General features: G+C 43.9%; 9 protein-coding genes and 1 long non-coding RNA gene across 22 annotated transcripts; 6 read left to right on the forward strand and 4 right to left on the reverse strand.

Annotated features, from left to right (window-relative positions):
* Window positions 1-12,090: 12,090 nt before the first annotated feature.
* Window positions 12,091-17,478, forward strand: MRPS33 (mitochondrial ribosomal protein S33). The gene is made up of 3 exons (XM_063154112.1): window positions 12,091-12,167; window positions 14,849-15,102; window positions 17,140-17,478. The coding sequence occupies exons 2-3, from the start codon at window positions 14,888-14,890 to the stop codon at window positions 17,243-17,245; spliced, it is 321 nt and encodes a 106-aa protein (XP_063010182.1). The 5' UTR covers window positions 12,091-12,167; window positions 14,849-14,887; the 3' UTR covers window positions 17,246-17,478.
* A 12,418-nt stretch (window positions 17,479-29,896) lies between these two features.
* On the forward strand, window positions 29,897-113,346 carry BRAF (B-Raf proto-oncogene, serine/threonine kinase). 2 transcript variants are annotated; one of them, XM_063154114.1, is made up of 20 exons: window positions 29,897-30,028; window positions 45,699-45,800; window positions 56,753-57,016; window positions 70,883-70,986; window positions 71,698-71,800; window positions 73,314-73,462; window positions 74,519-74,638; window positions 82,714-82,873; window positions 84,393-84,429; window positions 85,824-85,943; window positions 88,641-88,777; window positions 89,454-89,571; window positions 90,824-90,908; window positions 92,292-92,468; window positions 93,615-93,661; window positions 94,228-94,346; window positions 95,121-95,252; window positions 97,830-97,964; window positions 98,812-98,965; window positions 104,597-113,346. In XM_063154114.1, the coding sequence occupies exons 1-20, from the start codon at window positions 29,897-29,899 to the stop codon at window positions 104,617-104,619; spliced, it is 2,418 nt and encodes an 805-aa protein (XP_063010184.1). In that variant the 3' UTR covers window positions 104,620-113,346. The 2 variants fall into 2 exon arrangements, with proteins under 2 accessions (XP_063010184.1, XP_063010185.1); XM_063154115.1 differs by lacking the exon at window positions 85,824-85,943.
* A 566-nt stretch (window positions 113,347-113,912) lies between these two features.
* NDUFB2 (NADH:ubiquinone oxidoreductase subunit B2) lies at window positions 113,913-114,989 on the reverse strand. The gene is made up of 4 exons (XM_063155798.1): window positions 114,916-114,989; window positions 114,684-114,828; window positions 114,522-114,606; window positions 113,913-113,989 (listed from the first exon to the last, which is right to left on the reverse strand). Exons 1-3 carry the CDS (start codon window positions 114,987-114,989, stop codon window positions 114,532-114,534), a joined length of 294 nt encoding a protein of 97 aa, XP_063011868.1. The 3' UTR covers window positions 113,913-113,989; window positions 114,522-114,531.
* A 78-nt stretch (window positions 114,990-115,067) lies between these two features.
* LOC134417183 (inner centromere protein-like) lies at window positions 115,068-127,960 on the forward strand. 4 transcript variants are annotated; one of them, XM_063154116.1, is made up of 11 exons: window positions 115,068-115,297; window positions 116,005-116,333; window positions 117,310-117,401; window positions 117,584-117,761; window positions 118,896-119,124; window positions 119,706-120,274; window positions 121,020-121,161; window positions 122,291-122,535; window positions 124,109-124,260; window positions 124,689-124,944; window positions 125,759-127,960. In XM_063154116.1, the coding sequence occupies exons 2-11, from the start codon at window positions 116,262-116,264 to the stop codon at window positions 125,981-125,983; spliced, it is 2,160 nt and encodes a 719-aa protein (XP_063010186.1). In that variant the 5' UTR covers window positions 115,068-115,297; window positions 116,005-116,261; the 3' UTR covers window positions 125,984-127,960. The 4 variants fall into 4 exon arrangements, with proteins under 4 accessions (XP_063010186.1, XP_063010187.1, XP_063010188.1 ...); XM_063154117.1 differs by having other exon boundaries at window positions 121,020-121,158; XM_063154118.1 differs by lacking the exon at window positions 117,310-117,401.
* Window positions 127,961-128,214: 254 nt separating this feature from the next.
* Window positions 128,215-136,859, reverse strand: ADCK2 (aarF domain containing kinase 2). Its single transcript, XM_063154120.1, has 8 exons — window positions 135,936-136,859; window positions 135,133-135,279; window positions 133,493-133,621; window positions 132,747-132,842; window positions 130,711-130,977; window positions 129,768-129,896; window positions 129,610-129,663; window positions 128,215-129,005 (listed from the first exon to the last, which is right to left on the reverse strand). The coding sequence occupies exons 1-8, from the start codon at window positions 136,857-136,859 to the stop codon at window positions 128,862-128,864; spliced, it is 1,890 nt and encodes a 629-aa protein (XP_063010190.1). The 3' UTR covers window positions 128,215-128,861.
* An 894-nt stretch (window positions 136,860-137,753) lies between these two features.
* Window positions 137,754-195,434, forward strand: DENND2A (DENN domain containing 2A). Of its 2 annotated transcripts, none has more exons than XM_063154121.1 (20): window positions 137,754-137,841; window positions 160,406-160,504; window positions 162,152-163,363; window positions 164,346-164,473; window positions 167,667-167,788; window positions 170,134-170,331; window positions 172,247-172,340; window positions 173,598-173,648; window positions 176,478-176,665; window positions 177,352-177,461; window positions 177,673-177,742; window positions 178,357-178,434; window positions 178,940-179,080; window positions 181,334-181,482; window positions 188,433-188,610; window positions 189,897-189,938; window positions 191,549-191,666; window positions 192,842-193,081; window positions 193,880-193,966; window positions 194,751-195,434. In XM_063154121.1, exons 2-20 carry the CDS (start codon window positions 160,434-160,436, stop codon window positions 194,780-194,782), a joined length of 3,309 nt encoding a protein of 1,102 aa, XP_063010191.1. In that variant the 5' UTR covers window positions 137,754-137,841; window positions 160,406-160,433; the 3' UTR covers window positions 194,783-195,434. The 2 variants fall into 2 exon arrangements, with proteins under 2 accessions (XP_063010191.1, XP_063010192.1); XM_063154122.1 differs by having other exon boundaries at window positions 173,604-173,648.
* Window positions 195,435-197,039: 1,605 nt separating this feature from the next.
* On the reverse strand, window positions 197,040-200,164 carry LOC134417190 (uncharacterized). Its single transcript, XM_063154128.1, has 3 exons — window positions 199,200-200,164; window positions 198,108-198,234; window positions 197,040-197,313 (listed from the first exon to the last, which is right to left on the reverse strand). Exons 1-3 carry the CDS (start codon window positions 199,842-199,844, stop codon window positions 197,282-197,284), a joined length of 804 nt encoding a protein of 267 aa, XP_063010198.1. The 5' UTR covers window positions 199,845-200,164; the 3' UTR covers window positions 197,040-197,281.
* Window positions 200,165-200,297: 133 nt separating this feature from the next.
* On the reverse strand, window positions 200,298-224,979 carry LOC134417189 (uncharacterized). Of its 4 annotated transcripts, none has more exons than XM_063154124.1 (19): window positions 224,951-224,979; window positions 223,294-223,397; window positions 222,783-222,897; window positions 221,334-221,508; window positions 220,613-220,724; window positions 219,533-219,639; window positions 218,529-218,655; window positions 217,880-218,000; window positions 217,532-217,617; window positions 216,359-216,483; window positions 215,139-215,198; window positions 211,340-211,406; window positions 209,655-209,749; window positions 208,111-208,239; window positions 206,550-206,664; window positions 205,599-205,736; window positions 204,711-204,877; window positions 204,196-204,284; window positions 200,298-201,275 (listed from the first exon to the last, which is right to left on the reverse strand). In XM_063154124.1, exons 2-19 carry the CDS (start codon window positions 223,385-223,387, stop codon window positions 201,080-201,082), a joined length of 2,118 nt encoding a protein of 705 aa, XP_063010194.1. In that variant the 5' UTR covers window positions 223,388-223,397; window positions 224,951-224,979; the 3' UTR covers window positions 200,298-201,079. The 4 variants fall into 4 exon arrangements, with proteins under 4 accessions (XP_063010194.1, XP_063010193.1, XP_063010195.1 ...); XM_063154123.1 differs by lacking the exon at window positions 224,951-224,979 and adding an exon at window positions 223,692-223,830; XM_063154125.1 differs by lacking the exons at window positions 208,111-208,239; window positions 224,951-224,979 and adding an exon at window positions 223,692-223,830.
* On the forward strand, window positions 204,671-226,050 carry LOC134417191 (uncharacterized). 2 transcript variants are annotated; one of them, XR_010027529.1, is made up of 4 exons: window positions 204,671-204,809; window positions 207,417-207,445; window positions 218,496-218,669; window positions 222,687-226,050. It is a non-coding gene; the product is annotated as an uncharacterized LOC134417191 (long non-coding RNA). The 2 variants fall into 2 exon arrangements; XR_010027528.1 differs by lacking the exon at window positions 207,417-207,445.
* Window positions 226,051-229,191: 3,141 nt separating this feature from the next.
* MKRN1 (makorin ring finger protein 1) lies at window positions 229,192-248,827 on the forward strand. Of its 4 annotated transcripts, XR_010027530.1 has the most exons (10): window positions 229,215-229,302; window positions 236,299-236,427; window positions 240,889-241,115; window positions 243,756-243,896; window positions 245,664-245,890; window positions 246,374-246,588; window positions 247,283-247,393; window positions 247,839-247,977; window positions 248,097-248,257; window positions 248,388-248,516. XR_010027530.1 is itself a non-coding variant. In XM_063154129.1 (9 exons), exons 2-9 carry the CDS (start codon window positions 236,306-236,308, stop codon window positions 248,598-248,600), a joined length of 1,395 nt encoding a protein of 464 aa, XP_063010199.1. In that variant the 5' UTR covers window positions 229,193-229,302; window positions 236,299-236,305; the 3' UTR covers window positions 248,601-248,827. The 4 variants fall into 4 exon arrangements, 3 of the variants coding, with proteins under 3 accessions (XP_063010200.1, XP_063010201.1, XP_063010199.1); XM_063154129.1 differs by lacking the exon at window positions 248,097-248,257 and having other exon boundaries at window positions 229,193-229,302; window positions 248,388-248,827; XM_063154130.1 differs by lacking the exons at window positions 243,756-243,896; window positions 248,097-248,257 and having other exon boundaries at window positions 229,192-229,302; window positions 248,388-248,827.
* The last annotated feature ends 5,150 nt before the right edge of the window (window positions 248,828-253,977 follow it).

Here is a 253,977-nt window from a genome sequence, read left to right on the forward strand (position 1 = left end):
ACACCATATAAAATTTGTAATCCAAACCCCAGATATTAACCAGTTGCCAATGTCCCTTCTATTTTTTTAATAGAAAAAGAGTTTTTCAAAGGGAAGCATCAGCCAGCTGCATAAACAGAGGCTACACACACACACAGAGAACAGGCACACAGCTGTCTACACACTCATGTAGCTGTGCACACACACTGATATCTTGCTGCACACAACAGCACCTTGCTGGATGTCCTCTGTCCTCCTCACTGGCAACTCCCCAAAGACATTGGTTTTGCTCTCCCCCCCCCAAAAAAAAAAAAAATAGCATTTGGATAGCAAAGTTAAGCAAGTTAATGAAAGCCAGATTTAAAATCACCCAATCACCCACAGAGCATTAATTTGCCCAGCATATAAACACACTATGATACAATCTTTAATAACACAATTTTTGTTTCCATGGGCCTCCCATTTTTTACAGTGCAAAGGAGAAATGTTGCTCACTTAATGAACACTACTCAAATTTTCTCCTATCCTTATCATCCAATGTGTGGTGCATGTACTATTTATTGCAGAGCATCCAGATCTTGCATTGCATACAGAATGATTAATTTCCTCATGGGCTTTTCTATAGTGGTGCTCTAATTGTAGTGTTGGAGGGCTGGGGGGTTTTTTTACAAACATCAAGGAACTTATCTTCACAGCTCCCTGCTGAGGGACAGAGATAAAAGGCAGTATTTTCAAACATGTCAGTGTATTTTGGGTACTCTATTAAAGGAGCTTGGAACCTAAATTTCTAGAGTACTTAGCACCTTCCTTCCTCAGAGAACAGCTCACAGCCCCTTTTGCTCCAGGCACAGTGGGCAGTATTTCCACAAATCAGTCATGGGTGACTGAAAGTGGACACAAAGAAAATGGGGACCACATGGACACAAGTGGGGAAGAAAGTCATTTTTTTGAGTCACCAAGTTTCATAACAGCACATTTCACAAAGGGTGAAATAAAATCCAATTTTCAATATCAATTCAAATGCCCGAGACCATGATTTTTCCTGCCTGTCCTCATCTGCTAGGCTCACCACTCAGCCTCCAAACTGTCCACTGTCATGGACACGTTTTATGAAAAATCCTTTCCTTAGGATTTTTTCTCCTGAGAATCTGAGAGGCCTCGGGAACAAAATGTAAACAATGATTATCTGCTGCTGTGGAATGCAACAGGTGCATCTGCGATTGGCCATTAATTACAAACAGCCACATGAGACCAATCACAGTCAGCTGGCTCAGACTCTGTCCAAGCCACAAGCCTTCATTATCACTCTTTCTTTTTCTATTCTTAGCTAGCCTTCTGATGAAATCTTTCTTCTATTCTTTTAGTATAGTTTTAATATACTACATATCATAAAATAATAAATCAAGCCTTCTGAAACATGGAGTCAGACCCTCATCTCTTCCCTCATCCTAAGACCCTTGTGAACACGGTCACAGTCCACCAAACAGCCACCATCTCAGGACTGCAGAGTCCTAGTTCATCTGACACCTACCACGAATGAAAACAGAATCTGGGCAGAAAGCAGGATGGGATCAAGGATTTTACCTCGTGACCACAAGTCACAAGTGAACAGCAGCCCACAGGCAATATTCATTCTGGTTTTTTCCTTAGAGTCTTCATTTACTGACCTGAGGCTGTGATGAACAGGGGAAGCACACAGGAGCTAAGACAAAATTGATCAGGGGTCAGGAGCTGAATGAAATGCACCATCAAAAGAACATACTTGGTCTTGGAGGAAGCAAAATGAATTGGTGGGCAGAAGACAAGAGGACAGGCAGGTGAGAAGTCCTATATCATCTTTTTCAATAAAGCAGAGGGAATGGCCAACGCTAAATGGTCTCACACAGAGACCAGTAAAAAATAGTGCACAGATAGAAAGAACCACAGTATCATGTTGCTTTGCCAAAGACAAAACAAAAGGCTGTTGGCTTTCCACTAGAATTGCTTTCTCCTGTTAAAACTTACTCTTCACTATTTAGCTGTCATCTGTCAAACCCACATCACTGTTAACAACCTAAGGCTGCACTGTGGACATGGCTATGTATGATAATCACTGCTCCTCATGAGAACAGCTCCAGGAATGTTTTTAAGCTCAGGCAAAACAAGGATGAACTACTTTAAACAAAACTTTTCCTTGGACTGCCCAATGAGGACATCATGCTTGGGAAATGCCAGCCCAAGCAGCTGGAGTTTAGCAGAGCTATGAGGCACTGAAAACAAGGCCAGCTAGGCAAACTCAGCCTGCTGAAAACATTATCCCTGAACCTCTGCACTGCCTCCACACAGTGGTGTATCCACGGGCACTGTGCTAAACTGCAGAAGGACTTGGGACATACTACTTCACCTCTGAAGGCATTGCCAGCAGCTTTAGCATTTTCAGCCAGTGTTATCATCTTATTGCAAAAGTCCCATACCTTCTCAGTGATTTCTCACAGGTAGCTACTCCCAGCACTGACTCCTTCTTCTCCACAGCACAGCCAACAAGCTCCAACTCCTTTCTTGTCTAGTTAACCCACTCTTTTATAGCACTCACCCTCACTGGACACAGCTGTGCCTTGTTAAGGGCAGGCCTGTCCCTAATCTTTGGTAATTAGTGCAGCTGCAACTCCTTAGGGGTGAGATTACCTTCTGCACTATCTTTATTTTTTTACATTCTATTCCCCCACAAGCCACGTGGTAGGACCTCAATTCTCAGGGTTTCTGTGGTCAAGGTGACCCCAAGGTGTTAGAAAGTCTCTTTTTCCCAGCCCTGACATCAAAGAAGGAGTCAGGATTCCTCATCTGTGGTTTTCAAGGTTGTTTATCCTCTGTTATCTATAACATTCTTTTCCTGACCTGCTGAGATCTGTCTAGCAATCAGTCTGAGGCACTCTGACCACCCTAGAGGTGGTGTGATCTTTTTATACTAAAAACTACGTGTACTTTATTTACAATAATTTTCAAATACCTATCACCTATGTTAGACAGTGTGTTTCTACTCTAAACCAATCCAAAAGTCCCACCATCACACAGAAGATGAAGGCTAAGAAGAAGAAATGAGAAGGATAAGGCATGCCCAAATCCCTCCATGTTAGTCTTCTGAACCCCCATTCTAAAAACCCCAAAATTCTACTTTTCTACCTTGTGACAAACTAACCATCATTCTACTTAAACTCTCATGGCTTGTAAATCTTCACATAGAGTTAGTAATTTTCTCCATGGGTTAAAATCAAAGGCACAGATGTATTTGGCTTTGTGCCAAGGTCTCTGAGCTCCTTGCCAGGGGCTCGAGCCCTCCAGGGCAGTCAGAGGGATGTCCTGGTTTCCGACACTAAATGTAGCTCATGCCATGTTTGACATGTTGAGTTCTGAAGTCAAATACTCAGGAAAGCCATTCAGGTCTCTTGAGTCCTGGGTAAACACTCAAGTGCTTCCAATAACAGAGGAGAAACAAGAAAGGTTTAAAGAAAAAGAAAAGGCCTAAGCTGCAAAGTTTAAGCCTCTGTAGAAAGAGAAAGCTCTGCTGGGAGACAGCTAAAGCATAAGGGCAATATTTAGCATTCAAGGCTCTTTCAAATTCATCTCTCTACAAGAGAAAGCAGATCTTAGCTCCCCCAGGTTTCACAAGCAGAGATTCAGCTTCAGTTTGCTGCTCTCTGAGAGCACAGCAGCCACTCTGTGTCCTGCTTACTGTCTTGCCAGCTTGGCAGCCAACATCTCCATATTCTACAGCTCCTTTTCCTCTGAGCTGGACAGGCTTCCACACCATCAGACCTGTTTCCCCAAAAGTCTTGCTATGAGGACTGCTGCTTCCTTCAAGCCCATCTCGGCTTCCCCCTGTTTCCCTTTTGGATACATCAAGCTCAGGCTCCCACCCAAAATCCTGCAGCAGGAAAATCCCCTTGCCTGCTGCAGTGAGAAGGTGACACTGCTCTGAATGCAGGAGCTGTACAGCAAGGTCACTTGCTGCCCAAAGCCAGCTATGAAAGCAAGATGGTTCTCAACATCACCACCATTGGGCTCAGCTGAAAACAGGAGATATCACTTCATTAAAATTCATAGACCTTGTGACTCTCATAGAAATAGCAAGAAGAATCCAGGATGGCAGAGATGAATATTAGGGCCAAAGAGTACTGACTGAGAGCAAAAGCTCAGACCTCTCTCTGCCAAAAATAAGCATATTTGGGAAGAAGTGCTTTTATTCTTAAAGTTACATCTAACACATTGATCTTCAATATATTAAAGTCTGATTAATTCTGTTTTTTCTGTACTGCATCAATTTGTAGTTCATCTAGGTATCCTAATGTAAAGGTGCATCTGCAGTATTGTTAGTTTGCTTGACCTGGCAAGCCACACTGTGCAACCTTCCCTAAACTTCTGACAGATTTCAGAATACATTGTTCATTCCCAGAGAGATTTTTGGACGTGGTTTCTACCAGCAGTGTTTTGTGAGCTAATGCAGTGAAAGACAGTGCCACAGCCTTTGTAGATGGACAATGTGGTGTTTCATAGTGAGTGTATCACACCTGTGATTTGCTCTCAGATATCAATTAAATTCATTGCTTCTTTTAGTCACAAAAGAAGAACAATGATTAATTAAAAATCAGAATTCATACATCATAAGAAGACATCACAGAAGCAACTGGAGAAAAAACCAGTAAGCAAAACAAAAACCAGCACCTGCCTGGAAAAATTATATTCTCTAAAAGCACTACTTCATTTTGGAACAAAACTCAGAAGCAAAACTTCAGTCTTCATCTATTCTATTAGACTTTGAAGTCTCAGCAGAGTAGTTTCATTTAAATAATTTTTTTAAAGTATATAAAAGTACATTGTGTGTTGCTGCAAAAGCAGCTGACATCTAGGATGATAAACTCTCTATTTAGACACAAGCATGCTGCCATCTTCAACAGTTTTGCATTTACCTCTCTTCATTTATTATCACCGAGTATATTTGCATCAAAATAAAGCAGTCGGTTCTTCAGAGTTCATCTATTTGTGCAGTTCATTTCCCTACCTCATGCCTCAGAACTGTGATATCACAATTACACCTCGTCCTCTGAAGTTGTCCCAGTGAGAACTGCTGGGCCATGAAAGGCAGGCATTTATTCCCCTTTGTTGCATTGGCCTCCAGTAAGTACCCACCAAACAAGAAACCATGGGGAGTTCCAAGCTTCAGTGCCCATACTCTGATTGTCCATGATAAAGAAACTGGTCTGTAAGAATTTACTTGTTACCAGAGAAATAACGCTTCTAGGACTAAGAAACAAAATTTCCCAAGGACAATGAAAAAAAAAAAAAAAAAAAAACACAAACAAGCAAGCAAACAAAAAAAAAAAAAAACCCTGAAATTTGAGACTCGTGGAAATAAATCTGAAGAAGGAAGTTTTGTCAGGAAAAAAGGAACAAATGTCCAGAAAGCTTATGTAGGAGCACAACTTACTCCGCCTGGGTACTAGCAAGATCAGAGAGAAAGAACTGAACCCAAAAAAGCCTCTATAGAATGTTTCTTACAGGCTGAAGCAACTGAGGCTGAGAAGTGCATGCAGGATTGATTATGATTCTCTAGACAGGCAAATTCTAGAGAGCAGCTCTGGTTATAAAACTAACAGCACCCTCATGTCACTCACCAGGACTGCAGCAAAGAACTCCAAACTAAAACCAAAACTATTATCTGTTTCCACAACTCTGCCTTCAAAGACTCAGTTTGAATAATGATGTTTAGGTTTACAAAGAGCACTACTGGGTACCTGGGAGCCCAGCCAGATCTTGGAAAAATCTGCTGACTCAGAAATCAAGGCAGCCAGAGGGGCTATCCAGAGTGCTCCCAAAGACCTCACCAGGAATCCTGGGATCAGCACTGGTCAAGATATCCTAAGGCAAAGAGGGACCTAAACCAGGAAAACATGGAGAGAAATCTGCATTGAAATGCACCATAGAGGTCAACTATAAACAAAATACATAGTTATACAAAGTATATACAGAAATATACAAAACCAAAATCTGCTGAAACTCTGGGCAACCACCAGCTCACAAACCCAAGGGGTCTAGATCCAGGACAGTATCTTGAGAAGAGTTCAGCTTGAAGAAACAGAAATGTGAACTTAAACAGACCCAACTAATCTTCTTGAATTTTATGTTTAAGAGATTGATTTGTTCCTGAAAATTCTATTGCTGGAACATTTTTATTCACTCTGTTTTCACACTTGGTCAAACAGAATTAGAGATGAACAGCTTTTTGACCCCATTTGAAAGCCTTGGTGGATGTCCTTTCAGATGAGTGTTGCAAGGAATGATGGAAGAGAAACTACAAGAGCTTTTATCAGCAGTGAGCCAGATGTCTTCATTATTTCTTCTCTTTTGCTGATTCTGTCATTTTAATATTTTTCCTTTTTTTTTCCTCCCCTCTGCAATCCTCTGTTCTAGCCAAAAAAGATGTGTCTTTGTTACTGTTGCCTTTAAAAGTTTTATGTGCATGTTGTTAGTAAGGTAACAACAACACTTCTGTAGTGTTTTCCACAAGGGGAAGCTGAAGCATTTCTAAGAATCAATTAATCTTCACAACCCATTTCTGAAGCAGACATTATTTTCCCCAGTTTACAGAGGGCTTAAATGGCAGATAGGTTAATTAACTCGCTCAAGGTCACTCGGTGAGTTAGCAATCAAGCTGCAAAAAAAACCCCAAGATTCAACAATTCCAATTCCCAAACCCTTCACCTAACCACTGAGAAACATCCCCTCTCTTAAGTCTCAAGTACTTCATTGAAACCTATCCCTGACCATTTATAACATATGGTTGAACTCCAAATTAGTCAGTCTGAATGACAAACAGAGAAGTGTGTGGAGATGCACAGCACCCCTTGCCTGCTCAGCCTTGTGCAGTGCCTGCCATGCTGGACAGCTCCCCTCCCATTACAGATGGCTGTGTTGCAGCTCCCCTGCAGAACTGCCAATATCATCCCAGGCATCGCTCCGAGGGCACTGCACGAGAGACAAAGGCACTGGCTCTCTTTCCCCAGGGGGAGGGAAGGCTGCCTCGACAGCCTGGCTGTTGGGGAAAGCAATAAACCCAAAATGCCAACTGGCTTGGGGAAATAATTTCTGTTTTCCTCTTCTGCTGCATCTCCCTTCCAAGCGTTCCCAGCGTTGGATAGGTGGAGCAGCAGTACTTAATAGTGACATCTTTGTGGATTCCATTCCAGCATTAGTTTGATGAATTACTTTAAAGTCAAAATATCCTTCAAATGCCCACCCAAAGTCTGTCAGTCTCTTAACACTACACATCCTCTCTGGAGGGATTTGAAATTCAGATGTCTCTGTGGCTCAGCACGAATCACTGTGCAACAAAATACAGTTGAAGTTTGACAATTAATCATGAACACATAAGGAATAACAAATAATCTCTAGGCATGCAGGTAGCCAGTGCAGTTCCACCAAATGCTCAGAGGGTCCTTTTACTTACTCAGATGATTTTGTTCCCTTATGTCAGTATTTATAGCAAGAAAATGTTAGAGATCATGTTGCAGCACTATAGTTCTAAGCATAAGACTTAGGAGTGAAGTTGATCACTTTGTCATACAGGTACTGCTCAAATGCCTCATTTCCAAGATCAAATGCTACAAGTTCAGACTCGGCTTTCCTCTAAATGTCAATAAACAAGCACCAATGAGCAAACTGTCACCAGGATCTTTTTTTTCTTTCTGGGTACACCTTTGCCTTCTCAGAACAGACAATGGATCAAGTGTTGCATTTTGTCAAAATTTTGCCTTAAAGCTGTCATTCAGTTATAAATAAAATACATACACAAGATGAATTAACTAGATAAACAGATCACTATTGATCAAAAAATATAACTCCAGACAAAATTACTGCCAACTATTGGTAAAAAGGTCTTTATTGTACTTTATCATGAGGTCTCTTCCTCTTTTTTTGGCTGCTTTGCATGTGTTCCATGAATGCCTCTCCACTCCCTTCATTTCTTTCCTCCACAACAGGCCCTGTACAGAGAATGCCCATGTTGTCTTCTACCCCATGTCACTCTCCTTTAACTCCTTTCTAGGGTTTTCAGCTTTTTCACTCACCCATCTCCCACTGATTTCCTTGTTAATAATTGCTAACAAGTCCAAACACTTTGCTCTGCTTGCAACAAAAAGCTCAGGAGGATCTAGCAGCATTTCCATCGAATTCAGCTCATCACAAACCCACCCACTCCTGTCTGATGGAAGGATCAGTCTCTGCTGCAACCTTCCATTCCCTCAGCATGCCAAGTCTCATTTGAACTGGGAAGACCTTGGGGTGGGGATGCTGAGTTTACACTCCCTGGCAGAATACAGGGAGACACAGAGTCCCAGATAAGGTGAGCAAGACTTTTTGGGTCCATGGATTGCAAACCAGATCATTCTCTGTCTCTGCAAATTTGCAGATGTGTTGAGCTGTGGTTTTGTTGACTGCTGTGACCCTGATTTTCCACCCTGAGTGTCTGTGTGCTGCCTCACTGGCACGCTAACCCTGGCTGGGTGCTCTGCAAGCAATTCTCCTCATAACCACAGCAACAACAGTGCCACAGTGACATAAATAGGCTCCTGTAAGTGCACACTCTTACTTTGATTTAATAATAACAGGAATGGCTGACAGGAGAAACAACTGAGCAAAAAGGCAGAAATATTTAACTAATGCAGACCTTTCATGTTTGTGCTTCCACCACACCAAACAGGCCATGCTGGAGCCTGAAAGTATAGGCAGCAACAATTTTGAGGGAAAGTTTCCCTATTTTGAGGGAAAGAGAAAGACGTTTTCCAGTGGTCTATATGCCAGTTTTCAGAGTGTGGGTAACATGTAAGTAAAATATTTTCATTGATGAGGAGGAATGAGATTGAGCTGATGTAACTAATGAATCAGGCAGGATGATTTACCAAAATGCAATATTAAAATTCTTTGCCCCAATCCTTTAACATAAATAAATAAATTCGAAGACTGAGAAGGTAAGAGTGCATATAAAACCACCACCATTATTTTAGAGATGCAGAGACAGTAACTTGTTCCAACTAACCCTGTTGAGGAGATGTGGAATGGAGTGGGGCTGGCTGCAGAGAATCAGGCTGCTGATCCCTCCAGTGAACCAGAAGTGCGCTCAGTTTGGAGCTGTGTGAGGAAAAAGCCTCATTACACCTTGCAAAAACTTCTTTTCTGTGACAGGCATTAATCCAGTCTGCATGGAAGGAGTATTTTTAAACTCAGTGTTTAAACAACTTAATCACAGAACAAAAAGGGGGTGTTTGTTTAGGGGCCAGCAATCATTATTTGATTATAGCAAGGACAATTGTTATAAAAAGGACAAAGGACAGTCCCAGTGGGGGAAATTGTCTCTCTTTCTCCCCCCACCACCCTCTCTCTCACAAACACACATATGGATGCTTCAGAGAGACCTTCTCCATCAAGATGGGAGGAATGACGAGAAAATTGCGATTCAAAAATAGAGATAGATATGGAAATGAGAATACTTATGATCTGACTCCATAAAGTCATGATTGCCTAATTAACAAAATGGCCAATTTTGGCTGAAGGACAACCTTGTCTCAGCAGCAGGGTGAAGGAAACACTCAGAAGTTAAAAGCATGGTATAGAGCAATGTAGAAAGGCAAAAATATAGGAAAAAATGTTCTGTTCATACAAAATATGAAGACTACAGAAAAAGCATAAATGGTGTGACTACAGATAGTAAAATGAGGGGTGCAATAATGCTGATATATATGTCTAGAGATGGTAAAATAACACACAAGTGGCAGAAATGCTAAAAACCTTTATTTCCTCCTTAGAAATATTAAGGAAGAGACACTTTTCTTATCTTGCAGAAAAAAAAAAAAAAAAAAAAAAAGAAGCACTTTTCCATCCATTAGTCAGTAATGAAATTGGTTGGCAAGATCTACTAGAGCAAACATTTTAAAATTAGAATATCTACAGAACTTTTATATGACAGTGTTTGAATAAGTGGCTAAAGAAATTCCATGAATGTTAATTCTTAATAATCACAGAATCATACAAAGGCTTGGGTCAGAAGGGACCTTAAATATTACCTAGTTCCAACCCCTCCCTGTCATGGGCAGGGACACCTTCCACTAGATCAGGAATATTAATGAAATTAGAGGGTCATGCCAATATCCAAAAAGGACAAGAAAGAAGACTGGGTTGCCCCGGCCATGAGGCTGCTCTGCCTGTGACAAGCATGGAAAAGGTGACAGAAAATTAATTAAGGAAGGATGACAGAATAACAATTTACTCAATGCTTGGCAGAATCTGCTCTTCTAGAAAACAGGGCGAGCCAGACAAACCCAATTTGCTCCTTCGATGGCATTACACGTTTGGCATATAAATGCAATCACATAATTGTCATTTACTCAGATGTTTGCACAGAGTCTGATTTAGCACCTCCTGGCACTGATTAAAAATCAGCATAAATCAAGCCCTGGGAAAGCTCATCTCCAGTGGGATTGGCAGTGGCCACAGAGGTGCCAGGGGAAGCGTGGCAGGGTCAGGTGCCCATCCCCACACTTCAGGGGCTCCCCATGGCACACACCCCATCCCAGGTTTGGGGCACAAAGGTGAGTCTCACCACCCTCACCAGCAGCAAGAGACCAAGAGGACACTGGTGCTGAAAGACTGAGATTGCACAGGTGAACTTGCCAAGGGAGATATAATAATATAGCTGAATAACCATCTTCGAAAACAAGCAGAAGGATGGAAGCAAAAGTAATGAGTAAGGACTGGCAAGGAGCACATGAGCCCTGAATTTGGAGTAGAGAAACCATCCCTGAAAGTGGTTTGGAAACACAGTGAATGACAAATATTTGTGGCTCCCAAACTCTCCCTTTCATCTCTTTTCAGAAAAACTAGATTTTGACATTTGTCCCAGTTTGCAGCCTGGTCAAGAGTGAAGACACCCAGCTTCCAGCTCTTTGTGTAAACTCATGCCTTCTCCCAAGAGTAAAGCCAGCTTGGTTTTATTAACCTGAGCTCAAGTACTCATGGAGCGAGGCTGCTGACTGGATATATCAGTGTGGACATCTCACACCACCCTTCCCGGGCAAAACCAAAGAATAAGGCTCTGTGTAGACTTGTCATCCTTTTAATGGGGATGTGAAAAATGCCAAACACTTGTTTTTAAAATTTTAAAAGTTTAATAGTAATAAAATGGTTATAAAAATAGTAATACAATTAGAGTAATAATAATCAGGACAATTTCAATTAGGACAATATGAGACAATACAGACAAAGAGTTAGGGACGTCCGGGTACCTTTTTCTGGGCAGCATAAGCCCGAAAAAGGACACCCATTGACAGAGGATTAACCCTTAAAAACAATAACCTGTTGCATATTCATACACCTCATACATGATGCATAAATTGCATTCAAACACGGGATTCTGTCTGGTCATCGTCAGCTTCTTCCTCTGAATCCTAACGGCGCCTTTGATGTGGGAAGAAGTTCATTTCTTCTGATAAGAGAACAAGAAATTCTTTTTTCTCTGAAAGATTTATGTGTCCTGTGGCTACTATCTCAGTGCAAGTCCTTTCTTTAAAAAAAGTATCCTACATAGCATAGTTTCTATTTTAACATTTTTTAAAACCCAAAACTACATTTAACACGCTACTTAGGAGAATTAATACAGCACTACTTTCTAACACAACACATATAATATTCATTTCAGTATGTGCGAAAAGCCAATCGTAAAATACGCATTTTTCACGAGGATAACCACTTTTCTCATTTCCTTATTAGATTTACGCATATAACTGCAAAGCTGCTTACAACAGGGAGGGAAACAAATGAAAGAAAGGGAGTCACAACGAAAAGGTTTTGTTCTTGGAGCAAGAGGGTGTGACCCCCTCATGGTGTGATCCTTGAGGGTCAGGTGTGGGCCTCTCGTGGTGTGATCCTTGAGGGTCACTTCCAGCTCAGGATACGCTGTGATTCCGTGGCTCCATGACCGCGGGGACAGTAGCCGGCGAGCTCCAAGGAGGGCGGGGAAGGAGGACGAACGGCAGAGAGAGAGGAGGAAGAGGAGGAAGAGGAAGGTCCCTCCCTGGGCCGCCCGTCCCGCCCCTCGCGTCACCCGTGCGCGCCGCCTCCGCTCCGGCAGCGCCGCCGCTCCTTCGGCCGCGGCCCAGCGCGGGGTGAGCGGGGCCGAACGGGGGTGCCGAGCTCCGGCCTCCGGGGTGCCGGGCTCCGGGGTGCCGGGCTCCGGGGTGCCGGGCTCCGGGGTGCCGGGCTCCGGGGTGCCGGGCGGGCCGTGTCCTCGGGAGCCGCAGCCCTTGGCCACGTCCCGGCGCTGCCGTCCCACAGGAAAGCGGGGCCGGCCCGGCCTGAGGGCCCGCCGCGGGTTGAGCTCTGAGGCGGCCTGGTCTTGCCCCGTGCTCCTGGGGGAATGAGCGCTGTCCTGGCGTGCTCCGAGTGAGAAGGGAGCGCTCCGAATCAAGCGGGTGGATCGGGAATACAGAATGAGCCAGCCCAGGGCGGGAGCGGGGAGCCGGGAGCTGTGGAGCGGCAGCACGGAGCGCTGGGTTCGGTTTAGGTGTGCCGGCTCCGAGTGGAGATGCTGGAGATGTCATTGCTGGAAGTGACAATAACGAAAGTGCTCTTTGGTCTCACGGATGTGACATCTCACAGAATCACCCTAGAACGGGCTGTGGGTAGCTTTGGCAATGTGCAGCCTTTGCTTCACTTCTCTCCCAAGCGTTCTTAGTCGGGCAAGGGTTAATGGAGGTCTCCAGCCTCAGCTTGGGGTGTTACAATTCTTTAGAGAGTCAGAAGTGAAAATCAGGTTATTCAGACCACAAATTTGCGTTATTCAGGAGCTAAAGGCGTTTTTATTTTAAGGCTGGAGTAAGTAGAGATTAAGCAAGTTGTGTGTTTATGATAAAGACACACTTTTGGAGTCCTGTGTTGAAGAGCTTGGGGGACAACTTGTTGCTTTGTCTCTGAATGCAGGAATTAGGACTGGGTGTTCTGAAAGAAATGATTTAGCAAAATTTAGTGATTATTTCCCCCTGTATAGATGCTCATGTTGAAGTGCTGCCCTGCAATCATTTAAGAGCTTCTGTGTTCTCACGCTAGGCCTGCTGCCTTAGCTCGGGGTCTCTGATGCTTTGCCTTCCCTTTTGTTACTTTCACCGTTATTCTTTCTTCTCAAATTACTTGAATTATTTTCATGCTTGATTATTTTTCCTGCTTCATTTAGAGTGCTTTGCCAACAGGAGTAAATCAAAGCAGGTCCTGCAATGAGCAGATATATCTACGTGAGGTTATGAATGCTCCAAATTTGTGTTATTAAACAACAGGCTCTGTGTAATCACACTGAAGTGGACTTAGCACTGTCCTGATGATTGCTCTTATCCATGATCTTTAATTTGTTATGCTCATATTCTGGAATCACCTGTGCAATATTTTTTAAAACAAGGTTTTTTAAACTTTAACCTCAGTGTTGTGGTCTTGAAGGAACCTGCTTAATTTGTCTGAAGACTTATCAGTCATTCAAAAAGGCAAAGTACAGACAAGATACTACTTTAAATACAGGTTTGTGGGATTCTTTTTCTTGTCTACTACAACCAATTCTGCAAAGAAAGAGTAAAGAAGACTTAAAATGGGGAGGGTTAGAAAAGCTGAGAGAAAACCCTTCTCATGCTGCTTTAGCAGAGTGGATGTTGTCTGGTGGCCTAATACCAATGGTTTTGTCTTCAGGGCATTTTTGTGGCAGAGGTTTATAGGTGAGAGATGACTAAAAGAGAATAGGAAGCTGCTGATTGATTTTCGTGGAAAAAAAGAATCTGGCATGGAAAAACTACTGTTTTCCTCTTAAAAAGAATAGGTATCGTGAGAGACTGAAAAGAGAATGGAGAAAAAGCTGATGGAGATGATCAAGGGGAGGGAATTGAGATGGGAAAGATCTGTGTGATTCATGCAGAGAAACATGATTTGTTTATAGTCCATTGTTACATGGATTATAACAATGTTTTAAATAGGGTGAGAAATTTTCATGAGGAAAAACTTCCCCAGGTCATTTTCTCTGTATGTTCAAGTGGTGCCTTACCCTGTGCTTGTGCAGCAGTCGGTGGTATCACACGGGTGCAGTTTTTGGCAGAGCTCACACTAGAATTGTTCCTGTGGATGGAGTTTAAGGGTTGTCTTGAGCAAGCTGAGTAAGTTCTGCTAATAAACCATGCTAGCCATGGTAAATTGTGGTGCAGTGCATGTCTATAGTTGATAGTGCTGTCTGTAGGCTGGGAATTGTCCCTGAATTTGTGGTGCAGTTTGCAGGGGTCTTAGGAAAGAGATGAGAATGTTGACTCCATGTTTCAGAAGGCTTGATTTATTATTTCATGATATATGTCATATTAAAACTATACTAGAAGAATAGAAGAAAGGATTTCATCAGAAGGCTAGCTAAGAATAGAAAAGGAATGATAACAAAGGTTTGTGACTGACCGAGACAGTCCGGACAGCTGACTGTGATTGGCCATTAATTAGAAACAACCACATGAGACCAATCACAGATGCACCTGTTGCATTCCCCAGCAGCAGATAATCATTGTTTGCATTTTGTTCCTGAGGCCTCTCAGCTTCCCAGGAGGAAAAATCCTAAGGAAAGGATTTTTCATAAAACATGTCTGTGACATGGAGTCATGTAGATGTTCTTTATCAGCAGGATTACATGCTGAAGTATCAGACTGATTTTATGCAAGGAATGTGTGATGTCAAATGAGTGCTCAGTGTATGACACATTCCTTTGTTTGCCCTAATTCTGGGGTAGCTGGTTCTGCTCTGAGCTGGGTGAAGAGCTGTGTCTCTGCTTTTGCAGGAAGGTCCATCTGTGTGTGTGCCCACTGCTCCTGGGGAGATGTCCAACGTTTCCAGCTACGCCCTGCGCATGGCCCGCCTCAGCGCCCAGATATTCGGCGACGTGGTCAGGCCCACGGACTCCAAATCCATGAAGGTGGTGAAGCTGTTCAGCGAGCAGCCCCTGGCCAAGAGGGACGAGGTGCACAACTGGTACCCCCCTCACAACACCTACTATGCCCTCATGAAGAAACTCCGCTACTTCGGCCTCTACAGGTGCACAGGGGGTGGGAGCAGCTTGGAGATGGGAAAGGGGTGGCTGGAGTCTCGTTCCAGTTGTTTCCAGGGGGGTGGAAACAAGGGAGGGATTCACAGAACAACCAGTGGGGAGAACTTGGGGTGTGGAAACCAAGGAGATAGACGTGGGGGCAATGAATTGAGGAAAATTTTGAGGGAGAGCTCCAGCCTCCAACCAATCACTCGACGCCCCTGCTGGAAGGTTCTAAAAAGAGGGGATGGGAGGCCAAGTGATTGACAGGGGTCCAGGGAGGAAATTGGGGAATGAATCAGCAGAAATTAGAGGATTGACATGGGGGAGGAGGGAAGCAGCTTGGGACAAACAGGTTGGGGAGAATGGGGGTACACAGATGAAATCATTACAGAAATGAAACAAAGGTAATAAAACCACCTTGGGGCTGGGCGGTCGCAAAGAGGACACAGTGATAGTTTTCCTCAAGGGAAGTGTTTCCTTCTGAATATGGTGCATATGGAAGTAGGCACTTGATTGTTGGCACTGAGGGCAAGGAGAGCAAAAGTGACTGCTGGCTGACTTTTATCATAATTGGAAGCTTTTGTGAGAAAGACTGGAGGTTTAGTTGTGCAAGCATTTACCTAAGAAATGGTTCCTGCTTTTGCTTTGTGGGGAAGAGAAGAAACCTTTCTGATAGACAGGAGATGGGTCTGTAGTTCTGAATATGGCAAATGAATGTGCTACAAAGAGGTGATGTTAACACAGACTTGCCATATATTTCTGTCATTCAACAGCTAATAAGTGAAATTTAGAAGAGACAGAAAGTCTCTGTTAGGCTGGAGGGCCTTTTTATTCTTCAAAATAAATTAAATTAAATTCAAATGTGATTTAGATAGTCTTGTTAATTCCCGCTTCATCCAAACCAGTTGTCTAATTTCTAAATTAATTCCCACAGTCTGTATCAGGGAGAATTGTACTGCTGAAGAACATCAGCAGGAGTCAAATGCAGTTTTTTCACTTCAATCAGGTAGCTCTAAAAAAATCTTTAAAAGTGAGGCTGCAAACCCTGTATAGTCAAAACAGATTACTTGTCACTAGTATGACAATACTGAGCATCAAGGATTGCATTCAGGATGCTCTTGCTTTAGGTAGGTGTGCCAACACTTCCTAGACTGGCTGTTTGTTTACACTGAAAGCCTCAATGTGAGGCTAATGTTCTTTACTCTTCTCCTTCCCCTATTAAGTTCCTTCTCTAGCTGTATACAGAGAGTTGGAAGAAGAAAAAAAAAAATGTAATGAAGAATCATAGACTAATGGGGCTGGTAATAAATTACAAGCTTTTTGTTTCTATTTAGAGAAGTTGTGTTTAAAAATAACAGTGCAGCAATCTTAGGCCATAGGATGTACTTATGACTTTTGAAAATCACTTTGCACTAAAAAAATACAGGGACAGATTAATAGAATTTATTAGAAAGTGATTGAGGATTAATTATCCCTGTCAACCCCTTCATCCTCCTTCCTATTTTACTCTCTTATTATGATTCTCCCAGTACTGATGCCATCTCCATAGCTCATTCCTGAAGTCACCTGAGAGCAGTGCCATGTGCTGTAATTACTGCTCAGCATGGCCCTGTTTCCCCAGGAGCTAATGGCCTGAACACAGGAACACAATGTGCTCTGCCTGCACTGCTGGGCTGGATAACAAGGGGGAAAATCTTACTCTTGTCTCTTGCTGGTTTTTGCATTTTACTGCTCATTTAAGCAAAGGGGATCAAAAAATGCAATTGAAATAATACACATGTGCACACACCTTTTATTGCTGAAAAGGGCAACCCTGCTAATTCTGAAAGTGTCAGAGGAAATCTTGCATGTTATTATTCAGTGATACTTCCAGCAGTAACATGGAATACATTGCAGCAAGCTTCAGTATGGACTTCATGGTTTAAAAAGTTTTGATTTTAGGTTGTTTTTTTTTTTTTTTCATTAGCATGTAGTTCAAAGAACTATTCATATCTCTGGATCCCAAGAAAAAGAATAAACTTTATTCCTTCTCCCCCACCTAGGGATGAGCATCAGGACTTCAGGGAGGAGATGAGGCGATTGAAAAAGCTCCGTGGGAAGGAAAAACCAAAGAAGGGGGAAGGAAAGAGAGCTCTCAAGAAGAAGTAGTGCTGCTTGAACAGTGTGACTGACTGCTCTGGAAGTGCTGGGGAATGGCTGGAGAAGGCTTGGCATGTGGGCTGTGTGTGGGGCACAGGAAACACGCTGTGAAATTGTGGGCTCCACCTTGGGAATGCACTTGGGTCTTTGAAGTTTTACTGATTTTGAATTTCTATACTTCAAATATACTGTATATTGCAGCACAGTAATAAAAGAAAAAGTGCTCAGTGTTTTTCTTGAAACCACCTGCAGCTGTTTCAGTTTTTCTTGATCTGGAAATTGTTTGCTTTTCATTGTCTGTTTTACTTTCTTGTATTAATATCAACACTGTTTTATGTGTGGCCACAAAAAACCAAGGATTCCTGCTGCTGCAGCTGCTTGTCAGTCTTATCTGTTATAATTAGTTTCATTTCAGGTAGCTCTAGTGCTTTTTTTTCAAGTTTTTTTTAAGGTTTTTAAGTTGCTGTTGCACCCTATTGTTCTGTGCTTTTCACTGGACAATACTTCCCAAACCACTGCCTTCCCACAGCACGCTCATTGTACCCTAAACTTTTAGATACTACAACAGAAGAGGCTGAAATATTAACTAAATCCATATAATAATGGAACTATTACATGCAGTAATGAAATTTTAAATATTTTTTACAGTAAACTTATTCCAATTGCTTGGAAGACATATATGAAACACTACCTAAGATCATGAATATTTTTATTAGCATTCAGTAGGGGTTTTATCACTAGGCTCCTTTGGTTGCTAATATTAATCACTGGTGGATCTACATAAATTTGTAACAGCTCAACAGCTATGCCTCACCAAGGTTATTAATTGAAGAGGTGCTGATTGTGTTAAAAGGTGTTTCTGGTGAACTGCATAGTTCTTGTTCAGTATCCTTTTTTCATGTTACCTGTTTTTCTAACAGCTCTTAAGAGAAGCTGATTTTAGGAAGTCTGCAGTGTTGTGGGAGAAGTACATGAGTTCTCACCACAGTCAAACAAATGCTGTAGAAGTTAATATTTTATATTCACTGCTCTGTACTGCAGTGGTAAATTTCTCTCTTATTCTAATTTAAAATCCTATTAGTAACTTACAACTTTTGCTCAACTGTAATGTTCTTAAGCCATTTTTGTGTTCCATGTGTTGTCTGTGGGTTGTGACCTGTCTGGTGCTGAAGTACCTGCAGCCTGTGGTGGGCCTGCTGGGAAGTTTGTGGTTCCTGGCACATGAGCATGCAGCTGAGAGGAAGGGTGTGCCTCCCTTGAACACACCTTTGGGAAGAAGGGCACCATGGACTCACATTCTGGGCAGGAAAGAGAATTATCCAAGTAGAAAAATTGCTGCTGCCTGACACATTCTGGTTTGGAGTGTGAGGAGTGAAAAGAAGGACCCATTCTGAACCTCTTCAGCAGAGCTACTGCAGCAGCTCTGCACAGCTCTTTGTGCCTTCTAAAATTAAATCCAAGATAAATAAAAATGTTTTCCCTGCTGTTTGAGATGAAAAATCAAGACCATCTCTTCTGGTGCTCCAAAACTTAAAGCTTTCACAGTATAAACACGCAAAGGACCAAAAAGTGTGCATGCATCAAAAAGGGAATTGTGGCTCTGTAAAGGAAGTGTGAATGGCCTTAAACTTGGTTATGAGTAACTTCTAGCAATATATAAAATACTTGTGCAACATGATGAAACTGATAGAAGTGCCTGTGAAGTAGACGTGAAACAAATGGACTGAATCATTGATTTTCACCTTTTTTGTGCAGCATTTACAAAAGTAAATGGATGGAGGAAAAAAAACCCAACCTCTTTCTGAAAAAGTACAAGTACAGGAGAGGTTGCCTTGCCTAATTCTTCATGGTTTTTCTTCTGTAATACTCATTTGCTAGAACTTGGTCTTTTCAAAAATGGTTGTTTTCCCTTCCCCTAAGTCTTCAGCCTAAAATAATGATGACTCAGCCAGTACAGGAGCACATCCATAATCCATTGCTTGCTGGGAGCATTAGCATAACTATTTTGTTCCAGAAAATACAGCCTTCTCCTTTCCATAGCTGGGATAGAAATAAGCACTTTCCTACCTCCCTTCTAACCTGTGCTCTGTCATTTAGGAATAGGCATGGCCTGAAGACTGCATTTCATCAATCACAGGGACTAGACAGATTGGGAGTCAATCCTGAAGCATTACAGCAGGTATAATGCAGTAGCAGCATTTAAGGGAGGAAGGAGAGTTCTGGCCATGTTCTGAAGGGTAAGGATAGGAACATTTATGCTTTATACAACTATTGGTATAATGGTGTTTTATGTACATCCATTTTATTTACAAATTACCAAGTTCAACTAGATCTTTATTTTCAGTTTTCCCCTTAAATTTTTTTTCACCATTGAAACTGCTGTGTCTTGTTACAAAATTCACTCTTTTCCTGAGGAAATGAACTGAGTGCCCTCAGAAGATGTATGTTTTAATTCTTGTTTGGAATAAACCTGGTTAGCTGACCTCCAAGGGGCTAACTGAGAGTAAAAACTAACCTCTTCCCAATCCTGAGCAGCTTCATTAAGGGCCACTGTTTCTTTATTTTGCAGTGCTTTAGCTATGCCTGTCTTTAATTAGACTCTGCTATGATGTATTCATAGCTGCTGAGCACTGCTGTGATAATCACAAGCTATTTTGTAAACAGGCTGACCCAGTTGCTGTATATATCCTATAGGGAGTGCAGCTATTGCCAGAACCTCTCACTATTGCAAGCCCTGCAGACAGGCAGAAGCTCACTTGCATGTGACTGTACTTTGTAATGGTGGAAAGAAAATAAAAACCCTCAGTGTTGCTTTCTGGCAGAGCTACCAGTTTGTTAAAATCTGTGCTCTGCTCAGAAAAGTAATAACTTGAACAAAGTTTCTCCTAATGTGAAAAGAGTCTGTTCTACTCATTAAAACAGCATGCTGGGTTTGCACAGCTCAGAGTGAAATGCACCTGAATTTCTCTAAGGTTTTAGATAAATGCTTTGTCTTGCTTGCCTTTGCTTCCCCAAGAGTAAAATTAGAATAATGATCACTTGATGAACAGCATCATGAGGTTAAGCTGCTTCCAGGCTGGGAGTTTACCCCAGGAGAACCCTGCCATGGGCAGCTTAGTCTGGCTCCTGGGGTGGCACTTGGAGCTCTGCTGGTTCAGAGACATGGGTGTATGCAACAGCTGAGGACATTTTTAACACATAAGATAAGTGTGGTATAGTTCCTTTGTTTGCTGTTCTACTTTAGATGCTTAAAATGTCAAATGCTGAAAAAATCGTGGTTTGGTCAGAAAATAAAAATTTTTTTTAAAAATCACAGTTATTTCTTAAACTATAAATATTTTTGAAAATTTGAAGTATCTGTGTACCTCTTCCTCTACCACTTTGAGTTTGAAGGCTATTTTAGGATAATTTAAAAAAAAAATCAACAAAGACTGAAAAGATACACAAATTTAATGCTTTATGATTTTATGTTTTTGAAAAGATTCACAAATTTGAAAGGCTGCTTTGATGAGGGAATGACTGTGTTTTGTGTTCTTTCTTTTAAAGCAGAAAGGATAATATGCAAGGAAAAGAAATGCTATGGGGATCTCAGATCAATTTCCTTAAACTCAGTCCTCCTCTGTAACTGATTGTGGAACTTCTTGTACAGTCCCTTGGCAGTAGATTCTGAAAAGGAAATCCTTCAAGGGGACATTCTCTGTTCATCATCTTGATACTGAGTTGTGTGAGAGCAGAAAGTCTTCCTGGTTAACCTCCTGTAGGTACAGCATCATTTCTCTAAACTGTCCAAACAACAAAGGAAAATTCAAAGGTTCTAGTAAAAATTTAAGAGGAAAAAAGAATGTATGAGGCAAGTAAGAGAAAGCAGAAATGAGAACAATACCCCTGTCATAAATCCTAGAGGTAAAACTTGAATTATGTGTGTAGGTCAGCTATTTCAAATGGATCTTTCTGTGCCTGCACAGCTGGGGTAGCATGAAAAAAGGTCGTTTTGTCTTTTCACTTCTTTCTTTTCCATGTCCTTTTCCTCAAGTACAATAATAAAAACAAAAATTAATAATAATTATAATAATAATTATGATGATTATGATTATGATTATGATGTCTTCAATACAAAGAGGAAGGAACAGACAGGAAAACATCTGAAAGAATTTCTTGTGAAGGCTCAGTCACAGTAGAGCACAGCAATAATGTGTTCAAATGGGGAGGAGCATGACTAGACAGATGTTAGAGGGACATCACCACCACACTGGCTGGAAGTTATTTAGGGTTGTCTAAGGGAATAAATATGAAGTCAACAGCATGATGATCATGACATCAAAGTGTCTTTATGCATACTGTGTTGAATTGCTCTGGGTGGAATACTGGGGAAAATTCCACAAAGTGAAGTACTTAGAAAAACTGAGAAGATTCCCAAGAAGAAGGTTTGGTTTATGTTGTCTGAGTCAGGCACAGCTGGGCTGAGCCAAGTGTTATAAAATATAGCACTGAGACCACTTCTCTCCTGGAGCAGGAGGAGGCAGACTGGATGAGCTAATACATTTTCTCATATCATAGCTAGGTCTTTGAAAACAAATCTCACCAAGAGCTAAAAAAGGATTTTTATATCCATTAGGTTTTCTGTCTCTGCTTGAAAGTACTTCACTTCATCCCAGGGCTCCTGAAGCTGTTTGTAAATATTTCATAGAGTTCAGAGGGTCTCTCTCACTTCAGTTGTTGTTTCTGTGTTTCTGATGTTTGCCTCATGGGCTGCTTCAGTAAATAGGCTTTTAATGGTTTTAGGAACAAAAAGCACCTGAGGTCCAGCAAGTCTAAAAGCCATCCTACTGCCACACACAGTGCTGTGTTGCTGCAAATACATCATTGTGAGTGCAGCACATCCCTCTGTTTCCACTACAGTCTTGCCTGGATAAAAGTGAGTGGGGTCACTTGCCTCCCACCTTTCAAAACTAGATTTCTAAAATGTGATTCCAGCTTAAAACATCTCCAGAAGTGGCCTCACTTTAGAAGCTGCATAAATACTGAGGATCTCCAACTGGTATCAGTGGGATTTACCTTGTGTACAGATAAATCCAATGCCAGCCTTGGGCTGATAGTGGCCTCTTAAAGACAAATCCTCATCTCTCCAAGACACTGTGCATGCCAAAGGTGCTTCCCCAGTGACATTCCCCAGCTGGACCTGATGATCCCTGTGGGTTCCTTCCAGCTCAGCATCTGTGATTCCGTGTGGATCAGAGCTGTGTAACACCCTCTGGGTGCCATGCACTGGTTTCTGCAGAGAAGAGAGTTTCAGTGGCTCTAGGAGAGCCTCATCCATGAGAGGCTGTGCTGGCACCTGGTGATGGTGAATTATTTACAACCAGCCACCACTACAGACAAGGTGAGACAGTTGTAATTTCTATACTTGTATGCAAAGGAGCCTGTGCAACAGGCAGCATCAAGCTCAGAGCGTTTCTGAGGAGCAACAAGCAATGAGGGTATTGCATTCAGTATTGACCTGGCTGGGTAACAGGAAATTCATTGCATTTTTTTTAATTATGTGTAGGTAAGAGTTGTTCATGAGCTCTAAACCTCACAAATGCTTTCTGAGTCAACAGCATAAATTGAAAAGTGAGAATTAGGCTACAGTATGTCAGGGTTGTTACTGGCAACTGGAAAATAACCCTGTGGCCTCCTTAGTTTTCTTCTTGTGCAGTTATTTCTGCTTATATGCTATGATGCTTGCCAAAATACTGCTCTGTTGCCTGACACCAATAAAGCCAATGGCATGGTCTGTCTCCGTATTTTCAAGCTCAAGTTGTTTGATAGCATCTTCAAGTTAATTAATAAATATTATTGCCCTCTGAGGACAGATAGTAAGGTATTGACTAGGCATGCAAACCACTTAAAAATCAGATGAAATTAAGCCCTAAGCTGGAGTCATTGTTGTGGTTTGACCCCAGCTGGCAGCCAAGCCCTACATAGCCACGCACTCACACCCACCCCAGAGGGATGAGGAGAGAACTGGAAGGATAAAGGGTGGAAAACTCATGGGCTGGGATAAAGACAGTTTAATAGAGAAAGCAAAAAGCTGCACATACAAGAAAAGAAAAACAAGGAACTAATTCACTGTTTCCCATGGGCAGGCAGGAGTTCAGCCATCTCCAGGAGAGCAGGGCCCCATCCCATGTAACAGTGACGGGAAGAGAAATGCCATCATTCCAAATGTGATCCTTTCTTTTTCTCCTTCTCCTTCCTCCTTCCTCCTTTCCTCCTGTTCCTTTTTTCCTCCACCTTTATATATTGAGCATGGTGTCATGTGGTCTGGAACATCTCTTTGTTCAGTTGGGGTCACCTGTCCTGGCTGTGTTTCCTCCCAAGCTCCCAGTCACTCCCACCAGCCTCACAAAAAGCAGAAAAGGCCTTGGCTCTGTGTAAGCCCTGCTCAGCAATAACAAAACCATCTCTGTATTATCAACCCTGTGTTCAGCAGAAGTCCAAATCCCAGCCCCATACAAGCCACTGTGAAGAAAATTAATCCTCTCCTAGCCAAATCCAGCACAGTCATTTAGAATACCCCAGAGGAGGGTAACAGAACTTGTGTTCATTTACGAAAACAAATGTGTCTTCCAGAGAAAGAGGTCTCCTTATATCCAAAAGGAATAACCACATCCAAGAGCCTTCAGCAGAACTGCAAGCTTCAAGCAATCCACAGCATCAAAAGCAGTGAGAGGCCATTGGCCACTGCACCAGAAATTTTGCCTGTGGCCAAGGGCATACTCACAGGAATGAGGATACAGCAACATGGTTAGGAGACTGTCCTAATTCCCACTTGCTTGGTGAGCAGCTTTCTTTTACAGGAGAGACTAAATGTCTGTGAGGCTTGTGTTGTCTTGGTGGCAGTGAGGATTAAAAGACAAGGACAGATTATGAATGGTGATACTGACTCGGTCAGCAAAAGACTGATGTTTTAACATGTAAGACATGCATGTGTGTATTACAATAAAAGCATTCATTTACAGAAGTTATCCATCCTATCTGACCTATCCCTGAAGAACAATAACTCTTAAAACTCCAGCAATGTGGAATATTGCCCTGAGAAACCTGATATGTCACCATGTTCTTGCTCTCCCACATCAAAGCTGCACTTTCTGTATTTGATTCCTGTTATTGATTTAGATTTTTAAACTCTTGAAATATCCTTTCTTCAGGCCAATACCAACCCTAATGGACTTTTTCTTCTCTGAGAAGAGACTGGAAACTGAAAGGTGCAAGTTAGTATCTAAACTTTTATTAGATCAGAGATGTAGATAGTCAACATGTCTGTGAAATGCTAGAGATTCAAATAACAGCAAGTAGTCAGGCCAGGGGAAGCTCAGTCACTCTGGGTATTATGAAGGAAAATCCTAAGACTGGAATATAATTGGAACAGTCATTTTCTGAACAGTAAAATGATTTGATTGAGGTGGCATCCTTTCCTGCCCTTTCTTGGAACACATTCAATCATATTAGTGGGGGGGGGTTTATGCCTAAATGGGATGGGTTTGAGTTGTAAAATGTGATTATTCACACTGCAATAATAATGTGAGGCATATAACACTGTTTAGTCCTTAAAGCTGATCAGCTTATCACTGTCCAACACAAAGGACTCAGAAATCAGATATCTGAACAAGCTGAATGTGTTAAAGCAGTGAAGCCTTAAGTAAGGGATGCTATGGGAACAGGAGGGTCTTGACCAATCTTTGCAAACATTAGATGTAGTCATGGTTTTAGTAAAGTACATCAGGCAGGAAAACCAGTGTTCCTTGCTCCTTTGTTTCCCTGTTTTCATCTGCTTCTCGTTTCCTAGGAGAGCTGCATCTTCTGCTCCAGTGTCTATTGGACTGCATTCTCCCTCCATCTCATCTTCTACCCCATCCCTCCCCTTCCTTTTCCCCTGGCTGCCACTTCTGTTCCCTTCCCATAGTGGTTTCAGGGCTCCTGCTGTGATTTGAGGGCCCCTCAAATGCCACATAGGTGGGTATTTACACTGCTTTTGAATAAATGTTGGTTTTTTTCAGTTTCCCCCACAGGGACAAGAGTGAAGGCAGGAAGCAGCAGGGAGAGCAGCAGAGCACTCACATGGTGGACCCCAAAGTCTCAATCTAGAATAGGCTATTATTTTTATATAAAATAAAGCTTGTTAGGTCAACATTGCTTTTAATGATAGAATGAAAACTAAGTTAAGAATCTGGTGGATTCACATTTTTTTCCTTGTTTTCCCTACTCCTGTTTTACTGGCAGTCTCCACCCATCCTCATTGCTTCTACTCATGTATTTAACTCAGTGGCAAAGATCAATGAAATATCCATCAGCTGAAAAAATCACAGATAAGAGTGTTCAGCAGCAAAGTTCCAATCACCATCTGAATATTAACTTATGTCACACTGAAGGTATGAATATTTCAGGTTTAGCAGATTAGAAGTGTCCTGAACTAGTTTTCAGGAAGTTCCAAAGGAAACAATACATATGCTCTGTACTGGAAAAGTTTAAAGTAAAGAACAAGGGAAAAAAAAAAAAAAAAAAAAAAAAAAAAAAAAAAAAAAAGGAAAAAGTCGCCTTGTTTTTTCTATTGCCTCAAAGTGGATCAATCAGATAGCAATCCCTAGAAAAATGAAAACATGTATAGTATATCTTAGAGTGGGAGAGATAATAAACTGCTATGGGCACTAAAGAGCTGCAAAAGAAAAAAAATATATCTGGGTTATATCCTTAAAAATATCTCCTACATTCTTTTCCTGGAGAGCAAAGTAATTTTCTTAGGTGTGTATGATTCTGACTACTAATCAGAAAATGACTGAACTCTGGACAACAGCCTAATTTTTGTTCTGCTTCATTTTGTTCTCCCTTCCTGTCCAAGGTAACAGAGAACACAACTGGTGTCATTAGAATCTGTGTTTTTACAAATTATGTAAAAACATAATTTGTAAAATTCTGTTTTTGTAAAATTAATGTATTTCTGCTGTTATGAGTGAGAATTTAAACCAGCACTTTCAAATGTGCATGGGCCAAGCACAAATGCTACAATTTACAGGACAAATACTGAATTTTCAGTGCATGAAAAGGGTAAGCAGTTTTTGAAATTTGGATACATTTTAAGTGCACTTCAGACATCCTAAGCTGAAGGTGTATCAAATTTTCCCACCACTTAAAAAAAATCATATCAATTATCACACCAATATGCAAATCTTGTAGTTTTGATTAAGACAATGGAAGGCTGGAGTTTTTTGAGATATTGTCTTCTCTTGAGAGTATATAATAAAGGAGACCAAGATTCAGTTTCATCTAATATTTTTTTTGCATATTCACATTTTGGAGCATTTCATGAAGATCTTATAAAGTTTTGGTGATCTGTCGTGGATTTTTTGGGTTATTTGTTTGTTTGGGATTTTTGGGTTTTTTGTTGTTTGTTCTTTGGTGTTTTCTCGATTGGTTGGTTTGGTTTTTGGTTGTTTGTTTTGGGTTTTGGTTTTTTGAGAAGAGATGAAGTGTCCAAATGCTCACAATGAGACAGCTGTACTCAGGTAATCATATATAGATACATATATACATACACATTTTCTTACTGACTGCTCAAAACATTGTTCTCTGAAAGTGCAGGTGTTGATTAGATCAGACAAATGTTCTGGTGGTGGGCAACCTAGGTGGAGAGTCTTGGTCTTTTAGCAGCTGGATTTGTTTTCTCATCCAAAATGAAATTAATTTAAAAAATTCTGATGAGGATCAAACCCCAGTGTATAACCAGGAGTTTGGTGGGAGGTGGCAGGTTTACATTTACAAGTTTGCATTGCCTGCTGCCATACCAGATAAACTGGCTGTGCTGCATTGCAGGAGTTAACCAGCCAGTGCCCCACAGATTTGATAGCAGAAACCTGCCTTTCACATCTAGGTTGTAATTTGATTTTGACCTATATTGATTATAAAAGCTAGTCTCTGTAGAAGGTGTTGATGATATCAATTATCAGTAGATAGGATTTCATATCACCAAGAAATAGCTACAGTTATTAACTATTTATCTTTCACCATGATGCATCAAGCAGAGAGGCCAAGTAGCCACCATGTGAAGGAGTAGAAAATTCCATTTGTCACTAGATGTGGATTCCCCCAATCAAAAGGAAAACATAGTATGAGTAGTAGATTTTTGTCTCCTTTCTACACAACAATCTATTAAAGTAGTTCTTAGGTATGGTTTGTTTTTTTTTTTTTTTTAATCTCATGTATTTCTGGAGGCAGTTCTGCTGTGTTTCCAGCATTGGACAAGACTTCTCAATATCAGAACTGCAGCTCCTCAGTGAAACATCAAATGTGATAAGAAAATCTAGAAGAATTCAAAGTGAATGCAAATCTACTGGAAATAATCAGAACCTCAGAAGAGAGACCCAACATCACTAAAAGCAATGGGAAAGGTTTTACAAGTTACAGAGTGATAGTAGCCAACTAATTCCACTGCTGGGATTATGCCCTGCACATAAATTGCTTGGGGAATAAAAAAAGGCTTTGACTACATTCTGTAGGGGGATAGAATATAAGAAAATAAAGATAGTGTAGAAAGTAATCTTACCCCTAAAGAGTTGCAGCTGGGCCAATTATCAAAGATTAAGAACAGGCCACAGCTGTAAGCAATGAGAAGAAGAGTGCTATAAAAGAGTGGGGTGGGTGGTTGAGATGGGAACTAGAGTCAGATAGCTGCTTTGTCAATAAGAAAGAGTCAGAGCCCTGAGGAGGAGATGGCCATGAGAAACACTGAGAAGGTATGGAACTTTTACTATAAGGAGACAACAGTACAGAGCCCCTGCAGTAAGATGACAATATTCTGCACATTGAGATTAATTATTCCTTGGTAAAAGCTTCGTGGAAATGAATGGCCTTACTCTGTTAGTTAACCTCTATTGCTCTGTTGGCATTTCTACAACAGGCTATGTGCTGGGAGAGCCGTCTCCCATTACCTCTGCTGCCTTTTCCTTCAGAGATCAGAGAGATGTGGCCCAGTGCTCAGTCCTCAGCATCGGTGTTATTTTCCAGAGTTTGTGAGCATTTTTTCACTACCATTACACATTCCCACTGTGTAGCAGGAATTGCTGATAATTATCCTCTTCATTAATGTGGATATTAGAGAGAAACTTCTAAACTTGGCCAACTGCTTAGTCTGTACATTTCATTCTTACGTACTTGGGTAGCCTTTCTGTTGACTGCACTGCAGGGCTCCAGCCATAGCAGACCCCAGGCTCCTCTCTTAGCAAGCATAGCCTCTAAAAAAATCAATTAAAATCCATTGAAATATTAAATTTGAGTTGCACTTATTTACCAGTTGCAACACTGCCAGTATTGAACTGTATTTGAAATGCTTTTCCACAGCAATGGCCTGCAGTGTGAAAGGTGAAATACAAACCTCAATTCTCTCACCAGCAATATACGCTCAGAGCTTGTGTGGTTACATGTTCACAACTGAAGTGAAACAAAGATAAGGATCCTGCAGTTGTAGCTTTCAACCTGGTGTATTTGAGCTGGCTACCATTAAATACATCGGGCTGTGTTAGAACAGCCTTTCTCTCAAGTCCTGCTGCTGTTCTGGTCCATCAGCTTATCTTTGCAATACGCTCAAATACAGCTGCCCTTTTTTAATTTATAATTAAGACCTTTTCAGCAGGAAAGCAGCTTAAACCACCTGATTTAGCAGGTGTTTTATGCGTGTGAGCAGCATTTCCATGGGTGTGGCAGACAGGGATTAGGCACAGCTCGAGGCTTCAGATGGGAGCACTCGGCCCGTGTGGGGAGCGATGGCACCGGGCAGGAGGGGGGAGCGCTCTGGGGCCAGCAGCGGTGTCCCTGAGAAGGGGTTCCCGTGTCAGAGCCAGGCATCGGAGCAGGTCCGGAGCCAGAGCCGACCCTTCCCTGGCGCGGAGCGGCTGTGTGAGCACAGCACAGCGGGGGCAGCCAGGGCCTGAGGGGCTGTCAGTGGGAACCCACGCTGTGCTATCGATCCCGGGATCCATTATCGCAGTTATCAGCGGGGTCACAGCCCGCAGGTGACCCTGGCAGTGTTCAGCGCGCCTGTGGCTGCCGCACGCGGCGTGTCGGGGAGGATTCACCCCAGAGCCGCAGCGCTGCCGAGGGATGCCCGGCATCCCCTTCGGTCTCCTTTGGATTCCGCCGGCACTCCGGGTTTCCCCGCTGCCGGGAAGGATCCGCAGAGCCCCCGGCAGGGGTGTTTAAGCCGGTCCGCCGCCGGCTGTGCTGTGCGGGGCTCCTCCTGCCCCGGCATTCCCGGTTCCCGCTCCCGGGGCCGGCCCGGCGGGGGCGGTGCCGCCATTGCGCTCCCGCGCCGCCAGGGGGCGCTGCGGCGGCGGGCGGGGCGCGGGGAGGGGGCGGGGCCAAGCCCACGTCCGAGTTCCCAGGGCGACGGGGCGGTCGCGCCGTGACGTCACGGTGCTTCCCGGTGACGTCAGGCGGGCCCATGCGCCGTGGCCGCGGCGATTCTGTGTGACGTCACGAGGCCGGCCGTGACGCGCCGGCGGCGCTGGGAGCGGGCCGGGACCGCGCTCGCCGCCCGCCCCTCGCACTACGGGTCGCGGCTGGGGCCGCCCCGGTGGCGGGGACGCGGCCGCCCCCGGCCCCGCCCTCGCCCCGCCGCTCCGGCCCAAGATGGCGGCGCTGAGCAGCGGCGGCAGCGCCGAGGGGGCCTCGCTCTTCAACGGGGACATGGAGCCCGAGCCGGCCGCGCTCGGCGCCGGCTACGCGGGGGCCGGCAGCGGGGACCCGGCCATCCCGGAGGAGGTGAGGCCACGCGGCGGCCGCCCGCCGCCGGGGCTCGGGCCCGGCCGTGCCGGGGGCGGCCCGTGCCGGCGGGGGCAGGGAGCGGGGGCCGCGGCGCGGAGGGCGCGGGGCCCGGCCGGGCTGAGGGCGAGCCCCGCTTGGAGCCGCCGCGTCCCGCCAAGGTGCCGTGCGGGGTTTGGCCATCGCTTCCCCCCGATGGCTTTGAAGCACTCGAAATGCGTTTTAAAGCCGAGGCTAGGTTCGGTTCGCTCTGCGGACGTGCCTTTTGTGGAGGTTTTTTGCACAAAGCGTCTTAGGAAATGTTAACGGACAGGGCATCGTGCAGGCAGCGAGGATGTCAGGCCTCTGCTCGGTGTCTCTCCTACATACTTCCTGTGTTTTTGGGGCTTATTACTTAACTTCCCAATCCCACGGGGAGCGAGCGGCACTACCTGTTTTGCTGGGGCTGAAGTGCGAGTTGCGAACGCTTCCGAAATGTTTTCGAAAGGGTGAATAAACTGTGCGGCAACAACACAAGGTGCTTCGCAGATTCGAGCGCTGTAGGCATCCAAGGCAGACCCACCTGCCAGATGCCATGCCTCGAGTCTGTTCTGGAGGTAAATACAGATGCCACAAGCTCTGCTGTTTTGTTCTCAGCCTCACCGGCTGGAGAGTGTTTCGGCTCAGCTTTCCCTGGAGTGTCTGTGCAGTCGGTGGGAAACCTCTCGTCTCCGAGCAGCCCTGGGGCCCTGCGAGGAGCCCAGCCCACCTGGGAGCCTCTCCTTTCCAGCCTCCAGCTGGGAAAATGAGCTGGCTTGGACCAGCTGTTCTCTGAGGGGTCCAGTTTGATTCCCAAATCCCCAAAGATTGGGAGGGGGATTTATTTATCCATTTTATTTATTAATAGTGTACTGGATTATAGTGGAATTAGTGGGTTGGGAAGTTTGAGAAGTGCTGGGTAGATGGCCAGAAAGGAGAAGTAGGGAAAGAGTCTGTCCCTATGGATGTTTGCAAGATGTGAGGTTGATTCTCTCATCTTAAGGAGTTCCTGACTTGCTTGCTGAAGGTAGGCAGAATTCAGCAGTACACATCTATTTTACACCTACCCAGCATGGTGATTACACGCCTTGAGTAATGCCAGTCCAGTCTGAACTTCCCTGAGTAAGGAGAAACTCTCAGCTGGTTGGGAAACCCAGGCACCTGAAGAGTGGGCTTAACAAACGCATGCTTTTAGCAGCAAAGTGAGGCTGAAAAGCTTCTGAATTTCTCAGTTATTTCTGTCATTTAAAAAAAAATATGGAATTAATCCAATAACTGGTTTATATTGTGGCCCTTGAAATAATAACACAATACAACTGAGCTGCTTAAACTGAAGTATAGGAGAGGAGAGAGGGAAAAGCAGTGGCAGGAGGCAAGAATATTTTTTGAAAAACAATTTTCACACTGAAGGGATGGTTTGTGAAACTGCTCTAAGTCACTTGAACTTCAGAAATGTTTGAGACTGTGTCAGTCATTAGGTTTGATTCCAAAGGGTAAATTACATAGTGTGGCTGCTCCTGCTTCCATCCTGGATGAGGCAGAGATAAGTGGTCCAGCACGAGGAGCACCTGCTGAGCAGGAGGGTTGATGGCTTGTCAGGTGTAAGTATTTAGGAAGTGTGTGGGGGACAGTCTTGTATTATTTAAAAGCAAACTTCTTCTGCCTTGGAAATACTCAAACACATGGGTCTCAAGGCAGAGATGGTTGTAGAGTTTTTATTTTCTGATGTGGTTTTGTTCTGTAGTTAACAAGTTCTTCCTCGAGTTGTAGGTAATTACGTTTTGTTTACTGTATAAGTGCACCTATTACTTCACCTAAGCCTGTACCTTAATGGAGTTCAAGCCCAAACAATTGCTGACACAGTTAAAATGGAAACTATCCTTCATTCTAAAACAAGCCAACCTAAAGTGTAAGGCAAGTTCAAAGTGCCATAAGTCAGAGAAATACTGAAGTGCGTGTAACTGACTCATGGCTGTAATGTAAGTACATGTTCTGGTGTTTTGTTTCATTGTTTCAAGACAAGGTAAACCCGGGCTTTAGAGGTAACCTTGCAGTGGAAGCCTGTCAAGGAGCATGACCTTACTTATTTAAGGCAATACCTGAAAAGGTTTCAGCTCCTACAGTCTTTAGGGAATTGCAGTCCTGGTTTCCAGAAGGCAGACCTTCAGTCCTGCGCTCAGTTTCTGCTCTTAGAAGGGGAGCAGACAAGAATTTCTGACAGATGTTGAAGTATCTTGCGCACCTTACTTGTATGTTAGAGCCCTCTGGTAAACGAGATGTTTTGTACTGAGATTGTAATCGAGTGCCCTGTGTTGGTTACAGCTACTTCACTGTCCCTTATGAATTCTCAGGGGCTGAGGCTTTGAAAAACAAATTTAAGCCATATTGTTCAACTCAGTTCTTAATCAAATAGTGAATTTTTACCTTTAAAAGTTGGCTTGGGTAGCCTAAGTGCTGTTACTAAAAATCTTCTGAGTATTGCTAAATCTTTTTTCCCCTATATAAAAATTCAGAGTTGTTTAGGGTGGTTGTCTATGCAGTCATAAAAAAGATACAGGGAAGGGCTACCTCTTGGAGACAGAAGGATTTGGGAAGAGTAGGGGCAAGTGCATTTAGAGGGAATTTGTTCCTCTTCCACTCCCAGTTTGGTTGCTGGGGCTGGGAGGCCTCGGCTGAGAGCTGGAATCTGCAGGCACAGAGGTTGGCTTTTCCCCAGCATGAGTTCTCAGGACAAGGGATTGTTTGGATGGAAGGTTTTCAGAGCATTACAGCGCTGTTGATATAGTAAGGAGTGTGTGACAGCTGGGAGGAAAGGTTCTGCTCTTGTTGCTAGAGATTATTTACACCAACATTAAATAATTCAAATGGGATTTTCTGTACTCAGAGCTTTGTACCCTAAACTGCTCTTTGTAAGACAAAAATTACTCTGAAGGCTGTGAAGTGAGGGGCTGAGCTGCTGGATGGTTGTTTTCTAGGCAGCAATGCAGGAGTTTATCCTGCATGAATATTAGTTATAAATTTAGAAACCTTAATCCTATGAAACAGATTTAAGAGTAAAATGGAGAATGGATGAAAAGATATATAAAATGAAGATAGAATGGAAAAGATATATAAAATGAAGATAGAATCCACCTCTAACCTTACAATATGAAGTAAGTGATGAGTTCTCCTAATGTAATGTAGGTACGTGAAGTAAAAGCGGGGTTGATTTTGTTGCAGTAACATTTAAGGAACTTATGGTGCTGGGTATTAGAGGATCTATTTCTCTAAAGAGTTTAATAGTAAACATGCTACTTATTTGGAAGCTTGAAACCATATGAGTGGTTTTTTACTTCATTGCTTTTGTAGTTTTGGGAATACATTTTATGTTCAATCTCAATTACGTTTCTGTGCATTAGTATTCAGTGGGTGAAGTAACTTCATAGTCTGTGAATGACACCCCATTTAATTGTGAGGACAAGTTAAAGTGGAGCTGGATGTGAAGCATCTTGTAGCTAATATTCTTTATTAGCTTTTATTAGCTATTCTTTATTCAGAAGATAAGTTAAATAGTTGTTTCTTTTACATAGCATGGGAAAGGCCATGGTTAATCCTGTCTGACTTTGGGTCACAGCTTTGAGAAATGCATGGTCTGGCTGAGGGGAGTCTAGAGCAGAATACTAGCAGTGATAGAAAGTCTGGAAGGTCAGAGCTTTGAACAAAGGCTCAGTCAAATCTGAAGTTGTTGAAAAGACATGGAAATTGTCAAATCTGATGCAAAGAAGAATGCAAATAACTTGTTTGCCAGGCTTGTGATGGTTACTGCCAGAAATAGTGAGTTTATGTGGTAGCAGAGGAGATGGTTCCATGTTACTATGAGATGTTGTTCTTTATGGCTAGGAATAGTGAAGCATGAAAATAGACATTCTGAACTTATAAATAAGCTCATTAATGGACTGTTCATTAATAGACTGTCACCTCAACAGGCAAACATACATCAGGAGTGATGGGGAAAGTTGTTCCAGGTGTAAAAAAGACAATTATTTTGGTAACCTCTCATCTTTTTTTTCCTTAGGGTTTTTATGATTTATTTCTGGCAAGGCGGATTGAACACTAGAACACAAACTTGAAATACTTAGGTTTACTGGGGATAGTAGAGATTTCTACTTCAAGTTCTACTTGAGGTGTTTTTCCCAAAAGGGAATAGGATTAACAGCTCTGTCCTGTGGTAGCTTGTTAGATTACACAAAACTTGCTTAATAGTGTGGTGGCTCCTTCTGGAAAGTTGTGATGTCTTGGGAAGCTTGTTTCTTATCTCTGTGGATATCCACAAACTGGTTGGGAACAAAATGTTAAGTGCTGATTTTTTTTTTTCCTGAGTTGCAGTCTTGCTTCTTAATGCCCATTTATATTTTGTTGTAGTTGTTAAAACTCAAAGACCTCTTATTTTTAAAACTGTTCTAATAATACCCTTCTTGACACTTGTTTAGCTACGAGTGGCAACTCTTTTGTTGCATGAAGTTAAAAATACTGTAGACCAAATGCATTTTGGGTTTTGGCTCTGTTTTTTGTTTGGTTGTTGTTTTTTTTTTAATGCAGATATCTTTTGATGGCAGCTATCTTTTAACATAAACTGATAAACCCCCAAGTTTTCTTAAGGCTTTAATATTCCACTTTGTAACAAATCTGTAGTTCACTTTGATTAATTGTTATATCTGTCAAAAAATTTGAATGCATCAAATATTTTGGAGGGAATTTGATTTAGAAAGAAATCTAATTTTATTTGTACTTAAAAGAGAAACAAAAGGAGGTTTTGATTGATTATGGAATTACTAATTCTCTTCCAGTCTAGCCTCCCAAGGAAGGTGTTTCGGGTTTAATGGAGGGGGGTTTCTGAAACACAGTTTTGGCCAAGTGCAAGTTTTATTTTCAGTTTGAAGCTGGCTTCTGGAGGGTGGTGAAATGTACAATGTATCAGAAATGCCCTGTCATAACTGTAGTCCCTGTGGTGTGTGCTGCTCCCTGTCCCTGCAGTTTGAGCTGGGTCAATCAAATGGTGCTATGACACCAGAGCTGCAGGTTTTGCCCTTTGCTGTGCCCAGGTCACCCCTCTCAGCCAGGCCTACCCCCTGTGCCCACTTGGTGCCACACAGGTCCTGTCCTGAAGGAAATCAGCACTGCTTTTGCTGCAGGAGTTTTCTGCAAACTCAGTGAGTGGAATCTCCTCAACATGAGGAGCACCCAGTGAGTTCTGAAATGAAGTGAGACACTATAAGAATGTGGTTGGTTGAGTAGTGGTAGTATGGGGTGTGTGTGTCCCCTTTTTCTGTTTGGTTAATATAAATAATCTTTGTCCCATAAAACTCCATTGGAGCTGAATTTTATATATTTGAATGAGAAGTTGTGCTCAGAGACTTCCATATCTGGACTAGTCAGGTTTAGGTCCTCAGACTTCATGGTCTTGAGCTCCCCCTCCCAGGCTGTAAGAACCTTCCTTGGTGTCTCTGGAGCCCTTCTGAGCCTGCCTTTTACAGAAATGGGATTGCATGCCACAGCTGTGCCAGGGATGTGAAGGAGTCTGTGAGCTTCTTGTGTAGCGCGTGTACATTTCCAGCAGCCCTGACCACGTGAGAGTTCTGGGTGCAGTGTTTCGTTTGTGAGGTGTGAGATGGTTTTCATCATTTTCAACTGTTCACACATCTGTGTGTGAACACAGCTACTTTCTCACAGCTAGTGCAGGATGCAGAAGTCAGCATGCAATATATGGGTTCTCTTGCTTCAGCTTTTTTATTCCACTTGCTCTTGAGCTTTTGGGGTGTACAAGGGAATCCTCCCAATCCCTCCCTCCTGTGCACAGCTTCTTTCCAAGACATTGCAATATGTATTTACTCAACTGATTCTCCATTCTGTGGCCACTGCTAAAGAGGGCTGGTTGATGCAGAATTACATGCCTTTTCTTCTCTTTTTCTCCTGCTTAAGCTCCTTGCAGCAAGTGTTTGGTTTGTTGCACCTTTTTAGCATTTGTAAGTTTTGGAGAAGCAGCAACCGTGTCTTTCTTTATTCTGTTTCTAATTACATTTTAGGAAAGTGGACTATAGCAAAAAACGGGCAAAAATCTAATTTGTAGCTCTTCTCTTTGACTGAAGGTGCTGCCAGTTCAGGCAGGAGTTTTGAGAGAGCAGTGCTGCCAGTTATCACACCATGACACTCCCCAACCAACATGAGCATTTAAAATCAGAAAACAGAACTTCTCTTCAAAATGGAGCTTGTTGTGCAGGGCCAGATATAGTGCTCAGTATCAAAGGAATTTTCCACACTATCAGTGTTAAATTCAGGAGATCATGAGTGTGGAGCACTGAAGGGCACTTTTATTTTTCTGAGGTTCTGATCAAGTGAAATACTTTTGTGAGTTCTCCCAGTATACCTGCACAAAGCTTAGCATGAACAGGCAGTTCAATTTCTGCATGAAACCAACGTTGTTTAAAATCTTTCTTTGGGAGACAAGCAGAAAAGACTGTTTTTGAAGGATTGAACTTAGTTTAAAAATGTGTTGCATAACTAAGTGGCTAGGATTTTTTTTTTTCTTTTGACCCTAGAAGTGAGGATACCAGCTCTAATGTCTTGCTTTGTTATGTAGTGAGGCCTCTTAAACAGTATCATTATCAATAAAGCTATTTTAAATGCAGTGGTAAGTAATAAAACTCTCCAAATGCAGTTACATTGTGTTCAGGCAACATTTTCTGACTCTTGGAGAACGGACATGGTAACTTAATTTTTTTTTTCCTCCTCTTTATCTCAGTTTGTTTTGAAGGTAGACATTTCTGGAGTCAGAATAGTGTGTCTAGTTTTTCTCTCTCTAGTACACCTTGTTCACTTATGATGTATGAAAAGCACTATAAAATCAACCTGAAATCAAATACATCATTATAACGAAGGTATCTCAATGTTTAGAACTGGATGGTTGTATATTGGTGCCTCAGTCTTTGATCTGGTTTTGAAAATTTATTCATTAAACTTAATAGGTCAGACATTCTCTATAATAGGTTTAAGGAATGTAGATTTAAATGTGAGTCCTTAGTATCATCTGAGGCAGCTTTCAGCAAAGATTTCTTTAAGCAATCTATAATTCTTCTGGAATATAGTTTGTACTGTCTTTTTTGACATTTTTAAGCCTGTGTAAATCATTGAAAATTGATATAACTTTTTCCAGATTCTAGGTTAAGTAGTTAGTGTAGTTTTTTTTTTTACTTTCCTATTCTACAATGTATGGCAAGGAGCCAGTTCTACCTTTTAAATAATTTCATTTTCCAAGGTGGTACTGGGGTTGCTAAGGCAGGGTGGTCTGCTGAATAGAACATAGAATGCTGTTTAGGAGAATGTGGTTTCTGTGGCAGTTCCTATTTGACTGTTTCCTTTGACTAGGCGCACATTACTTGTGTTTTAAAAATGAAAAAAACTTTTGCTCTATTTGAGCTTTTGAGATCTGTTTGTGTTAAAAATAGGATACCTTAACTTCTTTGTTGGATCACAAATATTTCTAAACAAGCAGAGTATATTTGTACTCATCCAACAATTCCAGCTGTCTTTTACATTTTCTAATCAGTTGGTAGGAAACAGTGACAGCAGTCACTATGTAGAAACAGTTTAGTGGTGGAATATTGCAAAGTTTATAACAAATTATTTTATGGATTGATAATATGAACTTTTAAATAGGTACTGATTATCTTTTCTGCCTAGTGTAATTAGCTGTGTACTCTGGCAAGGAGAGAGAAGAATTAAGTTCTGTAGTTCAGCTGAAACTGAGTTTATTTGTTTTGTCATTTTAATTAATGTGACCAAAGCTGTGTAAGAGCTCTACTGGACTAGTGTTTGCTCCTTATAGGCAATTATTGTAATTAGCTGCCTGGTTGCTTGCTTTCCATTACAAATGTGACTTTTCAGCTTTAGGTGTGCAGAGAAATAGTCTGGTGTCTTCATATAATCTTTCTTAAATGTCACTGATGCATGGATTTAGTGTCATTGAGATTCTGTGGTAGTTACCTGGCTAAAGCAAACTTGCACTCTTAAATGGGTTAGAAAATCTAGGTAGTTTATTTCCTCTTTTATTTTTTTAAACCTGTTCCTGTCTAGGAGAAGTTGTTGAATTCATGAATGTAGCACATGGAATTGTTCCTGACTCGGTCTGTGCGTGATCCTCGTGACTGCTGCATTAGTATCAAAGTGAATAACAGGCACTACTAGTACTGCAACACAAAAGCCATGAAAATATGGAATTAAAGATTTAGCTGTGCAACTGGTGGTTAATGATTTAAATGAGGGATACAGGCAGCTCTTATTTTTCCACACACTGCTGTTCTACTGTGGTAGAGAACATTTGTTAACTTTCCTTTTTATAGTTCTTGGAGGCAAATTCTACTTAGCAGCAAGCAGTAAAGATGGCAGGTGATGGAAAAAGTGGGAGAATGAAAGAGAATTGAAACCTAAACAGGAAGGTTGCTGTTTCATGGTAGCCTGAATCCATCTAAGTGTGAGCTATAGAGAGCAAAGGTGACTCTTTCACCAGCTGAGATGATCACTGGGTCCTTTGCCAAGCTGTTTTAAGCACAGTAGACTGGCAGAAAGCTAACCTTGACAAAAAGAACAATTTTTCACTTGTTTAGCGTACTCAAAGGGTTCAGCCAAAGGTTTAAGTTATGGAGAAAGAGTAAGGAAGAGAGCAGGGGTAAATAGCCAAGGACAGTGTGATAATTGCACCCACCATCTTGGCTGGTGTGAGCTGCAAAGCAGTCAATGCCTAAGGCTCTTGGGTGGCTTCATTCTTACAGAGAAACTACAGAGAATAGACTTCACTGAGCTTTATCCTTTACAGTTTTTGAATTTATTTTAAAATATATTTTTAAGCACTTGTAAGATGTAAGGAGCACTTGAAGTCTGAATTCCTTTGTTAAAGAGGAGGCAACTTAAGGGGCAAAGGCCTGTCAGACTGAAAGACTGTTTATTTGGCTTTGAGAGTACAGCTGAATGATGAGCAATTGAGTTTGTGCTTAGAACTAATGAAAGCAAAAGACATAGGTTACTCTTGGTTGTAACTGATGGTTTGCAAAGAAATGAGAGAGAGTTTCTGCTGTGAACTCTTCAAAGATGGCACTTTGATACTTGAGTGTTAGTCAGATGTTGCCTAGTTTTCTGGAGAGGGGTGGAAGTTGTTGGGTGTTTGGTTTTGGCTGAGATGGTTTTGTTCAACAGGAGCAGTGTCAGATGTAGCTGGAACTGGCACTGCTAGTTACAACTTAATCTTTCCTTCATAAAAATTGCTACCTGTTAAATGGAAAATAGATTTTCATCTTGAAGCCTTTTTAATATTTAATTAACTGCTGTGCTTACAGCAGATGCTCACTGATCACATTACTGTATTAATTGACCTAGTTATGATCCTAGTTGTCAGACAGGGTAGTACTGAAAATGCTGCACCTCTTCTTGAGGATTTTCCTTGCTAAATGTAGTCTTGTACATCTTCCCTAAGGCCATTTGTCATGAGTCTAGGAAGATACATTCATAGGCTTTTGTGGAAAAGGAGATAACAGGTCCTTTTTCTCTTGGCTACAGGTACTTCTGTAGATACTGTTGTCTGTAACTTATTTGTCTGTGGTTGTAAATTTTACTGACTCATTTCCAACTGCCTACATACAGACTTTGACAGTGTTCTATTGTTGGCTATCTCAGACATTTTAAAGGACCTATAAATAAAAATTATAAAAATGGTTCGCTGAGATTAAAAAAAGTTGGGCAATATGAACTAGGAAAGGCAAGCTTGATGCTGACCTTCATGTCACTTGCAGAAACCCTCATGTGAAAGCCATTGCAGGCTGGTTTTCAATTCAGTGAAGTTTTTCAGCTGTTATTTGTCACACTTGTTTAAAACTAACTTTAACTGCACTGTTGAAAATGTGGTGAGGATGAAGAGCCAGGAGAGTAGGAAAAGTGGAAAAATGACCATGGTGAATGCACAACTTGCGAGAAGCTTCCACAGGGAATGGAGAGGAGCTTTGGCCTGGAGTATGGGAAGAAGGCAAGGACTCTCCATCCCACTGCCTGTGCTTGTTCCAGCACATGCCTGCAGGAAATGAGGAGCAAGCTTGGTAAGAGTGAAGGAGACTGGGACTGAGATGAGTGAGGGAGAAGAGTACCTGAAGGAGGGACCAAAGGGCAAGAAAGGCAGCAGTGATTGTCAGTGTAGAAACTCAAACCCACATATTCTGCATCATGCTATGCAAATGGTTTTGTGTGCTGCCCTGGCATTAACCCCATTCCTATGTCCATCTTTCACCCAAGCATCTCACTTTCAAGTTAGTTGATATGTTAGTCCAGCTAAAGACAGTCTCATACATAGCAGCTTTCTACAGTGTTTTCTGACAAAATGGATCCTTGCTCAGAGGACCAAACAATTGAATTGATGGTGTAAGAAAGAAGCCTGAAAGGACTGACTGCAATAGTATTAGATAGGTATTGATGATTTTGTCCTCTTTATAAAGCAGTTTCCAAATGAAATGCTTAATTTCTTGATTGTTTCATTATTTAATTACACTGTTAGTTTTGTGAGAGTACTCTCTGTCATCACCAAGTGTGATAATCCCAATGCAGGATATACTGTTCCTGGACAAATAATGCAGTTTTTTTCTTACAGAATAGATTTGAACTTTCAGTGTCTTCTACCAAGTATGAATCATACAGCTTAGAGTTGGGATTCTCTGCAAGATTTGAGTGGTGATGCCAGGTGCAGAAAGTATGAAGATAGGTTTGCTTTGTGATGTCTCAGGCACTGCACATTTTGACAAGCAGCGAAGGATGTGAAAATAACTTTGTGGTTTAACCTTGCATGTCCCTGAAATTATTGTCCAAAGGCTTCTTTAGCTCTCCCAAGCTCTCTTGAGCTTGGTGCTGTAATTCCTTCCCTGAGGGCCCCTGGAGCAGGCTCCTGGTGTGACTCCTAGGATCCTGTGCAGGGGCTCAACATACTCTGTGGTCTGTGCAGCCATAGTCTGCCCTGAATAGAATGGATTTGGGCTTCTACTGTATCTGACTTGCCTCTGGCTTGAAATAGGTCATTGTCTTTATTGCATTGTAAGGGAGTGCTTATTTGCAAAATTAATGCACAATTATCCACAATAGGCAGATTCAAGTTGATATATTCCAGTATATCTGGAATATTTCCAGTTGTCTGGCTGCCTGTGTCTATGTTAGCCTGCGTCAGCTTCCTTGTGTCAGCAGCACTAAAAGGAGAATCAAATCCAATCTCTTGTGATAGAGAATAACCTTAACCTAAAGCTACAAGATAGGCCAGAAACATTTATTTGATGCTTTTTTTGGAAAAATGATATGGTTATCCAAGCTGTAAAGGATTCATTACTTTTTCATGGAACTACAGTTTAAACAGTGTCTCAGATCCCCATTCTGTTTCCTCAGGAAAGGGACCAGACTTGCATGTGGGCACTACTGGATGCACTGCAGGTTTACTTCAAAATGCATTTAGGTTTCCAGCAACTGTCTCTGAGGCTGGCATCAATTTTTGTATTTCTGTAAGGTACTTGATGATTGTGGTTTTATGTTTTCTTTTTCCTACAGGTATGGGTTTCATTAACATTGTGGAGTGCTCATAAGAATATGATACGTCTGTTCTTTCTTAATAACTTTCAGGCAGTTTTCTTTTACTTCTAAAAAACGGTGAATAAAGGGATTACTTTAATCATTAAAAACTTGGGTTTATTTTGTGGTGTAGGAACAAGCTCTTTGGTCTGGAACTGATTGATATAAGGATTCCACATGCCATGGTTTTGGTGTCTCTGTTGTTAGGCAGTTCTTTGGTGTTATCTTGGAATGTATGTGCTTATGGGCAGGGAGACCCTTGCTAGGCCATTTTTGCACATTTGGGTTTTATTTGGATAGTTTCTATAAACATATGTATCTGTGAGTGCTGCTGAGGTCCAGAGATGTAATTCTGAGGAACTTGGTGTTCCAGGGTGTTCTGCACAGCCAAGATGGGGCTCTGGCTTGGCTCAAGGTCTGCAAGGCTGGGCTGGGCTCGTGACACAAACTGAGCTGAGTTGGCTGAACGAGTGAGTCTGCAAGGAGGAGAGATGGGCTGAAGCTGCTGGCTGTGAAAAGGCAGCAGGGATGGTGGAGTTGTGGTGAGGCAGAAGCTGTGGGTGCTGTGCTGGGCAGCACCAGTCACGTGAGGTCACTTGTTCTGGGTTCCAGTGAGGAAAAGACCTGAGTTCCTTCAATTGAATTGAAGTAGCAACTGATCCTGCATAGTAGGATGCAGTGGGCCTGCACAGGGGTTCATTCTCAGGCCAGACACTTCAGGATTGCTCTGGATCACAAAAAATTCTGAGTATGTTCACAGATGCAGGAAGCCAGAAGGTAAATTTGTTCCAAGTAAATAGCAGTACAAATTGCCACTTAAAAGGAAATTGTGAAGCTTGGAAATTTGTTATGGCATATGTGTTCTTGGGCTAGAATATGTGTTCTTGGGCTAGAATATGCTAGTCAATACTAGATTTGTGAAAGTTCTCATCTTGTCAGAAGACTTGATGAATATGGCACACAAAATAGCTTTTCCATTTCTATGAGCAACAAGTCATTATTTGTTGCTATGGCTGACTTTGATAAATTTCCTTCTCCCTTCAGTGTGCTTTCAAATGTATGAGGAGCTTTTCTAAGATTATAGAATTCATATTAGGTTTGCCTGTAGGGTTCACTTGTGGCAAGGCTCTTGGTTTCCTGCCCAGATACATACTAGGTAATTCAGGGCAATGTTTTTGGTTCCCCTGAGAAATTTTGTGTTCCATTAGACTGTAATTTCAGCTTCTTCAGGTGAAGATATTTTTATTGTAGGCTGGTAGCTGGCAGCAAGTTTAAAATTTTTTTGCCAATCTTAGAATCACAGAATGGTTTGGGTTGGAAGGGACCTTAAAGATCATCTTGCTTCAACTGCCCTGTCATGGACAGGGAACCTTCCACTAGACCAGGTTGCTCAGAGCCCTGTCTGACCAGGCTTTGACCATTGTCAAGTATGGGGCACACACAATTTTGCTAGGCAGCCTAAATTAGTTGGGTTCCACTTGTCATGATATGACTTTGGAGGAAGATCTCTGCCCTTGTTGGAGGCTATTTGATTCTCTTGCCAACATTTCCAAAATGACATGCTTCCATTGTGCATGTTGCTGGTGGTGTTACATTTGTTATTTGGTATCTTTATCGTAAGAGGAGAGAGAAGCAAGGTTCTGGTTATGGACACAAAATAGAAAATACTGTGAGCAGGGAAATTAGTCATTATTGATATTGAAAAAAAAGTATTTGGAAATTCATGTGGCAAAGGGGTCCTTCTCCTTGGTACTGGTGAAGCCTCACCTGAAGTGCTGTGTCCAGGTCAGGGCTCCCCAGTACAAGATAAACGTGGCTGTACTGGAGGGAAGAGCTGTGCTGGCTGGAGTGTCCAATGAAGGGCCACAAAGATGATGGGCAGATGGGAAATGGAGCCAGGCTGTCTTCAGCAGTGCTTGGTGACTGGACCAGAGGCAGTGGACACAAAATGAAATAAAGAGATTCCTTCTGAATATCAGGAAAGTTTTTACTGTGAGGGTGACTGAGCACTGGCACAGCCATAGGGAGGCTGTGGACTCTCCATCCTTGGAGATACTCAGAAACCATCTGGACATGGTCTTGGGCATCCTGCTTGAAGAGGAGCTTGGATCAGATGACCTAAAGAGTTCTCTTTCTACCTCAAATCCTCCTGCAATTCTGTCTTGCTTTGTTGGCCAAAAATCTTTCCTCTTCACCTTCCCCATTGCCAGGCAGTTAAGTGTAGTAAATTGTTCATTTACATGAGGAAAACCTTTGCTGGGTAAAATTGCCAGAATAACCAAAAAATAGACATTTCCTTAAGTACTAATGAACCTATTTCTGGTAGTCCTGAGATAATTGCTGAGATTGCCAGGAATTCTCAGTACATGCAGCCTGGGTTAACAGCAAGTTACAAATTACATGGTGAGCAAATGTTCTAAGCCTTATATTGAACAGGTTAATTGATATGGTGTTGATTCATGCTTGTTTTTTTCACCAAGCATACAACTAGTTCTTGCCATCTTGGGAAAAACTAACCAAATACAGAAAACCCTCTCTTTGCTGCTAAACCTTCTCTTTGCTGCTGGTTGGCAGTCCTAGGTTCACTGATAAATGACTGCAAGTTGAGAAATGAGTTGACTCCCACCATTGCCTCAAGGGAATTTACATACAGAGTACTTGAGTAGCACATTCTTTGGTATCCCCCCACTCTCACTCTTTGTAGTTTGGTTTGCTTGTTCCTGAGGAAACTATTTTTGCTCAACTGCAGCTTCTTGATGAAGTCTTTGTTCTGGTATCTGTTCAAAAAATTGGGCTAAAAGTGAATCAATCGTTAGTTTACTTCAGGAAATTGCTTCAGGCAGATAACTGATACCTAGAAATAGAATGGGTAAATAAGTTGATGTGCAAAGTGCAAGTTCAGTATTTTAGAGTTTGTTTGTTTGTGAGCTTCTCAATTTACATATTAAAAGTTGTTTTGATCCATCTTGGATTGCATCTTATTATTGGTGCCTACTTTAGAATATGAAATTACTTGCATGGAGCTTTTTTGCAGAGGTAGGTTGTCACAATTTGTACATTGAGACCTGATCTTGAGACTATGTATTACATATTACAATCCATGAAATAGATAAGAGATAGACTGGAAAAGGTAACAGGAATCTTTTAACTGTCTTTGGAAGAAGCACCCTGGAGATGCTTTTTAGAGCATCATGGCTCTAAAAACTTGATTGAATAATTTTTTTTCTGATAAGTAGTCAGAATAACAATATGTATGAAGGAGCAATTCTCCTCTCTTCCTCCCTTATCCTCTGCTATAAATTTCTGATTTTGCTTGGACTTGCTTCTTACATCAGTGTAGCATTATTTAAAGGCTTGTTTTTGTGCTTTGCCACCTATTTAGGTATAAATTCAGATTCATGATGCTGTTCACCTTGCAGTAGTGTCCAAGTCCTAAAGTGAACTCTTTCCAGTTGTGAAGAATGAGTAGCAACATGAGTGGTTTCACAGTACAATGCTGTAGGTCATCTCTGTGCACAGGAGGTAAATGTCTTTTTCAGGTCATGTCCAAGGTCTGTAGCTTGCAGGATAGACTAAATATGGATGTTGAGACATGGAAAATGCTCTTTAAAATCAAGAGATCCTATTACCATGTGAATAGAACTCTAGGTATGGGATTGTGAGTATTGTTAACACACATTGCTAAGGTTTAGTAGAAAAACTCCTTCACTGAATTTTGTAATACTCTAGAAATTGGTTTGCAAAGTCTTGCAAGGAAAATATGTAACATGATTGATTAACAAGAAAAGCAAACCATTCTTGGAAGTTGTTTGTTCAATGGGTCCTGAATTTTAAGACCAAATGTAAATTCTTTCTGTGTATTTTAGAAGTAAACTATTACTGGATGAACAGGATAGCCTTTTGCACTTGTTTATTGATAATTAAAATTTTTATTATGGACTTCTCTTACTAAATATTGAGAGATTCTTGTTTTGTTCTAGGACAGCTTCTATAGGCTTCCTTTAATGAATAAAAATATTTTCTGTTCTAGGTGTGGAACATCAAACAGATGATTAAATTGACACAAGAACATATAGAAGCACTGCTAGACAAATTTGGAGGAGAGCATAACCCACCTTCAATATATTTAGAGGTAAGTTTACATTCAAACAAATGTGGTTAAGTTAGTGTTGTGTTATCTTATGTGAAGTATCTGAGGTTAAAACTGAGAATACCTATTTTAAAAGGGTAAATTCTCCTTGTGCATTACACACTGAGCTCTCTTCTAAGAGATAGAAAGGAACTGTGTGGGATTCCTGGGAATTCAGTAGGGCAAGATCAGTGGCATGCTGTAATAATAATGTTGGTGCAATAGAAATGTCAAGCCTCTTTGTGGGGGGCAGGGGAGAGAAGATTGTGTTTATAATGAAGAAAGTCATGCTGTGTTTAAGCCAATATATACACATGAAAACATTCTGTAAGACTAACTTTGCCTTTAAAGCAGTTGACTTCCCTTTGAAAAATGGTCATGTATAATCCAAAAAATTGCATTAGTAGAAGGGGACTTCTTACAGAAATAGATAAAATTGTGGGGTGGAGTAAAATTTTAAAGCCATTTTAAATTTGTAAGCTAACTACAAATTCATTGTCCGTATTTTTTCATCACTCCAGATTCATAGAGTTGCATTGACATAGGACCATTTAGAGCTTAAAGAGAGCTGCATGCAAAAGTTACATCTATTAGGAATTGAAGGGGCATCATGTGCTTCAAACTTGCCCTTTTTGTGCTTCCCTCAAGTATTGAAATAACTGGAGGTCAACCAGATTTCTTTTCTAGTCCTTTTATTTGCAATTGCTGCCTAAAGGTATTGGATAATTAAAAATAAAGATCTCATTATTTGAGGTACTTCTAGCTTTTATCTTAATATGTCAGAGCAGGGCACTAGGTTGATTATACAAATGTTGACATTATGTCCTGAACAGTTAAGGTCAAATGAGGCCCTTGGTTGTTGCTTTACTTATTGCTAATGTGAAATGGGAGCATTGAATCAGTGCTGTCACTGTTTTATCCACCCTGCTACATTTAAGCACACCTCTGCTTTCACAAGGACTGGTTCATTCCTTATGTTTGGATTTATTGTTGCCACATGCAAGTGTGTTTTGTTAGATTGGGTATCAAACTGCAACAATAATGAATTTAGTCTATATATACATCTATAAATCTGGATTTAACGTAGGGAAGTTGTTAGTTCAGCTATTTGTCACTTGGTTTTATTGAAACTAAAACCAAGATACATTACTGGAAGCTCTGTGTTTGTGTTGTAGGTCATTGATAGGGAAAAGAGCATTTGCAGTCATAAAGAGGTACTAGGAAATTATTATGACAGCATGAAGAGTAAGTCTGAAATAGCTGGTGACCACAAATCATGCATCTGAAAGCAGATTTGCAAGCTGAACGGATCCCTGTGCCACTGAGCTGAAGTTCCAGCTCTGGCTCATCAGTGTGGTAGGGCAGGCACATGAGGCAGAGCAGGGTGTTCCTGTGCTGCAGTGAGCTGCCCTGGATCATGAGCACATCTTGGGACATGGGTGCTGCTACTGACTAGGGAGCCACAGGCCATTGGGTGCAAGGTGAAAGGGCTGGCATTGTGCTTTTGCAGTTGTTATCCCATAGGACAGTCCTGTGGGAAGAGCCCACCATGGCTGACATGAAAAGCTTGTTCTGCTGTGCAATTCCCCAGCTTCCTTTGTTCAGGTACTTGCAGTACTGGCAGTGACTAAGCCCAGCAGTCACTAACCTGTAAGGAAAATACCCTGGTTTCGTTGGATTACTTTACCATCCAGGTAGCAGTTTAAACCTGATCATGATGAAGTCGCTGAGCTGCAGAGCTGTGGTTAAGATTAGGGAAGGGAAAGAGTTTGCAGCTGTGAGACAAGAACCAGAAGATGGGATGTGAGAGGAAAGGAACTTGTTATTTGAATGGTCACTAGCATAGATTAGATCATCCCATTAGATTAGATGCATTTATCACGGTGAACAGGATTAAATGCTGCAAACCTGTAATTTGTTTAGTGTGCAGACTTCCTGTGGTAGAACTAAAGTGTGAAAGGAAAAAAAAGAAGAAATCTATTGCTGAATGCCAGATACAGTTAGAAGCAAGTTTACTCTCTTTCAATTTCAATCCAGCAGCAGTTGTCTAGTGTGTCCTTTCTGTGCATTTCCCACCTTTTGGCTTGGTAAGACAGGGCTTGCTTTCTGTTCTGAGCATTTACTTGGCAGAAATTTATCTCAATCTAACCTGTCATGCTAGAGCTCATGTTTTGACTTCCTGTATTCCATCACTTGTCAGAGAAAGGGCCAGAAAAACTCTGGTTGCAGTACAGAAGAACAAAGCTATACGTAAAAAGTTTTGAATGTATTGTGATGAAGTGTGAAAGAACATGTTTGCCTGTAGGAAAGGCAGAACTAAGAAAACATAGTGGTTTTGGGGGTCTGGGGCTCAAGTTCTGTCATCAGAGCTTGAGGGTGCCATCACTGCCTTCTGTGGAGGGCTCCTCTTTCCCCTTCAGCCCTTACCTGTAGTCTGTGGGTAAGCCTGGATGTGGTCTGTGTGGTCTCACCACAACATTCAGGTGGGAAGGTAATGGAACTCAGGTTCCATCCATCATCTTCTCATCCTTCTGTTTTTATTGCTTTGCCAAAGACTCATTTCTGGCTGTAATATAGTACTGCTTTTACCCAGAATCTGTATGAATAATTTTGCTACTGTGTTTCTTGAACTGCATCACCCTTCCCTTTGTTGCCTTAGATTCATAGAATGGGTTGGGTTGGAAAGGATCTTTAAAGGTTGTCCAGTTTACCCCACCTGCAACAAGCAGGGACATCTTCAACCAGATCAGGTTGCTCAGAGCCCCATCCAACCTGGCCTTGAATATTTCCAGGGATGGGGCATCCACCACCACTCTGGCAACCTGTGCCAATGTTTTACCACCCTCATCATAGAAGTTTTCTTTCTTACATCTAGTCTGGATCTACCCACTTTTAGTGTAAAACCATCAGCCCTTGTCCTGTAACAGCAGGCATTACTAAAAAATCTGTCCCCATCTTTCTGATAGATCACTTGAAATATAAAAAAGCCCTTTAACTATTTCAGGCTGAACAACCACAGCCCTCTCATCATCTTTGTCACCTCCTGTCCAACAGGTCAATGCCCTCCTCTTACATTGGCGGCCCAGAGCTGGGTGCAGCACTCCAGTGGGTGTCACAAGAGGGGCACAATCACCTCCCTTGACCTGCTGGCCATGCTGCTTTTGATGCAGCCCAAGATATGGTTGGCTTTCTGGGCAGTGGGTGCCAGCTCATGTCCAACTTTGCATCCACCAGTACCTGTTCTGCAGGGTTGCTCTCTATCCCTTCATCCCTCAGCCTGTGTTGATTCAATTTCTTGTCCTCCTCTGACCTCTTTGCATCTTCCATAAAATGTCAGTGACTCTTAAGAACTCTTAAAGAGAGTGGATAGTGTCTCTTGATCATCTCTTGAGGTTGCAAGCATGTTGTCTTCTTTTAGCAGAAGTCTAAATTAGCCAAAAGTAAATGCTAGGTAAGCATCTGCAAATGAACACTTTTGCTTACACCCATATTGCCTTTCACTAGATGTGAACATCTAGTTTTATTGTAATGCTTCCTGCAAAACTATGGCTGTTTTTATTCTTCTGACAAGTTTGACAGCTATCCATCCATCTTCCCGTGTGTAGATTTTCAGTATCATAGATTGTTTGGTTCTTTTGTACTCCTATCTGGCTTTACATCTTTAATTTACTACAATTCTCACTACCTGCTCGTGTTCACAGAACTTGCAGCACCCTGTACACTGGCTCCTGGCCTGTGTTGGAGCTGCCTCTGAAGACCTGTCACATGAACTTGTGGTTGAACCTGGTGACAGCATTGCCTCTTCAGTTAAAAGTGAAAGGAGAGGTTGGGGAGAGCAGAAGCTTGTGAGAAAAGTGAAGAATTCAGCAAAGAAATAAATCTGAAAATTGAGCATGCAAAGGTTATAATAAAATTATTTGTGCATTGAATATAAAACATACATCTCATTTAAAAATAAAAAGGAATTTATGCCTTAGCTACTGTTGCTCAAGAAATAGAAGCTTTTGTTTCTGTGTTCATCTGAGAGTCAAGACCAAATTTTCACCCTCCTCAGATTTAAATTTTTCCCAAATTCAGGAGAGGGTGTCAATGCATTTTACGTCAAAAGAACTGACAGCTGTTGTTGCAGCCATCATTTCAGGTTTCATCAACTGATTGCAAAATAGGAATGCTTTTCTTGAAATACTGAAAGTGATTGACTTGTGCTGTGTTGAATTCAGCATATATTTAATTATTCCTGCAAGAAGGGATACTCAGATTTAGGGATATCTCCCTGCCTTGATCCATCACTCCTCAGTAGTGGTCTTATGAAGGTCAGTGTGCAGCAGGGGGAGTAGAGCAGAGTGTGGAAGTCTGGGTGGAAAATGTAGTGTGGAGCTGGAGGGCAGCAAGTTGCTTACCCTGGTCCTCCCTGAGCAGGAAAATTAGGGCTCAGGAGGGAGACCAAAGCTGCAGAGAGACTTCTGAGTATGTGTCTAAGGTACAGGGGGAGGAAACAAAATGTACAAAAGAAAGAAAAGAACATTTGTCATTAATCACACAATTTTCTTCTAATCATTATAATTAGTAATAGCTTTGGGAATCTTGTCAATGTTCTCTAATGTGATGGTAAGAAAAGCTTTTCTGTTTGTTCTGTCTGGAAGAAAGAATAAACCTAGTAAGCAATGACTGTATTAAAATCCAAAAATGGCTTGTAGCCAAATTTCCTTCTTATATAATCTTGGCTTTTAACTTTTCCTATTTGCTGTGTGTGACATCAGCTCAAACAGCCCCCTGGAAATCACAGAATGTTTGGGTTGGAAGTGACCCTAAAGATCATGAGATTGCAACACCCCTGCCATGGGCTGGGCACCTTTCAGTAGACCAGCCTGCTCAGAGCCCCATCCAGCCTTACCTTCAACAGGGATGGGATGTCCTCAGTTCCTCTGGGCAATCTGTTCCATGCAATGGAACAGTTCCTCACAATTTCTTCCTAATATCTAATTTAAACACACCCTCTTTCAATTTAAAGCCATTCCCCCTTGTTCTGTCACTACATGCCCATGTAAAAAGCCCCTCTCCAGTTTTCCTGCAGGGAAAAGCACCTTTAGGTGCTGTAAGATCTCCCTGGAGCCTTCTCCAAGCTGAAGAACCCCAACTCTCTCACCCTGTCTTCATAGGAGAGGTGCTCCAAATATTTGAAATAACTGTTTGACTCAGTAGATATAAAAATACTAGTTGTATTTTTATTTTCTCCTGGAAAAGAGGCTGCAGGAGCATCTCAGTAGGTTTTACCACACGTTTTGGAAGCACTCTGTATCTCAGTAGCTGAAAACATCGATGATTTTTGTCTTCCCACATAATTTCTTACTGCGTTATATCAGTCCTTGAAGTGCTGTTTCCCAAAATACATAGTTTGTGACTCACCATGGAAAAACCCTTTTCCTAAGGGTTTGTCTAAGCATTGTAAATATTGGAAATATTTACTGCAAAGAAGCTGCTATTATGATACTGGGAAAACCTAGGATTCACTTAACAAAACTGTTTAAAATATGCAGTTGTGTATTCTTTAGGACATGCATAAAAATTTATGTTTCTTTTGTCTCTACCAACAAAGTACTGCTGGAAAGGATAAGCTGAATTAGGGAGAGTAAAGGTCTGTGTATTGGTAACAAGCTGAATTAGGGAGAGTAAAGGTCTGTACTTTGGTAACAAGTGCTGTGTACAAAATGGAATGGGTTGCACAGACCCAGGCTGGCCAAAAGCACTCAGCTCAAACTTAGAAGAGAGGGATGGTGCTTAAATGACTTAATCAGATTTGTTAGCCTTTGTAGACTCTTAGTGACTGTTCAGGGAGGCCTTACCTATTTAAACTTCCCAACTCTTGTGTGTCCTTTTTGCCCCATAGTCATGTGTACAGTATTACCTACCTTACTTTCCTGTAAGAACTGAAAGAGTATTGGCCCATTTGTGTGTGAATTGGTGTCTGGGATGGGGTTGCATTCTGGACATGTTGGTTACTTCAGTTAACAGTCCAAGACTGAGCTGCCAGTCTGTTGGGGATTCTTTGGCGTGGTTTGGTGTCTTGAATTTGGACTCCACACAAAATGAAGCAGCATGCAAATGTATAGAATTACAGTGGTATCAAAGTAAGTTTTAGAACTCGGTCAGCTTTCTAATACTGTCTTGAAGGAATCATTCTCTTTCTTACTCCTACTCTTGGAAGCAATTTAAAATGAGAATTGTGGAGGTAGAGGTATGTTTGCCCCCAGCTACTGAGATTTTTATTTTTTTCTTGCCTTTCTGTTTGCCTGAATGTGTTTTATTCAGAGGCTTTGCTACTCTCAGTTTTGAGAGTTTGGTTATTGAACATCAGGAGACTATTTAATTTCTTACTCCTGTATAACTGAAGAATCCATGCAGGAGGTCAAATTAGTTAATTAAAGAAGATTACTTTGCTGATCTGAAGTATGCTTATTGCAACAGCATGCAGATACAGTCTAAAATAGATCTTGGTGATGAATCTCAGATTGTTCCAGACTGTGGGATTCCAGGAAAACGCTAACGCTGCATATAGACACTGGGAAACCTGGTGGCCCTCTGGGGAATTTCAGATTGGTTTTTACCAGCCTCCTAACAGATGCTGTTCAAATATGTTGGACCAAATCTGGAGTGTCTAAAGTTAGACTAAGTACAGATTTAGGAGTCTTACTAAATGAAGAAATCGTGACGTATGTTACTGTCTATCTTCAGCTCCCGTTTAACTTAGTGGGATTTGCGTTTGATCAACAGCCTAAAAGGTCAGACATCTTTTAAATAGTAACACAATCTCAGTTTCAAAAACCAGGAACCTGTAGTCTAGGCTTTTGAGTCTTGCAAAATGTGGATATTACCTAAAGTTGATTGAGGAAGAGAGTGGGCATGGCAAAAACAGTTACCTGCTTGAGTTTGGGCTGATGTTCTAACCAGATGTAGTAGAGGGCAGAGAGAAGGAGAAATCATATCTTGCTACTTGGATTTCTTACAGATTAATTTAAAAGAAAAATTAACTTGCTGCTTTTTATTTCCTTAGATGATTTCACTAGAATGTATAGCCTAGTCATAGCCCAAAAAACCAAATTTCAAATATAATATAAACGATATGTAAGAAAAGAAATGCATATTTTTGAGAAAATCCTTTGTTCTCATCAACAGAACTCTTTTGGCACATCTGCATAGCATCTCTAAAATTCTGTTGAATTCTGAGGTCAGGTTTTATTTTGTCAGTAGGCTGCTGAAGAATTAAAGAATTAAATGTTAAATAAAGAATTAAATGTTGTCTTACATTTAAGAAGACAGACAACATTTAAGAGTTAAGGCTGCTGCTCCTGAGTATATACAACAGTTAAAACTACAGAATATATACAGCAGAATAAGACAGCAGTTTTATTTGGCATGTGTGCACATGGAATATAAACATGCCATCTTGTAATGCTTTAGTTGGACTTTGCAGCTTATCAGGCCTTGCTGCATTTTACTTAGTTGAAGTCTCAGGGGTGTTCTCACGCATATGAGACTTATATGATGTGCAAATATATTGATGTGCAGTATAATTAAAACTCACTTTTTGTTTTGTTTTTGATAGCCATAGAATTATGTGTAGAATGACAAGTTGTGCAGATTTTAATCTAATGTTCAATTTCTCAAATATATACTTTGTGAAATGAAGCTTTGTAACTTCACACCATGTTGAGAGCGGTCTGAGCTGTCAGTGACCCACGCTCACAATCCCAGCAGCAAACTGCACACTGGGCTGCAGCAGCAAATGAGGAGGCACCCATCCACTCATTAATTGTGTGGCTGCTTTGGGGTGCTGTTCAGCACAGGGAAGAGAAGCTTCAGGAGGAACCTGCAGGCTCTTTCAGCATAAAGAGAGACTCAGACTCTTCCCAGACCTGCAGAGCAAACGGGGAAGGGGCAATGTCACAGATGGTGAGCATCAGTTCATTTCATGAGAGACAATTCTTCACTGTGACCGTGGGCTCTGAGCTCTGGAGCTGGCTGCCCACAAATCATGGTTGTGGGCTCTCCATCTTTCAAGACTTGCAAAGCTTGCTTTGCCAAGGCCCTGAGCAACCTCATTGAACTTGAAAATTGTTTCTGTGTTAAATGTGTGTTAGGACTAGATGACTTCTGCAGATATTTTCTGATCCTTCTTTTCTCTCTTCTCATTCTGTATCAAGCAAGATTTAAGTTTTATGTAGAACATTTACTCCTTAATGGGGATATGTAAACTGATTGGATTGCAGTCTAGATTTCCTAAACTCTTTCTTTTGAAATGCCTTTAGAATCCTCAATTTAATGATTTGTTTGAATATTTGTCTTAATATTTTTCATGCTATTGATTCTGTACAGACTTAATTTTAATCTTTTTAGTTTGTTTTTGAAAAACATGGTCAGAAATCAACCTCATAGTTGACCCAGTGAGCCTTGATGGACTTGGAAGGTTTGTGTAGCTGTTGATGCTTGTCTGCTAAAGTGGCTGTGCTGGTGCAGGTCAGTTTAGTGGTAGATAGGCCAAATCTGCAAGATGATTTTTCTTTTAGCTAGAAATACTTGCCATAGGTCAGCTTTGCTGGTGTAACTATCTTTGAATTTAACTCTGTAGAATAATTCTGTCTTGAATTGGTGCTGTTGTCTTTGTAAAGTCTATTGGTGCTAATCATCAGATGAAACTTTGTTTCCTCAAAGTACTTAACCTTTGTGAAATGAAAATTTATTGGTGATATTCTGTTTCTCCTGCATGTACTGTAGCTCTTTTTGTATAAGAAGAATTTTTTTTAAAGAGAAAAATGTTTTTAAAGTCTAGCAATGCATTTCTAGTTCCTTTATGTTTTACTGTGGGATCTTCTGCTGTGACACCAAGTAGCTGTATGGTACTTGAGAGCTTTTGTTCTCAGAAAAAATACAGAGCTTTTTGCAGAAATCACTGGTGTAGAACCCAAAGCCAGCTGCGTGTCCCAGCCTTCCATACTCATTGTTTATTCTCTTAAGATAAATCATTTGACTTTGGTTTGCATTAGTGACAGATTAAGCTGCCAATATAAACATTGTAGGATTGAGTATTTTGAAAGTTGTGTGTAATTTTGTGAAGGAACCAAACCCATGAGCGTCCGGAAGCAATGTAACGTTGCGTGTGTTGGAATAATATTTTGCAATGTTCATGAGTAAGGGAAGTAAGTATTTAGAACAGTATTGGTGAAATGGTAACAGTTTATGTTCCCTAATTTTTGTTTACTGAAAATAATTCTTGACACATGGAGCTTTTACTCAAGTTTCCATGCAAAGTTGATCCTGGAAGTAGGAGAGACACATGTGTTACTGTACAGCCAAAAAATGCCATTATTTATAGTTGGGTCATCTTTCCGTTTACTTTTGACAACACAGTTGGGTAAAGTGAAAATGTTTTCGATTTAAGTCTCAGAGTTTGGGGTCTATTTGTGAAATGCTAGACATCTTCAGTTTTTAAAAGAAATATTAAATAATTCTCAGTTGCTTACAACTAACCTATGTTTATCAGAAGTGGAACCCATAAAATTTAGGATTTGCAGCTGTGATGTTCATGTCCATCCTGGGAGGATGCAAAGCTTTCTTAAAAATGGATTGTTTACACAATTAGAGCAGTTTGGATTAGATGAGCCTGCACATTTAACCTGGAGAAATAAATTCCCAATAAAATGTAGTACTTGTGGCTGCACTACTAAAAGTTGGTTGTTTTTTCTCTTTATTCATCTTTTTCCACACGTAGATGCTTCAGACCATTTGGTCAGTTCAGTTCTCCTGTAACTTTAATTAGCAACAATCATAAACAAAAAAATAGGAAATCAAGTAAAATAAGTAATTAAAAAATACAGAAACCAGAAAGTAGTTTTCTTTTGTATAAATATACTGGAAAATATCACTGAAGAATTTATGCATATTGGTATGGATCTTGCTCTTGCTATGGAGGGAAGTAGAAAATTCCATTCCCTACTGCTTACATGTTAGGTTTGGAAGATCTTTGTTTCTTCTTTTCTGTAAAGGTCTAAACAAGGTATAAATATGTCAGTTAACACTGACACGCCTCTGTAGTGTGAAACACATGTTGTTTAACTGATTCAGGTTTTTTTTTAATTTATATACTGAAGAAATGGTTCTAGTATTTGATATCAATCAAAGTTTTCTTGTTACAAAGTTGTGCATAACAAACTTTAAAGAAAAATATATACTGATTATATATTTGTTTTATAGATCTTGGTGATATGTTTAACTTGACTACATTTAATAAAGACTTAATGGGCAAAATTAATATTATTTATGTTTTTGTTTCCTTAAGAAACTTGATCTGCATAAGTGGGTTTTGTGTAAACATGCTGAAAAGATGTTAAAAAACTTTCAAAGGATCACTTTTACATGTTTATGGATGGCTTTAAAATGGGCAAAATTTGTGTTCTAACAGAAAAACATATTTTGTACTATTTAATATGAAATGATAGTGCCAGAGGTGAAGGATAGTGAACAGTGAGGAGTCAGATATGATAAAAGGCAAGTTTGAGCTTTCTCTTAATTATTGCATTAGAAGTATTTACCTGTCATTCCAACAGAATGATGAATTTATCTGGAGCACAGTAATTCAGCATTGCAGCTGACAATATTGGTTAAAGTCTTTTTTTATGTGGTTGTGAACTAGAATCTTCAGTGCAGGTGCTTTGAAATGGTGACTTAGGATTTCTTCAATCCTTTTCTTCCTTTAATTTATTTAAACATAACTTGTTGGTTCAGAAGGTTTAACATGATGTTCTTTGTATCCTGAAAAGTTTGACCAGACCATTTTGTCCATATTCTTGGGAAACTTGTGTTACTTTAGGAAGTGTTTTGTTTGACGTTTGTTCTGAATTTAGATGTCTGGTTTTGTCTGAGGCTGCTACATGATTAAAACAGCTGCTGTTCCTTCACAGGCCTATGAAGAGTACACCAGCAAGCTTGATGCTCTGCAGCAGAGAGAGCAGCAGTTACTGGAATCCATGGGGAATGGAACTGATTTCTCTGTCTCCAGTTCAGCTTCAACAGACACAGTTGCATCATCATCCTCCTCTAGCCTCTCTGTAGCACCTTCATCCCTTTCAGTTTATCAAAACCCTGCTGATATGTCACGGAATAACCCTAAGTCTCCACAGAAGCCCATTGTTAGAGTCTTCCTGCCCAACAAGCAAAGGACTGTGGTGAGTCACTTTCTATTCACATACTTGTAACCTCAATATTTCCTCTGTCTCTCTCTCTGTATGTAAAAGTTAATTTAAGAGCTGAAATATACCTGGGTGGAGGTCAGAAGTGTCATGATCACAGTGCTCTGCTGCACTCAGTTGTTTTGATCTGTTGAGTGTTTTTGAAAGGATTAACTCATAAAAGTCCATTATAGCAATAATATAGAATACAGAACTTAAAAGGAGTTTTGTAACGATGAAGATACCTCAAGAATTTTTTTCTCAAATCAGTTTTATTGGATAAGTAGTATTTTACCATTTTACAATAGTTAGAAAGTGACAATAAACTCTATTTCTTGTCTTATACAAAACTATTGATTAGTTTAACAGGGCAAGATGGAGGAAGCATTTTCTATGTTATCAGAGTTACTAGAAGCATTGAATGCTTTAGAGCAAGAACGAGCCTCTTGCAGCTTAGGAGGGCTATGCAGAATTGCTTGGGGTTTTTTTTCTTTTATTTTTTCCTCCCCACTCACCATGGTGAGCATTTGTATGGACACCACGATGATGCTTTCAGGTCTTGTGTAGGGAGCTGATTAGAGGAAGGACACAAGTTGCAATTAGAGGGCTTGAAAGTGTTGCTCACAAACTTCTTGGAACCTGGTGTTTATCAGTTTTGACAATGTTACAGTGACTCCTCCTGTCATGGAAGAGTAAATTCACTTTTTGCTGCTAGAGAAGGGAATTTTTGTATCCCTTTAGAGCTGCCAGCTGAAGAGCCTTGATATGTCCTTTAGAACAATAGACTGCAAACTGTGATACCTGAAATTATTGACAAGCCGTAGTCTAGGCTCTGTTTTGCAAGGTAGTACATAATCGAAATTTAGCGGGGGAGCAGGGTTTCCAGAAAAGGTGGGAAATGAATGGACAAGAATTGTCAAACCAGAACATTTTGCAGCAGTCAGTCAGGTGTCAGCTATCTCTGGATTGTTACTCTGTTGAATTTGAGTTGCTGGTAAAACGAAGACATCAACTGAGTAGTTCTGGGTGTTGGACATGTCCTCACCCTTTCCCTGCCACCCTCACTGAGCAAAAGACTTGTAGTAGGAACAACATTGGAGGGCGGTTGTTTTCACCTGACTTTTTTTTTTTTATTGCTTAATTGTTCAGGATTGCTGAAAATGGAAAATATTTGGGTTTTGACTTAGAGTGGGAGTTCTGTGACCACTGTGCAGAATGTACAGTGTAAAGCCAATTGATTCTGTTGTCTGCCTGTTGAGGCAGGTCTAAGCACACAGTACTACCCGCAGAGTGAGATCTGGAGAGAAGGTCCTGGATTTTGGAGGGACTCTGGGTTCTTCATGTGTTCTGTCCCACCCTGACAGGCTATTTGCAGCCTCTGTCATGGGGCTCATAAGTTGGTTTTGTTTCTTTCCTGTAAAGAGTCACAGCATATCAATTCCTGCACTGTTCTATGTGTTACCTATGTTGTCTCTTATGTGTTCTTCTGTCCTGTAACCCACATAGTGTAATTCTACTCTTATTCTTTCCCCCTCATCAGCCATACTCTTGTTCTGCTTCTTTGCCTCTCCCTTTTTACCTCCTCCTCCTCAATCCTGTTTTATTTTTCACAGCACTAGATGCTCTTTCTGGGATATGGCAGGCAAACATGGTTTAACTTGAGTGTAGTCAGGGAGAGGCTCTTGCTTCTGTCTCCAGCTTTCTAGTGGAGGATTAACACTATTTGCCTTACAGGTCCAGCTCTGCAGCTAGTTTCCAGCTTGCTTTGGTTCTTTTTATTTCAGTTTTACACAGCTTGGATCAAGTTGTGTTACTAAGCTGAACTTTGTTTTCTTATTTTCCTTTTGTATACTCATAAAGTATCTCTGGTTTAGAGCTGAGAAATGGTGCTTATAAGAGCTCTTGAGTGTGGGGGTTATTGGCCTTGGAGCTGCAGTTCATTTCTCTGAAACTTGAACCAGTGATCATTTTAATGAGAAAGTCAGGAATTTCTTATATGGTGACTCTTAGTGTAATTCCTTTGTTTTCAGTGTTTATTGATCCTACATGTAGTCTGTTGGAAACTAAGGAAATGCCAGGAGCAATGACAATCCAGAAGGAACTGCGGCTGCTTGCTGAATCCTAGGGTGCGTCAAGCACAGCATCACTAATTAGTTGGGAGATGTGATTCTCCTCTAAACAAATGTGGCCTCACCTTGAGAACTGTGTGCACTTTTGGGTGCCACAATCTAAGATTCTGTGATCCACAGTGCAGATTTAATAGCCAGCAGTCAGATGATGGGTTACTAACCTAAAAAAGCATCCAGCATTTTTCACTGAACTCTGAGAGTGCTTCCTTCATTCTCTCAGTGGATTGAGAAGTGTTGCACACGTTTATCTTCCTTCATAACCTTTGGCTTTTAAAGCAGACTGGTTGTGTCCCAGTTGTGCCCATTAGCTGAGCCCTTTGCTGATGTAGCTGGGATGTTAGTTCAGGATGCTCAAGTGTACAGGGTGGCTTGTGATGGGTTGGAGCTGGAAGGAGCTTCCTTGTGAAAATATGTGGTACCTGCTATTAGGGCCTTCTCCTTGCCCTAGTTCCCATTTCCTATGGCTGTTAGAACAAGGCTGGTGTGTTCTACAATCAAGCAGGTGGCTGGGAGAGATACTGTTAAAGTTCCAGTGTTGCAGCAATCTCCTCCCCACCTCAACCTGAATTGCTTTCAATTAATATCTGCTTCTGAAAGAAAATCTTGTTAATATCACAACGATAATTTCAGTCTCTATTTCCAATTCACTTCAGGAGGGGAGAAATGTTGTCAGATCCCAAGGAGTGTATTTTTGTCTGGGAATGCCATGACATTTCTTAAACTGACTTAAAGTGACTGGAATTGAGTTGGTAATGGAGAGCCAACACCATTATTTTTTCTTTGATCCCCAAGTACTACAACAGCCTTCTGGTATTTGTTTAGGGCTGCTAAAAATGCAGGAAATGGGGGGGGAGTTGCTTGCATATCTTACATTTTTGACTAGCAACTGCCTTGGTAGTTGAGAGTTCTCTATGTGTTATTGTTTATGTAGGATCAAGCAAATACATCTGTTGGAGCTGACTCCAGTTCAAAATATAATTTAAGGAAACTGCTGGAGTACAAAGAAATGAGTCCATGGTGAATGTGATTGTGGTGCTGAAGGGAAGTTTCTTTGTGTGTGTCATGATAAGGCAGAGGTTGGACAAACTTTTTCCTAAGGTGTGAAGGTGCTTATCTGAAAGCCTGACAGGTCTGGTCAGAGCCAACTGCTGCTGATCATTTGAAGTCAGCATTTTGATGCAGCTGACTGCAGGACAGAGTTCAAAAGTAGCTTTTTTTGTTTAAAGCAAAACCAAATAGTTGGCTTGGTTAGCTGGAGGGGAATCAATGACTAAGTGGTGTCAGAAATAAAAGATTGTTTTCCTTGTCCTGGTCCTGGAAAGGGATGAAGAGAAGTTTCTTTCTGTGAACAACCTCCTAGAAGAAACAACAGATTGTTTTTTCTTCTCTGTGCTGGGGTAATTTTATCCCCTATAATGCAGAGAGAGAAACATGTGTACTTCTTTCCTTATTGGCTTTGTTCTACTGGCAAGTCACACATCCTTTGGAGAAGCATTCCACACAAATGTCACTCAGATAAGTCTGTGCGGGTGGGTTTGTTCATTTTGTTCTAGTCCAGAGAGAAGGATGCTGAAGTCATAAAAATAGAAGATGGTGCAAGTCTACCTGAGATGAAAAATTGTTTTGTAGAACAAGTTGATGAGGCTTATACAAGCAGTGGCAAAATTTTGGGAAATAGTGGTTTCAAGCTTGTTTGGGTTAGGAATGTAAATGTCTGTGGTGTGCGTAGTAACAAATCTGCTAATTAAGGGAGAGCTTTTGGAGGTGGAAGCAAAGTATAAAAACTCTCATCTCCTGCTGGTTGCCAGAAGTCTGTTTGTGACATGCTAAAACTTGGTTTTGGTGGAAGGGAGGTAGTCTTGAATGGAAGTAGATGATATTTACTGGTGAGATTTCTGAGGGAATGCATGGAGCCAACAGTGATCATGGCCTTGGGCATTCTTAGTTGTGGTGTGGATTAGGATTTTTTTTTTCCAAATGGTATGATTGAATGTGCATGCAGAGAAAGAAAAGAGACATAAGATAGTGCTCACACAAATGAACAGAAGTAGACACATACCTGGTTGTTGAGATGGGACAGTAATTCAAGCAGAATGGTGATTATCAACTGATGCAGAGGTACAGGACAAAGAGGGTAACTTCTGGTTTGTGTAAGAGGAAGGAGACATGGAAAAAGTTTAAAATGAACTGAAGGAGTTTAGGCAATTAGTATAAAAAAGCTTTCTAAGAGTATAAAGAATACAGGAATATGGTATTTGCATGTAGGGAAAGATTTAAGCATTTTGTGGGATTGCTTGAAGTTGTGTGATTTATCTTTTTCCCCTAATATTTTTCCTTGAGTGTTGGGGGAATAATTTTTGAGGATGTGGGTACAGAATCTTTCGTGCACCAATTTTAACTGGTAGGTTTGGAATAAGGAAAAACCTACATTTCCAATTACAAGAAGAGTTCCAGTTTTTGCTCTGTGAAAGCTGGCAAAATAGTTAAAATTATTTAGAGATTTCTCCAATTAGATTGCTTGCTCCTTTAAGGCACTAGCAAGAATTTTTAGACAGTTCTCCCATGGCCCATCAGGTGAGGCTGGTTTCCTCTCTTGGAGGAAAGCTTTCTGAAACATGGAATGGAGTCAACATTTTGTGGACATATCTGGAGTATCTCTCTGTCACAATGAAAGAGCACAAGAATAGGTCAGGCATGTATGATATTTTCCATGGGTTGTCTTCCAAATTTGAACTATTTGTCACTCAGGAATTTTATGAGTTTAAGTCTTTTCTGTTTGGAAGCCCTCTGTCCAGCCTCCATTAAATTTATGCTATGAATACCAGAAATTTGTGTCTTGTGGTTAGAATTCCTTGGACATGGTTATGTGGAGTGTGAGTAATCATGTTCTGTGTTGATCTTTAAATCTGCCACATGCTACTTTATTTTAAGTGAAATAAGGGCTTCTGAGAAAAACCATTTAACATGAGGCCTGGTATAAAAACAGGTAGCTAAAACTAGTTATGACTCTGCAGAGGAACAATATTAGGATGTTTTTGGTGTTGTAGGGAAGTCCTAGTAAAAGAAGAGAATGAGAGAATTCTAGGAAAGAAGGAACTGCAGTAAGAGGGCTTCTAACTCAAGTACTTTATGAACAAGATCATACAATTGAGGAATAGCAGCCCTGAATGATTTTGATTACCCAGGAAATCCCTTTTGGACAAGTACTTGGAGTGGGGGAAAAAACAGTCTGAAAGCAAATGAGCTCTCCTGAAGGATAATATGGGGCATGGAAAGTTACAGGAAAACTGTTGAAGTGTGAGGAGTGATGGGCATTTGAAAGGCATCAGGTGCTGATAGGTCTTGGGGTTCATCCCTGTGCTTTGTTGCTGCCTTCTGCACATCACCAACTTCCAAAGGAAATGTTCCCTTCATGTCTTCTGGCCCTCTGGGTGGAGTGAGGGTGGTAAGGAGTCTCCACTGCTCTCCCCAGTTACTTTTATAAAGGATCCTCTCCCAGCTCCAATGCCATCTCTGTCAGCATAAGCAAGGAGTGGATTTGGTCACTTTGAATTCTATATCTGTCTGTAGTGGTCGGAGTGGGGACAGTGAAGCAAGGGGGAACAAAAAAAACCCAGATGTTGTACATGTTTTGAGAAAGCTTGGTGACCTCCAAATATTTCAGTTGTTTGCAGATTCTTGATAGGTTCAAATCATTGTGTGTTATCACCCATCACAACGTCAGAAAATTTCCATGGTAGCTTCTAAACCAAAAGTAATACTTCAGGTCACAAAATAAGTTACCCTTTTTTCTATGTTAAACTATAGAATATTGTGTGCATTTTGGTTGTTCTTTATTTTGTGCTATTCTGAAGTTTAAGAGTAATTAGAGGTACTTTGTGTAAAAACTCAGCATAAATCTGGGCCAGTAAAGCTTTTTCACTTGGTGTTGTGTTGGTATGCTTCATATGCTTCTCATAGTTAAACATCTGTTGGAAAGTTCATGGAAGTTCTCAAAATGTGAATGTGAGACTGAGTTTTTAAAAGTGACAATTTGTATGTTTAAGAGTTAAAGAAGCTGAACAGGACTGAGAATGCTGTGCATGGGACCGGTTCTTAGAGTGTCTCAGTCTTGTCACACCTTGGTTTATTAGTACATCTGCCTTTTAATTAGGCAAGCAATCATGTGATCTTCTCTGCAGTCATGAAGACTAGAAGAATATGCTATTTTTATTCTATGTAAATTCTTAGCATAAATTAATTCATCATGCATGCACAACTGGGATCCTTCAAATATTCTGTGTTTAAATCTGGTACTTGATTCATTTCTTTTGAGTTCAGATTTGCATCTTGCTTTCTGTTGTTTATGCTGTGAGTTTGTGCCTCAAGCTTTCTGAGTAGTAAGCACTGGATTTCTGTAGGCATTTGAGCTGCCCTACCAGTTTCACCTGTCAAGTATAAGGAAAATTCAGAGAAGGGATGTTCAGGCAGCTGAATAAACCAGTTTCTTGCTTTTAATTGCACACCTGGTCTGACATGATTAGGTTTCACTAATCAAAAATACAGTTAAAACCTCCCATGTTGTATCAAACAAGCAGCAGAAATTGAGTTTATTTTTAGCTTATGCCAGTGGTTGGTTGCTGAATGGATCTGAATACTTTGGAATTTTATGCATCTTATTAACAGTCTGGGGATATGAAGTAAATGGAGTTTACTTTCAAGTAAGCTTCACTTGATACTTCTCAATCACTAGGAAAATTTATTCCATCACTTATTCAATTGTCTTTTCTCTTTCCTCAAGAGTTTTTCTTTTGTCCTTCCAATTCTCTTCTCCCTTCCCACTGAGGAGGGAGTCAGCAACCAGCTGGGTGGTGCTTAGCTGCCTGCCAGGGATAACTCAACACAAACTACCCTCAAATGCTGGATAAATTCAAAGGCATATGTGTTGAAAAGAGAATAATTTAATCTACTACAGTTTTATTGACACACTGTCTTAGATTGCAAAGTGAAACAATATTGAAAACTTGCCATTAGAAAACTGATGACTTGTCATCTGGAATGCCATGTGCAACTCTGATTGTTGGTTTTTACTCAAGTAAGGAGTGTTTAGTGATTCCTCATGAGATGGAAAGTCTGGCTGTAGAAAGTAATGAATGCTAGAAAAAAAATACTGTTTGGAACATGCTTCCTTTACCTCATAATGTGCTAGGCAGGCACTCAGTGAAATGGAATGCAAGTCTCAAATCTGAAAATGATCATAATAAATATTTTAATTCCATGTCTAGTAAGTCATACTTAAATTCAAGCTTCTTGTGTTTTTAAGCAAACTAGCCAAGGGGAGTTTCAGTGTTTGTAGGGAATGTGTGTACTACCTGAGGATGGAAGCATCCATTTGGTTTTAGAGTCAGTTGCAACAGCTTAGAGAAGGATGTGAATTTTAGCCCTTCTGCTGTAGTTTCTTGCCTCCACGCTGCTTTTAAAGCACTTGGAGTGGGATCAGCTGAGACAGGACTCTACAAAAGTGAACTCTGTTACAAAGATTTGTTTAAACTGTTTTATGCCTTAAATTTGTAATGCATGTGGGTTTTGGTTTGGGGAACAGCCAGCTGTCTTTTTTGTGTCTTGAACAGAAACCACGAGGTCCTGGGGTTTCGTGCCCATATAGTGGCTACAGATATTTTCCTGGATGAGCATTTCTTGCAAGTCTGAAATCTAAAGCCATATTTTCCAAACTTTATTTTACTAATAGGTCACTGTCAGCCTTCACAGTTTCTGCCACTGACACTCACCCTAACAAAAATTTGAAGGTGATCTGGTCTCTACTGTCCCCTTTAAAATGATCAGTGCTCTTCTGAACACAGTTTGGAACTGTCTCTCAAAAGTTTGAAAAATTATATATGGAGGCCATTCATTAGGCACAGTAGGTTTCATCGACTGTGGTTGAGTGATGTTGTATTCTTGAGAAAATATTTCTGCACTGACATAAATCAGTCTGTTGTGTCTTACATTTGATTGCATTGGAGGTGCCAAGGGGTGCTGGTAACCCATGTCTTTGCAAGTTAAATGGAATGCATTTGATTGAATGGTAACAGCTTTGTAAAACAGATAAATTCTGATCAATTTCCCTTGGAAACAAGATTTAATGCAATGAAACTGCCTCTCATTTGTCTCACTAATATGCTTCATTAAGAATGTATTTTCTTGCTACTTTCTCCTGGAAGCTGGACAGAGCTTCATGTCCTGATATCCAGAACAGCTGTTTCTGAAAGCTGTGTTCTTTTCTAGAGGATGTGATGTTCAGTGCCATCTTATGTCCTTTTTGCCACAAATGAGGGTAATTTTATCTGTTAGTGCTGTAAGAAGTAAATGACTGATTTGGTGAAGTGTTCATCCTCCATAAGTGAGATGAGAAATTAAATGTGGATCTCATGTTTGGATTTTACCAGAAAACTTTCCATGTTAGAAGGCCAGACTAATTATTTGGCAAAAATATAGCCTAATTTGGCAAAAGTATAGCTAATTACAACTAATTATTTGGCAAAAGTATACTTTAGCCTAATTTTCTCCCAACACGTTGAATTCTGTGAGCATGTGGCTGAAATGTTTTAGTCCTGGGTATCAGGTATGGGGAGGAATAAAGTGTGGTCTTTCAGGCTGTATGTGTTGTGGTAAACAAATAAATACTTTGAAGTGGTATTTGAAATCCATTGCACTTGGCATATTTCCACTGTTGTACCCAGTAGTCTGCTTGATTGTTTGGAAGTGCTCTGAAGCTCTGAGCTGTTACACATACCTTACATTCTGTACATGTGTTACACTTGGCCAGAGTGAGCTGAATGACAGTGTTGGGCTGAGGGAAAAATAAAGCCAGCTGACTAGTTTAGAGAAGTGTAATACTGGATATTCAGGGCTGACCAGCCTTTCCACTTTCAGAGAATACTTTGGCATTGCTTTTTTGGAGTGATTCTCAGTGTCTTTATTGCTCTAAAACATTGGAAACTATGGTGGTGTAAGGAAGCATTTTTAGCTTACTGAGACTATGCCAGTTTCTAGTCTGATGCTAGAAAAGTGATGTAAGAGTTATTTAGGGATGTAGCCCTGAATTTCTTACTGAATTGGGAATGACCTGATTTACAGAAATAAATGATTTATTATGCATTGCTTAAATACTTGTGGCTGCAGTACTAAATATATATATCAATAATGTTGTTACAAATGCTGTCCCTAGAAATAGTTCAGGTGAGTAAAAGAAATGGGGACGTAAAGGGCTACAGTTCTTTTTAATCTGTCTAGGTAGTAAGACTGCTTGGAGAATATCTGCAATCTGGAATAATTTTCAGTTTTTTTCCTTGAGGCTTAATATTTGCAAACTTAAGCATGTGTTTTGGTGTTTCCCTGAATTGCTACTTACACAATTTAGGATGCTCAAGTAAATTATCTTCTCTGGTATATTATTAATCTACACACTGAACACACCTAGCAGTCTGTGTTGGCGGCTTCTGTGCTGTTCCTTAGAGTTATATAGCCCACACTTTCATACCCTTCACTTTTGAAAGTTGCTTGCTGAATCAACTTACTAATTGCTATAAAAACCTAAGCCTTTTCTGATCCACAAATCTTATATATATATGTAACCTGAAAAGAAAGCCCTTAACAATCACAATTTAGGAGTACATCCCCTAGATTAGTAACATGAGTTTCTAGGTGGTAACCGTTGTGAAACACTTAGATTCTCTAAGTTATAAAAGAGAGGGATCAAGAGATAATGGGTCTGTGCAAACAAAATGGATTTTAAATAATATTTAAATAATATTTTAAATGTTCTATGTTTCAATAAAATGCCAGCTTTGTTCAGTGTATTGGGTTGCAGGCATAAGAGTGCTGTGTATTTTGGAGTAGATGAGAAATTTTCTCCTGGGGAACTGATTTTGTTAAAAAATGCTGATGTGATTCAGTTGAAGTGCTCTGTGGGAATGCTGGCAGAACTCTAGATGGAATTGATAAACTCTCCCTGGTGCCTTCCTGCCGAGCTGGAGCTGCTGGCAGGGCTGCACCATGCAGGGCTCCTGCCCCTGCTCCCCTCCCAGCCTGGGGGCCACACACCCTCCCTCTGCCTGGGGCTGAGAAAGAAGCTCTTCCCAAACTCCTGCTTTGGAGTCAGCAGGAGTCTGTTAGGCAGGAATGGGGTTGGGTTTTGTTTTTCTAAAGTCTAAGTTGATCTCCAAATCACTGTGTTGGAACCAGCTTTTTCTTTAACTTTGCCTTAATTTGGGGGTGAAGAGAAGCTGGGGACAAAAAGAGGTTTCAGAGGGAATGCTTTGCAGGGTGAGATTTCTGCTTTGCAGCAGGTGCTGGTAGGGACTGAAGGAGGGGGCTGAAGGGCTTCATGCACAGATGGTGACAGACCATGCTGTACCAGTCTGGGAAAATGATTAATCAATACTACAGGGACTTATTCTAGCACTGAGTTCTTTTAATTTGGCCTTATGTTTCTCTGCTCGGGAGTTCTGTAAGAGAATGTTCTAAATGTGATGCTGATTCAGGATCATGATGGTTTTTGAGAGTAATAAAAGCAGTTCTTTGGGTTTTAGCTGGATCGTGATGCAAATGGCAGTGAAGAGAACAAATGTTCTACCCATGTTTCTAATTGCAAGTTGCATAAATATGGTTTGGATTTTAATAAAGGGGCCTTGGGATAATAATACTGAGGAAAAGCAAATGATTAGTGAGCAGGATGTTAATGCACATTTTTCATAGTCCTATTCCACTTTTGTTGCTGTAGCTAACCTTCATTCTGATACTTCCCAAATTTTGAGAGTTTGTATTTCCAACTTTATTGATCTCTTAAAAGAAACCATGTAACTTCATAAATCTTGTTGTCGACAAAATTAAAAGGAAAAAGAATTACACCAGTGTAATTAATTAATAGCATTGGAACTTGGAGGTTCCTGATGCATTTCTTTGCTTCATGAGTTACTGGAGGATGATGTCATTTATGGAGGGTCAGTGCTGGAGGAAGAAAATGTTTTCCACTGACTGCAAGACTGCTTATCTCTTCTTTAATGTTAGTAATCTTCCTACTGCTTGGCTTTTCTTTCTTGTCCTGTTCCACTCCCTCACACTGGTCAGGATTTTACTAACCTGCTTTCTTTTAACACTTAACTCTGTTGGAGTTTTCTGCCTAAGCTAGAACCTCCTCCTGCTCTATGCTGGATTCTGTTGCTGCTCCTAGGCACCTCCTTCCCCCTGATGGTCCTTGTCCAAAACAAGCCACCTTTTCTCCCAATCACAGCTTCCTGTTCAGGATGTACTTCCAGTACTTCCCCAGGTGTTGGCAAGCAGTTCTCCCTGCAAGGTGGTTCCTCACATCGTTTTTTCCTGCCCTCAGCCTCAGCTCTTCAGTCTGTCTCCCTCTGTCTTGTTTGTTTGATTCCCACCTACCTGCTGATCATGATTCCCTTTCTGAGTGTACACATGCTTTCTCTGCATGTTCATTTCTTGAAGTTTGTCCTGACCCTCTCCTCCCGTTTCTCCTTCATGCCCAGCCTCTTTCCTGGCTCTTTCATTCCCCTTTTTGTCCCCATCATCTGCCCACCACCTTTGCAGTATTTCAGTTTCTTCTGCCACTGTGGATGTCAGTGGTGAAGTGAATGAGGTTGCTGGAAAGGTAGACATGAATTGTCTGTGGGGACTCAACCTCAATCCAGCAGGAGCTATACTCAGAGGGAAAATAGCCTTGAGCCAAAGAACACCTGCTTCCTCCATCAAAGTGGCTCATGATTGGATCTAATGTGGGGGGGAGTGTGGAGCACACCTGAATGCTCAGAGACTTCAGTCAGATTCCTAAAAATATTTACTCTATTTGTAAATATATATGTTGGAGGCATGGAGAGGAACACTGAGGGGACAGACAAGTTCTTTTAGGGGTCTTTGGCAGAATGATGATGGCATTAAATCATAGAGACAATTAAAGAGTTATTTTCTTAACAAGACACTTGGATTAGCATAGTGCAGAATTTATTATTAGAATGGTATATGAGTTCTACAAGCAGAATCAATGTTGTGCAATTTAAAAGTAACATAATACAGAATTAATAATACAACTTCACTTATAATTTCTAATCACCTTTACAGGTCAAGACAAATCTTTAATAGATGTTTTGCTGTATCAATACAACAATCATAATTTAGACTCAACATTTGTATAAAAGAATGAGTCACACCCTCCATCCTTGGAGAAAGGAGAGGAGTTCCTTTCTAAGGAGTTACTTAGAGCAATAAAAAGATGTATTAAAAAAGAATACAATGTGTAAACCAAAGTCACCTAAGGCTGAGTATCAAGGGTGTAAAGAACTGTGCTATAGGGTGGGTTTTTTTCAAGGAATTCAGAAAAATAATCTTTTTTAAAATGTTTGTGTTGACCAGATGAAATACATAAATATCCTGTAAAGAGACCCTCTCCTGTTAATGGGAAAATGATGGTGAAGCAAAATATTCCTTTAATTTGTGTCTTCTGAAAGCGCATGTGTTTGAGTTCTAGAAATGCAGGATATAGTGTAACCTCAAGTGGTGTTCACACAGCTACTTGAAACAGGCTGCTACTTTGCACTGTCATGCTTAAGTAGGACATAGAGCCCCTAAATACCCATGGAAATTTAAACACAGGGAACAAAAACTAGGCTCTGATCCAAAGCCAGTTGAAGCTGATTAAAAGACTGCTTTTGGCTACTGAGTGCTCTGGCTTAAGCCACTTGCAAGCTAGATTTGAGTTTCAGGTGTTCAGACACACTTATCAGGTTTGTTAAGTTTGTAGGTTTTTCTTCTGATTTGTGTCCAAGGTACTGTCTGTGATTATAGGCAGTATCATAGTGTGTACAGTGCCTGACTTACATATTTTCACTACTGAGTTCTCAAAATAGTTAGTACATAATATTCAATACCTTAACTGCACTTAATCACCAGCTCATGTATTCTTTCTTTATGACTTGACACTATACACTGTTAAATCACAGGTTTACCTAGAGATGATCTACTTATAAGATATGCTTACAATTAGAATTGAGGAAAATACCTTTACATAGTATGGAGTTCTTGATTTGGCTAGTTTTAATATGCTCCTCCATTCTTCTCATCCTCTTAGTTATCTAAACTTGTCAAGCTGGGAAACAGAAAAGAGCAATATATTTTCATGTAAGATGTATCTGTAGAGTTACAAATATAGGTTAAAGTGAGAGGTGATGGTCTGCCTGACTCAGATGACTGTTTTGTTTCACTTGTTTGCATGCTTATCTTCTGTTTTAGAAATAGAAAATAAAATATTTACATTTTATTGTAATGTTTTTTTGAGTGCAGTCCAAGTTAGTTCCTTCACTTAATTTCACTTGGCATGTTTCCCCACTTATGTTCAGGCCAGCCTGTAAAATTAAAGCTGTATGTAGTTATTAGCTATCTGTGTGCCAATTTCTTCCAGTTGAGAAAGTTGGAAATTCACTTTTGGAGTTGAGTGAAGATTCTGTTCTAAATGTTAATAGATTTGTAGAGCTTGTTGGCTCCTCTAGCTGAGCTTTTTTCCTCATATACTATTCACCAATAAAATTTTTCTTGATACAAAAAAGGTTTTGGAGAACTCTGACCTACAAATCTGTAAAGCATCCTGAAGAGTGGGTTTTAGCACTTGAGGGTCAAATGTTTGCATCAGTTTTGGGGGATAAATTGGAACTTGTTTTAACTAATTTCTTTTGTATTTGACCTCTAGGTTCCAGCAAGATGTGGAGTGACAGTCCGAGACAGCCTAAAAAAAGCGCTGATGATGAGAGGTCTTATTCCAGAATGCTGTGCTGTTTACAGAATACAAGATGGGTATGGCTTGTGTGGGATGCTTTTTTGCTCTTAGAATCAATTATTGGAGCTACCCAGGATGGTCAGCTCTATCCAGAGGTTGTTTACAAAGTTCAGAATTTTCTGATACTTTGCACACTTCACACTAAACAATTTGCATGTCATAGACATGTTGAAAAGAATGTGTAACTCCTCAGAAAAGGCTCAGGCATAATATTCAGTAATATGAAATTATGGCAAAACACTCGTTTAATCCACCTCATGCTAACCAAACAAGTATTAAATAGGCTGTGTTAACTTATTGGTGTTATTTAATTTGGCTATAATGCATTCTTAACTAAGGACAGAGTTCCCTTGGGAGGGAAAAAACAAGTTTGCACCCCTAAAAATTTGTATATTCATGTGCACAATTAGTTATCTCTGTGGAACTCTTACACAACAGGTACCTTCACAAACACTTCATTTGATCAAAAAGCCATCTGCCATGTGGGAAATAAGGAATTGGCCATTACTGGAGCTGGTGAAAAAGTGCATTTCCTTCCTGCAGTTTGTCCAGGGAAGGTGTGCTTTGTTTGCCATGTACTGAGACTAACGTCTTGTTCTAAAGTTTCCTGCAATTAGACTGGGTAGCAACCCCCCACAGTGTAACTTTTTAGCTGATCTCACAACTTTGGCAAGAGACATGCAAGGGCTTGTGTGCTGATGCTAATGAGAGGCTTATTTTCACTTTAGAGAGAAGAAGCCAATTGGCTGGGACACAGACATTTCCTGGCTCACAGGAGAGGAGTTGCATGTGGAAGTTTTGGAGAACGTGCCACTCACGACACACAATTTCGTATGTACTGGGTCTTGTGAGATGCTGAGTGGGGTTACATCAACTTCATACTTTCAAATTCAAATTGCCAACTTGGAATATTTTGCATCTGTGGGATGTGGTGGGAGTTGCAAAAGAAGTTTTTAATCACAGTAGCTTAAGTGAATTTGATAGAATTGTATTTGGAATAAGTGATGCTAGGGTACTTGATCACCCTTAAAACTTTCATGTTTTGTTGGAATACACCCTCTAAAATCTATAAATGTAAGGGGTTTATATCAGTACTGCATTGCAGAGCTGTAATAATCTACTATTTTTGTATTGCTGTATCTATAAAATGTATTCTGGGCCTCCCTGCTGGCTCTGCAGCAGCAATTAACTAATGAACTAACTATTCCCAGAGCAGTGCTGACATCATCAATGATGCAGTGCACAAATATGTTTTGACCTGATAAGGCACCAAGTAAATGGAAGCTGCTAAACAGAATCTGTCTAAATGTTTCCAGCTACATACAAAATCCTGGAAATAATGTCTGTCATACTGGGAAAGAAAGACCACCTATTTCAGCTTAAAACACAGCAAAATTCTATCTGCAAGCTGTTTCAACCTATTTAGCTCAAACAGGCAGTTGGAGTTATGGCTAGTTAGGTGAACTCTAGTAAAAGGCTTACATTTTTTATATCCCACTGAAATTCTGATTGTTACATGTAATAATAGAACTAAGAATGTGTTTTTACATTAGGTATTGCTTAATTTGAAAATTAACTAAATCATTTCCCCCCTATAATCAGGGGAGGATGCACAATCACCCTTTTGTGATTCTGGATGTTTCTGAGTTTCAGTAGTCAAAATTACAACTATAGCTATAACCATACATTGAAGCCCTGTATATATATATAATATGTGTGTTTGTGTATGTGTATATAATATATATGTGTGTGTATGTATATACGTATATGTATATATATATTTATAGTTTTAATATATGTATATATACACATGTATATATACATTATATATACATACATATGTATGTATGTGTGTGTGTATGTATATACACACATGTGTATATATATATATATATATATATATATATATATATATATATATATATATATATATACCGATATGCCTGTGTATTTCCAGTCCTGTCAGTATTAGATAGAAATGTCCTTTGCCTTCTGGAAAAGTTAGAATATGAAATAGTAATTCAGCAGCTTTTGGTTTTATAGGTTGTATCCAAATAAATTCTCAATGTTTGTGTCTAGCATGATAATAGTGAAGTTTTGCTTCAGGTTTTTTGCTCTTGTGAAGCATTAATTCCAAGAAACAGTTGAAGGAATGTTTTAGTGCAGGAAAACTATTTCAAAAAGGAGGCGATGATCTTTTGTGTAAATCTGTTTGATACATAAAACTGTAGCTCCAGCATCACAAAAGAGACTTTTAAGTACACTTGGGGGAGGTAAAAGCAAACAGCCTGCCTTGGGCTTACAGAAGGGCTCCAGGTAATTGTGCCTGTTTTTGCCAACGCAGGTACGAAAAACGTTCTTCACGTTAGCGTTCTGCGATTTCTGTCGGAAGCTGCTTTTCCAGGGCTTCCGCTGCCAGACCTGTGGCTACAAATTCCACCAGCGCTGTAGTACAGAAGTGCCACTGATGTGTGTTAATTATGACCAGCTTGAGTAAGTAATCACAATTGATTTTCAAGTTGAGCCTTTTAACAAGTGTACAGCTGTCAGTGATTTCTTGTGTTAAGTCTGTAATTCAGGAAGTCAGAGGAGGTGCCTGAAAAAATACAGGAGTTTAGCTGTTCTTGTGAGATTGTTTAATTCATACTCTTTCTGTGCTAGCTCAGACAACCAGTTCATATTTCTTTGCTGGTCTATGAAGTGCTTTTTTTGAAGCATGAATAGGGTTGCTGAGCACTTGACTGTGTCAGACAGACTACTCATTGTTCACAGTTGTTATTATTAATCAAAACTGGTTCTTTATTGTGTGATGGCCAGGGCCGTGTTTAAAATTTAGCTGTGGCTTTATTCTCTTCAACCTGAAAAAATGTTAAGAGACAGTAGTTGATAATAGTGAAATTGCAGTTGGTTTTATAATAATTGAAAATAAATCTACTAGCAAGATTAATGCCTAGGTAAGAAACATAAAAGAGAATGACCCAAACAGTCCAATGTTCTTGGATTGAGTTACTGAACTATTTGTTTAAATAAGTCTTTGATGTAGATTTAGGATCTGGGGTAAACCAGGTCTGCTCTATTTGATTAGTTCAGCAGAGGCTATTAAGTCCTTTAAATAGATTTTTGTATAAGGAATAATTTAAAATGCTATTTTTCTCACCAAGAATGAATTTAATTTTAGTTTAATTTGATATTTGTAACTGCTTCCATTGGCATCTCTGGAGTTTGTGGTCAGGGTGTAGGTTTATGTACTGATAGATAAAAGTTGTGCATTCTTGAAGAATCAGATATTTACAATTCCATCTAAAAGATGAAAAAATTAATTTCCACAAAGTTTATATTTAAGGCATGATCTTTAGATCCTCTGTGAGGTAAATAATACTTTTAACATATCTTACAGATTTAATGTGTGTGATCTTTATTGTTAAATTTAGAATTTAATCAATGAGGTTTTGGGGTTTGGGATCCTTTTTGTAGTTGTTGAGTATTATGTTGTGAAACTTCTGGGTTTTGCACAAGTTAGGTTGTTTTTGTTTTGTTCTTGCCTCACAGTTTGCTGTTTGTCTCCAAGTTCTTTGAACATCACCCCATACCACCGGAGGAGGCCTCCTTAGGAGAGACCACCCCAGCATCTGGATCATACCCCTCAGTGCCCCCCTCAGATTCTGTTGGGTATGAACTTATTCCTGCTGTTTAATAACATAACTTTTCAGTACTGTGCTAAGAAACACTCAAAGTACTGCTTTGCAGTTCTGCATTGTTGTAATCTGGCTTCTCATGCAAATATATCCAACTGTGCTTAACTTAAAAGAAGTGAATGTTTTCATTCACACAAATTCTATAAATTAGTAATGAGCCTAGGTTAAATGTATGTGTAACTGTCTGTAGAATTGGGATATTACCTGTTAAACTGATTTCTTCTGCATAATAGCTTAGACCTGGTCTAAACTGGAAAGATTCTATACTTAAAATTAATATAAACCAAAATTATATCCTCACAAGTTCTTTTAGTTATCTAAAAAGAAGATGGTTATTAAATTTGGTTATTAAATTATAATTGATATGCTTTGAAGTGACATAGGTCAGTTTGAGAATAAACCACATTACTGTAAGGCTGATGGGAACAGGTGCCAGTTCCAGTTCATAATACTGTTTTAGTTGCTTTTCCACATACACTGCTTTAGTATCCTCCAGACCAGGTGTCTTCTTCCTCTTCATGTTGGGGTACACCAATAGCATCTGTTGCTGCAGCTCCAGGTTTTGTAAAAGTAGATCTCTAAAAACCATTTCCAACAAAGATTCTGGACCCTTTCTCCATGAAGAGATAAGAGATCATATTTAAATAATGTTCCCAGTAGCAAAGAGATCATTGACACCATCCACCATTAGGTAGTTGAGCAAATGTCCAGGCAAGAGTAACTCAGGGATGTATATCACACTCAAGAAATCTGGTGCATATTTATTAAGAACACCAAATACAGAAGCCTTCAGAAACCATTCCCAGGACGTGTGTGCTGTGTGGAGTTGAGCTGAATGTGGCAGAGAGGATCTCTTGGATTAGTGAAAATTGTGCCTAAACTAAAGCAGAAACACACTGGAAGCTACGCAGGCACCTCTGGACTCTTTAACCAGAAGATAAATTTTCTGGACAGCCAAGACTGTTTTATAGAAGACCAAATGCCTCCCAGGAAACCAGATTGACTGTCCTGCAGAAGGAATCTCACTTGGTAAGTACAGAGATTATGTTCCTACTTGTTCTGTTTTGTGCAGATTTGAGTGAATTCAAAAGTACTTCTTTAAGGTAGTGAGTGTTGCCTTGAGATCCTGTGGATATTAGTACAGCAGATTGTGAGCAAGGCTGCTTGTCAAGTATTTGTTGTGCTACAGCCAAAATTGTAACTGGGCTAGAACTATTAATTCATGAAGAAATTTGTTCATACCAATTGTGTCAAACACTAGTGGATGTCAAAGACACTATATAGCCCTACTCTTAATATTCTAAATTGTCCTACTTCTCAATTACCTTTGCATCACATTGGTCCATTCTTACAGCAATATGGATTATCTTGATACATGCACTACTTCAGGCAGTCTTAGTTTTGACAAGTGAAAACAGAAGGAAAAAATTTAGACCAAAGCTGGTTAATGCCTTGAGATCTTTAACTTCACATACATAAAAATGTTAACATTTAAATACACTTGCTAGTTGCTGTTTAGGAGCTTTTCTCAAGTGTTGCATCTATAAATGTGTGTAATTCAGAAGATGTAAAAGGTTTCTAGATTTCTCCTTTCTGCTTTTTTGCTTTGTTGTCCACTTTATTGATAAAGAAAACAAAGACATACACCATGCCAGCAAAATTCTGTTCATTTTGGAAATGGTTTGTGATTATCAGCTGGTATTCATACGTAATATGCATGTTAGCCATACAGTGTTCCCCTAGCTTCTGTGTATGTAGTATTTCCTTTCCAGAAGTAGCTCAGATGTTACTGGATAAGCATATAGCACTGTCCATACCTTTTTCCAGTTAGCTTTCATGCCTTTCTTTAATCATACTTTTCTGCTTTTTAAGAACGTAATTGGGGAAATATTGATCTAGATGAATTTTAAAAGCTGGCCTTCTCTGTAAAAACATGTACACTCACCTGTGGTTTTATTAAAGAGGATTGTCACAATATGGCACAGCAGCTCAACTGGAATTTTTAAAAAAGGCTGTCATTTGAGCTTATCTTGTCTAGGAGGAGAATATGGGATTGAAATTTGAGAGCTGAACAATGGGATGAAAAATATGAGGAAGTAGCGCTTTATTAACACTTCCTAGATTAATAATTGTTCTTTTGATTTCTCTGTTCTAGCATCTTGCATGGAACAGCTCACAGAGAAAGGGATGTTATTAATTGCCTGGTAAACCTGAGGAAAGAGAAGGCAAACATCGTTCTTCATCTCTAGCCTTGTGAAGAGATCCCAGCAGCAGGCCAAGTGCCCAAGAAGGAAGTTTGTGTTGCAAGACAAGTTCAAGAGTGAAAGCGTGCAATGGGAGCAAATGGAAAAGTTTGGAAGAGAAATGGACATAAAGGAAGACCCTTGGACATGATGCAAAAGCTGCTAAACGTGTTGGAGAACTGTTTCACTCTTCTTGTGTGCAACATCCTAAAGCAATCCAGGCCTGTAGCCTTTCATTCTTCCGACTGTGAGCCATAGGCAGTCCCTCCAGATTTTCCACCCCAAGGTGTGGGAGCACATATGGTCCCATTTCACATTTCTGAACCCCTTATGAAATTGTGTTGAACCTCAGCATTAGGTTTTGTGTCCCATTTTATTTTTTTCCATTTGCACTATCCTGTTGTGCCAGAACAACCATTTTAGTTTCAATCTGCAGTTAAATGGAAAGAAAAGTGTAGGTTTCCCTACTAAGAGCCATTTGTAATAAAATTGAAGTAAGGAAACTGTATATCAGACATTGTATTTGTTTTGTTCATTGCACTGTCATGAAGTTTCTTCTCCATCTTGGCTCGTAGGATACAAGCACAGAATTTCTGTGAACCCAGTTCCCTCAGTCTCAGATACATGAAAAAGAGAAATAAGCAAGTTGGCAACATCTTGGCTCTTTGAAAAACAGCATTTCCCAATATGCTTCGTCTTCTAAGTTGGAGGAAGAAAAGGGGAATGTCTGGTGCACTGTTCTTGGAAGCTTGCCAGTCCTTGCCTTTGAGCAGGCTCCAGCTTGTGATTAAACACCTCTGCTTTCCTTTCTGCCTTCCAACTGTTCACTGATCATTCTGCTTCAGCTGAAGATACTTGAATGTCTAGAAAAGCTTCTGAAAAGCCAAGGAAGTGAAGATACAGTCTTAAAATATTACATTTTATGCTACAATGCCATTCAGATCCTGTGGTGTGTAAGTGAGCAAAAGCTTTATGTTTTAATTCATAAAACAGTGAACTTTTCCCCTAAAAGTTCTGGCAGTAGGCCTTTTCCAGGTTTCTCCATGAAAATGTTCCCAGTGTTCCTACAATATACAGGTTGAGTTGATATACATTCTTGCTTTGCAGAAAAGGTTTGCTATCAGAAAACTCTCAGTCCATACAACAGGTGAGGGAAACCTCTTGCTCTTCAAAACTTTATTTGCAAAACCCTGTTAGTGAACTGGACCTGGTTTGGAGGACTAACAGTGACAATGTGATTCACTTGATAACCCCTGGTATATGAAGCTGTGGGGTATTTTAGGTTTGATCAGGTTTGATCAGTTGTTTTTCACCTGCAAGCCACTATGGATGAAAGCAAGTTGTCATGGTATAAAAAGCTGCACTAATTTGTGTGGGGTAATGACTTAGGGATCTGTCTCATGATGCTTCTAGACTGACTTGAGAGGATGCTGCAAGAAAGATATTTAGCTTGTAGTTACAAAATGGTACTGCTGTCCTTTTCTCCAGATTGGCATTTGATTTGGGATTGAATATTTATTTCCAGGCTGCAGGGATGGGGAAAGAAAGAAAAAAGTTAGGTTTTGTGGCAACGTCTATGGATTACCACAATAATTAAATCAGAACCTGTTTGGCCTCCACAATTTAAATTTACCTGCTTGCTGCTAAAGCTGAAATACCACTGTGTCCCAGATCCTTAGCATTCCTAAGAAACTGCTTGGAACTGGAAGTGGACTGTGTTCTTCATTAAGAGCAGTAACAGCAACCAAATCCAGTTTGGTGTTAACACTGGAGTAAACAAAAACAATAAAAAAAAAAGCCTTGATACACATTCTAGCTTGCAGTAGGTTTGGTTTGGATGTGAGTGTGCAGCCTTACAGGTAAATTGTGTGTGCAGCACTGAGCCCAGTGGCTAAACTGAGATGGACTTGTTCAGGGTGTGAGGAGGAGAAAAAAAAATCTCAGTCCAAGAGAGGTACTGTCATTTTAAAAAGGAATGGGTGTGCACCTTATAATTGAAGCTAGGTGAATATGAATTTTCAGTTCAAGCATTTGCTCAAGTACAGCAAACTAAAAATACAGTCAACAAAAACTCAAAGCCCAAATACACCTGTCATAAGAAAAATCTTTCCTGTGTAGACCAGCTCTTAAACACTTATGAAACATCACACTGGTGAGTAAAGGACATTAAGGAAAATCTATATTAAATTTTTATCTTGCATTTATAAAGTGAACTTATTTATATCATTGCAAGTTCTAAAATCCAATAGACATACTGTGTATGATTTCATAAAATTGTTTATATATAGCATAACATGTGCAGACTTTTCTGAGTTATCTTAATCTTTCTTGTGAACCCAGTTTTGTGGAATAGTAAGTCTGGTCACTTGCTATGCTTGGTAAAGGGTATCAGTTATTCTTGTTGCCTGATAAAGCATCATTCCATTTTGCCTGATAAAAAGGGAGGGAGCAATGTGCGAATCCCAAACATATGGTCCAAGGTAAAAGCATGTCCTGTCATGCTTTTCCACTGCCTGGAAAGGTTATAACATATTAGATTGAGATTTGACAACATCAGCTTGTTGCCTCAGAAGCTGAGAATGATTTGTTAAAACAATGCCCACATCATGGAAGCTGGGAGAAAGTGATTTATCTGCTTACTTGTAGAAAGCCTCCTTTTACAAGTTGGCTGTAAACAAAGGCCACAGGAGCAACAGAAACTCAGATCCTGATATTCAAACTGCATGTTCCTTTAAGCCTCAGCTTGTTGTTTTCTGGGGGTGGTTTTTTGTTTAAATTTTTTTTTGTATGTTTGATGTTTTTGGGGGCTTTTGGGCCTTTTTTTTTCCAGTGTGTTTTGTCAGCACTATGGTTCCATAGCCTAAGAACTAGTTTTGGAACTGGCCTGTAATGACCATGTCACCCTTTTCCAAATGGTATCTGGCCCTTTTAGCCCCTGTGTCACTTCTACTCCTCTGGAGTAATTTCAGTGTAGGAATACTGTAGGAACAGCCTTTGGTAGCTCAGAGGATCATTGTGTTCTTTGTGGTGACGTGATTTTGATAGAACAAGATCCTGATGCAAACCAATATCCAGCTTTTGCCACACACAGGCAGAAGCTGGTGGTAATACTTTTCTGAGCTTGTGATCTCAGTAGGCTGTCTTAGCTAGCAAACTCTTTGTCTCTTTTATTTCACCAGTTATCTTTTTCAAGAAAAAAATACCATTTAGCAGAAATAACCTACATTTTTCAAAGTGTCTCAAGGACAGCCATTAATAAAATAATGATGGAGCATGTGGCTAACTGCTTATGAGGTTCCCATCTCTGGATTCTTTGTTGTCTAAAGCCCAGAGATTCTCCAAGAAGTAGCTTAGAGACTGAAAAAAACCCAGAAAAACAAAAACAAAAAAAATTATTCTTTATTAGCCTATTTTCTAAAGACCTGGACTTCCCCCAGTAAGAATGTAATGAGTAGAAAAAGCTGTTCAAGTTGTTTTCAAACACGGTATGACGTAGCATGCTGTCTGTGTTAGCCAACATGATGGACTTGATGACCTGTGACCAGAAATACAGAAGTAGCAGATGACCATTTATGACTCAAAGGAGGATGTAATTGAAACAATATTGCCTCAATCTGGTTTTCACTCCCTTGGCTTACTCATGATCACAGAATATCTGATTGCTTCTGGTTTTGTCTTGTGGCAGAGCTAAAATGGTTTGTCACAGTCAGTCCTGGTGCAATGTTCTGATGGATGTTGTGATATATTTCCCTTAATTTCCTTATTACCTGAGAACTCTCAGGAAGTTTAAGCAGGAGTTAGCTATCCCAGCAATGACAGTACTGGCCTGGTTTAGACACTTTTTAGAGTTTTCTGCTGATACTTTTTTTATACAGCATTTGACATGCTTGCCTTAAGATGAAATTGGAGTGCCTTTAAATGTCAGTCAAGTCCTGCATTAGGGTCTGTGCAGTGTCCCGTCTCCTGATGTGTGTTCTAGTCACATGATTTACTTACAAACACATTCAGGAGTTCAAAACTTCCTCATCTGCAATGGTACTTGCGTACCAACGAATGAAAAATTCAGCTTATGTGCATGTACAACAACTGTTTTTAAAAAAAATAGTTCTGAAATTATAAACAACTACTGAAATGCTGGGTTTTTCAAGGCCCTGTCTCAGAGATTTGACTATTGGTAGTTTATTGCTTCCCAGTATCTTCCCAATATCTATATTCTGTCATGTGACAGCAGGTAACTGCTTTTTTTCCTTGAAGTTAAGCAGGGGTTAAACCCCTTGCCTCTTCTCTCCTCCCCCACTTCCCAAACACATTCAGGTATTTCATTGGAAGACTTACTAGACTGTTACCTGAATTAATTTGCAAGTACTTTGTTTTGCCATTTTCAATTGTGAGATTGTTGGCCAGGAAGGAAAAGATGACAGGTACTTAGGATACAGATAGCACTGATTTCTGGGATCAATGCCAAACTGGATAAACTTTTCAGTGAAAGGTGGGATAGTAGGCTATAAAACAGACCTGCTTCTGAAAAAATGCCAAGATGTCCTGTTGAAAATGTTAGTTTCCCCAAAGGTTTTTGGAGCGGCCAAGGAGCATTGCTAACAGGAGGTGGCTAACAGGTGCTGCTATATGCTGCTGTCAGTTTTGTTTCTGAAACTTCTCCCTGTGGACATTGTCTTTGTGGGCTTTATAATTAATCCATGAGTCATTGAATGGCTGGAGGACTCCACTCCTCTTTTAGAACTTAGAAGAGGAAACCAACTCTTAAAAAGCTTGTTGTCAGATACCATGTATGTTTTACCATAAAGTTTTCTTTGACAAAGGTGGCAAATGTTTTCATTAGCCTTTTGCCTCACATCCATTAGATTGAATCATTAGACTTAACAGTGACAGACCTTGACTAGGGTAAGAGATAATTGCCAGTTTATTGCACTTTAACAAAACTAATGGATAACCGAAGAAGTGACTTTCTGCCTTTTAACAAACAAAAAACCCAAGTATTTCGTTGTTTTGTCTTTTGAATATTCAATTCATTATACCATAATTATAGGCTATATCTACATTTATGACTGGCAGCGTTTGCATTTCTTCAGGAAGCTTATTTGTGTGTTCTGAAGACTTGCCTTTTCAGTCAAACCTATTGCATTGTAGCACTGTAAATAACATTTGAAATATTGTGCTATTCAAAGTTGTTTCTTAAAGGTTGAGGTTAAAGGGTAATATGTTTATTTTTAGAATCAATGATATATTGGCCATGTTGTTTTTAGTATCAATAATACATAATTATTAATCAATTAGGTTGAATGACCAGCTGTAATTTTCACTCTTTCTTTGTTGAAAAATAATCCCATCCATAGATTTTGTTTTATGACATTTTCTGACTGTAACATTAATATGAGATGTTAAGCATTTTTAATTCCCAATTGGTTACCATTAAAATGAGTGTATTGCATTGGCTCTGACATGAGGAAACTGCAGACTATCTTGCTATCTGCAATGCATGTTGGGCAGCATGAGTTTTTCAGATCAAGATTTATTATTGCTAGTTTGGCATTGTATGGTATAGTTTTCTTTGTTTTAACTCAGAACACTTCACAGCCATGTGATCAGGTAGTTGATGCAACAGAGTTGTTGCAGTTGATCATAGGGGAGTAGAGACTGTTCATTATGAATTGTTTTTATTCAGGGCTTTAGATCAGATTTTTTGTTATGCATAATTATAGTTGAAAAGGACTTACCACACCCACTATGCAGTGTTTGAAGCCATTTGTAGACCTAAATCCTCTTTTTCCTTGACTTTGTTTCTCAGACCACCAATTCTCCCTAGTCCTTCTCCTTCAAAATCCATTCCAATCCCACAGCCCCTCCGACCAGCAGATGAAGACCATCGGAATCAATTTGGGCAACGCGACCGATCCTCCTCAGCTCCCAACGTCCACATCAACACCATCGAGCCAGTCAATATTGATGTGAGTACTGCTCACCCTTGGATCAGGAATAGGAGATGGGATGTGTTCCTGGTGAATATCAGTGTGTTGCATTTGTACACTATGGTTCTAAGATAATCCTCAGTGATGTACCAGAATACTCAAAGATCATTTCTTTTTGATTTTTTTAATAGATTATTTTTTGCTGTTGAGAGCTGTAAGAACACAATTCATTCTCTGAAAGCAGAACTGCCTTTTGACAGTTCTGTCCTTTTCATTTTCAAAGAAATATTCTGCCCTAAACAACTGCCTCTTTTTTCTGCCATTAGTCCCAAGACTTACACTGTTGCCAGTAACCACTCTTGCAAACCATTCTGTGTTAAACACATTGTTATGCAAGATTAGAGACTTTTTAGTATTTTTATTCCATGTAATAATTTTGTCATTGAAGGAAACTAAATAATTAAGCTGAGTTCACATATTCTGATAGTTCCTTAAGAGTTTAAGAGCCCAGTTTATGTTGTTCTGAGCATTCCTTTGGAGTGTTCAGAAACTGCTACATTAAGATTTTTTCCTCAATTTTGCAATCTCTGGATGGTGAAATGTAACTAATAATAATAGTTGATATTAGCATAAGGACACCTAGGACCTTTCAAGATGTTGCCTTTTGCTAACTTTGCTAACATACACAGTTGGTATTTTATCCTTAAATCTGCTCTCTAGAAAACAGTCATTTGTTGGGTGAGCAGACTTGAAATCTGCCTGGACACTGAGGCACAAAATCAGTTTTGCATGTGAGCTGAGGGAAAGGTGAAATGTTAATTTTAAGAGTGGCTGTGTAGGTATTTGCATGTGGTATATGGCAGTGGTGCAGCTGAGGCATAGCCAGTGCTTTTGACAAAGCACAGGTGCATAAGGGAACAAATATAATTATGGAACAAGAAGGGAATAAATATAATAGTGTAATAAAGAAGTGCTCTATTATAAAAATGGACATACAGAAGGAAACTGCTGTAATTTTCTCCTGTTTATAGAGTCCTTATTGTAGTTTGCTTTTAGTCTGGACATGTTGCAAAAGATAGTTTCAGCTCACAGAGGATTGCAAGTGAAGAAAGCCTTCTGCAGTTAGTCATTTCTGAGAAGAACAGTGTGCCTAGCTATGCAAATCAGATGTGTTGTTACAAGAAAAAACAAAGCAGGATTCATTTGACTGAATTCATTTGACTCAGTACAGCAAATTGATGTCCCAGGTTCTGATATGATAATTCTAACCATTTCTGCTACTGACCAGCTGTGTTTTTAAATCAATATTTTCTTGTCAGCATCCCTTTTGGGTGTTGTACATTTCTCTTTACTGCAGAGAGATGCTGTTTTAAAGCAACTTAATTTTGAGAAGTGTAGTAGTTCTTTGAGTCATTGCTATTAGTAAGTCAGGATAGAAAACCACTTGTATTTCATGGGCAGCATATGACTATGAATTCACAAACTTATCAGTTTAAATTGATTCCAGAATGTAAATGTTAACACCTAAATTAAACACAGCTTTTACATTTTTTTATAGGACTTGATTAGAGACCAGAGTTTACGAGGAGAGGGAGGTAAGTAGCCTTTAAACTAACTGCTGTGTTACTTTTAATTACACAACTGTTTTGTCCTTTCCAATTACCCTACTTCCTTCTACAAAACACAGCCACAATGCAAAATACAACTAGAACAAAAAAGTGAATTTACATTTGCTTGTCCATGAACTTAGTATTTGTTTCACAAAGATTTGAGTCATTTGCTGGTCATTCTGGGAGTGGGGGAGACAGAAGGAGAAAAAGTTTTGAAGTAGTATCTAGTTTTTTTAGTTTTAAAATTACTTTTTTACTCTTTCTCTCACCCACCCACACACACAAACTTATTCACTCACATGGCTGCACACAGATACACTACAACTTCCCAAAGATTTTTATGCCTGTTGTTACCTTTTCACACATGGAAACAACAGGGGTTTTCAATGAAAACCATCGTGGTAGATGAGCCTTCCATAGGAACTGCTGCATCCTAAAGCAGCTTGAAATACTCCAGTTCTTCTCCCCCTCTACCCCTGCTGAAGTTGCTGCTTTGCTCTACTGCATGCCTGTGCTACTCTTGGAAGCAGATTATTAGGATCTTACACTAAAGCCAGGTCTTTTTATGTTTCCTTCAGGAACTCACTGCCCTAATTCAAAGTTAAGTCACAACTAGTGCCAGGGGGTTTATTTTTCTTTGTCTGTTGTGCACGGGCCTCTTAAGTCACTTCTCCCAGTGGTTGTCAAGGTCCCAAAGGGAGCTTCTAACGTGCTGTATTTATTCCTATGAATATAAGAATAAAGCAGAAATATTGAAAATACAGAAATACTGAGTAGGGCAGGCATATGACCAGTTTTCCAACTCCAAATCAGTAACACAATTGCTTCCTACTGATTATAACTTGCTTCAGCCATTTAGTATGGGTCTGAATTACCATAGTGCACCCTTTCCTGATCTCGAAGGTTTTGTACTCTGGGCTTTCACTCACTTTGTTTCTCCCATGCAAATCTGGTATTTGGTAGGATGTGTTGTGTTTGATGGAGCTGTCTTTAATAATGCCAGCAATAGGCACTTTAAAGAAAGAAATTTCCTTTAACCCTGCAAGCTACTAATTGCAAATTGCCAGTTTAAGCTATTTTTTGTATGTGTTGATAGGTGTGGCTCTCCAGAGTTTTGCCCATTTTGTCCAACATTTAAATGTTGTGCGATCATGTTGGTTTTAACTTTTGATCATAAACCGTCTGCTTGGCATCTGAAAACAATTGGCTATTTCCAGTCCTGTAACAGTGTGCTTGGGAATTGACTTTTTTTCCTTCAAAGTACAGAAGAAATCTATGATTAGGAGTCAAAGCATCCTAGTTATTTCCCATGACTTCTTTCATTTCTTCTATGTGTCTGTCTTTCTGTCTCTGCCTGCCCGTCTCTTTCTCTCTAACAGCCCCTTTGAACCAGCTGATGCGCTGTCTTCGGAAATACCAATCCCGGACTCCCAGTCCCCTCCTTCATTCTGTCCCCAGTGAAATAGTGTTTGATTTTGAGCCTGGCCCAGTGTTCAGAGGTAGTTGGGCTCTTCTTTCTTGTTTTCACCCAAACAAAATAAGTAAAACCACAGATGCTGTTTGTGCCTCACCCTCACACCGTGTGTATGTAAGTGTGTGAGTTTATCAAAACACCTCTGTTTTTTGCTTGGCCTGGCTGGAATGCTTTGAATGTGCTTTTCACACATACTCACTTTCACCTTTACACGCTTGAAAATTATTATAAATGAAGTCTGACTTAAATCTTCAAAAGCAAGGAATTTCATAGTTGAGGTTTTTCTGTGGACCTTAATGTAATCTTTCTAAACAAAGGGCATTGGATTGCATTGCAGTGATTTTAAATATAAAATGATCTCCTTAACTTAGAATTTCCTTGACTGTTCAGTTTAAGTCAGTTGAGTGCTATAACAGTCTTCTATATTTAATATTCTCTGTTTTGAAAAGTGATGTAGGTAACCAAATGTGAATTACAAACATTTCCATTGATATCTTGTTAGGTCTCAAGCTTTTCAAGTAATGTGTCATGTCAGCTTTCAACAAATACTTCATTTTAACAGTGTGCTAGTGACACCACATCGGGGCTCTAGGTGGTTTTAGTAGTTTTTATTTAGTTAGTTAATTTGACTGAAACAGTATTTCTGTCCCATACTATGTAAAATAAGATTAGATTAGATTTTTGTATCATTGGCCGAGGGGTAATTCAGGCCTTGAGCTGTCAATGGATCTGTTGTATTGCACAAAATCCCAAAAAACTCTATGGGATTTCATATGCTGGAGAAACCAACTATTGAGTAATAGCATGAAATGTTCATACTTGTGTCTCCACATAATATGTGTAGGAATGGTTAGTTCAGTGCATGTAGTGTGGTTTTCAAATGCTACCATCTTGGCTGTTTCAAAGACTCTTGTTTCAGAATATATCAAAAGCAGTTCACCTTTTGAACTTGTGAAGATCTTCCAGAAGTCTTTGTAAGAAGCCAGGTGTTCCCAACAAGCAGACTGGCTGCAGAATGAAACATGTTATGTACTGCTTCAGAGTCCAAGCTATTGACTTAAATCCAGCATTATCTGAACTATTCTACTCTAATAACTTGAAAACAGCCCATCTGGTATTATTATGAACAGATTAACTACAGTGTTCTGCCATGTGCTGGAAGCATTTTGGTGAAGGATGAACATTGTGCTAGTGTTCCCATATTGCAGGATTAAAATTTAAAGAGGAGATTTTAGCTACTTCAAAGAAAATGCATCCCAGATTTTTGCTATTGCAGAGGAAGTCTGTAGCCCAGTCAACTTTTGAAAAATTGCTCATGTTCTGGGAACATCATACATTTGATTCCATGTGTATTTGATTTCAGATGAATCATTTAATAAATAATGGCAGATTAGTGGCCATAACATGAACACACAAGTCCATCCTTCAAGTCACTGGCTTCCAGCTGCTTATAAATGTATCTAGGATGCACAATATACATCATTATTGTTGCTTTAGTACATGGGACAGTTTACAGATGCTGTGTCCCATTTTGTATCTGTTGGTATATAATTTTGTGCATCCCCTTACAAGTGCATTGATTTTAGCTTAGTGAGTCCAATGATGGATACATATAGTCTGATAAATTAGCATGCACTGAGTGACTGAGCTTAAGCAGCAGTTTAAAAAGTCACAAAGTCCTGGTTGCCATTAGGAGACACTTTTTGCTTAGGGGGGAGCTTCTAAGAGAATATGAGGAGTATTGTCTTCCACCACTTCCCAGAGCACTGATGTGAGAGAAGGCAGTGGAATGTTAGAGGTCTTGTTCAGTGGCATACATTGTTTAGCAAAGCAGCATGAATTTAATTAACAGTTGACCCTATTTTACGTCCTTTGCATTGGAAGGGTCAGCATAACCTTGTTAGGAATAATTGTGATGTATTTTAAAAAGCAGTGTCTAGGTGAAGTGCTCTATTTGAAAAGGGCCACTGGGGCTCTGAAACAGCTCTCTCAGTAACATTTTCCTGCATAGATTTGTTTAGATAACCTACAGGCCACAGACATACTGTTCTTTTTGTGTTTCCTAGAGTATGCTTCAAATAGCTAACTAAAGTACTTGTGCTTTTTTAGTCCTTTCTAAAGTCTAATTTTTTTAAAATAATAGTTCTCTGCTAACAGATAGCTTTAAAACAGCCAAATTATTTTCAGGTGGCACTTGGAGACTCAACCAGAAAAAATTTTGATTATTTGCATTTAGTCTATTTTGATTCCAAAGTACAATAGTTCAGCTATTTGTTGGGTTCATAAAAGCTTAGATACAAGAAATACCAGAGTAGATGCTGCTAACTAAAATGCTACTGTTATCAAAGAAACTGATGGAATTTTGGAATTTTAAAAATACATCTTCAAGTATTTTTTTTTTCTTACTAAAAAAGACGTCTTTTTGTTAATTCATGAAGAGAATGGAGATTATATCAAATATATATAAATTTACACAGGGATGTTATATCAAATATAAATAAATCTATACAGGGATATTTGGTATAGTTTTGTCTTTTCCTGAAATCTGAGACATGAGCACTAATGTAATATTAGGACAATATTCCTGTATGTTTGTTCTCTCTTAACATTCACATTGATGTTTAGAGATACTGCATCTCAAACACAATTCTTGCACCTAATATCAATGCATTCTTGTAAGGTGGATTCTTACAGATAAAACTATCCTATTTCTGAAATTCAGGCTCAGCTGCAGGCTTGTCTGCAACACCTCCTGCTTCTTTGCCCGGGTCACTAACCAATGTGAAAGCGTTACAGAAATCACCAGGGCCCCAACGGGAAAGGAAATCATCCTCATCCTCAGAAGACAGAAATCGAATGGTAAGGGAAAGAGCAGCTCTTTTCTTCTGTAGAATTATTACACAACCATATTCCTCTCACTTTTCTTTCATCCAAGTTCTATAAATTATTTTGAAGATGAATATGGCAGTGATCAAGGACTTGAAACCGATAAATAATAGAGTGGGATAACCCACTTTAAATCCATAAATAATTGTGGGACTGCTATATAAATAATTTAAATAATTGACTAAACTCACTTTTACTGGTGTGATTCATATTGTTACGCTTTTTTCCCTTCATGTAACAGCTTAACTTTTCTCACCACGATTCATTAACTTTGAAAGTAACAAATGTAACAAATTTTTAGTAACAATACATGAAAACATAAAAACATCCACTTTTTTAAAAAGTCACAGTTTATTATTACGATTAAGAATTTAAAATCAAATGCTTTCTTTTTGTTAAGCATTTCTTTATATTTTCTGGTTTTAACACTGCCAGAAAGCTGTTGGAAATGTTTCATGTCAGGTAATAATTTGGCATACCTGTGTCCTGAGGTTTTGTGTAGGGCTAAGTTTAGAAGTCAAAAGACAACATCTAAAAAAGAACAGTTTTTTAGGACATTATTGATGGTGAGAATTTTTTAACAAAGGAGCTGTTTTCAGAGACATTAATGCACTTGCTTCCTTTTTATTGTTTTTGCACATATATAAAGAAAACACTTGGTCGACGGGATTCAAGTGATGATTGGGAGATACCAGATGGACAGATCACAGTTGGCCAAAGGATAGGATCTGGATCGTTTGGAACAGTCTACAAAGGAAAGTGGCATGGTATGTGGCCATGGTGGCAAACAGCTGTTGTTGAGGAGGTCACAGTGCCTGCCAGGGCACACCCAGCTGGACAGCAGCTTCCCAGAAACACACCTGGGTTCTGGTGGGCACCAGGCTGAGCCAGCAGTGTGCCCATGCCACAAAGAGGGAAAGATGGGTGTGGAAACCCAGGGCACAGGGAATATTTCTCTGTCTGCTCTGGGGTGCCCTGACCCCCAGGGGAGCCCTGACTGACCCTCATTCATGGAGAAGGTTTCCAACACTTCAAGGTAGACTAGAATCCACAAAAGTGTGAAATAGATTATAGAGAGTAGTGTAGGTGTATCACTTGGGGAGAAATTTAGGTTTTGGGCTTTTTAGTATGTTGTGGATGGAAGCAAGATGGAGGGCACAGGGTGTCATCCTGGGTTTCTTTTTCTTCTTCATGGGTTTGGGTGGCATTTTGTAATTGGGCAGAAAAGTCCACATTGCAGCTCTGTGGGTTAAAAGGGAAAATAATCTAGGTGTCAGCTCTTAATTGGATAGTTCCTGAAAGACCTCGTAACAAGAGGTTTTTGGCCATTTTGTGCCTTCTCATGAAAAGCTGCTAAACTCATGGTTGTGAGACTGTTTTACTGATAAGAAATAATAAACACTTGAGTCCAAGCATGAAATACCATCTCAAGTGCCTTCAACCCAGACCCAGAGAAACCAGCAACTGGGACCCCCACAGATGGGCTGTACTAGGCATTGCCAGCAGATTAAGGGAACCAATCCTCCTCCTCAGCACTGGTGATGCCGCACCTGGAATGCTGGGCCCAGTTCTGGGCTCCTCAGAGCAAGAGAGATGTGGACATAATGGGGAGACCGCAGTGAAGGGCAGTGAATATGAAATTTAAATTAATAATTAGTGTGCTAAATAACTAGTGTAAGTATTTCATATTGCTTGGAAACTCAACTCTTGCATGTTCTTCTGAACTGAGAAATTATTAGGGTAAAAATAAAACATTACAAAGGCAGAAGTATTCCCCCTGATGAGTGAGGATTTCAGATGTGTATTTTTAATAGCTTTGACCTGGCTATGATTTCTCAGAGTAAAGTAAAAAGAGTATTTTTACGTTTTACTGAATATTGACTTAGTTTAAAATTGCAGTGATTTATTTCATGTAAGCTAAAAAAAAAAGTGTATCCCAAAATTTCTGATGCTCTGTACAGCATTCTCTCAAGAGAGGAATATGTATCAATGGCACTTACTAAATTTTCTGTTTTAAAGGTGATGTGGCAGTGAAAATGTTGAATGTTACGGCACCCACACCTCAACAGTTACAGGCTTTCAAAAATGAAGTAGGAGTGCTCAGGTAAGAATATTTTTAATGGCACGAAATAATGTGTGTAGATTTGTGCTTCATTAATCACTGAATTTTTAGATCTCCATTGGAACACATTGGTCTCACTCCTGGGTGATGATACTTCAGGCAGAAGAGATAACCATTTAAAAATATTTCTTTGTACCCATTGTATGTGTTTGTCTGCACACCTATGTTGTGTGCAAACACTCAGAACTAGTTTTTGCCAATTTACTATCCCCAGGGCACAGTCAAGCCTAAGTGTGAACTGTAGGCCTTCCTTTCTTCTCATTCACATTTTGCAGTAGAAGGAGAACATGACTAGTGGTTGATTTTTCAGCTACAGTCCTGTCCCATATTATCTGTTGTTTAATAGTTCCTGTTCAGTAACATAAATTTCTGAGCTTTTTTAATGTAATTCTTATAAAGTCATTTCATTATTTCCTTTTCTCATGTCTACGTCTTCTACTATCTCAGAGGAGATACTTGTTTTGGGTTCAGCTCTTAAAGATCCATCAGCATTACATGATAGAATATACATTTTGGAGAAACATTGCATCAAAGTACAATCTGGAGCAGTGTTGAGCATAATTGTGTTTTAAGAAACAAAATACCAAGAACGTTTTTGTCCCAGGAAACCTGATGGGTTGAGCTGGGCACCTATGCTGTGGAAACATCCCAAATAAGCTACAAGGAGAAAGGGAGCGGTCAGCCTTTTACCCTTGGAAAATGTTAGTTCTGAAAACTCTTAAGCTCATAGTTGTGGAAGTAGAGGCTTTCTGGGCTGTGCTGCTTTGGGTATCTCTTCATTTTCTTGATAGAATTTTGACAGAACTGAATGAAATCAATGAAATCTTAGTCCAGCTTTCTGCTGCTAGTCCCTTTGATGGAGCCCAGCCTGTTTGGTATATAGTCACTTGTTCTATCCTTTGACCAGACAAGGCAGATTTACCTATGGTTGTGCTTTCTCCATTAGGATTTGCAAGAAACTGCTTATTTTTTTGTTTCTTCGGTAGTTACTCTCAGCATCACTTGACAAGTTCTTGAACCTGAACAGGGCACAGTCTCATAGCTAGCACTGTCCTAGCCCACATTGCTGCAAGGACAAAGCCTCACACGCTGGTATCTCTTGTTAATTTTTTTAATAAAAGAAAACATAAAAGAGCTCTGACATTTTTCAGTTACCCCAGAGTAGTTATTCCATGTTAGTATGATAAGAAAGGCTAGCTTCAGGAATAATTCATTAAATTAATCTAACAAGAGGTTATCATAGTAAAAGTTGAGGTTGACCCAACACCTTCTGTTTGGAAATACATTTGTGGACTGTGATAGATCTGCCTGTTTTCCTGATTTCTTGACCTGATTTCCTCCTGTTTCTTCTGTTTTTGTAAACAGGAAAACACGACATGTGAATATCCTGCTTTTCATGGGTTATTCAACAAAACCCCAGTTGGCTATTGTTACACAATGGTGTGAAGGGTCCAGTTTGTATCACCATCTACACATCATTGAGACCAAATTTGAAATGATCAAGCTAATTGATATTGCACGACAGACTGCACAAGGCATGGAGTAAGTATTGGATTACTTGTCTGCAAATAAGCACCGGGGCAATGTTTACTTATCCCCTTCACACTGGCTGACAGAGGCAAATAAGGCCAGCTCTCTGCTCACTTTGCTGAGCCCAGGGTCCTGTCTCAATCATCAAAACATTTGGTGAAGGTATCAGAGTTCTCTGAATAACAGGTTTCAACATCTGAAGAGAACATCCCTATTTTGTTCTAAGGATTGTAAATAATCCTTACTCCCATAGAAGGCCATCAAGTTAGAATTTACCAAACTAGCCAAATATTGTATGTCAAAGTCAGAACATTGCTGTAAGACCAGAGAAATTGCACTTCAGCTGTAAAACCACTATGATGATTGCAGTTCATTGTGCCATTTTTCTACTTAGTATTCCATTACATTTTCAGTCAAGAGGCATGGAGGTGTTTGCAGCAACCAGACTTAGCCTTCTGTTAGCCTGTGCATCTCCCCAGGCTCCATCTGTAGGTAGGGGAGATGCAGAAGCTGTTTTGTGAACACGATTCAAAGCAGAGACACAAACTGGGGCTTTTCCAGCAGTTTTGTGCCAATCTCATTGACTAAACAAAGAGCCATGGGAGACTAATTCAGGCTGTATCTGCTGTGGGGCAAGTGCTTTCCTCTGTGTTCCCTGCCATCTGTTTATCCAGGCTGCAATCAGGGGATCTTTTTTCCACTCCTCTACTAAAAAGCAGTCAGTGTACCCAAGTACACATTGAGACTGGAAAGCACATTTAGCTCCTGCAATTTAGGAACACCTTATCTAAAGCTGTGACTAACTCACAAAGTCTTGACAGTCCCCATTAAGGCTGGGAGGCAGAAATTTCAGCACAGAATTGCATGAAAAAAATTAGTGAAGTTTTTTACTGTGAATATTGAGTTAGAATTGAAAAGCAGAATTTTGAGCATAATTGTTATTCAGCAGTAGCATCAGATTTGAGCTGGAAGTCTAAGCTTTATTTCATTTTTTCCTGTGAATGTTGCAGAAACTGTCATGGCTAACTGTAGTTTTACTGCCTGCATAAATGTGCAGTTTGAATGTCAACATAATTTGTTTCAGTAGTGCAGTGAATTTTGAGTTGTTGATTGGTGAAGTATTATCTAACCCACCTAATCTGTGATATTCCTTTTCAGTTATTTGCATGCCAAGTCAATCATCCACAGAGACCTCAAGAGTAATAGTATCCTTTCCCAGAGATGTAATTTTGGAAGGTGAAAGCATTCCTGGTTTTTGTTTTTTTGTATTTTTTCTGCCAGAAATTAACTTACTGATATGAAAAGCTGTTCATGTGTGAATATTTGCCAAATAGAAGTTTCACTGAGAAGGGGTAATAGCACTAATAACAAAATAGGAGATGCTTACTGTGTCTTTTGATTCAATTGCAATAACACAGGGAGTTTTAGTTGGTATCACAAAGATTTTTTTGCATCCTTTGGTTTCTTCGTGTAATGAAAGATTATGTGAGTTGGCTCATGGAATGTTTTCGGCTGTTCTCATACTTGGCACATCATGAAAGCCACCTGGCCATGGTCTGCTCAGCAGTGACCCAGGCATTACTTACATAACCCTTACCTACCATAATTCACCATGCTGGCTGCTTAAAACCTGTGTGATGTGGAAACCTTCTTCAGTGATGCTGAATGGTTAAAACTGTCATGTTCATGTTGCAAATTTGTAGCTGTTCATTGTTCTTTTAGGACAGGACCAGCACTGCTTGTCCGTTTTCCCTTAACATTCCCCCCTTAGATATTTTTCTTCATGAAGACCTCACAGTAAAAATAGGTGATTTTGGTCTAGCTACAGTGAAATCACGATGGAGTGGATCCCAACAGTTTGAACAGTTGTCTGGTTCCATTCTATGGATGGTAAGCAAGTGGGAAGTAGTGAGCTTGTTTCAACAAATTTATTCATCTTTGGCCAAACATCCTGCTCCTATCCCTGTGGCACATTGACATAAAAAAGTTGGCTTAAGCTGGAAAAGACAAGCAGTAATATGAAGTAGTAAATGAATGTTTTTCAATTCTTCTTTTGGCATGTTTTCCAGTAGTCACCAGAAAAACTGTAGTGTCTCCATCTTTTACTCTGAGGTTTATACTGAAATGAAAATAGTGGCTAAGGAAAATGAATTGTTAATTATTATAATGAATTAATTATGTATCATTAATCTAGGGTTGAGGAGAAGGTGAGAAAAGCCTTGCAAAACATCCTGCAACAGAGTAGAGGAACTAGCTCAGGAAAAAGTAAGATGCTCTTAAGTTTTAAGGATTCAAGAGGAGTTGCTTGATATTGCAATCTCCTGTGCAGCTCCACTTCCTCTTTTTCTGCCTGGAAAAGCTTAAAGCTCTGTTAGCTGGCATTAATTTCAGTGTCATTAGAATTCTAGTTTCAAAATACGTTCTCAGCTTGGCCAAGGTAATTTTTCTCTGTCATAGAAAAATAAAAGGGATCGCCAAGCTGAAATGAAGGAATGAATTTTGATATTCATGTCAGCATCCACTCTGTATTAGGACCCAGTAACACGTGAAGGCAAGAGTGGACCTTGCACCTGTACCCTGGCCAAGTCCATTTTTTGTTCCTGGTAGGTGAGGTGCAGCACAATGGACAGAAATAAAAACTAATTCTTGCTTTTTCTGATACAGGCACCAGAAGTCATTAGGATGCAAGATAAAAACCCCTATAGTTTTCAGTCAGATGTGTATGCATTTGGGATTGTTCTCTATGAATTGATGACTGGACAGTTGCCATACTCCAACATCAACAACAGGGACCAGGTAAGGGGAGGCACTGACTTCAGTCAAGGGTGGTCTGAAACAGAGATTGATTCAGACTTGGGTGTGCAACTTTCTGATGTTCTGTGTGTTTCATGTTTCTGATTCTCATGCTGTGAGATAACATTTCTGCATTTTCTAGATCTGCCTCGTCCACATAGCAACAATTTACTTAATTCTCTTGAGGTATTTTTTGTGTCCTTTAAATATAGATTTTCAGTTTCCTGACTGGTTGCCAGGATACTTATTAGGGAGAGAGCAGATTACTTAATAGTAATCTAGTTTAGAATAGTTCTGCAAAGGCAAAATGATCCCCCATATGTGTATTCAATTATTCTTCTCATTCCCCCACCCCTCCACTTGCAGTGAATAATAAATAGTGCAGCTACAGGACTGACAAAACAGAAGAGCAGTCATCTCACTGAGTGTTTTATATTCATTTCAACTTTGAGAGAGCATGCACCATCTAACTGAACTGCAGGATATCTGCATTTCTCAAATCCTGCTTGTTGGACAATATAACTTCCCAGAGTTGGGGGATCCTATGAGGAGATTACTTAATTGTGAACAAATATTCCATAAATGTTAATGATTCCACATGCTGTAATACATCTCCATGGGACAGGCATGTTTGGGAAGGAATACCTGATTCATGATTTCTGTCTAACCTGAAAATAGCATTTGTGCATCAAGATCTTTGATGTAAACTGTTCTGTGTCTGAGCAGTGATGTATTTGTTGCTTCTGTGTCCTCATCCCTTGTTTTTTCACTGTCAGTACTTGAGAATTGAAACCATAGCAACGTTCATCTGTGAATGCCATTTTATAAGGCTGCTTCCCTATCTGCCAGAACACTTCATCCCAATTCATCAAATTTGGAGTGACTCCTTTTTAGTTTTCTTTTTCTTTTTTATCATTTTGGTTTTGCCTTTAATGTCTGGATTCCTGGCCAGATGATCCAGCCTTCTAAAAACAGTATTTGGCCTTGTTTTTTACCTTTTGAGGTCTCAAAGATCAACCCAGTGATGTGGGTGCTTAGAATGAAGTGCTGAAACAAATTTTAAAATGCAAGTGAAGCCAACATCTGTGATCTGATGTCTTCAGTTTTGTCACTCCTTGTCTATTATATGAAAAGTTGCAAATATTCCTCACTCTGGTGCATTTACATCAGCTACTATGACACAACCAAGATTCTTAGTGAATAAAGTGTCATTCTTGTTATACCTCAGAGTGTTTCTCTCACTTCAACAGATTTTTCTAGACTGTTCTTGTAGCGATACTCTCTTTTCTCTAGTCTAAACTGTTGGAAACATAAAGAGTAATGAATTTTGAATAAGTTCAACTTGTGCTATTATTTAGAAAATACCAACTGCTAGATAATGGGAAGTCTGATTGCAGCAGAGGTAAGGGATGCAGTACGCAAGTCTCTACTACAAAATCCTGCTCAGCACATGGGGATTTCTAAAGGAACCATATGGGAGTTTTCTGTTCTTCTGTGATGCCAACACAGATGTGACTGAAGCAGAGTTAAAAAAGGACTAGGATTGTGTTAGTATAAATAACATGGATAGCATGCTTGAGATTGGAGGCTTTTCTGCTGTGGGGTTTTTTTTCCCAGTGTCAAGATAGGAAATAGTTAGACTTCATTAGAGAGAAGGTGTGATAAACCTGCTGGGTTGTCTGAGTTCTCAGAAAAGGCAGTGATTACTGCTGCAGCATGAATGGATCTTTGATTAGCTGGTTTGCAAGTGCTTTTTAGTGTTAGTGCTACTGCAATACCCAAACCATGTTGCAGATGACCTTGGCTTGACATGATGATGTTTGGTTTTTTATACATACAAGAGATGATTAGCCATATTTATGTTTTGTTTTCCTGCTTCCTATCAGTTTACTTTGTTTTATGCTGAAGTTTTATCCTTAGGGAAAATATAAGCCTCCCATGTTGAAAGAATTACTGTAAAAATACCAAGCCTGTCTTCTCTTCTACAGAGTAGAGGGGATTTCTCTTTTTCTTTTGAGGTGTTTTCTCTTTTTTTTGCGAGAATGGAGGAGGTGGTCAAATGTCAAGAATAAGCTAATGTGTTGGAAAAGTATGTGATGGAATCAGTTCTCAGAAAGTAAAGAGTTTTAATATCCAAAGTCCATTCGTTTCTTAAAATACCTTTCAATGTGAAGTTGTTGCTGATTTGTGTTAGAAAACAGAATATTTCTTTTTACAGAATTTTTATTTTTAGACATTCTGTTCCTGCCAGAGTTGCTTGTTCTTGTTTTTGTCAGTTTTTGACACCGAAGAACCATTCCTTAGATGGTTATTGCTATAAATGGTAACCATTTACTAGTGTTCAAGTTCCACAGAAATCTCTCTGAGGAGGAGGAAAAATCTAATTTTTTTCTCTGTACTGAATAGGTTAGCAAGTATTACTCTAAGAAATTTGTCAATTTCAGTATCAGCTAATGTTTCCTGGGAGCAGAAAGCTTGTTGCTGCAACCAAAATAGTCTAGCAAATTGTTCACCTTTTGTGACTGTTTATTTTATCAATTCAGCTTCTTCCTCTTTCATCTTTTTTCCCCTTAAATAAAGATAATTTTCATGGTGGGACGAGGATACCTATCTCCAGACCTCAGCAAAGTACGGAGCAACTGTCCCAAAGCTATGAAGAGACTAATGGCAGAATGCTTAAAAAAGAAAAGAGATGAGAGACCCCTTTTTCCACAGGTGAGAAATGCTCCTCTTTAGTTCTCAACAGACTTCACAACTTTGAATTGTAAACTCACTGGCCAGTTCCAAATCTTTTTTATTAGTAGTATGGCAGGGTTTCATAAGAGACCTGGTTCAGTACTTGGTTAGGTCTGTTTAATTAGAAATGCTCATTTTCATTTCAAAATTCAGGTATTAAAATGACCTGTGTCTTTTGAAAAGTATTTACATCTTGGAGAAAGTTTCAGCTGGGAGATAATGAAAGCAATAGTTACAGTTAGACACACAAATTAGTACTTGGTAAACGTACTCAGAAATGTTTACACTGCTCTCCTTGCTCTCCCCCAAGCTTCATGAAGGGAAACAGTTTTGCCACAGAGCTTGATTTTTATCGTGCCTGCTGAGGAAGGTTTGGGCTCAAAAAGCTTGAGGGGGGAGGAGGGCAAAAATCTGATTTATTTTTTTCCCGTTTTGAATGTAAACCAAATCATTTTCAAAAGATAAGGAGCTCCCCCTGCTGATTTTTTGGGAAATGTTGTTAAGCAAAACTGGCAGAGCTGGGTTTGCAGCAATGACAGGTACAGGTACTTGTTCATAGACAAGGAGTCCAATAAAAAGTAAGTGTTTTCACTGTGCTTAGAGGGAATCTGTGCCTTTAAAAAGGGAGAAATTCCTCAACTGTCATTTTCAGCTTCCTTAGGATATAAACATTAAGAGTGCAATGCAGTAAGCTATATTTTTAAAATCCTTTTTTAAATATGTGTTTAAATATTTTTCTGTAGTTAGTTGATATTGTGCCTTTGAATTTAAGAGACAGTCACAGCTTTGGAACAGCAAGTTTGATCATGTATTTTCTATGTTTTAGATTCTTGCCTCCATTGAGCTTCTGGCCCGGTCATTGCCAAAAATTCACCGCAGTGCATCTGAGCCCTCGTTGAACCGGGCTGGCTTCCAGACAGAGGATTTTAGTCTATATGCTTGTGCTTCTCCAAAAACACCCATCCAGGCAGGGGGATACGGTGGGTTTCCAGTGCACTGAGCCAAAATGTGAAAGCGTGTGCTTGTGTGTCTGTGTGCTGGTGTGTCCTGTGAGTGCCAGGTGTTTGTTCTCAGCTCTACCAGCTCTGATTGTAAGGGTTACTGAGGGAACAAAGGCTCACTTCCTACCACTGGGCACTGAGTGTTCCCAGCACAGTCTGTGTTGGTAACTGGTGCCCTGGGAACAGCTGGCACAAGAAGAGCTGTAATGTCACGTAAGAGACATGGAAAAGTCACTTCAAAACAAGCAAAAATCTTCTTAAGGTCATCAGGTGTCATTTTTGCCTAGTTTATTGATTGGAATTAGTTACTCAGGAGTGTATTTGATTTGAATCTACTCAAGCTGTGGTTGTCTGTTGTTTTGGGGGTTTTGTCGGGGTTTTTTTTACTTCATTTAAGGTCATTATATTTGAGCAAAAAGCTTTAGATTCTTCATTTAGTTAGGCTATTCATGTGGGAAACACTTGGAAAGATAAATTTATCTTCAAGGCTGAACACAGTCAAAACTTTGTTGTGGTCAGCAGAAGTGAGCAGATACAACACAGAATCCAAAGAAAACCCTGAATAACATGTAGCTCTTATCTTAAAAGTGGAAGTTTAAATTAGTACTGTTTAGGGAACATTTCTCCTACAGAAGAGTGGTAAATGGTTTTTTTTATGTTACCTTTTTCTCTAAATATTCTGACCTGATATAGTTTACACCATCTCCAAATGTTCTGTTACAATGCAACACAGAAGAAATTCTGAATATGCTTTTGCCAAGCTGAAAGGCATTACTGCATTACTGGTAATGGTGCCTGTATCCTTCAATTAGTACAGATTTCAAAATTGATAAAAACATTTTAAATCTCAAGCATGACCAAGTGCTTTAAGAGGAAAAATGCTGCTAACACCCATAATAGGAAAAGAAGATTTGAAAAAGCAGTTTTGTTCATGGAAATCAATGTTATACTACAAATTTTGTTAAGATAAAAAGTGTTAATTACTTTAATATTGTTAAGAATACACTGACCATGCTTCTCTTCAGAGGCAAATTGATTTTTGCAGTTCCATGGAAAAGCTGCTTTTTGACTAGGCAGAAGTGAATCAGTTGGAATAAATATCTAACTGAGAAAGTTAGACACCTTACCAAAATCCTCCTCACTTTGGAGACTGTATTTTCCTCTAGAGCATTTCTCTAGAACAAGTGCATCAGAGTAGTGGTTTAGGTTATATCAATCTTTAATGTCAGCTATGAAAAAAAGATGTACAGACAGTGTTCTTGTATGCTTTGAGATGAGTTGTGTGGTTTTACTTGGTTTAAACTGCTGAGCTGTTAATTCTCACAGATTACTCTGCATTGGAAACAAGCTGTGCTGCTCTTGTTGGGACTTCAAGGGCCAGGGGTGTTCCTGGTGGCTTCTGATTTATGTACTCAGAGAGAAGTTTGCTTGTTTCTAGGAATACATTTTTGAAATAGATCAGGAATTCCAAAATGTTTTGGTTTACTGCTGTCTGGCAACTGAGCCTTTTAAAATGGGAAGCAGATTTAGAGAGCTTGAAGAGATATAGGCAATTTTTACATGTTCTGGATGGATTATAATGGTCTTTTTGGCTTCTGCTGTTGGAATAGTTTGGGAACTAACTTTTCTCCTTTTCTTAGTCAAGAAAATTTAGCTGTTGAAATTTCTCTTTATGGAAATAGTTACAGAGGACAGAAGTTGTTATTGTTTTAGAAAATCTGTTTCCCATCTTCCTCATAGCTTCACCTCATTTTGGCAGGCTTATCTTAAAATGAAAACAGGACTGAAGTGTTGTTTTCCTCTTTCATTCTCTATTTTATCTATCTATTCTAGCACTGATGAGGAATGTTTCCAGAGCTGTGGGGTGTGGTATTTAGGAGAGAGCAAGAGGATGCTACTGGGTCTCCTGCAGAATTTAGAAACAGGGCATCCCACACAGAAAAGTCTTACCCACACAGGGATTTACAGGGAGTGCAGATCCATCCCCACTGCCCTGCCCAGGCTTGTTCTTGTTCAGATCTGCCACATCAGTTCAAACCAGTCATTCCTTGGAGCAGTGTTGTCCTTCTTGTTGCTAGGATTGTTCATCTGTGCTGTCAGAGCCACAATTATGGGGGGAAGTGCTGCCATCCTTAGACATATTTGGCCATTTCCTGCTGTATGGTCAGTGCATTCTTCCTGTGTCACCTGTTCTTACTGAGCACTTTGGGTTCCATGGCCATAATGGGATTTTAGCTTCTCACTACACATTTTATGAAGCCTAAAAGGAGGCTGTTTTGTGGATCATTAACTTTGTCTGACAGAGAGGCATTTAGAGGTCTCATTTCTGTAAGTTCTAATTGCTGCTTCAATGAGATTTGGAAGTATCTGTGAGACGGAGGTGCCTAACTACACTTGTGGATTTGGGTCAGGGCTCTCAAAGGTGTAACTCAGCTGTGTTGTTTAGAAACAGACACCTGCTGGGTCAGCAAACATGCCTGGAGGATCCTAGGTTTTTCTGGAGGAGTAATTTATAGTAGGTGAGGTTCCTTTTCTATTTTACTTCCCTACATATCAGTACAGAAACAAAATCTGTCTTGGTACCTTCAGCATGTTCCAAATTTTTACTTACCCAATGGATAGTATCCATACAAAAGATCAGCACAGGATCCAACAGAAAGCTACCTCCTTTTTTTTCTGTCTGTGAATGTAAACCAGGCATGGTGTTGGAATCTGGTGTTTCCCTGTGATATATCAGTCAGTCTCTAGTTCAGTAGGTAAGGCTGGCACAGCCTGGAAGGGAATCATTCTTCTCCTTAGGATTCTTCTGAGAAACCTGGCATCTACCCCAGGATAAGGAGTACAGTTAAGATGATGTGCATACCTCAGTAAGCCCATGAATTCAGGTAGCTTACAAATTTGTGAGAGTACAGAATGGTAGCTGCACCTTAAATCTTTCCAGAAATTGGGGGTAGCAGGTTCACTCTGCTACCTTGTAATGTATTGTTTGGAGGCAAAATGAAAGATCTTGATCATCTTTTTACTACAGATTTTTTGAAAGTGTGCATTTAAAATAGTTTCCACTTGCTCTGCATGAGACAAGCATGAAAAGACTGTAGTAGCTGACTTGAAAGGGATTTGTAAGTGTATATTTTCAGATGCTATCCATCCTTTGGAAAGAAGTTGCTACCAGTCAAAGCAAATATCTGCAGTTCTGCTTGATAAAAAGCACCTCAGATGTCTGGCTCACAATGAATATAAATATCTGGGGATTGTTCTTGTAGCAAGTTGCTAAGCATGTGGTTTCATAGCTTGGTGTGGATAGGTATAGCCATGTACATATCTCAACTAGGGAAAGCTGTTACTGGCAACTTCATTTTACACATGTTCAGCCAACATAATCCCCTTACTAGATGACCATGTTACCTATTTTGGTCTCCTGTTGATTTGAGATCAGATTAACGCTGCAGTTTTGAAAGGGAAGATTTAGCATTAGCGTGTCAAAGAAAATATGGTTGCTAAGGTTTTGTTTAAATGGCACGAAAGTCTGAAAAATTACCTTTTTACAGTTACCATTCTATTTCAAAGAAGTCTTTACTTCTGGTCCTGTTTTTCCATTGATCTTTCCCAACTAAAGGTTCTTTTTTTTTTTTTCTGAGAGTCCCTATATGACTATTAAAATCTGAATTATTACCAGAAGTTGGCAGAAGGACAAGATGAGTAATGAGGGAGCAATCTCTTCTTTATACCTTTATATCTTTAATCACCAATTTAAAAAGGCAGACTGAAAAGTAAATTAAATAGAGCATGTTTTGTAAGTGTAGCTAAGCATAAATGTCACTTAAAAATTGACCTCACAGGCAATATTTGGTTACTTTTTTTGTCCTTCTCTTAAAAGAAAACATGTACAAAACTTGAGGTGTTTCTAGAAGATACTGTGAAGAGAGTTGAGAAGTCATTGAAATGTAGCAAAAAAAAGGCAAGAAAAAATTATCCAGTATTTCGAGTATTTGGAGCAAGAGTTTCATCTGGTGGTAGAACTAGTAAATTAGGCAATTAAATCCATCATGAAGCTTTTATTCTATTGTTGTTTTACCTTAAGCCCACCACCACAGTCCATAAAGACAATTAGAGCTTGAGGCCTGTCACAACTTCCTGTGCCACCCATACTTTGGACTTCAAGTGTACTCCCTTGTCATTCCCTACAAGGCACAGAGCCCTTTCCCTGCTTTCTTCAAGTTCCCTTAGAGCTGGGTGAGCTGTTCCTCACAGACCCTTTAAATGCCTTTTCTTCCTCCTCTTAGTGCAGACAGCTGACTGCTCTTCTTGGTTCTGCTCTTTGTAGAGCAAGACATTCCACAGAATTAACACTCTAAGCCTAAAATTTTGTTTGCAGGGATGTTTCTGTTTTGTTTCCAGTATTCAGAATAAGAATCTCTAGAAAAAACAAAGCCAACAATACAATCACTCTTGAAAAGATGGAAGGACAGCAGATAGGAAGCAGTTGTTTGAATGTAATGGCATTCAAAACCCTTCTGTTGAACAGAACAAAGGCTCTCTTGTGCCTGCTTATCACTCCTTCAGTATTAGGGAAGCTCTGAGAAGTGCTGGCAAGAAAGTGGCATAAACTAACCCAAAATGCATATGAAATCCAACAGGGGGAAGTTATATGTATGTTTCTTTTCTCTTTCTCCTGAGTCCTTTTGATTATGTTTAGTTAGACACCCGTCACTAAAAATCCTGTGGAATACAATTCTTTGTGGGTGGCAGGGATTTTTTTTTTTTTTTTGCTAAAGTATAGGACTAAGAGGATTAATATCTTAGACTCAGCTTCTATTCAATCTTCTGTCAAACTCCTGAAAGACTTCAGGCAGCAATTTTACTCTGTGTCATAGTTGCATCCCCTCAGAAGTGGGACTATGAGTGTGTCTCACGGCACGGTGACACTAAATAAATTATGTAGGATTTCAGGACATCATCACATGTGAAAGCACTGCATTATAATTATTCTTTGTTCAGTAATTCTGAAGGAAGCATGGAGTTGCTTTATTTGTTATGCTCCCTGTTAGTGAGGCCTAATTTCTGGTTGGGATTGAATAGACAATCTCTCCATTCTTATATTTGTCAGTGGGTTGCTGTGTTGCTCTCTAAACCAAATCCTAGCACTCTGTAACACTGGTTTTCTCTTCAGGCACTTTACTGTATATAGTCTTTAAAGGGTAATGGATGTCTCATAAAGTTCTTTGTTATTAAATTAGTTTTACAACAGAACAGAATTGGTTTGCAGTTGGATGCATTTATTGAAACTGGTGCTTCTCAGGAGGACATATGTGCAATAAGGAATTTAAAGTAACATTAAGCTCTGACACATTTAATTTTCAAATGCATGATGAATTAGACTTTGCTTGAACTTTCACCTTCTTGGGAAGAATGGGTACAGCTTGCTTTTAAGAAATCCTTTGTTGGTTAAATATGCTGGGTCTGTATTCAATGTTCTCTCACTGTGCATTCTCTCATGCTTTAATTTTAACAGTTTGCATTTTTTAACATCTTTTATATTCAGCCTGATGTTCAACTAGTCTCGTAACTGAAATCACCTTTTTAAACCAAGCTCTTGTCCTCCCTCTACAGGAGAATTTGCAGCGTTCAAGTAGCCACAGCACCATGGCAGCACCCACTCTGTTATTTAAGTCTTGTGTTCCTACAGTTTCTTAACATCAAAACTCCATTCTGCTCCGCTAAACCTAAAGTAATTTAGAAAAGATATCCATAAGCTTAAAAGTGGAGCAGAATGGAACCACCAGTCCAACACAATGGGAAAAAGTACCTTTTTGGGAACCAGAGTCCTCTGCTGCCAGTGTTTCTCCTTGGACACAAACCACCCCGTGCGTTCGGAGACCTGCGGTGGCTGCCTGTGCCGTTGGCATCGCTCCCGGAGAGGAGAGGGCGCTCGTGGTGTGCCTGTGGTGCTCGGGGCGGGGACGGAGCTGCTGCTGCTGCTGCTGAACTAGGAGCCTTGCTTTGGAGGGTCTGCCGGCCGCCTTGCTCCCTCTGACAGCGTCACCATCAGAGCCTCACCGGCTGATGAGCGCTCATTTCAGCCAATCATTTTCCATTCTGATCCTTTTTTTTTTTCCTGGTGTACTTACTGATTTATGGACAACGCAGTATCCCCTTTTCGCTGTGTTACAGTGTCAAACACCTCAGTCTGTCTATATCGCTGGGGTGTATTCCTTTAAATTTTAAAGTGTGGAGCAGTGGGAGCTGGAGATGTTATTCTGAAGGCAGAGAGGTTCATCTGAAGGAAAAGGGGATGCTGCCATACCTTTTTTCAGATTTACTTTACCGGTTCTTAAAAAGAACAAGCAACAACCACCATCCTCAACCTTTTTCCTTTTCCAGTATTTTCTTGGTGTGTGCATATACAACATCTCTTTGAAGGATTAGGTCGATCCTTCTTTTGTTGGTCCAGCAACAAACTGAAGTTTAAAAAAAATGTAGCGAGATTGTCCTCTCTTTTATTTTTTTTTTTGTATCATATGATACAATGTATTTATCAAAGATGCTACTGCAGCATCTAAAGTCTGTAGAAATCCTGAAACAGACTGTGAATGGTGTATGTACCTACTTTAAAAGTTTTATTTTAAACGAGGGTGCAGGTTAATGCCAGGTACCTTACCAATATGTAATGTTTTCATAAACGAGGAAAAAAGTTCTCAGGTTGAATTGAATTCAAATACAATCCCCCCTAGAATTAGACATTCCAAAAATTATGTTTTGGTACTTTCAAGAGCTTTTTTTAAAGGATTTTTATCCTGTTAACTACACGTCCTCTGATAAGTGTGTGTGTAAATGTGGAGCATCTTGTCCTAATGGCAAGTTGTTAGATCAAAACAAAACGGTACTTGCTGGATCCACGCTGACTACTCCTGCTCTCATTGCTTTCCTCCCTGTCAACTCTTCCCTTCTGCTTGTCTTTCCCCTCTGTACACTTTGCAAACTAGGACAAAGGTGGCGGTGTCTCCATTAGAGTGCTTTGTTTTCCTGTCCTCCAGTCCTGGTTTTCAAATGGTTAGTAGCTTTTTGAAAAGTTACCCAGTCAGGGAAAACAACAACTCATAGAGTTCTGCACATCATTTACCTCTAGTAGAATATCTCGTGATGTGATCTGCTTGCAGAGTTCTCTGGTATGTGGTATTACCTATAAATTATTTGTACAGAGGCAAGGCAGACTACATTGGAAAGAAACTCAAGCTCAGACAGAAGTTTCCAGAAATTGATTCATATCAGCCCTGTACCACTCCAGGCGAGGCAGGAGAACTGACCCCCCTCTAGCAGAGAGGTTCTTGCTGGGACGAGGTGGGGAGTGTTTAACAAAATCACGACAAATAAATGAAGGAGTTAAATGTGTGTGAATGTGGTGTCCATGCTAAACATGGATGTACCAAGTGAAGGTGCTGTCCTTCCCTCCCTAGGGGAAGGGGACTGTTCCTGTCTGCAGGAGGTTGCTCCCAGATGAAGGGAGAAAAGCACATCAGAAGTAGAAGGTGTTTTTAATACCCTGGAATGTTGCGGTGTTGCTGGTAGTCTGTTACGTTTGTCAGTAAATATTTACTGGGGCTGTAGGGACCAGACTGATCTGAAGTGGGAATTAAAACTGAAATACTGTGTATTCATATTAATTCCACGAACATTAGCAAGATAGCAATAGTGAATGACTTAATAGTCACTACAAGAATGAAGTGATTCATGTTGGTACATGAACAGAATTGATTTTGTGTATGGGACGCATTTTAAAAACGAAGGAAAAAAAAAAAGCACAAATTTTTTTCTTGTCTTCTGTGGGTCTTCAGACGCTGTAAGGTTTTTACCTTAATGAGGTTGGCAGGAATTTAAAAAGTAGCAATAGCCACTTTCCAGTGTGGAGAAGCTGATGCAGAGCAGTGGTAGCAGATGGTGCAGTCGGAGTGCTCCCTGGTGATCATCTGAGGCCAGTACCTGAGAGCTGGAGGGAGCCTGGGGCACTGGTGGCAGCAGGCAGGTTGAGAGCATTTACCAGATACAGGCTCCCGGGGGAAAGGAGTCCCTGCTTCTCCTTTCACCCCATGCTTGGCTCCAGCCCCTTTATGGTCTGTGACCCCATTTGTACGTGCCAGGGATACTGAGGTCAAGGTTCTCTCAAAAGAAGCTGTTAACAGAGCAAGTATGGACAGGTGGTTCAACACTCATTTGTTTCACAGATCATGTTAAAAGCTCTTGTTTCCTTCCACAAAGTCATGCTGGCAGAAAATTCTGTTAGGAACTTCATTCTATCTTTGCTTAAAATGAATTTACTTTGGTAAAGATTCATTACCCATTAGTCTACAATATGCTTCTTGAGCCCATAGGAAAAGCACAAGGAAAATTGCTATCCTTGTCCATGCAAAGCACTTTATAAGTAACACATGATCTCTGGGGGTTTTTTATTGGGGTTTGTTTGTTTGTAGTTTTTTCTTTTTTTGTATCTTGTTTTGTTTTATTTTTTTCCCTGAGGAATGTGCAAGTTGTTTGGCTGCTGTTTAGAGAAGTCCTTTCAGGATGCATTTCTACTGGTTTTCTCATTTGTTTGTTTCTCTCCAGATAGCTGTAGTAATGTGTGTTTGTCTGTAAGAGTTCCCAGGTAATGCTTATACAAAACTTTGAAAGAAATGTAGTTTGTAAATAATTGGGATTATTTTTGGTTTTATCTTTTCCTTAAGGAGTTTTTCTGAATGTCTTGCATGCCATCAGGACCAGTCTTAAAGATGCCCTTTAGATACTTAGTGATTGGGGAATCAAGAATAGATGAGAAATGAGTGCTCTCTGTAGCAGTGGGATGAAGGAAGTTAGCTGAAATGACCAACACATTCATGCCTAATTGCTCTAAATTGTTGCTCTAAATTCCTTAAGCTCCTTCGTGGTGTCCCAACCACAGGCACATACCATAGTATGGAAATATGAGTACATCCTTCATGTGCACATGTTGGGACAAACACCCAGAGACTCATTCTGCTTCTTCAGCTCTGTAGTATTTTGTATTTCATAATCATTTGCAAAAGTACCAGAATGCAGTCCCAGCTATTCGTGTCTTTATCAAGCAGGCACAGACCTTCCCCTCTGCCTTTCCTTTTCCATACAGGTGACAGAGGCCTGTTGTTACCTCTTACACCTTACTGCTCAGAATGTGATTGTTTCCCCTGGCATATTTGCCAGAACTGCAACATTGTGGTGGAGCTCAAACCAAATGGCAGGGATATAGAGGCCAGGTTACTTTGAAATTAATTGATGTGTCATTTAAGCCCTACATAGCCCCAGATACAATTAGCCTTGTCATTTCTTCTTTTTTTTTTCTAAACTTATGGAGGTTATTAAATAAATCCACTTCTGCTTTTTATGCTTACCCAAAATCATCTTTTCTTGTACTTGACTGCTCCAGCAGCTGATGATGATGCAGAATGTTTGAGAACAAAATCTGTCATTTTACCATGGTGTCTTAGCATCACTTGGAATAGTATGTGCTCCTTAGAGGCAGAATTTGGCCTTTGTGACATAAAATGAGTGAAATTCTGATTGTTGATAAAAATTATGTCTTTCCGTAAATACCCAAACTGGGGGAAAAGTACCCTAATGATCACACAAATAGTTTTTCTTCTGTTTGCCTGGTGGTGTAGATGCATCCAGCATTTTACAGAAGGTTGAGGGAAGCCAGATCCCCAGACACCTCACAAACAAGTATGGATTGAAGCTTTGATATCTGCAGAGACTAAGTTTAGGGAAGAAGCATGTAGACATTTCACACTTCTGCAGCCTCTAGAATTCATTCCCTTCTTGACTGTGAGTGCAGCATTTGTAGCACAAACTTTTCATAGTACTGTAGACATGTCCTCTGTTGATAAAATGTATCACCAGTAGCACAGTGGGACAGGTAAAGCCTCTAGGTACAGTCAAGTTAAAAAGCAGTTGCATGAGTGGACTCTTAGAGCATCACTCTGAAAATGCTGAGTGTTCTGGTTTTCTCTGATGCATTTTACATAGAAGTTTATGAACCAAACTTTGTTTACTGCAGGCTTGTTACTGTGCATTTGCACTTGGTGTTTGTTTTGGCATGCATTTGGAAGACCTGTCTTCACTGCTTCATTACTTCATCCCAACTTCATACCCACCATATGAAGTTTAGCCAGGAGAAGTACTGGATTCTGCACCTGGGGTGAACAGCCCTGGTTGTGTGTATAGACCAGGGAATGAGAGGCTGCAGAGCACAAAGGAACCTGGGGGTCCTGGTCATGGCAAGCTGAACACAAGCCAGCAGTGCCCTAGCAGCCAGGAGGGCCAGCCCTGTTCTGGGGGCACAGGGACAGCATGGCCAGCCAGGCAAGGGAGGGATTGTCCTGCTCTGCTCTGGGCTGGGGCAGCCTCACCTCCAGTGCTGGGGCAGTTTTGGGTGCCACAGTGTAAGAAAGACTATTACTATTAGACTATTATTAATGAACTATTAGAGAATGTCCAGATGAGGGCCATGAGGATGGTGGAGGGGAAGCCATATGAGGAGCAACTGAAGTATCTTGGTGTGCTCAGCCTGGAGGAGACTGAGGGGAAACTCACTGCAGTTACAACTTCCTCGTGAGAGGAAGAGGAGGGGCAGGCACTGATCTCTGCTCTGTGGTGACCAATGACAGGACCCAAGGGAATGGCCTGAAGTTGCATCAGGGGATGTTTAGGTTGGATATTAGGAAAAGGTTCTTCATCCAGGGAGTGGTCAGACACTGGAACAGGCTGCCCAGGGCAGTGGGCACAGCACCAAGCCTGACAGAGTTCAAGAAGCATTTGGACAATGCTCTCAGGCACATGGGGTGATTCTTGGGGTGTCCCGTGCAGGGCCGGAGTTGGACTTTGATGACCCTTGTGGGTCCCTTCCAACTCAGCATATTCTATGATGCTGTCATTCTTATCTAATCAATTATCAGAAGAGCAGAGCCAGATTGTTAAAATTGAAAAGTTTGCGTTTAAGTTTCAAGGATGCTGACACAGAAGCTATTAAGTCAGCACCATGACAGCAGTAACTATGAACCTGTGGAAGGAGGAACCTTTAAAAGCTGCAGAATACAGACTACACCAAGAGGGAATTCAGATGCAAACTAACTTCTCTCTTTTCTGGGGAAAGAGAGCTACCAAGATCCTCTGTTCGATGGTTTACATAGGGATCCCCAGAAGAGTTTTTGTAGTTTGCCAAATGATCATGTGCCTTTGCAACCTTAAAAAGTACAACAGAATGTAAACCAGGTGCTTTGTAACTAGAGCAGTGTCTTTGGTTTACATCTGCTGCAGTAGTTTTGTATATAGCTATCCCTGTAGGTAGGTAGTTTGGAGTTGGTCAACTCCTGTAAAGGAGCAGGGAGGGCAGAGAGCATTACCCAAAATACCTGTTAGCCTTTCAAAGCTAAGAACTGAAGGATACTGAATTTAGTTACAGTAAACCTGCTGCTTGAAATCTGCTCTATCAACAGGTAATGAGGTTCTTTTAACTTAAAAATAAGTCAGCCCTCCTTCCCTTTCAAAGACATAGAGATCTTGTTAAAGAAAGCTCCAAAGAGGCCCAAAGCTACACTCTTACAGTATCTTGGAATGAGATGGTAGATGGAGAATGAGAGCTAGATGAGGAGAAACTGGTGGCTAGCATTCATGTAATCAAGGCTCACATGTATCACACCATACAGTTAGTTCCTTGTCCCAGAAAATGCTGTAAGTTTTGTTTCTGGAATGTCAGCAGCTTTCCTCACTGCTTCCCTGGGCCTCTCGCTGTTCAGTGATCACATCCCATTATTGCACATGAACTGTGGGAGATGGTAGGTGTCTTGTCAGCTGAGGGACAACCAGTGGGTGTGCATTTGATTTGTTCAAATTTCAAACTGGTTACGTAGACTTCTGGCAGTACCTACAAATCAGTGTCATATTTAACCTACTTGTCCATGAAGGACAGAATAATGGCTTTGGATATTAATGCTTTTTCAGATCTTTTCCTTTTCTTTCTTGGGGCAGGACTTTTGGCATAACTGTAACTTACAAAGTTATGTCTACATGCACAGTTCATATGAGTTATCAGACCAATTTTAATGTGGGTTCGTTCCTTTTAAAAAACAAACAGTAAAAATGTTCTACTTATGTTCCAGGAATTATCTGGAATCCTTCTACCTACCCCAAATTCTGCACTAAAAGTACATGTGATGGTTATTTTGTCTCTATTCTTTTTTTGTTGTTGTTTCGGGGGGTGGAGGTGATTTTTAGGTTTGGTGGGGGGGGTTGTGGTTTTTTTGGGCTTTTCTTTTGTTTTGTTTTTTTTTTCTAAACTACCTAGTATTTGCTTCATAGCATCCAGCAGCAGTGTGTTCAGCTCACCCAGCCTCCTCAAGAGCCAATAGTGGCCTGTCCAGTCATTTTGTCTAGTTTGTCATGTTTGCAGCAGGTGTGCTTTAGAATAAGCCTAGTGTGATATTTACTTTTGAGCAAGTAAACCACAAAAAAACTTTTTTGTTGTTTATTTGGGTTTGGAAGATGGTCAGGTTTTGTTTTGATAAGTGTCATTCTGTGTTGCATTTGTATATTCACCTTTGTTGAAGAGAAAATCCATCTGTGTGTTTGAGAGTTCAGTGGAATTTTAGGAGAAGAAATGAAGCCCATCACCTGGGCATGGATGTTGGATCTAGGGGGAAAAATGGACCAAACTTGGGTGTTGGGTTATTTGGGGATGGTGGGGGGTTGTGAGGGCATAATTTAAATTAACTCTGTCTAAAATAAAGTGTAAGTGCAATAAATGTGCTTTTTTATTCAAAGCTGTGAACCTTTAGAAAAAGAAAAACCACAAAAAAAGTCAACCAAAAAAAAAAAGCACATCATTCTTTCATGAGCCTTGTGTCCTACCTGCCTCCCCTTCCTCCCCCTCTCCACACTTGTCAACTGACAGAAACATGACAGTGGCCAATTTGCATGTGTTGGCAACCCAAATTAAATTGCTGTTTGGGGCAAAGTCCCAAACAGGGGCAAGTCCTGCCCCCTACTTCTGTTCCACTCTTGAAATGCTCTTGGGCTCAGTGCTGCCCTGTGCTCTAGAGCAGGGTCTGTCCCTACCTGGGATGCAGGAGCCAGCCCATCTGCTCTGTGCTCATCCTGACTCCAAGGGCAGAGCTCCTCCCGGCCCTCCCTTCTCCAGGGGGGTGGAATGCAGGCTCTGCTGGGCTGGGCAGTGACTTTGCTCTGCAGCAATTGCAAAAGGATCAGCCATCAGCTGCCTGATGGGATCCCCTCTCCCTGCCCCAACACACACACACACATGCAGGCTGGCCACTGCTGCCTTGTGTGACTCTGCCTTGTTCAGCAGGAGCAGGTGTAGCTGTGTGCAAGCTGTTGTGCATTACTTGCACTGTCTCTCTTTCTTACTTGAGCACAGGCTGCTTTTCCTAGATTAGGAAAGGGGCACAGGGGAGCCCCAGGCATTGAGCAGTGATGGAAGGGGTAGCACTCACTGGTTGAACCCTCTGGGGGAGTAAGAGAGGACTGGCTTGTTTAAAGTGTATAGATACCCAGATCTATATCCTTTAAACTTTATTATTTTTATATATAGTTGAGACAATGGCATTACCTCATAATACAGAGGCTTGTTTATGAGAGGCAAAGTACATAGTAAGGAGAGGAAAGGGAAAAATTTATATACAGATTTAATTTCTTTTGTTTGTTTGTTCCTTAGTGCAATGAAATGTATGTCCCACCACTTTAAACTCTCTGCTAACACATTCCTTTCAGCTATATTCTTTTTTTCTTTTGACCACCAGAGGTTTGCAAGGGGCTTATGACTGCAAAGTAGAAGGTCCAGTCTGGTTACTTAAAAAAAAAAAAAAAAAAACCAACCCATTGTGTTAGTAGATTTCCATAGCTGCTTTTTAAAATCTACAATGGAGTAATTGTTTCAAAACTTGTATTTATTTTTTAATTCATAACAAAATGTTTATTTTTGGTTTCCTGTTAGGTAGGTCATGGCAACTCCCCTTCGTTCCTTCTCAAGTTTCCCCTGTAATTGCCAATACAACTTATTTTTCTTGTTTGTTCCTTCTCCCTTTACTTTTGTTGTCCCTTCATTTGTACTTTGGAGTTTTTCTCATGTAAATTTGTACAATGGGAAATATTGTCCAGTTTGGTTAGAGAGCATGGAGACTTAAAACATATTAAAATTTGATAGCTGAATTCAGATTGAAGAAAACTATTTCAGTGTAAAGTTATTTAAAGAACTCTGTATTATATGAAAGGCAAAAAGTTCTATGTACTTGATGTGAATATGAGAATACTGCTATAATAAAGATTGACTGCATGGAAAAGTCTGAAGGAGATTGTTTATTGTGTCATGCATGACTCCTCTCCACAAAGTTGGAGGGGTGCAACTCAGGTGGTTAAGGGGAGTGAAAAAGTTTAGGATATAACTCTGGAAGGGGAGAAGAATAAAAAATAAAACCAAGGGATTCCTGCAGTGTAACCCTCCGTCCCTCCCTTCATCTTAAACTGGATCACTGCCTCCTTGACTGCTGTGCTGAGCCCTAAGGCATTTTTACCTTTAATATTCTGAACTTTTATATTCCCAAGGGGAGTTTTCCTTCATCCTGGGAAAAGGCTGGCACCATCTGGTCTGGGTTCTCTTCTGGGTAAATTCTCCTGCTTCTATGGCAATTTCCCCTCACCTCTTCACTGGTTATTCAGCAGAGCCTTTACTGATAAGACTGTTGCCTGCTATGCACTCATGGACCTTATTTCTTGGGGCAAGCACATTCTCTATCAAGCAGGCATTACAGAAGCTCATGTGTATCCAAGTACTACAACTTTAAAGCTGTCATGGTCATTTTCCAAGAATTCTACTTAAAATAGGAAAAAATTACAGTTCAGCTTAGACTTTGTTTACAGTTTTATTCACATAAGGACCCAGGAGCCAAAGATTTGGTTCCAGGGGCCTCAGTTAGTTCCAGGAACCTGAAAATAACAGAAGAAAAACCTGAGAACTGTTTCGCTCATCATTTTCCCACCATGCAGAGCAGAAGAAGGACCTCCTCAATGCTCCCTTCAGCAGTAGTTGGAGCTTTTGGTTTAGAGCTGTAATGTGTGACACAAAAGCTTAAAAAAAGAACCGGAAACAAGCAAAAGCCTAAAACATTTAAGGGGACATCTGGACAGATGTCTCTAGAAACAGAGAATGTCTTTGAAGTTAGCTAATGCTGAGTCTACACAACAGCATGAATAAAATAATTTAGAACCCGAACCAGGTAAGCTACACCTCCTAACAAACTCGGTTGTTACAGTGCAGCCTTATTTTGCCAAAACCGGGCTCCCTGGTCTCGGAGAGCCGAGACACGCGTGTGAAGGCCATGAGCAGTGGGGACACGGCTCCCGTAGCGCCGAGGCTGGGCGGGTTTGCCCTGGGCAGTGCTGGGAGCAGGCTCCCTGCAGCGGGACCAGCCGGGCACGGTGCCCGGGGCGGAGCGGGGAGAGGTGACCGGAGCCGTACCGGTGTGCTGCTATTCCTCATCGTCCGGGGGGATGCCGAGCTCCTCGTCCGTCCAGGCCGAAGCGTCGGGATACGGGAAGTGTCCCTGCGAGAGAGGCCCGTCAGAGGCGTCCTACCTGCCCGGCCCGCGCCCCCCGCCCCCGGCCGCCGCGCCGGCCTCACCAGCACCATGTCCGAGTTGTGCCAGAACTGCCAGAGGATCCAGAACCACATGAAGCCGGTGAGCGCCTCGCCTCGGATCACCTGCGCCCGCGTCAGCTCCGGGAACTGCCGGTACCGCGGCGGGATGTGCACCCCGCCGCCCGCGCTGCAACACAGCACGGCCCCGCCTCACTCCGGGCCCCGCCGGCCCCGGCCCGCCCGCCTGCCCCGCTGCCCGGCCCGCCCCGCTCACCGCCGCCGCCCGGGCACGGCGGCCCCGGTCCGCAGCAGCCGCCCCGCCGCTCGGCCCAGCGCCGCCACCACCATGGCCGTGCCCAATGTCACCCGCACCGCCCAGCAACGGCCCCGCCGATTGGCGCGGCCGCCGCCTTCCGGGGCGGGGACAGCCCGCGGCACCGGGGTATCCCGGGAAACTGAGAGAGCCCGGGGCTCGGGGGTATCCTGGGACAGGAGACAGCCCGCGGCACCGGGGTATCCCGGGAAACTGAGAGAGCCCGGGGCTCGGGGGTATCCTGGGAAAGGAGACAGCCCGCGGCACCGGGGTATCCCGGGAAACAGAGAGAGCCCGGGGCTCAGAGATATCCCGGGAAAGGGAGACGGCCCGCGGCACCGAGGTATCTCGGGAGACGGAGGGAGCCTGGGGCTCGGGGGTATCCCGGGAAAGGGAGACGGCCCGGGGCACGGAAGGGTCCTGGCGCCCGGGGACAGCACGCACTGCCCCCACACATCTGCCCTCACTCCCCTCAGCACTTGGGAGCGCCGGGGCGGCACCACGGCGGGTTTTCTGTGAGTTCTCCCTAAAGTTGGCGTCGCCCACGGGGGACACAGAGCCGGGCGAGCTCCCCAGCCCAGCCGCTGCTTTTTGGGGGGGCGGGGCGAGAAGGTGGCTCCAGCTGGTGGTGGTTAAGGAAGGGGCAGAAGGAGCAGCGCTTCCCGCTGTCCATGTCGGGGCAGCCGGGCAGTCCAGCCCAGGCAGTCCGGTAGCGGAGCAGCGGGGCACTGGCGGTGTCCCGGCGGGGCCAGGATGCGGGGCTCGCCCTCGGGGCCTGGATGCGGAGTCCGCCCTCAGGAGCGGGATCCAGGGCTCTCCCTTAGGACCGGGATGCGGGGCTCTCCCTCAGGAGCGAGACGCGGGGCTCGCCCTCGGGGCCGGGCTGTCCCGGGGGAAGCAGCTGGTGCGGAGCCTCTTCCCCCTCTCTGGGCCGGCCGCCGGAGCGGGAACACAGGGGCGGCCCCTCGGCATAGAAACAGCCAATACAGAATTCCCACCTGAGCATCTGAGAGAGTTTTGTTCTTCTCTCCCGTTTTCCCTCTCCCACAGGTGTTACAGCGGTGTGCCTGCCTGTCTATTGCTCGCTCAGCAGTGTTCCTGGAGCTGAGCCCGGTTTCAGTCGCGGCACTTTGAGGAGGATGGAAAACCCAGCCTGCCGGTGGGTGGATCTGTTCACCGGTATATGGCAGAGCAAGGGCTGGAGGAATTCTGCCAACTTCTTGTGGAGAACCCATTGCATCCAGTAATGCATATTGGTATGCCTTATGGGACACTGAAGTGATCACAAAAGAAGCAAGCAAAAATTAATGGAGGAAGTACCCAGGCTATCAGGAGGGTCCCATCAAGGAATCCAGCACTCCCCTATTCCTCCTGACAAGGTATGATGCCAATGTAAGATTAATCCACACTTGTAGTTCCTGCTGAATCTTTATTGGATTCTTCTCCACAATGAACTGGAGAAGAGTTTCTGTGACCCTCCTGAAGGTATTTTAAATAATCAATAATACCTTCTCCATTTGTTAACACTCCGAACACCTAACATCCTCAGCTGAAGCAGCAGTGGATAGCCTTGTAGTTAAGGAATTTTAATTTCCCTGCTCATCTGAGCCATTTTCAGCAGCAGTTTACAAGGAATAGCAGCAAACTTTTCAACCAGTTTTTATTTATCAAGTCAACGTGTTGCAACCCTGCAATGTGCTCCATACGAAGTTTATGTTTTTCCATAAAAGCTGAATGATGTGATAAAAAGTTCATTATTTTATTGCCAGCTTTCCCTTCCAACTGCCTTGTATTTTGTCTTTGTGCCTTGGAGTCACTGGCATTCTGTTGTCCTTGTGTCCTTGTTCTCAAGCATCCCATGTTTCCCATCTCATTCCTGCTGGATGTCTCCACTGCTGGCTTTGACCTGCAGAGGCAAATTTGTCCCCCTAGACAGAACTCCCACTTTCTTCACTCTCCCTTGACTTCAGGTCCTTTCATTGACCTTTCAGCTTTGTTTGCCAGGGGAGCTTGGAAGCTGTGTCAGCAGCAGCAGCAGCAGTGCACATGTGGCCACTGGCTGCCCACCCCTGCTACACACCCAGCTGCTGAATAGAAGCCAGGTGCAAGGGGGGTTTATCATATAGTTCTTTTTTTAATGTTCCTTCTTTCCAAACTTTTTCTCAAAATCAAAACCATTTGTGATGAATTTACAGATAAGCAGCATAATACCACAAGACATGGTGGAAGAATTATGAAGAGAAGTAATAAACTGAAAGTAAATTTCAACTTTGTAGACAATATTCCTGTTTAAGGATTTAAATGTTCAAAAATCATGCTCATTTTCTGTTTCCATCTCCTCCTTCCCCCTTCCAGGTAAGCTCCACATCCATCCCACGTGTCCAGTGCTGCCACACAGCTAATAAAGATTCCTGTAGCTCTCTGCTGCCAAGATGTCCAGTAACACAGTAAGCTCATAATCTATAGGTGGGTCACTGGAAAAGCAGAGAAGGAAAAGCTGGGAAACAAAGGCAGTTATTGCAGGGTGGGGGTTTTGTCCCATGTTGATTTAGTTTGTTTGCACTGCAGTAAGTTGCAGAGTATCTGCTGCCGAGCTTTCCATTAATTCTTGTATTTTCATTTTCCACAGCTGTCATGTCTGTGCCTGGAACCCAGGTCCCTTTTGCATGCCCTTGATACCCTCAGCCAAAAGGAATTTCAGGGGTTTATCCCTGGAGGCTTCCCGTCTGCTGAGGGGAGCTCGTGTGCTGGCAAGGAGAGAAACTGATGGCTGTTACTACCTGGGCCACATTGTCCAGGAGGTGGAGGTAACTCTTGATTGGGAGCATGCCTGGAAGAGCATGTATGGGTTTTTTTCTTCTGTTTTTCCCATACTCACCCTTGCTGTGGGGTGCCCCTCCAGTGTTACAGTGCATTCCTAGCCACTGTTGCCTCCCCACACCCTGTTTTCATCTGTTACCTGGTGCTGTCTGGCTGTTTGCTGTGAAGAGTCCTGCAAGTAAGAACAGCCTGGAGACCAATCTGGTTTTGTAGATATAATGAGTTTTTATTCAGAGATGGACAAAACAGGTCCTTTATTCCTACTGTCTACTTCTGCCCAGCCTAGCAGCAGAGTTAGTTAGCTGAACAGCAGCTAGTAGTCCAAAATGTTTGTCTCCAGGGTCCACTTCCTCTTTACCAAACTGAGAGCTTTCCTCATTCTTTTCCATCTATGTTTCTGGGAATTGTGAGATGATTTTGGATGCCAGACAGAAAATTTCCCCTGCAGGTTTTCTGTTAAAATCCAGTTCATTTTGTAGGTTAGTTAAATAATTTTGGTGCTAGTATAGGTGAGGATGTGTGTGAGCTTCAGTGTGGGGTAGAACAGACTGGGACAGCTACAGGCACAAGTGACATCAGTTGGAGCTGATTTGTGTATTTGTGTATTATTTGTGTAAGTGTACTCAGAGATCTGCAGAGAAGGCTGAGATTCTGGCAGTAGATCTTGCCCTCACTTGCTGCTGAAGGTTCCAATTAAAGTATTTAAATTTATGACAGTTGTGGCTTTTTACTGCTTTGTTACCCTTCTGATTGCTGAAGGATTGTTTTTTATCCTTCTGATTGCGGTGAACTGCATCATACACAGTTTATTTTGGCTGCTCTTTTTCCTGTGGGGATTTTCCTGGTAGATTCTGCCTTAGCCTGCTGATTGTGTTCTTACTAAAATCTAACTCCAAAGTGAAAGGAAGAAAAAACCTGTCAGCCCCTCAAGCCCCAGCTTTTTATTTACTTTTGAAGGGGTATGGACACAGTACAGTGAAACCCTGGTAGAAGAGGAAAGCTGCATTCCCAAATCACATTCCACTTCCTGGGATTTCTGCCACTTCCCTCTTAGCACTTAAGCTTTGCTGTTAACTGCACCTTGCAGATTGCCTTGCACACCACGTGTTCTCCTCTTGCAGGGCTCCAGGGAAGGCTTTTTAGTTGAGTTTGACCAAAGTGGGGCTCTGAAGGGCAGGCTCCAGCGAGGCCAGCAGGAAACGCCGCTCTATGACATTGTGCACTACGAGGACGCCCGGCGACAGCCTCTTGCTCCAGGGGACAGGGTCTTGGCACCATGGGAGGCTCCAGCCAAACGTTTTGGCCCTGGCACTGTGCTGAGGGTTGTGGAGAACACAGAGGCACCTTCAGGTACCTGCTTTGGCTGTTTTGGTTTTCTTAGCAGCACTGGACTCACCATGGGAGCTGGTCACTGCAGGGAAGAGATCAAGCTCCAGCATGGAAAATTTACCTCCTGCTGCTTGGGTTCTCTTCATTCTGTTCTTATTGTTGGCACTAAGCCATCTTTTCAGGGTCAGAATTAATGCAGATCACAGGATTTGCCTTTGCTTTGTTCTGTGGGTGAAAACTTCCTAAAAAGCTAGGGGTTTGGGATAGCACCCTCCCAACACAACTCAAAAACCTTTCCTGATCCTCCTGAGGATCACCTGATTATCTGTTAGTCTGCTTTTCTGCTATTTCAGGGTAAAATCCCACCTGCTGTGGCAAGTGAGATTTTTTTTTTTTTTTATATCTTCTGTCTCCTTGCAGGAAATTCAAGAGAAAGTCGAATTTTAAACATGTAAAGAATAAAATCATGAAAGTTGTTACAGAATTGTCTGAAGCACAAGTCATTACTTTTACCTCCTGCTCTCTATGAGATAAATCACACAGATTGACATGCTGCTAATCCATTACTTGCCTTTTTTTTTTTTTTTTCCCAATATGCACAGCACACAATGAGAGGGGAGTGCTTGTGAATTTCTGGAATGGGCAGACTAAGGAGGTGTCTTCTGCCCAAGCTCTGCGCATTCCCGTGCCCCTGAGCGAACGCATCATCCTGGAGCTGCAGATGCCTTTAGCAGCCAGGCAGATGGTGGTGGATTCAAGCTTGGATTACCCTAACCTTGTGGCACCAGGTTACAGAGCCTCAGGGCACTACAGACAGGGTCACCTGGGCCTGGGCTGCTGCCCAGAGGCTCTGTATTCCACTCGTCCCTGTGCAAAGTGCAGCTGGGGGTGCACCTCGCTTCCCCAGGGCTGCCTTGGAGCCTGGGAACACACATGGCCTGCAGAGTGCAAACTGCAGCAGGAAAACACCTTCAGCCCCAGAGCAAGCCTCACTGAAGACAAGCTCAGCAAGAAAATAGAACAGGAACTGTCTGAATTGAGGATTGCTTCTTCAGAAAGTGTTTCCAGAGAGGAAGAGAAAAAGGAAGAGAAGAGATTAGAGACAGAAAACATTCCAGAAGATGTTAGGTCCTCTTTGGAAGAGGACCATGAGGTTATAGAAACTGAGAAGGTAAATAATGGTTCACCCTGGTTCTTCTGTTAATAAATGGTCTGGTAATTGTGTAATTATCTGCTTTGCTACTGCAAGTTTACTACCCTTGGTACCAAGCTAGGGGTTTAAGGCCTGCTCCTTATGCCTTCCTGCTAAAGAATGGGGAGACTTTGCACTGCCTTCCTTTGACTGGGGTCAGGTCATTGTCAATAATCTGTCATTGTCCCTGGCTGGAACAGGCTTCTAGAACCTCCTCCATGGATGCAGAATATGAGAAGTGTTGCACAGCCCAGTCCCTCTACATTCTGCTTCTGTATGAGGGAGGTAAAGGCAAAAAAAGAAAAAGTGTCAGAAGACTTGACACTGGATAAGGATTACAGTAGGGATTGTTCCCCACCAAGGCAGTCTCTTGCATGATTCTTTTAACATACTTCACCCTGTTAGAGGTGTCCCCTCTCCCAGTCAAGGACCACAAGAGACTTATTTAGTCCTCAGCAGCTGATTTGGTGCTTGTGAGCAGGGCACTGGGTGAGGATCAGTAAGGAGGAGGTTCATGTGCACCAGCACCTCCATTGCTTTGCAAGGGTTAGAATCCAAACTCTGGCACATGCCAGGAGCAGGCCTGTCTTTCAGAATATGTTTTTTCTTCATTCTCTCTTAAACTTCAGTTACAACTTAAGATCTTATGCTGTAAACTCATTAAATAATCATATTCTTTTCCTTATCAGGTCTGCATTATGGTTGCATTTCTTGTTCTTTCTAGGGCCCTCAGAGGGAGATGGCTCGTGCTGTGGTTGATGCTGCTGTCAACACAGACAGCTGGTTAGTGGAGACAGATCACAAGGAGGAAGCAGAGAGCAGACAGCAGGATGCTGAAACTGAAGCTAATTTTGAACATGATTGTGGTATTGGAACTGTAGCTCTTTTACCCAAACATAAGACTTAGCACATAATATCAGTGCAGGATAGCATCATGTGTAAGATCTGTCACCATAATTCTTGGTGCTTTACAAAGAAATACCATAATGCCATCTTTATATATAGGTATTAATGGTGCTGTGGCTTGAGAAATTATTTATCTTCTCTCAAAGTGAAAGAATTTTCAGATGGAACTTGAGATTTTTGGGCTTTTACAGCTCAGCTACTGCAGTAGCAGCTTTTGGGGGTTTTTAACCTATATCATAGAGCTCAGTATAAATAAAAAATTCCTTACTTTAAAAATTGATCTTTAACATTAACAGTAACTGTGTATAGCAACAAGATTTCACCAGGACTTTTTTGCAAAACAATCCTCTTATCTGTGCTGAAAATTATTGCTTTATAATGTCACTGGGTGGAATTTTGTTCCTTGAACAGCCAGAAGGGGCTGGATCATGTTTTTGAACAATTTCTTGCTGTTTTCAGCTTTGTGACAGTTGCAGACATCTAAGAGGATCTGAAAGCCTGAAGCTTTCTCTGTTTTTGCTTTGTGACGCTGCTGGAAGAGGGAGAATGAAAAGTCAAACAGGAGTGCACATTGGCTCCCAGCTGGTGTTCCAGCACCATTCCATGCAGCAGCTGCCACTCAGGGCTGCCCTGTCCTTAGCAGGAGGGTGTGAGCAAACTCTGCTCCTGTTCTCACTTACCCAAAAGCTCTGTTAGCAGGGCTGTGCCTATTTAATGTCTCCTGTCTCTCAGCAGGATGTGAGCTCAGGCATTGCCCTATCAAAAGCTTTCTCATTTTTACTCATTTCAGAGCAGTTCATGCCAGTCTGTGGGATAAACAATCCTTTAGCCTGAGTAGCTGTAAGAAGTGCCAGGCAAAACTCAATTTCCCAGGCCAAACCTCTAGCCTAAATGCAATGGCAAGCTTGTTTCTGAAAAGCTGGGACCTCTTTTGTGGAGACTAAAAACTGTCCCACTTCCTTATAGGAAAATGTTATAAAATCCTTGCTTGAATATATTTCATATGAGCAGACCTTTTGTTCTTTTAATTTGCTTTCTTTTTATAAGCTTCCCATATTCTCATATGCCCTTGCCCTATTTATTTGAAAGGCTTTTTTGAGTCCAGAGTGGCAGAAGCTCCAGTCCAGCATTCCCAGAGGAGCCCTCCCATGGGAAGCAGTGCTTTGGTTCCTTTCAGGTGCCAGAGCTTCTTTGCCCAGGTGAATCAGTCACTGGAGAAAGACAGCCTGACCATCAGATCAGCCCTCTGTGGGCAGAGACCCAACAGTGCCACCCCCCTGCTGGCTGGGAGAGCCACACATCTCCCAAAGCTTCTGAGAGACAAAAACATCACAGTGAGTATTGAGGTTTAGTTCTTAGGATGAGCAGATTTGTTTATGTCATGTGAGAATGTTCTCTCCTTTGATCTTCCACAAAGGTTTGTGCTGCAACAGAAATTATGCCTGTGTAGAATAATGGTTATGCAGAAATAGAAATTTAAGGACTCCACTTCAGAGCCCTCGTGCAGGACAGGGCACTTGTGGTATTTTTGCTCAGCACTTTTGGCAGAGTGTTTTTGTATATTAGATATAATCTCTAAACAAGCTTCTCAGCCAGCTCTACTAGATAGTAAAAAAAAAAAAAAAAAAAAAAAAAAAAAACAAACAAGCAAAAAAGAGAAAGTTTAGGCAGGCATCTGAGGCCCACAGCAAAGAGTGCATGTTAGGGCAGGGGTGGAACTAGAAGTCTCCTGATCCTTAGGCTGGTACTGTACCTGCTGGAAAACATCATTTGTTCACCTCCCACCTACAAAACACCTTTGATTCTTTCTTTGATCTCTCCTTGTGTGTGTCATTAAACACACCCACAAGGCATATTTTTTTGCTAAGAATAGCAATACACTGGAGAACAAAGCTGTTTACAGCCCCTGGCAAGCCTTACAGATCAATGTGTTAAGAGAAACCAGTCAAAAGGCTGTGTAAGACTGGCAGGAACATTATTTGAAAGTCCTGTAGTGTTTTCCAGCTTGTGGTATTTGAGTTGTCCTCAGGAAAGCCCTGGATGGAAGGAGACATTCTGTTTGCAGAGGAGCAGCTGATAGCAGAAACATGCTGACTGCACTTGGGAATAGGAGGAAGCAGGATGCATTTGACAGAGGAAAATATTTTGGGGGAACTCTGTTCCAGCTCCACACAGCTCTAGCAATGGGAACTGGAGTACACGTCTAAAGATTTGATGGCGTTTACTTGCACTTTCCTCATAAAGGGCACTGTAAGGAGTACAAAAACAAATAAATATTTTACTGTGGCTGTGAAGAGAGGCCTTATGGGTGCTCCTTCATCTCTGTACATGGCACAGTGCATTTAAAAACACAGATCAGCAGCACTACAGCATTGAAATGAAGCTACTGCTGAAGAAACACAAAGACTGCTTGAGCATGGGTAGAAATCTCAGACAACAAAAGGTGAAGAGTTGGAATACCTGCAGAGAATTCAGGAATGTTCTGGGTTTGGCCAGATGGGGGCAGGTATTTCTCTTGCTAATAAAATCTAGTAAGGAATTTATGTTTTATGGTCAGAACCTGGATATTCCATCCAATCCAGAAGTTGACCCAAAAACTGGGGAGTTTTAAGCATTGGCTCAACACCAGAACAGCACAGCCTACTGACCTGTGGGGAACTCTTAAGACTGGATTTTCAGGCACCTGTTTGTTGATTAAGCCTACTGTTTTCTGCAGGTTTTAGCATCATACTCAGTACTTGTTTGGATGGGAATCAACACTATGGGAATCACATTTGTGAGCCTTTGTAGCTTCTAGGCCTCAGGAGTGACATTAAAACTGGCTTCTTCTGGTTTTGTGTGCTTACAGTGTGCATTAGAAAAATACACTGCTGGGACTAAGGGTTCAGTTTGCATTTTATCTCACAGAAATCAATCCCTAGTGGTGCATCTCAGAAGAGGTGGAAGGAGCTGGACTTCAGCAGAGCCAAGATTGAGCACCGAAGGTGGCAAGAAGAACAGAGGCAGCTGAAGAGGCAGCAGCAGCAAGAGGCAGATGGCACCCGCAGGGACAGCCAGAGGTGATGCTGGGCACTGACTGCTTTTTGTGCTAGAGGTTGGAAGGTTGGTAACATCTGCTCCCTGCTGCTCTCCCTCAGCCCCTGCACATCCCACCTGGTGCTTTTTGCTGGACTCTGCACAGGGATCCCTACTGGGAATGCAATTGGTGCTGGAGGTGTGAGGGGTGGGTACACAGCATTATCTCCAAGGGCAAATTCCCTCCAGTCCTGCTCTCAGACCAAAAGTGCTGACATCAGGCACCAGCCCGTTTGGGGCTTTTGCTGCCTCTGTTCTGGACACAGGTTTAATCCTCATAACCTAACAAAGAGTCCTGGAATGTTAACTGAACACAGATTGCCAAAATATCTGCTTTGTGTCTTATGCACTGTCTTTCTTTTTTATTGCTCTTTCTTTATGAGAAATTTGAGCAATTTTGTTTTGGAAACAGGCAGCGATTGCATCAGAGAACATTGCAAGGGCTGGAGAAACAGCTGGAGCACAAAGAGAGAGCTTTGCAGCACATGGCACTGCTCCAGGCTGCTGAGGCTGAGAGGAGCAGGAAGGAATCCTGCTTTCCAGAGGAGGAGGAGGAGGAGAGGAAGGCAAGGCAGAGGCTTCAGCTCTTAAAGACACGGCGTTTGCAGAGAGAGGAGCTGCAGACAGAAAGCAACAACAGGAGCTGTGAACAAGAGAAAGAAAGGCTGGTAAGAGCAGTTCCAGATGTTATTTTCTTCTTCTGCCATGTTTCCAGCAGTGGAAGTGTATATACAAATATCTGGAGTATTTGTATATTTCACCTGTTTTACATGCAGTATAACTGTATCATTTAGAGATAAAAGGGGTAACTTTTTTTGGCATGTGTATAAAGATGAAAAGTGGAAATTAAAATTCCTTATCTCTGCCACAAAAGAAGTCTTTCTGCATGCAAGAAATTAATTTCCATGGATTACATCCATTTCTGACTAGTGAGAATCATGGTACTGTAGGGTGATTTGGATTGTGTTCATCTAGTCCCAACCCCCCTGCCATGGGCAGGGACACCTCCCACTAGCCCAGACTGCTCAGAACCCTCAGAACCCCCTGTCCAGTGTGCCAGGGATGGGGCATCCACAGCTTCTCTGGGCAACCTGTGCCAGTGCCTCTCCACCCCCACAGGAAAGAATTTATTCCTAATATCTAATCTAAGCCTACTCTTTTTCAGTTTAAAGCCATTACCCCTTGTCCCATCACTCCACACCCTTGTAAAAAGTCCTTCTCCAGCTTTTGTTGCCCCTTTAGGCAATGGAAGGTGCTCTAAAATCTCCCCAGAGCCTTCTCTTCCCCAGGCTGAACAAGCCCAGCTCTCAGCCTGGCTCCATACAGAGGTGCTCCAGCCCTCTGAACATCTTTGTGATGCTCCTCTGGACTCACTCCAGTGGATCCATGTCCATGCTGGGGGCCCCAGAGCTGGACAGAGATGAAGAGTGAGGATGAAATTTGGCATGAAGGCTGACTGTAGTTTTGAATGTCTTTGTGTAGGAGTTGCTGAGGAGCAGAATGCAGTCACGGCAGGAAGTGCTGGAACAAGAATCCCAGGAGCAGGACAAACAGCAAAACCAGCACCAGGCTGCCAAAGTGAGAGTGTTCCAGAGGAGAGAGAGTTCTCATCTGAAGATGGAAAAAGAAGGCCAGAAGCTCTGTGCTCTCCAGCAGTACCTCAGGGAACAGAAGCTCCTGCTGCTCAGGGCATCCCTGCTCGAGTAAGGAAGCTGCACAGAGGGTGAGCAGGGCCTGGAGCAGTTCACAGACCTGCTGTGCCCTGTCACCTGTGAGTCAGTGTGCAGAGTGTGACAGGTGGCATTTGGATTCCTGGAGAGGTCTCTAATGTCCCTTCCACTGCAGCCAGAATGCACTTCCACTGCTCTGTCCTTCACCTGCCTTTCCTCCTGGGGTCACTGGCTCCCCCTCCCCTGAGAGGGAGCAGCAGGGCACATCTAGAGGCACTTTCTGCCTCAGAAAGGAGGGGTTTTAGTGCACTGCACCGTGGGGAGTGGAGGTGCCCAAGGAGAGGAGGAGGAGGAGGTTAAGCTTGTCACATTCTGAAGTGTTCCCTCTTCCTCACATCATCTGAGGTACAAAATTCCCTGTGGCTGTGCCCAGGAAATGCACTGATCAGCTCTGGGTAACCAGAAATTTCAGCCAGGTATTTAGGGAAGGAGAATGGACATGGCACAATTTATTTGCTGAAACAGTCAGAGCTATATGGAAATATCTTTATTTTACACAGAATTATGCTAAATTACAATGTATGTAAATATATGATCATATATATGATCAGCTCTGAGTAACCAGAAATTTCAGCCAGGTATTTAGGAAATGAGAATGGGGCATAGCATAATTTATTTGCTGAAACAGTCAGAGCTATATGGAAATACCTTTATTTCACACAGAATTATGCTAAAATGAATACAATATTTGTGATACCTTGTTTCAAGTAATGCCTAGAACCAAACTAGATACAAAATTCAAATTTGGCCTGACATTCTGTATACACTTAGAAACATGATACACATTTTCTGGCACATTATAAAAATTTATGCCTCCTTCTAGAATATAGCAACAGTGATAATGGCAGTTTCTTAAAAAAAAAAAAAAAAAAGAACAAAGAAAAAAGTAAAATGAAGAAAACTTGTAAAAGGGAGCTCCTTTGAAATCCTGCCAAATCTGAATGGCCAGCAGTTGCCAGGCTATGTCAGACTGCATTCCTCCAGGGATAATAGAGAGGCTATGCCTTCAGCTTTTCCCTAAAAAGACCAAGTTAGGTCTCTCATCCAGATGTTTACAAACTACTCTGAGACCTTAATAGCTAAAATGGGTATTTTTAAACTTTAGGATCCATAATGTACGTGCGTGAGCCATCCTAAGATTTTTGCTTAAAGGAAAAAAAGGGAAAAGGAAAGATGAACTTAAATAGAAGGTGAAGGCTTTAACAAACAAAATGTAAGGTCTGAAAAAAATGTAACTTGCTTCAGATTATGGAAACTACGTGTGAGGCACAGTTTTGTATTTTAGACATGAAATCCCATCATTTGGAACAGTTTCCAGTCTGTCGAGTGTCTGGGAAAGCTGGCTGGAATTTGCTCAGCAGGAACATGGATGGTTGTGCCCCAGACCTGGGACACACCCTGCTGAGGGAACGTGGGTGCTGGTGGCACATGGAGATTTTCTTCAGGGTAATGTTTGGGGGGTTTGCTGGCTTCTCCTCTTGTTTGAGTTCTCTTTTACATAAAATCTTGTGCTGGTTAGGACAATGCTCTGCCTGCTTATGACTCTAGTTAGAGTTAAAGAAACAAGCCTAAAACTTACAAGGTGTTAAATTCTGCTCCTGCTTTTATCCTTATGCCCTTGGAAATGGAATATGCAGTGATTAAAGGAAAGTACATGAAATATACTGAGCTGAATCTAAACTTATTTTTCAGACTTCATTTATATGCTATCAATCATTGCTTTATAATCACCATAAAACAGCAGATTGTCTGCTTATGCATTTCCTCTTCATTGCTTAACCACCTGAGAAGAGATTACTGCAGAGACCCTGCTCTACTGCTATTTCACACAGGGTAGGTCTGGGAATATATTCAGTACCACATTATTTCCAATCATTCATAGACTGTATTTCTCACTATTAAAATGCAGCCATAAAATCATTTTAATACTGCTATTAAAATAATTGACTTTAAATGCCACATGTAATCCAGCTCTTCTGCTAGCTTTATTTGATTTTAAACATTTGCAGTGTGATTTTGATCCATCAGGAAAATGCTTGGACTCTGGTTTGAAACCTGCTGGGAAAAAAACCCCTAAGTATCTGCATATCAGTTAAGGTTTTGAGTAGAGTGGGGAGCACCAGCAAGGGTAGTGGAGAAAATCACACAGAGCATAAAAAAGAAACCTCTTAAGTTTCAGAAACAGAAAAATTAAGACCAGGACAAATATTCCCAGAAGTTGTTTTTTATTATGGAATTAGGTTTATCTGCCTAGGTAGATATTTCATTATGCTGTTTATAATTCAAACTCCTATCTTAATGTACTAGAGTACAGAAGTTTGAGAAAAAATTTAAATGGTCTGGTGTTGTCATCCAAAATGACTAAGAGCAGACCACTACATGCAGGATGTTAGGACACTTCTACAATAAAAGTAGAAGTTAAAAGTACAAAAGAAAAACAGGTTTATTGGCCTTTTTCAGCTTGAATGTGTTGCTTAGGAGATGCTAGAACATAATTTCTCATACCACAGTGCAGGTAAGTCAGTAAACTAAATATTTCACCTGATATATTTTAAAACAGACTTGATCAGTTAACATCTTTCTGAAGATGTTTTTAAAAACTACCACATTAGTTCTTAGAACTGTTCAATGAGTGGGAAATGTCCAATTGTGCAAATTCTTCCTGCTTTCTGGAATAGACCTTCTGACCATCCCATGCTTGGCTGAAATGACTGAAGGCAGCATTAGTGGAGAGCAGCCACATCCCTGGGGTACCTGTGACTTCTCACCTTCAGCCTCCTCTGTGTCAGCTCCCAGGCAGCACAGCACAGGTAACCCCCCACCACAGGGAAAGAGAGGGCAGCAGCCACAGGAGTCTATCTGAGGGCAGAAGCTGCAGTTTTGATGAGCAGTGGCTTGGCTGCCTCCAGAATGTCCAGTTCAGGGTCCAGTGAACGCCCCAGTCCTTCCAGAACCATGATGGCAAAGATGATGGAAGCAAAATTGCTCTCGAGCTTCACCTGGAACCACAACAGACTGAATGGACTCAGTGGATATTATTGTCTTCTGTACCCCTCCAACCAAGGTACCAGCTCTGCCTAAGCTGGGAGGGAAGGGAAGGCTGGGGAGCATTTGCACACCTGGAACTATAATGCATCTCCACCAGTTGGACTGTGCAGCCCTGTGGCTCACAACCCCAGTTCAAGACACCACAGGTCTTTTGATTTCCAAAGTTGTTTGCAGCTGTGGAAATTTGTCCCCCAAATAATCAGTTATAAGGAGGTATCTATAGTCTAAGGGACTATAAAAAAGGTAGGAAAAACTATGTGTTACAAAAATACTCCTTTTAGTATCAACCATTACATGAAGTAGTGAGACCAAAAAAAAAAAAGGAAAATAAAAAAAAAAAAACCAAAAACCAAAACAGAAATTGGGCTTGGCAGAGTGTGCATAAGACCTGAGAAACAGCATGCCTGCAACACTTGGATGCATTCTTGCTGTTCCTCTCCTAGCAGTTTGTTTCAGAAGTCAGTCCCCCTCCTTGTTAGCCCCTCGTGCTCCCAGTAGTTCTCCCTTCCCAGATGAACTTCCAGCTATTAAAGGCAGACAGGGACAGGACCTCACCTTATGGGTCATCAGTAGTTTGAAGACACTGGAGAGGAGATTTCCCACCTGAAGCTGCAATACACAAGGAGAATTTTAACAGCTGATCAAAAAACCTTTTTGTTTCAGTTTTCAGTGCTGAACTGCAGGTAAGTGGGACTGTGACAGGGTGCACTTGCCTTGCCCAGGGCAATGGTGTTCCCCCGAACCTTGGTCACAAGCTCTGCCATCTCAGCCTTGAAGCGCTCGACATCCTGGCACTGGTTGGCACGGGCATGGTGCAGGATCAGCTCTGCCACCCTCTCCCCCTGAGGAAAAACAGCACAACCAGAACCTGGTCACTGGTGACTTGCAATCAGATGCTTGCAGTTCTTGCTTTTATTAGCTGAGAAGTGCCCCTGGCAGCACAGGATGGGCCTGGACACAGGTTTAGCATGGATTCTTTGGCATGCTTCAGCAGACCAAGACAAAACATGTCCCTCTTGAGCTGTGTTAGTGAGCCCTTCACCCTGCAGCTGAGAGACAGCAACAGGTAAGTGGGAGCACAATGCTTGTTTCCAGAATGAACAAGAGACACCAGCACTGGGTTCTCCAGTCCATCTGACAGGGAGTTTCAAGGGGGGAGGAGGATAATGTAGTTCTCCTCACATGGAGAAGCCTAGCAGAGGTCAGACCCCTCCACACACCTGTTTTCCTTCCTCTCTTCTATAGATGGTGACACAACAGCAAAATGGAGGAAGGCATGTGGGCCTTCCAGCAGCAAGGCTACAGACAGGAACATGTGGGGCAGATCAAGATGTGAACCCATTCCCTCCTCTTCTGTAGCAAAACCTGACAGATTCTGCAACAGGGGCTCCCAGGAAGTCCTAACTTGCAGCAGAGGTCCTCCTAACCAGGAAGGGGCAGCCAATACCTCCCATTTAGCACCTCCTAGTTCCTGGGGCCTGGAAAATGCTCCACACTGGCAGCCTCCTTGCTGCAGCTGAACAACTTGTCCCTGTGTTTGGGGTAAGATGCTAGCAAGGCTCCTTTCAAGGGCAAATAGAAAACTGTCACTTTGGCCATCAGATTGCACAGCCACCTCCCTTCCCCAGCCAGCCCCATGCTGGAGAGGGGCCTCACCTGTCCCTGGACCACAGCCGTGAACACGGCGCGGAAGTTCTGCATGTCGGCGCTCTGCAGCTCCGCCACGATCCCTGCGTCCAGCAGCACCAGGCACAGCTGCTGCAGGGCTGGCTGCACCTCCAGCACCTGGCTGTCACACAGCTCTGGCACCTGGCTGTCACACAGCTCTGGCACCCGGCTGTCACACAGCTCTGGGTGGGTGCTGCCCTGAACCAGGATGTTCCCGGGGTGCAGGTCGGCGTGGACAAAGTTGTCAACGAAGATCTGGAGGACAGGTAATTGTGAGAGCAGCTCATTCCAAGCAAACCTGGTGACGCCAAAAGCCCCCAGGCAAAGGGCAGAGGGTTGTTTGTGGTCTGTTCTCTGTCATTACCAGTGATGGGGCAGCACCACAGCAGGTGGCTTCTGCTGGAGACCAGCTCGGGTACTCGGGAAGTCAGCAGAGCTGTGTGAAGCAATCCAGTGTTTGCTAGAGTCCCAGCAGGGAATGGCAGTGCCCTTTGGCAATTTGCCCTAAACTGGGGCACACTGGTGGGCCTTAGCAAAGGGCAATGCAGTAAGAATAGGCTGTTTGCCATTCAGTGACAAAGGTTACAGTGAATGGGTACGTTTGTCTAGTGCACCACACCAACCCACATTACAAGTCTATTGAAATGTAAGGAAAACAAGAGAAGAGGAAATAAATCTGTGTAGCTCTTCTCTGACTCTGCCAGCAGTTAGCACCAAAAAGGACTGGCAAGAGGACAAGAACCAAACAGTACTTCCCCCTTCCCAACCCTCCTGATGACCTGGGACTGCAGGACTTCCTGCCCCAAGGAGATTAGCTCTGTATTTCATGGATTTCTCCTATGAATTTGTTCAACTGCCACGTAAATAATTAGAGCTGTGTGAAAAAAATATGGTTTTGCTGTTGCCTGAAAAAAATTACTTCTGCCTATGTTAGGTCCTCCTTATTGAGAAACCCTACACAATAGATCCATATTCATTCTTGTGCACTCATGACTGCATAATCTCTGACATAAACTACTCATCTTTCTGCTTTCCAGAGTTAAGAGTCCAAATTATTTCACCATTCTGGTATGGAAGACATTCCACATGACTAATCATCTATCTGCCTTCCTCTGCACTTCTTCCAGTTCTACTACAGCCCTTGAAACAGAGGGTCCTGGGCACCAAGGGACTAGAACTGCAGAGTACTCAAGAAAGAGGTATTTGTTTTACTTATAGACATAAAGTTGTTTCTGCCCTCTAATTCTTTCCTACTCCTAAAATTTGAAACCAATCTTAGCATAAAACTATTCTAGTTCCAGCATTGCTGTTCTGAGTGGTAAAAGCTATTTCAGAGCCTGTCATACTACCTGGAGCCAGAACTGGAGGTTCACTATTGCCCAAGCACACTGCTGCAGTTAGCAGCAGCATTTCATCTGACACGCACTGCCCACACACTCAGTACTGTCAGGAGCCTTTGCAACTCTTCCCTGCTGGTTCTCACAGCCCCTCACAAGACACTTGTACCACCCTCTCAACACTCCTTTCCAGACTATTTGGGATTATTTCAGCCACAGAAGAACTAGATAGCCAGAAGCTGAACTTGGCCAGGTTTGTTGTCTTTACTCCAGATTTAGTTCTCCCTAACAAAAAGGCAGTTTTAGAGGAGTTGATAAATTAAGAAATCAGCTCATTGTTTTCCCTCTGAGTCACATCCACAATCTCTGCAGAGCACATGACATTTGCTAATAATGGTGCACTTTAAGGTCCTTGGGTAATAGGTGAATATTCATTAAGTGGATTAGTGGGTGTCCTAAGCAAAGGCTGACCAAGGTGCACAGGCCAGTCCTACTGTGTGCTGCCTGCAGTGGCAGAGCTCTGTGTCAGAGCCTAAGCAGGGCCGAGTCCAGCCCAGGTTTTACCCAGACTAGGTTCAGCTAGGAAGCAAATGGCTTCTCTCTTTAGCCTCTCTTTGTCTTATTATCCAAACTGAATATCTTCTGCAGGAAAACAACCTTGTCTTGCAGCCCCAAGCAGGTGCCTACCATCTTTAGCAGCATGTCCATGCCCATCCTGGCCAGCCTCTGCCGCAGCTCCGTGCCAATCCCCACGTGCAGGTAGCGTGAGATGGGCTCACTCTCCTGAAACAGAGACAGAGCTGGAGTCAAACAGCCCCTGCATCCCACCCTCAAACACACCTTTTCCTGGGTGCCACGAGTGGGGGGAAGGTGATGATAATACCCTAGAAAGGACTTGGCAAAAAGAGCCTGCACCTAGTGTGATGGAGAACATGACAGAACCAAGGGCTTGTTCCTTGGAAAGACAGACGGTATTCCAGGGACAGAAACACCCTTGCCAGGGTCACATGCAGGAAAACTAAGCCTGAGAGTGGCTTTGGTCTGGGACTCAAACATCCACAAAGGAAGTGAGGCAGAGATCAGAAAGTGTCAGATTGCTGAGCTCCTTGCTTTGACCCAGCACAGAGGAGAGGTGAAGCGTGGTGTTGGTTTGCAAAGCACAGGGGGCTTCACCCACTGCTGGTCTGCCTGCTTTCAGGCCAAGTGTTCACTTCTATACAGAGCTGTCTGCTACCTGTCTTTAGGGATGCACTGTTTGCAAACAAAAGAGTGGAAGAGACACTAAGGAAGGACATCAATCTCCTTAAGCAAATAAGAAAAAAAAGCATCCTTCTGCCTGTGATTCCTCCTTCTCAAAAAGAAACACCTCCTTGCCATGGTCTTCTTGGGGCTTTCTCACTGCTACCATTGGACCCACACCCTGCAATTCTTACCTCAAATGTTTCCACTAGAACATCTGCTGTTACCAAGGGCCAAAGGGGAGTTGGAAACTTCACAAAATTGACATCTAGGAAATTCTGTCGGAAGCGCTCCAGATTTCTGGCTTCGTAGCGTAAGTCAATCTCAAGGGACAAACAGAAAAGCAGGTTGGAAAGGAGAATCAGCTAGGATTAGATCTTCAGGAGCCTGTGTGAGTTGCAATACTCAATACCAACAAAGCCAGTCAGAAAACCAGAGTGGAAACAAAGTAAGAGTGGTGCTTTTTACACACTCAGAGCCTCCCTGATGGAAGAGGAGCAGACTGGGTAAGGGATGGTGCACAGCCAGGTCCCACCTTTTAAATACTGGTGCCTTACTAGAGGCATATGTCTTAAAACAGAGCAGCACCACGTTACATTCAAAAATACAACAAGGTCCTGAACTGAATCCTATTCTGAATGGAAGTTTACTGTCCAAACAGCAAGGCAGGCAGACAGGGTAAAAGAACTGCAGCCACAGCCTCACTTGCCAGACAGGCAGCTGTAGCAGTAAGAAATTTAATGTAATTCATACAAAACAGTCTACTATGCCAAGTCCAGGCCCTGGTTCTTCAGTGATCCAGGACATCTCTCCTACTGTCTCCTACTGCTCAAGGAGGCAGGATAACCTTGCCTCACCTCCCTTGTCTGGCAGTGAGGAATACCCCAGGAATATTTCCTGTTCATTCAAAGGGAAAAATCTACAATGAGCCTATCAGATGTTCTCCTAGCTCTCAGTCTTCTGCACATCCACCCAAGCTCTGCCAAACTGGTATGAATGACCTCGAATCACATCTGGCCACAGTAACAGGTCCCAACATGGATTTACTGTGCAGAGATTTTGGAATTGTAGAGAATAATTAAGGTTTTCAACAGCTTGTTACAGACTTCAGACTTTCAATCTAGACACAAAAATGAAATTAGCAGATAATGGCTCATTTCATAGAAACATAAGCCTAATTAAGCCTGCAGTGAGATCTTTGTAAGTTTGACAGTAGCAATGTTCCAGGAGTGTGTCTTTAGAAGACATTAGTAAATCAGGATGTTTTCAGATCTGTTTGCAAAATTGTACTGACACTGTGAGTCTGATGATAAAACAGAGGAGAATGTGCTATTAACTTCTGTGGAAACATTATTTATGCCTATATATATATATATATATATATATCTCAGTGAGTACAGACTGCAAACATATATGTAGAATTATAGAAAAAATCCACATGCCTGAGTACTTGCTTGGAGATTCTTTCCTAAGGAGAGGTGTCTCACCAGGGTTCACCTTTCACAATCCTGCAAAAAGGACTCTGACTATGGCTAGCTAGCTGTTCAGGCTGTCTACTACAAAACACATTCAAAGTCTAAACATTATTTTCAAAGCCTAAAAAATAATTTTAGATCTAGTAAAGATTGTTTTTTTCATTGCTTTGCTACTTTGTGAGCACATAAGCTTTCCTACAGTAATGTTATGTGATTTGATTAGACTAAAGAACAGAAGTAAAGAACAAGCCAGCCTTCACCTAACCACTTTAAAAGTAGTGGTGTGAACACAGTTAGAGGCAGCCAGAGCAAGACAATGGGCAGTTTTGTTTAGCTGGGGACCATGGCCTGGCACATACCTGCTGCATCATAAGCTTCTCAAACTCCTCCACAATCTCTGTCAAACTGAGCCACTTGAACCCGGGGAGGAGTCCAATGATGCGGCTGCCCATCTTCATGAGAAACAGATCCATCTGGACTTGGTGGACCAGCCCAGGGTGCAGGACCTGCACAAGAACCAGCAGTGGCAACATCAAACGCCCCAGACACTCCATTGCAATGAGCTCAAGTGATACATTTCAAATATACAGAACCCAGCTTATAGGGATGGGAGGCAACCAGCTTCCTTGACTAGTCCACAGAAGAATTCCTATTTTGCCATTGATTAGGTCATAGAGAAACATTTTATCATTGTCAAATTCAGTGTATCAGTGCTGGAGGCTACAATCTCACCCAAAGACATTTTGCACCACTTTCAGTCTTGCCCCGTCTCTTATTATTTAGTATTTGAAGCTGCTCAAGTATAAGGTTTCTTTAAACAAACTTTGCTGGAACGCACTTACACATTCCAGATTTCTTCATGTGAGCAGAGAAGGAGGCTTGCTGTCTGGAAGGTGCAAGCAACCTTAATGCTAATTAGTTTAATGTAAATTGGGCCTTTGGAGGCATTCCTAGTAGCCACATGCCACATCAAATCTCGAGCTCCGTTTGGCAAGAGCTGGGGATTGAGGCAGGCTGGAACAAAAGCACTGATAAAGGACACCAGGAGAGACAGCATCCCTTCTCGTTCTACCTGGCCCTGGCCAGCTATGCCTCTCCATGGGATGGACCTCATCCAGCACGCTCCATGTTCATACCTCTACCATTTCGGCATAGGACTTACTTTAATGGCTACAGGCACGAGATGTCTGGCTGATGACGGGTCTGCGTTCGGGAGTCGCTTGGCCCTCTGCTCCATAAGGGACATCCTACTCCCGGAACTTCCCTGGGAGCAGCCTGCAGAACTCAGTTCCTCCCTGCTTCTCTCATCCCGTATCTCCTTGCTCTTCCTCCTCCTCAGCCACCCGAGGAGGCCTCTAAAGCCTGACACTTCCCACGCTTCAAAGGCGGACCTGAGCTCCGAGCGCTGCTCCAGCTCCTGGGCCCGGGAGCCGCCGATGGCGGCCAGGTCAGCATAGGCTTTATACACCTGGGCAACGCAGCCCGAGCCCACCGGCTCCCGGCTCGGGAACTTGAGGAAGCCCGTCCAGTCCTCACCGAAGGCCTTCCTCAAGAGCTCGTCGGTGTGGCCCCAGGGGTGCGGGCTCACCTCGACGTGCAGCTTGGAGAACTCATCACAGAAGGCCTCCGAGAAGAGGTCCCTGCGGGTGCTGGCCCACTGGCCCAGCTTGACACACGTGGGGCCGGCGGCCTCGGCCGCCCTGCGCAGCAGCCGCAGCCAGCGGGCGCCCAAGCCGGGCCAGAGCCGGCTCAGCGGGTAGAGCAGCAGCAGCGGCCCGAAGCGCAGCAGGAGCCCGCAGGCGCGGACACCCAGCCGCAGCACCAGCCCCAGGCGCCTCAGCAGCCCCCGGGGCGGCCGCTCCGCGCCTCGCTCCGCCGCCCACGCCGGGACGCGCTGCCCCGGCCTCTCCTTCCAGCCGGTGCCGGCGGGCACGGCCGCGGGCACGGCCGCGGCCAGGGCGGGCCAGCGGCCGGCGCGCAGCGCGCAGCGCCCCGGGCCCGCCCGCCCGGGCAGCGCCGGCCGGAGCCGGAGCGCGGCGGCGCGCGCGAGCAGCGGGAGCAACCGCGCGGCGCCGCCGGCCACCATCGCGCGCGCTCCCGCCGCCGCCACCCCGCGCGCCCCCGCTGGGGGCAAGGGGCGGGAGGGGGGCGCGCCCAGCCAATCAGCGCCCCGGAGCGCGGCGACGCCCCGCCCCTTAAAGGGCCAGCAGCGAGAGGCTGGCGGGAGCGCGAGTGCCGTGAGGGAGGCGCGTGCCCGAGCTGTCCCCTCAGGATCGGGCTGTGCTGGACGGGGACAGGCGGGAAGGGGCCGCGCTTGGGCCGGGGCCTTCACCCTCCGTCAGTTCTGTATCACAGCAACAACACTGAATATCCTGAGCTGGAAGGGACCCGTCGGGATCCTGGAGTCCAGCTCCCGGCCCTGCACGGGACACCCCAAGTGTCTCACCGTGAGAGCGTTATCCCAACGCCTCCTGAGCTCTGTCGCGCCTGGTGCTGTGCCCACTGCCCTGGGCAGCCTGTTCAGTGTCCGACCAGCCCCTGGGTGAAGCCCCTTTCCCTAACACCAGTCTCAGATCAAGGGACAGAACTCGTCTTGCGGGTTTGCGGCATTCCCGGCCAGGTGCTCTCCCAGGCGCGATGGCTCTATGACCCCATCAGCCTCAGGAAGTCGTGCCGGTGACGGGCACTGGGGTGACAGCAAGTCAGGACTTTCTACGTTTCCCCGCAAATCTTTCCGTGTGCAACCAGCACGGCGGCTTTTCGCTCCGCTTCGGTTTGCCCCGCTGACACCGGCAGCCCCCGTCCCCTCCCCAGGGCGGGCAGCACAGGCGCTCCATACCCGGAGCGAGGGGCGGGCGCGGCCGCCTGGGCGGCGGGGCGGGACGGGACGGGACGGGACGGGGCGGCGCTCCCGCCGGAGGGCGGCCGGGGCCGGGGCCGGGGCCGGTGGCGGCGGGGGGCGGGCGGGAGCCCCCAGCCGCGGGTCCGCAGCCGCCAGCCCGGCGCCGGGCGCCGCCGCCGTCATGCCGGGACACGGCCCTCCCGCTCCGCTGCCGCCGCCGAGGAAGGTAGGCAGGCGCCGAGAGAACGCTAACGCGATAGAGCAGCGGGCAGAGGTGCCGCTCCAAAAAAATCCCGAATTTCCTCTTCCCTTCCGCGCCCCAACTTGGCTTTTGTTCATCCCGGCTGCAGGGAGGGAAAGCGGGGGCCGCCAGCCGAGTCCCCCCGCGCTCCCGGGCACCGGGAGCCGCTTTCCCGCCGGGACGGGGCGGCTGCTGCTCCCGGCGGGCGCGGGGGGCCGGGCCCGCTGCCGGAGCGGGGCTCGGCCGGGGCTGAGGGGCCGCGGGGACCGGGGCTGCTGCTGGAAAGCCGAGCCGAGCGGGCCGGGAGCCGTGGGGCGGAGGAGCAGCGGCAGCCCCGCCACCCAGCACGGGGCCCCTGAGTGAACTCAGCCCTGCCTCGGTCTCCAGCGCAAAACAGAGGAGGAAACGCTAAGCACATTCTTTGGGGGAAGCCCGGGCCCTGCCGGAGCAAACAGCCCGAGCTCTCGGTTCCCAAAACCCTGAATCCCCGTGGATATTAGCCCTGCCCTTCTCTCTCTGCCCTGGATAGCCTGCTTTCCTCTTCCTTTGCCTTCGGCTGGAAGGAGTGCCTGCAGTTGTGTGCAGCCTGTGGCTTATCACGGTGGGGATCAGTGGGAGTATTCACCTGTCCTGGGGGGAAAAACGCTTTCTTGCCTTCCCTCTCTTGTACCCAAGGATGATGGGTGCTAATGGACAGGGAGTTGGTAGAAGGGAATGTTGCCTGGGGAGGGAACAAGAAGTTACACTTGGCTGCTGCTGTGGTCCCAACGTGTCAAATGCAAACTGGGACGCAAAACCATGCCAGGTGTATTTGGGACACTTTTAGAAGTTTTGGCTTTTTGAGTGTCCAGTAAGCATGTCTCTTGATGCTTGGTGCTGGAAAAGTGATGGTCGGGGGATTGCGGCTTTCTGCCACAATCTGGATCTGCACTGGAGCCTCCTCACAGGTGCAGGGACTAGGTGCTAATATGGGCCCTTAATTCTGCTCTTTACAAGAACACATCTTGTTTCCAAGACAGGTCAGCAGGTTGTTCCTGACCCTGAGTTATTCCCAGCCACCTTTGCTCTTGCCATTTAGTAGTTGTTTAAGTTTTTTGCTTTTGGAGAAGAGCATCTCCAGCCTGGAGCTTAGCTGGGAGGATAGAGGTGACCAAAGGGACTTCCATGGGGCTTTTATTTGCTGCTGTGACGGGAGCTGCTGGTGGATTAAAAAGCTGTTTTCTGTGTTGGCTGCCACCTTATTGACCACTGGTTCTTGGTATGTGGTAGTGAGGTCCAATAATGTGTACTGAACCACCAAAAAGGGAGTTGTTATTGCAGCCTGGCAGAGGAAAGGAATGCATTTCCTCCACCCTTGTGTTGTGCTCTGAATTGTTGTCATTGGGGTAGTGTTTGTGGGGTTTGGTGCATGTTGGGTTTGAGAAGTTTTGCTTAGTTGTTGTTTGGGTTTTCAAAATAATCCAGGCAGTGTTTCAGCCTGTGAAAATGGATAACTACTATGTTGGGTCAGGCTTGGAAACAACTGAAAATGCTAAGAATGGAAATGAGAGGAAAGCCACAGGATTTCCCAGGGTAAAAAGGCGCCTTTTTGAGAAACGGAAGAGAAGGCACAGAAAACAAAGGGCGCTGGAGTGGCCAGGGATGCAGAAAGCAGAGGGAAGATTTATGGCTCTGCTGGGACCACTCTGCCTGCGTGGGTGAGAAGGTTGTGTGCTGAAGCCTTCAGCACGTCCATGTCCTAGCAGTGCACGCAGAAGATTCTCCCTGTTCATCAGCTCACATCCAAAGTGCATTCCTTGTAGAGCACAAGTGCATGTGGAGAGTCCCAAAGTGCTGCTCCTTTCAGTGCTGCCCCCAGCTCGCTGCCCTGGGAAAGCTTTTAGGACATTTTGTCTGCAAAGACAACTTCTGTGTGTGCTTTCTGTTCTCCAGAAACAAGAAGAACATTTAGATCCTTTGTCAGACACTTACAATAGGCTTGTCTTTCTCCCATGCCTGTTGTATTTACATGTTAGAAATGTTCATTTTGACAAGGAGATAATAAATAAAGACCCCATAAACTTTGTTTTTCAGAGATGGTCTTAATCCAGGAGTAGCTTTTCCAACGAGTTATTCTTAATATCAGCCATGACAACTAATTCATACAGACAGGACTTAAAATCTCTATTTTGCTTGGCACTCTGGGAGCACAGAAGCAAGCTTGATCCTTCCCCAAGTTTAAGAAATTTGCTGATGAAATCATCACACAGCAGAACCAGTCTCTTAAAGATGGAGAGATGCTGGGTATTTCAGAAGTGTCTGATAAGTTCTTTTGGATCCCCTGAATGCATCATTCAAAGCAGCTGGTCCTCCCTTCCTTTTGTAACACCTGACATTTATTTCCTGATTGGAGCTGTGTGGAAGCTGCTCCTTCCTAAGTGGGGGCCAGACCAAGGGGAGGAAAGGCTGTGTAGAGCCCCATTAAACCCATGGGAGTGGGGAAGAACCTGTGTTAAACCCTTGTTGAAGCTGGTTAATTGTGATGGTCTCAGGCCTTCAGAAGTGGGGTGCAAGCTCTTTAGGGAAGTGTTTTTTAGCAGAAGGATTGGAGTACTAGTGGCTGATATGTCTGTTGGCAGGATCCCAAGAGCTGGCTGGAAGAGGCCTCTACTATGAAAGAAATGCTGAAATAGGACTTTTAATGCACTTGCATAGCAGTTCCTTTCAGGCTGAGAAGACTCTCCCGAGGGAAGGAGGGAGTGGGATGGAGCTGGAAAGCAATTTCTTGTTTCATTCAAGTCCTGACAGTAAATGAGTGATCCTGGCTTTGCTTAGATACAGCTCAAATAACATTGTGTCTGAGGTATCTGTGAGCACTGTTTCACTGCACAAAGGAGGAAAAGAAACAGTGTTTGCTTGACTGTTCTCTGAAGTGCAGTGGAAAGGGCAACAGCATGTTGATTTTGCTGATGGGATTTTTTTTCTGGTCTTCACCTTGGAGATGCTTTATCAGCTCCTGGAAGCTGAAGCAAAGGCTGAAATGTAGGATATGCACAATGTTTGGGGGCGGCTTCAGCCCAGGTTTTAGTGAGGGTGACTGTATCGCTGAGCTCCCAGCCTCAGGAAGGCTGTGCTTTTGAAATGGTGTTGAAATGGCTGTGCTACATTGAAATGTGGCTTCTGCAGGGGCCTTGGGTGGCCTTGAAGTGGGTGCCTAAGACAGTCCAGAGTCCCTGGGATCTCTGACCTCTGTGTCCTGAGATTTCAACCGAGACATGTGTCCTTTTGTGGAAGCTCAGCACAGAGCAGGCTGAGGGTCAGTTCAAGGTTGATATAAAGCACTAAAAGGCATCAGCACTGTCTAACATAAATAAATAAGGTCCTATAGGCTGATCCTTTTCAAGATCTCTCCCAGCCTTTACATGTTTCACCACCCAATTGGGGCAAGGTGCTCTGTGTCTGAGGACACAGGGCTGATGAGGTGAAAGCCATAATTCCCCAGGCCTTTCCTGATGAAAGCAGTGGATTCTTACAGCCACTCATGTGAGTCTTCACCAGTTTATGTCTTTCATTGAGCTGGGAGCTCATGGCAGCAAGACACCTTTGGGGCTCTGCCATCATGATGGTCCAGTCTGTGCTGTGACAGCTCTGAGCAGCTCTGAACCCTGTGGTGTGGGTCCAGCCTGTCATCCTTGGAGCTGCTCACAGGGACTGACTGCTCTTGGGATAACCCTGGCATGATGGCTGGGGTGATCCTGTCCTGAAACCCCCTGAGTTTGTACTGCTTTGAGGTAAATACATAGCCTAAACATTTGCTGGGCAAATGTGGGGTGCTCTGTGTGTGCAACAAAAACCCCAAAAGGGGGCTCATGGGAAATCTTCCTTGCAAGAAGCTTGAAACCCTGTGACTCCTTTCTTTAATGCAGATAACATGTATTGAGGACAAAATTTCTGTCTTTTTTGAAAACAGTACTACCCCATGGTAAAGCTGAAGGAAGTCAAGCATAGTTGGAAGGGCAGAGGCTCGAAAGAGTAATGTCCTGCTGGAATGAATGCTGGTATAATCTTCATTCTTTGCTTCAGTGCTTTTTCCCCTCCCCAGGTTCGGGAAACCAGCTGCAGCTGGCAGAATGTTACTTTCAAGGATTTAGCAGAGTAGATGCAAGAGTTAGTGGTGATTTAAGTGGTGATTTAACTGACTGATTGAGTCAGTTTTTACTGACTAAACTTGTTAGGAGCTAGCACACCTCTGAGGCCTTCTTAGGGCAAGATTCTCATCCCAGTGCTGGGGCACTGCCAGTCAGCTTTGCTTGGGGTGTTTTGGTTTCTTTGTTTTTAGTGGCTGGCACAAACCAGAATTTGGCTTGACTGTTACCTGCATGTGCTGTTTGTTACACATGACCTCTGCTGAATGTGAGATGTGTCTGTGTCTGCCTCCTTGGCTGGGGTAAAGGCTCAGGCTGCTCACTGGAGCAGGAGGGCTGGGAGGAAGATGTTTGCCCTGCAGCCAAGCTGCCGTGTCCAGCCTGGGCAGGACTTGCTGCTCCTCAGTCCCCTGCACTGCAGGCAGGGCTCTGGCTCAGCCCTGTGCTCCTGGGCTGGGAACTGGCAGTGTTTACGTGACGAAAGGGAGCAGAAGATGGCTTTTCCTGAGCTCTGCCTTTGCCCATACATGTGCTGGCCCAGGGCCAGCATGGAAACTCTGTCCTCATGAGCAGAGAGAGGGAGATGGGAGGAGCCAGAGATGAAGAGGGGCCCAGAAGCAGAGGGAGTTAAAATAAAAACACCAGCTCACAGAGAGAAAAGCCTGTAACAGATGGCCCTGGCCATCCCCTGGGCTCTTCATGCACTTGGCTCCACGTGCAGTGCTGACAAGATCTCATCTAGAAGCGTGAGTAAGGGGCCTGGACCATTTTGGGAAGTGTGATGGAAGAGCAGAGTAACAGGCAAAAGGAAGGAAGCTAGACAGGTAAGGCAGCTGTGGGTCAGCTCTCTGTGATGCCTGGAGTGGACTCTGGGACTTGGTGCTGCTGGTGCTGCCATGTGAGCCATTGTAGGAGCACTGCTTTGTTTTCATCCTTTAACTGTGGCCCGTCTTGCCTCCTCTGTAAAACAGCATGGCAAATGCTGGTGGAGGTTTGTTCCACTGCTCTCATTCCCTCTAGAATATGTACAGCAGAGAGCTGTTGATCTGAGTGGAGCCTAGTTAAAGATGGATTCTGCCAGGAGGTGCTGGCAGCTGTGATTTCCAATGCCCATCTCCTCATCTGGCATCGTGGTAAGTAATTAGATTGGCTGAACAGTTCAGCATGTGGGGTGCTGGCCTTGCTTGGAAAAGCTTTGGTAGGATATCTGTGCAGGAGACTGTGCCTGGCAGAAAAGCTGGTCTTGGAGAAGCACTCACAAAAACTTTGCTCTGAGCTCATTTGAAAATCTGGCCCAGACACTTAAAATGTCAAGAGCTGGTGATGGTCAGGGGCAGCTTGAGTGGGGAAAGGTGCCACCTCACTTGGAAGTGGTTGAAAGAGTTCTGGATGAGACCCTGCCAGACCTTGAGACTCCCGATCCTACAGATCCCAGAGAGCAGCTGGCTCCTGGCCAAGTTCAGGCACATAGTTGTGTTTCCAGAAACTTATTGGGGACTCTGGCAACCCGCTGGAGAGACTGTTTCAGGGAGCAAGACTTGCTGTTTCTTTGTAAGCAGAATGACTTTAAATGGCTAGATGCTCTGTGTTTTAATTAGATTTCCCTTTGGGAATAAAAGTGGTGAAGTGTTTCTGTGCCTCCTGCTGCATTTAAATCTTCTGTACTGTGTCCCCGGTCTGGTGAATCGTTTAGGCAGACATGTAGGTCAGGCACATGCTTCAATCCACCCAGTGCATCATTCCTGCCCTGGGAAGTTTGGAACTGAGCTTCACACAGTCTGATTGAAGACAGTGATATGCTTTGAGCACAGACCTAAAATCAAGCATGTGCTTAGGTGTTCTCCTCATCAAAGTGGTCTCTCACTCGCCCACTGTATTCTGCAGAATCATTTTATATTAGCAGCCCCCTTGAACGTGGATTTTCTCTTCTTACCCTGCAAGGCCTCTTGCTGATAAGCCCTGTTGCTGTGAGCACTTCAGGTGAGATGCAGTCACAGGCCTGGTATTTTGGAAGCATTGTGGATAGGCATGCATGTGTGAGTGATTAAATCAACCCATCGGGGTGTCATCTGGAGAGGAACAAATGCTGAGCTTGCTCTGCAGGCGGGGGGAGGATGAGATCCCCCTGTAGTTGTTGCTGAAAGCTTTTCCCCTCTGCAGATGTGCAGCTGCTGCAGCTCTCTGCCAAGAGGCGGCCGTGACTTTCCGAGCTGGGGAACGCGCACATCTGTTTGCAGGGAGAGCAGCACGGGGGCTCCTGTCCCAGGGGTTGTGTTCTTGTGACACATAGTGCTGACTGTCATGGAGGGAAATGGCAGATTTCATGGGACACTGAGAGGGCACTTCATAAATATGAGTTTGCTTGCCAGTGTCAGCCCAACACCACCTTTCTAAATTAAAAAGGAAAGAGCTCCCAGAGACTTTTCAGACTATTGGAGATTTCTCTTTAAAAACATTAAGGCTCTGCAGAAGATGTGTGCTTTCTACATACAAAAATAAAATGTGTTTCAGCTGCAAAGCATGCTGTGATCCCAAAGGTTTCCCCTGTGAAGCCTTTTGGGTAAGAGTTGAGTCTTGGGTTATCCAGAGCTGAGAGTGGCTTACTAGCAAAGGGAAATAAATGCCCCTTACTAAAACTGAGAAGGAAGTCTCTGCATCAGCACATGTAGCGCTTCAAAAATCAACATCTGGCCAAAACCAGACCCTGGGGCATCCTCCACAATCTACTGGTCCATGAGAGCTTTTTCCTTGAATTCAGAGAGCTTGGGATTAAGTAACTGAGAATCTGCTTTTCCCTGCCTTGACATGCTAGGCTGCATGTTCAGCAATCCTCAGTCAAATTCTATGAGACAATTTGTTACTCTAAAGAAATGTGTAAGATGTTGAGCTTTTTCCAGATGATGTCACAAGCCCTGATCTATCTGGCTCTGGTTTCTCAGCCTTGTCAAGCTCTGAGAGAAGCCTGAGAGGTTTCCTACTGGGAAACCAACACATGGTAACTGTTTTTGCATCAGATTTCTGTCTCTGTCCCCTGAGATTACTGTGAGTGACTCCACGTAGAGGTTTTGCCATGGTGTCACCTCTCACAAAACAACCCTGTACCTGTGGTGGTGAAGGATTCTGACAGCTTTTGCTGCTTAGTCTGTGCTAAACCTTGTCCCATCAGCATCCTCTTGTTTGCACAGCAGGAAACTTTCCTTATAGAATGATTTCGTTTATTCAAATTCAGTGGGAAACCAAGGGTTTTCCCCTGTTAAGTTCATAAATTCCTCCACTAGTCAAAGACAATTTTGGGGTATGTTTCAAGGAAAATTAGGATCACCTCTAAAAGACACAAATTTCATAAAATGTTGTCAGAATTTGATGAGGTGGTGTTTTAGTTGCTTGGGGTTTTTTAATAACTTACTCTGACATGTAATATATTGCTTCAGTTCCACTTGCTTAATGTTTGTTTGCATGGGGTAAAATCATTTTTCTCATCCAAAGCAACCTGGAAACATTATCAGAAACAGAAACTTGGCGTTTTAGAGCAGTGAAGGACTTCAGCTGACCAGCAACCACTGCAGGAATACAAATTCTGTCTTTTTCTGTCCTTCAAACCAGTGTTCCCAGATGTCTAACCCAGTCCCTCTTTCTATTCTTATGAATTTGATATGGCAGCCTTTCATTAGAATTTTATAATTTTTCATATTTTTGTCATTATTGTTATTATTTTGTTATTAATAGAATAAACTGGACTAGACTGAGTTTGGAAGGGACCCACAGGGATCATCTTGCCAAGGTGCCTGACCACTTTAGGGCCAAAGTTAAAGTATATTATTAAGGCCATTGACCAAATGCCTTCTACACACTGACAGACATGGAACACAGTCCACCTCTAGGAAATCTGTTCCAGTGCTTGGCCACCCTCTTGGCAAAGAAATGCCTCCAAATATCCAGTCTGAGCCTCCCCTGCTGCAGCTTTGAACCATTCCCATGTGTGCTGTCACTGGGTACAAGGGAGAAGGGCTGAGCATCTCCCTCTGCATCCCCCTCCTCAGGAGCTGTAGAGAGCAATAAGGGGTGTTTTACTTTTACTTCAGGCTCCTGATCAAGATCTGCTTTTTGAAAAATCAAACCTGACCATTGAGTTTGTTTTCTCTCCTTCTCTGTCTCTTTGTCTCTTTTCCCCTCTCTCTCTTTCACTCTCTCTCTTTCACTCTCTCTCTTTCACTCTCTCTCTTTCACTCTCACTCTTTCACTCTCACTCTTTCACTCTCTCTCTTTCACTCTCACTCTCTTTCACTCTCTTTCACTCTCACTCTCTTTCACTCTCTTTCACTCTCACTCTCTCTCTCTCTCTTTCTCTCTCTCTCTCTCTCTTTCTCTCTCTCTCTTTCTCTCTCTCTCTCCTTCTCTCTCTCCCTCTCTCTAGAAATAGGTAATCATCAACCCATTCTTTTTTCTTGACACACCAACAGCAGATCAGCTGTTTCACTGCCTCTGTTGCACATGTAACTTTTTTTTTAACATGTTAACAGTGGGATATTTTTAATGTAGGAGATTTTGGTGCAATTTCCTGTGAAATCCTTGAATGCAGAATTAAGCAGAACAATGTATAATGCACCTTTTGTGAAGCAGAGCCAGCATGATTTGGTGATGCAGTGATGAAGCACAGTGAGAGGTGTGTGGATGAGGTTACCCAGGAGAGCAAGGTGATGGCACTGTCATTGCTCCATTAACTTAAGCTGAGCAATGACCTCAAAGTGAGGTCAGGAGGTTTTTATGCTTTGGAAGAAATTTTGTGGTATTGGTTTTTCAGTTTCATGATTGAATAAAGGAAAATTATAACTCACTACTTGGAGAAAGGTGGCAGGGTAGCCCCATCTATTTTCTTCTCTCCTTTTTTCCCTCCAGTAAAATAAATAGGAAGGAGAGAAAGCCTAAATAGTATTTCTGCTCCTTGTAAAGGGAGGGTTTAACACACACCCCCTCAATTTAGCTAAATTTTGGTAAGCAATGTCATTTCATAGTAAAGAACCTGACTCTTGTAAGCTTCCTTCAGATTACCTCAGATGTTTTCTTGAAAGTTTCTCTCTGTTGAGTTTGGGGTTTTTTGGGGACATACTGAATTTAGATTAAACTTGGCAAAAATTATTTAAGTTACTCAAAAACCATAAGTAATTTGCTCATCCAGCAGCACTTAAATCTGTTTGTGATTCATGCAAATTGAATTGCTGAGACCATGCAGCTGCATTTCAAGTATGTGAGTGCATCTTGACCAGATAAGTTATTTTCTGGAGCGTTTCTGGTCAGGTAAGAGAAACAGGCACTTTTACCCTGTGGTTCAGAGTTTGTGAGATGCTATTTCAGGAGGAGAGAGTACTTTTAGAGCACAAATCGCCTCTTAGGAGTATTCTTAGTTTTATATGATAATTATATTTGCAAACACTGTGCATCTCTAATACTCTTTTTGCTTGGGAAGGCATATAAGCAAAGATAACTTCTTGCTAAGCTATTTTCAGGGCTGAAATTTCTCCTGTGTCTTACTTATCATTTCAACATCAATGCAGTGAACCCACTTAGGAGATTTTTATTAAGTAGATGCTATGCAGTCTGAACATTTGAGTTATTACATGCTGAAGAGATGGGCAGAAGAATGCCTATCTGAATGCCAAACATTTTTCTTACCAACCAAGAAGTAAATCAAGTATAGCATTACTTAAGCTCTTCTTGTTCCTCTTCTAATAGAATAAAATGTTTGGGGAATTTCTCCCTAAAATATCAAGTTTAGATTTAGTTTTCCAGTTATGTCTGTAGGCATTCTCTTTTCAGTAAAGAAAATACAGTTGTTATCAAATATCCATTGTATTCAACTGCAGATAACTGAGGCAGCATTGGGCAGCTTCTACCTTTGTATAAAGAACATGGTTCTGGTGAGGAATATCTTAAAAAATATAATCCAGGAGAGAGGAGATTTAGATTATATGTTAGGAGGAAATTCCTCCTAACGTGAGGCTGGTGAGGCTCTGCAAGAGGATGCCCTGCCCCTGGATGTTGGGGATGCCCCATCCCTGGAAATGTTCAAGGCCAGGCTGGATGGGGCTGTAAGCAGCCTGATCTGGTGAAAGTTGTCCCTGTCCATGGCTGGGGGATTGGAACCAGAAGATCCTTAAGGTTCCTTCCAACCCAAAGCCTTCTATAGAGTATTTAACCTATGGAAAATGTGCATTTGCTGCAATGGCCATCTTCTACTGAGGGAAAAAACCCATTTATAGACAGACCTCCTTCCTGAGCCAGATCTTCAAAGCTGAGTGTGTAAAGCTGATGCTTTTGGGACAGTGGGGATGGGAATTTCACAGAAGAACTTGCAGATCATCGGGGTGTTAGACCAGATGGGTCACTCCAGTGCTGGCCCTTTACTGTTGGAGACCTCATCTCTTCCCCTGCAGGAAACCTTTCTATTCTTTAAACATCAAATGAGAACCTGTAAGAGTTGCCCCATCCCATCCAAAGAGGTTTTATGGATTTGAGCAGAGGGGGGGGGGCTGTGCTTGTGTGCCTGTAGGTACCCCTGTGTTGGGGCTGAGCAGAAATGAGGTGAATGTGGAGGGTGAAATGGAAGCCGCCCCACAATCACTGCAGTCACCTTCAGTGCAGCTGGGATTTCCCCTGCATTGGACTGGAAATGGCATCTTTATGAGCATTTAAGATGAAAGGGGATGATGTTTATTGAATAGTTCAGGGGACAATGCTTCTGCAAAGAGTTTAATTCCAAAAGATTCCTACTTTGATATTTTGTTCTGGGTCCTGTAAAACGTTCCCCTGTGAAACACTGTCAGTGCTTTGTAGTAATGAGTTTTTCCTGTGGGCAATAAACAGTATCAGGGCCCAGTCCAGCACAACATCCAAACATCTTGGGTGGAGTAAGCCCTAGTGGTTACCCTGGAATACAAAACTTGGATGCACATCCTCTGGCTTGGAAGCTTATGTACAAATAGCTCTGCTTCAGTTGTGAGATAAGGGCTGATGGAGACAATTGTACACGAGTGCTCTGTTTTTGCTCCATTACCCAGCAGTGAGATGTATGTGAAAGAAAGTAAACAATGGAAATTAAAAACCTTTATGTGTGTATTGGCTTTAGCACATCCCTTGGAAGAGAGTAGTGAACAATATGTGCTTGTTTGATAACTCTCCAGTTTCTAGGATTTCTGCTGCAAGAAGCCCAAAGTAACATTTCAGCAAAGGAAGAAAACAAATCTCCCAAATATATGCTTTCAATATTTCTTACTTTTCTTTAGTAGTTGGTTGGTTAGTGTTTGATTAATTAATAATTAAATACTTAAATAACTATTAAATAACTATTATAATTAATAGTTAAGTAACTTTAAGCTTTTCAAAAAATTGTACCCTGATCTCTGAAAGTGGAATGAACTTGGGAAGAAAATATTTTTCTTTTTCTAATAGTGAAAATTTACAGCACTCATCAGTATTTGCCAAGGCAGCATTATTGGTGGATTCATGGCTTCCATGGAGCTGTTGGAGTTTGTTAGGGACTGCAGAATGACAAGGGACAAAAGACAGTAGAAATGTGTTGGGGATAGCATAATTATATACCTTATTTTGGCAGCTGTTTTTTACTGCTTCCTTGCTGATCAGTTGGAGGAAGGCAAAAAAGTATCACTTGGGGAGGAAAAAATCTAGTAATAATGTTTTGAAAGGTACTTTTTGTTGTTATTTTCCACAGAGAAAATGAGAGTGATTACTCACTGTTACAGTAATTAATGATCTGTTATCATAGGATAATCCAGATTTGGAGGGATTACAGGAGGCCTATACTCCAGCCTCCTTCTCAAATAGGTTCAGGTCTGAGCTCAGATTGCTCAGGGCTTTGGTTGGGTCTTGAAAACCTCCAGTAATGGAGACAGCAGGGCTGCTCCAGAGCTGTTTTCCTCATGGTGAAAAGAGCTCTTTTATCCCCATAGTAAAAAAAATAATTTTCCTTATATCAAGTCTCTGTGTTCCCTCTCATCTTGTCGAGAAAACCAGCCAAGGAATTTGCTTCAGGTCACACACTGTGCTACACCAATGGTTTTGTTTTTGTGAGAAAAAAAAGATTAAAAAGTCACAACAGAACGTGGAAACCTGTGTCACACCTCTGAAAGGGACGGGGCACACAGGTGTCAGTTCAGATCTGACCTGGACATGCTTAGGTTTACAGCATCACTGTGTCAGTCTGTTCTCCAAGCTGCCAGGTGTGAAGAAGCTCTTTAGACATATGTAGAGTAATTATTTCTTCTGGAAGTTCCCTTTTCAGGGCTGTGATCTGTTATCTGAGACATCTCCCACATTAGCAAGCTCTGCCAGCTCTGTGGAGCTGGATCTGGCATGTGGTGAGAAGCAGAGTTTGCGTAGGTGCACGAAGGTGCAGAGAAATGTGCTCTTGATTTCCCCAGCCATACCTAGACCTGTCTCCTATTGCAGTCAGGAAAAGAGGAATGTGTGCTTACAATTCTTTTAAAATGTTAGCTGCTTCTACAGTCACAGAGTCATTTGGATTGGCAGAGACTCCAAGATCCTGGAGTCCAACCATTAACCTAAAGCAGCCAAGTCGGCCACCACACCATGTCCCTAAGAGCCACATGAATACAATGTGGAGCTAATTCAGTCAAAGCTGGGACTTATTTGGGAGTTAAAATAAGGAGATGGAATTGCAAGTGTAAGTGCAAGTCTAGTAGGAATGTTTGTTTAAAAAAAAATCTGATCCTCGGTTGTGAAAATGGGTCTTAAACTTCAAAGTCATGTTGTCACTTTTGAAAATGTTACCCTTCTCTATTTTATTTATTTCTTTCCCTGGGGCTTTTCTACCACAAAAAGTGGCAGAAGAATGTGCCACCAAGCCATCATGATATTTTTCCAGCTTTTTTGCCTGACAGTAGCAGGAGATCAGATCTTCCTGCCTCTCTCTTACAAAGTTTTATGATCAGAAGCTGTAGTGGAGCCCCTGGGGTAGAATGTAGGGATGATTATGGATGGTTACCTGCAGCACACTCCTCCTCATGCTCTGCCCTTTTCTGGGCTTCTGCTGGGGCTGGGGAGCCTTGGAAGAGCCAAGGCTTGTTCCTCATGTTGTTTTGTGCTCAGGCTGCCAAATTCCTGGTTATGGAGAGGGTATGGGCAGACAAGCAGCACGGTAACGTGGGTTGATTTTCTCTCTGTGTCACTGTCCCGTCCGGGTGCAGGTGCTAGGAACCCTTGTGCTGCTTTCCATCTCCCTCCAAACCCCTCTTATGCCTGGGATCACCCTGCCAGGGAGGAGGTATCAAACCACATGTGGAAGGGTGGAGGAGGAAAGTGATTTTTCCCTAGGATTTGGGGTTTTGGTAGGGCTTTTTTCCCCGCTTTTATTGGCCCTGAGTGCAGTGACCGCTTAACCACAGGGACTGGGCCGGCTCCCTCCCCCACGCTTCCTCTCCCTGGCAAAGCAAAGTTGCTCAGGTTTCCTCCCAGCTCTCAGCTCCATTCCTCTCCATACAAAAGGAAAGGAAAAACTGCTCTGCACGGGCAGATGGCCGACTGTTTCCTGGCAGCTCCACTCCACTGTCTTTTTCCCATTGTCCCGACACAAACACACGCACGCACACACCCACCGAGAGCGGCTTTCCTTCTGGAAAAATAAATAAATGCAAGCTCTCTTTGCAGAGGTTTATTCCTCCTTGGAGCTGGGTGAGCTTCCTCCTCGTGCTGGCCAAATCTCGGGCAGCTCCCGTGCTGCCTGGCCCTGCTGTCTGCTCAGGAAGGCTGGGCGAGGGGATGGTGTGCTGTGCCGAGGTTGGAAGGTTTCCATACAGAATAAAGTCTGCCATAAACAGGTTCTGCATTTGTGGTGGCCAAGATACGGGAGAGTGAGAGTAGGAGCAAAGAGGAGCTTGGAGGAGACAGAGGGAAGTAGGGTCTGCTGAACCCAAAAGCAATCTGTGGGTGACCCTTTGCTTCAGCTCAGAAGGTGGTGCTCGATAGGGACAGACTGAAGTGGGAGGTCATGGACTTGGGCTGGGTACAGGAAGGTCTCATGGAGCATGCAGATGGTGCCCCAAGGTTGTGGTGATGGACACTTCAGGAAGCTGTGTGCTAAATCCACCTCAGGAGGGACGAGTCAGCATCCTGCAGGGTGAAGGCCACCAAAGGAGAGATTTGCTGAGTCTCCATTTGTCTCCCTGATGATAACTTATTTTGGAAGAAGTTGAGGTTCTTCTTTTTAATGCTCTCATTTCCTTTCTGAATGTGAGACAATTTGTCTTCCTGCCAGGAAACTCTTTGCAGAGTTGCTCCTCAAAGGGACCTCTTTGGGTCCCATTTATGTCAGAATAGCAGAGATTATCTCACCACTTCAAAAATTAATTCCAGTGTGGTTCATGAGCTGTACACTATTTTTTAGTGACAGGTTGTTTCCTATGCTGTCAAATGTTTGGGTTTCTTATAAGCATAATAACCCTGAATTCTTTCCAATTCTTTTATTTACTGGTGTAGTAGGACTGGTCTGTTTGTAACACAGCACACCAATCAAAGGAGGGAAAAGCACCTACATCATGCACCTGCACTGGTAGAAATGAGTATTTGCCAATTTGTCTTTGACTTTGTTCCAGTTCCACTGCATCTGGTGGAATCCTGTCTGCCTGTGTGGCTGATAGATGATTCTGCTGGCAGATGTGTGCTTGTGTGAATCTGGTCCATATTTCTTTTGTTTTATTCTGTATTGACCACAGTCATCTTCTCTGTGGGTATTTTCAAAGCCAAACAAACCAGGTATTGATCACCATCTCCACTGATGTAATCTGCAGGCTAGGGCACACCACCAGTGTCTTCTTCAGCCTTGACTTCAAGTTACTGGATTTTCATTTATTAGGCTGCAAAGCAAAAGCAAATATTATCACCCCTTCAAAGGGGATGAGCAACCCCCCTGTGTACACACAAACGCTCACACAAGACCTTAAACACAGGGAGATGATCTAGTTATGCCAGAAACTCTCCCAGAAGGGGTGTCCTCTACTCCTGCCCTCACTTCCCAGGGTCTTGGTTTCCTCATCTGGAATTACAAGTTTTTTTCAATCTTTTTTTCATTACTTTCTTGTAGAAAGCATAGCCTGAAACACATCATTCCATAAAGCATTGCAATCATTTTAGCAGCCAGATTGGAAAATACTGAATCATTCTCTTCCTTCCCATGTGAATTTTTTCTTACTATTTGTTAACCTACCTGCAGGAGTTAAGACTCATCATGTCTCTAAGCAGTCATACAAACCATCCTTGCCAGGATGAAAAGCAGTATTTACCTTCTATGCATGCAGGACTAAATCTGTGACTGGGGGCAGTGAGTTAGAGAAAGAGTGAGTTAGAGAGTTTCTGAGTTTTTTGACAAGGTCATGAAACATCCCACCACTAACCCTGAAAATGCTGTGTTTTTCAGCTGAGGGTGTGTCTGCCTGAAGGAAACTGAAGAAATGTTGAATACCCTTTCAGTTGTTTTTTTTTTCTGTCTGTTATGTGTTTAGAGGGAGGAACAAAGAGAAAATAAAACAATGGGAAATGTGGGACAAGCTTAATAATAGTGGGTGCAACGAGCCCCACCTTTAACAGAAGACAATTCATATTGTGAACCCTGTTTTTGATTACTGTCTTCAGGTCAAGATTTTATTTTTGTTTCAGTCTGCACTTTTCCATGCTGAGCATTGCCTCTGGCTGAATCACTTTTGAAAGCCTTCAGCCAAAATGGTTCCGCTGTTTTAGTGTGGAGCCTGGGGAGAAAATTGTTGCTGCTTCCCCTGTGTTTGAAAAGAAAATCAGGCTTTTCTTTTCAAAAAAGATTATCTTCTAGTTTGAAACAGAAGTGCTGTTTGGATCAGGAATTTGTCCTTTCCCATTCCTGAGTCATCTCTACCCTAACTTTTCCAGGGCTCTGTGGGAAGAAAGTTTTGGCTGGCACATGGTCAGCAGAGATTTTTAGAGCTACCTTGTTACCATATATGCTGTCCTTCCAGCTCCTGGTGTCAGGCAGGTGATGCTGGTGATGTCCCTGTGGAGCTTGACCTACAGCTTTCAGCAAATGGTTGGTGGAGGGAAGTAATGGACAAGAGGTGAGAGTTGTTTCTCAAGGATCCATCTGCTTTTCTACAGAATGAGGATAGTCTCAGGGTGAAGTTGAGACCTGGGGTAACCCCCTGATACTGCCCACAGCAGGTCCTGCTGGCTCCCTCTTCTCATTGCTGAGGGTTAACTTCTTTACAAGCAGAGTCTTGTTGCCAGCCCTGGCAAGGGGGATTGGAATTCAATGATTTTCAAGGCCCCTTCCAGCCCAAATAATTCTGTGATTTCTTCCATGTGTTTCAGTGCTCATTAGGTTTTCCCAGACAGGTGACTGATGTTGCTATCTGAGCAGAAAACTTTGTGCATTCCTCCCCCTTTTATTTCTTTGCTGGTTTAGGGAGCTGAACCAGGCATCTTGTGAGCCCATGCTAGCTTGAAAAGGCTTTACAAGCATGGGAGCTGATGCAAAGCAAAAGCAAGGGAGGGAAAAAGTTGGGTCAATGGCAGCCATCAGATGAGATCTGTCCTTTTACCAAGGACAGAGACTGGGCCACCTTGCTGGCAGCCAAGGGAGGAGCAGGGCAGGCCATGAACCATGGTAATCCTTTCAGTCAGGTTAAAGACATGTAAGCAGCAGAGTTTGTTCTGTGTGCTCAGAGAGGGAGAAGGTCTGTAGACTAAATTATATCATAAAATTAAAGACATGTCCTAGCACCCAGCCCAGCTTTGCTGGACACAGCCAGTTCCTGCATTCCTGGCACTGTAGCCTTGTTCCCCTGACATGGGGTGTTGCACAAAGGCAGAGGTTGTGGTACCTCCATTTCACTCGGGGTTTTTGAAAATACAGTTTGTTTTGACACATGGGATTCTCCTGACCCCCTTGTAAGCCCTGTGGTGTAAGACATGATAGATCAAAGGGAAAAGTTAGGACAGAGTGGGGTGAGGGGAATAGGAGGCTGTGTGGAATCTGGCTCTAAAAGATACTGTAGGAGCATGTCACTTCTCAGTTCTTGGTCCTTTATCAATATGTTTTGCATAAGTTTATCCTGCTTTTTTCTCTTTAACAAGTGTCTTGGCCCTGATTATCTAGAATTATCTACAATTAGGATCCCATTACGAGTGTGATGAACTGAGCAATCCTGCTGTTGGTGTCCTCAGTCTTCACGAGATTCACTGACCAGGACAATCAGTGTCTGCAAAGAGGTCACATTACCCTAAGCTGACTGTGCCCAGCACAGGATGGCAGAGTAGCTGAGGTGGGAAGGCACCTCTGGAAGTGGCAAGTACAGCCCCATGCTATGAGTGTGGTCATGTAGAGCAGCTTGTTTGGGACATTGTCCAGTTGGGTACTGGGTATCTCCAAGGGCAGAGCCCCCACCATCTCTCTGGTCTTGGTCACCCTCTTGGTAAAGAGGTTTTTCTCCATGACTAAGCTGATTGATCCTTTCTGAGAAGCCCTGCTGCTGTGGAGGCGGCCCACCTGCAGGACTGACCAGGAGAGGAAAGAAGAGGACTTTGTGTAAGTTGTCTGAGGAGAAGCTGTTGGGCTGTCAGCTAGGGAGGGCTCATGGCACGTGCTGTGGAGCTCAAGTTTGAGGAAACCTGTGCCTTGCTGCTGGGCTGGTGTTGGGCACCTCCAGTCAGGGACTCCTCTACTGTAGGCATCTTGTTTCACCAAGGGAGCCTCTCCTGGTGCCCATGTCAGCTCTGGCTGCATCCCTGCTTGGCTGTGTCCTCCCTGCTGGGCAGGGGCTCCCTCCCTGAGGTCACACTCTGCCAGTGGCCTCAGGAAGGCAGTGTGCTCCTGCTGGGGACGTGGACACTGCTGGTGCTGGGGCTGTGTGTGTGTGAGCACAGGCACGCATCCTCATGCCTGCTGCTTCCCCCAAAGGAAAACAGGCTCCAAACAGAGCAGGGGCTGGGGGAGGGAGACTTGAAGGCTTTAACTGTTGGTTTCCCCTTACTCATGTTTTTCCTGTTAGTGTTTTGTCTTCTTGGCATCCTTCCTGTTCTTTATATGTGTATATATGTTATATATGGTTGCTGTTTCTATGCTGCACCCTTTGTTGTCTAAAGCACCGGAGCAGGGAGATGTGACTTGTAGGCTTTGGCTGCTCAGAGTTACCCAGATTTTGGTAAAAGAAAAACATGCCTGTTTTTCTTCATGGAGGAGAGTTGGACCAGCTGCAGGTTGTTCCTGTTGCTGTGAAGCCTTGCTGTTCATATGCACCAGCAGCACATGTGGACATGGATGAAGTTTTTGGGAGGTGCAGAGTAAACGGAGCAGAGGAAACTGCGAGATACGGCCTCCAGCAGGCAGCAAGGGTAATACCCAAAACCACCTTTGAGGAATGCTTGGTTTATTCCCCATAAACAAAACTGCAAAGAAAGGAGGCCTGGGAGGTTTGCTGACCTCAGAGACAAGACCTCAGGCTCCCTGTGTGTGACCTGTGTGCTGGCTGTGTGCATTTCCAGTGACACGGACTGCAGGGCCTTTGTGCTCCCCTGGCTTTTGTCATCATCTGGTGGCTGCAGCAAGTGCAGTGGGCAAAGCTGGTGTCTTCCTCTCCCTGGAGGTGTTCCTCTGGAAGCCTTCTGTGCCCTCTGAGGGTGGGAATGTGCCTTTCTTTTATTCACTGGTTGCTCTGGAAACATCACATAGTATCCCGTGCCCTGAACCAGATGTGCGCGCTCCAAGAGCGTTTGGATCGGAAGTGGGGAAGAGGGCACTGGGGAAGGGGGGCGGGAGGAAAACTTAAATTAGAAGAAAGCCAAACAGCCATTGCTGGAGACAGATGATTACAGCTCATGTCAAGACTGCTTCCTGCATGCCAATGATAGATCAGTAAACAAACGCCTCTCTGCGAACACAAAGCAGGCAGGAACTCTGTTTGGAAGGGAGAGGTCGGGGTAGGTCTCCCTTCACTTGGTAGCAGGAAGCCCCTATCACATGGCCCTGGGAATTGTGAGGCCGGGTGCATGTGGGAGATAGGCCGAGAGGCTTCTGCTGGGAGACTTCACATCCTTCCCAGGGCCCAGCCAACAGGTTTGAGGGCTCCCTCCCTCTTTCCTCCCACCTCCTCCCCTGTCCTTCCTTTCCCAATTTAATTTTGAAACACTATCAGACGACTGCTTTGTTCCCCCAAACAATGGCAGGGAATAAATTGCAGTGGCAAGGTTCTCCGAATGGTGCTCAGCATCTTCTCTCCCCTTTCATGGCCTTGATGTCCTGCTCCAGGATGTAGTGCCAGGTGCAGTGGCCTCAGGCTCTGGTTCTGCAGGGCTGTGCCTCCCATTGCTGGTAGAAAATTCTTGTGTGGTTTTTAAAGAAAGGCAGCGACCTGCCAAGAAGTACCAGCTTGATGAGTGTGTGCTTGTCCTTCTTGGGGCTCCTGCTGATGAAACTCAGCCCTGCTTGTTTTTTTTTTTAGGCAGTTTGTAGGGCCCTGGTCACATTGCTCGTGAGGCAGGAAAGCAAAGCATTACAGATAACACTTCTCAGCCCCTGGCAGGTCTCCCTTCTCCAGCCTCGCACAAACTCTTTTCTGCTCTCTCCCCTCTGCCCTCCTGTGCACACAACCTCATTACCTCCCTTGTAGCAGACTGGGTTTGTGCTGGGCCCCTTCCATGTGCTGCTTTGTCAGAAAGTCTCACTGAGCTGTAGCAGGTCACAGAGATGCTCCTGAGCCAGCACACAGGGTAGGGTGTAGTTGATTGTAGGAGAGATGTGGGCAGTCAGGAGGTACAAGAGTTCCCTTTGCCCTTACAATGAACTGTCGTGTTACCTCTGGGTGTCTTGTGGAGCCAAAACTTGGAAAATAAAAGTAGATATTCTCTGTCTGCTGGAGGCAATTTTCTATCATTGCCATCACAGTTCCTCTGCTGGGGTGTTGGCGATGCTTGTGGGTCAGGCCTGCAAGTTATTTGTAGTGATCTTATTTTTGGGAGAGATGATCATATCACCTCTGAAGCTCATCTGGTCTTGTGCTTGGCCCCAGGAAATTATTTGATTGTTGGACTTATTGAGAGGTACCATATTAATTTCTGCTGTTTTATTCCAGAGGTCACTCTTTTTCCCCCATTGTCTTCTAATGTGTTTGGATAAATGTTTACTCCTTTGAGCAGAACCAGCTAATGTGCTGCAGTGATCCTCTGGGTGATGCTGAGGGCACACATGGTGCCCTGCTGCTCAGAGGGAAGGCACAGCTGCCCGTGGATATCTTAGGGATGACTTCACTCCCTAAGCAGTGTGTGTTGTCAGTGAGGTGTCAGTAGGTACCTGGGTGCTTTGGAAGCTCCTGGAGCACCCTTTAATCTGCCTGGTATGGGTGTGTTGCTTTGGTTAGTCCAGCCACACTTGTGCCTGCAGGGGACAGACGTCCCTCTGCCCTTGGTTCCAAGTCACGCTCATCTGCTGCTGGCAGTGGTGCTCCTTTCCCGTGAGACTCTTGCAGCACTCAGCTGCTGCTTTGTGGCTCACTTCTGCAAACCAGGGCTGATGGAGTCTGTCCCATCCACCACAGAGGAAGAAACAAGTGCACCTCTTAGTCTGTATGATCTGCTTTTGGCCTGTCCCACAGGAGGCCTGCCAGGGAGCTGACTGTGCCGAGCATCAGCACACATCTGCTGGTACCCAGATGTTCCTTTTCAAACAGGGCTTGTTCATGGGCTCTTGGAAAAGGCTGAGAGATGGAGTTTCCTGATGGGGAAACTGGGTGATCTCATGAAGACAGAGGAGTGCATCCCCTGTGAACATTTGATGTTTCAGCAGAGCCACAGGGATTGTGTGTGAGGACACAAGAAATGTATTTCTCACCGCTAAAGGCAGTGACGACGAGCTGTAAGGCACCAAGTGAGTGCTGAGTGAAGACACTGTCCCTGCTCTAGGGATGTTGTAAACCAAGTGCAGAGCAGACTGTGTTGCAGCTTTGTAGGAATCTGCTTTGGCTGCCTGGTGAGTCACTCTTTGGCCAAGGCCACGAGTATGGTTAGTTTTTCATTATTTTCAATCCATAACAGTTAATGGATGGATGAATAGATTTTGGTCCTTGGGCTGGTAAATTTTCTTGACAGTGTTGCAAAGCTGCTCTGTGTCTAGAAGTGAAGTGGGTGCTTGTTCCAGTTACTAATGAGGGAGAGAAGCCAAGGGGGTTTATTGTCTGGGAAAAGAGAGTCTGCTAAATGGTTAGCAATGAGCTGCCCCGAGTGTGTACACATTGAGTTGACCCAGAGTTCACTCCTCGCCTCAGGAACATTGCCAGTATGGAATAAAAGGAGGGAGAGAAAACTGTGAACAAACAAAACTGATTCTCCCTGCCCCCCTTTTTCCTTTCTCTGCCCAAAAACTTGAACAGTGGAAACGAGAGATCCTTTTGTTCTTTCCTGTTTCTGGTGTGGTGGGCTGTATGTTTTTTTAATGACAAGAGGCATTTGGTCTTGTCAAATGCCAGGCATGGCAGGGCAGCCTCTGGCAGAGCAGCCAGTGAAGATACCTGAGAGACTTTTCCAAGTATTGCCTACAAGGTGGTGAGCCTGTTGTCATTGCAGTGCTTTAGAGCAGGCTGACCACCCTGATAAGTGAGCAGAGATGGTGCTGCAGAGTAACTGAGTAATTCTTCCATTTTCTATTTATCAAAAAGAGCATTGCAGCACAATAAAATGGAGATGGAGTCTGTTGCATTGACTGGGTAGCAGTGGCACTCAAAGAGAGAGACAGTCATTCCAAGAGTGCTAGAAATCATGAGGCAAAGAGAGTGACTCGTTTTTGTGAATGATTTCTCTTATCCCCACAAGGATTTGTCCTCTGAAATGAGATCAGTAGCAGGTTAACATGGCCCACCAGAGAGACGACCAGTGGCTGCAGTGCAGTGTCTCTTCAGGCTAAAATGTTTTCCCAAGTCTTTCTTCAGGCTAAATTGTTTATCCCAAGCTTCAAATGTTGTGACAGGCTTGTATGTTCAGCAGCCACTTCAGACTTGTGGCCTTAGCACAGGTTGTTATAAAATTGATTTTGGCTTAGTCTTCTGCAAGGGGAAAAAAATCTAAATCTGAGGAGATTTTGACAGCAATAAAAGCCTTTTTGAAATGTTCTCCATATTTAATTCAAGATGCAGCAAGTGATGCTGAGTCAAAGACAATTTTTACCCTCAAAAACTGTCAGCTCCTCACTGGGCTTCTGAGGGGTGTTGCTGTCACCCCTCTTCCCATTTAGCAGGGGAGGAAGCCTGGGCTGTCTTTAGACAGCTGTCATGTCTTGCTGCAGGTCCTCTCCTGGATTTCAAGGAGAAATGTATGTGTGTGTAGAAGGAAAAGAGAAGGATGCTGAGCAGAGAGCAATGCTTCTTCCTTGTGTCTGTCTGCAGGTGACCTGCTGCCCTGCTGTGTGCTGACATGATGACAGCAAGCAAGGTGGCCGGTGTCAGCAGCACGTCTGGGGGTGCTCTCTGCAGGTCTGGTGAGAGGTGAGAGCTTGCCATGTTCCACTGTGCTTTGCTTGTCTTTATTGTCCCCAACACAAAGGAAACTAAGGGAAGGAAACCTTCTGTCCCTCTCTGCTCCCACATTAAATCACACCCCATAGGTTCCATCTTGTGATTCTGTGTGTTAAATCATCCAGTCAGACTTCTAATGTTCCAGACTCACAGTGCTGGAAAAGGTCTGCCCCAAGGCAAGAGCACTTGTGCTGATGATACCTCTGCCAATGTTTGTCCTGCCTGCACTGGAGGTTTTTAAGCCTGGACACTCCTCAGAGGAGCCCCACTGTCCCCACCCTTTGCAGGGTCCCTTCTGCTCTGAGGTCCAGCCACCATGGCACTGTGATGCCTGACTTGGGAAAGCTGGTGGTGCTCACAGCACCAGCTCTTAACCAAAGCACAGTGTCACTGCCCAGCCAGGAGTGAAGTATCTGTGAGGCTGAGGAAGAGCAGGTGTGGCTCAGGTCCTGTTTCCTCTCCAAAACCTGTCCCAGACTCAGTTTGCACCACAACCGAGTCTGCCATGGCTGCCAGCACTGCTTAGCTGCAGGACAAAGCTCCAGGTCTGACAGCACCCAGGGTATCCCCAGGGATGCTCCTACACGGCTGCTCAGCTCTGCAAGAGTCACAATTGACATGTTTAAGTTAATAGGACAATTTCCCAAGCTGAATCTTAATGTTGGAATTGTGATTAAATGGGACTAATTATATGGATTTGCATCCCAGTAATTATCTTTTGTTGTCTTGGTGCTCTTTCCCAAGCCCAGGCAAACCTCAAAGACGTAGCCAAGTGCTTCAGTTCAGAAACATTTTGTGTTGGAATAACTGCCTGTTCAGCAGGATATTGACAAAATATCACAGCATTGATACTGTGGTATCACACACTTGAAAATTTCTAGATTAAATATGTTTGGAATTTTTGTTGCACTTTGGACCTAAACAGTGAAGATGTTTAATGTGAGAATGTTGAATCTGGTTTCTGGGTGCTGGAGGAGTGTGCCTGTGCCTGAATGCATGTGGGGACTGAGTGCACATGTGGACTGGGATGGTAGAGCCCATACAAATGGAATAATAAAAGTGCAGTCTTTGGGCATCAATATGCATTTGGGGAATATTAGGATGGACTGAGAGAGATCCTCTGAGCAGGCACTGCAGAAATGCCAGATGTACCACATGCATTCTCCTCTGTGTAACAGCAGTAATTTTGCTGTTGTTTGCAGGTGGTCCATTTTGCATTTGTTTGCTTAATGCCTGCTATGTCCAAAGCTCTGCTGCACTTCTGCACACACACACACACACACACACACACACACACACACACACACACACTGGTGAAGCTCTCATTGGTATCAGCATGTCTGATGTACAAAAAATCCCTCTCTAACCTGCAGCTTACTTCTTCCACAGAGGAAGGCTCCGTTTCCAACCTCATATTGGTTTTAACGAGAGAAGGGCAGTATGTTTTGGCTAGAAGGACCTTTCCCTGGGCATCCTCCCCTTTAGGCCCATGTCAAGTGCTTGGTTTGAGCATCCTCTGCCATCACCTTTATGAGTAAAGCTTGAGGAGCTGATGAAGTAAACCAAGGATGAGCAATGGCAGTGAATATTTCTTTCCTTTTTGCCTTTGATATGCAGGATCAAGCTTGCAGATAAAAACAATACAGCAGCTGTGAAGGAATTAGGAAAACCTCTGTGTGGATTTTTGAGTGAGAAATGTTCTGAAGGTTCCTCTGTTGCCCTGGGTTCAACACCTGAAGCTGAACCAGTTTCTTCTGTGGTGAAGAACCCACTGGGAGCCTTGGAGAACTTGATGCTGGATCCAAGGCTCGACTGCTTTCAGCAGAACATGCTTAGTCCTAAAATGATCATCAGTGACCCATCTGTGGATCTGAATGTCAAAGAAAACAATAAAATCATCAAGAGACAGATAGGAGGCACTCAGAATACACGGTCACCTGGAAAAATTGGCTTGAGGAATAAGTCCTTCAGCATCAAGGACAAAATTTCAGAATGGGAAGGGAAAAAGGAAACGCAGTCCGCTCCTCGCAGGGAGGATGAGGCAGGAGTTAAAGAGGAGCACAAGATGCCTTGTGGAACTGAGAAGATGAGTGGGGAAGCACTGGTGACAAGGAAAGCAGAGGCCAAGAGACTTATGAGCTGGGAACTGGAGTGTAAAGGGGCAGGCAAAGAGAATGAGCGGAAAGCAGGAGCTCAGAAAGGCACAGGGCCAGCAGCAGAGCGAAAAGGGGAAGCGCAGAAGGATGAGGAAATGGAGTTCAGCCCTGGAAAATGCAAGGAAGTGAAAGGTGGGAAGTGGGAGGTCCAGAAGGAGAATCTTTCAGTGCTTAGTCAGGTCAAGAAGCTAGAGCAGGCTTTGAAAGATGGCTCAGCAGAGCTGCAGCCACAGCTGCCTGGTACTTACTATTCCCCACAGTGCTTGCAGGAGAAGGCAGCACAAGGGCACGCCGCTCCTGAGGGCCATGAGGGTGTGTGTGGGGCTGAGCTCAACAAAAGGCTTCTTGGCGTGGACTCTGACATCAGTGAGCCGATTTTTGGGACTCTAGAAGAGATCAGAACTTCTCATGTGAAATCCAAGCACAGCACAGTGGAGAATGTGTACACAGAGCCAGGGGTGCCAGAGAAGAAGCCCTTCATCAACCCACTGCCCAAGCCTCGGCGGACTTTTAAACACGAGGGGGAAGAGGACTGGGTGCCAGCAGTTAGGAATAAAAGAAACTTACCCCCTCTGCCATCCATTCCTCCCCCTCCTCTGCCCTCCTCTCCTCCCCCATCAGCTGTCAGCAGGAGGCTCTGGAGCGGGAAGCACAAGAACAACGCTGACCACAGGTACTGGGGGTGTGTTTCATGGAGCTGTTGGTGTTCATGGTGGAGTGCCACCTTCCCATCTTTCTCTGAGAGAGACAAATCTTCCCTTTTTGCTCAGAATCTCCAGCATAATCAGCCCTCGGAGAATGTATGAGTGGCCAGCACTGCTCCACAGTGGAAGGATAAGTTATGGCAGATTTAAGGTCACTGTATTACATGGCTTAACCTTCAAGCCTAAAATTGAGGGATTTGGGGTTTTGTTTTGGTTTTCTTAGGAGAAACTCTACTTAATTACACAATGACCACAGCTGGTCTGGAACAGTGTTTGGAATGATAATCTGTAGTCTCTAGTGCAGCATTTTCACTGCCCATAGTAAACCTCAGTGAATCTGATGTGTATATATTCTTCTGGAGTGCTTGCTTGCCTTTCATCCCCTCCCACATGATTGTCACACATTTTTGGGGTGGAGAACATAAAATACACAGCTTTTCTAATGCCCTCTGGATAAATTGTCACTTAAAAGTTCCTGGCTCCGTTGCAGAAAGGAAATCAAAACTTGCTAGGTTTGCTCATGGAGGGCACAGTTTTACCCTTCCTACCATTCCACAAGCAAGTTTTGTTTTTCTCTGCTGCTCAGAGAGCTGATTTTGGGGCCCTCTTACACTTTCTGTGGGTGGGATCTGTGCAGTAAACGGGACCTCTCACGTCCTAAGGTTCTGTGCAGTGCTTCAGGATGTGCCATTTCACACTTGCATCTCCACAGTGTGCTATTGCCATAACAACCCAGATTATCTGTGGCACCCCTAAATGCCTGATAAAAACAGCCAATCTCAGTATTGCTTTTTCATGCTTTATATGGGATGACGCAGCCAAACGTTCTCAGCGATTTATTTTGCCAGCTGTGTCGCACTTTGGAGAAGTGAATTAGCTGTAATTTGGTTATAAATGCTGGTTAACTGCATCACTCTCCTCTCTGCCCCTCCTCCCCCCTCTGTGGTGCAGGAAATCCTATGAGTTTGAAGACTTGCTGCAGTCCTCGTCCGAGCACGGCCGGGTGGATTGGTACGCGCAGACCAAGCTGGCCCTCACACGCACTTTATCTGAGGAGAACGTCTATGAAGACATCCTGGGTAGGAACCCTGCACAGGGTGGGGAGCTGCCTGCCAGTCCTGAGCAGCAGGGACTCCTGGTCAACAGGCATTCAGCAGAGGTGCTGAATAAAGTGTGTTTATTGTCCGAATGTAAACCAGGACACGTTTTGTGCATATTATTGGCAAGTAATAAGAAAAATGGACGGGGTACTTCAAAGCTCATCAGCTTCAAAGATAAACCTGAGGCATATGGGAAGCAGCTTTTAGTTTTTGCTGGCATATCTTCTCTGCCTTCCTTTTGTCCTGTGGATTAGTTCTCACAGCTCTGATCTGTCCATTGTGGTGATTTTGTCACTGCTGAGATAATGCGAGCAGTCTGAAAACAGCCTTGAAGTCAGCAGTTCCACAGCTCAGGAATAGGGTTGTGTATGGCTTCAGGTACCATTGCAATTAAGAAACTGGGTCTCATGCTCTTTGAAATTGAGTTTTATTTAGTTCTCTAACTTCGATGTCAGATCAGTGCCATTTTAAACACTATTTCCTGTAACCCTCTCCATTTGTATAGTGTTTTTTAATATTGTGTTATGTGGCCTTTGATGGAGCATAGAAATGTCCCTCTTGAAAAAGCCTTAATGAGTTTTAGTAGCTGTAGGCTGGTGCTGTGTAAATCTCTTGGCAGAGGTCAGCAGATTAGGAAGGGAATAGCTGCATCAGCTCCATGCTGCTGTAATCCTACAAAGGTGCTCTGTGGTTGTTGGGCATAGGAGGAGCTGCACTTTCTCAGGAGCAGGCCAGGCATTATTATTTTGATATGAATAAAACCTGATCATACTTAATGAGAAAGACTCTGAAAGGAATTGTGTTCCCTTGGGGCTAATGGCAGACAAAGCAATTCTAATACATCCTTTCTGACATTTTTGAAGCTTTTGGCCTCATTTGTGGAGCTAAGGGCCTTGTGTTTGCTTTTTTCTTCTCTTCTCTTGGGAGGCCAAAGGAACAGGGAGTGTCTAAGCAGCTGCTGTGGGGTTTTTGTGTTGGGCCATGATGGGAGGTCTCAGAAACCACTGAGTAAGGGTCACCTTGTCAGCTGGAATAACATGGATAGCATTACAGAGTGGCTGTGAAGGCAAATCCATCTATTCAAACACAAGCACACCCCCATGTCCCAAGTGTGCAGGGAACTCAAATCTCAGCCTGAAGTTCTTCTCCCCTCCAGCTTTTACTTGCAAAGATTAGAAGAAAACAAAGTAATAGGTAATTGTCAGCTAATAGAGCATGTTTGTTTTTTGTTTTCTTGCTGCATGTTAAGGCCCTGCCTGGAGTCAGTGATCTTTAATTGGTTCCTGCAATCCTGGTGGTGTTACCATGGAAGCTTGGGAAAAGGGTGGATGGGGATAACTCAAAAAAAAAGCTGCAGTTTTGTTGTTCACAGACAAATTTAATCCACAAGAAAAACATCATGTGAAAACCTCACCAGTGGAGGGGCAATCAAGACTTCAGCCACAGGACAGTGCTGCTGCCCACAGACAATCACATGTGCCCATCAGGACATGCAAGCACACACATACACACACTCATATGTGTGACTTGAGGGGGTTCAGCTGCTGCTGGAATAATGGTTCCAGTTCCCAGCAAGTCACACAGATTTCCTTCATGCACCCTCTTTTTCCCTGTTCACCACTGCTTACCTGGAATGTTGGAAGCTGGCTGATGGATGACAAGGTTGATTTGTAAAAAAGGGAAATTATTTTCTTTCTTCTAGGCTGAAGCTAATTGGACTTGTTTAGCAGTTTGAGAATGGGACAAGCAGCAGAATCCAAGCTTGTTCTTTTTTTCTCCAATCTTCCCAGTTGCATGACAGCTGAAGTAGATTTTCAATACTGAAAGATTGAAATTAGAAAGTGGAGCCAGTTTCAGGGACAGGAGAATGTTTGCTGACCAAGTGCAGCCTTGCTTTGCTGGTGTCACACCCCCTTGCCTTCTCCATGGTGAATTTGGGTTCCCTGCTGGAGCACTGGGTGCCACCAGCTACTAGAGAGGACAGTGCTGGGGAAGATTTGGCTTTCTGTCCTTGTCTGCAGAGTTCAGCTGCACTCCTGCCCCAGCTGGGCACGCACCAGTCACACAGATCCCACAGCCATTTCTGGTCCTCCTGCAGGGGTGTGCAGCACCCCTGGCTTCCAGTCTTTGTTCTCAGCCAAGCATTGTGTGACAGTAAGAGAAGGGCAGTTGCTTTGGGTCCCAGCTATCCACTGGGATGTGGCATGAAATGAGGGCAGTGAAGAGACAAGGCTCATAGCATGTCATTTGCCTGTGCAGATGCTTGGGCTAAGCCTTTGTCAGTGGTTTCTTAGCTGCTTGAGTGGAGATGTCACAACCTGCTTTGTCAGAGCTGTGCTCTTTGTGAACACACTTAGGTTTACATTCCCTAGTACTGCTGAAGAGTGGGATATAAGAAGTTCAATATATACAATTTTGGGTGTTCAAAACTCAAATTAGTTGTGTGCCTCATCTCCAGAATTACTGGGAAGAAAGGAATCTACGTCTATGTCAGAGGTGTGGGCTGTGTGCCACATGCCATCCTTCTGCAGGGGAGGAGCACCCTGACTTTGAGTGGCTTAATCCTTCCTTCTTTCTAAAGTACAACATGTGAGGTTGAGGTCTCCATGATTGGTAGACATGTTTGAAGTCCTGGATTGTGTGATAGATATCCATGTTCAGAGTGTGGATTAAATCTTCTGCAGTCAGCCCAAGAGCAGGGCATCACTTCAGCCCCAAGTTAGGGGTGACCAGATTCATCCCCCTAAATGTGGGACTTAAACAGAGAGAGGACCTTCATACCATGCTTCAGCTCACAGTTTCATTGAGGAACTCCAAGCAGAGGACTGGAAAGAAGGAAATGTAGTTATGAACTAATGTTCATGAGAACAGCACAGTTCTCTGGGTGCAGGAAAATGAACTTAGGGGTTTGCAGGGTCTTTTCCATCTGTAATATCTGTGATATGTTTCTATGGCTGCATTTGTCTGTGTCAGGGTTTGGACACTGCCCAGCAAGCAGCTGGACTTCCAGGGCTATGGAGAGAATGAAGCAACTGCAGGAATGCTTTAGAACAGGTCTTTATGTGTGATGTGGCAGGTGGGAGAAGATCAGGGGGTCCCAAAACGGATTTTTATGGCAAACCTCAGAGATTTTCTGCGCTTAGAATCTTTTGCTTTTGGCTTTTTGCTGCAGATCCACCCTCAAAGGAAAACCCTTATGAAGACATCGAGACCAACAGCCGCTGTTTGGGGAAGAAATGTGTCCTGACCTTCCCAGCATCCCCCACCTCGTCTGTACCTGGGACTCCCACAAAGGTACTTGGATTCAAGTGGCCACCTCTTCTGCTCCAGAGAGTTTTTGGGTGAAATCCAGGTGCTGTGTGGAAAAAGTGGACACCTTCATCATGTTAGGGATTTTTCCTTTATGTCTTTTGCCACAGGGTACAGTGTGATAAGAGGGGATTTACTCCCCTTCAGTGAGGTAAAAAACAAACCAGCATTCCCTTACATAAATGGTTTGCTTTCACTTTTTTCTTCACTTCAGGATTGCCTTCCCTGGTGGTGTGGGAAGACCTTCCTCCCCTCAAAGAGGGCATGGAAGTATTTGGGCAATCAAGGCCTGCAGTAGCCTTGTCTCAGTGTCTTGGGCAGTGCAGTCTGCCCATGCTGGTGCCCAGGTGCCTCTGCAGTGCACCCCCCACCCCCCAGGAGCCTTTTTTGCTCTCTCCATGAGACAATTTGCTGGTAAGTAAGGCAGTGCCAGTCCCCTGGGTGCAGAGCTAGTGCTAGAAGAGTGTCCCCAGCACAGCCCAGCTCACAGCTTGGGGCCTTTTTCCTCCTTGTCCATGGAACCAAAAGAAGAGGTAAAGCTTTGATTGGCATCTCCTGCTCAGAGCTCAGGGTTTACCAAGGGCAGCCCTGCTCCCTCAGCCTCCCAAGCTGCTTTGGTTGATTCATGCTGCCTATTTAGATAGTCCAAGCTAGGACAGCAGGGACAGCATGACAGTCAAAGTCATCTTGGCAATAAATGGGTCCAGAGTGGATAGCAGGGATCTAAACACAGCTTTCCTGGCCAGAGGGTTTTCTCATGCTGTCCAAGTAACAACTATTATTAGAGCTGTTATCCAACATTTTCAGAAGTTTTATGTGCAGTGTTCCTTGACATGCTGCTCTTTTCCAACCAGCTTAATCAGCAACTAAGGTGTCTTTGGATAATTCAGTGAAAACTGTTCTGTGATTCTCAATCCATTCTCCTTGTTGCTGGTCAGGTCTAGAGCAGCAAGGGGCCATATGTGTGTTGGGATGAGGCTGATCTCCCTCAGAGATTTGCAGTCACCTGTGCACCCAGATTTCCCACATGTGCTGTGGAAAAGGGGCTGCAGTGCTGCCCAGGAACGCCTTACACCAGAGATACTGTTCCCAGCAGGAGAGCTGAACAGGAGTCATTGTGTTACTCTGCTGTGCTTTGGTATCTAAAAGCCCTGATCTGCATCAGTCAGAAAAGGAATGCTGCAGCTCTCTTGGCAGCTGATGGGTTTGCAGCTGCAGCATTCATCCTGTGGAGAGCCTGGCCAGGCTGCAGTGGTGGGGAATGGGTCTGGACAGACTTTCAGGACTACTATAGATGTAACAGCTCACATCCCTGGTGCAGAATGGGATTCTTCAATGCAAAGACTCCCTACAGCCTCATTTTTACAGGACTTCTCTGTAGGTGGCAAACGTTTTTTGGATTTTCTGCCAAATCCAGAGACACCTGAGCTAACCTGAGTGGATTAATTGGTGTGACTCATAACTGCTGAGTGTGTCTGCTGGTGGAGGCAGATGGTGGTGCTGCCTCAGCTACAGGCCCAGTGCTGCTGTGAATTGTTCAGAGCTAGGCTGGATAACTCTCCCCCACACTTCTTAGTGCCAGATACATCCTCTGGCAGTGCAGATTCTGTTCCCACAAAAGGTGCAATTTACCTTGTCAGAACTACTGGGAAATTCTGTAGGAGAAGATAAAAAGTGTTCTTATTGGGCATCTTTCTGGTGAGAAGTGGTTTGCCCCTCTTTATCTGGAGCTTAGCTTTCTACTTCTTCTGATGCTATTTTTGGTCAGAGACTTTAGGAACTTCACTCTGCTTCTTAAACATCTTCTGTTGTACTCCCACCAAACTTGCTAATGAGTTTAGGAGGAAAGCAGTCTCCATAATTGTCTAACAGCATCTCTTGTACCCTTTGAACTATCTGATTCTGGCTCCTGTCAAAGGCAGCCATACTGACAGTGCTTTCTGCCTGCTCTCACTGCTTCTCTGTCCCTCCTGGCTAGCTGCTCCTTATCCCAAATGCCTGTGGTTGGTTGGTTAGTCTCGTCCTGTTTACAATCCCAACCTCTGGATTACCCAAATCCTGGGAGATTTTTTTCCACACTGGAGCAGGAGCTTCTTGGCCAACCCCTGAGCCTGTGTGCTGTTCTGGAATGAAAATGAGCTGGTTCAATTGCTGGCCAAGATGTAGCCTGGCAGCTGCCTGGCTTTCCTGCATGTGCACAAATCCGTGGGCACTCTCAGGCTGTTTTGACAACTGAGTGCTGTGGCTGGATTTACTGATATGATGTGTAAGCAATGGAGTAAAGACCCACAAGGTTCTGTGGTCATTCATTCCTTCTCCTCTGTTTCCAGTTGCTTTCCAAGCCCACGTTTTTCCGGCAAAACTCGGAGCGGCGGAGTTTCAAACTGCCGGACATACGGAAACTGAGCCGGGATGGGACTGGCTCACCGTCCAAGGTCAGCCCTCCCTCAACCCCCAGCAGTCCAGATGACACCTTCTTCTCCTTGGGAGACTCTCAGAATGGCAAGAGGAGAAGGAAGATTCCCAAGGTAAATCTGGGGCTTTGGCTTTTCTGGTTTGGCTTCTTCCAGGCAGGAGTGTGAGTATGAGACCAGGTTTTCTTGAGTTTCCAGTGTGTGGCATCCCTGCAAGGCAGCTGCTGTCCTGGCTGTTGACTTGACTTGTGCTTAACCCCCTTTCTGCCTGAAGGAGAAGACACACAAACATGTCTGCACCTTTCAAAGAAGTTATTTTTCCATCTGAGATTTCATAATAAGAAGAAAAAAATGCATTGTAATTTTCGGATAGAAAGTGAAGTATGTCAGAGAAGAAAGAAGCAGTTCATATTTTGCAGAAGATGTACCCCATCATACTCCCTTCTGTGCTTCCTGGATGGGACAGTCAGAAATTGTCTGTGTGTTGTATGTTTGTTTCCTCCTGGAAATCTGTTGTTCTTTGCTTGTTCTGATTGATGAACTGGCTGTTTATAATTTAAGGTGTGACTGTAAGTGAGCAATGAACATAATGACAATTGGGTGACAAAAGGACTTGTCTGCAGTTAGGAGCATTTTCTTCAGCAACATTTCCTATTTCTTACTTGGATACAGCATTACTCCATTTAAATTTTATTTTCTTTCAGATCTGGCAGGATGTGTATTCAATCCAAATGAGGTTTGGCAGCAGTCTATCTATTGAATGTTTCAAAAACACAGTTAGAAAAACACAGTTGCTTATCCCGGTCTTTGCAGGACAAACAGAGGCTACCAGGGACAGTCTGTGGTGAATTTTTTCCAAACCCACAGTTTGCATTTGGGGAAAAAGGGATGTGTTTGTGTATCTTCTTTGTTTCCTGGTTGCCAGATCTGTGTTCATGTTTGCATATCTGATTTTTGAATGCCCTCTCTGTGTGCCTCAGCCTTTCAGAAATGAGCCAAAGACTGCAAATGTTTAGGGTTTCTTTCCCAGTATGTCTTCACATCTGTGCATGGGCTTGAGCTCTGTCTGTGTATTCACACATACTTTTATGTCAACTGAAGAGAGGATTCCAAGTGTTTATTTACCCCACAGTGCCACTGAGCAGTCTTGCAGGGCCAGGACAGAACTGAGGTTTGCTTGTCAAGGGCAGCATCACGTGAGGCTTGAGCTGGGCATCTGGGTGAAGGCTGCACTTCCACAGCAGAGCATCCTGCCTCCCACTTCTGTATTTGTGTTCAGAGTTGCCTGACCAAGTAGGTGGGAGGCCTGTCTTACCCTGAGCTCACAAGACATGTGTGGATGTAAATCTGGAATCTGAATTTATTCCAATTATTTATGGAATAAATCTGAATGCTGTGGCCATATCCCAGTGCTCCTGCCTGGCACCTTGAGGAGGAGGCAGGTCTGCTCAGACAGGGAGCCTGGCATGGCTCTGCTGCAATTCCCCTCCCCTTCTGGAATGGACAGGGAGACCAGGGACACTGAATGAGCCACTGAGCCCAGCACTGCCCCACACTGAAATGTCCTCTCTCTTGGCTAGCTGGGAGCACAGGAGTTACAGGATTGCAAAGGAAACCACTGGTGTGAAATATTTCAGCATCACTGGCCTCCATCCTTCTCATTTTCTTCAGTCATCCTCCAGCCAGTTTTCTGCTTCCAACCTGCAGACCAGCACAGGTTGCTAAGGGACCCTCTGGTGCTCCCATGGAGTATGGAGAGGTGGACTCTGTAGCTGATAAAGCTGCACAGTGTGGAAGTGCGTTCAGGTGTGGCCTTTCACACCAGGGGTTTGTTCCCCTGGGCTCTGCGGTACCAGAGTCAGCAAGGGCAGTGCAGCACAGATCCTGGGAATTGTGCCTCCTGCACCATCAAGGGAACAGTTTCACTGTGGCCAAGGTTGGGATAAAGAGCACTTTGCATAAAATTCTAGCTCAATTTCTTGCCTGGGGAAGAAATTAACCTTGTTTTGTTTGTGTGTTTGCTGAGCAGCTGGTGCTGAAAATCAATGCCATTTACGAGGCACGGAGGGGAAAGAAACGAGTCAAGAGACTGTCACAGTCTACAGAGAGCAATTCAGGGAAAGGTAAAGGAGCTTCACATCATCATTCCTCTAAGACTTTCTGAGGACCTGCCCTGGACTTTAGCCTGCCTTAGTGGTTTATGTGACACTTTCTAGCACTTCATCCAGTCCAGACTAAGGTTGAATTGGGGTTTCCACTCTTTTTTTTTTTTTTTTTTTGTAAGATAAGGGCTGTTCCTCTGCCCTTTGGTTAAAATGGAAGGTTTCTGTTTTTCTTGCTTCATTTTCAGTCCATGGCTTTGCATGATAACCTTATAGTTCACCCCAAACATGTGCCCTCTTTTTGATGTTTATTTCTGGAACATGCTGGAAGCTATGGAGAGGAATGTTCTGTCCAAAAACTCTGATTTGTTGAGTTCAAAATATTTTGTGGGAATGTGTCACTTCAGTGAACTGTCCAATGGAAGACAGGAGATTTTGGAACAGCCCTGGTTCTGTCACCATCCCAATAAACAAATAGCCTCAGTTGGGAATCAGGGTTTCTGCAACTGACTGTAGGACCATCTCCATCATAGCAGGATTGAGACTCTCAGCCTCCCACTGTCAATTAACAACTTGCCCAAAGCATTCAGACACTTCAGAGCAAATGCTTTTAAGCATCTCATCTCAATGAAAATTAAGATTGTGTCTTTCCAACACAGGATGTTTTTCCAAAACACTTTAATATCCAGCAGAAAGTGACCACACCTCTATTTATTTCCCACAATTATTTGTTACTGTTTATCCCATTTCATAAAGCACAGACAGCCACAGGGTGGATGAGTGTTTATATGAACTTTCAGGGGAAGCACCCCAGACTTTTTGTACCCCTCCCTATAGCATCATTCAGAGAAATAGATCGTTGGAAAATATAGACCTTGAATCTGATTCAGTCAGACAATTTTGTTTGTTTTTTTCTTTCATTGGTTTTATCCCATGTCCCAGAAACTACTGCATATTAGTATTTTACCTTGGTGTTGTGCTTATACAAACTTGGATAAAATACTATTCTGGCATTTTATTCTTTATGCAACTCTTCTGGCTGTGCAAAATTGATTTTGTTGTTGGGTTGGGTGTTTTATCCCTGAATGAATGGGAAGATACCAGGGTTGGTAAGCTGAATATATGTGGATATGTGCACCCTTGAAAAGAACAAGGCCCTTGGGACCTAAACTGCTTCCCCCTGAAGTTGCCAGTCCCAGCTTTCTCATGCCAGTGATAAGAAATGCACAAATAGACTTTCCTTAATTCATCTTCCCCTTACTTTCTTTTTTTTCCTAGTTACAGATGAAAACAGTGAATCAGACAGTGACACTGAAGAGAAGCTGAAAGGTAAGGCAAATGTGTGGAGAGAGCAAATGGCTCCTGATGAACTCTGCTCTGAGCTCCTAGGACAAGATCTGTGTCCTACCTTTGGAGAAGGACCTTGTTTCTGCATGGAACACAGGAGAACATGGAGATCTCAGTGCTGCAGGAGAAAATCCATGGGCAGAGGGCTACAGGAGCCCAAAACAAACATCTCTTCCAGCTCCCATCAAAGCTCCTGGTTGACTGACTTTCCAGGAGGAGTATTGGACACGGAGGAAATACAGTGAGATTTTTCTAAGTGCAGAGTCAGAAATGTGTGACCAGAGTGGCAGTGTTGCATGGCACTGGATGTCCAGACACCTCAGCACATGCTTACTGTGGGAGAAAAGCCACCAGCCAGACTGGCTAGCTAGGAAAACAGAGTGGCACTATGTGGTTTATTGCTGGTTAAACTCTCCTGCACTGGCTGGGTTGGGATAAAGCACTACATTTCTTTCTTCACTCTTGTCTGTAGGATTATTTGGTGTACTGGTCTCCAAAATACTCTCCTGAAACCTTGTACTGGTAATTAGCCCCTGCACATTCTGGGGACGTTGCTGTCTTTTGGGAATTTGTGGGGCATATTTAAAATCCTGGCAGAGTTAGAATGGAAGATGGAAACTCCCTCACATTCCAAAGTTTCCTGACTCACCTGCACATCAGATCTGGACAACAGGTCAGTTCAGTTCCAAGCTGAAAAGACAGGCATGAGCTGTGTCAGCCACTGTGCACTGTGAGTGGGAGTGCTCATTCTCACCCTCTTGCAGGTTTTTAGAAGTGAAAGCTCAGGCTGAGTTCCCTCTTGGGAGCACAGCTTCCCATTCAAGAACTACTGTATGCTCTTGCTTTCATCTGCATTGAAATCTTTTATCTGTATTGCTGTGTTAGCAAGAGCAAGCTGAAAATTGCTGCCAGTGCCTTCCTTTTGACAGGTTCTAAGGCTAGGCTGGAGACAGGAGAGAGGGTTTCCACCAGGATGGTGCAGAAATTATATTCACAGCCCTCCTGAAATGTTGTGAAAATACAGAGCATGTTCACATTTAGCTGAGACAGGCAGTGTAGATGTGGCCAGGAAGACTTGAACTCTTGCCTGCTGCTGTTGCCATAGTGAATCATGTGCATCATCCTGTGTTTCTCTGTAACTGCAGCTCAGAACTCCCTGGAGAGAGGATGATGGAGATCATATGAAGTCACCTCAGATCCAACAGCACTGGGCTCTGGACAATATCCAGATCCAGACCTGGGGCTGAGTGACTCTGCAAGTCTACATAAGTGTGAACAGGAGCTCTGGCACTTGCTGTTTGCTCTAACTACAGCTGGATTCTGCTTTATGCCTTGTTGAACTGTTGACTTCCCTATTTTTAAATAGGAAAGTGAGATGATTTAGCAAGTCTCTTGTATTTGGGACTTTGGTTTATGTGTTACACCAAAGGTACATACCAGCGAGGTACCTCTGCATGCAAGCCACTGTACATCACCCGAGACACAGTAAATCATGAGGTTGCATGGCAGAGCTGGAAGTGCTGACCCTTGGAAAGGAAAAGTCTTGGAAGACAAACTGTGCCATGATGACAGCAGTAAAATTCTGATATCTTTAGAATATAAACAGTGCAGATCTTGAGCAAGCTTTTCAGAAGCACTCAGCATTGCTGTGACGCTGCTCCTTTTGAAGCCCCTGGTGAAACAGAAAGCACTTCTGAAAGCTTTACAGCCCTAGAGCAAATAACATAGTAGGTGACAAGAAAAAGGACTCTAAGCCATCTTTCCAGGGCCTTAACTGCCCAGGGTTTGTTACACTTTCTGATTTGGGAGGCACCTCAAGATTGCCCTAAATTTCATTGTCTTGAATAATCCATGAGTGGCACAACTACACCAGAAAAAAGATCAACAAGTATATCCCATTTTTCAGGAAGTCCTGTCTCCCAAGCAGATTTCTTATGTATTGGAGTTCCTATAGCATCTCTGTGGTGGTTGTTTCCATCAAAAAGTTGCATTGCCACCCACCTTCCCTAAAAGCAAAGCTGTGAGAATGTGCTGTAGTCTCTACTTGTAGTTAATTCTTGCTTTCTTTTGTAGCAGGGATAAGGGAGACATCATGGAGATTTAATTTGGGATGCAACTGTAAAACGAAGCAGGGGGTGGTCTCAGGGAATTTCATCTGGTCTCTTCTCAGCAGGCAACTTTTCATTACTTTCCAGGCTGGAATGTTTATTGTCCCATGGCTCATGTGTGTGTTGCAGCTACAGCTTGCTTGTTTTCCCATTGTCTTGGTGAACTTGTAGAAGCATGGCACTGAGAGATTAAATTTAGGCACAGGAAGAATTGGCATGAGCCAGCATTTTTCACTGGCACTTCTTATGTTTGTTGTTGGCCTACAGCCCAGCCTGTGTGCTGGAGCTGGGAGTCCCCAGCATTACTCAGACAGCACAGCCCTGGCCTGACCCAGTGCTGGTCTTGTAAAACCCTGGGGGTTGCTGCCCACAGCCTCCTCTGGACAAAGGTGGTCAATCACCTCACTGTGTTGGCTTTGCAAAGTACATAAATGACTGCTAGGATGAGTGGCTGGACATTATCTGATACATCATGTCCCGCATGGATCTCAGCTTGGGCTGTAAAAGCTATCCATGAAATCCTTCTGCTGCCAGAGTTCTTCAGGGTGATGGCACAACATTATGGCCCATCTCTCTCAATATTTATAGTGCAACTTCCAAAAGAAGCTTTCCACTGAGAAAGCCATGCAGTGAGGTGATTTCAGGTTCATCCCCCAGTCTGTGCAGAGCCAGAGCAAGCCAGGCTCTCTGTGTGTTCCTGCAGCTCACAGCCAGCGCCTGGTGCACGTGAAGTCGCGGCTGAAGCAAACGCCGCGCTACCAGACCCTGGAGCGGGACCTGATCGAGTACCAGGAGAGGCAGCTCTTCGAGTACTTCGTGGTGGTGTCGCTGCACAAGAAGCAGGCTGGGGCTGCCTACATCCCTGAGGTCACCCAGCAGTTCCCACTGAAGGTCTGTCTCAGATTGTGTGGGGCACTTGGATCGCTGGAGGAGCTGCAGCTTCTCTGTTGACATGTGTTGTGTCAGTGACCCTCTGCTGTTTCAGTGTTGGGGCACACTGAAAATGGTGGGAGGGCTTCAGTCACTGCCTGAGAATTGTCATGGTATTGCTCACTCCTGAAAGGGCAGCTGATTTAGATATCCTGCTGCCCTTGGCTATGACTTTTATGTAGCTATTCCCTTTCTCCCCCTTTCCTCTTCAAAGATAACTGATGGTTGAGAAAAGATACATGTTCTGAAAGGGAAGGAACAGCTTTCAGTGATAGCCTAGCTCAAAATGGGGAACGAGGAATGGGAGAAACACAGAGCCAATGTGATAGAGTGTTTGTAAATGGGATGTGACCAGAGATCCCCTCAGACTTCAGTTCTCTTTCCCCTTGTTGGAAGGTGTGTCCCAGATTAGAGGCACAATATAGCAGAGGCAGGTGCTGCAGAGACAGGGCTTGATGGAATTGGGGGCACAGAGTTACCTTGAGATATCTAAAGATTAGGTGAGCCAGAATCACAGAAATTTTAATATCTTCCAGGCAGAAGCTTAGCCTCTGTCATCACCTCTTCATTTGTCACAGGAAAAATATTTGAAGTCATTCCATCCCCACATGACTAATTGGAAACATTCCTTCTCTCTGTTCTGCTAGCTTGAGCGCTCATTCAAATTCATGCGTGAGGCAGAAGATCAGTTGAAAGCTATTCCCCAGTTTTGCTTCCCTGATGCAAAGGACTGGGCTCCCATCCATCAATTTGCCAGGTAAGTACTGTACTTGGTATCCTGACTCATGAGAAACAGATTTCTATATCAAGCTAATTAAATGCAAGAGCTGTTACGGTAGAAGATTGGGCAGAACTCTGAGAGGGGTGTATAGAAAATTCAGAAATAGTGGGGGTTTATTGGATTTGTATGTCTGGGATTGGTAATGAGGCTGATGGGTATCTTGTCCTTCTGGTTTCTCTTTCTGCAGTGAGACATTCTCATTTGTCCTGACGGGGGAAGATGGAAGCAGGCGGTTTGGGTATTGTAGGAGGCTGCTGGTAATTATCCCCGAGTTTTTTCCTTTTCCTCGTGGTGCAGCCTTCTGTCGGGCTGGTGTTACTGGCACCCATTCTGGAAAGTGGAAGGCTGCTGCTCTTCTCTTTTAGTGTGGAATGAAAAGAGTGGCAACAGAACAGATTTGCTGTCTTCTGGTCAGTGCCAAAGTCCCTCTCTGTGTCCCATCCTCCAGTCCAGACATAACTCTCTTGCATTTTCCTTGCACCAGCACTTTATCATGGCCATGGACTGTTGTTTCACCCCTGAAGCTGAAGACAGGGCTTATCTTCTTTAGGTTTGGATACCTATTAAACAGTTGTCTAAACCTGGGCTGGTCCTGTAGGTTCAGAGTTGTCTCTGTAGATCAGTCTGCTCTGCCTTTGTCATTGACTTAGGTAAGCTGGGACCACACTGTGGATGTGCCCATTTCTCTTCCCTGTTTCTGGTGTACCAGGGTTTGAGCCAGGCTGTCACCATCACCATACTGTCAAATGCCTGCCAGTTTCTGAGCCAGCCAGTGAGATGCACAACTAAGAGACCAGTCACTCTATCTTTGCAGTAGTTATAACTCTGACATTTCCTTGTTTTGTGTGTGTGTTTGTGTTTGTCTTGAAAGCCCAGTGGAAAAGGGAAGCGTCTCCCAGAAGTTTACTGCATTGTGAGTCGCCTTGGATGCTTCAATCTCTTCTCTAAGGTGAGGGGGGAGAAAGAGAGGGAATTTGTGCTGTAGGTGAAGAGGGACCTGAGAGTGAAGCCAGCATGTGAATGTATAGGGTCAGGGAAGCTGATAGCTGAAGAAAGGATCTGTAAGATTTGGTGAGGCAATGACATGCTAATTCCAGAACCTAGCAAAAGCACAGTTAATAGGAAAACTAGATTGTCAGCTCTTACCTACTTCCTTCAGCACAACCTCCCAGAATACAAGAGAGGTTAAAAGGTGGAGTCCTTTTAACCTCTGAGTGTAGTGGGGAGTTTGGAAATTTTCAGCTTCACAGTGGCCTCACTGGAGCTGTGTTTCTCCTGATAAAAGAACTCCAGGATCTTCATTTGCACCTTTTGCCTTCTTTCTTTTGACACACAGCTCCATGTCAATACTGGATTAAGGAGAGAACATAGATAGATACTGGTGCACTTAATTCCTGGTGTTATCTCCCTCCTCCTGATTTGCATGTTTTTGTGTCTTCATGCCTTTATTTCAGATCTTGGATGAGGTTGAGAAGAGACGGGGCATTTCCCCAGCCCTGGTGCAGCCTCTCATGAGGAGTGTCATGGAGGCTCCTTTCCCAGCTCTGGGCAGGACCATTACAGTCAAGAACTTCTTGCCAGGCTCAGGAACAGAGGTAAAGACACTTCCTAGAGAGAGGGAAACAGGCCAGCAAATGGTGCCGGACTAGCAACTGAAAGTTGGGACCATGGCATAGCACTGGGGATCTTCAAGAGCAGATGATCTGTCAGCTGTGGGGGGAAGCTGGGGTGTAAAACTGGGGACCAGAGGGGATGGTATGGAGACTTCAGTGACTCAGAATCAAAATGGAAATCCTATGGTAAAAATGAATGTAAGCACACAGCCTAGTATAGCAAAAGGAACCTGCTGGACATTGGCCTTGAGGCCAGGAGGCACAGACAGCAGGTCCTGTGCTGCCCAGCATATGACTTGGATCTGCTCAAGGACACCACACTTAACTTCCTAATGACAGGTTTGAACAATGTGCTCCAGCACCTTAATACAGAATATCTGTTTGTGTGGATCAGGACAAAAAATCCTTGAAACCACACCAGGCTAATGTTGCAGCCCTTGAGAATGGCATTTTCACAGTGTGGAAGTGAGGATCTGTGTTGCATCTCACAAGATGCAGTGTGAGGACAGCAGGAGGGTTTTAAGAGTACAGAGTTTTAGGGCATGGCATTGAAGGACTGTGGGGGGATGGAGGGAGACAAATTGAAGGTAGTTTTGGCCATACTTGGTATGCCTTGAATGTGAGAGGGAGGAAGGAGAGCAAGTTGATAAAGTTGTGTCTGCAGGCTTTCAGGCAGAGCACTACATGATGACATTCTCCTCAACCCAACTGGAAACAGTCCCAACTAAATGACATTACTGCAGAGAACATGCAAAGGTGGTTAAAAATGTGTGCTGGAGGAGCAAAGTCCCAGTGGTGTGCTGTGAGAATGTTGTGGCTGGTTTGTGTCTGGGATTCTCTTCGTTAATTATCAGATTGATGGCATAAACTCCACATTTACACAGTACAGCACTGGGATGGGGGCAGGCATTTTGGAGAGTAGGGGATTAACAGTCAAAGTGCCCCGCTCCCCCGAATTCAAGAAACATATTCAAGTGTTCAAGAAATGACCGGATGTGGCACTGTGGTCTAGTTGTCATGGTGGTGATCACATGGACTCAATGATCTTAGAGATCTTTTCCAGTCTAAATGATTCTGTGATTCTGTAAATGGAACATCTGGTGGGAAAATCAATATGAACAAGAGCAAAATGCTGGGAGGAAAAAAGGAGTAGTCTAATACAACATGAAAGTAACTGAGTGAGCAGTGGTACTTCAGAGGAGGATCTGGTGGCACAGTGGGCCCTAAAGTGAGCAAAAGTAACAGTGTGGTATTATTGAGACAAAATCCTTCATTGTGAAAGCAAGTGAAGGGATGAATAATAAAGGAAAACAAATTTTCTGCTTTACAGTGTTGATGGTATTTTCTTTGGAGTATTGTTTTCCAAAACATGCACCCACTAGGAGAAAGCCGGAGCAGGGTAGTTCTTTTTACTAAGTGGTCTAGAAAATGCCGGCAAAGCTTGAGAAAATTGCTTACTTAATATAGAAAACAAAAGACAAAGGAAGACATATGATAACCTTTCAATACACAAGAAGTTTCCTGCAGAGAGGAATGTGACCAGTTGCTCTCAGTGTGTACTGAGAGTATAATTGAAGTAATTTGCCACTGACATGTTTCAGCTGCAAGCTTGGTGTTGGTGAGGGTAGTTCAGAACTAGAGTAATTTTCTTGTGGGATTTATGAAATGTGTAGTGTTGGAGACTTTCAAAAACAATTTAGATAAGCATCTGTCTAAGATAAGGAGTATGAAGTGCTAAGGTGCTATGACAGGCATTATTTAAGTAGATATGAACAAAGAAAAATACCCACAGGCTGCTCTTGTCTGTAACTGATATAAAAAATTTATGGTCAGGAGGTTAGGCATCCAGATTCTTGCAGTAAAAAATAAATAAATCCTAACTGTAAAAGTCAGAGTGTAGATTTGCAAGGCTCCATGACATTCTGCTGCCTGAAAACCACTCCTAGCTTTACACAAACTAGTTTTCCTCCTTATGAAGAGCTCGCTGTCCTCAGTCCAGTGGGAAGAACTTGTGGCTGATCTCATGCTGTGCCTATTGGAGTGGACTCTGGATCCTCTTCATCTGGAAGAAGGATTTATGGGAGCCTTTGGAAGGACTGTGGTTGAGGACTTGCTGCTCTGTGGTGCTCACCAGCCATCAGTGAGGGCTCTGGCTGTGAAAATACCTGCTGGGTCCTTGCTTGGCACGCTCTGGGTGGCACCAGGAGCTCACCTGTGCTCTTTGTGTCCCCCCAGGTCATCGAGCTGCGGCGGCCCCTCGACTCCAGGCTGGAGCACGTTGATTTCGAGTCCTTGTTCACCTCCCTGAGCGTGCGGCACCTGAGCAGAGTCTTTGCCTCCTTGCTGCTGGAAAGGAGGGTGATCTTCATTGCAGACAAGCTCAGGTACCTTCTTGCATTCCCCTAAAGAAAATGCTGGCAGGGAAGGGAGGCTGGAAAGGCTGCAGTCACAGATCTCTCTGCTTTGTTCTTTTTCTTCTCTGCCCTTTTCAACCTCGTAACGATGTGAATAGGGCTGTTCTTCCCAGGAATTGGGAACTCAGGCCATGAACCATAATTTCATTTTGCAGCTTGCAAAAAGTACTGCTTCTCGTCCCCAAGGAGAACCAAATTCCACTTCCTCTAGATAATTTCAGATCCCTGGTGCTAAGGAAGCAAAACCCCTCCCTTTGCTTCATCATGCTGCACTGTTCCCTGCTGAGCTGTGCTGGGTTTGCAGAGATCACTGTCCCTTCTGAGTTCTCTGATGTCACAAAATCTTCTTGATTTTTCTGCTTGTATTTTCATATTGGTTTCTAAATACTTCTTTTTTCTCATGGGGATGAAAACAAAGGATGCAGCGAAATGGGGAAATGAGGAGGGGAATTGAGACAGAGGAGTTCCCCCTTCTATTTTGAATCTGCTCAATTTGCTCTTTTAAAAATATATTTGTTTGCTCTCCTAAAGGATGAAAATGGGTCTGGGTTTCTTTAAGATCTTGTGCAGCTGGTGGCTGGCAGCTCTCCAGCCCTTGAAGCACTTGAGGATTCAGGGAGGAAAGTTCGACAGGGCTGGGGAAAGAAAAGCTGCCTGGATGAGTAATGACACTGAGGAGCACGCTCAGGTTTCAGGAGTGTACAATGCCCCTAAGCTGTCTGTTTTCACAACTTCCAGGCAGCAGCCTGCAGCTCTGGGACTGAGCACTGGGGCACAGAATGGAGAGGCCCCTTCTAGAGGAAAATGAAGGGGGGAAATTCATTCTGCATGGATCCTGGGCTCTCTGTGGGCAGAGCTCAGACAGTCTCATCACAGGAATAGGAAGGCTCAGAGAGGGAAGCTGTAGCACTGGCTGCTGGCAGATGTCTTGGTTCAGAAAGGGGAAAATTTGCCTCTTTATAATTCCTGATATGTTATGTGTGTAGAAACTTGGTATTCTGGATACTTAAACCACACATTTCATGCAGAGCATTTAGATTTGTATTGAAAGTGAGAGAACTCATCCAAACACTACATCTCTATGTAACATATATGATTCATGACATCATCTATGATCACAGGCTCTCAAATATTTTTCTTTTCTTTTGTAGGATAAATTTTACATTCTGAGAAAATTTTTTAAGGACACAGATTGACATTGTAATCTCTACAAGAGAGCTGGGTGGTATCAGGAAATGGCAGGGAACTTTTTGATGGGGGGGCTTGGGACATCACTTTAGAATGAACATTTTTTAGCAAATCTTTTCCTATCACATCTTTACATGACAGCACAACACTGTGTATTCTGAGCATGGGGTATGATATCTGTAAATGAAGGCACCTTGATGGGTTTTGGTGTTCCTTTCCCACCTCTGTATCTTTTGGCAGCATATCTAGGGTCCTTAGCAATGAGTCCAGCTGTACTGGCCTTTAAAAGAGTGGGAGAGAGCTATAGAATCATAGCTTCTAGAATCTCTGAACATCTCATAAACAGCTTTTTGGGTTTTTTTCCTGTGAAAAAAGAATTGTCATGTTTAAAAGATCCAGGATCTGTTAGACCACAGGGCTCAGATTCAAATATTTACCATAGATTTGCCAGCTCTCTATGAGACTTTTAATAGTTGATATTTCTGAGAAGACCTTACTCTGAGCAATTTCAGGAGAGTCTTTTTCTTTTCCTCTTACAAAATATGAAGTTTCTCTGGCTTGTTTTTGTGGAGCAAAAGCTTGGAAATTATCCCAAAGGGCTGTAAAGATGTGAAATACAGAAAACAAAGAAAATATCCCTCAAAATTAAGTAACTGTTGTATTTTAATCCAGTTCAGTGACTTGAATGGACTGGCATTGTGAGCCTTTCCTGAGGTGAACAGTCTCTTCTACTCATAGGTGGACCTTCCATGTTTTGAAAGCTGATGATATTGGAGATACAGGATCTTCTGTCCAAATTATATTTTTCCTGGGACAGGAACACATTGAACTCAAGTTAAGTAGCATTCACTTTAGGAGTGAAAATGCCAGTTTGAGAGGAAAGATAAGAAACACTTTTTGGAAATAGCTGAAGAGAAGGAAAAAAACTATAAAAGCAGCTGTTGGAAAGTGCTCAGAGGTTAGGAATGCTAGAAATAATCCAGCTGAGATGGATTAATGGGAAGAGTGCAGGTGACACAGTGAAAGATGTACAATAAATTACATTTATCATTAATCTTTGGGGCTCTTCATGTGGGTACTATTAATAACAATCTGTCCAAGTTTGAAAAGGTGTATCTGGGTGTGAGGGACAGAGAAATGATGTGTACAATTTATTTACATCCTTTAATTGCTATAAAATCAGTCTGTGGGAAAAGAAAGCTGAAAGGTCTCCTGCCAAATACTGCAAGAACTGTGAAATGTTTTCAAGCTGAGCCAAAAAAATGCATCTAACAAGTGTACAGCAAGTGAAATACTTTGTCTTTTCCATCTTTAGAATGAGCATTGAGTGTTTAAATACCTGTCAATCCATAGCTTGGCAGCGGAAAAGGAAAGAATTTGGTTTATTAGTTTTTGGGTGGGTTTTTTTCCCTGTCACTATGGATACTGGAGTATACATTGCCTCACAACCCAGGAAAATTACTTTGTTAAAACTCTGTTGTGCAGTCTTCCCCCAGCTTTTGTTCATTCCTGCAATGTTAACTTTAGTCCCTGGCCAGTGGAGACAGTGGCATGGGTCAGACACTGCAACATGAGAGCTGCTTTTGTTTCAAAGGGATGTTGCCTGGCAGGCAGCTCCAGGCACTGCCAAACAACCTTTTAGAAGGCATCTTTCAGCTAAAATCACCTGATGTCACAAGGTACCTCAAGCTGGGCAGTTTTTAATGGCCTGAGCAGGAGATCTTGTGATTCAGAAGGCTTTTAAAAAGAAAAGCTTGCAAAGGCTTAAAATGAAAGCCTCCTTTTTCCAGATCTCAAAAGCTTGTTGTGGATCTGACCAACTCAAGCAATTGCCTCTGTCTCTGCCAGAAACCACAGCTGTATCAACAACACAAAGTGGTCATTGTTATCAAAGGCAGATCTGCAAGAATTAGAGTAGACACTTTAAATGTGGTCATCCCCAGCAAAAGGTAATTAATCATCAGGAAGAACCCTCTACCATGTGCTACAAAAACAAATCTGGGACTGTGAATATCAGCCTAGCAGGTTTTTCCCTTTTTGCCCTGTGGTTAGGGAGAAGAAGAAACCCAAGAATGAAGTTTGATAATAGTGTTGTCTCTTCAGATCATCTTAATAATAATTTCTTCACCTGCACAAACCTGCCGTGTTGTGGGAGTCAGTGAGGGTCCCCAGAGAGCTGGTGGAACTTGGCATCCTCCTGGTGGGATTTGCAGCAGTGCTGTGTGAAGTCATGGGACAATGCTTGGAAGCTGCTGTGCCTGCTAAATGTTGCAAACCAGAACTGTGATCCATCATAAGTAACTCCAGATGTGACACAGTGTCAGAAATCTGAAGGTGTTTGTAAAACAAATCCTACTGTGGCAGAGCTTATTAAAAAAAAATAAAATATACATATTCAAATAGTCTTAAATTGCCAAATGCCAGCATATCTTGAGCAGTTTGGTTAGTGCAGGGACCACAGGACTTCCTGGCATTAAACTACAGCAGGATGTTTGATTCATTTGTGTGTTTCAGAAATCATGCAGATCCTAAACCCAAAAAGGGAGTCAGCTTTGGAGGCTTTTTATCACTTATGCTTGCTTTTGGAGTGGAAAGCAACCAGCCTGAGCAGCCAGTGTCCCTTTGTAGAAGCTGTTGCAACTTGTCAAGGTGTCTTTTGGAGCAAGTCAAGCTAGTCTTGGAGCAGGTTTTCCTAGGAGAAGAAGAAGGATTTCAGCTGTCTGTATCGGCCACCTGTGTTCAAGGTGACTGCCAAGAAGCAGCAGCTCCACAGGGTGCTGGCTTTGTGCTGGGTGCTGGGAAGGTCTGTTCAAGCAAACAAGTGTCACAGGTTGCTGCAGTATCATTGCTCTGACCAGGGGAATGCCTACCCAGGGAGATCTGTGTGTCAGTCCCACCCCAATCAGCCCTTTAGGGAGAGGTCTGAGGCTTCTTGTGTGCTCAGTACTTTTGAGCCTCTGTACTAGCCTTGACATCTCAGCTCAACCTGTTCCCTGCAGAAGGCTGAATGAACCCCTGAAAATGTGCTCAGCATCTTGACAGCCTTCTTCAAAGACCTGCAGCATTTTCAAGGTTACTCATGAAACCAAAAGCCTTAGGAAGTGGTGCCTGTGTCCCGTTTGAGCAGCTGGCCTGAACCTGTGTGGCCTCCGGGTGGCTCCTGACACACAGCACACTGCAGTCATGTGGCTGCTGCCTGAAGAGTCTCACAGGTGGCATAAAAGGGATTTATCAAGCTGGATTCTTTTGCAAGGCTCATCAGCCTGGTGTGAATCAGCAGTCCCTTAGTGCATGCTGCAGTGCCAAATGCAAGAGAAAGAGATCTTAGGCTTGAGTCACCCTAGATGGGCACGGTTCTCCTGGGCTCCTGGCAACCTGCAGCTCCCTGAGACTACTGCAGAGCAAGTCTGACATGTGCAAAAGGTACCTCAGTGATACCTCCTCTGTGCATCCCTGAACTGCTCTGCCTACAAGGGAGGCTCACAGACCTCAACCCTACCAGTATTATTCCCTGGAAGGGTCTTCCACAGTGAGAAATGTTTGGGAGCAGAGATCACTGGGTTTCACCCTGGAGGCGTTGAGTCATGCACAGATGGAAGGGTGGAAGGGGAAGTTATCTTTACTTCCCACTGCCTGGTGTGTGCAATTTCAGACTTAACACAGCTCTGCCTTTGACTTGCACTCTCTGGAGCTGGGCCATCTCTCCTCCCCCTCGATCTCTCACGTACCATGTGTGCTCACTGGGCTGAGGCAAGAACAAGGCACCATAAATATAGCAGGAGACAGCTTGCCATAATATCTCACCATCCATAAATAACCACGTACTTCAGCTGCTCATTGCTCCTCTCTGGAGCTACCTGCACTCAGAGATGTTTTCTGTGGGTTTTCACATGCTGTCTGTAAATTCAGGTCCCATGTTTAGGCAGAAAATTTGGATACACCTTCAAAATAGAGGATTGGTGACAAATGTAAAACTTCTAACACTTCCACATTCACCTTCTGCTCAAAGAAGAGGAACGGTGGGTGGTGATAATGCCCCACTGCTGTGCACAAGTGATGAAAGGTGCAGTTCTTTCAGCTTTCACTGTGCTGCTGCTGCTATTACCAGGTCTATTATCAGTCAGAAATCGAGGAGTGGAAAATATGCTCTGCAGTAATGGAGAGGAAGAGAAGCCTCTGCTTTTGTATCTGCTAACATGACCTGAAATGTATGAGTGGCACAGCTTTGAAGGAGATGGTTTTTAAAGGATTTCATTAGCTTGGAGTGCACTTCTAAGATGACATATTCACTTTCGTTGCAGTTCCTTTCAAGATTAGCTTGTATGAAAGATACAACAAAAATCATCTACTTTGATATTATTCCCTCTTTTTTCTGTTTTTTTTTTAATATTTCTGTTTCGTGTAGCTCCTTGTTTTCTCATTATTTTAATTTTCCTTCTCTCAGATTCATTATCTACGTTGCATTTGTGATAGACATGGCAAGGTGTGGGCAAGCTGATGATGGCACGCACAGCTGGAGAGCAGCAGCAGAGGGGCAGCCTGGAGGAGTCAATGCAGGGAGGGGATACACTCACACCTTCCCAAAAAATGATGTGGAACTGAAGGTTTTTGCCCATTTAAAGCTACCACTCTGTAACAGAGCCTTTGGAGGGTGTTCATCTGTTTTTACAGAGTATCCCCTTAAAAAAGACAGTCCTCTGGGAGTGAAGAGAGAGGACACTGTCCCCATTTTGTGAAGAGACTTTCTCAGAACACACATCTTTCCCAAGTGCCAGTTCTCTACCTGTCGCAGTCCCGGATGAAATTTTCAGGTTGAGCAGATTCCAGCCTCTCCCCTGGAATCCCCTCATCTCCAAAAAGTGTCATGTGTTTAGCACTGTTTGTTGCCTGATTACTGCATACTTTGTCACACTGATGTCCCAGCAGCCACAATTTTGTTCTGCTAACCTGAGCTTACGTGATGGAAGCCAGCCAGCTGTCCCCAGCCATGTCACTCTGCTCAGCATGCCCTAGTGACACAGCACAGGGGTGCACATCCACCAAACTTAACTGGAGTGGGGAGGGAAAGCAGGCTGCACTTTTCAGAGCAAGCTCAAATCCACACACATCAAACCCCTTCCCTCTCAAGTCAGCAATATACCCAGCTTGCTGAATGTAAATTCTGCCATGGAGTCTAACGGGAGCCAGCTGGGCATCCTTCTCTATCCACGTGGTTCCTGCATGCTGCACCAGCCTCCTTCCTCTCCCTTCCTGGATGCTGGTAAAACCAAATGATGTTATATATACAGGATTTACAGCAGCTAGCCTTCCCCCTCTCTTGACACATAAAAATGCTTCCAGACTCAGAAGACATTAATAACTGGTGCCCTGTGGCAAGCTCTGCCATGGCTAGCTGGATATCCTGCCTGACTCCTGCCAGAGAGCTGTGGCTAAATGAACTCATTTCTCTAAGGAGAGGCAGTGGCATAGAAGATGCAGTGTTTGTCTGATATTTTCCATCAGGACACTGGAGCAGCAGATCCCTGATTCAGTGGAACCCATCTCTTCTCGTAGGAGCATGGGCTGGGGTCATCTTTCAGAAATCATTGCTTCTGAAGCTGAAAAATGAGGTCAGAAATGTGGGAAAGCCCTCAGTAATTAGAGAGATCAGTCAGGGAGCAGTTGATTTCTAGGAAGCACCCCTGATTCCTTGACTGACCAGCCATTGCCCTTGGTTGTGTTTTGTCTTCCAGCACTCTGTCCAAGTGTTGCCATGCCACGGTGGCCCTGCTGTACCCGTTCACCTGGCAGCACACCTACATCCCCGTGCTGCCGCCCTCCATGATCGACATCGTGTGCTCGCCCACCCCCTTCCTCATCGGCCTGCTCTCCAGCTCCCTGCCCCGCCTGAAGGAGCTGCCCGTGGAGGAGGTGAGTCCTCATCCCACTGGGAGTCAGTCCTGCATCCCCACTGTGAGTCCTCATCCCACTGGGAGTGAGTCCTGCATCCCCACTGGGAGTGAGTCCTGCATCCCCTCTATGAGTGAGTCCTGCATCCCCACTGTGTGAGTCCTGCATCCCCACTGGGAGTGAGTCCTGCATCCCCACTGGGAGTGAGTCCTGCATCCCCACCCACTGGGAGTGAGTCCTGCATCCCCACTGGGAGTGAGTCCTGCATCCCCTCTATGAGTGAGTCCTGCATCCCCACTGTGTGAGTCCTGCATCCCCTCTATGAGTGAGTCCTGCATCCCCACTGGGAGTGAGTCCTGCATCCCCACTGTGAGTCCTCATCCCACTGTGAGTGAGTCCTGCATCCTCACTGTGATTCCTGCATCCCCACTGTGAGTCCTGCATCCCCACTGTGAGTCCTGCATCCCCACTGTGAGTCCTGCATCCCCACTGTGTGAGTCCTGCATCCTCACTGTGAGTCCTGCATCCCCACTGTGGGTCCTGCACCCCCACTCTGAGTGAGTCCGGCATCCCCACCCTGCTGAACTCGAGGTTCTTCCCTGTGGGCTGAGCTGTTTTCTATCAGCTGGCAGTGCCAGGGAGCAGAGCTCTCATCCTCTGGCTGCCATGAGTGTGGGGTGAGGGCAGAGCTGGGTGCTCCCCCAGGCAGACAAAGGTCTGTGCTCTGCCTTGGCCACAGCTTGGGAAGGCAGGGGGCTGGAATCTCCCACTGTGGGGCTGCTGTGGGTAGGAGATGGTTTTATTACAATTTATATTGGTTTCTGCATGGTGCTGTCTAGGAGCTGCATGCAAATCCTGTCAGTCTTCAGTGTGATTGCTGCAGCCTGGCCAGGACAGCTGCCCCTCAGGTTAACACAGGTGCCTCACAATAGCAATAAATAATTAAGAATTGGATTCCTGAGGCACAAGGGTGAGCACAGCAAGGCTGAATCTGATCTCTGCCTCCCCCAGCAGTGCAGCACATGGGGAGAAAGGATGAAGCTCTGACCCTGCTGGGTGGTAAAGGAGCAGAGGCCCAGGCCTGGAGCACAGCTCCTGCTGTCCAAGCTGGGCTGTGGTTTGCAGTGGCATCCCTAGGAAGCCACAACACGTGCTGTGCTCCTGGGTCATGCTGGGTGCCTCTTCCAGCTGCAGTGGAGGGTAGGAGGAGCAGGGAAGTGTTTCCTCCAGAGCAGTTACAGATTAGGATAAACTCTGATGGTGGAAATAATTACTTCCCCTTTTGATTCTTGCTCTTTCCTTCTTAGGTCCTCGTTGTTGACCTTGTAAATAATCGGTTTCTGAGACAGGTGAGCAGAGCTAATTCGCATCCTTTTCTCCCCTTTTTCCTCCATAACTTACCTCCATCTGTGTTTGCTGACCTGCCTGGGTGGATCAATTTCTCCCCACTCAAAAACTGAGGCAGGGCTTGCAGTGGGCAGCATTACAGGGGTTGCTGTGTATATATGTAACATTTGCATCCCAAACCACAGTTGTTGAGGCCTAAATCATTGGGCATTACCTCTTTCTCTTTTTTTTTTAGAGGGGAAAATGGTGGCACTTGGGCACTATAGATCCTCAAATGTCATCCTGTAAGGCAGAGGACAGAGCTGGAAAGCTTTGGTTCAGCACTGTCTGCTGGGAGGCAGTGTGGGTTCTTGCAGCCTGTGTCTGTCAGTTCATCTCCCACCACATACTCTGCCTCTGCCCTGAGTGGGAGGGGAGCCTTGATGGCTTTTTGAAATCCTTACTGCCTCAGGAGCTTGGGGTTCCTCAATCCAGTCCTTGCACTGGATGGGTTAGAGGCAGGAAGGTGGCCCATGGGAGCCTGTGTGTTGCTCTGCAGGCAATATTGCCTGCTGATTTTCACTTCCCTTTGTTGTGGAAGGAGGAGTGGGAGGGGGAGGAGGAAGGGAAGAGGATAAATGAGCAAACATACTCCTGGCCCACGAGGCTCTTTTTTCCCAGAGCTTTCTGGCAGATCGCTGAGCAGCGCTGGCAGCGTGGGTCTGTGCAGGGTCTCAGCCCCGTGACTCAGAGGGGCTGAGTGCTCCTCCTGCTGCTCCCCCTCACTCAGATGGGCTGAGTGCTCCTCCTGCTGCTCCCCTTGACTCAGAGGGGCTGAGTGCTCCTCCCGCTGCTCCCCCTCACTCAGATGGGCTGAGTGCTCCTCCTGCTGCTCCCCCTCACTCAGATGGGCTGAGTGCTCCTCCTGCTGCTCCCCCTCACTCAGATGGGCTGAGTGCTCCTCCTGCTGCTCCCCCTCACTCAGATGGGCTGAGTGCTCCTCCTGCTGCTCCCCCTCACTCAGATGGCATGAGTGCTCCTCCTGCTGCAGGGAGCAGCGTGTGGGAGAAGGCCAAGCGCTCCCACAGCCCTCGCCTGCCAGCTGCCTCAGCTCTGGGGTAATGCTTTACCTTGCACCTCTCTTCTGAAGGCTTCAGCTGAATCAGCCAACTCAGCCAGGGCTGGTAGGAGCTCTGCACAGTCACTGGCAGTTCCTTGGCTCCCATGCTCCCTGGGAATTCCTTATGCCTGTGTAAGAGGTTTGGTGCCTGAGCAGAGGCTCTGCTCACCTGGCCATGTGCCAGCATTGTTCACACTCCTCCTCTTTGTGGTGGGGCCAGTGCTCGTGGGCAGATGGTGAGGCCAGGGGTGAGCCCTGCCCAGTAACCTCCAGGGTCAGACATGTAAAATTCCTCCAGAAAAGGGGAATATTTAGGAAAACACACCCCCTTTCTCCTTGCTCTTGTGCTTTTTGATAGTACTGCGCTGGGTGGTGCTGGGAATGTGCCAAATGTATTACAGTTACGCCTCTCCTCACAGGTCATTTCTAGTGCTCCCCCTGCTGTGCTGGGAACAGGGTAGGAGATGTTTTTGTCCCAGCCCCAGTCCCTGAGGAGGTGGCTCTGTCTTACAGATGGAAGATGAGGACTCCATCCTGCCCCGCAAGCTGCAGGCTGCCCTAGAGCACATTTTGGAGCAGAGGAATGAGCTGGCGAGCGACAAGGAGGAGGGCCCTGTCAATGGCAAGCAGGGTAAAGCACAGTGCCTTTCAGCTGAAAACCGTGTCTTTTCCTGCCCCTTTCTTGTCTGTCTTTTCTTAGAAGAGAACTGGGCTTGTACTGAATTTAACACCACAGGTGTTGGAGGTAGATCAGGATTTTGGTTAAGCCATATGATGTATTCCAGCACACAGGGACAGTTCTCTGTGTGAAGGCCAACAGCACTTCTCTCTTCCCAGCTCTCGTCATGCTTCCCTTAGAATTCCAGGGAGCACCTGTACTCCCTTTCAGAGGGGTTTCATAGGCTTTCATGCTGGCCCTGAGTGATGCAGGCTCCTCCAGGGGACAGTCACCTGCAGAGCTGCAGACTCAGCAGTGACCATGTGGCTTATGGTGACTGGGCTGGGACAGCTCTCTTGGGGACAGTATGGGCATCTCCTTGGTGCAGAGGAGCCTGGGGAATGTGCTGGTTTTGGCTAGGACAGAGTTAATTTTCTCCATAGCTGGTGTGGGGCTGTGTTTTGGATTTGTGCTAGAAATGGTGTTGATAATACAGGGATGTTTTAGCTGTTGCTGAGCAGAGCTCAGACTGAGCCAACACCTTTCTGCTTCTCATCCCAACCCACCAGTCAGTGGGCTAAGGGTGCACAAGGAGTGGGGAGGGGACAGAGACAGCTGACCCAAAAAAACCCAATGGGTTCCACATGGAATCATGCTCATAGAGTCATGCTTAGCATATAAAGCTGTGAGAAGAAGAAGGAGGGGGGAGACATTTGGAAATAGGATATTTTGTCTTCCCAAGGTGTATGTGCTGGAGCCCTGCTTTCCTGGGCAGGGCTGAACACCTGCCTGCCCATGGGAGCTGCTGAGTAAAACAATTATTTTGCTTTGCTTGCATGCAGTTTTCTATTCATCCATTAAACTCTTTTTATCTTAGCCCATAAGTTTTCTCACTTTTACTTTTCTGATTCTCTCCCCCATCCCACCAGAGTAAAGTGAGCACCAAAATAAAGCTTCGTGTCTTTCATAGTAGCAATTTGGTCTACATCCATGACAAGCACTTCCTAGGATGCTCTCTTGAGCAGCTTTTTCTTCTCAGGATGGATCTGAAAAAATACAGGGAAAAACCAGGGAATTTTTACCCAGTGATTTTCCTAGAACATTCTTACAGCACTGTCCTGAGCACTGCCTCTTTATTTTTCCTTTAGAAACCAGCCCTTTGAACGAGGTGGTGTCCGAGGCCTTTGTCCGTTTCTTTGTGGAGATTGTGGGCCATTACTCCCTGTTCCTGACGCCCACGGAGCGCGAGGAGCGGGCCCTGCAGCGCGAGGCCTTCCGCAAATCCGTCTCTTCCAAGAGCCTCCGCCGCTTCCTGGAGGTCTTCATGGAGACCCAGATGTTTGGGGGCTTCATTCAGGAGCGGGAGCTGCGGAAGCAGGGGGTCAGAGGTGAGGGGCTCCAGGCTGCTGCTGCTCCTGTGAGAGCAGGGAGATGCTCCCCAGCCACCACCTGCATGCCCAACTCCATGCCTGGAGGCTGCAGTGTCTGTACAGGAGCACCAGAAGGGAATCTGCTGGTTTCTGGATGGGGTTGGTATTGCAGGCATCTTTCACCCTTGCAGTGTCCTCCACGTGTGCCCCTTCCATTCCACGCTGAGTTCCACTGCTGGAATGACATTTATTCTTGCAGTCCCTCATGCCTTCTTCCTGTGTCTGGCGGAAAAATGAGCTGGACTGGTCATGGTTCTTTTGTCTAGTAGAAAGCTTGGATGCTCATCTCCTTCCCACCCTCCCCTTCGCTCCTGTTATCCCACAGTCCCAAGGGCTCTACTGGCAGCTGAAATTTCTTATCCCTGCTGCTACTGGTGCTGGCTTAGCAGCTTCCCGATGAGCATTAATAAGCAGGGAATGCTTGAATAGGTGGCTGAGTAAAAGAGGTAAATTCTGCACGATGACTCCCCAGATGATGTCACTCCCTGGGCCTAGCTGTGTTCGTAGCAGAATGAAGGGAGGTACATTCTGTACCCTGAGTGAGGTACAGCAGCTTCCCTTGAGTGGGGAGGGAGGGGGCAGACCAAAGCTTCTGTACCAAATCTGGCCTCAGCTGATGGAGGAGGTGGGGTGAGTTGTTCTCTCTCCTGTGCAATAATGTGTGGGTAAGCTGAGACAGTACATTTTCAGGTGGGCATTCCTACTTGGATTTATAGAGACACAGAATAAAAGCTGTTGATTTCTGTCTTTCTGCAGGTCTGTTTGAGGTACGGGCTCAGGAGTACCTGGAAACACTTCCCAGTGGGGAGCAGAGTGGAGTCAATAGGTTCCTCAAAGGCCTAGGTAAGGAACCAGCAAAACCCTTGGCTTCCCAAGGGCTGGGCTTCTTGTTGCCTTGTTGCCTTGCTGCCCAGGAGTGACAGAGCTGGTGACTAAGTGTGGCATCCAGTGCCTGGCCATGTATCCCTGTGCTGGCACACTGTTGACTGTGGCCCTGGTTAGTCACTGTCTGGAGGCTGGTGGAGAACCAAAGGTTGGGCCATGAGCTGTATCCATGTCTTCTAAAGGAGACAGGTGGGTCTGAGGAGGCAGTGGAGCAGCCAGGGACTTGGGCATGGTGGATGCAGGTCCTGATGGGGGCATTGACAGAGATTTCATTGCCTTCAGGTTTGCCCTTAGGGATCAGCAGTGGGAACTGCCCAGGGGTATTCTAAGAGTCAATCTATTTTTCACTGTAAGGGGAACTAACTAAGAGCTCCAGACTGAGGTGGGAAGTCTTTGATAAGACATCAGAAACTGTGGCTGAGTTTGATCAGGTCTAAAGATCACATCCCTGGTCCTCTTGTCTGTTCTTGGCCATTTAAGAGCAGCAGTGCCTGAGGGGCTGGTGTGCCCTGGACAAATGGGCTCTGGAGGGTGTGCCTGGGAGCTTGCAGGGTCTCAGCCTGCAGCACTGCTCCCAGGGAATGGGCAGAGCTCTGCAGGCCCCTGCTTCCAGCTTTGCAGAGCAGCTGGCTCTGGACAAGGAGCCAGGGATAGCAGCACTGCACAGGACAGAGGTGGTGGGAAATGACCTTGTTTTGCCTGTTGCTGTGGAGAGTCCATTTTCTTTTCTCTGTCTCTTCAGGCAGCAAAATGAAATTCCTCCACAAAAAGTAAGAGCGAAGCACATCCTCATTCCACAGAAGAGAATGGCTTTACCACTTAGCAGCAATAAATCAGACTCCTCAACCATTCCCATTGAGCCAGCAGCCTTGGGCACAGCTGCACAGAGCCGTGGTGCTGCAGGAAGGTGGGATGGCTGCAGGTGCCAGGACAGGCTTCTGGATGTCTACAGTAGCAAGCACTGGACCAAGCACTCTCTCTGAACTCTGCACTAGCACGTTGCAGGCATCCCCATGGATTGGATCTCTTAGCTAGCCAATTCTTTATTTGGTTGTATTTTTCTATTTATATTGAGGTTAGAACAGTTATTAACCGATGACTCTTGCCCTGCCTCCTCTCTGCCTGGTGCTGCAGGAGGCCAAATGGGGATTCCCATGGGACTGAGCAGGCAAAGAGGGTGTGGAAGGGAAGGACAGAGATGTCTGCAAGTAGGTCTCTGCAAAGCAAGGACACTGAGGGCTGCAGGGATGATGTGGACTGACCAGGAGGAGCTTCCAAGCAAGGGAAAAGGGTGAGGGGGAACCACTAAACCTACTGAGGACTTGATGGGCCAGCCAGCTCCCTGGGTAGCTGTACTGGGGAGTCTTGGCACGAGGAGAGGCCTTTCCTCACGCAGTGTAATTAAAAGCCAGTTGTGTAAAAGGCATGTGGATCCATGGTGTTTTCATGGAAAGGGATGAGCTGTGCATTCCCACCGTCCCACCTAGTGCCAAGCCTGAGCCAGAGGGGACATCAGGCAGCTGGACCCTTGCCTTGGCCAGGCCCTCAGCTTCCCTGTGAGTCTCAATCTCCCACCTGGCAGCTTTCCAGGAGAGCCCAAGGTGGAGCTACCTGCAGGATCTTGTCTGGGAGAGCTTCCCAAAGGTCAGATGCGCTCTCCTCTGCTGTCGTGGGTGTTGCTGCTGGGAGCCCAGCTGGGAACAGGCAAGGGCAGAGTGTCTGCTGCTGCTGCCTTCTGTGCCCCTGCCCGGGCAGGAGGTGGGGCCTCCTGCTCCCCTCTCCTCTCCCTGTGGGGACCTCCTTCAGTGAGGAGCTGTCAGGGGAGGGGAGTGGAGCTGGAGGCAGGGTGAGGGCTTTTCTCCAGCTGGCGTGGAGACTGTTACACTTGCAGTGCTTGTGAGGGTGAGGGCACCTGGAGCATCCTTGCCTCTGCTCTTGGGAGGAGAGTCTCTGTCCCAGCTGCTGTGGGGCTGCAGGCTGAAAGCTGCATGTGGGTACCTTTGCTGCAGCTGGGCTGGGCTGGGCTGCACAGGACTCTCAGAGGCTTTGAAAATGATCCCTGTGGTCCATGGGCCTTGCCAGGTGAGAGGACCTTTCTGACCAGCACTGGGGTTCAGAAGATCTCACCTGCATTCCACACCAGAGCAGAGCGGTGGGTCCAGTGCTGCTCTGTGAAGCTTTTGAAGCCATGCAACCAGGTAGGTTGGGCAAATGGCTCTGGGTGGCCCTGCTTGAGCAGGGGCATGGCCCAGGTGACCCCCATAGGTCCCTTCCCACCCCAGCCTCTCTGTGGTGAGCACAGTAAAGGCTGGACAGCTGTGGTGTCACACCAGGCAGGAGGCAGCACCTGCAGCTCTGTGCCCCCCAAACCTCTGTGCAGGGACAGAGGAAGCAACAATAGAGGGGCTTAGAGAAGCCAGCAGCATTTACTCCCCTTCCCCACCCAGAGTCAGGCTCCCTCAGAGGTGACCAGGTGTGGGGGCTGGCCCTTGGGTATGTGAACAAAACTGGTGCCACTTCAGTCACAGGAGCTGGTGGTGGCTCATTGGAGGGAACTGCAGTGGGGTTCAAGGCTTTGATTCTTGTTTTAGAAGGGTTTTAAATGGAAACATTATGAAGCTTTGCAAAGCTGGGGTCACCCCCACACGTGCAAAGGTGGCCAGGATGCCTGCGAAGCTCTGTGGGATGCTAAATAAAGCTGATGTGTGGCTCAGCTCCAGCCTTCAGAAGCAGGTCTCCTACATGGTCCCACACTGCCAAGGCTGCTCCTGGGGACTCCACATTCCTCTCCTTAGTGATGTTTTCAGCAGCCTGGGACTTGGTCTTCCTTGGCAGGAGCTGTGGTGAGGAGCAGGGAGGGGTCCCAGGCTGCCCAACACTTAGCTCAGCTTGAATTGGTGTGTGAGCATGCTGAGATGCTGGCAGCTTTTACTGCACTATCCTAATGGCTCAAATTAAAAAGGGCTGTGAAATAGCCCTGTTTGCCTCGTTGGGGGGCTCCAAGGGGGCTCTGCCAGCACAGGACTCCATGACCACTCAGTGCATTTATTGGCTGCTCTCAGGAAAATGGGAATCAAGCCTACATAGTGCACAAAACCCAAAGGGGGTGTTAAAAAGCAGCAGCAAGAGAAGTACAATGAAAGAAGCATTTACAACTGTGTCATTAAGGATTTAAAATGAAACTTGGACAGAAAGTGTTGATCTCCAGCTGCAGGACAACCTCTTCAGCTTTAGTTTGAGCTGTGCTGCTCCAAGATGAGCTTGACTCTCCATCTAAGGGCTCTGTATGCTTTGGAGGAAGCCACCTGTAAGGAAAAGCCATAAGACCATCTGTGCTGGGTGTGCCCATGGGTCTGTGTGTCCTCCTGTGGAGGCTGCCAGCAGCAGGTGACCAGAGAAGACTGAGCAGAGCTCATTCACTGGGGTATGTAGCCCTATATACACACACACACACACTCTGTACTGTACACAAACATTAAACTTGCCCACTTCACCTGCCAGGGGTTTCCTGCACCAGAGCTGGGTCTCTGTGTTTAGTGGCCTTGGGTGAGTTTCTGCTCCATGACCATGTGAACATGGGTGTAGGCAAAGGTGCTGAGGGAAGAGGCCAATCTGGGGGCAGGATGGATGTACCAAAGGGTGCTTGAGAATCAGGACACTGGTTAAACATTAAAAGCTGTGATCTCTACTACCTGACAGCTCCTGCCTGATTAAACAGCTCTCACACACCAATGTGAGGAGCTCTGTAGGGCCCGTGATGTGCAGGACTGCACTTGCTCACTCCCAAGCTACTGGCTAAATCCCGGGCTCTCTACCCATCCTTGGTTTACAGCACAGGCTGTTGGTGTCCTGCAACAGCTCAGGACACCTGTGAAATCCCAGCCCTACCTGAAACTTTTGGGAATGTCCCATCCACCATGCAGTTGTTGATTCTGTATCTGGCAGGATGGACAGACAGCCCTGGGCAGTCAGGAGACCAGACCCAGCCCTGCACGGGGCAGCCAGACTTGGGCTTGGAGTGCAGCAGCCAAGGGGGTGTGTTTGCACTTTGCTGCACGTGGGGATCCCTGGTGCCCGTTGCCAGGAGATGAGAACTCACCTCTCTGCCTGGAGACGGATTTCAGGTGGCAGGTGGCAGCAGGCAGCTTGCAGGTGTAGAGCCCCAGGCAGCCCCCGCAGTCAGAGGGCTTCTGGCAGGGCCGGGACTGGATACTGGGGCAGGAGTGCTGCAGGGAGAAGGGAAGGGGTGGCTGCAATGCCCGTGGCAGCCAGGACCAGCCCAGTCACAGCTGCATCATCACTCTGCAGTCACAGCACAAGCAGCTCGCCAGGGTCTAGAGCAGCAGCTTCACTGCAAGGAGCTGGAGCAGCTGGGGCCCAAGGAAGGGCTCCAGGGGCAGTTCATTACTGGTTTTGGCTGGAAGCACTCTAAGCTGGCCACCACAGCCACAACACAGCCCTGAGTGCCTCTGCCCTTTTGCTGTGGTGGCACCTGCCTCAGCTGAGTGGCATCTGGCACAGCATCACCCAGCACTTGTGGTTAAGGCAAGGTCTACTTGTGTGCCACCAAAGTATGGTTTGGGTTTGCTAAAGGAGAAGTTGGTTATTTGTGGGATGCTGTGCTGAGCCTGCGGAGCAGATTTCCCATGGGCAGAGAAGGGCTGTGCCTCCCTCAGGGCAGTGCTGAGAGGAGCTGTCCCCAGCAGGGCATCAGGGCATGGTGCCCCCATTGCAGAGCTGGCAGAGCTCTGTTGGCACTGTGAAGAATGAACACTGCGGGGAGTGTTCCCCTCCTGTTCCTGAACCCGGCTGGGGCTGGGGCTGGAGCAGGACTGTCCCTGCACCTCTGGGGGCAGCACATGGGGACAACTGCAGCCAGACCTGCACTGTTCTCCTGAGCTGCTCACAGCCATCAGCTCTGCTCTAAGCCTTGCCAGGTACCAGCTGGGATCTGGGGGTGTCCCTGCCCCACTCCCTTCCCGGCACCCAGACCCACGCTCTATTGAGAAGCCATGTTGTGACTGGCATCTTTACATGCATCTTAAGAGGAATGGCCTCGAAAACACCTTTTCTACCTGGTGTTTGCAGGATCATGGCATGCTCAGCATGTGCTGCTGTCCTGTCTGACCCTGACTGGTGCCCCTCTCACCCTGCAAGCCCCAGCCCAAACCCTCTCCCTCGCTGTGCTTACCGTGTCGCTGTTGAACTTCCCGTAGTCCTTCAGGTGCTGGCTCAGCCTGGCCGTGCTGCTGCGGGAGGGCTGCAGGGGGAGCCTCCAGGCCTTGCCAGGGGCAACCTGCTCCCCACTGCCCAGCAGAGCCCCGGCCGTGGCCTTGCTGAGGGACCTGGAGCTGGGGTGTGCCTCTCTCATCACTTTCCATGCACTGGCCAGAGGGTGGGTCCTCCTCTCTGAGCCCTGCCCAGGCAGCTTGTCCCCTCCATGTCCAGGTGGCCAAGGGGCTTCTCCAGGGAGCCCAGCAGCTGCTTGCCTCTGCAGGGTGCCAGCCTGGCTCCCCAGTACGCCAGACAGTGCTGGGACTGGGCAGAGCAGCCCCAGGAGGAGCGTGGTGACTGCCAGTGCCTGGACTTTCATCCTCAGGTCCTGCCTTTGCTCAGGGTCCTCCTGCCTGGACAAGGCTGTAGGAGTCAGTAGTAGAGGTGGAAGCTGCTGCTTTCCCCTGACTCTGGATGCAGCCAAGGTAATTTTTATAGTGCAGGGACGTACCCTGGGGGCACAGCCCTTTTCCCCCGCCCCTGCTGTGTCCCACCTCCAGCTTGTGAGCAAACCCAGCTGCTTACGTGGGCCCCAGTCCCCCTCCTGTGTGTTCCCAAACATCCCAGCACCCTTCTGCCACAGCCAGCCTGTCCCTGCTCAGGTACACACATGGGTGCATGGCATCTAGCACAGAATCCTTCAGCTGAACCACAGCTGCAAACCAGGTTTCAGTAAAGGAGAGCTGATGGCAAATGTCTGTGTGTCTGATGGGAAGGTGGAAAGGAGTTGCTATGAGGCTGGTGGAGTAGCCTCAGGTGGAGGAAAGGCACCCAGTTAATGCCTCCATGCATTCCAGTGGGAGCTCACTGGTTAAACAGCAGAGCCCACCCAGGAGATGGTGTTAGAGCTGCCCTGATCAAGCTTTGGTTGACCTCAGTGCCGTGTCAGACACCAGGGAGCTGCTCCTCAGCCAAGGGGTCTGACTGTGGTCTGTGGATGAAAAGGAGGGTGGGTCTGTACTCCAGGTTTACTATCAGTCAGGTTTAGGAACCAGCCAGCACTGAGACCCAACTCTACTGGAAATCAGTTTTAATGAGTTTCACTGTTCACCGATCTGCTGGCACCCACAGTTGCATCCTGTGCACATTACAGGCTTAGAGAGAAAAGGTGACTTTTCCTCATCGCTTCCATGGGAGATGGCTTGGCTCCCTCAGATCTCTTCTGCTTCAGACTTGATACTCAGGACTAAAGAAGGAGGAAGGAAGGCACGTGGAATAAGGGGCTGTCATCTTTTAAAGGCCACCAGCTGGTCCCTGGTCACTCTTCTTTACTTTGTCTTGCCTACTTTCTCCAGAGGCATTGGACTTCAGAGCAAGAAGGTGTGGTGTGTGCTGGCTGGCTTGAGAAGATGGATGAGGTTATCCTACAGTGTCATGCTCCTGCCAGCTGCACCCTGCCACAGGCTGTGATCCATGGGACCTCTTGGATAGGAGAGAGTAAGCAGCAAGAGCAGATGTTGCTGCTGGGCCCAGCTGAAGAAACATGGTCCTGAAGATCCAGGAGTCAATGACAGAGGAACCACTGTGATAATGGACAACAGTGACACAAGGTGGAGGAAGAGACAATTCCCTCAATAGAAAATCTAGAAGGCCTGGAGGTCAGAAAACCAGGAGGTCTCCAAGACCAGAAATCAGCTTTTCATTCCACAGGAATTCTCTGGGTAGGGGCCTCCTTTCTTGAGGGTTTACTCAGGAATGAAGCAGATAAATGTTCTCAAAGCTCAAAACACAGTCCAGTTCCTGAAAATAGCATTGCTGCAAGTGCAATGAGGTGATGGATGAGAAAGGCACAGTGTTCTAGTCCATCTTCCATACCTTTGCCTCTGGCCAGCTCCTGCTCTTGACTTGCTCCTGGCTGACACTGGAAGTGCTGATTTCTGGGGAAATGGGCTCATAGGAACGGAGAGACAAGCTGGCAGCCAGCAGACCCATCCGCACACAGGTGCCTGTGTCGTGTTTAGCAAGCATCCCTGCAAGGATTCCTGCCATTAAGCTGTGGAGGGAAAGAAAGAAGGTTTTGAGAAGGGGAGAAGGGCTTTAAACCCAGGAATGTGGCTGTTCATTTGTGAGAGCTTTCACTTGGATCCCAAGCAGCATTTACAGCAGCAGGATGTGTCACACAGGAACGCTGAGGTTACAATGAATGGGGTTTGCTTTTTCTGTATCTATTTTAGAGTTCCAAATAGTATCATTTATTTGCATGTTTTGCTCTTCTCATCTGAGAAGTTGAGATACTTCCTCTTGTACCACATTTTCTCTTCTCCTCAGTTTTACAGGTGAGGCAGGAGAAAAGAAAAGAGCCTAAGAAGGGAAGAATCTAATTTTCCCCTCCTCTCTAGTTAATTTGTCACTTATCTGCTCTTTGTTGGTGCCTCATTATGTCCTCATTACATTGTTGCCTCCTCTCCCCAAAGGGTTGGATGGAGTGAGAGACAAAGTTTCTGTATCTATGTGAGAGGGACAACAGGCGCAGCTGGAAAAAGAAATCCAAAGCTGAAATTACATTGGAAAGTCAGATTTTTGGGAAACATTTGCTGTGGTTTTTCATTTGAGATTTTCCAATAAAAGTGATGTAAGTGCAGTTTTCAGGATAGATTGGGAGCAACTCCTCTATTCACAGCAACTGCTGTAAAAATGTTGAGAGGGAGGAGAGGACAGAGAAGGGAAAGAGAACTGACAAGACAATCACATTTTAGAGGAAGAAGCAAGGACAGGAAAAGGTGATGGCAGGGAGGATTAATAAGTAAATCTATGGGCAAGGTAAAAAGAGCCCTTATTTTGCACTCCACCTAATTACATCAACATCTTCTTATCTATAACAAAGGCACAGAAGATTATGACTTCCACAAAGTGTTCAATCTCTCAACAGCTCCAGGAGCTGAGAGTAAATATTTAGGGAAGCATCCCCTAGCAATGCCATGTGTGTGCATGCGGTGTTGGGTTGTCATGGCAGCTGGGGGCAAGGAGCAAACAGACCCTGCACACATGCTCAGCTCATGGGCAGAGCTCTGGAGCTGCAGGGGAGCCACAGAGTGGAGGGGAGGCATGAGGTGCCCTGGGTCTGGTTTCTGGTTTGCATTATCCCCTGACCAGTGCTATTTTAGATATTAGGAAAAAATTATTTACAGTGAGAATGGTGAAACGTGAACAGATGGGTGGTGGATGCCCCCTCCCTGGCTGGCTGGGGCTCTGAGCAACCTGATCAACCTGCAGCTGTCCCTGCTCACTGCAGAAGGGTTCAAACCAGATGATCACAAAAGGTCCATTCCAACCCAAACCATTCTGTGTTTCTACAATGGCCCTTTGAAAGTGCCACCAGGCTGAGCTTGGGACACGTTACCAGTTTATAGGCTGTGGAGATGGCTTGTATGGCATTGCAGTGTCCTGGCATTTCCAGTCTGTTTTGGCACTCTTACTCTGTAGAGCAGGGATTTCCAGAGTTCAGGGGAGCAGTTGGGGTTATTAGGAAGTAAAACCCTGAATGAACAAGGGGGCTTTGAAAATTCCCCCACATGGCCTGTGGGGGATTCTGTGGAGAGGAATTTCCAGACCAATGTTACTTCAGGAATGGGAGCAGTAATGGGCCCCAAGCTTTCAGACGGGTTTGGAAGGAAAAACAAGCTTCCAGATTCTGTCGTGTAACTCAGTGGAGGCGGTTGGCAGTGGTGCATTTTATCTCACCTTCAGTCTTCCCTTGAATTTTAAAACAGGAAAGGAACCCCTGAGAAGGACATTTCATTACATTGGCCTCTAGAAAACACCTTGTCCTGCAGTAAGGAGTACTTGTGTTTGAGCAGATGGTGCAGAGGGGAGGCTGTGTCCCTGGAGGGGCGGCTGGGGACACCTGCCCGAGGTGGTGAGCAAAGCTGAGCTTTCCTTAGGTCAGGCTGACCTCACAACACTCCTCCAGCCCCTATTCCTCTGCTGTTACTACACCTACTGCTCCAAATAACCATTTGGTCTTCTTTGGAGAAGAGCAGCTTGCAGTTGAGTCAGCTCACCTCAGAGGTTATCTGGGACACAAACAGCACATCCCGGTGTTAAGTAGGCTCACCAGCTTGGCAAGAAGTTATTGATTGATTTTAAGTAAAATATTGAGGACTGTCTATGTTTAAAAAAAGCCCAAACAAAAACCTTTTCATTCTGGACACTGAACAGAGAAAAAAAAATGTTGCTATGTTGAGTTATTGCTAGGCAAGAGTAGAAAGGGAAAAGGAAATATCTGTCACATACAGACTTTTGGTCTGGCCCAAGGCAAAGAAAGGACAAAATCAACCATTGCAACATATGAAGCAAGAAGAAAAAAACAACCTGACTGCTACATATAGTTTGTCAAGTTAACAAGGAGCATAATAAAATATTACTCTGACAGACTGAGAGTTGATCACTGGGGCTAGGAATAATAGCTGTCGTTTCCCACTTCTATGTATGGCATTGTGTGAACAGCCAGGCGAATTATACAGCAGACTCTTTTGAAGCAAGAGCTTCAAAATTGCCAGAGGCAAATGCAGAACCTGATGAAATGCTTTTACAAGGCCATTTTAGCTCTTGAGTGGCAGTTCCACTTCCATTGGAGAAGTGTGGAAGTAAGGCAGTTAGTTAGTAAGACAGCTTTGATGTAAGGTGGTTTACTTTGCTTTTAGCAGCTCAGCCCAGAGTAATTCAGAATTCTTAGATTGCCAGGAAAGGCTTGGATCTTGAAGAAAAGCAAAACTAATAATGGCAAGCCTGGCTTCCAAGATGCTTCGGGGGACAATTTTAGCAAGCTTTGCAAGAAATCACTGCAACCATCCCTGGTCTCATCCTTAACATCTCTTCCTCAAGCAGCAGCTGCTTTTCCAGTAGAATTTCAAAGGAATCCGATTATGGCCCTTTCACATGCAGCTGGAGAGGACAAAGCAGCGAGGATCTACCTGTCACCAGCTCCCGAGACGTTGACAATCTCCTCCCTGCTGATGGGGATGGCAGGGTAGTGGGCAGCACAGAGCCTGGCAGCAGCAGCCTGTGGGGAGAGGGAAGGGAAGGGAAGTCAGTGGGAATTGCCCAAGCTGCTGAGGCCTGATGTGCCCGATGCCAGATCCGCGGGGATGGCAAAAAAAGAAAAGGCTGGAAAAAAGGCAATAATCTTTTTTCACACTTTGATCATTTAAATGAAGCTTCCTGCAAATGAAGCTCACACTCATGAATATTCACATAGCACATTTAATTCTAGCTGACTCCAAACACTGCTGCTAGGAGCCAGCAGCACAGGACAGACAACTCCATTTGCTTTCAGAGCTGTGTGTTCCACCCCCCCAAACACATACATTTCCCAGCAGTGATGCCATGTTTCCCAGGACTGCTGCCACCACACCAGAAATAGCAACAGCGCCATATGGCCCCAGAAAGAAGCAAGTGAGAGCTCAGAGCTGGTTTTCCATGCCCTTACCTGTCTGTGAGCTCCTGGATGAAGGGAGATGCTCCCTGCCAGGCTCCTGCCGCACAGGAGGACGCCGTGAGCGCCGAGGGTCACCACCACACACTGCAGGTGGGACAGCAAAGGGCAGGCCAGGGCCACTGCAGCCTGGACAGCATCCTCCAATCTGGATGGCAGCTCTGCAGAGAGAGGAGAGGGAAAAATGTGCTCCAGCTGTAAGGGTCCTCAGTCAGCCTGTCTGTGGGCTGGGAGCCTATTTATGAGCACTTCTACTACTATTTATAGGCACTTCTACTGCTATTTATAGGCACTTCTACTGCTATTTATGGGCACTTCTGAAATGTGGTTGGTAACATTTTTTTTCTTTATATTATGGGAAACATGGAATTCTCCAGAGTTAGCCTTCCATGCTGTATTCTGTACTGAGGAACCCAATTTTCAAGGGACTAAGCATGTCTGTAGGGATCAAAAAGCTGTCTTGAAGCATGGCTCCCTTGCTTCAATGCTGTTGGATCTCCATCTGCATTTGGTGGGGTGTGTCATTCCTGCAAAGGGTGGTACTGCTGGGACAGGTGCCCTCTGAGCACCAAGCTTCAGGGACACATTGACAAACCAGATATTATTCCTGTTTGGGTCATGAAGTGAGGCAAATGGGAGCTCTGGTTTTGGGCAAGGAGCCACCCCAGGCCGACTGTGGTCTCTGCTGGGTCATCAATCCATGCAGCCCAGACAGAGATGGCAGTGAGGTCCAAGATACCATGAGCACTTGGTATAATAATAATAATAATCCCCACCATGCTATAACCCAGTTTGCCTGCATTAGAGGCTGAAGCAGAAAACGCTCTTCTCCAGGATCTAGGTTATCTAAAAGTCTGACTGATCCTCCTGAGTGTTCAATACCTGCTGGCACAGGGTTCCCGAGGGTCCGATTTATTGCTCTCAGCTCTTGCAGGTTGGGGGAAATGTATGTGAGTGCTTTCCAGCTGTCTGAGAGGAATGGCTTAGAGGCCTTGTTCTCATCTGTTGGCTCATAGCACACTTCAAAACAACAATGCAATTGGTTAGTTAGTTAATTAATTAATTAGTGGTTCGTCTCTGTGTCAGAGCAGGATGCAGTGGAGAACACTTAGCATAATCTGCACAACTAGAGTTACACCTTTAAATTATGAGTTACACCTTTAAATTATGAGTTACACCTTTAAATTATGAGATACTCCCCCAAACTTGGGACAAGGTCTCCCAAGCTTTCCTTCTCAGTGTCCAGCAATGAGACAGCTGCTTCTGGCTCTGGCTGATATAACCAGACCCCAATTTTGTTCCTCCAATTAGCTGGGTTTGGAGCCTCTGCCAGGTTTTTAGACTACTGTGTCCTTCTTTGGGATTTGCTTTTAAAAAGGAAGGTGTAACTCCAAAGGTTTAGGAAGCTTTGTGAAAGGTCCCCAGCATACCAGTGGAGGGGGACACTTATTTTATGGGAATAGAAGAGAATTCCTCTCAAAAGATGCTTTAGTGCTTTTTCTGAGAAGCAAACTATATTGCTGCTCAAACTGGCAGAAGTGCTCAAATTGCCTCTTGCACTGAGATTAAAAGCTCAGAGAGCAGCATTCCCTGGCCTTCTGGCAGTGCTCAAGGGCTTTACCAACTATGCCTCAGGAAATGTGGTTCAGCTGCAGAAAGAGGAAAACTGCAGAGAAATCCAAAATGTTTTTCCCATCTGAAGCAGAGCGGCAGAGTACAGAAAGAGGTGCTGAATAACCCAGCATGTCAGACAGTCAGTGGTTATCTGCAGCAAGCAGCAGGGATGTGCCTGGACTGTCTTGCACACATCCTGTGAGGGCAAGCTCTCCTTACCTGCTAGCTGGTGCTCTCTGGCTACTTGGCAGACGTACTGAATAGTGGAGAGAGGCACATTTCCATCAATGCAAACAAGTGGGGCCTGACACAGCTTCTCCTTGAACTGGGACACCTAGTTAGAATCCAGGACACACAGGAAAGACAGCCTGAGTCATTGCAGAGGGACAAAATCATTGCTAGTCAGACTTCATGTAGGATTCTGACTTGTATTCCAGCCTTTAGGCGCAGGCATGAGCCTAAAAGAGTGATTCCCTAAGGAAAATGGATTTTTCCATCTGCCTCATCTCCTCCCCTTCTCCTTTCCCTGCTCCTGGTCATTGAGGGCTGGACTCAACTGGCAGAGCCCCTCCAGCAGAGGAAGATAATTGCTGATGGAGCACTGCAGGGAAATGGAATGCTGCTGTTTAATGCCCCTGCAGGATTCCCTGGGCCATGCCTCGCTCACTGTGTGTGCCATTGGATGCCCTCTCTGCACAGTGTCCCTAAGAGGCTGCTCAGCAGAGTGTTTGACTCCTGGGTGCCCCTGAACCCACAGGGATGGGGTCCAGGGGAACAGGGGAACAGTGGAGCAGGGAGCTGCTGTTCTCTCCTGTGGCTCTCTGAGGTTGCACAGCCACTTGCTAGGATGCCAGGCCAGGGCTATGGGCACTGGAGCAGCATTCCACGTGTGTCTGCCAGCCCTGGGGGGAACAGGGGCTGCCAAAATGCACTTTGCAGCACAAGACTGCTTCAGAATTTCCACTGATCACAGCTGCTCTGTAAAGCTCAGGAGAGTTAATCCCTCATGTAATGGTTTTCTGTGCCAAGGCTTTGGGGAGGCAAGGTGAGGATGGAAGTGGGAGTAATAACCAGATTTTTCCCTAGGAAAGCTCCACCTCATGGAGATGCCACTGGTGAGTAAATTGCACTTAACTTCCATGTTGCTGTCAGTCATGAAGCACAAGCTTTTGTTCTGTCAATAAAAGAAGGAGGGTGCAGTGGTGGGGCTTTCACTGAATTACTCTTTAATCACTGCTGCCATTATGCTTCCCTGATGTTTTTGAATGTTTGGATGTGCTGAGCAACAGTTTCTGTTGATACAACTCAGTGTGTAGAAACAACAGGGATGGTAGGGAGGGGATGGAACAGAAAAATTTGCTTTAACCAGTGTTCTGTCCACTTTTTTTTCTGTTTTCCCTGAAGGAAGAAATATGGGTTAGGGTTATACAGGTTGATTTTTTGCTGGCTTTAGGATGCAAAATTGTAAGTTAGCTTGGACAAGTTAATGAAGAGGATTGTGGCCTACATATCATGGATGATGATAGTGGTGATATTTATAAACCAGAAACAGATAGAAACTCCATCTGGGTCAGCAGTAATAGAGGGCTTTGGTGGCTTGTTATTGGCTCTGGTGGCTTGTTATGCTGCTGTGCCAGTGGCCAGTGACCAGGGTTAACCTCAGCATCCCCCATGCCCTCTGCACCCATTCCCTCCCGGTACACACATCACCAGTGGCCTCTTGTCACAGGCCCACACTCTTTCTCATAAGAAAAGCTCATAACTGTGAGGGAATGCATACATATTGCTCTGTTATCTGCTGGTGGATGGCCATGTCTCCCAAGCCAAGGCTGAGCTCCCCAGCACTGCTGATCACGGCACAGTAAGTGGCTGTGCTCTCCCCCTCCAGCCGAAGGACGCCGCTCATGTCCTGCAACAGGGAGGACAGGCACACACTGAGCACATTCCTGTTCCCTGCCACCCTCAGCTCACCCTTTCTGTGCCAGCTCACTGCTCTCCCTCGGGATAAGCAGCCTGGCAGGGCTGTCTCAGTCTAGGCAATGCTGGCAAGAGAAGAGTGGTCTGCAGCCCTGCCTGCACCAGTCACCCATTCTCACAGCTAGTGTGGGATGGCATCTCCTGGTGGCACTCTGCAGACAGCAGTGACTTGTGTTGGCCACCTCACTGACTGCCCAGCCTGGTTCTGAGCACACCCTGGAGCCATTCCTGCAGCTGTGGGGTGTCCTTCCTTTGGGGCTCCTGGCAATGATCTGCTTAAGGAACACAGGGCATATCTTGGAAAGAACATGTGGATGGAGAAATGTATCTGTCTCAGGAGCTGACAGGGAAGCTGGAGTTTTTAGGGAAAGGTTCCTCTCCAGCACTGATGGGAATGTGTTTTATTACAGGCAAGGATTGCTTGGTGGGGCCAGCAAGTCTACCTTCCCTTGGGACACTGCTCACTTGGATGGCACAAACTGCTGTGTGGAGAAGAGATTATAGAGCAGCCATGGTGAAGCCTTTATAACCCAAAATAGAGTTCATATTCTCATTTCTTCATTTGCCAAGTCAGGCTGCCAGAACCAAGGCCCCATTGGCTCTGTTTGGAATATGAGGGCACTAATGATAGTCAGTGACCCTGACCAGCCTCACCTGGGGGCTGCACTCACACCCTGCCTTGCCTTCAGTCCTGCCTTTTCTCCATGGAGCTGCCTGCTGGGCTGGTGATATTCTGCCTTGCTGTCCTGGGGAGCTCCTGCTGCTCCAGCTCCCTGAGCTGTGCACAAGCTGCTGCTGGAGTCAGGCATCCCCCCATGCACAGGAAAGTGTGCATGCAGCTCTGTAGAGGATCCTGTCCTCTGACCTGGGGAGAGGTCCAACCTGCAAATCCAGTGGCACATTTTCTCTGTCTTGGGCTTTAACTAAACCAGGCTGATTTTGGCAATGCTTTGTGTGTCCTTGGATTCAAGGTTTGCATATTTCTTGCTATGCTTAGCCTTCACTAGAATTGTAAGTGCTTGCTCCTGATTTACCTCTACCTCCTCCAAGCATCACTTTCTGGAACTGAATTCAGAGCCCATGGTTAAAGAGCCCATAACTCAAACTTAAAGACTCCATGAATTCAGAGCCCATAATTCAAACTTAAAGACTCCAAAACACACCTAGCCTGTGTTTTGGAGGTGGTTCCTTGCCTTCTAATTGTCTGCAGCTAAAGAAGCATTGAATTATTCCCACTCTTAGCCTGATGGAAGGTGGCTCTGATGCCTGCCAGGGCTGGGAAGAATTTTCCTTCTGTGTGATGTCATCTCTTCCAAGTTTCTGAGGTGCTGCTTCTGTGACACATACCATGTGGTGGCAGTAGTGCAGGACAGACTCTAAATGCTCATCCTTCCCCACAGCTGATAAAAGGAGAGGAGCTTGTCCAAGACGGCTTAAACAGTCTAAAAAGCAAATGGAAACAAAAGCTGTGAACAAATCCACCAGAGTACTCTGAGCACAGTGACAGCTGCTGCAGCATGGCTGGCTCTGGGAAAGCCCTCTCCTGAAAAAATTAATGCTCATCAGTCCTTGCCTGGAAGGATGTTCAAGATGAAATGAAGCTGCAGCTGCAGCAAATGACTGCTTAGGGCTGAGTGAGGTGTCCTACAGAGAGCTGAACCAGCACCCTGAAATTTAGGATTCTTTGGAACATCTGGGAGTGGAGGAAGAGAGGGGGAAGCAAATTCTGCTCTTTTCTGGCATCATCTCCTCCCTTACCATCACAGGCATGTGGGTTTTCCCACGCTGCTTCTGAGCACAGCATTTTCTGGTGCTGCCCTCCCACACTGCTGTTCCCACCATGGTATCTCACTAGAACCACTGAATCTGAGTGTGTTAATGGGAAACCCTTCCTCCTCTCCTTTCAAGTTACCACACATTGTACCTCCGAGGGTGGTGTGGGTATTTGGGGGATTTTTCCACTCAAGCTTCTTCATTAGTGATCTGAAGTGACAGCAGATATGTGTTAGGAGATTGGGAAATGTCTGAAAGCTGGAATAGTCCTAAAATCTTTTTGTAATCTGTCTCTGTTAACTTCAGTACAAGAATACTGATCTGCTGCTGCTTGTGGTGGAGCCACAGGTGCTGTGTGCTCCTTTCCCATGGACAGGACAGTAGCCTCTCTTCTTCTGCAGTAACTCCTGTATAAGAATGTGGTTTTTGTTGACAGAGTGGCAAAACTATTTTTTTTTTCAAAAAGAAAAAAGCTTTAAAGTTTTTTTTTAATCAAGTAAAAAAATACCTCATAAAACCGAAAAAAATTTTACTTCAGACTTAGATAGCAAATTAAACAAAAGCTAAAAAGTCTCACCTGAGCAAGTTACTAGAAAAAAAGAGAACAAAGAAATGAATTGCTTTTGTAGAGTGCTTTACCAAGAGCAAAAATCTCTTGCACCTAACTCAGTTTTTCTTTGTAAAAAGTTTTGTTATTTTGCCTTTTATTAAAACTTTTCTGTTTCTAACACTACCACAAAAGCCATCCTACTAATTTTATGCCATCTAAAGTAGCTAAGCTATCTTAAATGCAACATTAATTTCCAAGAGCTTATAAGACCTAGCTCAACAAAACCATATATCACTCCTGTACCCCAGTTCCTTTTGTCCATGGGATGTGGAAGTGTGAAACATCAGTTTGGAACTGTGATTATTCCCTTCATCTTCTTGCTCTAAGCATACTTCTGTTGTGTCTATATCCTAGCATGAATTAAATCTGAGGCTGCTCAGCAGTCATTGGAGATACTGATGCTTATTTACTTTGATTCAGGGTTACTGCACCATATGCTAGCTTACTTCATTTTTGTGGACCTTCCTTTTCCTGATCTCAACTCCCTCCACTCTTATTTCGTGGAAAGGGCTCTGCCTTTTCCAGGCAGCGTGCCCACTAGTAATGTGTCCCAAATCTTGTCAGCGTTCCCCCTCTCCTGCTGTGGGAGGAGTCCCAAAGGGCAGACCACAGCTGGCATGCACCAGCAGGCAAACCCAGCACCAGGCACCTGCCAAGTTCCTTCCAACACCGCCAAAGGCTCGTCTCACTCTTCCAGCATTTGTTTGCCCACCGCCCTGGAAGAAAGAACAGGTCATTGGCAAAACTGGGAGGGCTGCTTGGCATAGTTGCTAAGTCTCCATTATCACCTGAAGTTGATGTTGCTGAAACATAGGTCAGCAATCAGAGGGAGCACAGGGCATCCAGCTCACACATTGAGGGCAATACAAACTTCTAGAGCCGTCTATGGATTTCTGTTTCATGACAAAGGCCTGCTTTCAAGGAGGGGAGACCCACTTGATCTCCCCATGAATTGCTCGTTTGCTCTTACTTGCTAAGACCTCCTAGAATGGCTAATGAGTGTTTTAGAGACTGTGAGCAGCCCTCTGAATTCACCTGCTCACAACAACCTGTGACTCCAAAGTTGCTGGGGCTCTGCCTTCAAGGCCACTTAGCTCCCACCTTAACCCGTTTGTGTGAGCTATTTATTTATTTATTTATTTCCCTCTTTAAATGTAAAATGAGATTTGTTATCTTTGCCTGTGCTGCCTCTGTACTTTATTCATGGAAGGATCTGTTTCAGAGACTGAAGAGTTTTTCACTGACCCATTGCTTCCCAAACATCTCCCTCATTAAGAATACCCTTCTTTTCCACATGTGCAGCTACCAAATTATTTTCTCTTGCCTCTGTCCTCCACTCCTCTGTCCCTCTGCCTTTCTGTCACAGACAAATCGTCAGAACAGAGGCAGTCGCTCACCCATCTCATTCTAATTCTTCTGCCAGAAGAATTACATCAGTTATACTCAGATCAATTTGGGCTTCATCTGACTATCAAATGGTTTTAGAGACCTTGTTCATAAAATCCTGAAAACTATTTTCCATCTCTGAAGACAGAGATCCCTGTAAGCAGGAGCTCCTGGCCCACTCCCTCTGGCCTACACCAGCCCAGGTGCACAAGGACACCCCTGCACACAACATTTGCCTTGCTTTGGACACCACTATCCATTCTAACCAAGAACATGTCTTGCCATCTCACTGTAAGGAATATTCTCCTCCCTGTGCTTGGGCATTCTCAAAATTCATTCTGAAGCTCCCCAAGGATTCTTCTTTCCCCTTGTGCAGCTGCACATCTGTTCTTTGCACACAATGCTTTCTCCTGCATCCAGCCCTGGGAGAGGCTGCTCTCCCAGCTAAATATGATCTTCTATTTCTCTCATCTTCAGGCTCTTTTTTTTTAGCTCTGACTCTCCCCAGTTCTGGAGTCTGTAAAATCTGGTGCTAATTTTTGATACTTTTCCTTTTCTGCCTGGCAGTTCTCCAAGCCCTAAACTGTTCAGGCCACCTGAGCAGAGCTGCCTCTACACAAGAAACCAACCGATGGCCTTTGTTCATCTCTGCCCTGCTTATCACTCCTCATCAAATGCAAATGTCGCTCCCTGCCAAATGCCCCTCCCTTGCCTTTGCCTGTGCTCCCTGGGAATTGCCGCTGGTACTGCTGGGAATGAGGATATTTCCATCTGCAACTGTATCCTGTGGAGAGTTGCAGATTTCAAAAGCAAAGTGAGTTTGGCTATTTTAATTCTGAAGCTCACTCTCTGAATATAGGCAGCCAACGGGGGAAAAAACCAAACCTCAGCACCCCAAAATACAAAGCAAGGGTGCTTTTTAGGAGAGTCAAACAACATGGCTTTGAGCATTGGTCCCTGTTTTAGTCTTTAAAGAGGGTGCTGGCTGCCATCAGCAATAAGCACAAACTGTGGTTTATGTAGTTCCATTATCTGTGGTTTAAAACTGATGCCTGCAGGAATGGTGAATATACTCATTAGCTCCTTTTGCTGCCTGGCATGCTGATCCTCTCTCTCAGTTCCCCATACACCCCAGAGTCAGAGCTTCTGGGTGTCTTTTTTATGCCAAGCCTTGCTCCAAGAGCAGATGTAGCAGCCTCTGCTCAGGGATCCAGCTGTGGGTGACCTCTCCTGTTGTACAATCCCACAGGGCCTGAAAAAATGAAGATGCTAAAGCTCTCTTTAAAGTAGCAGGTGGGTACAGTGAGAGAGAAGCCAGCAGCTGGCTCTTAAAGAAAAATAAATGAGTGGCTCTTGTCACACCTTGCCAACTCAGTTGTAACTCAGTGGTATCCAAATATCTCTTCTTGGGTTTGGGTGGGGCTGGCCCAGATTAAAGCATTTAGGTGAAAATGGGCTTGCTAAAAGTGATCTGAAATGAGGCTGGGCTGATGCTTTCTGGCAAAGTATCAGAGAATTGAGGAAGTCTCTGGAACCTTCTTCCATGTCCTAAGAGGTTTGAACTCTTAATGTAGAAAATGAGACTCTGCTCAGCTTCTGGCTATCCTGAGAGAATGATAACCATAATGGTTTTTCCAGCAACTTTCTCTGAGCAAAATTGTTCATCCTTCTCAGCAGGTCAGATAGTTACATATTAAGCATTTAGCTTCTGGGTAGCCTTGAGAGCCATGTGGGAATTACAACCAGGTCAGAACACAGCTGCTTTCCTGCTGAGACAGCAGAGGAGGGAGTGGTACCCAGGGCTCTGCAACAAATCCAGCAGGCACAAAGGTGGGATCTGCTGGGTGTGGAGCCCTTTGATAAAATCTGCCTTTAAAAAGCCAAAACAGTGATACTGAGAGAGGCTTTTCCTCTGTGCCCAACCACAGTAGCTGTTCAGCAGGAGCTTTCTGGCTGGCAGTTCCCAAATCCTCCTTGGCTTGGCAGTGGGTCCCAGCCACGATGCACCACAAGCTCTGGGGCTGGCTGAAGGCAGAACACCTCACTTTTATATGCAACATTAAAAGCCTCCTTTTTCCCTTGTCAGCTGTTCCCAGCAGGACCTACACTGGTCCTTGGCCCCCTCACCATGCTATGGGTGCTCCAGAAATCTGCACTCATGTCAGACATGCCAAGGAATGCCTGTCTTTCCTTGGACACAGCTCAGCTCCTTGCCTGGTGGCTGAGTGTAGGCTGTGCATAGTATTGGCTACATCACAGCTGAAGCAGCTGACCTCTTGCTTTTGCAAGCTTTCATAACTGATGCCACAGCATATTTCACCCCTGACCATTGTAACATTGCTTGGCTCCTGCATCATTAAATAGCCAAATTCCAAATTCCTTACAGACAGCTTCTCCAGCACATTTCCCCTATCTCACTGAGAGGTCTCCACAGGCTGTCCCATCTGATGGCAGAAGCTTCCTGCCTTGGCTCTCATCAGAGAGTAATTTGAAACACCAAAGAAGTTTTGAGCAAGCTTCACCACCTCAATCTGCAGTACTTGGTACAGCTTGACAAAAATTGTACAGCTGTCATTTGCATGGGGAACTCCCAGGTTTGGTCCACTTTAGCTTCTTGTTTGCTTCTTGCCCAACCCAATTTGAGACAAATGGTAACATTTAAAATGTTCTATTTTTTAAAGCCATATTTGGGGTTCTTTTTTCCTTTTTTTGTTGGTTTTTGTGTGTGTGTATGAGATTCAAATCCTTCCCATAGTTGAGACAGTCTCAGACAGCCAGAGATGGGTTACTGGGGGTTTCCCTACTATGGTTGTATGAATGATACATTGCTTTGTCCCTCTCTTGAGTGGTGATGGTGATTTTCACCTGGAGGACAGAGCAGGTCAGTATATATCACTCCATTATCCATCTAAACAACACCCCAAGCATGCCCAAGTGTGTGCATGCACACATGTGGATATCATCCAGGGATAACACCTTCCCCCCAACCCCTGTGGCTTGGCACTCCTGTAAAAGCAGCTGGGAATACACTGGTGCTGGGAAAACTGCTACAGATACAGTACCAGGATCTCAGGGTTCTGTGCCTTGGCTATAAAGTCAACGTTGATACCGCCAATCACCACCTTTAAGAGGGAAGAAAGAGGTAAAAAGTGGTTGGAAGTGCTTCAGGAAAAAGTTTCCAAATCTTCTTTGCTTTGCCTAGTCACTTTTCCCACCCTCTTGAAAGCTCTCTCATTACAGAGTAAGGGCCAGTGCTTCTTTTGAATAGTCAGATGCAGGTTTGTGCAATCTCAATCAGAAAGAATCAAAACCTCGTCTCTTTGTTGCTTTCTGAATTATGCCTCAGCCACCCCATGGCAGGTGGGATGTTGCAGTGGACACACAGGGATGCTGATGGGTTTCTCTATACACCAGGCCTCAGAAACATTTAAGCACTGGTGTGCAAAAAAGCAAAGAAAATGGGAAAAAGTGGGCAGGGAAATGCAGTAATTTCTTGCAAGCTCCCAGGAGAAATTGCCATACCCAGTGACACTTTACAGACCATTTCTTTTATTGTCCTACAAAGCCAGAATAAGCAGTTTAGCTCCACAAACAGGAAGTTTCCAGATTCTTTGGGGACATACAGATGTTTTTTCTCATCAAATGCTGGGTTATTGCCTCTGGAGTCACTGCCCTCTTTTATGTTGACAAATCTTTTTGCAAATGGGTTTTAGAAAATTTTTCATGTCTAAAGACCACCTAAAGAGATTTCCTGCAAGTTACATGGCACAGACAAAATCCAAGAGAGAGAAGAGAGTATTAGGATTATAGTAGATCTTGTTTGGGATGTGCTGTAACTCTTGTGATTTTGTCAATCATGAGCAGGAGGCCAAGAAAAAGAGATATTTATGGCTCAGCAGCTCAAAATATCTCTCCCCACCCTCTTCCAGGTCTATTCCTGTAGTCACAAGTTCCCTGGTACTAAGAGCTGTAGAGATGAAGCTGTACATAGGGACTCAGTAAAAGGTGAAAAGGTGATTCAAGTTTTAATGGCCTGGATGGTCTAAGACTTAATGAGATCAGGCCATTGTCAGTGTCTGTTCCTTGTAAATGTGGATAAGGGGAGGAGGAGAAGACACTTATCTCTCAAGAATAACAAGGGAAACTAAAGGGAGAATGTCTGACATCGTGAAGGAGAATGGTTGGCTCCTGGCTGAGTCATCTCTTACTTTTGGGAACAGATATAAATTTATCTTATGCTGTCAGCAGAGAGGCATCATGTGGAGGCCAGCAGAGGACTCACTGGTTGGGGTGCACTCATGTCCTTTTGCCCAGGCTGGCTCCTCTTCCTCCTGGCTTTCTGCAGTTTGCTGAGGGCCACTGCAATGCAGCTGCCCACTCTGGCATTGTTCTGGATCAGTGCAAGGTCTGTTGAATGTTTCTTTGAGGAAAATTAAAAATACCAGCGAGCCTGACCTGTTAGAAGCTTATGTAGGAACTGTTTAGAGGGAGAAAGCAGGAAATACATGCTGGGACTTGATAGGTTTGATCCCCCATACCATAATCCTTTGGGGACAAGTATAGCGGGTAACAATGCTGCATGAAAACTCAGATTTTTCCTTTTTCTTAATTTTTAAAAAGTTCACCTTCCTCCCTCAGTGTCCACAGAGAGGAAGCCTGACTTTGATAGGTGGGGAATAGAAGCAAAGACTTCACAGAGAAAAGAGAAGCTGAAGTACTTAAATTACAGCAGAGAGCCTAAAAACCTTAGAGGACCTTGGTCAGCTTTTCCAGAAAGAGATACCTACTGAGATTTTGCCAAGTCACTAGAAGCAATTTTTTTAGCAAATTGCATTGGGAGGAGAGTATCAGAGCTTTTGAAAGCCCTACTTTGTGGCTGCATATAGGTCTTACACCCAAAAATGCCTCTGCCCTGGTTGGTCAGGTCTCCTAGAGGGCTGGCAGCAGAGCCTGGACGTGAATCTGTCTCTCCCAGATCCTGCACTGGCATCCCAGCCTGTACCTCTGCTTTCTCTTGGCTGTGCAGCAGGATTCCTGCTGGCCCAGGGGTGTTTGTCCTCCAAGCCTCTCTCTCTCTGTACCCCCAGGGAGGGTTGGGTGATGTGTGATGGACAGCACAGAGCCCTGGGAAGCCCAGGGACCTCCCAGTGTGCAAGCCCAGCACAGACAACAGCATCCAGAGATTCCATCACAGAGCAGGCAAGCTCCAGGGTGAGATGTGAGGGATTTCCTTGGGTCTGGACCAGCTGCCATCTGTGCTGCCCTCCAGTTTTTAATGTAAAAGGGGATGAAGGCAGTAAGGATGTGCCTAAAAAATCAGGATGCAGACGCTGAAGTGTTTTCTCCTTGCTAGACCATCAAAAAAGTGACAGTGTTTCCTACCAGGCACTATCAGAAGAGACAGAAAATACACTGGGGGACTTTCTTTCCCCCCCCCCATTTAGTAAGAGGATACTAGAGTCCAACGATTTCCCATCAGTTAACTCTGTGAGCCTCTGTAACAAAAAGGGGGTCACATCCTTGCCTGTGATTCCTTTGGACCTGCAAGTATAAAGAAAATGCCCACAGATGAGCTGAAATGGCATCAGAGGAGCAGCACTGTAGCCAGCAGATACTTTATCTCCATAACCACATACCATAACAAGTCCTGTAAACAAGCTTTGGGCTAGATAAAGGTACAGTTGAGAATAAGTTCTGGGCTCACCCATGCCCAAGGTTAAGCTCCTGCAGCAGTGTCCCTGGATTTGTTTACTTCCCCAAGCCCACGGGCTGAGCAAAGGCAAAGCTTTAGGTTGCTTCTCACCTGGCTTGGCTGAGAGCTTGCTGGATGGCCTCCTCAATGACCTGGCCCTGGGCAGCTCGCTCCTGGGGACAGGGCACTGCTATCAGCACCCCACTGCCCAGCCCCAGCCCCAGAGCACTGTCTGCAAGAGGATGGCAACACTGTTAGTGGCACTGCTTGGAGGGAGAAGTCAGGGGCTGAAGGGAAAGGACAGAGGAGAGTGGGCACAAGGTGGAGGAAGCCCCAGAGCTCAAGCTCCAGTTCTCAGCTGACCCAAGATCAGGACCTTTTCCAGCTACCCAACCAATTCACATCTGCCTATTTCTTTTGAGTCTGCCTGCACAGTAAAAGGGGCAAAGGCTTTCTTTTTGTAAACTGATTTTCCTTCTGTCCACATATTATTATATGCTGCCTCCACTTCAGGTGGAATAAACCACAAATGAGCATGCCAAGCTGGCTGCAGCTGGCTTGCAGTTTCACTTGCTGCAAAGACTGAATTTCTCTGCTGCTGTATTTTCAAAGCACTTTTGATGCAGGGATGGGGGAGGTGGGATGGCACAGTTTATCGGGGCAAATTTTTCTGCAGACTTAAAGCAAGTGCCTCATCCAGGGTAATTCTTGTGTCCCTCCTTCCCAGGACCTTACATGGCCTTTGCCATCTGAAACACACCAATGAGTTTAGCTGCCTCCTCTTCATCCTGGACATGGTATGGTGCTTGGAAGCCACTCTGGCGGGAGAAGAAGGCTGGGAACTCCCTTGATTCTCCAAAGGCAGCCACACACACACCCTGGGTCTCCTGCAGCAGTGGAGGTGAGACAAACAGGTGATCGGTGGAGGGAAATTAAAGATTGAGACTTTTTCCTTCTACCCAGAAAGAAACTGTCTTCCTTTGCACAGGTCATGGTTGTTTTTGTACACCCTATTCTATTCTATTCTATTCTATTCTATTCTATTCTATTCTATTCTATTCTATTCTATTCTATTCTATTCTATTCTATTCTATTCTATTCTATTCTATTCTATTCTATCCTCTCACCAAGAGCCAGACATGGTAAGTGGCTGGATCAGATCTGGCTCACTGAGGCAGAGGAGGCATGTGCATCCTTTGTGTGTGCTTGGAGCTGATCCAAAGCCATGCAGCTGTCATTGGCACCATCCTGAGCCCAAGACAACACCCTGGGACCTGAAGACACATCGTGAACTGACAGGATATAAATGAGTTCTGCTTGCTATTGAGAAATATCAATGTTGGCTGTCATCTAAAGTGCTGGCCCTGGTGGTTTCCAACATGCCAAACCTTAAAAGGTGACTGCTGAAAATCATCTGATTCCCTTTTTAATTCTGAATTTAATTTAGTGTTTGATGGATCTAGCCTTCCTGATCCATCAGTTTCTGGGAGCATCATCCCAGAAAAGCAAATCTGATGCCAAAGAAAAAGGACATGGATAGCACTACCTTTGACCTCAGCTGGAGCAGCTGCTGGAACAGCCCCTTGGACATGGATGGATTTCTGTTAGGGAGCAGCCAAGTGCTTGTACAGCCCCAGGACTACAGAACTGTAATGTGGCTTCACATCCTCTCAGCAGCAATTTCTGAAAATCATTGGCTTAGGACCCCTCCCAGTGCCACTGTGCACAAAGAACTGCTTTGACACCACAGCCCATGCTACCTACCAGATATTCCAGTGTCCTGCCAATATCCAGGATAGACTTGGCTCCTGCAGATACAACAGCCACCGGTGTTCGTCCTAGCTCTGTCAAGTCAGCACTCACATCCAGAGCTGCCAAGGGACAAGCAGCACTGAGTTGGTGATTGTCTTGTACTCCAGGCTGGTGAGCTCTGACCTCCTAAAAAGCCACCTATGCCCAGCATGCCACTGCCTGACTTTAAAATTGCTTTGATCCATGAGCAAATATTAAAGGTTTAGCTCATGACATTAGGTGTTGAGATTGAAAGAGGTATTGACAAAAAGAAGGCACATGGCTAAGGGCAGAGGAGCAGCCTTGTACTCCATCTCTTGGCTCTTTGATCACATTGATAAAGAGCATGAAAAAAATTGGTAGAAAAGAAAGAAAAAGGTGTTGTACAGCAAGGATGAGGTTCAAGGAGATGCAATATCATTGAAGTAGATTTTGAGTTTGGAACTGACAATGCTTGCAAAAAAAAAAAAAGAAAGTACCACTGGAGAACATCAGGAAACTCCCTGGTCTGGAATTTATATCACATTTAAAGGGATTGCACACAACAGGGCACTGCACTTGGGCTGTGCTGGAAATAGATAGGGCTGGGAAGAGAGAAAGCACCTAAAAGCCACAAACTGTACAGTCAAGACTGGGCCATCTTCCAGAGAGGAGAACACACCTCTAACACCGAGCACACTCTTTTGTGGCAAGGCTCTTCTCCTCCTCAGCTGAGAGAGCTGATAACAACACTGTGCTTGGCAGCCAGTATCAGGTTATCCAGGCATTACAAAGAGGCAGAGGTGCAGTCAGCTCCTGTTGCACCAAACAATATCAACATAACCCCGTGTAAGCAAAGGAGAAAGAGAAACCTCCACCCCCTTAACAACTGTGCAGAGCTCAAGAGGAATACTTGGGGACATCAGGGAGAAAGCAACCCTAGCTGAATCAAGAAGAATGTTAACTTTATTCTTCTGAACTGCTACTGTAGGACAGGCTGGGAAAAAGGAAAAAGAAGGAATTGAATGGAACTGTAGCAACAGAGTGCAAAGTAGAATGCATTGATGTTCTTACTGTTCTCCCCGTCCCGATGGACACCTCCAATGCCACCTGAGACAAACACGGGGATTCCTGCTTTGTGTGCCACGATCATTGTTCCAGACACGGTGGTGCCACCAGACAAGCCCTGTTGGGGAACAACCAGTCACAGTCAGCACCCAGGGTGACATGGAGGAGCAGCCACAGCAGTGAAATCCTAACACAAATACTCCTTTAGCCCAAAGGCGGAGGAATTCACTTAGGAGCTGGACTCTATAATCCTTGTGGATCCCTTCCAACTCAGAATATTCTGTGAATCATCTGTTGTCCCTGCCATATAAGCTGTTCTTGCCCTGACAGCAGAGGCCTTTGCTGTCCTGGGTGTTCCACAGGCAGCTAGTGGCACCTTTAGCTGCCACTTTAAGCCTGGGATGGCCCAAGTGTCACATAGTTGACATGCAATGAGAGAATGTCCTATCATGCCAATAAGAATATTCTTAGCCAAGTGCCCATGGCTTGCCAGCAGAACCAGAATGACTTTTCAGGAGCCCTATTTAATGTATGTCATTCCCTTACCCTGCTGGATTTTGAGTCCAGTTAGGGCCACTTTTGTGCTTGCCATAGGATACCACTTCCCATGATATTTTTGAGAGGTTTAAAAGCCACCTGGCATGAAGCTGGAGAGCACAATGCTGTTGCTAGAAAAGCAGCCATACTTTACTAGGAAAGACCCCACTAGGAAGTTTGCACACCATACCTGGCTGAGGACGAAAGGAAAATCCCTGCGAGACACTTTAACTGCATTTTTACTGCTTGCCAGGAACTCCAGCTCCTCATCTGTGAGTCCCACATGGATCTGGCCCCTTAAAATACCTACAGTGGCTGGCACTGCTCCATTTGCTCTTACAATTTCTTCCACCTCCCTGGCCATGCTGAAATAAGACAAACAAGACAATAACCACAAAATTATGGATGGAAACAATCGGGCAAGAAAACTGTCATGTTTGATGGGCATCATTCACAGTTCTACAGTTCTTGTGGTTTCAGCTACATGCGGTTCTTCTTGTTTCTGCCTCATGGCAGAAATCTTTGCCCTTGAACTTGCAGAAGCAAAGAGCTCCCATTTTCAAGGATGGCAATGCCCAAGCTTTGTGCTTCATTTTTGAGAAAAATCATTTGGTTTACAAGCAAATCTGGTTGTGCAATATACTACTGAAAATCCTACTTGTCAAAATAGGAGTTTTCTCTATCTTTTACCTGTTATTTCTCTGACATAACAGACTTTCACAGAAACCCCAGCTAGCTCAAGTCCTGCTCAAATGACCAGGATATATTTTGAGATACAGAGTAACAACAGTGCCAAAAATCTGCTGCCTTAGGGTACTCCAGGGCTGCAGACTAAGCCTAAGTTTAGCAGATTTTGTACTTGATCATTCATACAGTATCTTTTCCAGGAGCAGCTTCTTCTCCCTTTCTGAGCTATCTGGACATATGCTTGGCAATCTTTACTTACTGAAACTACCTCTTCTCAAAAATCGAGATTTTAGAGCTTCATTTTAAGAGAGAATGTCAGCAGAATAATGGCCAGGTAAAAAGCAAGATGGAAAATCAATACCAAAACCTTTCTGTGCTTTCTGGAAGCAAGGATGGAGGGGAGAGTGCAACGATTTCTGGCAGTGTAACTCAATGAAACACAAGGCTACTGAAAATTGATAAATAAAGAGTAGAGGAGGGGGGTTCCATGCAGGGTACAGAAGACAGTGAGAAGGGACCAGGAGCTCTCACAGTAGCTGCTCTGAGTGGGCTAAGGAACAGACTTCATTATTGTGTTTCAATCCTTTTTGCATTACAAAAGATACAGGAAAAGAAACTGCAGAGTGTTTTCAATGTCTGTACAAACTATGCAGCTGAAAAGCTGATAGCTCTCTTTTAGATCAAGTGGTGACATTATCTGCTGCTCTGTTTTAAAGGAAGCCAGAAATTTAAGGTGTTGGATAAGGAGAAAACTAAGCCCTCTGTATTTGTCCTTGAAAGTCCAAATACAATTGTTTTACACTTGAACTCACAGCCTGCATGCCTAACAACCTGACATTTCCATTTGCTCTTGCAGCAGCTTTGCCTTGACCAAGAACACTGAGAGCAATCCAGTAAGTCATGTGCTTCATTCTTACAACTTCACTGAATGAGGAACATCAACATCCACCACCTCAAATTCAGGGGATGGGCCATGCCATGTGTAATGATGGTGCTTTCCAAGGCTACCACGGGTCTGCCCTCCACCAGAGCCTCCTGCACAGAGGGATGGATCCTGACATAACCACCTGGGGATAAACACACAAGAGTGAGTTATTTGTGTGGGTATTTGCAGTAACTACTGAGCTGTTTTATAAAAAGCAAACTGTCGTCATCACAACAAATTTATCCCCCTCTTCAGCTGTTCTTTGGGGTGAATTTACGAATTACTTCAAGAAGACTAGATCTGTGTTTTACGTAAGTGAAATGTGTGGAAAACATCTCAACTATTAACATGAATGATAATCCTCATCACCATCACTGAAGGATCCTCTGCCACCACTTTTGCAGTTCTATGGTTACTGTTATTCCACTTGAACATTATTGTGAACAAACTGAGCCCTGCAACCACGCCTAAAGATGGAAATATGTTTTGGAAGAGTGGAAGCACCAAGGCTGCCATAGGAGCTCAGTGCACTACTCACCATGCAGAAGTCTTCTCACCTGGGTGGCCCCACGTGCCATGGAGGACACCTGTCTTCCCAGGCTGAGGGTTATCTTCCTAATCATCTTGTGCATATGGAATTTCCTGAGATAACAGAGGTCCGGTGAAAAAGAAAGATGTAATTTAGCAATGATGTGACCCTAAGAGAATCTCATTTCTTGCCTTAACTTTGGTAGGTAGACAGCCCTTTGCCTAAGAGATGGCCTGGAATCTCCTGGTGTTTTGAGCATGAGCCAGAGTGGCAAAACAATTTTTAAGCTGCAGAAATGGAGTTGGAGGGGGTCACCTGACCCATTAATGCTGGGCTGAAATAGTGGTGGAGCAGAGGAAAGGATGAAGAGTAACAAACCAGGGAGAATTCTGAAGCAGAAAACCTACATTCCAAAGTGACCTGCTGATGATAGATGTCAGGCCCAGCCACTGCTGCCTCCAACGTGAAGGGTCACAAGGAGGAATCTACAAGGCAGAATAGAGCTATAGGGATAGGAACCTGTTTTCTGCCAGTGTCTAGGAGAAAATAAGGAGCTCAAAAAGGAGCTGAGAACTGACAAACCAGACTGGAACTGCGAGGAGGAGAGAGCAGCTTTCCCTAGAGCTGGGAGTGCTTTATGCAGGCTCATGTTACATCATCCTTTTTAGCACAGTGCCTTGGAAGCAGAGTGGCAATTCAGCCCCAGCAACAAACTCCAGAACTCCTCTGGTCTCTTAGCAACTCCTTTTCACTCTAATTAAATTCACTCCCAAACAGAGAAAGAGGGGGAGAGAGCTGTAAATGTTAAGAGAGTGGTCTGGTCTGGGCCTCAAGGCAGTTTCACTCAATGCCTGGCTGCTTCACATACTTTTCCTGGGCTTTTGGCCATATCCCTCCAGTCTCCCTGTTTTCCTCACCCCTTCACTAGGAGGAAAGGATTCCCTTCTTCAGTCCTTTGTGCCTATTGTTAATTCAGATGGCAAATTAATTAAAAAACAGTACTGTGTTCATGCTACAGTTAGCACAACATGGCTCTGCTCTCAGTACAGTGTGTGGCACTTCAGCTATATAGAAAATTCTTATACCCAGGGAGATCAACTAGATACAATGCACACCTGACTGAAACACTAAGATTTTCCACTTTCCAAATCTTTTCCGTGCTAAGCTCAGCAGCTTGAGCAGTTCATGGGTTCACGCAAATGTTCTGGTATGGCTGTGTGTGTGCCTACACACCCCTCACTCTCTGGGGCAAAGTCTGCTTCAGAATAAATTCATCAAGCCAACAGCGTTACGCCAGGGATCGGCTGAGCTGCTCGAGTTGTGCTCTGAATTTTAACAACTCCCCAAACTCAGAAGCACAACAGCAAGGAGTGCCCAAGCTGTACTGGCCAGTGGATAAAAACCAGCTGGTCACCACCTGAAACCCAGCAGGGCTGAGCTGATATTCACGGGAAGCTCAGCCAACATCCAGCCTGAGCCGCCTCAAAGATTATTGTAGCTTGGCAAGTTTTGCTGCAAGCCCCACACAACCTTTAGCCTGGTAACCAAACTTTGCACGTTCCCAGTGCACGTTTCAGGCAGCTGGAGCAGGGACCTGCTCTCCTCCCGCCTCCCCCGTGCCCCACGCTGTATCTGAGCTCATGGAGCAATGCCTGGTGTCTCTTACCTCTGCTGTCTGTCTGTCTCATGCAGGGAGGCTGGGTGGGCACTGGAGCAGTGCCTGGGCAGCCCTGGGAGGAGGAGGAGGGGGGGATGTGCTGGCCAGAACTCCTGGCCAAGGGAATCTATTTATGATTAACCGCAGGCACAGCTGAGCTCCACAACTGCTCCCTGCCCAGGGTGCAGGGGGCCGCTTCACCACAGGGCCAGGAAAGCTTCTGTGATTATTTTTGTTCATGCAGAGCCAGATTTTCCCCTTGCTCTTTAAAAGACTTTTCTCATTTTTCAGATTCCTTTCCTGTTAGATTTTTTTTAAATCAGTGAATTCTTTGCTCGCTAAAACAATGCCTTTGCAGACTGAGCCCCTTTGTGCTTATTCCTAAAAAGCAGAGGAATCACATTCGTGCCTCCCCCACAGCTTTGCCAAATGCAGCTGTTAAAGCTCTTTCTTCCCAGGGTGAGAGCTCTACCCAGCTCTTGGCCTCTTCAGCACGGAAAGCTGTAGGTCTAAAGACAGCTGTGGCCACATTTTTTATGAATGCAGATACCTGGCTACACCCAAAACATGAGTTCACAGCAAAAACTATCATAGTCTCCTCTTATAATGACAACCCATTCTAGCAGGTCAAGGGCAGCTTTGAACAAGGACTGTGAAATTAATGTTTGTCCCCTTCTAAAAAAAAAATTATGCTTTGATATCTAATGCACTGGTATGGTACATGTTTCTGTTTTATATTCTGCAGAAAATATCAGAGCTGAGATTTAGACAGCCATGAAGGAACTGATTTACAGGTTAAAAGACAGACATGATTCTGTGCAGCTTCCATGCAGAACATAAAACTATCTGAAGTAAATACTAACATATTGCTGAAGTAATCAGGGTCAGAGAACTGATTTTACTGCAATCCATTAATCAGGAAATTGTAAAACATAAGTTGTTAAATCAGTATTTGCACTTTACACTCGTCCCTTTCAAAAGAAATTTCTCGCAACTTCTGTTTAACCCAGCAGTAAAAAATTGTGTCTTATTTTCTACATCCTTCCAGTCTCTTCAACTAAACACATCCAAGGAAACTTCAAACAAAGCTTGCTGAGTTACAAAGACAATCTGCCTCTGACTTCTGCTACCCAGTCTGGAGGGAATTTAATTGCAGGAATGATAGATTGCACCCTCAGATACCATAAATGGATGTTGAAGATTTTGTGAACATTATGTTCTTCCTGGGAGGATGGGTAGCCAGATGTACTGGAAAGAAAATGTGTAGGTAAAATAACATTTTTTTTTAAAAAATACACACAAATTATAATGACAGAGTTTTATTTTCCATTAAATCTATTTGGAAAGACTTCAGGTCTTCCAACTTTGGAATTTGCAGCCCATCAGTTCAATATTTTTGAGGAATCTATCGGGACCATCACGTTTTTGACATACTCTCAGGGAAGATGCCTTAGTAACCAAGCTGGCCAGTCAGTTTCCAATTCTCAACATCATCTCAAGGTGATCTTGAGCAGTGGTCACCCAAGTCCAGCCTGTCACATTAGGTAAGTCAGGGATAAGGATGTTTTTCTTGATTTGTCATTTTTGCCCTTAAATCCAGTAGAAAATCAGCCTGTTGGATTTTTAGCTCAGCTTTCCAACATGAACCTGTGAGTCTCTGAGACAAAATGGGGCAGGTCAGACGGGTCTCTGAGGGCACCACTGCAGCCTTGTGCTTATCCCAGCTCTGGAACTGCTCCCAGCAGGCTTCTGCAGGGTGAAATACAGCTGACAACAGCAAGGATGGGGTTTGGAAGGAGCCAGCAGGGGACTGGCAGGAGAGAAAGCCCTGGAGAGGAGCTGGAGACAGGTTTGTGTGAGTGTGGGGCGGTGTTTAACTCACTCCCTGCCTGCTGCAGTGGTAGCTGCCTTTCCAGTCCTGTCTGCCTGCCCCTGACACAGAGCTTGCTGCTGCTGCTGCTTCCCCCTCTGGGCCTCAGAAGCAGAAGTTAATATTAAACAGGTTCCTGAGTAAAAGGGAGCAGCTGGGAACAAAGAAATCGCCATGGCAAATTCCTACTGCCCACTGGGAGCTGGGCCCTACGGCCACCCTGGCATTTTCCTTTCTGAGTGATTCCTAGAGTTTACATCTCCCCTGGAACCTTTCCTCTCCCAGGGGTGTCACTGCTGGAGGCATTCAGGAAATGGGAAACTCCACATCACTTTTGTCACTCTGTCATGTCCACCATGGGACAGTATTTTCCTTTCCTTGTGTACCTGATTTCCAAGAGTCTATTTACAGTTGTTAGGCTGGGATTTGCTCGTTGGTGTTTATCTGTTTTTGAAGCTTGTTTCTAGGCTGCCAATATCCAGGAGACCTCCTAGGGACATGCAGAATCATCCAAAACACATTTAACCATTCACTTATTTTACCTTAGTGAGAATTGTGGTGCCTGGAACTGTCTTGTCAGGGCAACACTCTAACCAATATGAAAGTTTGACAAAGTCACTCTTTAGTGACTTAACCTCTTTAACTGCCTTGACATCCTTCTGCTTTCATCAGCAGATTTTCATGATCATTCTAATGGATCCAAAATAACTTCCCAGATTATCTTAATGGCTTTAAAGTATTTGAATTTTTTTTTCTAACATGAAGTATTTTTTTCCTCCAGCTGTTTTTAACAGAATGCAAGACTGAACATACACATTTGGTGCCATTTTTGAACTTTTATTTCAGGGCTGAACATTGCATGAGAAATGCTCTGTGATGGAATCAGGTGCAGTAAATAAGTTTCTTCTTTTAGATACTAAAAGGTATTCCCAATTCTCATGGGACAGTTTTCCTTTGAACATCCAGGCTTTCTTATAACAGGGATTTGTTGAGCTGACTTTATGAGCTATTTGGCATTGATCACTGTGCTGATAATATCAGGAGGCAGTCTACTGCATAGAGAGCCTGGATCGAGGTCTTTATTTGGGTGCTCCTTGTCCTGGATGCAGGTTGGTCTTCTACAATCATTCAAAGAAGTTATTCATTCCAAGACTGTTGGAGTTTATAGTTCATTCCAAGAACTAGCCTTTTTTTGTGTTCTATGCGTACCTGTACCTTGTTTTGAAGCTTGTTAAAATTGATATGTATATTTCGCCTCCTTTTAATTCAGAGCTCTGTTTACCCAGGTCTGGACTCTGCATATTCCAGAAAATGCCAGCAAGCATTCCCATTGCCCCATTCCTTAGGTAGTTCAAGGGCACTGAAGTCATTGTTCCAAGGAAACCTGAGGACAGATGTTCCTCTTTTCTCCTGTGCCCTTCCTAAAGTCCAGCATCTGAGGGGACTGTCCTGGTGCCTATGTTTAGAGCACAGGCTTCATTTCAGTATTTTCTGGAGTGACTAATGGCCTGGATACATTTGATTTATTAATACATTTTCAAAGAGAGAGGCAAAATATCAGGAACACTGCAGTGACAGGGTTCTTCTGTCACCTTGTCCCTGCGCCCCAGCTTGTCACAATCTTTTGGGAATGCTTTTAGTACTTTGCTTACGGTTCTTGGCAGCAGGAAGCCAAGGGCACCATGTGGGTCGGGCAAACAGCAGTTTCACAATCAGGATTTATTACGGAACCACAGAACAGCTCGGGTTGGTGGGACCATCCTCCGGCCCAAGCTCCCCGCGCAGGCAGGGCCGTCCCAGGGCACACAGCACCGCGTCCAGAGGGTTCTGGAACATCCGCACTGAGGGACGCGCTACAGCGCAAGGACGCGGTGCTTCTTACCCCGTTAGCGCAGCACCGGCTGGCTCAGGGCCAACTTTTGGGCTGGGCCTTTGCGGCGCCACCGTCCCGTTCTGCTCCCGCCCCCCGCCGGCGCCACGTCGCCGTTCCGTGTCGTTCCCTCCTGGAAAAGGCCCTTTCCCGCCGCCGGCCGATCCCGGCGGGCCGAGCCGGGCCCCACGCCCCAACGCGGGGCCGCGCCGGGCGCGCTCCCGTTGGCGCCACGGGGGCGCGCTCGGGCCGCGCGCTCCGTGCGACCGCGCGAGGGCAGCACCGGCGCGGCCCCGCCCCCGGCGCGTTCGCGCGCGCCCGTCCCGCTCGGCCAACGAGAGCCGCCGCTGGCCCGGGGGGGCGGAGCCGCGGCCGCGCCCCGCCCCGCGCAGCCGGAAGGATCCGCTCCCGGAAGTTCCGGCGCTGCCGCCGCTTTGCGGGATAAACAGTAATGGCGGAGGCGGTGGCGGCGCTGGAGACAACGGCGGGCGCGGCGGCCGCTGCCCTGGGGTCACCCACGGCGGCCGCGGGAGCGGCGGCCGTCGCCTTCGACTTCGCGGCCGTGCCGCCGCCATCCGCGGGGCCTGGGGGAGGCGGTTGGACCAAGCAGGTCACCTGCAGGTACGCGCCGTCCGCGGCGGGTGGGGAGGGGGAGGGAAGCGGGCGGGCGCGGCCGCCCTTCCTCGTCCTTCTTTTCCTTTCCCTTCCCTTCTCCCCGCAGGGCCCCCCCCCTTGTCCCGGGGCCTTCTCCCTCACCGCCGCCGCCCCCCCCCCCCTCGCCCCTCCCCCCACGGTCACGTACGCGCCGCGCGCGCCCGCCCGTGGCGCGCGCCGGCCCCGCCCCGCGCGCGTCCCCGCGGGTGGCGAACGGCCCCGGCCCCGGGCGGGACCGGCCCCGGGCGGGGCTACCGGCGGAGGTGGCGCGGCCGCGGCGGCAGCCGGGCCCGCCGGTGGGGGCGGTGCGGCCCGCGGCCTTTCTGCAGCCGCGGCCTCGTGCGAGGGTGTTCCCTGCGGCCGAGCGCCTGCGGCCGCCGCGCCGGGAGCGCTCCCGCCGCCGCACCGGGAGCCGCGGGCCGCTCGTCATTGTGCGGGAACCGGCCCGCGGTGCGCGGCGCGAAGGGCGCCGTGCGAAAGGAAGTCCTGCAGGCGCGTTCCGCAAAGCGCGACAAGGCAGGAAACGCGACGTAATTTAAATTGTTGTGCGTTTCAATCGAAATTCAAAATTGGCGATTAACTGGTGATTGATATAGCGAAAGCTAATTATTAAAGCGGAGAGCAGGAATGGGTCGTGCCATGTTGCTGAATGTGCGAAGTGGCCCTGCCTGTGTCACACAGAGGTTCTGTGTGCTGCGTCATTTCCTATCCGTGCTTTCCTTTAAACTATATTTCTGATAAATCTCCTCTCCGGGGTTATGCAAGCCGTACTGCGTGTTTTAAAGCTTGCCAGATGGACTATTTTTAAACCTACCGTGCTGGTCGGTTGGCAGGCAGTAAGGAATTTAAAACAGTTTTGTGAACGTAGACATATATTAGTTACTGTAAAGGCAAATTATAATCCAGGAGCGTTCTTCTAATTTTTTAAAATTTATTTGTTTAATAAATTAAATTACACTTAACGTGTTTGTGGACAAATAAGTTGTAAGTCTCTGGGAAGCAAAAAGGAGCATCGCTTGTTTAGGACAGAAGAGGCTCTAGATCTGCATTGAGTTCTTTTGTATCTCTGCTGCTTGCCTTTCCCCCGTTTGTTTCACGGGCAGATTGCAGCAGCAGCGTGAGGAGCCGCCGCTCTCGCAGGGAGCTCGCTGGCTGTGTCCGTCTGTCCGGCGTGCCCCGCGGTGTTCGGCGCATCCCTGCTCGCTGGTGCTCCCCATCGGTTCTGGCCATGCCCCGCTCTCTGTTTCCCTTCGCGAAGCTCCGTCCAGCGGCGCTCCCGGGGGTGCCGCGGGCACGGCGTTGTGCTGCGAATTCCCCCCGGTTAATGTTTGATGGGGAAATGACCGGGAACCGTGCTTAGCTCAGCTCTGAGTGAGACACAAGGTCAGTGCTCCCTCCGTTTGGGTTTGCCTCGTAATTTCTGAAGATCGAAAGGCTCAATTAGGCAAATTGGATTCATGAGGCAGCAATGGAATAGGTATAGATGCAGGATCGATTTATTGAAGACAGCCGCTGCCATAGTACAGAGGCAGTCAAGTTCATCAGTGTCCTGCAGTGCAGAGAGTCGAGGGAATATATTTATTTGCAAACACTCAGGCTGAGTGAGAAGCTAAAGCTGCTCTTTTGTAATGGTTAATGTGCTTTAATTTGAGATTAAACAATGGGATCTTGGCCTTGGATCTAATGAACGTCTCCATTCTTTGTTCTCTCTGCCTAATCCTGCTAGTTATCCCATTGCTTGCTTTATTAATTTTTATGGGGCCATTCAAGCTGAGGAAGAATAGCTTTAATCAGGCTTTAAAGTGAAATTAGCAATTCTGACTTGCCCTTCTAGGAACCTGTGATAAAAATTTTGGATTTCTATGCTTGGTTTCGATAGGATATATTCGTATTTAGGAAGATATGTTTCTTACTATTAAATTTTAGTTTACCTTTATAAATGAGCTGGAGGATTTAACAGTGAGATGAAGAAGTTAAATTTCAAAATGCAGGTTTTTAGTGTGGGAGGTAGAGCAGTTTCTGTTTGAGTAACACTGCACAATTTTTTTGTTCACGGGCATTTTTAGTTGAATCATCATAGGGGTAATGGTAAATGCTGCCTGACAAACTTTAGGGAGACAGTCCCTTCAGTATAAGGAGCTAGCACATGATGGCTGGTGCAGAAATATTGCTGTTTGAGGGAAACTGGAAGGCTTAAAACTGGTACCATAAGTTCTTGCTGTTCCTTTGAATATCTGATATTATAAATAGGTTGGTTAATGAGTTTTAATATACCAATGTGATATCCTTGGGATGGATGATTAATATCTCAGAGTGAGAGACACAATGACTAAGAAGAAGGACTTTGGTTTCTCCTACACATCCAGTTTTGCTGATGTTACCCTTCTGTTTTTCTTGCAGCTGAAGTTTAGAAGTCTCAGGGTGAAATATAGGAAATTATGTTCCCTAAGAGACGACAAGAAAGGTTGTTGGTTGGATTTTTTTTACTTCTGTGGTTTAGCAGTTTTCAAGGCTTGTCTTTTGTAAAAATTTATCATATTTTCAGCTGGATTAAACAAGGGGAACAAAGCTAATTCAGAACTTGTTTGTATTATGAACCTTTTCTTATTAATATGTTTGAAATAAAAAAGAAAGTTGTCCTTACCGAGTTCCTCAGTCCTTCTGGTTGAGATGGCTACATGGTTCTATTGAGCAGTGCTACAGCCAATCTTGTTTTTCCAAAGGCTTGACACTGTTTGTTCCGAGCTTGTGTTTCCCAGATGTCACACGACATTAAAAGTCATCAAGTTGATGTAAACAAATTGCATTTCACTTGTTTGCTTTAGACCGGAGTGCAAATAAAACCCATAGCAACTAAGTGCTGTACTTTGAGAGCTGTCTCTTTGCTGTTCTTCCTGAAAACCTGGATGAGGTAATTTTTTCTGTTTATGTGAAGAGAGTGCATCAGAAAAGTCAGGCCTCCTTAATTCTGTGCAGCACCAGGGATGAGGTGCAGGGCACAAACCTCCTGACAGCCTGCCTGGATTGCCCATTCATGGCTGCTCTGGTCTGCATCCCTGGAACTGCTGAAGGAGGTTTTGGAGAACGGACAATCAGCTAAATGCTGTGAAGATCAACTTTTTTTTTCCCATTTTACTAACTCCAGGAGAATTTCATTGGCAAGTAATGTGGCTGAACACCCAGGAGCTGTGCTGGAGCAGCGTGCTTAGCTTCTCTCCTGCTGCTTTCCTCCCAGGAGTTCTCAGTCTCTGTGTGGCACCTGAGGAGGCCAATGCCTGCAGATGGATGTTATCCTGAGCTTCCCCATCTGCCACTCGTGGCAGTGTTTGGGTTTTGAAGGAGGTTTGCTGTTGGCTGTAACACTCTAATTTAGCTGAACCAGTAGGCTGATAAAACAAATTAGCATTACCTGAAAGCAGAAACCTGAAGTAAAGAACAGAATACATCTGAATAAGGAAACACATTGCAAGCTTCCAAAGCTTCCAAGAAGGAAGAATTTGGAATAGGACTTTGCCTATTGAGAAATAGGAATATTGCCTGTTGAGAAATACCCCTGAAAATCAGGATATGCACTTTTGATCAAGACATTCATAACTAGACAGGTGTTGAACCTTTTTCAGTGATAAAATGCCAGTGCAGGCAGTTATTAATTTTGTCTAGTTGTTCCATGTGTTAGTGTTACTCATGTTTTCTGCAATCATGCAGTGAACTGAACTGGGGAAATGATCTGGGCTTGGACCCTGATGAGTTCTCTAGTCTGGCTCCCCAAGCAGCTTAACCAAATTACACTTGTATATTTGAATTGGAAGGACAGAGAGCACTGCCACAATAAGTGCTTTTTTGGATGACAGCATCACAGGGGCTCAGAGAAAATCCAATTATCTGCTTGTCTTGATCTAGTTTTATCTTTTCAGATGAAATTACATGTGTTCTCTGACTACTTGACCAAATGCAAATTTCAGATGTCCTTCTACATGTCTGTGTGTAAGGCATATAACTCATATATTTCTCAGTTTTAAGGATGCTTTATTCCTATAACCAGAATGAAGAGGCTGGTATTGCTGTTGAGTAGGGTTAAATTGAATACTCTGTGTAAGTAAAGATACTCTCCAAAATAAATTTCATTATCTTACCCCAAAAATAATGCACTCTGTTTTGTTTTGTTTTTGTTTTTGTTTTTGTTTTTTTTTTTTTTTGACTTGGCTAAAGTGTTTTAGCCAAACACTGCAATTTTAAGTGTAAAGTGATACATTCTTTGTGATTGTAAAGTAAAAATCTTACCTCTTGGTGAGGGGGAGGGCTGTGGAAGAAGTTGGGGTGTAATCCTAAGAGAAATACATTTTTCCCCTTCCACTCCAGCCTGCTTGTTCAAATAATGCTGAGTTTGCTGCATAGGATGGAAGGCCTTTAAGAGTGATGTGTGAATTAGAGCCTGGAGTGTTTAATGTTTATTTTGTGCCCTTTATAGCCTGCCATTTCAATATAATAATTTGTGGCAACTTTCAGAATTGCATAGAATCTGCATTTTCAGAGGATTTTCTGATGTAAATTGGGAAGGAAGGAAAGGAGTTTGGAACTTCATTTTTCCCTATCACACAGTGGGAAAATCTAATTGTGGGGCTTATTAGAAATCTTGTTGGCCAAATAGTTTCTATCAGATGTCCTCACTTCAGGCAGGAGCCTTTCTGTCAGTCCCTTATTTCAGCAGCAGTGGTGTCCCAGCACATGGCTGGCTCAAGGAGCAGAGTGGCTGGGCAGTGATGTGATCCACATTAAAAATAACCATGGGGGCAGCAGAAGGAATGCCAGGCTCCATTGCAGCCGTTTCCTGCTCTGTGCCAGCCTGTGGCTGTGACGCTGCTGCCCCAGCACTTGGGGGAAGCGATGCTGAGTGGAAATGAGCAAAGGGTGGAGGTAACACTTTGTTAAAGAGCAAACCTTAAGCAATCTGAAGTCTTTTTTACCCTTTCAGTGTGACTCCCATTTCTTAAAAGCAATCAAGCCAGAAATTCCAGTTAGATTCTAGTTCCATGACCTCATGGGTGGTTAGGTTTGGTTTTGGTTTTGTTTGGGGGACTTTTTTTGTTTGTTTGGGGAAGAGGGGAGATTAAGTATGGGTGTTTCAATGGTTGGGTGTTGGTTTTTTCCTTTTGACATGGGTCTTCGTAGGTGTTTAATGCTGTTGGGTGGGTGAGTGGGACTTTTAGGGGGGTTTGTGTGGTTTTTTTTGAGAGATTGCTGATTGTATATTTGCAGGGATGGGCCTTGTTCTGTTTTTGCAACACCCTGTTCCTGCTGTTTGTGCCTCCACCTGACCCTGCAGAACCTCATCTGCTTGTTTTTTATGTAGGATCACATTTCTTACCTGGTTAATTTGTCTACAGAGTACAGACAGGGGATTTGGAGTGTGAATTGCAGCAAGTGTCAGCTTGAGTTCTGTTAAGCTAGTTGAGATTTTTTTTTTTCTTATGTTGAATACACCACTGGTATTGCATATGGAGGGTTATCAGCTCTCTAAACACTCAACCTCAGGTTTTAATATTTCCCTAAAAATGGATTGCAGATGTAGCTCTACTTATATCATTTAGTGCATTGTTCACTGGCTTTATCTGACTTCTGAAAAATGCAGTAGACTAAATAGCTGTGTAGAAGTGCATGCAGTTCAGCATCTTATCACCTTTCCTGGCCAGGAATATCTGCTTGAATGTCCTGTTCTGTGAAGAGCTGTCCTAATCTTAGTTGTGGCTGCTGAAAGATGATCCCTGTCTCTTGTGCTGGCTGTGAGGCTGCACTCAGCTGCTCCGAGGGCCTGGTTCTGCTGGCTCTGCAAAGTGCTGGAAGTGTGCCACAGGAGGAGGGCAGGACTGCCCCATGCAGCAGCATTGTCTGCATATTGTCTGCTTCTCAGCCTTCCCTCAGGTGGTGTTTTGTATGAGACCTAAATCCTCACAAATTTTCTTGTTTACTAGCTCTTCCTATTTCCAGTGAGTTCAGAGTCTGCAGCTTGTTAGCTGGAGGCAGCGTGGCTTCTTTCTAAACTGAAGTGTTGGTAAACATTTATGGATTCCGTTTTCACCCAGGGTTTTTTTCATTTTTTTCCTTTCTTTCTTTGCTAATACTTCTATGTGGATTGGGAAAGGTGTACTTGAACTTGTCAGTTGTAGTTTTGAACATACTGTATCTGAACAGTTACGGTGGATTGAATTTCTAGAGGCTTGTTCTTCTAGGTTAAAATTGAAAAATTCTTGAAAACCACTCTACAGTTCTCTTGAATAACTGAATTGAAGATACTGAATTAAACTTGTGGTACTTGACATGCTAAAATTGATCAAGCTGTCCTCAAAAGCATTGAAACTGTCCCAAGTTTTTCAAGACAAGCAGCACAATATTGAAGCATAGTGCTTTGATTTATTTGGCTCCTATCACAGGAACTAATGTGTGTGTTTTGTCAGATGTAATTATCCATCACAAACATGTTTTTCATTCTTGGAGAGGAAATCACATTTGATTGAATTATTTATGAATCCAGAATAGATTTAAAACCTTGGGTGATTTAGGGTGTGTCTGGATTTGAGTCCTGTATCCATTGTTGGGTTTCAGTAAGGTTTTTGCTTGTGTCAGGACACAGGGCTACAAAGTAAACCTTAGTGCCAATATATTTGGTCCAAGACTCTTTCCTCTTAGTGTCACAGCCCAGGATAACTTTGCTTTTACAGATTTGTGTATTTTCCCCAGGCTTTTGTAAGAGCAAGTCTCTAAATGTGCAGCACAGTTCACTAGAGTAGCTGAGGCTTCATCTTTCCTCAAATGTTCTTATTTTTATGGTTATACTGGGGCAGGGTCCCATGAGTCTTTGGTGCTGTTGTTAATACAGCATACCTTGATTTATAGAACAGTAAGATCATCCAAATATTTTTGCAGCTTCAGTGCTTCTCCCTAACTGACCATTATCTTCTCTTGCAGATACTTCATGCATGGAGTCTGCAAGGAAGGAGACAACTGCCGCTACTCCCACGACCTCTCCACCAGTCAGTCTGCCATGGTGTGCAGGTATTACCAGCGAGGCTGCTGTGCTTATGGAGATCATTGCAGGTAAAGAGATGCCCTGCCATCCTGCAGCAAGCTGTGCACTCTGAATCCCTGAGTGCAGAGCTCAGGGGAAGACAGTACATCTTAGTGCTTTTCTTTTCTGTTGCACTTTAGGTATTTTTAAAAAATAGCTTTTCACTGATTCTCTTGTCTTGCTAAATACTATGCTATGCAGAAAAATGAGCAAAGGCAAGGTGGTAACTGGTTTTCATAAAAGTGATAGCTGTCAGTACAGGGAGTTTTCTTATATTTTATTAATAACATGAGTAGATTAATTGAAATCTGAGATTACATTCAGACTAGCTGAGTGGATGAAAATGAGTTACACTATGTAAGTGATCACAAAAGCCTGAATAGGTAAGAATTTATTTTCTTTATGTTGTTTCTTGAGGAATCGGTACCCTGACACTGGAGCTACCATTTTAGGAAAGTAACTGGAGTTTGTCATATAAGTTGCCTGTACAAAATTGCTTTATGAAAACATACTATGAATTGATCCATACCCCTGAAATTACAATAAAAAAAAAAGTGTGGAGAAGAAAGCCAGATAGTTTCTTAGTAGAGCAAAGCTTTAAAAGGGCTTAGGAATGTTTCCTAATTTATTTTATTAAAACTTACCAGAAGTTTTAACATTGTGTCTTATTGCAGCTGTAATTAGTGATTAAACGTTTGCATCATTATTTTATATGGTAGCTCATAGTTAGCTTGCTTTCATGTTTCATGAAGGGTTACCATATGTGAGAAAGGTAACAAACAATGCCTCTTTGTAGTCTTCTGTCTGCCAGTGTTGTTTTTTTTAATTGTGTAGATCAGTGGTCTTCCAACGTTGGATCATGCACCCCATCAGTTCAATATTTTTGAGCTCCCACCAACATATACATATATTTATAATTTATATGTGTGTGTCTACAGCTACTACTGTACTAATGTTACGTACATTATAAAACATATGAATTTTAAATTTTAAATTTAATTTTGAAAGAATTTTAAAGATTTTTAAAATTCTTTTAATTTTTTTAATTGAAAAGAATTTTTTAAAAGTGTATTAAAGGTGAAATGAAAAATACTTAATAAATATTTTATAAACAGTCCAAAGCAATTTTTACTGTCACTAAGAGCCTGATTAGTAAAAATATTTTTTTACTGACAATAATATTGATTTATTGGGATTTTTTATTGTTTAAAATCTCAGTGTAGCATTTTGTGATACAGTTATTTGAAGGCCTCATTCAACGTTCAGTTTATTTCAGTCCTTGGTTTTAATGGCGGTTGTAGCTGAAAAAGATCTTTCACAAAGATATGCAGATCCAAAAGGAAGTGTATTGTTGGCTGCCTGTACTAATGTGTGACAAATTTAGCTGGTAAGTTTCCACCTTGCCTGATGTCAGTCAGCTCTTAGTGCAGATTCACTGGAAGGAGTTGCATTTTTATATTTTTAGCAAATGGGTCCAACATACACTGGAATTCTGATTTTGCAAGATTTTTAAATATGTTAGAGAAATCACTTTCCAAGTTTTTTAAGTGAACAAGATATGAAAGGTTTTTGTTGAGAAAAAGATTTTTTGTAATTGACACACTTTGATTGTTTTTGGCAGTATAATAACACAATGGTGGAAACACTTCATTTTCAAAGTGTTGTCTCCATACCACAAATTTCCTTCAAAAAGCACTTATCTGTTTGTAGAATGACTTTATCTTGGAGAGACAGTTGGAATCTGGTTGGGTTTGGCTGGTTTGGGTTTGTTGTTTTGGTTTTGGGTTTTTTTTTAATATCTGCTCAGCAGCATACAGCTGGCAGTGACTTGTCATCACAGAAAAGGGCAGCAAATTTGCAGCACTTGTCTTTGTGAAATAAACATGCATACCTCATCCGTGACAATTTTTAAGTGCTTTGCCATGAGATAATCAGCAAACATCTGTGTGCTACAGAAGATTTTCATGGTAGCTCTCTACCTCTTAGCTGCAGTAAACATTTGACTGTTTAAAGTCTATATTGATGACATTTTCTAGTGTCACTTGGCTGCTTCTGGATCCATCTTTGCTACAGTGTTTTGCCTGTGAGTGATGCAGTGATGGATTTCTGGTGGGGTGCTTTCCCTGTAGCCTTACCCTGCAATCTCTTACTGTGGTCAGGGCAGCTGCTGCTTCAGTGGTTTTACTTGCACAGTTTTTTCATAAAGCATTGTTTTTATTAAAGTAGTTGTATACTACTGAGAAGATATCTCCTCCAGTGAATCTTTTTGTCTTTGTTAAAGAAGTAATTTGTTGAGAATGTTTCTCTACTGGTGCATCTTTGGTGTCTCACAAAAAGTAGTTCATATTGAAACAGAATCTAGCAAGTATCATGAGATGTGAAAAACATCTGTACTTTTCCTTCTGCCATACAGCAAACTTCCCACTCTGCACAATTTATTCTACTGCTTGTTTCTTCAAACTCTAGCAGTGTTTTCTGTGTTTCCCAACAGTATTTGCTGACAAAAGAATGCATTTTACTTTGTAACCATATTGTTTTCCGTGAGTTATTTCAGTCATTTTTACCGCAGCGGGAAGAAAAAGTAGTCCAGTGGCATATGGCTTTTTGTCTTTCATTGTTATGTAACAAGCCTCAAAAGAGATTTCTAAACCCTTTGTGTGAAGTTCTGCAAAGTAGTGGATTGAGTAGCACATGACTTGAAACATCTTGGAAAAAAATGTGGAGGTTTGCCTTTATGTTCCAGATGTTGTGATTTTCAATGCCTTGCTAATTGAGATGGCTCCATCCTTTCAGTAGCTGATATCTCAAGGTGCAGCATACAGTGAGGGCACGGTTCTTTATTAATAAACAGTGAATGTAAATCCATATTTCAGATTGCCTTCTTGGTAATCTTGATCTCTTCTGTGGTTCCCTCCCCCTGAGTTCAAGAGCTGATTAGGTTGGCATTGTTTTGCTTTGTAGCGTGGCTGATGAGGAGCTGGTAGCAGGAGTAGAACTGTTAGCTCTGACTTTTTCTTGTTGGCTTTTGCTCACGTTATCAGTGCTCTCACAGCTGCAGGCATCTTTTCAAGCCACTTGTTCACTTTGTCAGGGCTGGTTTAGGTAAACAAGATCAGATAATCTGTTGCTCCATTAAGTGGGCACTAGCAAAGTTCAATATGTCACAATGTGCTGAAGGTGAGCTGACCAGACAAGGGAGTGCCACTGTCAACCCACTGGGTGATGGAGCACCTCCTTCAAGCACCTCACATGTACCACACATGGGCTCTCTGACATATGGGCTGTGAGAACACTGCCATCAATATGTATCTTAATAGTAATAATAGTAATTTATTGTGTTTTTAAGGGGAAAAAACCTCTAAGTTGTAGTATTTTCTTCCCGCACCTCATTGGGTTGCCTTTGGAGGCCACAGATGTAGAGATCTGAAGGCTGGAATTTTAAATTTGTGCTTCATAGGAGTAGGATTTCCAAGCTGACATTTGGTTAGGAGCACCTCTTTAATATGCAAGAATTGTGACACTTCTTTGTTTTCAATCTGACACAAGCTAAGTGAATCACAGTCACTTCAAACTTCTGTATGATCTCAAAAAAGTCCCTCCTGTTGTCTTTGAAATTAGTCAGCAAATATTAAGACTACAACAGTGTATTTGTCATTTGTTTTCCCCATGTAGTCTCCTAGTTGCTGGAAGACAGATTTTTCAGAGAAATGGGGCCTTCCTGTTTATTGTGGATGGTAGGGTGAAAAGGGTTCTGATTATCATTTTCCACAATAAACTGAAAGAGGCATTAAGAATAATTACTCAAATCAGTGTAAAATGTGTATGAGACAAGATACTGAGACACAGGAAAAGAATAATTTCTGTTGGTGGGGAATCTCTGAATCTGTGCCAGCTGAGGCCAGGTTGCCCAAGGCATTGTCCAGCTTTGAATATCTGCAAGCATGAAGATTGTGCACCCATTCTAGTATTTAACTACTCGTAGAGCATTTTTTTTTCCTAATATTCATAACTTTAACTTCCCATTTTGGACTGGTGTCTACTGCCTGTCATCCTATCACTGCACCTCTTAGAAGATCTGGCTGATCTTTCCTGTGGCTTCCTGTGAGGCAGTTGGAGACAGCAGTGTCTGTCCTGAGTCTCCTCCTTATAGAGCTGGATGAACTCATTTTTCTCATTCAGCAATACTGCACATGTGTAATAGGTAACTGACTTGTTTGGGACGTATTTGAAGATTGTTCTGTGTGTAAGAATTGTGCTCTTTTTTGTCCAAAAATCTCAGAGTACCTTGTGTTCTCTTGAGCAATGCTGAGAGATTGCACAAGTGGAAGCATTTCTCCATAGTCATCGGTGATTTTCTCATCTTAGCCATTTCTGGGTCCTCCTTGCAAATAGCATGTTCACATCTTCATTAGTTCATTTTCAGTACATGAGGCTGCTGTCTGGAGGTATTTTTTTGTGGAAAGTTGACATGATGTGTTTTAACTTTTTAGATATGAACATACCAAGCCACTAATACAGGAAGAAGTGACTGATGTTAACCCAGAGGCAGAAATCTATCCATCAGTGTCCTCAGAGTTTGCGTCGCTCCCTGAAACAGTTGAAGAATTTATTACTGAGATAGAAGATGAAAGCACAGATCTGGCAGCAGCAGGAGTAGGGGCTGAAGACTGGGTGAATGCAGTGGAGTTTGTCCCTGGGCAGCCATACTGTGGACGTGGTAAGCTGATCATGGGATAACAGTGAATTTCCATCATGGCTCTACAGATTCTGTGTAGTGCACTTATTTTAATGCATTTGAGTACAGCTATTCATATTTATTGATCCGTTCAAGTCAGCTTGGGTTTTCCAGCAGGAGTAGTCAGACTGACTGTTTCATTCTGAAACCAGGTATATTTCAGGTCAGTCTCTGCATGACTGGCCTTCTCTTGTTCTGTTTCTGAATGACTTGAGAATCTCCTTTGAAGTTTAGTTTGCATATGGGATGGGAGAGGAAATTACTGGTGATAAAATTAATATTGCTGCTCTGGAGAGATAATCTGCTGCCTTTGTGGCTTGGGTTGGTTGATATGGTTTGGGGTGGTTTTGCAGTCTTTCAAAGGTTTTTCAGTGGAGATATGGATTCCTGTGAAAGGAATTGAAGCCTAATGCTTACTTTTGTGAATCCCATGGCCAGAGGCTGAAAATGACTGATTCTAGTTTGCTTTCTGGAACTCAACTTTCAATACTGTGACAGCTCACAAGGAGAATGAGACTGAAGAAACTCATCAAATGGGACTACACTATTTGAGGAGCATACATCTCATCTGTTTTTCCTGCCAAAATATAACAGTCTTCAAATTGAAGTGAAAGTAGGCTGAAGGTGTTCACTTTAACATATTTTTTTAAATATTTGTCTCTCTAAGGCATGAGGAGGCTATGAGTGTTTAAATAAATGTTTGAATTCAAGATGGACATCTTGCATCCAGAAGAATTTGAAGATCTCATGGAGTGCTCAGATTATACTGCTTTGTCTCCATGGTGCTGCTCAGATTTGGAAAGAGAATGACTTTCTCAGTGTTACAGGGTGCTGCTTGGAGCCTCCTGCCAGCCAGTTTGAGGAGAGTGAAGAGGAATGGTCAAGTGACACAAACAGTTTGCTACTGTTGTTGAGAAGTTTGGTTATGGAATTGTGTAATAGATGTGAACTCTGTGAACTTGAGTATATCCCAAAGGATTGAAAACTTGACAGCTATCTGTGAATGTGCCACCTTAGTGTCATAAAAGATAGAGCTTCTGTGCTTGTTGAGACAAAGGATTTTTAAATATATTTTAATCAGAATATAATATTTAGATTGGAAGGACCTCTGGATTTCATCTAGTTTGTTTCCTGCTTAAAGGTTGCTAGGGGCTTTGTTTAGTTGAATCTCTATCCTCAGAGATGTTCAAAGGGCCATAACCTCTGGGTATCCTTTGTGGTGTTTGACTTCTTTCACAAAGAAAGCCTCTTTCCTAGTATGTAATTGGATTTTTCCCTGCCTCAGCTTGCCTTCTGTCTCTTGTCATTTGCACATCTGAGAAGAGTCAGTCTCTTTTCTTGGGAGTCAGCCCCATTAATGACTGGCTGGCCCTCCACTGGAATCAATTAATTGCTGGTTTGAGCAGCCAGAGATCTTTTAAATATACACAGTGCTTATAGAAGAGCTGGTGCTTCTTCCCGAAGTCCAAGTCACTACACTGTTAACTTAGTATTACTAAAGCAATTTTTTTCCTAGATGTACTTTTCATGCAAACTTGTGCAAGATTGAGTTAAATAGCATTCTCTTCTGTGAATCTTGTTGCAAGTCTGTTTTATAGCTTTTGAAACTTGATGTAAACATACTCATCTGTTTCTGTTCTGAACAGTGCTACATGGTGCTAATTCCCACAGTGACTTTAAAAAAACTTCACTTTTCTGAAGCAACTGTCTTTATTAAGCTACAGAAATAAAAATGTGTGCAGTGTGTTCTGTAGTGTATGCCTTAGAGCAGATTATTCTTGTCAAATTGCTGGAAAAAATGTACTGATACTTGGAAACTTCAAAATGAAATTATTTATCAAGGTTCCCTAGAAGCCTGTGTGTTTCAGATTTTCTTGAAAATGATAAAGATTCAAGGCTGGCAGTTTAGCCATGCATAGCTGGGACTATAATGCTCACCTTTTACCATGATTCTCTGATTTAGGACTAAACCTGGTATCTTGAAGATGAGTTCAGGACCTAGCATAGAAAATAGTGATGATTCTTCAGGTACTCGCTTGTTAGTTGCTCAGATGTGCCACATTTCCATGCTTGTTCGGCAGTAATTGAGGAAGAGTAGAAAGGCAGAAATACAAGAAAGAATAAACTGGGTGTCTGTTTCCTGTTACTGAAAGATTAATGTGTTTAATGCTACAAAGTGTGTCCTAAGTGCAAGCAGGTGGTGTGTGGATCAAAGTTAACAAACCTGCTTTTCCACTAGTATGAATTTAACCCTGTTGACTGGGAAATGGGCAATGAGAAGGTGGAGATTGAGTCCACCTACTGGTGAGCAGAGATTTGGAAACAGCAAACAATCACAGAGAAGAAATGCTACTCTGAGGGATGTTGGATTTTTAACTGATGTGGCAGTAAAGTCTTCTGAATTTTTCTAATCGTGGTTTCAAAGAGGAAGTAAAACTGTAGCTGCTACAGTGCAGAACACACAGAAAATATACATGCTGTTCCAGCCTCACAGTAGAGAGTTTCTTCTTAGTATCTAATCTAAACCCACTCTTTTTCAAGTTGAATTTTCGTTTGAAACCATTACTCCTTGTCTTATTACTACATGCCTTTGTAAAAAGTCCCTCTTCATCTTTCTTGTAGGCCCCCTTCAGATCCTGGAAGGCTGCAGTAAGGTCACCCCGGAGCCTTCTCTTCTCCAGGCCGAGCAACCCCAACTCTCTGACCCTTTCCTCATAGGGCAGATGTTCCATCCCTCTAACCATCTTCATAGCCCTCAACTAGGTAAAAAAATCTGGGACAACATGAACTTGAGCAAACACTGACAAATGCAACAGTTGAGGGACTAAAAACTGAATGGTAGTTGTGATTTTTGTTACTTCTTATGGAAGTGGAGACCATGGATTTCAAATGGGAGGGCAAGTGGGATTTCAATAAGTAAGTACATATTTTCATGTTCTGTTAAGCTACTCAGGAGAGAATGTAGAGCCTAGTACATGGTTTCTTGTCACTTTTCTTGGTGCTAGTTCACTAAAACTCATGGGGAAGAAGAACTAATGAACATAACTTTGTTTGGGAATCTCAGACTGAAAATGAACAGGTTGCCAGGTGACTTGTTACTCAGTTACTCATTTGCTTTGAAAAGTATGTTTCTAACAAACAGACTTTTCCAGGATCATTGGGTGACCACTACAGTCTGAGATGGTTCAAGAAGGAGACTTGATCTTATCTTGAGAGCTAATATTTTTCTGCACTAATCTTCAATATTTGCTTATTCCTCAAAACTTAAGTCGCAGGGACAAGCATTTTCTTTTTCCTAAGACTAACAGACTGATACATGCCTGTTATGTCTTTGCTCCATGGGGATGAAAACTGCGAGTGTGCAGCCTCTGATTAATTTTGGGGAGTCTGTCCTTCACTTTAACTGATCCAAGTATGCCTTTAGTAGTTTTTGCTTGCTTCTGCAAATCTAGTGCTTGAACAGCTTCTAAAAGTTATACTTTCTTATAGCATAGATGACTTGCTACTCTGTAACGGCTTCTGGTTATGTAAATGAACTCCAGCTGCTGTTCTTCCTCGTGTTTACTCTGAATATAGTAATGCTTTATGTTTATTACACCTTCAGTTTCTCACTGACTGCTTTTGTCTTCTAATTCAGTCATCATCCTACTTATGTAACAATCTCAGAAGGCTGACTGGTGGTGAGGCAGGCAAGCATGTGTTTGAGGTACAGGGAGGAGTGTTCAGCAGACAGTGGCTAAAAGGGGGAAGAGAAAAGATACAGTTTTCAGTTCAGTTTAAGATTAGGTGAGGGAATTTACTTAGGATTTTGCAAAACTGATAGCCAGCTTAGAATACAGGGATAATAGCTTGAATTTCAGTTTCATGTGTCTGGCTAATTGACCAGATATCTGTTTAGGACAGTTTTTCTGGCAAATATGTAGAATGAAGTTAGTTTGAGAGATGTGGACACCACTTTTCTATCAATCCTAGAGATGCATGGGAGTCCAGAAATGAAAGTTTGTTCAGGCTAAAGAAGAGTGTGCTGATTAGCCTGCACATAAGGAATTGCTGATGTGGTATTGCCATACTAGCATTTTGCTATGCTGGATACATCCTTATTATTTCAGCTGTGTGATTCCTGGGGAAAAAAAATGTTAACTTTAGCTGATGTGAAAATTTTAAGTAAAGTGAAATTGATTCTAAAAGCAGTGAGAGATTTGTAGCCTTATTTAATGGTTGCTGAACCAGAGTCTGTATTAAGCTGCTGATGACTAGTGCAATTTTTTTAGGCGGACTTAGCCTGTAAATGGATCTTCCCTGACCACTGAAACTTAGATAGCTTTAATCTTGTCTGGGTTGAAGGATGAAAAAATTGGTCTTGAAATTAATTGAGTGGGGAAAATAATTTAGTTCAGATTGAGGTGTGTGAACTTGGACTGAAATGAACCTAGGTTGTTTCTATTACTCTGTTTGGGCAACCCTGAGTGTTCTTACTCCCGGTGCTCAGAATCTGAATATGCTGCTTACTGTTCTTAATTCTGTTCCCAGCTGCTCCTTTCTGTGCTGAAGCACCCTTGCAGGAAATGGTGATTGAAGAAGAATACGAGAAGCAGCAGGCAGATGTGGAGATGAAGAAGGAGCTGTGTCCCTACGCTGCATTAGGAGAATGTCGTTATGGAGAGAACTGCGTGTACATCCATGGGGACGTGTGTGATATGTGTGGCCTGCAGGTCTTGCATCCCATTGATGCTGCACAGAGATCTCAGCACATAAAGGTAGGCAAACAACTGTCTGCTGTTTACAGCTGTAAGTTATTGCTTCCTAGCTTCCCTCAATCACTTGTTACTAATTCCCTTTTATTTGAAGGTGTGTGCAGTTCAGGCAGTGAATGAAATTCCGGTTGTAAACTAGACTGTTTCCTGCCAGGGTCATACTCAAGAGCAGCTGGATTTCCTTATCTGTGTCGGGAGAGCAGTCTGCTTAAAGATACTGGAGCTTTGTTCTTTGCCTAGTCAAAGTGGATGGTCTTTTAGATTGCCTTTTCATGTTTAAAAGCAGTGTCTGAAGGAAGGAATTTGAACTCTGAATTGGTTGTTCCCCAGTACTTGAACAAATTTTTTTTTGAGGATGAAGATTTTTTTCAGCTTAATCACACTTCATGCATTATGCAAAACAGCAAACTGAGTTTAAAGACCTGCTTAGACCTCACCAGATGAGCAGTCATCTCTGTAGTTGTTTTCTTTGTGTCTCCTTTTCAGTCTTGCATTGAAGCTCACGAGAAGGACATGGAGCTTTCCTTTGCCGTCCAGCGCAGTAAAGACATGGTGTGCGGGATCTGCATGGAGGTGGTGTATGAGAAAGCCAATCCTAGCGAGCGCCGCTTTGGGATCCTCTCCAACTGCAGCCACACCTACTGTCTCAAGTGCATCCGCAAGTGGAGGAGTGCTAAGCAGTTTGAGAGCAAGATTATAAAGTGAGGCACTTTCCCATTCTGATTGTGCTTTGTTACTGTGGAACAGCTTAGTACCTTGTGACAACTTGCAACAGGCTTCCAGATGCAGACTGCACAGAGGCTGCATTCAGTGCATACTAACTTTTAGTTTAGGAGTGAAATAATTGTTAGGGATAACGTTTACACTCTGATTTGGTTAATACCGGGTTAAGTTTGCAAAACTCAATGGTAGTAAATAACTGTTTATTTAGTAGCATGTTGTCCAATGGTTACTGTTCATGTCTTGGACACCCATGCAGGAATCTGGAAACAGATTAACCAGTTCAGAATGTATGCTGCTTAATTCATTACTGCCTTAGAGCATTATTCAGTTGGCAAAACATTTCTCCATTTAAGGCTGTTCTAAGAAAATACAAAGTTCCAATCAAATAAATATAGGAAAAATACCAAAATAAATTTATTTAATTCTAAAGAAAAAGGAGTCTGTGTGAAGTGTTTTTTCAAGCTTTTCTGAGACAAGCTGACCAGCTGCCATTGCCATTGAGTTCTTGAAGAGAATGTAGGTTCACTTACAAGAGTCTAGATTGAAAAGATTCAACAGCGAGTATATGAGTACAGTACCTCTTTAAACATGGATATATGCCATGGTTTGTTATATAGGAGAGAGAGCGCCCTGTCATGTGGAATTTTGCAGCACAGTCTGTTCGTTTCCCAGGTCCTGCCCAGAATGCCGGATCACGTCCAACTTTGTCATTCCAAGTGAGTACTGGGTGGAGGAGAAGGAAGAGAAGCAGAAACTCATTCAGAAATACAAGGAGGCAATGAGGTATGAGCAATGCAGCCTTTTATCAAATTGAGACTGCAGAGATAAAGGCACACGTGGAGAAGAAGGGTGTTAATGTAAAGTCCCTTTTCACACCTTCTTTCCACCACCACGTGTGAAACATATCTCTGCCTAGCTGCCCACAGATGCATGCACACAGTCCCAAAGCTATTCCTGTGTTCTTTCACCTCAGGCTTCCCCTTCTCTGCACAGAACACTGGTAGTGTAGCTCTAAGGCAGTCCAAGCTCGTGCACTGCACACCTTTGGTGTCCCTCTGCATGCATCAGTCCACACAGAGTGTAATTAATCATTTCTGCATGTAGGTCTTCCACTCACAAAATGCCTTCTGCGCCTGGTACCTGAGATCCTTGTGGACTGCAGGTAGATGCAGTTCTGAAGTCTGATTGGGGTGTGCTGTCAGTAAGGGTTGGATATTTTCCTTTCCAGCAACAAGCCATGCAGGTATTTTGATGAAGGCCGTGGGAGCTGTCCATTTGGAGGGAACTGTTTTTACAAGCATGAATATCCCGATGGCCGCCAAGAGGAGCCGCAAAGACCCAAAGTAGGAACCTCAAGTAGATACCGGGTTAGTGATGATGATCAATTGTCCTTTCAACAGAGAGCACAGGAGGGGTGTGCATTATGTCTTCTGCCTTCAGAAGAGGCTAGGGAAATACTGACTTTTCTTTTTTCCACTTCTGCTAGAGCTCTGTAATGGTGAATTTGAAGGAAGCGGTGCTCTAAAGTTTGTGAATGCTGGAGGCCAAGATGGAAAGACTAAATTTAAAAACTTTCTTACAACATACTGAAGTAAAAATGTTGGGTAGCAGTAATAGGGGTGTGTGTAAGGGTTAATGCTGCTGGAGGTCAGTATCTCCCTGAAAGAAAAATGTGATTTCTTGCATGTCAGAAAGTACCAGGGGCATGCCAGCCTCTGGAAAGGCTCCTGCTTTGTACCACTGGGTCACCTGGGAAATCCTTGTGTTCCGTTTGCAGGCGCAGCGGAGGAATCGGTTCTGGGAGTTCATCGAGGAGCGAGAGAACGGTGACCCCTTTGAAACCGACGAGGATGAGGTGGTGACCTTTGAGCTCGGTGAGATGTTGCTGATGCTGTTGGCAGCCGGAGGGGATGATGAGCTAACGGATTCCGAGGATGAGTGGGACTTATTTCATGATGAGCTGGAAGATTATTATGATTTGGATCTATAGCACCTGTCAGTGGAGTGTGGACTGTTGTCTTGGCTTCAGGCAGTAGCTATTACCTGTGGTGTTGTGGCAGTGCCTGTGTTTCTCTTAGGCAGGCCGATCAATTCCAGGTGCTGTTGTAATAACTTTTACCCAGGGTCTGTCTCTTCCCTTCCCCTCCTTTCCCACCCCAGGAGTGTTGTTTTTCCTCTGTTTCAACAAATAACAATAAATAAATCTTTAAAATGTTAGTTTTTGTAAAAATGAATTTAACTGTCAAACAGTTAGCTTAGGTTTGTTGCTTCATCTGTGTACCCAACAGAGTTCACCCAGTTCCAGGGTTAAAGTGTTTACAGGACTTCCACACTCATTTTGAAGAGCCCAGATACAAAAATGAGCGGTGGCCATGCAGTGGGGATGTTAATTGGCTGATGGCCGTTATTCTGTCTTTGTACCAATATTTCTGATTTCAGGCCAGATACAAATAATTCTTTCTGGAATCAGCTCCGTTCCAGCCCCCTCATGTACATGTCTTCATTTGTGACTTTTGGTCTCTGTTTACTTGCACATTACTATTACTACTGTGTAACCAGAACCAGGTGTGAACGTTCTGGATTTTTACTGTGTTTAGCATGAAAGGAAAATGTCTTTGTGAAAGGAGAACTCTCTATGTGTATATACAGATAAATGTAGAGTTGGACCTCAAGGATGGGGAGACTCTGTGTAAGTTAAAAATAACAAAATCATCTTTCACCCCCTCTTGGTGCATGAAGTCTTGCCTCCAATTGGACATGAATCTGGTCTCAGCCCAGACTGGGAAACGATCCTGATTATCACTTAACTTGATAGATGGCACTCCCTAATACACCAGCTCTCTTTCATGTGTATGATTAGGGTTGTCCAGGAGCAGAAATCCGGTTAGCCAAGGTGGGGTCAGAGGAACACCAGAGAGGACCCTTTAGCTTTATCGCTCTGTAAGTTTTAGAACTTCATGTAAACACTTAAGCCGTGAGCTTTGCTAGAAACTCGCTGTGCCTCCCAGCTGCTTTGAGGTACGTGTGCCTCTCTGCAGCTGGGTTGGGCAGGTTGCCTGGTAAAGCTGTTCAGTTTATGTGAGTTACTGCTTACAAAGGCAGTCGTGCAGTTTCTGGCTGTAATTTGCATTGAGAAATTACTTTGCCACCAAAGCCCCAGCACAGGAATTTTAACCTTGCATTACATTATTGCTGTTTTTTATTGACTTGTGGATGCCCCGTGATCTGTTTTCCTGCTGCTCTTGTCCCCTAGACTGCCTCTCCTTTCACTTTTAAATGGAATGAGAAATTGTTCTGAGGTCTATAACGTATTGTTTTGCAGCTGCCTTTTGTAAGAAGCACTTTTCCCAAATAAAAAAAGTAAAAAAAAAATAAACAAGAAGTCAGTCTGTTCTTTCAAGTTTGAAGGTTCTGGTTTTTGACTTGATTATTTTTTGTGTGTTTCTGTAAATGCAAAGGCATTTCTGTCACTTATTCTTAACTCCTACAGAACTGTACAGAATTCCAGCATTGTTAGAGCCTTTCCAGCAAAGAACCTCTAACGCAAGAGACACATTCCAAACGGACAACTGAGAGAGCTGATGCATTGAAGGAATATCTGGGGTCATTAGTAAGAATGTCTTGCTTTCTGACATGTCTTGCTTTCTCAGAAATCAGTCCTCCACTGTTGTGTTAATTTTATTTGAACTGGACAAAGCCGGCTGCAGGACATAGTCTTATCCACAGTTTCCTATCATAATGCTTTTGGGCAGCAAGTCCAAGCACTGCTACAGGCCACTTCCGGAGGCTCCATGTGCTTGTGTTCAGATAGAAACATTTTTCTGCAGAAATACACAAAGTTGCAAGTAAACTGCTAGAAGCATATTAGGATGCTGGGGACATGATTTAAAAAAAGTTTTAAGTGAACAGAGTGAAGCCATTTTTGGTTTGTTCAGTTTGTTTTTGGTTTTTTTCCCAGGGGCCAAGTAGCAGAGGGAGGAAAGGAATGTAATTTGAGCAAATTATACTTTGAACTGATAAAAGAGAGAAAACGGAAAAAAGTTAATGCCTCCTTGTCCTACACGGTGAACATAAGTCATATCCTATTGGAAAGCTTCATCCAAATGTGAGTTTGTAACAAAGCTGTGTTCTGATAAGGTGGAAAAAGGCAATGAACTTATCAGCCAGAGCACGTGCGAGCTTGCTTTCATAAGGGGTCAGGAGTGGTGTGCTTTACTCCCTGCCTGATTGTAGGGGTGGCACAGAGGTGGCTGCTGGTGCTTCTAAAGCTTCCTCCTGTACACATTACAGAGGAGGCTGAGAATACCCAGCTGAGTGATGTGCTTTGGTGGAGGCTGGTGGGTGGAGCTGCACGGCACTGATGTGTTCACAGGCAGTGTGACAAATAGCTCCTGTTGCTTTGAACTGTGCTGTGGTTCCTGTTGTGCAGGTTCAGGAACTGCCTGTGTTTGTCCCCAGGCCAGCACTGCTGGGTGCTGCTTCCCTTCTGAGCCAGAGCCTTGTGTCTGAGCTGGCTGGAGCACTGTGACTCCCACCCCCACCAGCCCCAGTCTGGGAGAGCTGAAAATAAGGGTCTCTGAGATAAGTGTGTCAGTAGGCTGCTATGTTCTTCCTCTGTGAGAACAGCAATAAATTCAGTAGAATTAAGCTTATAATATAAGATGATGGTGGATGACAACTCTGGCTGTGCTACATTCTCTTCAAGGAAATACTTAAGGTACAGAAACTGAAAAGAGTAGCATCAAGGAAAGGGTATAACATCTCCATAAACTTCTACCAGCAGAATCTTAATTTCAAATCCAAAATCTTTAGAAAAAGATGGATGCTGTCACTTAAGATGCCTTGACTTTACTCCCTAGCCAGAATACATTTCATTTGATACAACCTTTGCCTCCTGTGGAAAGTGCAGGGTAAGTGTGCTGACTGTTCTCCCTGCTCTGAATGTGATCATTCAAGGTAAGAGCACTTGTTACAACTTTGGCTGCTTTAGTTCAAATGATGCTAGCACAGCTGGCCTTCGTGGCCCAAGGTGGATTGTAATCTTTGAGGAAATACCTGGTTCATTTAATGAAATACAAAGTAACTTTCCTACTACTGCAGGTACAGAGCAGAATTGTATTTAGAGGGTACATGAGCTATGGGGTGTCTCATGTTTGGAACAAAACTTGTGTAGATGAAATTATTCATGCTGCAGCAATTTAAAATGAGGGAATTTACATGTAATCCTTTAGGACTGAGATACAATACAGGACTGTGCTGCAGGGATCAAGTAACTACAAAGTCAGTTTCAGTTTAATTGCTAGCATTAGAAAGGCATTAAACTGTAGTTGTGGTGAGGCTCACTTCAGGTTAGCAAAACCAGACTTAGGAGTGAAAACTATAAGCAGTGATGTTCATGGACACAGCAGTAGCAAGGAAATGCAGGATTGTAAATATGCTGAACTCTGGTTACGCATGGGTGTGCTGTTTGTCACTCACTGTCAAACCAGTCAGGCCCTGCTTGACAACAGCTTGATGTGAATGCATCCACAGAAACTGTGCAGGCAGCTGTGTGAAGGTTGATTTACAACAGCAGTTTTAGAAAAAGTGCTTTAAAAGATTTTTGAATTCCTGTTTCAAGGTGAAGTACTCTTAGGACAAAGGGGTTCTTGGCCTGTCTAGAACTATTCTCAAAAGAGTGTGATATCCCAACATTGCCTGTTGGTGTAGTTCTACTTCTCAACACAGTTGCTTAAAAGTGGTGCTTGCAAATTATTTCAGGAGCCAGTTTGCTGAGCAATGACTGTTTGGGCCCCTCACACACACCTGCAGGCAGCTGTGGGTTCTGGGAGCTGAGAGCCATGAAAATGCTTGTTGGGGAAGGGGCACCTGTAACAGCGCTGCTGTTGGAGCACTCACCTGGCTGGGGGAGCTTCACTTCCAGTTCCTTGTCCAAAATCACAGGCATGCATCTTCTTCCTGAAAGAAGGCTCCAGGATAGAGTGCTCCACCTCTGTTCAGCATCTGAAAATTGTCTCCCTTCCAACTATACTTAAACATTAACTGGAATGATTAGATAAGAGCCTCAGCTTTTGTAACTGAGAGCCTATCTCCTGAACATAAAGTAAAGCTGGACCACATAGGCAGTGCTGTGTGTCTTCCACATCACTGGGCTGCTGGGTTGTGTTGGCTTTTAACTAGTCAGCTTCTGGGAGGTGTCAGTTTGGTACATTTTAAAATATTTCTAATTATTTTTATTACCCTATTCCACCAAGAGGTAATGCTTCTTCTCATCTGGCCTGGCTGTGACACCAGTGCAAAGTAATGTGCCATAGCAAAGATTCAAATACTTTTTCCCAGTAGATAAGAACTTAACAAATGAGCTCATCTTCAAGCTGAATGTGCAGCTCTTGAAACTGAAACCTGTGGGGCAGTAGTAGTTTTTAAAATAGCTTTGTAAACAACCTTATAACCCTTTGTACAAATGCATTACTGATGCTGTCAAGATGCACTTGGCATTTGCATATGATCTGGGGAACAAACCATTAACAGAAGGCTCCATAGGAGTTAGTGCTACTTTGCCTTGTCATAGCTGGGTGTTTCCATCTGCTCTCTGATGGGGAAAGGCAGAACCACAGAGATTATGCTGAGCCTGTATTTTGATCTAGTGGTTCTCACAGTCTAGAATAACGGGCATTTTTTTTAAATTTTAAAGGGATTTTTTTAAAGTTCATAGCTTCCTGTATTACCTCACAAGTAACAGCATTACCAATGTACTCCAAAGAACCTTGTTAGCAAGTGCTGTTCTTCACTCACAGAGGACAGCTAGAAAAGCAGCTCTGTGGAAACCACTCAGTGTAACTGCCCAAAGGCCTCGTGGAAAACACAAACAGGACCAACCAAAAGAGGTCACGCTCCTGGTTTAGCTGCACAATGGGTAGGTGTCTAAGACTAAGTTTCTTGGAGGAGCAGGAAGCCTGTTAGACCTGTTAAAGGAAAGGGAACAGTCACAAGCCTGTTCTCCCTGATCCTGTGTTGCACAGCTTTAGCCAAGAAGCTCTGGCTTTGCCAGCAGCTCCACGTGTGCGGGCAGAGAACAGCAAGAGCCCTGAAAGGTGGCAGTGCTGGGCACTCGGATCACAACAGCCTGCACAGCAGTGGCTAATTAAGGTGGTAAACCCAATGAACCATGCAAAGTTAACACTCTGCTGGTACCATCCTTCCTCTAATTCTTGACCAGTGAAAGATTGTAACTGGAGAGGAAAGCAATACTTTCTCTATTGCAGTCTTCTGGAAGATACTACAAAAAAAAAAAAAAAAAAAAAAAAGTAAAAATTATGGATTACAAAGTACTACCAGGAATAGAAATATTAAGCTTGCATTTGACT

This window comes from Melospiza melodia, chromosome 4 (assembly GCF_035770615.1).
Source record: "Melospiza melodia melodia isolate bMelMel2 chromosome 4, bMelMel2.pri, whole genome shotgun sequence".
NCBI classification, from domain to species: domain Eukaryota; kingdom Metazoa; phylum Chordata; class Aves; order Passeriformes; family Passerellidae; genus Melospiza; species Melospiza melodia.

Excerpts from the sequence above, each read along its gene's own strand:
- MKRN1 (XM_063154129.1), top strand. The coding sequence starts at position 236,306 with ATGCATGGAGTCTGCAAGGAAGGAGACAACTGCCGCTACTCCCACGAC. Across the intron at positions 245,891-246,373 it reads AGAGATCTCAGCACATAAAG|TCTTGCATTGAAGCTCACGA; the intron begins GTAGGCAAACAA and ends TCTCCTTTTCAG. Across the intron at positions 246,589-247,282 it reads TTTGAGAGCAAGATTATAAA|GTCCTGCCCAGAATGCCGGA; the intron begins GTGAGGCACTTT and ends TTCGTTTCCCAG.
- NDUFB2 (XM_063155798.1), bottom strand. The coding sequence starts at position 114,989 with ATGGTGGTGGCGGCGCTGGGCCGAGCGGCGGGGCGGCTGCTGCGGACC. Across the intron at positions 114,829-114,915 it reads GCCGTGCCCGGGCGGCGGCG|CGCGGGCGGCGGGGTGCACA; the intron begins GTGAGCGGGGCG and ends GCTGTGTTGCAG. Across the intron at positions 114,607-114,683 it reads ACAACTCGGACATGGTGCTG|GGACACTTCCCGTATCCCGA; the intron begins GTGAGGCCGGCG and ends CCTCTCTCGCAG.
- LOC134417190 (XM_063154128.1), bottom strand. The coding sequence starts at position 199,844 with ATGTTTGGGAACACACAGGAGGGGGACTGGGGCCCACGTAAGCAGCTG. Across the intron at positions 198,235-199,199 it reads GGAAGTTCAACAGCGACACG|CACTCCTGCCCCAGTATCCA; the intron begins GTAAGCACAGCG and ends TTCTCCCTGCAG. Across the intron at positions 197,314-198,107 it reads ATCCGTCTCCAGGCAGAGAG|GTGGCTTCCTCCAAAGCATA; the intron begins GTGAGTTCTCAT and ends TTTTCCTTACAG.
- BRAF (XM_063154114.1), top strand. The coding sequence starts at position 29,897 with ATGGCGGCGCTGAGCAGCGGCGGCAGCGCCGAGGGGGCCTCGCTCTTC. Across the intron at positions 89,572-90,823 it reads CTACAAAGGAAAGTGGCATG|GTGATGTGGCAGTGAAAATG; the intron begins GTATGTGGCCAT and ends TCTGTTTTAAAG. Across the intron at positions 95,253-97,829 it reads ACATCAACAACAGGGACCAG|ATAATTTTCATGGTGGGACG; the intron begins GTAAGGGGAGGC and ends CCTTAAATAAAG.
- DENND2A (XM_063154121.1), top strand. The coding sequence starts at position 160,434 with ATGATGACAGCAAGCAAGGTGGCCGGTGTCAGCAGCACGTCTGGGGGT. Across the intron at positions 164,474-167,666 it reads CGTCTATGAAGACATCCTGG|ATCCACCCTCAAAGGAAAAC; the intron begins GTAGGAACCCTG and ends TTTTTGCTGCAG. Across the intron at positions 191,667-192,841 it reads CCCTGTCAATGGCAAGCAGG|AAACCAGCCCTTTGAACGAG; the intron begins GTAAAGCACAGT and ends TTTTTCCTTTAG.
- ADCK2 (XM_063154120.1), bottom strand. The coding sequence starts at position 136,859 with ATGGTGGCCGGCGGCGCCGCGCGGTTGCTCCCGCTGCTCGCGCGCGCC. Across the intron at positions 135,280-135,935 it reads TCGTGCCTGTAGCCATTAAA|GTCCTGCACCCTGGGCTGGT; the intron begins GTAAGTCCTATG and ends GTTCTTGTGCAG. Across the intron at positions 129,897-130,710 it reads CGGCTGTGGTCCAGGGACAG|GGGGAGAGGGTGGCAGAGCT; the intron begins GTGAGGCCCCTC and ends GTTTTTCCTCAG.
- LOC134417189 (XM_063154123.1), bottom strand. Across the intron at positions 222,898-223,293 it reads GGTGAGAAGACTTCTGCATG|GTGGTTATGTCAGGATCCAT; the intron begins GTGAGTAGTGCA and ends GTTTATCCCCAG. Across the intron at positions 216,484-217,531 it reads TGGGAAATCGTTGGACTCTA|ACCTTGCACTGATCCAGAAC; the intron begins GTATCCTCTTAC and ends AACATTCAACAG.
- MRPS33 (XM_063154112.1), top strand. The coding sequence starts at position 14,888 with ATGTCCAACGTTTCCAGCTACGCCCTGCGCATGGCCCGCCTCAGCGCC. Across the intron at positions 15,103-17,139 it reads CGCTACTTCGGCCTCTACAG|GGATGAGCATCAGGACTTCA; the intron begins GTGCACAGGGGG and ends TCCCCCACCTAG.
- LOC134417183 (XM_063154116.1), top strand. The coding sequence starts at position 116,262 with ATGGAGGAAGTACCCAGGCTATCAGGAGGGTCCCATCAAGGAATCCAG. Across the intron at positions 117,402-117,583 it reads CCAAGATGTCCAGTAACACA|CTGTCATGTCTGTGCCTGGA; the intron begins GTAAGCTCATAA and ends CATTTTCCACAG. Across the intron at positions 120,275-121,019 it reads AGGTTATAGAAACTGAGAAG|GGCCCTCAGAGGGAGATGGC; the intron begins GTAAATAATGGT and ends TGTTCTTTCTAG.